Source organism: Drosophila busckii, chromosome X (assembly GCF_011750605.1).
Source record: "Drosophila busckii strain San Diego stock center, stock number 13000-0081.31 chromosome X, ASM1175060v1, whole genome shotgun sequence".
NCBI lineage: Eukaryota > Metazoa > Arthropoda > Insecta > Diptera > Drosophilidae > Drosophila > Drosophila busckii.
Genome location: NC_046608.1, coordinates 9718926 through 9956346, shown reverse-complemented (window position 1 = coordinate 9956346; position 237421 = coordinate 9718926). Strand labels below are relative to the sequence as shown.

At 41.2% G+C, this 237421-nt stretch overlaps 39 protein-coding genes across 57 annotated transcripts; 23 read left to right on the top strand and 16 right to left on the bottom strand.

The window, feature by feature from the left end:
* The first annotated feature begins 41664 nt into the window (after positions 1-41664).
* LOC108606562 (farnesol dehydrogenase) lies at positions 41665-42567 on the top strand. Its single transcript, XM_017996779.2, has 2 exons — positions 41665-42264; positions 42330-42567. The coding sequence occupies exons 1-2, from the start codon at positions 41689-41691 to the stop codon at positions 42504-42506; spliced, it is 753 nt and encodes a 250-aa protein (XP_017852268.1). The 5' UTR covers positions 41665-41688; the 3' UTR covers positions 42507-42567.
* Positions 42568-44125: 1558 nt separating this feature from the next.
* On the bottom strand, positions 44126-54574 carry LOC108606561 (cytoplasmic dynein 1 light intermediate chain 1). 5 transcript variants are annotated; one of them, XM_017996775.1, is made up of 9 exons: positions 54327-54410; positions 53576-53764; positions 47925-48115; positions 47435-47838; positions 47143-47372; positions 46965-47076; positions 46704-46895; positions 46370-46631; positions 44126-44355 (listed from the first exon to the last, which is right to left on the bottom strand). In XM_017996775.1, exons 2-9 carry the CDS (start codon positions 53677-53679, stop codon positions 44147-44149), a joined length of 1704 nt encoding a protein of 567 aa, XP_017852264.1. In that variant the 5' UTR covers positions 53680-53764; positions 54327-54410; the 3' UTR covers positions 44126-44146. The 5 variants fall into 5 exon arrangements, with proteins under 5 accessions (XP_017852264.1, XP_017852262.1, XP_017852263.1 ...); XM_017996773.1 differs by having other exon boundaries at positions 54315-54402; XM_017996774.1 differs by having other exon boundaries at positions 53576-53761; positions 54315-54402.
* Positions 49539-52610, top strand: LOC108606564 (armadillo repeat-containing protein 2). Its single transcript, XM_017996781.1, has 6 exons — positions 49539-50044; positions 50144-50335; positions 50396-50533; positions 50600-51201; positions 51263-51443; positions 51498-52610. The coding sequence occupies exons 1-6, from the start codon at positions 49628-49630 to the stop codon at positions 52590-52592; spliced, it is 2625 nt and encodes an 874-aa protein (XP_017852270.1). The 5' UTR covers positions 49539-49627; the 3' UTR covers positions 52593-52610.
* A 131-nt stretch (positions 54575-54705) lies between the features above and the next one.
* LOC108606563 lies at positions 54706-55661 on the top strand. Its single transcript, XM_017996780.2, has 3 exons — positions 54706-54796; positions 55143-55316; positions 55374-55661. The coding sequence occupies exons 1-3, from the start codon at positions 54727-54729 to the stop codon at positions 55577-55579; spliced, it is 450 nt and encodes a 149-aa protein (XP_017852269.1). The 5' UTR covers positions 54706-54726; the 3' UTR covers positions 55580-55661.
* Positions 55662-56425: 764 nt separating this feature from the next.
* LOC108605531 (sickle tail protein homolog) lies at positions 56426-59298 on the bottom strand. Of its 2 annotated transcripts, XM_017995283.2 has the most exons (5): positions 58753-59298; positions 58653-58688; positions 57823-58417; positions 56890-57741; positions 56426-56826 (listed from the first exon to the last, which is right to left on the bottom strand). In XM_017995283.2, exons 1-5 carry the CDS (start codon positions 58942-58944, stop codon positions 56666-56668), a joined length of 1836 nt encoding a protein of 611 aa, XP_017850772.1. In that variant the 5' UTR covers positions 58945-59298; the 3' UTR covers positions 56426-56665. The 2 variants fall into 2 exon arrangements, with proteins under 2 accessions (XP_017850772.1, XP_017850771.1); XM_017995282.2 differs by having other exon boundaries at positions 56427-56826; positions 56890-58417; positions 58753-59297.
* A 446-nt stretch (positions 59299-59744) lies between these two features.
* Positions 59745-63725, top strand: LOC108606695 (bleomycin hydrolase). Of its 3 annotated transcripts, none has more exons than XM_017997064.2 (5): positions 59745-59949; positions 61763-62409; positions 62487-62962; positions 63033-63153; positions 63214-63725. In XM_017997064.2, exons 1-5 carry the CDS (start codon positions 59946-59948, stop codon positions 63427-63429), a joined length of 1464 nt encoding a protein of 487 aa, XP_017852553.1. In that variant the 5' UTR covers positions 59745-59945; the 3' UTR covers positions 63430-63725. The 3 variants fall into 3 exon arrangements, with proteins under 3 accessions (XP_017852553.1, XP_017852552.1, XP_033150166.1); XM_017997063.1 differs by lacking the exon at positions 59745-59949 and adding an exon at positions 61381-61490 and having other exon boundaries at positions 61556-62409; XM_033294275.1 differs by lacking the exon at positions 59745-59949 and adding an exon at positions 61399-61486 and having other exon boundaries at positions 61556-62409.
* A 393-nt stretch (positions 63726-64118) lies between these two features.
* LOC108606696 (uncharacterized protein F58A4.6) lies at positions 64119-65503 on the bottom strand. Its single transcript, XM_017997065.1, has 3 exons — positions 65319-65503; positions 64811-65269; positions 64119-64740 (listed from the first exon to the last, which is right to left on the bottom strand). Exons 2-3 carry the CDS (start codon positions 65231-65233, stop codon positions 64471-64473), a joined length of 693 nt encoding a protein of 230 aa, XP_017852554.1. The 5' UTR covers positions 65234-65269; positions 65319-65503; the 3' UTR covers positions 64119-64470.
* A 294-nt stretch (positions 65504-65797) lies between these two features.
* Positions 65798-67508, top strand: LOC108606697. Its single transcript, XM_017997066.2, has 3 exons — positions 65798-66010; positions 66770-66892; positions 66949-67508. Exons 1-3 carry the CDS (start codon positions 65953-65955, stop codon positions 67416-67418), a joined length of 651 nt encoding a protein of 216 aa, XP_017852555.1. The 5' UTR covers positions 65798-65952; the 3' UTR covers positions 67419-67508.
* Positions 67509-68363: 855 nt separating this feature from the next.
* On the top strand, positions 68364-69457 carry LOC108605899 (CG12725). Its single transcript, XM_033294424.1, has one exon. The coding sequence runs from the start codon at positions 68501-68503 to the stop codon at positions 69365-69367; it is 867 nt and encodes a 288-aa protein (XP_033150315.1). The 5' UTR covers positions 68364-68500; the 3' UTR covers positions 69368-69457.
* A 2701-nt stretch (positions 69458-72158) lies between these two features.
* Positions 72159-77579, top strand: LOC108605829 (T-box transcription factor TBX15). The gene is made up of 7 exons (XM_017995635.1): positions 72159-72327; positions 73835-74217; positions 74278-74510; positions 74578-74734; positions 74888-75049; positions 75744-75811; positions 76582-77579. Exons 1-7 carry the CDS (start codon positions 72159-72161, stop codon positions 77483-77485), a joined length of 2076 nt encoding a protein of 691 aa, XP_017851124.1. The 3' UTR covers positions 77486-77579.
* Positions 77580-82854: 5275 nt separating this feature from the next.
* On the top strand, positions 82855-84525 carry LOC108605514 (splicing factor ESS-2 homolog). Its single transcript, XM_017995264.2, has 2 exons — positions 82855-83296; positions 83354-84525. The coding sequence occupies exons 1-2, from the start codon at positions 82942-82944 to the stop codon at positions 84466-84468; spliced, it is 1470 nt and encodes a 489-aa protein (XP_017850753.1). The 5' UTR covers positions 82855-82941; the 3' UTR covers positions 84469-84525.
* On the bottom strand, positions 84475-85461 carry LOC108605515 (sepiapterin reductase). Its single transcript, XM_017995265.2, has one exon. The coding sequence runs from the start codon at positions 85332-85334 to the stop codon at positions 84540-84542; it is 795 nt and encodes a 264-aa protein (XP_017850754.1). The 5' UTR covers positions 85335-85461; the 3' UTR covers positions 84475-84539.
* Positions 85462-86555: 1094 nt separating this feature from the next.
* On the bottom strand, positions 86556-87802 carry LOC108605816 (sepiapterin reductase). The gene has a single exon (XM_017995622.2). The coding sequence runs from the start codon at positions 87565-87567 to the stop codon at positions 86773-86775; it is 795 nt and encodes a 264-aa protein (XP_017851111.1). The 5' UTR covers positions 87568-87802; the 3' UTR covers positions 86556-86772.
* Positions 87803-89073: 1271 nt separating this feature from the next.
* Positions 89074-90762, top strand: LOC108606169. Its single transcript, XM_017996021.1, has 4 exons — positions 89074-89252; positions 89315-89503; positions 90057-90145; positions 90206-90762. Exons 1-4 carry the CDS (start codon positions 89190-89192, stop codon positions 90735-90737), a joined length of 873 nt encoding a protein of 290 aa, XP_017851510.1. The 5' UTR covers positions 89074-89189; the 3' UTR covers positions 90738-90762.
* Positions 90763-91401: 639 nt separating this feature from the next.
* On the top strand, positions 91402-93302 carry LOC108606179. The gene is made up of 2 exons (XM_017996029.1): positions 91402-91990; positions 92053-93302. The coding sequence occupies exons 1-2, from the start codon at positions 91648-91650 to the stop codon at positions 93300-93302; spliced, it is 1593 nt and encodes a 530-aa protein (XP_017851518.1). The 5' UTR covers positions 91402-91647.
* An 853-nt stretch (positions 93303-94155) lies between these two features.
* LOC108605844 (lateral signaling target protein 2 homolog) lies at positions 94156-96288 on the top strand. Of its 2 annotated transcripts, XM_017995652.1 has the most exons (3): positions 94156-94296; positions 94644-95196; positions 95253-96288. In XM_017995652.1, exons 2-3 carry the CDS (start codon positions 95113-95115, stop codon positions 96225-96227), a joined length of 1059 nt encoding a protein of 352 aa, XP_017851141.1. In that variant the 5' UTR covers positions 94156-94296; positions 94644-95112; the 3' UTR covers positions 96228-96288. The 2 variants fall into 2 exon arrangements, with proteins under 2 accessions (XP_017851141.1, XP_017851142.1); XM_017995653.1 differs by lacking the exon at positions 94156-94296 and having other exon boundaries at positions 95107-95196; positions 95258-96288.
* Positions 96289-97101: 813 nt separating this feature from the next.
* LOC108605121 (chorion protein S36) lies at positions 97102-98439 on the top strand. Its single transcript, XM_017994683.1, has 2 exons — positions 97102-97149; positions 97624-98439. The coding sequence occupies exons 1-2, from the start codon at positions 97102-97104 to the stop codon at positions 98437-98439; spliced, it is 864 nt and encodes a 287-aa protein (XP_017850172.1).
* Positions 98440-99514: 1075 nt separating this feature from the next.
* On the top strand, positions 99515-101334 carry LOC108605957 (chorion protein S38). The gene is made up of 2 exons (XM_017995777.1): positions 99515-100127; positions 100243-101334. Exons 1-2 carry the CDS (start codon positions 99945-99947, stop codon positions 101197-101199), a joined length of 1140 nt encoding a protein of 379 aa, XP_017851266.1. The 5' UTR covers positions 99515-99944; the 3' UTR covers positions 101200-101334.
* A 1681-nt stretch (positions 101335-103015) lies between these two features.
* On the bottom strand, positions 103016-106575 carry LOC108605122 (protein ovarian tumor locus). Its single transcript, XM_017994684.1, has 8 exons — positions 106497-106575; positions 105709-105969; positions 105546-105643; positions 105335-105486; positions 104890-105282; positions 104565-104833; positions 103250-104512; positions 103016-103189 (listed from the first exon to the last, which is right to left on the bottom strand). Exons 2-8 carry the CDS (start codon positions 105961-105963, stop codon positions 103016-103018), a joined length of 2604 nt encoding a protein of 867 aa, XP_017850173.1. The 5' UTR covers positions 105964-105969; positions 106497-106575.
* Positions 106576-108559: 1984 nt separating this feature from the next.
* Positions 108560-130352, top strand: LOC108606644 (solute carrier family 41 member 2). Of its 4 annotated transcripts, XM_017996945.2 has the most exons (9): positions 108560-108745; positions 108975-109100; positions 126599-126954; positions 128104-128428; positions 128487-128633; positions 128697-128844; positions 129110-129315; positions 129380-129528; positions 129585-130352. In XM_017996945.2, exons 2-9 carry the CDS (start codon positions 109028-109030, stop codon positions 129783-129785), a joined length of 1605 nt encoding a protein of 534 aa, XP_017852434.1. In that variant the 5' UTR covers positions 108560-108745; positions 108975-109027; the 3' UTR covers positions 129786-130352. The 4 variants fall into 4 exon arrangements, with proteins under 4 accessions (XP_017852434.1, XP_017852435.1, XP_017852433.1 ...); XM_017996946.1 differs by lacking the exon at positions 108560-108745 and having other exon boundaries at positions 126677-126954; XM_017996944.2 differs by lacking the exons at positions 108560-108745; positions 108975-109100 and adding an exon at positions 124253-125227 and having other exon boundaries at positions 126677-126954.
* An 857-nt stretch (positions 130353-131209) lies between these two features.
* On the top strand, positions 131210-134027 carry LOC108605787 (intracellular protein transport protein USO1-like). Its single transcript, XM_017995590.2, has 2 exons — positions 131210-131421; positions 131481-134027. The coding sequence occupies exons 1-2, from the start codon at positions 131342-131344 to the stop codon at positions 133441-133443; spliced, it is 2043 nt and encodes a 680-aa protein (XP_017851079.2). The 5' UTR covers positions 131210-131341; the 3' UTR covers positions 133444-134027.
* Positions 134028-140304: 6277 nt separating this feature from the next.
* On the top strand, positions 140305-142371 carry LOC108605123 (Werner syndrome ATP-dependent helicase-like). The gene has a single exon (XM_017994686.1). The coding sequence runs from the start codon at positions 140305-140307 to the stop codon at positions 142369-142371; it is 2067 nt and encodes a 688-aa protein (XP_017850175.1).
* A 225-nt stretch (positions 142372-142596) lies between these two features.
* On the bottom strand, positions 142597-144813 carry LOC108605985. The gene is made up of 7 exons (XM_017995807.2): positions 144624-144813; positions 144462-144565; positions 144330-144401; positions 143631-144270; positions 143155-143563; positions 142868-143075; positions 142597-142802 (listed from the first exon to the last, which is right to left on the bottom strand). The coding sequence occupies exons 1-7, from the start codon at positions 144712-144714 to the stop codon at positions 142605-142607; spliced, it is 1722 nt and encodes a 573-aa protein (XP_017851296.1). The 5' UTR covers positions 144715-144813; the 3' UTR covers positions 142597-142604.
* Positions 144814-145387: 574 nt separating this feature from the next.
* Positions 145388-147030, bottom strand: LOC108605697 (RING finger protein 121). Its single transcript, XM_017995488.2, has 5 exons — positions 146789-147030; positions 146685-146719; positions 146080-146605; positions 145775-146010; positions 145388-145712 (listed from the first exon to the last, which is right to left on the bottom strand). Exons 1-5 carry the CDS (start codon positions 146834-146836, stop codon positions 145592-145594), a joined length of 966 nt encoding a protein of 321 aa, XP_017850977.1. The 5' UTR covers positions 146837-147030; the 3' UTR covers positions 145388-145591.
* A 218-nt stretch (positions 147031-147248) lies between these two features.
* LOC108605849 lies at positions 147249-148931 on the top strand. 2 transcript variants are annotated; one of them, XM_017995659.2, is made up of 3 exons: positions 147249-147512; positions 147567-147669; positions 147745-148931. In XM_017995659.2, the coding sequence occupies exons 1-3, from the start codon at positions 147370-147372 to the stop codon at positions 148582-148584; spliced, it is 1086 nt and encodes a 361-aa protein (XP_017851148.1). In that variant the 5' UTR covers positions 147249-147369; the 3' UTR covers positions 148585-148931. The 2 variants fall into 2 exon arrangements, with proteins under 2 accessions (XP_017851148.1, XP_017851147.1); XM_017995658.2 differs by having other exon boundaries at positions 147567-147687.
* LOC108605124 lies at positions 148932-149652 on the bottom strand. The gene has a single exon (XM_017994687.1). It carries the CDS (start codon positions 149646-149648, stop codon positions 148932-148934), a length of 717 nt encoding a protein of 238 aa, XP_017850176.1. The 5' UTR covers positions 149649-149652.
* A 199-nt stretch (positions 149653-149851) lies between these two features.
* Positions 149852-152025, bottom strand: LOC108606324 (laccase-1). Of its 2 annotated transcripts, XM_017996343.1 has the most exons (4): positions 151944-152025; positions 151028-151885; positions 149961-150965; positions 149852-149884 (listed from the first exon to the last, which is right to left on the bottom strand). In XM_017996343.1, the coding sequence occupies exons 1-3, from the start codon at positions 152014-152016 to the stop codon at positions 149971-149973; spliced, it is 1926 nt and encodes a 641-aa protein (XP_017851832.1). In that variant the 5' UTR covers positions 152017-152025; the 3' UTR covers positions 149852-149884; positions 149961-149970. The 2 variants fall into 2 exon arrangements, with proteins under 2 accessions (XP_017851832.1, XP_017851831.1); XM_017996342.2 differs by having other exon boundaries at positions 149856-150965.
* A 1061-nt stretch (positions 152026-153086) lies between these two features.
* On the top strand, positions 153087-153834 carry LOC108606327 (putative sulfiredoxin). 2 transcript variants are annotated; one of them, XM_017996347.2, is made up of 2 exons: positions 153087-153432; positions 153510-153813. In XM_017996347.2, exons 1-2 carry the CDS (start codon positions 153145-153147, stop codon positions 153720-153722), a joined length of 501 nt encoding a protein of 166 aa, XP_017851836.1. In that variant the 5' UTR covers positions 153087-153144; the 3' UTR covers positions 153723-153813. The 2 variants fall into 2 exon arrangements, with proteins under 2 accessions (XP_017851836.1, XP_017851835.1); XM_017996346.2 differs by having other exon boundaries at positions 153144-153432; positions 153513-153834.
* Positions 153835-153982: 148 nt separating this feature from the next.
* Positions 153983-156060, bottom strand: LOC108606325 (actin-related protein 8). Its single transcript, XM_017996344.2, has 2 exons — positions 155989-156060; positions 153983-155932 (listed from the first exon to the last, which is right to left on the bottom strand). The coding sequence occupies exons 1-2, from the start codon at positions 155991-155993 to the stop codon at positions 154114-154116; spliced, it is 1824 nt and encodes a 607-aa protein (XP_017851833.1). The 5' UTR covers positions 155994-156060; the 3' UTR covers positions 153983-154113.
* Positions 156061-156293: 233 nt separating this feature from the next.
* Positions 156294-157692, top strand: LOC108606326 (zinc finger protein 622). The gene is made up of 3 exons (XM_017996345.1): positions 156294-156785; positions 156846-157208; positions 157287-157692. The coding sequence occupies exons 1-3, from the start codon at positions 156294-156296 to the stop codon at positions 157635-157637; spliced, it is 1206 nt and encodes a 401-aa protein (XP_017851834.1). The 3' UTR covers positions 157638-157692.
* A 660-nt stretch (positions 157693-158352) lies between these two features.
* Positions 158353-172707, bottom strand: LOC108606323 (serine/threonine-protein kinase minibrain). Of its 4 annotated transcripts, none has more exons than XM_017996338.2 (8): positions 172540-172707; positions 169029-169177; positions 168817-168951; positions 166253-166424; positions 166012-166179; positions 165656-165942; positions 164760-165585; positions 158353-159515 (listed from the first exon to the last, which is right to left on the bottom strand). In XM_017996338.2, the coding sequence occupies exons 1-8, from the start codon at positions 172598-172600 to the stop codon at positions 158662-158664; spliced, it is 2652 nt and encodes an 883-aa protein (XP_017851827.1). In that variant the 5' UTR covers positions 172601-172707; the 3' UTR covers positions 158353-158661. The 4 variants fall into 4 exon arrangements, with proteins under 4 accessions (XP_017851827.1, XP_017851826.1, XP_017851828.1 ...); XM_017996337.2 differs by lacking the exon at positions 172540-172707 and adding an exon at positions 169746-170518; XM_017996340.2 differs by lacking the exons at positions 158353-159515; positions 172540-172707 and adding exons at positions 163048-163754; positions 169746-170522.
* Positions 172708-183830: 11123 nt separating this feature from the next.
* On the top strand, positions 183831-185597 carry LOC108606255. The gene is made up of 4 exons (XM_017996204.1): positions 183831-184120; positions 184172-184386; positions 184442-185156; positions 185223-185597. The coding sequence occupies exons 1-4, from the start codon at positions 183945-183947 to the stop codon at positions 185482-185484; spliced, it is 1368 nt and encodes a 455-aa protein (XP_017851693.1). The 5' UTR covers positions 183831-183944; the 3' UTR covers positions 185485-185597.
* Positions 185598-185958: 361 nt separating this feature from the next.
* LOC108605126 lies at positions 185959-186428 on the top strand. The gene has a single exon (XM_017994689.1). It carries the CDS (start codon positions 185988-185990, stop codon positions 186426-186428), a length of 441 nt encoding a protein of 146 aa, XP_017850178.1. The 5' UTR covers positions 185959-185987.
* A 482-nt stretch (positions 186429-186910) lies between these two features.
* On the bottom strand, positions 186911-197090 carry LOC108605127 (CG14438). Its single transcript, XM_033294401.1, has 7 exons — positions 196885-197090; positions 196729-196822; positions 195843-196658; positions 190715-195584; positions 189147-190286; positions 187067-189086; positions 186911-186929 (listed from the first exon to the last, which is right to left on the bottom strand). Exons 1-7 carry the CDS (start codon positions 197088-197090, stop codon positions 186911-186913), a joined length of 9165 nt encoding a protein of 3054 aa, XP_033150292.1.
* Positions 197091-199578: 2488 nt separating this feature from the next.
* LOC108606256 (maker330) lies at positions 199579-200438 on the bottom strand. Its single transcript, XM_017996205.2, has 4 exons — positions 200418-200438; positions 200098-200330; positions 199942-200035; positions 199579-199871 (listed from the first exon to the last, which is right to left on the bottom strand). The coding sequence occupies exons 1-4, from the start codon at positions 200430-200432 to the stop codon at positions 199740-199742; spliced, it is 474 nt and encodes a 157-aa protein (XP_017851694.2). The 5' UTR covers positions 200433-200438; the 3' UTR covers positions 199579-199739.
* Positions 200439-202492: 2054 nt separating this feature from the next.
* LOC108606254 (breast carcinoma-amplified sequence 3 homolog) lies at positions 202493-216393 on the top strand. The gene is made up of 8 exons (XM_017996203.2): positions 202493-202643; positions 206006-207177; positions 207247-207553; positions 207620-208559; positions 208625-208931; positions 209006-209238; positions 209302-209451; positions 215359-216393. The coding sequence occupies exons 2-8, from the start codon at positions 206237-206239 to the stop codon at positions 215862-215864; spliced, it is 3384 nt and encodes a 1127-aa protein (XP_017851692.1). The 5' UTR covers positions 202493-202643; positions 206006-206236; the 3' UTR covers positions 215865-216393.
* Positions 216394-218569: 2176 nt separating this feature from the next.
* On the bottom strand, positions 218570-222824 carry LOC108606607 (probable ATP-dependent RNA helicase DHX34). 2 transcript variants are annotated; one of them, XM_017996874.2, is made up of 7 exons: positions 222033-222799; positions 221444-221974; positions 221011-221381; positions 220760-220957; positions 219730-220679; positions 219437-219669; positions 218570-219378 (listed from the first exon to the last, which is right to left on the bottom strand). In XM_017996874.2, the coding sequence occupies exons 1-7, from the start codon at positions 222658-222660 to the stop codon at positions 218786-218788; spliced, it is 3504 nt and encodes a 1167-aa protein (XP_017852363.1). In that variant the 5' UTR covers positions 222661-222799; the 3' UTR covers positions 218570-218785. The 2 variants fall into 2 exon arrangements, with proteins under 2 accessions (XP_017852363.1, XP_017852364.1); XM_017996875.2 differs by lacking the exons at positions 218570-219378; positions 219730-220679 and having other exon boundaries at positions 219491-219669; positions 222033-222824.
* Positions 222825-222837: 13 nt separating this feature from the next.
* LOC108606609 (28S ribosomal protein S14, mitochondrial) lies at positions 222838-223443 on the bottom strand. The gene is made up of 2 exons (XM_017996878.2): positions 223294-223443; positions 222838-223231 (listed from the first exon to the last, which is right to left on the bottom strand). Exons 1-2 carry the CDS (start codon positions 223354-223356, stop codon positions 222908-222910), a joined length of 387 nt encoding a protein of 128 aa, XP_017852367.1. The 5' UTR covers positions 223357-223443; the 3' UTR covers positions 222838-222907.
* A 147-nt stretch (positions 223444-223590) lies between these two features.
* LOC108606608 (N-alpha-acetyltransferase 16, NatA auxiliary subunit) lies at positions 223591-227828 on the top strand. The gene is made up of 7 exons (XM_017996876.2): positions 223591-223777; positions 224111-224259; positions 224706-225194; positions 225270-226057; positions 226120-226547; positions 226619-227274; positions 227470-227828. Exons 2-7 carry the CDS (start codon positions 224203-224205, stop codon positions 227716-227718), a joined length of 2667 nt encoding a protein of 888 aa, XP_017852365.1. The 5' UTR covers positions 223591-223777; positions 224111-224202; the 3' UTR covers positions 227719-227828.
* The last annotated feature ends 9593 nt before the right edge of the window (positions 227829-237421 follow it).

The following is a 237421-nucleotide window of genomic DNA, read 5'->3' as shown; positions in this document are numbered from 1 at the left end:
ATAATTATTTTATTTGTATTTAGGTATGAAAGTTAACACTTTGCAGTTGCTTTGGCTTAACTTTCTGCTAACTGTTATTTGTTGTCTACTATTTTGCTACTACTACTACTACTACTACTAATACTAACTAATCATAATGTTTGTTATGTACATTTTGTTGTTGTTCTCTTTTGCACATATACACACACACACACACACACACACAAAGAGACAGAGCGTATTAGAAAGAGAGAGAGAGTTAAGAAGAGCGCATGGAATTGAAATTCTTAAAATGACAATTGTACTAAATTTAATCTATTTTCTACTTTCTTATCTTTTTTCTCTTTCTCTTTCTGTAATCTTTCTCTTTCTATTTTCTTTATAAATTAACTGCCAATCGAACTGTGCGGATTGCTGGCTTCAACGCTTAATTGCTGCTACACACACACACACACAAACAAACAAACAGACAAACAAACGAAATTTGCATATTGAGCAAGTGAAATATGAACAAAAGCGAATGCAAATTGTCAAACTAGTAGCTGCAAATTGGCCCTGAATATTATATTATATTGAAGGTCAAAGTGCGCAAGTGTAATATCAACTCACACATGCAGACACACACACACACACACACGCACACATACGCATAAACTAACACACACAGCAATTACAAAGTGCCTGCTGCATAATTGAAATGAATTCACAGTGTGTTGTGCATTGAAAGCAGCTTGACGCACTTCTCTGTGTGTGTGTGCGTGTGTGTGTGAGTTTTGAAACAATGATTTTAGGCAAGCTCACACGAATGAAATGCAACAACATTCTGAACGTTGTTTGCATGCGGAAAGTAACAAAAGCTTTATGAACAAAAAACAAAATTTAAAAAAATGAACTACCGACTAAAAATGTTTGAATGAAATGCACTGGAAGCAGCAGCGAAGCAGGCAAGTCATGCAAGTAATTGTTAATAATTGTATTAATTAGATAAAAAAAAAAACCTATATTTATATACTATCGAATGTATGAATGATAATTGAGCAAAGACAAAAACTCTTTAAGCATTTAGAAACGAACTTCAAGTAGAGCGGCGGGCACAGCTGCAAAAAAAGAAAATACTGCAAACAATATTAAGCAAATTTTCAATATTGTTAACCACTGTGCCAAGTGCTGTTGCTCTTGAGGTTATAAAAATCAAATGAAAAGAACATAATATTAAATGTTGTTTCGCAACTAAACGAACTTTGAGCATGACAGCAGCTAAAATTTTGAAAATAAAAAAAAAAAAAAAACAATGTTATACTTGGTCTATACAAACCTTAATCAAATTGGGGTACAATGGATGAATATAGATTACATGCTGCCCTTAAACAAAAGATACTATAAACAAAATGATAATGATAATGAAAAAAAAGTATTAGAAATTGAAATTATAAATTAATGAAGAATTGTGTAAAAGCTTTTCTATTTTACTGTGGTTTTTACATTGTTACTATTTGAAATTTTACTTAGTGCATTCGAACTTCTTAAAATTAACGAATAGAGGAAAGAAAAAAAAGCGCGAAAAGCTTTTCTAGGCATCTTCTATATGCCAAACTATATACATACCTATATATATATATTTAAAAATCGAGAGCAGCATATGCATATGCAAATCAAATGAAATCAATGTTTTAATCAGAAATCGGACCAGCAAACAAAACGGCAAGCAAGCAAAAAAAAAACAAAAAAAAAATGAAAATCTTTCTGTCTATGCATTTTGGTGAACAGTTACGATATACATACGATATATATATATATATCGATATACTGTTGTATATGGTATTTTTATATATAGTTAGTGCATAAGCAAATACCAAACACACACTAAACTATTAGATATTAAACTCTTAGCAGCAGCAGTCAAAGCAGATGAACTACAATAGACAGAGAAGGGTAAAGAGAGTAAGATCAAAGTGTAAATAAAGATACACACACACACACACACACACACACGAACACCCTTTCGCTTTCTCTGCTTGCTCTCTCTCGCGCTCTCGCTCGCGATTCAAGCTCTCTACCTATGTAGCCTGTAGTCTTCCAGTAAACCAAATCGATACAGTTCTCCTCTCTGAGATAAACGGCAACTAAATCCACTTAGACAACCTCTAACTAGCAAATCGGTACCTTAGCTCAAGCACCCCATATACTATACTATATAGCTTTCAAACTTTACAACAATAACATAAACAACAGTATTTACAAACAAACCAAACAACAAAAACTTTAAGCGCAAGCACCAAGTGCAGCCAATTGTAATTGTAAACAAAATATATAGAAAATAAATGGTGTCCAAAATGAAAACCGCATAGTAAGTTTTCTCTTATTATCAGCATAAAATACAATTCAATGTATTATTTTTAGATAAATGTTGCAGCAGACGAATGCAGATGAATTTACAAGCAAACGAACGAAAACGAAAACAAAACCAAATCAATTAAATAATAATCCAACAACTACTAATCTAAATGGTTCAAATTAAAAAACAAATACACTTTTCGTCGAAACTGTTCCTTGTTCACACTTAACGAAAACGAATTCTTGAATAGTAAACACTTTATAAGGTTTAAGCATATGTATTTATTGCTAACTAGTTGGCTACTTTGCTATCTGTCTCTATCCCACACTCTCTTCAATCCAAAATTGGTTTCTCTCTAAATACTAAACTAGGCATTAAACATACACCCATACTTATACACCAATGTATACACCAATGCATACAACAATGCAAACACCAACACAAACATTAATGCGTACACCAATGCATACACAAATATATATATAAGTATATACACCAATGCATACACCAATACATATTCAAATGAATACAACAATGAATACAACAATGCATACACCAATACTTATACCAATGCGTACAGTAATGTATACACCAATGCATACACCAACACATACATTAATGCTTACACCAATGCATACACAAATATATATATAAATATATACATATTGATGTATGTATGTATGTGCATTACACCAATACATACACCAACACATACACCAACACATACACCAATGCATTCACCAATACATACAAAGCTACGTTTCTTAGCAGACACCCACGTTCAAGAACAGAACCCACCCTTTAAAAAGTCGAGTACGTGACTCATATCACAATATGTACTTGTTTACACTCACGACACACCCACCCACACACACACACACACACATTCAACTCCTCTCCACTCCACTCGTTTTTCTCTTGCTGATTTGTTGCATGCAACACCTACTACTAACCTCTCTAGTAAAGTTATAGAAACTGTTACAACTTTATGTATATATAGAGTCTATATGCATAACTCTACTCTTTGTATTTTTTGTTTTTGAAACTGTTGAAATTATAACAAAATGGCCAATGTTTAACTATAAATGTAGACAAAACAAAAATCTCGTTTTAGAGACCTTTTTATGTTGTTGCTGTTGGATAAACAAAAACAAAACCATGGTACCAAACAAAAACTTTAATGTGTATAAATCTAGAGAAATTAATATATATATAGTATATATGGAGATTGTATTGCTAGTAATACAAACTGTAACTTTTTTTTGTTATTTTTTGGGTTCTTTGTGTAAAACTATTAAAGAAATACATGTCATAGCATTATTTTGCATAAACAAATGAAACTTCAATTTAATGAATATATATATATATATATATATAACAAGTATATAAATGTCAAACAGCCCACACATTTATACATATAGTCTTTTATCAGCCGATGTGTCAGTCAGTGTTAGCAGCGACTCAAATTAAATGTCAACAACAATTGCAATTGATTAATTAAAACAAACATAAACATATATATGTATATATGCCTATATATATGTATACAAGAACTAAATACTAGATGTAATACATAGCTGATCTTTTTGGTGTATATTTTAAATGCATATAACGATAAAAGGAATAAAACCAAATAATTTTTAAACTATATAATAAATTGTTAAATGTGCAAAACGCAAAAGGCAGCAGCATAAAACAAAAATCATTTTTTTTTGTAAAATTAAATATGCATATAAAAACCAAAAACGAATATACGAACAATTGAAAGCGTAATAAAAACTACAAATTAAACGTGTGTTTAATTGAAATATAAACGCAACTCAACTCGCCTATTCATTTTTCATCAAAGGTGCGCACTTAAATTTTTATTATTGCTCCGCTCAGATTGTGCAGCACTTTTAATAGCCTAGAACTTTGTTTTTATTCTTTTCCATTCTCTCAGGTTTTCCGCTGCTGACTGCGAAACTTAATCAGACATGACAGGCAAACTTGGTTAATTGTTATGGCCACGTAGGCGAGACTAGGGCGCAACCCTTTGCCTTTGCCCCTAGTTGTGGCGCTCTGTTGTAATCGTTAATTAAATCACGTTATATTGGGAAATTAAGTTATTGACGGCATAAGTGCCATGCACGGTCTAAGGCACTTACAGCGAAATGAAAGCGTCAGCGAAACGTGGCTAATTAGCAATTGCCTAGGCCAATCATGTGTGTGTGTGTGTGTCACGCTTATGCGATAGCATCTGTCATTAAACTGTAACAAGCGTAAGCTGCGCATATTGCGCATACGTCTAGTTAGCTATACTTGCAGATTCAAATCAAACGTTGCTACATTTAAATTTTAATAGCTTGATTTCAACACTATTATTTTAATTATTATATTATTATAAAAGTTGAACAAGCTTACAAAACGTAGCTTAATTAATTTCCTTTAAAGTTTTACATATTACATTTTAACTTTTAGCGCTAACTTTGATTTATTTCATAATTAGTTTATACGAAATAACAAACACTTGCTATATATGTGCCTCTCTCTCCCTCTCTCTCTCTCTCTCTCGTTGTCTCAACTTTCAAATAGACGCAAATACATTTACAGCTACAATTTCATTGGCAGCAAAGTTGGCCAAAGTCAAGATCGTGACAATTGCCAAATGCGTGTGTGGCAGGCAAAGTGGGCAGACCAGTGCAGGACTGAGAGACATAAAATGTGGCATGTCTAGGCTTGAATTTCGGGTAGCAGCAGCAGCAGCACTTGAAGCTTTAATAAAAAGGTCGTTGAGCAAAGCTAAACGCTGTGGCAAAAAAGCTTTGTTTACATTGACGAGCTTGCCACATGAGTGTAAAGTGAAACGAATTTGCCGCAACACCTTTTGGGGCGCACGTGTAATCAAAGGCCAAGGCTACAATAAAGAGAGAGAGCGAGAGTGTGAGGGAGAAAGAGCATGAGAGTGTGTCAGATTGCGTATCTCGAATCTCGAGCTGTGCTCAGTGTCCACATAATTGCATTCACATGTGCCCAGCAACGTTAATGCCACAGCCTAGCCTAGCGCTATATATACACACACATGCGTATGTGTGTGTGTGTGTGTTGCGGTTAGTCGCGCGCTACGTGCCACGTTTTGTGGCAGCAAGAACAACAGCGTTCGATTACGAGCACGACCAAGAGTAGAATTCAATTTTTTTTGCGCGCTGGATTTTCGACAGCGACTTGACCTACAGCTGGAAGCTGCGCGCATATACACATGTGTGTGTGTGTGTGTAGCCAATTTCATGCAACAAATCAATAAGTGTTTGTGACATTTGTGTCACATTTGTGTCGAAATTTGTGGCGTTAATGTGCACGGCTTATGGCTTATAGCCATTGCTGCTTATCTTAGCGTTCGCTGCTGCTCTTCAGCTTATTGTTGCTGTGTTTATGCCTCAAAGGGCATTGCGTGTTAAATAGATACTGACATTGATGTCATTCAATTTGATTTCCCCACCCAGCCCCAACAGCTGAAATGAAGACATTAATGCTCAACGCTCAAATTCAATTACACACCGAGTTATGTGTCTGCCGCCTAAACCTAAACCACAAACCTCAGAGCAATCAAGCTGAGCACTCAGTTGACAAAAGCTAAGCTATTTCTATTTCTATTTCCAGCTCGAGTGCAGCTCAACCTCAAACTAAAATCAGTCTCGAGCTGATTTCCTCGCTTAGCAACAATAGTTGCAATTTAAGCCAACAATTGAATCAAGCTAAAATCTCTACTCATATCTGTGGCACTAATGACTCTAATCAAGTTTAATATCAATGTTAACTTTTCAGCTGCAACTCAGTCAAAAATCAAAGACAATTTTGTTTCTTAACCAAATCAAGCTGCAGCATTAATTTTATTGTATTAGAATCTAGAGCAGTTTGCTTTAATTGCTGCTCAATTTCAATTCTTCAATTGATATAATTATAAGCTAATGCATATTGCTTATAGTTGCTAATTATTTATTATATAACAAAAATTTGCTATACAATATCATTTTATTTTGATGTAGATAGCAGTACAGCTATTCTGTGTGTGTGTGTGTGTGTTAATCTATTATTGCAATCTATAGTTGGCCTGCTTAGCATTTCGCGCAATGAAACGCATAAAAATTTATAAGCTGGCATTGATTGTTGCCGCTGAACTAATTACCAAGCATTTAGCTTGAGCACACAGAGGCCATGCCCACCGCCCCTGGCCACGTCAGCGAGCCGGCACTTGCCACATTCATAAGCCAGACAGCTCATTGTCCTAATCGCCGCGGCGCAGGCTGCGTCTGGCTGTGGCATGATGATGGCCATAATGAAAGCACGCGTTGCATTTTCCAGCAGAGAGAGAGCGAGAGACTGCGGACTAAGCGCATTAAAGACAGCAAATAAGCCAAGTTGTGTTGCGTTGCAAATCTGCATAATGTGGCTGCAACCCTAACCCCACCCCACCCCGCCACACCCACTCGCCTGGTTGTTGTTCTTGCCTTGAGCTTTGCTGTGTGGCACAAGTTTTGCAATTCTTTTTAATCACTTAATAAAACGCGCGCCAACATCATCAACAGCAAATTCATTTGGGTTTTAGAGCTTGCCTCTGGCTTTTTGTTTATACGCTAGGCGACACAGTGGCAACAACAACAGCAGCCGCAGCAGCTGGAAGCTGCCACAACAACTTGCAACGCTGCTAAAGAGCGCACCAGGCAAAGAACGCGTAGTAACAATTAAGTCGCATTTGTGCTAAACTTTTGGATTACGAAAATATGTTAAGACTTTTGTACAACTTGTCCGGTTGGCAAAACTTTTGCTATACAAAAACCCCAACCCCTACCCACCCCACCCCCCAGCCTTTAACTATTTGTTAGAGAGCTGCATAGCTCGAGGATAATTTGCTGGCGTTGGTTGCATTTCCATGTGCCCTCAATAAAGTTGAACATATGAATTTTAGCACTGACTCAACAACAACAACAACAACAATAACCTCAACAATAGCATTTATGACATTTCTTGCGCTTGCTCTGCCATAAAATGTGAGCGGGGGTTTCGGGCTTGGGTTAGTCAAAACTTTTCAATTGCATTTCAACTTTCTCTAGTGCAATTTGTGTGGCGACCAAACACTTTATAGCATTATTTGAATTTGAATTTGGCTTTGGCCAACGCTAATGTTGTTTAAAACAACAAAGCCAATTAAGTTAAGCCGCTGGCTAATGCTAATTTAGCTATTAAATTCAAAAAACAATTCAATTACTTTTGCGCAGTTGAAATATTTTTAATTGCAATAGCAAATAATTGAAATAAGCGAATACTTTGAAATTATTTAAATAAGCCGCATAATTTTTCAATTAGTTGTTATTTAATTATTGAGCAAGTGCGAAAATTATTATTTACTAAGCCCTGGAGGCAGCGACGCTCACACAATACGAGGCTTCGGCCCTAGCTTAGTCCATGCGGTAAAATTAAATCACGCCACCTTTTGTTATTTTCGTTATCTCTTGGTACATATGAGAAGTACGCTGTGCATGCTGTCTCACTCTTTTTCCCACGCTCAACTGCGCTGCTTACGCGCTAAAGGCAGCGACGCGCTCTCCAAGCAAGAAGAACGGAACGCTCTCCAAGCAAATGCAGCGACGCGCTCTCGAAGCAAAGACAGCGACGCGCTCTCCAAGCAAGAAGTACGAAACGCTCTCCAAGCAAATGTAGCGACGCGCTCTCCAAGCAAAGGCACAGACGCGCTCTCCATCAAGAAGAACGTTACGCTCTCCAAGCAAATGCAGCGACGCGCTCTCCAAGCAACAAGAACGAAATGCTCTCCAAGCAAAGGCTACGCTTAATAGTTAAGTCGATCACGCCACCTTTGCTGTTTAGCCAGAGTGAGCTTCTCTCATCTGTTAGTACTTGCTTAAGAGAGAGCCTACATGCCTGAGCTGCGCTGCTCAAGCGCTAAGGCAGCGACGCCCCCGCTTCTGCCTTAGCTAGGCGACTGCGTAGCGCGGGTGAGTTCAGTTGACAACTGGAGTTGGAGCTGTGCGGTCGTTGCTGCTGATCGCTAACTGCTGATTTCTTTCATTGGCTCATCTGCGCTGCTTTATCACGTGATCACTTTTGCTTAGTTTACTGCTCTATTCTATTCTGGTAAGTGCTTAACTAAATTGAAATGCTTCTGTCCCTCTCACTTGCTGCGCTATTTATCATTAACAAGCTGTGAATTTAATTGCCAAAGCCCTTTCACTTGAGGCAATGTTTACTGTGCTTAGTGTTGCGCGCAAACATTTCTCGCGCTTGACAATTTTGTTTGCCTAGTTTTTGGGGCCAGCAACTATTATTTACCAAAAGGCGAAACGAACGAGCGAAAGGACGCGCAACAAAACAAATAAAAGGCCAACTAATTGCAGTGCGACCGACAAGAGAGAGGCCGGAGCGATGCCATTAACAGCTGCAATTGCAATTGCAGAAATTGAAATGGCAAATGGCAAAAAATTGGCCAAATTGCACACAAATTATTATGTTTAATAGCCAAGGCAGAAGGCACTTGAAAGGGGGGCACAAGTGTATTTATTGTTGCAGATAATGATAATGACATGGACGTGACCGTTTGCTGCAGCGCTGGACACAACAGCGAAAGTGAGAGAGAATGCAAGAGCGACAGCCTTGGAGGCATAAAAGAGGTGATGGCGTTGAATGGCACTGCCCACTTTATTGTCTGTCTCATCATTTTTTCTTCGTCTCTTTCTAGCAGTGTATACATGTGTCTGTCCAGAGCTTGAGATTTGAATTGTGATTGTGCCGATTGTGTCTGGGCCCAGCAGCTAACGAGCCCCAACAACAACAACAGAAGCAGCAGCAGCAGGAGCAACCGAGGCAGGAAACACACAGCGCCATAATAGTCGAGTCGAGTCCTGGCCGCTATACAATGCAGCGGATGTGAAGTGCGAATCCGTTGTCATAATCCGCGAGGCCACAGCAAGGACAGGGTAAGTTGCCAACACTCACACACACACGCAGAGATACTAACAATTGCTGTGGCCAAAAACCTGCCCAAGCTGATTGATGTCATTAGCAAACTAAGCGACAGCAACAAAAATTAAATAATATGAGCTGTAGCTCTCCAACTGCCTGACTGTGCATTTATCAATCGTCCTGGGGCGCCATTCAGTCAACAGACAGACAAATGTATAATTATGCGACATTAGCCAGCCCAACAGCGAGAGAGAGACCGAGAGCGAGAGCGAGACAGACAACTAACATATTTCTATGACAAAAGCACTTTGCCAGCTGTCGAGTTGAATCGCCAGTGCGTTCGAAATTTATGCACATATGTTGCTCATAATTTACAGAAAAATATGCAATCCAAATATATCATAAGCCTCAGACAGCTCAGCAGACTGAGTCCATATGGCCGACCAGTAGTAAAGTGATAGCATTAAAGTTGTTAACTGAGCAAGCTAATGGCCATTAAATAATTATTAGTGAATGTAACAAACTAAAAGCTGCTTTGATATTTGAAATTAATTTACATTAGCAAGTCTTTTAACAATTACACATTGAGCTCAATGTGCTACTCAATAGATTACTCAATGCTTATCAGATTAGAGTTGATTTAGCAAATGTTTCTTAAGCTAACGATGCTTATTAATTAATACAGTTTTATTCAATTTGAGTTCAGTTTTAGCTGCATTTTGATTTTTATTCTGTTTCATTAATAATTGAAAATAGTTCAACTGTGAATTATACAAAATTCATTTAATTGCTTTTGCATTCGCAGCTCTAATTTAATTTTTGCCTGAAATCTTTTAATAGCTGCAACTAAAGCTCCCTAAACTCATTGAGCTTTAGCTTAAGCCAACGCGCTTTTTATTGCTGCAGTGCAAATAAATGTTAGAAAATGAAAATAAACAAATGTTTATATGCTCTCAAAAATGGGCAAACTGAGGCATGCAACAAACGTGTGTGGCAGCAACATTAATAATATTATTAAAAGGCACGAACAGCAGCAAGAGCAACAACAATGAGCGGCGGCGCTCGGCTGAGGCTAATAAATGTCAATGATAATGTTGGACATTATGCTATATGCATAATATAAATAAAGCTGTCCATGTCTGTGTGTGTAAAATGCACTGAGTAAAAAGCAAAGGCAAAATTTATGAGCTATGGGCTGAGCCTATTTTGATAAATTGTCCAGGCAAAAAAGGGGCGCATACCCAAGTTGTTAACTAAAATAAATAAATATATGCAAATTTATAGCGCAAAAAATATTACTAAAATATTTAGTGCTATATTGACGTTTATTTTATGCTAAGCATTATTTAATTTCTATTATTTGCATTTCAGTTACAATTTCTGTAGTAAGCAGCATTTTTTGCAGTGCATTTTTGCTACTTCCTTGTTGTTGTTATTGTTTTATATTGTTGCTATAAAGCTTAGCAGATTTTTTGGCACTAGCGCTGTCTCGCGCTCGCTCTACCTGTGGCTTTTAATTAAATTAATTAGAGTTGTGGGCATGGCATAGATAAAGACTAGCGCGCAATAAACTGCTGTTGACATGTATGAACATGTTCAGACGCAGGACGCAGGACTCGAGACTGAGGCGCGTATTATAATCAGCAAGTGCAGCTGAAGCTTAAACACACACACACACACACACACACAAACTTAAGCCGGACGGTTGTTGCACGTGCCACGGGCTAAGTGTAACTAGTTTATGACATGACCAGACAACCGACAAGGACGACAAGGACGACGCTGCAAACGACTGTGTTTGAGTAGAGGTAAGTCGCTTGGCTTAGCGGCAAACTCATCAATCTTATCCTCGGCCATTTCCGTGAAGTTTTCTTTGTTAACTGTGCGTATGTGTGTGTGTGTGTGCGAACATTTAACTCTTACCAGCTTAGGAGCCAAGGCGCAACAATGAGACACATTGTAACAATTTCAGTTTCATTTACATTTCCAGTTTACGTCTGGCCAAAGCCAAAGCCGCAAACTCAAACGCAGCGGTTTCCGTTTTGGGTTTTTATGTTCCACCAGCTTCTCATCTCACCTCTCAACTCACCTCAACTTGCTAGTCATAAAAAAAATTCTATGTCCGCATTTCGGCTATGAAAATAGCCTTGGCCCAAGTCCGGCTGCAAGTTCAGCAAACTCGTCGCTCGTCCTGCGGCGCGGCGGCTGTCAACGCCCATCAAGGACCAAGCGCTGTTCGAGCTTATGGCATTGTTTTCTCTTTTTTTTTTTGCTTGTTTTTGGCATGCCACATTTACCCCGAAAAATCGTAAACGAAAATTGTCTAAACTGTTTTTGGCATTTCCAGTTGTTGGCGCTTCAAGTCTAATTAGTTGCAGGGGCTATAAAAACAAAGTTTGGTTATCTGCTCGAACTATTAACTGCTCACAACTGAAGCTCTTGGCTTTCAATTAGCATTAAAGCGCGCAATGTTTATTAATCATAACGTTGACTATATTGATAATTGTAAATAATTTGCAGCTAATTCAAATTATTTGTTACTTCCAATTAGTTTCATAACCAAAAGTTGTAACACAATTAATGCTAAGCTAAGAGTTTGAGCTAAAATATGAAGCAGGCGAAAAGAAACTTCAAAGCTTCGCTCGTTTGTCTCCTGTCAGAGGCAATCGCATTTAAGCCTGACAGTTTGTTAAGCATTTCATTAACAACAAGCGGATTGAACAGTTTAAGTGCCCAGCCCAGCGCAGCGCAGCTCAGTTTTGCCAGTGTGTGTGTCCCACGCTGCGTATGAGCAATGCATTAGTGACATGACCCAATGACCGAACGAGCGAGCGAGCGACCGCCGTTAAGAGCTAATGCTGGCTGTAACACATTTTTAACGCTTCAACGACTTTGCTGTCATGCTGTTTGTATTTATTTTCTCTCTTGATTTTTTTTGTTGTGCTTCTTTTCAAATTTTGCCATTTCTTTTGCCAGCTTCGCTTGCCTGGTGTTGGCTGCAAAACTCTGTTTGCGATTTTGTTTGGTTTCGTATGTGTGTGTGTGTGTGTGCGACTTAAAAGCAAAGTTATGTCAGGCTCAACTCGATTGCATTGCATCAATTAAGTGCGCTGCTCTCACATGAGTCCGGAGAGAGTGTGAGAGCGATAGAGAGAGAGAGAGAGAGCGGGCGAGCTTAAGCTGCAGAGGATTACAAACACAGACCGTTGGTCCACTCAAAGCAATTGAATTGAAATCTAAATCCTCTGGACTGAGAAACTCTAAGCTTGCGCCTGAGCCCACACACACACACACGCAAAGTTAAAAGCCCTCAACTATTAGGCCTGCCACACAGCTCCAACGAAATTTATATGCCACAAGCTCAAAGCTGGCAATCAGCAAATGGTCTAAGCGAGAGCAACCAATAACTGGCCCGAATGTCGTGGCCAGCCACGTTCGCCAAAACAAAGCACGTGCCAACAGCCCGTTGTGGCACACACACACTCACAGACAGACACACATGTGAGTCTCCTTTGTTTTGCGCTCATGCTAAGCCCTGCTGTTAGTAAAGTGTATGCATTGCTTACTCTCTAATGAACACGAGTCCTGATTTAAGCTCCATTTTTATTGAATAGTTTGTCTTACTGTCTTTGGCTAAAATTATGTCCATACACTGACCTTGACTTTGTGCGCAGTCTATATCTAATAGTTGTCTATTATATTGCCAACTGTCGAGCCATTTGTCTAGCTCTATGCCACAGCAATTCAACTGCAAGTTGCAGCAGCTCAAAGCCAAATCTGATTTGTCTTTGCTGAGTCTGAGCTACAGCTGCTCCCAAGTTGAATAAGTATTTCTTGTTTAATATATATAATATATTTGTTTACTCATTTTAATTGTCGTCACGTCAGCATAAAGAGCTATAACACATCAGAATCGTACTTATAGTTTTAGTTATAGTTTCAAACTCATAAGACGCCAACATTTTTATCAATGTAACTAACAATTTTTATTTTCTTGTTGCAGTTTGGCTACCGCTGGCGCACATCCTAATGCAGGACAACATCACGCACGATATCCTGCGGCGTCTTTGGAGTTGCTACAATTGGATTGTATTAGAACAAACTGCGGCGAATTCTGGAGAGCTGCATGATCTGTTAATAAGAAAAATCTAGCCAAAGTCACTCCTTTTGATCTGGACTACCCGAGTCATCTGGACTGAATTCTACAACATCTTGTTGCTTGTTCTGCTTGCAGGGATGTTGAAACAATTGCTGCTATTTAAACATTTGTATTTCTAGTATTAATAATGTTCATTTATTTATTTGTTTTAATTGTTCTTTGTTATTAGTACCAACAAAACTAATGTATATGTTTTTAACTTTAGTTTAAAAAATGAAGCAAGAATAAATCCAATTGACACTAAGCCGCAAGTTCGTTGCTTAAGTCTTTTTTGTTTACATTTTATAGGACCAAATTTAATCGTTTTTTAGTTCATAGTTCTGCGTTATCCTTTCGATCCAAAAAGGACATGCATTTTTGAGCTCCTGAGCATCGAATCTATCGAACTGCATACCAGGATATCCAGGATTGCACAAAATAAATTGTTAAAAAATTGCTTACCAAACAAAAAGTGGCCCAAAAACACAAAATGTCCTTTTACTCGAAAACTACAAGGACTACACGGATGTCCTTTGGTGTCCAAGTAGTGCTCATTGAGAACTTTTAGAATATACAACTCAAAGGACGAAAGTCCTTACAGGAGCGGAGAAAAACTGTATTTTTCGTATACAGAAAAATGGCTATATCTCCCGAGTCCTTGCCAGGATCAGGACGAAATTGATGCTAAACGATTCCTTTTTAAAAGGACTATCAGCTGGGTGAAGAACATCCGTTATCGTCCTTGTAGTTCCGGAGGAAACGCGGATTTTGTGTTCTTGGCCACTTTCTTCTCGCCCTGAAGCGAAAATTTACAGAGTTAATGGACAATATGATGACCCCATATTTTTTTGATGCAGATCAGTAGAAAATTGTGTCATAGCGCCCGCGGGCGTTGTGTCACATTGAAAAGTGTCATATCGCCCGCACCGAAAATGTCACAGCGCCCGTGGGCCTTATGACATTTTCGACCTGTGTCATAACGCCCTAAATTTCTTAAAACTTGCAAAGCTTATCAAGAATCAATGAAAGTACCGTTACTAAAAGTACCGTTTAATGTCTTATCTCGTTTACAATCGCGCTTTACATGTTTTTGGCACAATACTATTCTCTTTAGTTTGTGATTTATCTTGAAACTAAGTGCACGTGAAATGGAATGCGTTTATGAATATAAAATTGTACCTGGATTTAGAAAAAATTCTAAGTTGCTGCTTCTTACAAGCCAGCAACAATTGTTTAATGATTTTGAGTGCTACAAAAAGATGCAAGTTAAAGCGGCGAAGTCTTTATTGCTCTGCCCATATTGCAGGCAAATAGTAGACAGCCAAATCAAAGTGTTCCAATAAATGAATTGTTAACAAAATTTGGTATATAAATTTACTTTATTAAAAGCGCAGGCAAAAATTTTTTTACATAAAAATCGCGCGATTTTTTATGTAAAAAAATTTTGCCCTGCGGCGCGCTTCTTACGTTTCTCAGCAGTCTTTTCTCACAAAAAATTATGCTGGGCGGCTACTTATTCCAGGTATTTCATTATTATTAGGCTCGGGCGTTAATACACTTCTCATAGTGTCATAAGGCCCACTAAAAATTGTGTAGGCCCCACTAAAAAAATGACACAGACGCCCGCGGCGCTTATGACACTTTTCAATGTGATCATCAACGCCCGGGGCGATATTTTTGAACAATTTTTTTGTGTCATAGCGCCCGCGGGCGGCTATGACCTGGGGTATGCCTGCACCCTTAACTGACATATGATGAACGCCCATATTTTTTTATGCAGATCAGTAGAGTTTCTCCTTGACTGCGGGAACAGGATTTTGAAATGCGGCAGGAATAACGGCCGAGAATATGGCCACTTTTCACTAGAGGAATGCAAGTGTTGGCAACCCTTGGGTATGCACGGATCATTTGTCGTTGGATGCATGTTATTGTACAGTGTCTGGTGGTTGTCTCCGCTAATATTTCATCTTAAAAGTAAAGCAGCCTTTTTTTTGTATGCAAATATGTTTCCAAAAAGCTGTTGCAGTCTCCCAAAGGCTGCAAGCACAACTAATCCTAGAGAAAAGTGGGCATATTCGCCGTATCTCTGCGATTTTCAAAATTCCTTGTTCCTCGGGCAGTCCACGACGAAACTCCTACTGATCTGCATCAAAAAAATATGGGGTCATATAATTGTCCATTAACTTAGAAAATTTTCGCCTCAGGGCGCGAGGAAAGTGGCCAAGACACAAAATCGCGTTTCTCTCCGGAACTACAAGGAGATCCGGATGTCCTTCACCAGCTGATAGTCCTTTTAAAAAGGATCGTTTGGCATTCTAATTTCGTCCTGTCCTGGCAAGGACTCGGATATATAGCCATTTTTCTGTATTACGAAAATATCCGTTTTCTCGCGCTCCTGTAAGGCTTTCGTCGTTTGAGTTGTATCTTCTGTAAAGTTATATGAGCACTACTTGGACCCAAAGACATCCGTGTAGTCCTATGGTAGTTTCCGAGTAAAAGGACATTTTGTGTTCTGGGCCACTTTTTGCGACTAACCCCCTGCAAATTTTTTCAGAAAATTTTTTTCTTCAATCCTGGATATCCTGGTATGCAGTTCGATAGATTCGATGCTCAGGAACTCAAAAATGCATGTCCTTTTCGGATCGAAAGGATAACGCAGGAGTATGAACTAAAAAACGATTAAATTGGGTCCCATAAAATGTAAACAAAAAAGACTTAAGCAGCGAACTTGAATGAAAATTTTCTTGCGCGATCGTCGATATCCTGGTATGCAATTCGATAGATTCGATGTTCAGAATCTTAAAAAAGCATGTCCTTTTGAAATTGGAAGGACACCTGAGAACCTGGAGCCAAAAAAACACCCCCGCCCCCAAAATAATAAGTCATGTGTTTATTTTGGATATCAATATATATCTTTACTGTCTAACTATATTTTTAATGAGTGTACAAGGTTTTAAACTTAATCACAGAGTTTCAAGCATGCACATATTTGTTATAAACAATTATGATCAATACTTGAATGAATGAATACAAATTGTTGTTGATGTGTTAAGTGTAACTTAAGCCAATACAATTAAACAATTAACGAAATGAAAAATTGTGCTTAAATTAATTTAAAATACTGTTTATATTATAAGTAATAAATGGAAAAATATAAAATACAGAGCTCGTTGTAGTACTTCGCTCAGATGGCGCTGACATCTCTTCAGATCGTAGACCAGTTGGGGTTGAAGTCCAAGCATGCCAGAGTCGATACTCGGATGCAGTGCGCCCGCTGCTGTAAATTATAAAACAAAACAAAGTAAAATATTAGAAACTGTGGTATAAGTTAAGTGTTAACCTGAAGCATAATAATGAGTACTAATTATCAAAACTTTGAAATGTTTGACAAAACCGCAGCACAAGCCAAAAAAAATCCAAAATTTATCACTGCCTAATCAAGTGCAGTTTGCTAGTTGAAGCTTTATGCTTGTTGACAAACTTAATCTATATTAATTAATGGGTGGGTGCTGCGCAGTAAGCTGCAGCCATGATAGCGTATACGCCATGTTTAACATTTAAGGCATCATTATAAATGCCACTGAATTAACGGCAGCGGCAGCGGCAGCGGCAGCAGCAGCAGCAACAACAACAAAAGCCTGCCGCAGGCTTCACAGGCAACGCGCACCAGCTGCTGCAGTTTATGTGCCATCTATTTATGGAGTCATCAAACTAAAACGCACACACAGAGAGAAGAGCAAAAGAGCAGCGTGGCGGGTTTAACGTTCAAGCCTCCATGGCATGAGCGACAAGGCAGCTGGGATTGCTGACAGGTAGACAGCATGGCAGGCGGGCAGGCGGGCAGGCAGACCAAAAATCACAAAAACCGCAACCACAACATCAGCAGCAGCAGCAGCAGTAGCAGCGCAGCAGCAACAATAACAGTAACAGCAGCAATAACAACAACAAAGGCAGCGACTGAGGCAGCGGCAAATGATCTCCCTTGTGGCATTTGACTGAAGTGCTGCGTTTTGTGGCATTTGAGGGAGAATATAAACTGAAATTGTGTGTTGTGTTGTGCTGTGACTGGCGTGCAGTCAGACGAAAGCTGCGCGGCATAAATCCATATCAGCCAGACCCAAACCGAGTAACGACTAAATAGTCTATGAATAATGTATGCAAGCAATGCCGAATGCCGAATGCAAGCGATAAACTGCCACAGCATGAAATGAATACATTTATTTATGATTATTTTATAGTTTAATAAACAATGTTATAACCAAAGTGTGCGCCTGGCCTTAACTTGCGAGCCATTTACATTTCCTCAGCGTAATGGTTTTCTCCTTTTACCTTTTTGTTGTTGTTTGCTTTGCTATCTGCAGTTCCACATCTGTGTACAGATCTTGATGCATTTGCTGGGGCATTAAACTATTATTTATAGATTACCAACAAAACGAACGAACGAGCGAGAGCATGGGGCTAATGTTAGAATTTAACGAGTATTTGTATTTGCAGCAGGTTCAAGGCACGAACGTTTGACGCTATTACAAATGTCCCTGACCCTTTATGCAAATGCTAATGTGCGTATGTGTGTGTCTAACTTTTGGTCCTAATTGTTGTTGCGACTTTTCAAAAAAAAAAAGAACGTTTGGGTAGATTTCAGACCTTGGGCACACCTAAATTCCAAACTTTGTAGCTTCATTTAGGTTTGTTTAAAAAGTAAATATATAATAAATATAATACTATTAAGCAGTTGAAAACTGCATAAATTCAACATAAATAAATACAAAAATAAATAAATGAGCATGAAATAATTATGGATACGCACTATAATATGAAATTTGATATTAGTATTTTAATTTTAAGTCTATTTGAAGCCTTTTGATATATTTAATCAAATAAATGTATTAATATTATCAATTTTATATATTAATAATATTAATTTTGTTTTCATTCATCAATTTGCTACTTTACTTTGCTAACAAAGTGTATTTCATAGTCGGCTATGGCTACAACGAGCGCTTTGGGCTGTGGCCAAAGTTTTAATGATATAATTTGCCGTATACTACTCTAATGACCTCTGACCTCGCCAGCAACTTCCTTGTCTTTACACAGGAATTTACAAATATTTTTTGACCAACAGCAGCAGCAGCAGCAGCGGCGGCAACAACAAAAACCAATGGAGCGTATGCAAAGTTTATGAAAATAGCTGCAAGTGCTCTATGTACATTTGGGGCAGGGGGCTATTGGGGTGGGTGGGTGGTGGTGGTGGTTGTGGCAACTGTTAAGCGTTTAATGAATAGCGTTTGTCAAGCTTTGTTTTGCCCTTCAGCTGTATTTAACACAAGCAAATGCAATTGCTGTATTTGATTTCCTTAAAGTTTACAACAATGTCTCGTGTATTTGTTGTTGGCCATTTGTTTGGTCTGTGCTTTGTGCCTCACGCTTTTGGTAAATATGCCAATCAGTCCCAGTTCCAGCGCCAGTCCCATTCCCATTCCCATTCCCAGTCCCAGTCCCAGTCCGAGGCTGGGGCATATTTTCATTTATTCATTTATTCAATTCAGTCAGTCAGCCAGTCGTTCATTATTCAAATGCTCTGTTGTGTGTATTTTGTGCACAATTTTCTTGGCATTCCATTATAATTTAATTCCCATCGATTTGTTGTGCGCGTCGCCAACACCGAAAGTGTCTCCTAAGCTTGCCAGCTGCAACATGTTGCCCCAAGAGGCGCGTGTGTGGGGAGGGGGGCGTGGCAAGCTATAAGTAGTACACACAATGAACATAGCTCAGCTTCAAAAATAGAAAGAAAAAAAAATTGCTACAGCTTTAACTGAAATTTGAAAATTGCTGTAGTGCAAATAAATTTCGTTGCGCTTCCAGCTCTAATTACTGCTTATAAATACGTGTGTTTAACTAGGCATTAATTAACGCACACACACACACACACACACACATGTGTGTGCAACAGGTAAATAGACTTAACTATGGACTGTAGTCTGTTATCTATTCGAATTCGGTTGGTTTGGGGGGCAACTTTTGTTGATTTTATGCAATTTGCTTATGTAAATTTATTATTTGCGTAATTTCGCGTATTTTGCTAAAACTATTGCATGAATTTAACGCTAGTGTACATAAATGTGTGTGTGTGTGTGAGTTAAAATTATGCGACACGACGTGCATACAATTAAAATTGTGTGCTATTTATTCAGGCGTTTCCCATCTATGTGTGTGTGTGTGTGTGTGGCTGGCATAAAACATTGATAATTTATTAAGCAAGTCTTAAGCGCAGTGCAAACTGTAATATTAAATTTGTTTGAATTCGTTTGTTAGGCCACAAATTTGTGAAATTTGTTTAGCTGTTGAGCTTGAGTTTTAAATTTGAAGTGCAGCTGATAATTAAATATGCCAAATGTGTTGCCAAAATGCACTTTTGTGATTCATTGACAACCAGCCAGCCCCAATGCCACTCCCACTCCCACTCCCACTGCCACTCCCACTTCCATTTTCTATTTGCAGAGCAGCTGGGCATGGCCTGGAGCAGCAACTGGCGCAATGTCACGTATGGCATAATGTTGATATTTGTTCCAATGTGTGTGTGTGTGCATGTGTGTGTGTGTGTGTGTGTGTGTCTTGATGTTGGACACGTCGAGAGCAAAAGGCAAAAACATTTTCGTAGCACGAAATTAAAAACGACCAACAAGAGCAAAAAAAAAATAACAGCAAAAAAAATGGAAATAGTGAGGCAGAAGCAGAAGAAAATGGCAACAGAAAAGCTCTGCAGCTGCATTTTGACATTGAGTGCTGCTGCTGCTGCTGCTGCTGCTGCTGCTGTGGGGTTAAATGCAGCGGAGCGGGTTGGGGGGTCAAATACTAATGGAGCTGAGGCTGTGTATCCGGTACACCTAGCTCAAGGGGTCGGGAGCACTGGGGGGTGGGGGGTTAAAGGTGTTGCGTTTGGCCGGACACTGTCGACAGCTGAAGCATTTGTCAATGACAGTGTGCAGCTGCAAGACTCAGCGCGCACAGTGGCGCAAAAACAGCAAGAATAGCATTGAAAAAAAGCAAAGTATAAAATTGACAAACAAAATGACAGCTTGAGTTGAAATTTTATAACTGCATTTTGTAACGCTTTTGTACCACTGTGCTGCAGCAATTGCTCTGGCCTGTCGTTTGGCAGCAGCAGCAGCAGCTGCATGGCCAATAGCCTTAGGCCAAGTGCTGTTCTTCTTCTGTTGCACTATCATTTGCAACCACATCCGCATCCGCACTGCCACTTGCCACTTGCCACTTGCCAGTGCCGCAGCCCCACATCCGCACACACAGATGCACACACAAAATTGCCCTCAACTCAACTCAATGGGCCCCCAATGCTAGATTTATACATAGCTAGCCACTCTCCAAGCATTCATATGCTCGTTCGTTTGTTCCGTTCCGTTCGTTGTTAGCGCCTGCACCAGTTCTCTGCTGGTTTGTCATGCAATTTTTGGTCCTGCCCCCCAGCAGCTCACTCCGCCGCGCTGGCACTCGATTGTTCCAATTACGAGCTAATGTCAATTGATTGCCACTTATCACGCGCCTCCTCGCTCGCTCGTAACCCACAATCATTTAAGCTGCTGGCGCAAAGCAACAAACGGAGGCTGCAAAATGTGCATGAGCCACAAAGAAATGAGAATGGGAATGGCTATGACATTGTCAAGTTGTCGCTGGATGGGCTACTTGATTAAAAGTCAAAGCTGCCAAGTCAGACAACAATTGAAGGCGAGCACAGCTGAGCTGACCTAAGCGCCAATTCAGACGCAGACTGTCATACGCAAATTAATCGATTGTCAGCTGATTGCACAAATATTTATCTAAGTAAATATATTAAGGCTTGACATATTCACTTTAGTTTGCTTTAATTTATTGAATTTGAAACTCAAGCTCTGGCAATGGCTACTTAAAGTCAAGCAGTGCGAGCAGTTCACACTGCGAACCACTTGAATTTGCACGTTAAACGTTTCGACTGCTTAACGAAATCAGATCAGCAACCACTACTTCAGTCAAAGCAGTGCAAGTAGTTCACACTGCCAACCACTTGCAAATTAAACGCTTCGACTGCTTAACGAAATCAGATCAGCAACCATTACTTCAGTCAAAGCAGTGCAAGCAGCTCGCACAGACAACCACTTGCAAATTAAACGCTTCGACTGCTTAACTCAAGCTGATCCGCAACTAAATAAATGTTTATTAAATAAAGCCACATTAAAGCTGCAGCTGCTGTATTCACTTCTGCTCGCTTAATTTATTGCCTGATTGACTCGACTCAACTAGTATAAGCGCTTGTATATTCGCAGCTACAATTGATTTATAGTTGGCTGGCTTGTGCTTGTGGCTGGCTTAAATACAAGTACACATAAGGCTTGCACTTTGGCCCATTTGCTTCACCGGCCAGGCCAACTGTAATTGGTACAGGCTCAGCATTTCGCGAGAGGGTGGTGGGTGGTGCTGGGACTTAAGTTTGTTTCGCATGATTTGTAAGCGAAGCCATTTATTTGACTTCAATCAAACGTGAAATTGTTTGCTGCATTAACCGATGCCACACACACGCACACACACATACACACACACACATTCCAGGTGGTTGGGTGGTACTTGTATATCTAATAAGTCGAAATCAATGGCAGACGATTAGCTAAGCAGCGCGTATAATAACCGAGAATATAATGAAAGAGAATAACCGACATCATAATGATCGATTTGCCTGCGCTAATATGATTACTTGATATTTGCATTATTTGCGTAAATTAGCTAAATCGAATTCTGTGCTTAATCAAGCTAAGCACATGCGTTCATGTGTGTAATATTTCGAAATTCATTTGTTAAATTAGGAAATTGTGTAAAACAAGTGCTGCCCCAATAAGTAGGCAATCAATTTTAACAAGTCATAATAATTTAAGCATTAGTGCAGCTATTAATAAGCTAATTAAAATGGCTAAATCATTAGACTAAGTTATAGCAACTTAAACAATTGCACAACATCTGCAGCTACAATTACCTTTGAAATTATATCAACGTCTGTCTGTCTGTCTGTCTGTCTGAGTGGGCATTAAGTTTGAAACGGATTTGCCAAGTTATCATACTTTATGCTATGCGCCAGTGCGCCTAAGTCGGCGCTTTAATAAATCAGCATTTGCCACTTATACAGGATACGCAGCCACAGAGAATGTGGTTTATGTACTAAAAATGACACCCGAGCAACATCCTGACGCTGGCGTCGCTTAAATCTCCATTGGTTTGCAATTTATGCGCGCATCATTATGCGAAAGCCAGACGAACCAATGCCCTGTATCAAATAAATACAAGGCAAGGGGCCAAGAGCAATTCAAATTGTGTGTGGCATTTTTTAAATTGCAACCAACACATGTACAAATGATAAACTGAAAGCAAAGCAAAGCTAAACCCACAGCCACACTGAACCGAGCCGAGCCGAGCCGAGCTGAGCCGCCTGACCGACCAGCTGTATATATCAAGTCCAAGAGGCGTTAAATAATCACAGCCAACAACAGACAATTTATGCAGAGGCCATTACAATTATGTAGACGAGACAGAGAGAAGAGCAAGAGAGAGAGAGAGAGAGGCGAAAACGAAAACGACAACGCAAAAGCAAAAACTGGCTGCTGACTCGTTGAAAATTCGATGACAATTAATTACAGTTAGGCGCGAGGCGTGAAGCAACAGCAATAATAATAGCAACAACAACAACAACAAGGCAATAAAGAAGAAGCAGAAGAAGAAGAAGCAGATGTACATAAATATATAAGCGTCAGCAAATTATAAATTAATTCAAACGCATTTAATGAAGAAAAACGCCCAAGCCAACGGCCCAAAGTCAGCGTCAGGACGAGGCCGCGACCGAGACCGAAATGCAAATGCTAATTGAGGCTGAGCGAGATAGACGCTTGAATTAAATAAATGAAAATACATAAATAAAAACACAGATGAGCCGTCGACGAGTCGCCGCACAAAACAAAAACAAAAACAAAAACAAAAAAAGAAGAAAATTCGGAAACTGAAGCGAATGCCAAGCAACCGCAGCAGTCAAGCCAAAGCCAAAGCCAAAAGCTAACAACAAAAACCAAAACCGTAGCTGGAGCTGGAGCTGGAGCTGGAGCTTGAGCTCGAGCTAAAGCAGCGCAGCAAAAAACAAAAAAAGAAAAGCACAATAACATGCAAGGGGGGGTGGGGTGGGATGGTTAGGCCCGTGTATGAATAAACCTACCCCAGCAATTAATCAGCGAAATTGCAAAAAGAGCTAAATAAAAAAATCAAAAAAAGGAAGAGAGTAAGAGAGCGAGAGCCTGGACGCCATATATGCCTTTAAGCCATTAAAGCGAGCCTTAATGTGCGCGAAAAGCAATTTCATTTTATGTTTATTAATTACACACACACACAAGCAACGCAACCCATATATTTCATATAATCTGCACAAATCAAGAAACAAACGCATTTAATATAAATAATTGGCAACTTGAATTGGCAACATTTTTGCACTATTATTAAATTTTTGTGCAATTTGCGAAACCTAATTACGTCGCGCAATGTAATTAAATCCGTTTCATTTCATTGCAATACAAAATCGTAAAACGCAGAATTCAAAATTGAAAATGAAAAATTGACAATGCTGCCAAATTGTTGTGAAATTATAATCAGAACGCATTGAGGGGGAGTAAAAAGAGAGTGGGAGTGGCACTGGCAGTTGCAAGGCGTGGCAAAAGTTTAGTGTTAGCAACGGCTGTTGCTGGGGCGCGTTGCGAGTTACGAATTTATGATGCGAAAATCCCAACAGCCATGTTAGAAGAATATTGCCAGTTATTGTTTGGAGCTGGAACAACTGTCAGTTATCGTTTAGGCCAAACGTTTCGCTTTGCCGCTTTCAACACAAAAAGTCAACGAAATGAAAATCAAATGACGAGCGAGGTAGCAATGATGCCCCCAAGTGAGGACCAGTTACAATTTTCTGTTCTGTTCAACTCGAACGCCTTTAAACGCAAATCACACAAAACACTCAAACTCTCAACTCAACTGCAAGCTACAAACTGAAAAGTAAAGTTTGTGAATTGCTGAAATTTGTAAACAGCTTTAGCTTAAATATAAAGCTATGCAAAGAATATAATAAACTATATGCTATAGAGAGCTTTAGTTTGATTTGCTTGCGTTGCCATTGAATGGGAATAGAAAAAGCAATAGAAACGCACACAAGACGCAAATAATGTTAAAGTTTTAATATAAAAGGGAACTTTAGCTATAAATGTGCTAAAAATGTACTAAATTGTACTATTTGAATTATTCTTTATTCACTGCTTTAATTATTATGTGCTATGTGTGTTGCATGAATTGAAGAAATTTAAAGTTAAGGGTATCGAATTATCAACAAAATCACATCAACATAATCATTTTGAAGTGTAATACATGTACTAAAGTGTACTAAATCTCATTTCATTAACTAATATACAAAATTATATAATAATTAAAGCAAGGAAGTGCTAATTTGAATTTAAAGTTTATATAAGCAAAGCATATTGAATTTTCATTACAATTACATACACAAGCATTTTTAAGAGTAATAAATAAATGTGCTAAAACGTACTAAATTGTACTATTTGAATTATTATTTATTCACTTGTTTAATTATTATATAAAATGATGTAATAATTAAAGAAATTGTATTTCCTGAATTAATTGTAGAAATTTAAGGAAGCAAAGCGTATCGAATTCAAATGAACAACACATTCAATTTGATAAGTAATTAGCATTTAGTCATTGTATAAATAATTGTGATCTAACAGCTGCTTTTTAAAGATTTAACATCACTGCTCTTAGTGCTCTATTTGCACAGTTTGCTTTCCATTAATGAAGCTATAGCAATGCTGTTTGCAATTATTTTATGCATACTTGGAACTGCAAATTTGTCTTAAAAGCTGAGCCTTGTGTTGTGTGTTAAGAGGAATTGCTCAAAGCTTATTACAGGCGCGCTCATAACAATAGTAAACTGCATAAAATTATTCGCTTACGTATATAGGAGAAATTTCATTATTGTTCACAGAGCCGCCTTTGACTCTGGCGCTGGTTCTGGCCTTCAACAAAAGCGTTATTGGTCCGCTGCAAAGGACTTGTGTGCATTGTTTTTCATTTAACACAACTGCAAACAACAAATTGCAGTTGCGCGCTTTTTGCGCTTCTGCTTGCAATTTGCAATCTGTTTGTATGAATTGCATTATGCGTTGGCAATAAATGTCCTGCTGGACAGCAATAAGGAACGCCAAGGCAGCCAGGTGAAAAGCGAAAGCTGCTGAAAATAATTAATTTGAGCCCTCACCATGCATTGAACTGTGTGTGTGGGCATGGCCATGAATATTTACAAGCAAATTGAATTGTTTTCGCATTGAAAAAGCGTTTCGCGCATCTCAACAGTTTTTATTAGCCACACAACACGCACTTAATGCTAATATACTGCATTTATTTTGTTTTAGCAACAAGAAACAACAAAAAAACGTTGTACAATTTACAAAATTTATGCTGTTGGCAAAATTAATTAAAACTGAATTGCCCAGGGCTCATTAATAATAGCAACGAGCGAGCGAGCGAGCGAGAGAAGAAAGTAAAATAACATTTCGCTGCTGCTGCTGCTATCCGCACAGATAATTGTCCAAAGTTGCATAAATGCTTTTCACAAGAATTTTTGTGCGCGCTTGGCTCGTTTATAATTTATAGCCTCACTCACAACACCGATGGGCAATGGGCAATGGGCCTGGCCGTTCAAGTAATTCCACACAATATTTGCCCTTTGGACTAGTTGTGTGCCTGTGTGTGTGTGTGTGAATAAAGCACTGACATAGGTCATGAACTGGTCAAAACCTACACACAGCAGTGCCCACACACATGAGAGCGAGAGAGAGCGCGCTACACAAATACAAACAAATGCCTAATGAAGCGCACACTACGCTGTACACTGTGCACAGTGGTGCTGATCATTGAACATTGCATTAATATTTACGTAATGCGGCAGCATTGGTGGGCAAGATGACAGTTGACTGCGTGCGATCGATAACAAATGCTCGATAGTTAGCTTTGCTCTGTTGTGTGCTTGGGTGACAGTGTGTTGCTTACTCAACTATTGCGTGCTCTTTCGCACGCGAACTGTAACTGCTGTGGGCTACTAATTTATGCGCATGCAGTTTAAATTGCAAATTCGTGCGTTTCTTGGCTCACACACACACACACACAGACACAGGCGCACGCAATGCACTGACATTGAGCAAATTGAGCATTTTATGCAACGAGGCTTGGGCTTTTGGATTTGTGGTTTGGGGGGCTGCTCGCTTGTCGCACAAAACACTGGCAATTTGGCCAACTGTTGTCTGCAATCACACGAGACAGAGACAGGAGAAAGAGATAGCAATAGCGACGGCAGCGACTGCATTCTAACGAGCATAGCATTGCATGTCGAAATGCATTTCATGTTTACTGTATTGCATTTTGCGCTTGTATCGTTGCCGTTTTGGCCAACAGCTTTGTATTATATGGCGCATATAAGTATTGCTAGCTCGCTCTAAAATACAATGCATTTGTCTTGTCAGCGACAGAGAGAGAGAGAGAGAGTGAGCGAGAGGTCGCTCACATGTAAACACATGCATAAGTGCGTGCCTTGTTTTTATTCTGGCAGCAGCAGCAGCAGCGACGTTAAGGCCCACTCAACAGCCTGTAATTACATGGCCTAATTGTTGTTGCTGTCACTAGTCCCAGCACCAACACCAACACCAACACTAGCGTCGCCTGCTCTGCTGCTGCTGCTGTCAACATCTATATCCGCATCCGTTTGCTTGTGCTCGTGGTCGTGTTCTAAGTGCACACTCGAGAGTCTCCCACTTGAACTCCTCACTTGGCCACACAGCCAGTCCGTCTGTCCGTCTGTCTGCAGCAACATCTGTCACACGCTTGTGGCTGAGCAGCAGCTCAAAAGTCGTGCCGAGTCGACTACTTAAGCTGCTCGACTTTTATACTAAGCTCTGTCGCTCTCTCAGTTAATGTGCAAATCTCAAGTCAAACTAAATCCTGTGCAAACATTAAGTTCACTTCCTCGCAAATCAACAATTGCGTTTGCTATTGAGTCAATTGGCAAAGCAGTTTGTGTCCAGTAGCAAGCGGAAATGCAGTTCGCCAATTGTTGCATTTCCGGCGCGTGACACATGTCACCGCCATTGGAGTGAATTGGCCCAGGCCAAGTGATTGATGCGCTGCGTATCCTTGGACAGGCTTCGCCTTTTTTTGCTCTCTCGCTTGTTTGCTCTGCACTTGCCGCTTCACTTGATCAATCGCAAAGAATCGCCTGTCAGTGGCTGCAATGACATTGGCAAGCGCTAGACAAACAAGCTTGCCACACTTGCAACTGAAGCATGCCCCACTGCTGGTCGGCAATCAGGCTTAAGCTGCCAGTCTAACAAGCGTGTGCAGTGGAGCTTTGCAGCTGATTTGTTAGCTCAACTTGCAACATATGCAAATGTGTGTGTGTGTGTGTGTGTGTGTGTTTGCCTCCACAATTGCTGCGGAAAAAAGAAAAAACGTGAGAGCGAAAAATGCGTTGGCAGCTTATCGGGCTGACGTGGCTCGACAGGCGCCACCAAAAGTGGCAAATGCGGCGTTGATGAGCGCATTAGCCAAGGTAAGACACACAGACAGACACGACAGACACGGCGCCAAGTGTTTAGCTTGCCACATGCCACACAAGGACTCGACTCGACTCGACTCACTTGCAGTGCCGTCCACTTGAATTTGCGACTTACTTAAAGTTGCTGCAGCGTGTGGCAAGTGTGGCAAGACTTAAGCACAGCTCATTCGCATGCAATTTATCAATAACAAATTCAAGCCATGCCTAAGCTAAGCTTTGACTTATTCACAAATAAATGTAGCATACTTTTGTGTGCAAATTGAATTATTTGATCAAAGCAAGACTTGGCTATTGACTGATTCAGCTTCAGTTTCAAACGTCACATTTCATTTTTAATATCATTAAGCCCGCCAAGACGAGCGACTTTAGAAACTATAAAGACAAGCATTTGACCTCAAAGTTTACTTAACACATGGCTGCCTTTTGCTTTGGAGGCGGGGCACAAGCTCAAGCTCAAGCTCAAGCTCGAGCATTTTTGCCAGTTGTTGCCTGCTCGGCAGAAAGTTTAGCATTTTTTTTTCCTACTAGCGCAACTAATTTGCAATTCTTGCTTGGGAACTTTTTGCAGCAAAACAGGCAAAGTGCAGCTGCTGCTACAAAAGCGCGTGTAACTATTTTCCCTACGATAATTGCAATGAATTTCGCTAAACTGCGCCCAAGCAGTCAGTGCAGAGCCTTAGCCTGGCCATAATTATACACATTAGCCTCAATAGGAATTGCAAAAGGGCAGCCAGTGATAGCAAAGTGAGTGAGAGAGAATCAATAAGCTAAAGCATATTTCATTTCAAGCGCAAACAAAATCTCAAACTTTTTTGCACAAGTGATTTTCAAAGTTGAGAGCATCGAGACAGAGACACAGCCAAGTGGCAATCAAAGTTACCTGACCCGACCCATAACCTAGCTACGTGTGTGTGTGTGTGTGCCTGTATTTGATTAATAGCTGCACATAAATTTTATGCTAGCGCTGCGGACATAAGTGCGCGCAGCCAACTGGGCGGCTACTTGATATTGCGCGCCACAGCTAATTAGCCGACAATGTGGCAAGCTATGGAAGCTTGCAGCTTGCAGCATGCAACAAATGAGTCGTTCGACCAGCGAGCAGCAAAAAATATTTCCAATTAACGCCACTCGCTCGATAAAAGTCAATTAACTACGATACCTGACTAGCGTCCCATCATAAGTGGCTAACAAAGTAAACAAACATACAGACGCACACACACACACACGCATTATGGGTAGCATTAAATTTTAAATGCTTCAAGCAAGAACATTTTTTACGAGCTTTATTTTTAGGCCAGTTACCAACTTGAGCTGGGGCTTCGACTTCGGCCTCGGCTTGGACTCTCTCTCTCTCTCTCTCTCTGGCTAACAATTACGCACAGCTGTTGCAAGTCCATGGGATGTGTAATGTGACTTTTGTGCCATTAAAAAACTTTATAAATTTTCATGTTGCTTTTTATTTGCAATTTATTGCCAGACATTTCGAGTTTGTTATGACATGCGAGCCTTTTTTTTGTTCATATGTTTGCCATTTGCCAAGTCGCTTAAGCCTTTTACAAATTTATATATTAAATTGCAATTTATTTGTCAGTAGATCAGCTAACTGCTGCTTATCGCTAGCGCTAAAATTGAAGTTTCTGTTTGAAGCTCAACTGTCGCTTAAATTAATTTCATTTCACAGTTTACAATTTGCTGTTTGGCATTTGCGAGTGACTGATCATTTGCATAAATAAAAGCCGCAGCAGACCGTAATGCGAGTCTTTTGTTAAATGTTTGTTGGCGCTCGCTCTGGCTTTGTTGCTAAATTTTCATGGTATTTAAATAGCATTAAAATGCAATAAAATATTCATGCTGAATTTAACAGCAACACACAGACGGAGCAACAACAACAACAAAATAAACTGACGCATTGCTGTTAAATGACAAATAAAAAGTGACAGGCAAAAAAAAAAACAAACGAAATGGCGAGTGATGACGTAGGCTGAAACCCAAATGGCAATGCTGTGGGCGCGTAGTAGTGGGCGTGGTCGGAAAACTTGTGAAGCGTGCGCAGAGCGCAAATGATAAATAATCCAATTAAAAATTCAACTAAAGACGCCCAAGGCGCAGTTCACATTTGCATAATTAATTGACTGACTGACCGACTGACAGACTGACTAACTGACAGACTGTAGTTGTTGTTATTAAGATCAAATGCAGCGTTTCTAATAGGCCACGTTAATAGCTCTGTGTGCAAAAGCGTTGAAAATTATTGAATTGTATCAAATACGAAATGCGCGCCCCTCGCACTTTTAATTCGCTGGCTACGCTTTTGTTGTTCATATTACAAATTTGCTATTACGCCATGTAATCTGATTTTAATGCTCTCACCCTCACCCTCAGCCCCCCCGCCGCCACCGCTCAGTCGACAGTTTGGCTCCTAAAGTGCATAATAAAATTGTAGAAATTTAATTATGCGCAATTAATGCGCATTAAATGCAGCAACAGGATGTTTATCGAGTTAACTTCACTGGCCACACTGTGCGCACAGCGCTGGGCGTGTCCGTCCGTCCGCCCATTATTGCCTAGTCAACAGAGTTGAAAGCACATTAATGATAGATAATTAATGCAATTAACAGTCAACCACCCACTCTGCACTCTTCACTCACATGCACAAGCATAAAAAAACTAAAACAATTATTCACATAAAACAGACAGCGTTCAAAATAAGTAACGCGTAATTTAGCATAGTTAATTAAAACTACGTTAATTAAGACAAATGTGCTAATTTTTTCTAAATTCAAAACACAATAAGCAAAAAGCACAAAAGCTAATAAAACAAATTCAGCTTTTCCAGTAAAAAATTTAAATAAATCTTTTAAATATTTATATTATTGTAAACAAATATGAAAATACAAACGATCAGCAATTTGCATATCAGCTGCTTGCAAATGTAGCAGCAAGCAGTGTCAAGCAGTAAATTTATCGCATGCGATAAAAATTGTAGCTGTGAGGGAAATTTTTTCGTCTAAACGACACACGAAGCGGGGAAATTTTGTTGAGCAGCTTGTTGTCGCCTTAACGGCTGAACGGGTGAGAGTGAAAGTGAGTGTATGTGTGTGTGTGCGTGTGTGTGTGTGACTAGGCTAACTCAAAGCGTGTCCGTGTGCCCGGATTGCTGCAATGCTGGTGCTGTTGCTGTTGCTGTATTTTGTTGGCTTTTTATGAATTATTAAATGTTTATACACCCAAAAAAGAGAAAAAAAAAAGTAAAAAGTAAAAGCAAGCGAAAGTGCCAGCATGCGAGTTGACTTTGCAGCTAAAGTACTTGCCAGTCTCTTATGTGTGTGTGTGTGTGTGAATTACATGGCAATTAGACATTAGGCAATTATTAATACATTTGAAGTGAAACGCACAGAAACGAACTCAAGACTTGGCACAGATTGTTCTTCGCGCTGGCCCCTTAACTCGGTTGGTAGCCAAGCCAGCCAAGCCAAGTGGGCCAACACGCCTTCAAAGTGTTTACAGCTGCGTCATTAAAAGCGCCCATCGCCATTTATTTTCATATTTCATGTTGTTGTTGTTGTTGTTGTTGTTGTTGTTGCTGTTGCTGTTGCCAAAGCGTCAACTGGGACGCTGGGCCCCAATGCGTGAGTGAGTGTCAGCGTAATGGGCGTTAAGCTCACCACCCAACCACCCGGCCAGACAGACAGACAGACAGCCGAACATATTTCTTCAGCTGTAGCAATGCATAAAAAGTTTGATATTTATGCGTGAGCTGCTTTAAACAATTTGAAATCTACTTGTGTTTTACTTTCATTACAATTCGCATTTCAATCGTAATTCTCTCAGCTCAGTCTGTTGTTGTTGTTTATAACAAATTAAAGCGGACAAACAAATATTTCAACAGCTTGCCAAGCAATTTAAATTAGTACTGCACATTTTCAGGTCAACACGCAATTGCATGTGTATGTGTGTGTGTGTGTGTATGTGTGTGTTTGTGGCCTAATCAAGCCTAAGCACCTCAAGGGCGGCAACACAAGAGAGCGACAACAAAATTAAGCATAAGCGTCTAGCAGCTCATCAGAGCCTCTTAAGTTAGGCAGCAAGGACAACTAAAGCGGCGGCGGCGTCGGCGTCGGCGACTGACTGACAAAAATAAAAGTTTGTTGTTCCTCAGCTTTTTATATTTTTCAAAATCTGTGTCACGACCTTTGTGTGGGTGGCCAAGCGCCGGCTGCTGCTCCGGCTCCAGCTCCAATGACGCACTTAACTGGCCAGCAATGCGTTCGATTTCACATGTGTGTGTGTGTGTGTAATTGATATATTTATACTTGCATGCACTTGATTAGGCACACACTTTATTTTCACACAGCACAAATCCAAGTCAATATTTAATTCAACGCTCAGTTAGTTGAGCAACCCCCACCCGCTGTCGCTGCTGCCCACAAGCGCAATAAAAATAAAAGCTATTGTTACTTTTTATAGAGTGGCATTAAAGCGAAACTGCAACAAAAGAGTTTAATTTCATTAAATGTTATTTTTTGCAATTATTTTTGCATTTAAATTACATTTTATTGCATCTTAATTGTTGCTCAATTTTAAGTTGCGTAGCTCAAGAGCAAGTGAGACTGAGGGCAAGTTCAATTCAATTGTTGTTAGTTGCGCATTTTGTATGAATTAATTTTATTTGTTTTCCTTGCAAATGAAATAATCTGCGCTCAAATGTAGGCAACACATAATTGTTAAATTGATAAGTTAGCTCAACACTCAATAGACAAAAGTTTAACAATTGCAGCGAGAGCAATAAAGTTAAAGTTCAAGTTGATTATCACACACACACACACACACATGAGCAGGGGTTAGTAACAATCAAATATTCAAATTTGTTGTGTTGCTTGCCAATCATTCAGGCAAGTGTTCAACCGCAAAACCAAGACGCACTCAGCTCAATTCCCAGTCCCCTCAACCCCCAACATGCGTCTCTCTGTCTAAGTAACGCCTTAGCTTTAGCTTCAGCTTCAGCTTATGCTGTATGTTAATCCAATCGCATTGCGGTCCTTTTGTAGTTATTCGACGCTAGTTTTGAAAAGTCATGTGTTGATTTGCCAACGCAGAAGGGGCAAGGGGGGGCGTGAAGGGATTGTTAAAGCCAAAGCCACAAGCCAGTGCCTAGCCCCGCTCGGCTTGGCTGCAGCTGCTCTGCTCTGCTCTGCTTTGGTTGCTTTGCTAATGAAAAAGTCGACGTAAATTTTATGCGCATACGTTGCGTATACGCAATGTCTGCTTGTGTGTTTGTGTGTCAAATGACAAACAAAAAGCGAGCGAGAGAGAACAAGGCAAAGAATAAATAAAGAACATAGCAAAAGGGTTAACCACATTAAAATTCAAAATACGTTTGCCCTCCCCAAAAGGCAAAGCCATTCAACCTTCGCTGGCTGACAAAATTCATTTGGCAATCGATGCTGATGCTGATGATGCTCTAGCTGTAGCTCTTGTTGATGATGGGCGCATATATATGGGGGCGTGGCATGCTGCCATAAACTGCTGCCGCTGGATTTGTTGCTGGGAAGCTCTGGCAGCTCCAAAAGCTAAAAACTGGCGCTGGCCTCATGCATAGTGAAGCATTTTCGAGTGGCTCAGCACACACACACACACACACACACGCACGCACACACACACACTTAACGCCACACAAACGCTTTATGCCTTATGCTTTTGCAATGCTGCAGGCGCATGCAGTGGCTCGTTTGGTATTTTATTTTTGGTTCGTTTAGTTTGCTTTTTAGTTAGTCTGGCTAACAGCTGTAAGCTTACAACAGACAACAACAAATTGCACGCAACACAACAACAACAAAAGCAACAATAACAATAGTTTAAGCCCCCAACTCTTCGCTGTCTCTCTCGCACTCGCTCTTGCTCTTTTGTTTTGTCTGACATTTACGCATTGCAAAGCAACAACAACAACAAATACACAGCTATATATATATCGAAATATTTTCTTTGCTTCACATGAAGTTTATGTCATCAATAATGCCACTGTGCACTATGGGCGATTTTGATGTTTTTTGTGCCCAAGCTGTAAAAATTAAAACGTAAAATAAATTTTAGTTCTCTTGCTTTTAAAGCAAAACTAAAAATCTAAAAATATTCTCAATTATATTTGAAATCAAATTAGTGCAAAACTTATATTAATTAGACTTATTATTGTTATTAAATAGCAGCTGACAAAACTTTCAAGTGGCAAAAAAGTGGAAAATATTAAAAGTGACTAAAGAAAATTAATAATAGCTTTGAATTTGGAATCAGCAATTATATTATGAATGCATAAATTTGTTAACAGCTTAGCGCTTTATTAAAATTAATGGCATTAGCACTCAAGTTTGTATTCATAACTTAAAAAAAAAATAAACGAAACGTTCAATATTCCGTCTCGAATTGCCCATAGTACAGCTGCTGCTATGTGTGCGTGTGTGTGCGCTTTGAACACGCTGTGATAATAAATTCGTTTTTGGTTTTGTGCTTTTTTCGATTTTTTTATTATTTTTGTATTTTGTGCTGCAGCCTTGAAGCTTCGCTCAGCTGATAAATGTCAGTTAACTGAGCTAAGGTCAGTGCACAAGCATAAACTAAGGCTATAGGCTTTTTATAACTAAAACTCGATCGAGCAAAAAAGCAGCAAGCAAATGAAACAAGCGCCAGCTGAATTTGCAGCAAGTGGCGCTAAGCTGAGCGCTGGAGAGCTCGTTGGCTCATTAGAAATGCAGCCAAAAATTAGTTACAGTTAGAGCAGCAGCAGCAGCAGCCACTTCAGTTTGGACTAGCACTAGGCTAAGCTAGTTAGACGCAAAGCTCAGCGCAGTGCGCAGTACGACGCTGAAGCTATAAATATGAGAAACTCACTTTGGCTACAGTTAGATAGCGAGCTGGACGGACGGACGGACAGACAGACATATGTATGAATATGGAAAAATATGAAATCTGAGAGCTGCAGTTAAAAGAGAGACAGAGACAGGATTGTGACTTGTGCCAGCTGCAGCAGCAGCCAGCGAACGCCACTTGAATGCGCAAACACAAAGACTTGCATATGAATTGCAGTAGACAAGCGGGGGAGTGGAGCGGGGGCAGCCACCAGGGCCAAGCGACGCGCTAAGCGCCTAAGCGAGTGTGTGTAACAGACCCAGTTACACACATACACACACACACACACACAGTTAAACATAATTCGCCAGTGTGTTGTCCTTGGCGTTATCCTCTTTAACTCTAAGCTACTGGAGGCAGCAGCCGCAGCAGAGAGTTCAGTTCAGTTCAGTTCAGCTCTAGCTCGTCCAGCTGTTTACACACATGTGTATGTGTGTGTGTATGTGTGTGCGATTATTTAAAAAGGACAATACTTGCTGCTCTCTCTCTCTCTCTCTCTCTCTTTCCTACGCTACTTCGTTGTTTTCTGCTTGGCAAACTTTGAGCCTGGGTCAGCCGCCTCACATGTCAGCCGCTTGGCTTTGCCTTATTACAAATGGTTGGCAAAAAAGGAAAGTAACTACGAAAAAAAACGTAGCAAAGAACAAAACGAGCCAACAAATAAATAAAACAGAACGGAGCAGCAGCAAAAAAAAGAAAACCGCTCACCCATCGTCGTTAAAGAAGTTAAACCTGCTGCTAAAACGCACTCAAGTGAAAAATTTGAAAACGTCCAGTGAAATGAAACGAAATGCGGAAAAAGTGAAATGAATTTCAAATTGCAAAAGCAAATGGACAAATGGGCAATGAAGACTTCGAGCATACAGTACAGCAAAACTCAAAAGAATTGCAAATAACAATTAACAAAAATGCATAAATAAATGCAAAGCAGAGCATAAACTATAAAAAAAAAATAAGTTATATTAATGCAAATTAATATTCAATTAAAATATAATTTAAAGCTGCAAACAAATATTACATTTTAATAGAAATAAATAATAATAGAATAAATGCGTATATATTAGAAATATTAGTGAAAATAAATATTGCAATTAATATAAATTAAATCTAAAAACAAATATGACATTTTCATAAAATAATTAGAAATATTTTTAGTTTTGATTTTAACTGAACTGCCGCTTTTTAGTTTTATTATAGCTTGACTTAACTATTAAAATTATGATAAAAATAATATTAAACGAAAATATTAAAAATATTTTTAGTTTTGACCATATTCAACTGTTTTGTCAAACAATAAATTATATTAATATACTGACTCTACTATTTATTCATATTCTTTATTGCAATAATAAAACTTTGTTGCAACTTTAAAGTTTCAATTTGTTTATATATTAATTAACGCTTAATGCAAATTAATTTTGCTGCTGCTGTTTTTTTTTTTATATATTGGTTAATGCATGTTGAACTCTTGAGTAAACTCATAGCTCAGCTTATATTTGATATGTGTGTATACGTCAAATAGACTATAAAAATGTTAAGGACCTGCGCATGTGTGCGTAGAGAGCAAAAGGACGAGGCCTTGCGCCTCCGCTGGCAGCGAACAACGGGAATCTGAATCAGAAACAGTACCAAAGACGGAAGCTCACGTACGGCGTATTAAATAAATTGGCATTGCCATGAAATGCGGTAAGACAGCGACAAGAAGAAAAAAGCAGCAAGAAGAAAGCAGCAAAAAATAAAAGCAACGAAAAACATTCATAGGCCAAGTGATTATGTAGCCCTAGCCCAGCAGAGCGAGACAACAACAACACTATAATTAATTGCAGTGTATATATATATATATGATATATAATATGTTTAGTGGAAGTTGAAGTTTACTTTAGTTGCTGCAAATGCTAAACTGGAATTATGTGCAATATTTTTGCATAAAAGTTGAAAACTATAACTAACTGTAAATTTTATATTTACTTAAAGAGCAGCAGCAGTTCATTTATATATTGCTCTACATTTGTTATTAACATTAATCTCAATACATTTTTGTTTACACTTTCACTTGCTAATATTAAATTTATTTTTGCCTAATTTTTACTACTTCCCAACAGCCAAAAAACAATAACAATAACAACATTTATTGAGTTTGACAAAAACTTCGGGGGCACTGGCTTTACTTTTAGTCCCAAGCGTCTTTTTGGCCAAAGTGCTGTTGGCAATTGACACAAAGCGCCCAAAAGTCAATGCAATGAATGCAAAACTCACACACACACACACGCACACATTATTGTTGGCACTCAAATCGGTTTAACACACACACACACACACATACACACACAAAAGCAGAAAGCACACAATTCAATTTTCGTAGTTTGGTTCAAATAAAAATGCACAAATCTAATATTGAATGAACTACTTGGCAAATCCCTCGCAAAATCAAAAGTTTAGTTAAAATATAATAAATATAGCAATAAATTATAAATAATTGAGTGTGCTAAGTATAAATTTGATTACATTTTACTTGCAAACAGTTGCGAGTGGCTAAAAAGTGAAAAATATTAAAGAATTTTATTTTGGGCTTTGAATTTGGCATTAGCAGCAAAGTTGTAAATTTTTAAAGAAAAAACTGTAGTAAATGCATAAAATGCATAAATTTGTTTCATTTTTGTTACATACGCTCGCCAATTAGTTTAGTTTAAGCAATCAAACAGTTTTGTTAATCAAGAATAAAGCGCATAAAATCAAAATAAATAAAGTAAAATCGTTTTTATTGAGTGTGCAGATTTAATTATGCAGCACTGTATGTTAACTGCGCTTAATTGAAATGCGCTTTACATATAAATGCAAACGCTTTGAATTTCAATTACAAACTATCGAATCTATATCGACTACTGAGCAATAAAAAAAACTCTTCTCTATAAACTAAACAATATTGTTTACCAATGTGAAGAGCAAGCTCTTTGGCCAACACTCATTTATGGCTAAGCAGCCGCAATATGAACTCCCATGCCGAAGCGTAGTTAGCCCCAATGCCAATGCTAGGATAACGAGCCATGTACTGAGAAGCTGCAGCTTTGTGGCCGAGCAGCAGTAACTGGAATTCTAGGTAGCCATGCCCCCCTTTGAAAAGTTCGTAATTATTTTGCCACTTGTTCAAAGTGCTGGGCACTGTTGGCTTTTGGTTAGGGTCAAGATAACTCTGGTCCCGCTCAGTCCAGCAAACAAAGACAAAACTGCAGCCAGTTGGGGGCAGCATAATGCGATAACAACGGGCAGCAGCAGCAGCAGTTCGCTCTCGACCCTTTTGAAACAATTCCCAGCACTCCGACAACAGCAATAACCGAGCTGCCGGCTCATGCCATAAGCTGTGGCCCGCTCTCTTGGCCAGGCCATATGGCATGCGTTTGTTTGCCAACTTGATGAACTATGCGCTGAAGCTGGAGCTGGAGCTGTAGCTGATTTTGGCTGCTTTGGCTGCTTGACTTTCGCATAGTTGTCAAATACTTATAAACAAATTCAAAAACGTTAACAACTAACTTTCAATTTGCTTAAGTTATTGCCAGCAGCGCATTAGCTTTTGTTTATAAATTATATGCACACACATTTGTTGTTGTTTTTCTTCTTGTTGTTGCTGTTATTTTGCTTAAGCAACTGATTTACTAGCAAGGCCAGCGAGCAGGCACAGGCAATTTAACTAGAACAGCCGCAGTTAGTAGTGCAGCCTGTCAAGGACACCAAGGACTGCAAACAGACTGAGAGCGCTTGGCGACTGAGAGGGGGGAGGGAAAGCAGAGCACACAGAGCATTTGAATTTGTTTGGGCAGTTCTTTTGTCTTAGCCATCATTATCAACACCGAGGGACGGATGGACGTCAACAGCTTCGCTTCTTGCTGATTCTTTTTTATTCTTTATGCATTTTCGCGCTTAGCGTACAGTGAGTCAAAAAAGTAAACATGTCAGAATCAGTGCAAAGTTGTATTCAAAATAAGCACTAAATATTATTTAATATTAAAAAAGTAAACAAATTGTTTGCGCACTTAACATTTAGCAATACAAAAATAATAAAATAGAAATAAAAATAATATTAAAAAATAAATATAATAGCAACTATTTTTTGCTTTATTTAGTTTTGTGCGCTTTACTTTTAAATATTTAAAAATTCGAAACGTCTAAGCTGGTTACTTAGAAATTCATTTAAAGCTTAACTATGAAAAATATAAATTTAAAATTATTAACTAATGTTTAAGAAATTCTTTGCTGCATGCAACTGAAAAATTTGATACATTTTAATTTATGTTTTCATACCCCTATTACTAAAAGGGGTTAAAATGTAGTATAATTTGAATTTTGTCAGGCGTTAAATTGTTGGCATTTCAATACTTTTTGCACTCACTGTATGTGTGTTGCGTTGTTTTGTTGCGTATTTTGCTTGCCTGCCTACATTTTCACTCAGTTCAAGTGCTTTGCATATCACAAGACAAAAGACAATGTTGCCGCTTTATTTACACGCACACACACACAAACACACATACACATATGTTAGTTATGCTATTGTTGTTGTTGTTTGCATCTTTATCCATTATCAGTCAACGCCACATGCTGACAGCTCGGGCGAGCATTTTCTTTTTTTTTAACACACTGGCCAACAAACTAAACTAGCGTCAAGGCAAATATGACGTCAGAATTGTGCAGACTGTGCGTATGCGTAATATGTAACGCTTAGAGCTGCACTTCAAACTAATAGATATAAATATATACGCTTGGCTAGCGTATAGAAAATTAAAATGAATTGGAAATTAGAGCTGCTAAAGCTAAAGCTGTTTTGATATTTTATTACAGCGTCATGTTGCTGTCGTCTATGCCCGCCAGGCTCAATTGTTTGGCCATGCATTAGCTTATGCATTGGTATTGGTGTATTGGTGTCTGTGTTCAGCTCACTTTATCAAAATGCAACGTGCTGAGCGTCGAACGGACCATTGGCCATAGGTCAATATCAGTTTACATTTTAGCTCTCTGGCCTTTGCTTAACAAATATTTGAACGTATGCAGTAGCAACAACGATACACACACAGACGCACACACACACACACACACTTATAGAATAGACAATAGCAAACTGCAAGTGGCTTGTGGCTCTTTGTGCTATTTGGTATTAGGTCCTTAGTCCTGCTGCGTCAGCAATGTCCCAGTCACTAAGCAAAGCAGCCACTTGACAATGATAGCTCGGCCCGGATATGGCAAATATGCCAACGAGTTGTTGCTTTTGATATCCTTTGCCTTTGCCTCTGGCTCAAGCATCGTTCAGCTGCTGATGAGATGAGCGCAGCCCCCAGCACACAACGCACCTCATAAATACTCAAATGCAGCTAAAGGCATCAGCAGCTAAAGCCGCAAGCCTCATCCGAATTGCAAATATGCAAAAGCAAAATCAAAAAATGCAACACGGCAAAGCAAAAATGTTAAACTTCAATTGTGATTCTAACTCTGACTTTGACATAAATTGAGCTTTGGCTCAGACTTCAGCAGCAAATGCGTCATGCTGACATTCATTTCTATTTATTTAAATTCAGTTTGTTGCTGAGGAATCTAATTCTCAGCCAATATCTTTTTATTTAGCAACAAAAATATAAATCATAATTTGATTTATTGCAAAACAAAATAAGAAATAAATTTGATAAATTGCTGCAATTTTCGCTCATGCTTTGAACTCTTTAGACTTGAACTCGTGCTAAACTTAATCAATGAATTTATTCTATAACACTGACTGACACTTTAAGCTTCAAGCAATTCAATCGACTGCCGCCTTAGCAATAATAATAATAATAATAATAAATGCCAGTCACATAATTCTTATCTATAGATAATACATGACTTTCATATATTTCAAGTTATTTACAGCACGATATGGGCAATTGAACAGCGATTATGGTTAAGTATGTAAATAATAAATAACAAATGTCATGTCAAACTATTTATAGCACAAACTATGCTATAATGTTTAAGCATTTATTAATAAAATAATTTGTGACTATGCGTTCGAGCTATTAAAAACACATTCATCAAATTGGAAATCAATTTAAAAAGCGCTTAGAGCTGCAGCACTAAATTCAATTTGGCTATGAGACAAGCAGTTGCTCTGCAAAGAGCAAACAAGCAGTGCAAAATGTAAGGGTCGATAACAATAAGTTGCATGCACATGCTAGTGTATCGATAACAATAATTAGGCTGCTTTTTATTATTTGCTTACTATTATTAGCTAGCTAAAGATTATGGCATTAGCCTTAATTATATAATGCACGCCAACGTCATGAATTAAATGCCTATAATCTAATTTTATATATTTTTATCAATTGTTTGGCTAATGTTTATTATAGGGTACAGCTGCACTTACCTATGCCTATGGCTATGTCTGTTGTATGAATGTCAAGTGATTGATGCATGAATTGCTAGCGAAGCAGCTGCCTGAAGTGGAGTAGGGGGGAGGGGTGGAGTGGGTGGCATGAGTTCGCACAGTGCATAACAATTTGCTGAGAACTCTTACAAGTTTATATGTGTTTATATATATTTTCAATTAGTTGTTCAATTGCAGTGACAAGCACTCAATACGCCCAGTAGTCAAACGAGCGAGCGAGCAGAGAGTGGGACGCACGCATCGTTGGGGGCTTTATAAAGGCCCGGGCTGGGTACAGAGATCGAGCATACAGTATGGAACGTTGGCATAATCGCGTTGCTGTTGTCACTGGCGCCAGTTCGGGCATTGGCTCGGCCATTGTTGTTGATCTGGTGAATGCGGGTCTGGTCGTTGTGGGTCTGGCGCGTCGCTTGGAGCGCATCAAGGAGCTGCAAAAGTCATTGCCAGCGGAGCGGCAGCACAAGCTAATTCCGCTGCATTGCGATGTGGGCGACGAGAAGTCCGTGCAGCAGGCATTCGATACGATTGAGCAGCAATTGGGCGGCATCGATATATTGGTGAACAATGCGGGCACATTGCAAAAGGGACATCTGGTGGACATGTCGCTGGCGCAGCTGCAGCTGACGGTGCAAACGAACATTATGGGCGTCATCATGTGCACCCAGCGCGCCTTCCGCTCCATGCAGCAGCGCAAGTTCGATGGCCATGTGGTGCTCATCAACAGCATTCTGGGCCACAAGCTGTTCGCACCCAGCGCCGACGAGGCGCCCACCATGAATGTCTATCCGGCCAGCAAGCATGCGGTCACGGCTCTAACCGAAATGTATCGCCAGGAGTTTCTGGGCCTCAAGACACGCATCAAGGTCACCGTAAGTCAACCGCTCACTACTAATCTGCTTGCTTTACTATTTATATGATCTCATACATTCAATAGAGCATTAGTCCCGGCGTTGTCGATACGGAAATAGTGCCGGATAATTTCCGCGCAGCCTTTGCCAACACTATGCTCCGATCTGAGGATATATCGCAGGCGGTGCTCTTTGCCATTGCCACGCCCCCACATATGCAGATACATGAGATGATTATAAAGCCCGTGGGTGAGCTGCTCTAAGGCTAAGGCCACGCCTTTTTCCTTTTCCTTTTTTTTTTGTTTTTTTTTTTTGCATAAACTGTAAACTAAACTTTTAATGTCAACTTTGAGAATTTGTTCAATTTGCACATGGCTCAAATAAATGTGCATGCTTCAAACGATTTTAATTGACCTCTCAGTTTATTTTATTCTATGCATGTGTGTGTGTGTGTGTTATTTGCTGCTGCCAAATGCAGAGCACAGCAATAAAAGCCAGAAAAGAGTAGTAGAAAATCAAATTGTAGTTTGGTCGAAATGTGTCGGACACAATGGAGACATTAAAAGTGGTTAAGGAAAACTCTTTGGCAATTACTTTTTATATACGAGTCGAGCATATGCTCAAGCTGAAAATGCGCGTGTGTGTGTTCGTTCAAATATTTAAAGATTTTACTTAAAGCAGCTGAAAACTTCCAACAGCGTCGGGTCAGCGCGCTTATCAGCACAATTTACAGTTTGTTACTTCAATAACAAACGGTAAAAATAAAGAGAGCGCTGCGCTAAGCGGCAGTCTGAACTTAATTGGAAGCTTGTAAATTGTATTGCAATAAACGGTAAAAATGAGAGCGCGCAGCAGTTTGAACTTACTTGTTAGAGTAGCACAGCAACATATATAAGAGCGACAGCCAGACGAGAAATTATTAGCACGCACACAAAGTTAACGGATACTTGTTTACAATTTACACACAATTGATATTCTCGCGAGAGCGCGTCTACCGAAAGAGCGAGAGCAAGAGCGGGGGCGTACGTGACCTAAGACAACGGCGCAGCCGGCGCAATATGCATTGTTCATTCATAATTCATTAGTATGCATGCACATTATATTAACAATTGATCATATTAATACTTGCACTAATTATATTAGCACGGCGCATTGCAATTTTCACTATAAAAAGAGGAAAAACAAAAGTTCGCAGCACAAAAGCATAAAATTTGCATACGAACAAAATTAAAGAGCGCGATTAGCTAAACTATCGATATTAAATGATGCCTTAAGAAATGAGGCCGATAGTTTCCTAGTCTCCTTTGTTATTGTTATTTGCTTATGCTTCTATTGTATTGTATGCTATTTTAAATTGTAATGTAACACTTATACAAGTACTTAATGATTTATAATGCCAAAAATATATTGCTCATGTGCACTGTTAAAGTCAAAGTCAGTTTGCGCTGTTGTCTTAGGTCACGAACCAGGGGTGAATTGGTGTGTGTGCGCCTGATCTAACTTTTTGCCGGCGCGCTTTTTTCAAATAGTCATTTGAGCTCAGCAACTCCAAAGGAGCAGTGTATAAATCAAAGGCATGCCAAACCGCCTGTCAATAAATGCGAAATAAAACAATAATCATTAAATACAACATGCAAATAGTATTTTTGTTGCTATATTGCTTTGTACTTATTATATTTACATGCACAGCTGTGTGCGTGTGTGTTTTAATTAAATTTGAATGCTATATTTGTATTTGCTGTAGTTGTTGCAAATCAATGAAATTCAAATAAGTGTAATCAAACTGTCAGTTGTTTTTTGCCAAAACCTATGAAAGCAAATTAAAATTGAATAAATTATTGAAAACTGCGCTGCAGCATAATTAAATATATGCATAGCCACTTATTAAATTAAAGCTAGTTGCTTATTTGTCTCTAGCAGCTGTGCGGCAAAAATCTTTGTCAACAGTGTTAGCCGAATAGCGAAGCTGGCAGCTGGTTGGTAATAAGCGTGATGAGCACGTTCTCAGTTGACACCGCCTGTTACGCTGGCTGACTGGCTGGCTGGCATAGTGGATGAAATGATGAAATAAGTAGAGCCGCAAACTTGGCAACAGACGGATGCGCTCTGATTCTGTAGATGCGGGCTAAAACAATAAGTAACGGGCCAAGTAGCAAAGCAAAGGCAAAGGCAGCGCGCCCTGTGGCAAGCAGCAGCGTCATCATTTATCAAGCGCGCGCGCACACACACACAGGCACACACAAACAAAGGTCAAGTAAAGTGTTATCCTTGAAGCTATCAAGGCAAACAAGGCAGCTGGCAGCTGTTCCTTTGATGCCAGGCGCCTTCATTTCATATTTGCCAAGCATGAAACAAGCCTTGGGGCATAATTTCAATACAAGCACACGCACACACACAGACACATACACACACACACACACACACACATACAAGTTTAGATTGACGCTTTGTGAAAAATCATTATTGAAATGAAAATATCAATGATGTGAAAATGTATGTTGCCTTTGAAACCCGATAATCATCGCCAGCGACTGCAAACATCATTAATATAAGTCTGCATGCCATAGTAAATGTTTCACATATACACACACATACACACACACTTATACATATATATGCAATGTTTAGCCAAAGCTCTTACAGCTTTGCTTTGAACAATTCCGTTTATACATTTAAGTTTTAATAATTGTTGCTGCCTTTTTGTATAATTTGTTTTTTGTTTTTATTTTGGAAATTTGTATTTAAATGATTTTGTATGCATTGTGGTCACATTTGTTTTTTTTTTTTTTTCTTTTGTATTTAGAGTAAATTTGTTCTTTTCGTTTGTATATTCAACACTTTTTAATTTGTGTGCTGTGTATTCTTGATAAATTGTCTTTATATAAATTTTAGCATTAATTCTTGCAGCTAACCATCATTATATGTTTGCCTTTTAAATAATTTTGCACAGCAGATTTATTAATACATAATACAATATATTTTTCATTTATTCATATGCATATCGAATTTTGTTTATACATAAAAAATAGAATTTCTAGCACAAATTTATTACTTGTTGTTGTTGTTGCTTTCGACACACAGCATAGAGCGAGAGGCAAACAGTGCAAAAGTTGTTAAAGCGTATGGCAGAAACAAAAACGAAAATTAAAAAACCCAAAAATAGTATTTACTTGAATATACAAGCTGACTTGATAGTTTTTTTTAGTTTAAAAAAAAGTTGCAAATTGTTCTGTCTTAGATAAAAAATATTTGGAAATTATCTTGAGCTGGACTTTCAACCTTAGGTAGAGTTTTTGCTTGCATACAATTAAGTTCGTTTAGCTGTTAATATAATATACTATGTAATTAAAATTAATTCATTAAACTATATTCATATAATATAATTAGAGTGTGTGTGTGTGTGTCTGTGTGTGTGGCTTTGAGCGAGTGCAAAAAAAATATTTATCAGACTATATTAAAAGCAAAAGTTAAACTGTTTTTTTTTCACTTGTTGTTCTACAATAATTATAAACAAAAACAATATCAATTTGTTTTTAGCTTCATTTTTGCATAAATAGTAATGTTTAAAAGTTTTTGCATTGCGTGTAAGTTAGTTGTTGTTTTAGCTGTGCCTAACACTAGTGTGTGTGTGTGTGTAATTAAGATAATATAAAAATTACATGCAATCTAACAGCTGCAGTCAGTTTTAGTTGCGTATGTGTGTGTGTGTGTGTGTGTGTGTAGAATCTCTCTCACTTAAAGCGCAATTTCAATTGCATTAAGTTACATTTTAAAAATTACATAGTTTAAATAATTTATTATACACATTTGCGTGGCCTCAAACTAACAAAAAAAATATATACTCTTTTTTTTCTTCTTTTAAATATATAATAAAACAAACAAACAAACACGCACACACGCACGCAAGCAACTTAAAGTTTAAATTGTTGCAACTAATTGTTGTTTGCCTGCTCTGCATATAGTACATGAAATATAGTTCAGATCCGCTAATAAACTTCGATTAGCATTAAAGTACATTGTTTACAAGTTTTAAACTTTGTGTCTGTCTGTGTGTGTGTGTGTATGTGTGTGTTGCTGCTCTTGTTGTTGTTGCTGCCGTGTGTTGTTGTTGTTGTTCAACACTCACTTTGGGACATATCAATATCCTTTTTAACGCTGCGCGACAAGCGATCCAACTCAGCAGCCGCATCCGAGCGCACCAGCTTCTCGGCATTGATGAGGCCATCGGTGCCGTTGCTGGAACGCGGCGTGCCCATGCCGCCACCTGGACTGCTAGCGCCAGCCGGTCCGCCAGCAGGTCCGCCCGACTTTTTATGCAGCAGCGAGTTGAAGAAGTTCGCCAAGACGCCCTCGCCGCCAGGCGTAGCTGGCGTCAGCTTGGGATCGATCTAAACAAAGCAAAGTAAGTAGACTTTAGTCTCTATATAATAAACAACTAAGCTATTGGTTGATTAGGTAACCTTCTTGGGCGAACTCTGGCCAGTGGGTCCGGGTGTGCGTGGCGTGCTCTTGCTGGCGCTGGAGTTGGCGCTTTGCGAGCGCAGCGGCGACTCGCCGCGCACCTGGCCGCCCTGCTTGAGTATCTCCTGCTGGCGCGCTAGAAAGGCCTGCTCATCCTCGGTTTGCACTTCCGCCTCGCGATTGGACACCGCCTGCAATAGCAAAATGGCATAAAATTCAATTTGTAATTCATAATGGCCGAACGTGGGCGTGGCACGCACCTTGCGCGTTGGCGGCGCCTTTATAATGTCTGTGTAATGATTCTCAGCCTTGACCGCATGCATGTTCTCATACAGAATACTAATCTTCTTCAGGCTATCCCAACCAGCCGGACTGCAAGCAAGAAATGGAAATCGATAAATATTGAATATTTGAGAATTGATTTAGATTTTTGCTTACATGAGCACTGCATCTTTCTCAACGACTAGCGCTGGTGTACGGAATGGTAGGCCATAAATTCGATGCGTTAGGTATTTGTAAAGGAGATCACAGTTCTTGTCCTCTTTGACGCTCGTGTAGAACAACGATGTGCCATGCCGCAGACAAAAGTTTCGTATCCACTGTTGAATGAAATCAAAATGCTCATCTCGATACTCGTACTCCTTTTCCAGCGTGGTCATGTAGTCCGTCTGCAATAGCAAACACAATTTTATCAAAGACTGACCAAGCATTTGGTAGTTAGAGTGCTCACCTTGGTCACCACGACGACAATGTCGAGCCCGAGATTTGTTATAAGTGCGTCCTCTGTCAGCGGCAACAGATCGTCCTCATCGATTGAATTATTGTTGTGCATGGTGCGTTTGACGGGCGAGCCAGGATCGAGATCATCGCCCACCTCACAGTAGCTTTGCCACGTCGTCGTTAGGCGCTGGCGTGCCGCCTCCTTCTCTTTGGCATCCAGCTGCAGGCTCTCGATATGCTGGGCCAGCACCTTGATCCAATGATTCAGCTGCTCCATCCAGCCCCAGGGCTGTGTCATCGACACTGTTAATATGACGAGGGTGTGTGCATAGTTCGTTTCGTTCAGTGCATAATGCAGCAGATTTGTGTGTCCTGGATCACCGTCCAGCACCCAGACGCCCAGGCGCGTCATGTCTGGGGGAGCAAGCGAAACATATGGAAGATCAATTCAAATGTTCAGTTCAGTTCAGTTCAGTTTAGATCAAATCCGTTTCGCTTACCGTCTCTGTACTCGTCCTTGACATCAATGTAGGCATACTCCAGGCCCGAGCCCTTCTTCGGATCCTCCACGCCCTGCAGCTTGGCAATGAGCGTCGTCTTGCCGGTGGCATTATCGCCTAATACTAGTACAGATTTATTTGATGGTAACTTTGTGCTGCCCTGTGTTTGTACTTCATTCAATATCGCTGACCTGCAACAATAAAAAGAAAAAACGAAAATCAGTTAAATCATAAATCAAAACTATGTACATAACCTCAAATGGAATACAAACTAATATAGAAGTCAGACTTAAGTGGTTTGACCCAATTTCGATTGGTCGCTCGCTCGCTCTCAGGCACGCCACATCAGGCTAATTGCAAAAACGAAAGCATTTTGGCCAAGTTTACAAGCCCATGCACACTCTTTATTTATTAATGTCCATTACTCTCTCTTTCGACTCCATTGACATGCAATTTATTTCTAACTGTTGTGCTTAGGCCACTGCACAAATCAATTACAGTCAATTAAAGTGAATTGAAGATTGACCAACTGACCAACTGACCAGACAGTCCCACACACACACACACGCACACTAACACACAGGCTGACTAACTGGACTTGAATGACATGCAAATCGTTTGATGCTCTGGGAGGCGCCGCCTTCGTGCCAAATAAAAATACAAAAGAAAAATAATGGAAAACTCTGCGAACGAGCAGAGAAAATCGATCGACTCCACTCTATGCGCTATTCCATCCATTTAACTGTTTTTAACTGTTAGTCATTTCTATGGAGTGCGAGTGGCCATGTGTGAGTGAGAGCTCCAAAGGTGTCGCCGCCGCACACTGCCACACACAGTGGCACCAAAAGCAAACAAAACTTTATGCAAATTTTTAAATAATATTAAAAGCAATTAAATTACAAATAAGCTAGAGCATACATTTTGAATATTTTAAGTAATGCAATATAAAATTTTAAACTGTTTTGTATGCAAATTTTATATTAAATGCCAGTAATTGAATTCAGTTCAGTCTGAATTAACATTTTAAATGTCTGGTTTGTAAATTTTAGTATTGGAATACTTAACTGAAAACTGAATTTATTAAAAATAAGCTGCAAATTGTTTTTAGTAAAAAGGTAAGTGAATTAAGCATTGAAAAATGAAATTTATATATTGAGAATGTAAATATAATTGCCAAATAAAAAAAAATGCATTTAATAAAATATTTGAAGTAGCAATAAGTGAACTTAGCTCAGCGCTCATTTCAAATTTTAAGCAAACATTTTTGTGTTGACTTTGAACCACTGTGCATGACGGTTGGTGCTCTGTTGATGTTGGTGGTTCACACCAGCACCAACGACTGCGCATGCAAATCAACTGAGGCAACCCTCCACTTCCACTGCAGGCAGCTCCGCCTCCGCCTCCGCCTGCGCGCAGCGGATAGAACCGCCCCTGCCTTGTGGACTGAGGACTGAGGAGTGGACTGAGCCTGGTTGGCATGGTGCACGAATGGCCCAAACGAAAAAACTCTATAGGTTTTTCTTGTTGCCGCACTAACCGTTGTATGTTTTTCTTCCTTTTCCTTTATTTTTGTTGTGTTTTCCCTTTTTTTTTTATTTTGGCAGCAAGCGCCAACGCAACGCGAACGCAACTGAAATTGGCAAAAGCCTTAGGCCGAGTTGGCATTAAGAGTGCGTCAGGCAGTTGGAACGGTTGAGAAAAATATGAGTTTGCTGCTCAAGCGTCGCTCGCGCAGCGAAACGCGCGCCGAGACGCCACCAAACGCTGCCAAGCAGGAGCAGCAGCAGCAGCAGTCGCCAGCAGCAGCAAAGCCCAAGGAGTCAGCAGCGCTGCTCAATGGCAGCGAGCAGCATTTGCAGCGCCTAGGCTTGGGCATGAGCAACGGACTGGGCATGGGCAGGCGCAAGACCTCAGCGGAGCTCATAAGCGAGGCCAAATTGTTTCTTGGAGATTTGAGCAGCAATGCGGCGGCGGCAACGGCAAGCACAACAAGTGGCGCACGCTTGGTCAGCACCAGACGCCCCATAACGCCGCGTGAGCCGGGACGCGTGCTCTACGGCAAGGTAGCGCTGGCTGGTCGTCCGCCCAGCGCTTTCTCCATGCGCTATCTGCAAAGCGAGGCGCACAAGCTGCCCCAGACGCCGGCAAGCAAAACGGAGCAGCTGCTGCGCTCACGTCGCCCCCAGCAGCAGCAGCAGCAGCAGCAGCAGCAGCAGCAGCAGCAGCCGCCTCCACGCCAGCTGCCTGCGCTGCCGCATGCCACAAGCCAAGCAGCGTCAGCGGCTGCAGCTCCAGCTACACGCAGCGGCGCTTTGCTGAGCCAGTGCACCACGGAAACGCTCATCGAGCTGCTGAAGCAGCACTCGGGGCTAAAGGATTGCAACGAGGAGACAGTGCAGCACATCCAGGCAGTAAGTACAACAAAGTGTATGTTAAAGTCAGTCTAAGTCTAAGCTCTGCTGCCGCTACAGATTCTGCAGGAGCTGTACACGCGTGTGCGCAGGCCGGAGCGCAGTTTCAAGCGCGCCTTCATCCTGGGTGGACTCTATGGTCTGGTGGAGTGCACTGCGCCACGCATTCTGCTGGCCTTGGCACGTGTCGTGCTGGCGGTGAGTTCTATCAATCAAAGTCTTGTATTCCCCATTAATCCAACGCTTCTCTTCTCTCTTGCTCAGCTGCGTGTGACGGGCAGCAATTTGACCGGCGCCTGCAAGCTAATCTTCAAGGTGGCGCGCCATGAGCAGCACGACGCTTTGTTCCATGAGCACGATGTGCTGGAGCTGCTCGTCGATGGCCTGGGCAGCGCCTCGCCGCTGGATGAGCCTGAGGCGTGCATTTATGCCTATGGCTGCATTCGATTCCTCACCGCCAGCAATGCGCAGGAGCGCGACGATGCACTGAATCGCAATTGGAGTGCCGAGAGTGTGCCGGATGTGCTGCCAGCAGCCAGCAAAGTGTTGAGCAGCAGTGCGCCCGATCCGCGCAAGCTGAATGGCCAGCAGACGCTTGTGGCGCGTCTAGCGCGTCATGGCACAGTGGAGCTAATGATTCTGCATCTGCAGCTGCTCAACGAGGCGGGCGCCGAGCGTCGCCTAAGCGGTCCACCACTTCATACGCTCTATCAGCTGTCGGCGGCGATGCGCGCTCTGGCGGATGTGGCGCAGCATTTGGAGCGTTTGCAGCTGCAGCTGCAATTGGCTTGTCCGCATTTAATTCGCGCCGCCGAGGTCTCCATGGGTGAGCTGGAGGTGCAGGCGAATGTGGTGCGCACACTGAGGTGAGTCCAGCCAATCTCTCTCTCTCTGGCCATGCAATTCCAATGCTCTTCTGCTCCACAGCGTGCTCTCCGAGGATGTCGCCTGCTGCGAAACGTTGCTCAACTATGCCGCGCGTCTGGGACTGCTGCTGGGTCCCTGCTCCCAGCTGGAGCCGAGCAGCGAGCGGCTGCTGGCCGTGCTCAGTCGTCTGGGCTATATGCTGGGCAACATTCTGGCCAAGCACGAGTCGGCGCGTGTGCAGGTAAGTCCGTTGTCCTCTTCTAGAGCCATCCATTCCACTCTTTTCACTTGGCAGTACTATCACAACGATGTGGCCATGGAGTATCTGCTGGATGTGCTGCAGCAGCTCAGCGCACGCTCCTCCGCCAATCAAAGCGAAGCTCTGCTGGATGCCCAAATCAAACTCATTCGCGTTGTGGCCAACATGAGCGTCAATGCGGAAGTGGGCGCCGGCTTGTGTCATCTGCATGGCTTGGGCCAGGTGCTGCTCCAGCTGCTGCAGACTGCGTCGCTGGCACTGGACGTCGGCAATGCGGCGCCCGCTGAGCTGCTCGAGCTGCTGCATGCCACGCTGGGCGCCTTGCACAATCTCTGCTTCTATCAGGATAAACAGGCAACGTCTGCAGCCGCATCCTCAGCCGAGTTAGCCACTCCCACAGCTGCAGGTTCGCTGCAGAGTCTCATTGCCGAGCTGGCCACGGAGCTGGCCAAGGCGCTGGGACGCTGCCAGGCGCAGGCTTTGTGCACCAAAGTGGAGCTGGCGCGCGTCTTGGGCAATCTGACGCGCAATGAGCTGGCGCGTCGCTGCTTCTGCGCTGCCGGCGGTCTGCCCCTGATGGTGCAGCAGCTGACGCGTCAGTGCGGCGGCCAGGACTATGAGCTGCGCACTTGTGCCATTGGCGTGCTGGTGAATCTGCTGGGCGATGGCGAGCAGCGTGCTCCGTTTTTGCAGCTGCGCGGGGCGGAGTTGCTGGCGTTGCTGCTGCGCGGCGCTTTGGAGCAGGAGGATTGGTTCTTGGCCAACATTGTGTGCCAGGCGCTGTGGAATCTGCTGATTGATGCGCAGTGTGCGCGCAGCTTGTGCCAGGAGGGCGGCATTTTGGATGAGGTAAGCGATTTGCTGGCGGATTACTTGGATGAGGAGCGTCTGGCGGCAAGCGAGGAGCACAACGAGGAGGAGCAGCCAGAGCCAGAGGCGGAGCCAGATGCAGATGCGGATACGGAGCTGGCACATGATGTGCTATGGGAGGATTTTGCGCTGGTGGCCACCGATTTGTTGGAGCGCATACAAAGCAATTTCGATAGACAGCGCCACGCAATGGCTCAGCCGGATAATGAGGATAACGATAACGACAACGACAACGATGTGGTGTTTATCGATAAAATGTAGAACATTTAAATATTATATACTAAACTTTATATACGCCTAATAATTATTAAACTAGCGCAAGCCAATAATTAAATTGTTTTTGTATTAGATCAAATTCATAATAATCGAAATCATTAAGCGTATTTCATTTCAATTTCTACCTAAGCCGTCGCACATGCGCGCTCAGCCCAACAACAAACACACACACATACTCGAGTGATGACAACATCGCACACACACACACACACACACACGCTCAAACCCAAACACAGCTTAGCGCAAAGTCTGATTGGACAGCTGTGATGCCAATTGGAGAATATCAATAGGTTCAGCTTTCGTTTAAGCAAGCTTAACTTATAGCTGTGTGTGTGTGTGTGTTTGTTTGTTTGTGTGTGTGCGTAGACAAATTCGTAACTGATAAAGCACCAAAGGTGCGCTAGCAGCGCTGTCAGCGTCGCTGCCCTCAATATTTTTGCTCATGATTCATACGCAGCTAAGTTAGCTCAATGGACGCTTGCTATCTCGCTCACACACACTATGACATTTTAGCAAATGTTTTCGCTTGCCACAAATTCATTAAAATTAAACGCAAAAGAAATTTGACAAAACTATATATATTAATGCGCTGGCGCATGCTAAAGACTCTTCCAACTGTACGTCGTATGTGTGCATTTGTATGTGTGAGCCAAACGTGGTTTGAGGTTAAGGTAAACGCAGTCGAAAAATGACAACATGCATTTAAAATGAGCAGCACTCATGCCAATCAGCTGCTGCTGTTGTTGCCAAAAATAGAGCAGGGGGCGTGGCAGCTGCTACACTTGCTTTGCCGGCAACAACAACAAGAGCGAGAGAAAACAAATTGGCAATAGCCGAAAATTATTGCAAACGTCAGCTAAAGAAAGTGAAGTAAATTAGATGAGTATACAACTCAAAGCAGCTGTTTACACACACACGCACTCACACACACACACACACACACACACACTAATGCACTTAAAACTCACCAGAGATTTTCCTTATCGGCAGCGGCATCCTTCTTCTTCGTGGTAAAGGATGATGTCAGCGCATTGCTGCCCGTCATCGTTTGCGTGCCGCTATCCAATGCCATTTTGCAGCTGTCCTCCAGGCGAATGTTGCGCCGCTGTCTCTCGTCGTGTTTACCACTTCCTGGTCAGTGGAACAGTTGCAGGCTGCTGCGAAACAAAAAACAATTATACACAATCAGCAAATGTATTTTAGCAACAGCAACACCAACACAAACACACGAACGCACACACACAGACAGCACAAGTATCAACACAATCCAAGTTGCATTGAACTTGAAGTCCAGTGGAGCAGACAGCAGCGGTGGCGGCAGTTGTTGTTTTTGTTGTTGTTGCAAGGTGTCTGTCTGCTTGCAACACACAAAAAAAAAATAATTAAAAAATTATATAGTCAACGCCAGCAGCGACGCATCCGTTACTTGATGTTTATGGTTACGTTGCAGGGCGGGCAGCGACGTTAGCGTTAGCGTTGACGTCTCTGTCGCCGTCTTAGTTCAATGGAATGTCAATTTGGTTTGTTTCAATCATTTATTATTGCATTTTGCTATTTGTGACATGCATGCGTGTTTGTATGTGGGTGTTACGCAGCTGCTTCTGTTGCTGCCGCTGCTGCTGTCTTAAGCAAATATGCAAAAATCACTTGACGTTTGCTTTTGTTGTTTTTTTTTTCTTTCTCTCTATCTCTCTCGCTTTTACGTACTGCAGCTTTTACTTGTGTTATTTGTGAGCACTCCGCTTGTTAATTTGTTACTTGACACTAAATTTGTTATTTAGTGTGTAAATTGCTGCATTTGCGTTGATTTTATTTGTTTTGAGTTATCGTTCAATATAAATAACAAAAATAAATAATACGCCCGACACTGAGATGATGAATTTTCGCTAAAACAGTGAGGCACAGTGTGTACACACCGTGTTGCAGATAAAAAAAAAAACTACATTACTCGATTAACCGATACGATAATACGCTCGATAGGCACCCACTGTGATTAGCTGCTCGATTGGAGATCGAAATTTATGACTGCACTGCTTCCTAAACTCTTATCGATGATATGTGCTTATTATTGATCAACAACAACAAAAGGAAAAGTATAAATATATAGACATTTAGCAATATGCAAGCAACTGTGTTCATTTTAACTGTGATAATTGTTATTTTCGCCAGCCAGACAGTTGAAATAACTGGTAAGTTCTGCACAAGTTTGTGACTTATTTAAGTCTTTCGTACACTAATACATCTGCACATGCGCGCACACATAAACAGTCGGGCTTGAATTCGAGCTTCAAGGAAGAGCATTGACATTAGGTGGGGGCCAAAATACAGTCTCGAAATTTAAAAAAAATAATCCTGGAAAGATGACAGAAAAAAAAAACAAATCTTTTTTTAAATGAAGAGAAAACTTTTCTTCGCAACCCCCCATGCGTACGCCCTTGGATTCGAATGCGCATGTGTACGTGTACAAGTATGCGTAATGCAGTTTTCGAGCTTCAGACAAGTTTCACTTTAACGTATTTCTTTTGTTTACAACAGCGCTGCTGCGCCGCTGCTATCAATGCCGTTCACGCGGCGAACTAGGGAGCTGCAAGGATCCGTTCATCTTTAACTCCTCCGACGTAGACAGAGAACCAGGACTCACAGCTGTGCCCTGTGCCAGCGGCTGGTGTGGTAAAGTGATAGAAGGCGGCGGCACCTATGCGCTGGATGGTAAGCTAACAAATTAAATTTTTTTGCAATTCAATTCGAATAACTTTTCATATCCAGACTATGATCTGGCCGTGCAGCGCATGTGCGTACAACGTGGACCTGATGACAATATGGATCGCTGCGCCGACACCATGTACAACTACAAAAAGGTCTACATGTGCTTCTGCCAGGGTGATTTGTGCAATAGCGCCATGACCTCGAGTTGGACATGGCCAGTTTATCTACTGCCTCTTGTTCTCTTGCTTAACAAACTATATTTGTAACTGAAACTCAAATACTCAAATTTATAAACATGTTATTACAAGTACCTTGTATAAAGCTCCATTGTTCCAAGACTATGGCTATCTCGCTTGCACGCATGACAAAACATTGCTTTGAACTCCTGGCGCTCCTTGCAGCGCAGATTTTATGGCGAAACTGTGGCAAGCAGAAGATCCACAAATCAAATCATCCTTTGTTATTCGTTTATCAGCCCTGCTCTACTTGCATTACGTGCTGCTTAGAAAAATTAATTTTTTTAAACATGCCTTACCAATTTGTGTCGAAACTAAGCTTTGAAACAAACCGTAGGGCATGTCGCATGTTGTATGTGTTGTCTAAGGCGGTTTGATGGAACCGGGACTACTGAAGCAACAGTTACCATAGTAGGTCATTTAGTTAGTAACTGTAACTTAATCATATACATTAAACTTATACGAAGTGAAATTATTGCGCTTAAGTTACCAGAGTTGCCATTCAGCGTTAGTTACTAGACCAGGGCAGCATAAAACAGGTGACCGTTACTAAACAAATAAACATTAAATATCTTAATAATAAGATGGTTACATGCATAGTTTGCCAATACAATACTTACAACTTTCTATGATTTTTAAAAACTTGAACAATTTTTTTTACAAACTGAGCGCATATTGATTTATTTATAAGCACATGGAAAGTTATCGATGGCACGAGATTCTATACTGCAATGGAATGCAGCTTGAACAAATATATGTAGATGTATGAGTTTATCGATAAAAAGACAGTTCAAAAATTCATGTTATTTAAAAATTCAATTAATTTATTGAAACAGCGTGCATATTAATATGACACATTTAAATGTTGTTTTATACATGTTATTATATATTATAGATATATAATTTTTGAACCAATCTTATCAGGTTTTAGCACACTTCTTGTATGTTTATGATTCACGCCCCAAGCTGAGCGTATATGCACACATACAATACATAAATTGCATGTACATTTGTAAAGCATTATATAAACAATAATCAAATATGCAATCAACAACTCTTGGGTTAGGAAAAAAAATATTTGTAAATAATAAACAATGTGTTAACTAGTACTATGTATTAAGAAACAGACTTGGATAGCTTGCTCGGCGTTGACCAATCGTAAACACACTGTGGACAGCGATTGGTTAACTGCGACTGCTGGTACTGATATTGAGCTTTCGTACCATGGCACTCCAAATGATACACTCCCTGACATCTTTGACAGCTCAATAAATTATCTAGAAAAATACATTTTGTAAATAAATTCGCAAATAATGTAAATAATTAGATAAGTTATGTACCTGCAAACTTTTTGCACTCTTTGCAGCGCTGCTTGCCCGAGTCGAGCTGTATATTGCTTAGTGCCTCCTCGAGCTTCTCCGGAGTATTACTCTTGCTCTTACGACTCGAAGCGGCCGCAGCTGCAGCAACTGCCGCTGCATTAGCCTTGTGGGCCTTCTTTGCCTGCAGACGTTTCTCCTTGGGCGACAGCAGAAACTCCGGCTTATCCTTGAGTCTCTTCTGTCGCACTGCATCAATGGCAGCCAGCTGCTGGCCATAATGAAAGTCCGTGCCGTTGGCATTTTGTACGGGGCGTCGCTTGCGCTTAGAATGACGTTGGCAAAGTTTTTTCACCACTTCATGTGTATAGAGTCCAAATAGACCGAGAAAATGCTCGCGGCCGTATTCTGCGGGTAGAACACGTGTCTCGCGTGGCTCATCGCGCCACTGTGCGGCTGAGGCGCTCAAACGCTGATGCTCCAGCTCTAGCTCTTTTTCCATTTCCAACTCCTGGTGCAAATCATCCGAGGAGCCCGACGAACCCAATGAGATGCGAGCCGGTTCTGACACTACCAGTGGTGTCGCCGGCGCTGGCGGTGGCGGCGGCGGCGGCGGTGTTGTTGTGGTCTTGCGGGCAGCGCCTTGCGTATTACGAGTCTTGTACTGCTTGTTGGATGCTGATTTCTTAGGCAGAACTGGCGCATCCATCGGTTTCATGGGTTTGTTTTTGATGCTTGGCGGCAGCTCGATTTGCTTCTCGGTGGGCAGCTCTAGAACATCCTCATCATCGAACTGACGTGGCTGCTGTTTTGTTTTACGCGCGCGTCGGAGCGCCTGACGCAGATTCATGCGGCTCTGAGTAACCTCAAAGTCTGAGGTAGGCGTGCTGTTAGTTATGGGCGCCAATGGCGGCGGTGATCTGCCGCTGCGGTTTGGCAAGGCATGTGGCTTACCTGAGGGTTTGAGTTCTAGGCAATTAGCACGCTTCTTAACAGCAACTAATGGTGGCAGTGGCTCACGTGGTATGAGCAAAGAGCGTTGTGGCTCCATGGACAGCAGCGATGGTCTCAGCAGACTTTCTGGCTGCTCGCTGAGCTGCTGCAGCAGTTTGACTTCGTTAAGTTCAAGGGCAGGAGCAGCTGTAGCTGCAGCAGCGGCGAGAACAGCAGCTGCTGCAGCCGCGGCAGCAGGATTGACCAGCATTAATGGCATATTATCATCCAGCTCGCTAAGCTTGAGCGGCTCGACGCCCGCCTCCTCATCCTGTGAGATAAGAAAGTGCTTGCGTATAAGCATCTCCTCATTGTCGCGCGTCAGTACGGACTGCGGAGTAATCTTGTAGCTAGGATCACCAATGAAAGGCACTATCTGGCTTGAAATGTACTCGTTGCCCTGCTCAGGTACGATAAGAACGTTATTCGCCTCCAGCTTTTTGTAAAACGTATCCAGATCATCGTTAAGGCGCATCATGAGAAATTGTTGCTCTGCATTGATTTCATAGACCTCCGTCTCTAGTTCATCCAAAATGCGTTGCATCTGTACAGGGTCCTGTAGAAATGAAACATACGCACACAAATTGATTAGTTTTTTAAATGAAATGAAAGTTCGTTGGAATTACGAAACCAAGATTGCGTCTCAATGGAGTTGGCAACCCTACAGACCCATAGCTCCAAACAAAGAGAGTTCATGTGCATGTATGTAAAAAAATACATAATAGAAGAATATGTAGCAGCAAAAGCAGGTAAATGCGATGAAGGGGAGGGGTGGGAGTGAGTATACTTACCGCATCTGCCTGTTCCTTGAACACGTCGGACACCAGCTGCAAACATAGTTGAACATAATTTATTTAAAGCTTTAGCCTTTGCTTTTTCTCTCTTACTCACCCCGTGTACTTTGAGAAAGTCGCGCATTGCACGCTGGCAATAAATAATATCATTCTTTAGTTCCACTGGCAGCACATAGCACTTTTCCATATAATACTTGAACGAGTTGGTGCCCTCGCCGTTGTTGTTATTATTGGTGTTGGTGTTGGCAATGTTAGCAATGTTGCTACTACTACTAGCACGAGCACTCATCTTTGTAACGAACTTGATCAAGAGATTCGTGCAGGTTGACTAAAGGCAACAACAATTTGTTGCAACCGTTGTTGTGTAGTGTTTTTTATTTTCTGTATTTTCTTCTTCTTCTTGTGTAGCTTCCGTTTTTGAACAACGTTGGATTGGACTGGTGATTTCAAAATTCGCGACCTGTTCGCAGTCCAGTCGGCAGGCAGCACGGAGGCAGCAGCAGCAGCAGCAACAACAACGCGACAAAGCAACAGCGCCAGGGCAGCGAAGAGCTGACCGATAGCTACTCAACTGTGACTGTCACAAGTCGTGAAAACAATCGCAAAGTATCAATCATCGGCAATTTTAAGCCAACAGCGATAGCAAATGCTACGTGATGACACAAGTTGCAATCGGTTTGGGAGCTCTTTGCTCTGCAGTTTGAAAGTGTTGCCGGCTTAGCAATTTTATAGCTAGATATGGCTATATTTAAATTCCCAAAACTAAAACTATTTCTGAATTGCTACTAGCGAGATATCTAGCTAGGCCATGAATTCATCAAATTATTGAATAAATATGATAACTAATTCGCTGATAACATATCAAACCGTATCATTAAATTAATCAGACAACTCAATGCACGGTATTAAAATTGTTTAAAATTACTACCAATTTTAGTTAGCATTTTATTTTTGCTTTTGGCTATTTCTAGCAATTTTTATGCGGTTTAGCTATTTTAGACTATGCTATTCTGGCAACACTGGTGCTGCGGGCAGAAAGCCAAGCGTTTTCGTTTTAGTTTTTTCACGTTAATAAATAAAATAGGCGACTAAATAGTGCATAATAAACAGTCGCCAAGAGTTGCTTGCAGTGGACAGTGCATACACTAAGGAAGCAAGATAAAAACAGACAATAACAAACCGAAACCTTTGTTATAATAGACTGTGTGTGCACGCGTGTGTGTGAGTGTGTGCGTGTGTGTGAAATAGTTGCAAGTATCTGCAAGTAGCAGCAGCGTTCCAAATTTCAAAATGTGTAAGTGTTGCTAGTACAAAGAAAGAAAGTACCAGCCATTGAGCATAATTATGGGAAATTTATGATCTCTCTATATATGATATATATTGTCAGCAACAGCAATGTCAGAAAAGCATAGACGTTGGCGTAATTTTAGCTGCTTCTGGTTCTGGTGCATGACGCCCCATAATGGCAATAACAACAGCAACAATAACGGCAGTAACGACAACGAAAGTAAAATTTCACCCAAATTTTTTGTTGTTTGTTTTTGCTGACTTTGCGCTTTAGCAGAGAGGCGCCATAAAAAAAGCTGGACAAACGGGTTTTTGTTTTTGTTATTGTTGCTGCTGCCTGCCTGCTGGTTGTTGCCTCTCTCTCTCTCTTTCTCTTTCACTTCCTTTCTTTTGGCTGCTGTTAACCCTTTTTGTGTATTGGTTTGTTTAGATTTGTGCCAAGCCAGCCCGGCTCGGCTCTTACGCGAAAGTTTCAAACGGCATATTGCTACCCCTCCTCCCCCACTGTCTATGTGTGTATGTCTCTGTGTATGCATGTGCCGTTAAACTGGTTTAATTGCACTCTCTGCATCTTCGTTTCATTCGTTGTTGCTGCGGTTGACTTTTGTTTCCCAACAATTATTATTATTGTCTAGATTAAACAATCTAGCAAACTTAATACTTGCAAATTTTAAACTGTTTGCATTTTTAAATCGCATACAAAATAAACTTCGTCCGCAGTCCTCACACTTTGTATGTGCGTGCGTGAGCAAATTCTTATCAATAAGCTTAGAGTATATTGTGTTACACTTAGCATACGCATACACACATACAATACTCTCATACATATGCATGTTTGTTTGTAACGGTACTCGAAAAGATAGCATACAAATGCCAAGGCACACAGCGACAGCAGCGGGTGTCAGCTTTTATTGTTATGTCTCCTCTTATTAACAAAGCAGAATAGCAAACAAATTCTATACTCAACTCATTGGGCTCCAAAGTGCAGCATGCACACCCATGCAGTCATATATATATATATATATGTATGTATGTGTGTGAACGCAAAGTTAATGCGCAGCGCGCAACTTTTATTTTGAGCGAGGGAGCTACAAATACACGCCCACCAGTTGTCAAACGCCTTTCATGCAAAAGAAAGCAAGCAAGTGAGGAAAGCATGCGCAATTGGCAATTTTCTTCCTCATCCAACACACATGTAATACGACTATGCGTGTACGTATGTGTGAGCGAGTGTGGGGGGAATGATTTTTAATAATTTAGCGTTAGTGATGTGAGAAAAATCTTTATGATTCATCGATTAAAGACTTTGAATTTGTGTACTTATACAAAATAAAGAGCAAGCAAGCTATGCATAACAACTTTTGTCAATATTGTTTTTTAGAAAGTCATGTATAAAATGTAGAAAATTGTATAAGTTTATATCAGAAAATCCCAACAGACTTTCAGACAACACTTTCAAGCAACACACAAGCAACCCCAATTGGATTCAAGTTGTGCCGATCCCATCCCCCACCTCATTCATTAATCAAGAATTATGTACATAAGTATGTATGTATGTTTAAGCGCTGCTTGCGTCGCATTTTGATCTTGAGTTTGAAATAAGTTGCGTTTAGTTTCTAACAAATTTAAGGTGTGTCGCATTTTACGCCCAATGATGCAGCAGCTGGGGGCAAGTGCAAGTGCGCATGCGAATGCAACAGATGCTGCCAAGACGACGCTGGCATTGGCTGCCAATGCAAGTCAAGCCAATGCACGCAACAGTGGCTCCTCCCAAACGAAATGCAATAGAAATACCATTATCAATACCGATGTACTTCCAGCTGGCAACAATATCAACCTCAACGAAGAGGATAACGGCGGCAGTAGCAATAACAACACCACCTGCAACATTAGCACCAACACCATGAGGAAATGCCTAAAGAGCAGCGCCATAACAACCGAATTGCTTGGCAAATGGCGTGAGAATTTCTACAGCCAGCCGAAGAATTTGCTGGCGCAAAATGTCTGCTCCCGCGTCGATCCGTTCGATGTGTGCCTGTCGCGCAAGGCTCTTGAGACGACCAATCATGTGTTCAATTACAAGGTGGAGACGGAGGGCAAACCGGTGACCAATCAGCGCAGCTCCGGCCGTTGCTGGCTGTTTGCAGCGCTCAATTGCATACGCCTGCCCTTCATGAAGAACTACAATCTGGATGAGTTTGAGTTCTCGCAGGCGTTCCTCTTCTATTGGGACAAAATCGAACGCTGCAATTACTTCCTTAATAATATTGTTAAGACGGCGCAGCGTGGCGAGAAGGTCGATGGAAGATTGGTGTCGTTCCTGCTGCTGGATCCCACATCGGATGGCGGGCAATGGGACATGCTGGTCAATCTGATAACCAAACATGGTTTGATGCCAAAGAAGTGCTTCCCAGAGAGCTTCAGCTGCGAGTCCAGTCTGCGCATGAATGCTATTCTCAAGAGCAAGGTGAGTGCCAAGCACTTGTCTCACATTCTCCTAGAAGAGTATTAATTTTCATTTCCATTTCCATTTCCATTTTGCAGCTGCGTGAATATGCGCGCCACTTGCGCGTGCTGCTCGATAGCCAGCCCAGCGAGGAGGCGATCAATGCAAAGATACAGGAACAAATGGCCGAAATATACAAGGTGGTGGGCATTTGCCTTGGCATACCAGCGGAGACTTTCACCTGGGAGTACTATGACAAATCGAAGAACTACCAATCGATTGGTCCCATCAGCTCGTTGGAGTTCTACGAACGCTATGTGAAGCCTCATTTCAATGTGGAGGACAAGGTGTGCCTGGTCACAGATCCGCGTCCCACCAGCAGCTACGATCAGGCCTACACGGTTGACTGTCTGGGCAATGTTGTGGGCGGTCGTCCTGTGCTTTACAATAATCAACCTGTTGAGCTGCTGCTAACCATGGTCACAAAGTCTCTGAAGGCCGGCGAGGCCGTCTGGTTTGGCTGCGAGGTTAGCAAGCGTTTCGCCTCCAAGCAGGGCATCGAGGATATGGATGTGTATGTACACTCTTCGATTACTCACCAATATTTAGCGCTCTCTTTTACACATTTGTCGTCTCTTTCGCAGTCATGATTTCAAGCTGGTCTTTGACATCGACATTCAAACAACATTCTCTAAAGCGGATCGCCTCATCTATGGAGAATCAGCCATGACACATGCCATGGTCTTCACTGCCGTCTCTGTGGATGTAAGATTCTTAAATTTTAATCTTGTTAACATTTATACTCAATCATACTTTGAATTGCAGCAAAAGGGCGCTGCGCACAAGCTGCGCGTTGAGAACTCCTGGGGCGAGGATCGCGGCGAGAAGGGTTATCTGGTGATGTGCGCCGACTGGTTTAGGGAGTTTGGCTTTGAGGTTGTTGTTGACAAGCGATTTGTGCCAGAGAATGTGCTGCGTGTTTTCGATATGGATCCCATTGTATTGCCCGCCTGGGATCCCATGGGCACGCTGGCGCAGTAGACAGCATGTCCAGCTAATTGGAAAAGCTTTACAATAATAAAAAAGAGAAAAAGAAACAAGAAAAGAACATAAAAAAAACCAGGCAACCCAGCAACAATAAGTAACAGTTAGAAATGCAAGCAATAATCCTTATTGAAATGATCAAATTCAGAGTTATTTACATAAATTACTGCGCAAATATTTTGGCCATAACGAGTAACGTTTTTTTTTAAATGCATGCATAAACGTGTAGACAATTTGCTCTGACTCCACTATTTTGTTGAATTTTTTTCTATATATACATACATGCCTATATACATACACACACATCTTATACACGTAAACATTTATACAATTATTATAAATATTATTATACTTTTTTTTTTGTCGTCTTGCTTTTATCGTATAAATAACAAGATATTGTTTAGTCTGCATTGTAATGGCTCGCATTAGAACAAATAAACACACGGATAAACACATACAACTATATTTACATGCATATGCACTTTTATATTCACACTTAACACACACACACACAGAGATAAAACAGCTGTAAAGAACAAAAAATGCTCTCGAGAAAGTTCAAGCAGAGAGGTCGAACTTTTGCTTACAGTTGTTTACTCCCACACAAACACACACACACATCGACATGTGCACATATACTTACATACATACTAATACTACTACTACTACAACTAAAACTATAACAACAACTGCATAGCTTAAGTAAAAAATTGAAATTGTTTGATAAATTGGCAATTGAAAAGAAAAGTTTTGCGTTCATTGGTGCCGGCCAAGCGCAGTTGAAGTTGAAAGGGTGTTAAATACGCATTTGATACGTAAATATACATACATAAATATATTATTATATAAATAAATCTATTGAATCTATTCAAGTGTGTACATTTATTATAAAGCTTACAAGCTAACAGCACAAAGCGCAAAACAATGAATTTTATGCTTAAACCTAAACAGAAGCAAACTATCAAATCAACACGCCGCACTTAATCCCAATCACATATATATGTTGTTTTCTTTTGTACGTATGTGTGTGTGTGTGTACTATCCTCCTCGGCGCTCATTTCGCATTTGATACTCAAAGCGTAGACGGAGCCAGATGCCTAGGCACATGCGGATTAGTCGTTGATCATGCTCCTTGTGCTCACGAGCAAATTTGTACTGAGCACGTATCATATTCTTGGCCTGACGCAGTTGACCACGCTGTATCAGAGATATGCTATAGTAGAGCTTGCAGCGGGCTTGCAGGAACGGATCACCAAGCCGCAAGCCAATCTTCAGCTGCTGTAGTGAGATTTTCCCAGCCGTATCAGCCTGTGCATAATAAGTTGTGGTTAGTTGTGGTTTCTTTGTTGTTTATCAGCTGTTTGTGTTACGAACTTACGCAGCGCTCGAACTGTTCACCTAGGGCAGAGAAGCCTCCACCCAATGTGGACAGCCAGGACATTAGATTCTCCACCTCAATGTGCTCCCAGATCGTATGCGCCAGCATATCTGCAAATTTGTAGTCTATGGTATCCTGCGCCGGCGGCTGCAGTGTCAGCCACACAAGCTCCACGCCATGCTCATGTTGCAGGTGATCCCTGAGCACCTGCTGCTGCAGTAGCTCTTGCAGCAAATAGTTGCCTGTAATGGCATCCAAATGCACTTGTAGACGTCGTAGTACAAGGGGTTGTTCCTTGCACGCCTGATTGTTGTTGTTGTTGCAAGTGTCGGTGTCATCCACCGGTGGCAGTTTTGGTTGGACCGGTTGGTAGTAGTAGTGACGTCGTTGCCAATAGTCGCAGACGCACACACTTAAAGTCATGATATGGCAGATGCTCGATGTTTAAGTAACTATTATCTATAAATTGGTTACAATCTTCACATAATTGTGTTAAGCCTTAACATACAGTGCTGTTAAATTCGCAATTAAATTCCGGCAGACTTGGCTACTTTAAAAAGCTCTATCGAGTTGGTAACACTGATAAGCAGCTGATTTGTAAATAATCGTTTTCTGGCAACGCTGGCACACAATGCGATGAATCGATAATATTAAGCAGAGCCGCAAAAAAAGTGAAAATTTAAATTTAGCCTGCGCAAGCAAAATGTTATTCAAATGATTATTCACTTGAAATTTAATACTTTGCACATATGACTGTGTAAACGTGTAAAACTGAAAGGGTGTGCGGGAGTGTATTTGCAAATGTGACTAATGCTTGCAGTAACACTAATACTAAGTACGGCTTTGGCTTCCGACTAATTTGGGTGAGTAAAAAACTGAAGATAACGCCAGCTCGGTGTTTTACAGCCAGTATTGACGATATCAGGTGAGTTGGCTGATAACGTCGTTCCGCTGATAACTGTTATAATAGCCGTTGACTAAGGGCTGCAAGCAGTTTCCAATCGAACTTCAGCGAATGCGGTAACGTTGCACTGCAAGAATCAAATTATATAGCCCATATACTTGATAACAAGTACATAAGTGCCGGTCGGACATTGCCCATATTGTCATTATACAGTGCATTACATCTTAAATACTCAAATATGAAGCAAATTTTATTGTTGGTTGCTGCCTTCACCTTTGTGGCATACGTCAGTTGCGGTAAAGAATTTCTTCCTTTTTTTTTGAAGTTTGCAATTGAAGTTCAATTGTGTGTGTGTGTGTCCAGTGTTATGTCAAATAATAATTAATAAATTATTAAAAGCTGCGCTTGAAGTCTAAATGCGATTTGAAACGGCGCAAAGCGAGGCTGTTGAAATTTTTTCCTTTGGTCATGCTACAATTTTTATGTATTTCTAATCGCAGTGCTATGCGTGCTTAAGTTACTCAATGCTATTTTATATGCTATGTACATATGGCTGTAGCTATCTATAAGTTACCATATTAGCCAATTTCTAAAAACCTTATCGCTATGTTTACTGTTAAAGTGAATCATCTACTCAAACAGTTTCATACTAAAAGTGTGAAATAAATTTTGGGTTGGCAGATAAGCAGGACTACATTTTTTTTGGTACAATAATTGACAAAGAGATAGAATATAACGCATAGATATGTGATATAGATACATGTGAAATAAGAAAGAGCAAGGTCGGTTATTAAATCTATAACTAGAGTACAATTAATCAATTCATCATTCAGCTATATGTATATAGCATATACTTGTACGCTACTAAATTTGGCATATTAATTAAATTTTAATCTAATCTAAAATATTAAGTATACGTATGCTACTACACTGCTGCACAAAATACAATTTTAAACTGAGTTGAAACACATTGCGGAAATATTTTTAAGTTGGCGCAACAATTGCATTTAAATTAACAGCTGTGACTTTTGCTGATTACGAATTTTACTTTACAGATAGCTGCGTGCAATGCGACTCCGGCTCGGATGTGAAATGCGCCACGGATCCGATCAATCTGCCGCAGTTGGCGTGCGCCAACAATAGCAACACCGATCGAAGATGCTACTCCCGCGTCGTCAGTAAGTTCAGCCTCTAGATCTGTTGAAGTTGTCGCTATAGCCTTTGCCTTTTGCAGATGGATTCACCTTGCGCGGCTGCGTCGGCGAGCTGAACAACAAGACACTGGCCAGTTGCAACAACGAGATGGAGTGCGATACTTGCGGCTTTGATGGCTGCAATCGTCAGATCTTTCCCATGCATCGCGCTCAGTGCCTGCAGTGCTCGGGCAACTCGAGCAACTCCAGCTGCGCCATTGAAGTCTATGCCATGAGCAAGGCCTGCCCCATCTACAAGCTCGGCGAGAAGTGCTACATTCGCAACAGTCGCCGTGTGGCGAACGGCTCCTTCCAGCGCGGCTGCCTGAGCAGCGCTCATGCCAACAAGCAGTGCGTCAAGGATGGCAACTGCTACACCTGCGAGGGACGCGGCTGCAATTTCCTGCAGGCCAACGATACGCTCATTCCGCAGGCACGTGACTCCGCTGTGTCCGTTATGCTATCCGCCGGACTGCTGCTCAGCACTTTGCTGGCCAACTCGCTGCTCTAAGCGCGCGCGCACATTCGAGTTTGATTATTAACTTAAATTTGCCAATGCAATTAACTTTTTGTGCATGGCTTGCTTCCTTTTTTTTTTTTAAATAAATAAATAAAAACTTAACTATGTAGCGTAAACTGTCGCCTTTGATCTGCCACAACAAAGATTTCCTTTGCAGTTGCCCACATTTAGTTCTTGCGTTTATGAGGTGCCAATGAGTTTGCCGCTCGCTCGCTCACTCGCTCGACTGACTGTCAGTCTGTCTAGCTGTCTATGTGTTTGTCGAGTAGTTGACATTTGTTGCACACACACACACTCATGCCCCGTTCTGTTGCAGTCAAAATGGAACCGGAAGCACAGCCAATGGGGTGCATAAATTTATCAACGCCTTTGGAAACGAAACTGCCAATTGAGTTTTGGAACGAGTCAAAATGCGGAAACACATATAGAACATAGCATTGGATACTATATACAAACTAATATAGCTGCAAAGCAAAGCAATTTATTATATAGAAAGTTATTGCCTGATCAAAGCAACATTTTTAATCAAAACTTGAGCAGTTACGAGTAAATACTCTAATATGAGTATTGAGTGCCATTGAATAAAAAAGCGCATTTTTGCATTTTAATTAATTATATTCAATGGCCTACTTAGCTGTTAAGATGCCTCCATTTAAATGGGTTTACTTTTGAGCAAACAATCAATTGATTAAAACTTGAAAAGCGCAGCGAGGCGCAGACGACAGTACAAGACTCTGTACTGCAACTAAATGGCTTTTTAAATAAGAAACAAAGCAGCTTGATTTATGAATTTGTTTTGCTTATAGTTATTCTATAATGTTCAATTATACTTTGCATTTGGAATTTGTAATTTTTGAAAACATAGTAAGCTGGATTTGGATGATATTTGAAATTTGTTGTCATTGCTTGGAAGGCATTGAAAGCATTCGTTGTATTTCGTTCACACAGTTGACAGTTTGCCCAAGCAAAATCACAAAACATTATTTAAAAGACAAAAATATATATTAAGTAAGTAAGGAGAAATTTAGTTCCTTTCCTCTTTGAGCGTCTATTTGTTGTCTGGAGCTGGAAACATGCGCAAACTACAGATCCAAGTGCTGACACGCGATGGGCGCAAGACCATCTATGAGACGGATCGCTCCCGCAATGTGGGCGATCTGAAGAAGTACATTGGACGCTGCCTGAACGTGCCGATGTCCTTTAGCCGCTTGGTCTACAAGGGGCGACTGCTGTCCAACAATTGCATACTGGAGGATGAGGGCGTGAAGCGCATGTCGACGCTGGATTTGTTCTGGCAGCCGCTGGTGCTGACGCCCAAGAAGTATCGCGAGAAGGAGCTGGAGCTGGACAAGCTGGAGCAGAAGCAGCGCCATCTCTCGCGCATGGAGCACTTCGAGCAGCTGCAGCTGAATGCCGCCAAGAAGGCTGCGGCCATACACGAGCGCTCCATTAGCAGCGCCCGATCCATCAAGGAGCAGGTGTCAGTGGGCGTGGGCCCAGACGTGAGCGTGGAGATGAAGCGTTCGCTGAGCGTGGACAACTTGCAGGTGGCCGCAAGCAGCAGCGTCGTCGTCCCGAAGCTGCCACCGTGTCCAGAGCCTACTAAGGAGGAGAAATCTTCGGAGGATGATGTGGACTTTATGAGTAACTACTGGTGTTGCCCACAGAACATACAATTGATAGGCCCCAAGTCGGAGAGCTTGACGCCCGCCGTGGCCTTTAAGTTCAACTTTATGAGCAGCGTCAACGAATGCCGCAAAGACAAGATTCCCATTGATAAGGACTTCGATGAGTTGCTTCTGCTGCAGCGACAACAACATGGACATGGACATGGACATGGAGGCAGCAAGCAGCGCACGAGCTTGCGCCTAACGGCCGGACAAATGTGCCGCAGCGTTGTGCCCAATCTGAAGAAATATCGCAAGTCTCCCAAGAAGTAACACTGGCCTTAATACAAATGTGATTGATTTAAATTTAATTAACAATATATGCTATAAATCGAAACGGGCAATAAAACTAAACTAATATATGCCAAAGATTATAGAGAGATCATATTAGGCTGGAGTTGGCCACAATTAAATTTTGATTAAGTTTTTAGCAATGCTGAATAACTTAATATTATAATTAATCAGAATTAAAGTGTTCTTGTGCGTTCTGTGTATTCTGTATAATCGCACTAACTATATTTTCTATGAACTGTTGCGCACATTAACAATAACATTGCTAAAAATATGTTTATATTAATGTTAATCAAAGTGAATTTAATGGCGCATGCCAGAGAAATGATAAACGCGCATAAACTTTAGAGGCATAACTACAGATATAACTATAGTTAAGACTAGGGGGTGGGTAAACAGCTTGTGGAGACTACACAGAGCAGCAAGTGTAACTGGATGTTAAGATTTATAATGCAATTGCCATATAAAATATCTGAAGCAGCAGCAGCAGCAGCAGCACACGCTGTGTGTGCTTAGGATAAACAAATGAAAACAAGGTAAAAATTCAGGTGTACGACTAGCGGCGGCCATTGCAGCATTTGCGGTTAATTGAATGCGTGTGGGTGATGAAAAGCAGACACCAGCAACAAGCAAACAACAAAATGCCCTTTAACCAAACACAACAACCCCCCACCAACCCGCAACCCACAAGCCGCACTACAACAATAATTAAACAACAAACAGCAACAAAGGCTGAAAAGCATATTAACAATTGCAGACACTTTGCCGCAGTTGCTTTTGATTAGGCGATACGCTGGGACTCGCTTTGATCGCTGCCAAGCGAGCGCTCGCTCAGCTAATGGCCGCCATTTTTGTTGTGTTTTGTTTTTTTCTTCTTGTGTGCTGTTAATATTGCTTTCCATTTGGTTATGCCAATGCCCCTAGAGCCAAACGCAGTTTGCTTTTTACGGTTTATTTAGTGCCGCGGTTATGGCGCAATTTGTATTTATGAACGCAGCTTATGGAGCAGCAGCACCACCAGCACCACCATGTGGTAGCAGTCCAATTAAAAGCACTTTCCAAATGAGGGGCCATGTGAATTGCAGACGCAGCAGCAGCAGCAGCAGCCGATAAAAAAATGACTCAGCACGCCCACAACAAACTTAAATTTGCTACGTAACAAACTGAGAGCGCGAGAGCGAGAGAGCGCGCGCATAACTGTAAAAGAACGAATGAAGCATTAGCAGAGGCGTGGTCTGCGGTTTCCGTGATCTGCTAATCAAAGTGATGTGCACACATGGCCCAGAGTGCAAGCCAAGTACAGTAAACACTGACAGGCATGCAACGTTGTCAGGCAAATGTATTTGGATCTCCCATTTTTAGCAGTGACAGCTGCAGCTTGAGCCAGCTAGCAGTAAAAGTTGCAAGCTATACGCTTTTAGTTGAGTATTTACTGTAGTTGCGCATACCCTACATTTTGTTTGTGTGCTCCATACATAGATCAATGCATGTTAAAGTTGGGCATTACTTTAATTAAGAAATATGAATATGAGCAGCTCCCTAGAAGTCTTCGATGACATATTAGCAGCTGTAAGTTTGCAGCTATTTTAAATAGTTATATATATATTCCATATATTGTAATAGATTTGTGCAACTCAACTGTTGCAGGCTTAAATAAATATGTAGGTAAATAAGCAGCAAATTTTTCCATTCATTAAATGTTTCAATTGTCAATAGATTCCCTAATTTTCCTTAATTCGCTATATGCGTATCCATTTTATCTTGCGATCCGTAGCAGCTCGCCAAGTCTTGCTGGCGGATACCAAATGATCTTGCTCTCTAGCCCGCCTGCCATTGGTTCTTCCACTTCTTCCACACACACACACACACACACAGATACATGGCAAGTGATGCTAAATTTGGATACAGCGACCGCCTGCTGTTGTTGAAGTGGTGCAGCGATTGGTGCGTTGGCTGCTGCCTCGAGAGATTCATCCTACGCTTGTGGCGGGCATCCATTGATTGCGATCGCTGCTTACTCATTACGCAGTCAAACGCTTGACGTGACGGATGCGAGCGCGCAGCAGAGACAAAACGGATAACATATAGAGTCGTATCAATATAGCAATACTATATAACGGGAATCAAGTGGCAAGCAATTTGGCGGCGGATTACGGTTAACACAGACGGTTCACACGCCAATCAGTTCGCACTTGCTGCCAAAAGGTGGCAATTGAGACAACTCAACGCGTTTTAATTCGCAATTCAGCCTCAGTCAATCAATCAATCAATCTATCAAACGCACAAACGCATTTATTGGCTCTGCGCGCAACTTTCGATGTGAAGTCAACCCAAAAATTAGCGTACAATGTGAAAAATCAGCGCAAAACTGTAGCAAACGTTTTCAATTATTTGAAAATTGCCCCGAGGTGTTGAAGCAATTGCCATTTTATTCTCTTGCCATTGGCCATTGTGTTGTTCTTGTTTGTGTTCGTTTCTTTTCTTTTTTTCAAGTGCGTGATTGACATACTGACAACTTGGGAATTCTTTAACACATTTGCTTAATTATAGCTTGCAATTGTTAATTGTACGCGGGTGTAGCTACCAATAATCAAATTTGACAACTGCGCGAAAAACTTTTGCCATCAAAACAAACGCGAGTGAAAACCTCCAATAAATGTTTCCGCAACTTTGCTAACAAACAAAAAATTATTTGCGATTGTGCGTAAACTTTACTTTTTGTTTTTTTGATTGTGTGTGCGTGTGTGTGTAACTTTTTTATTTGGTCTTACCAATGACGCACCTGATGGGACCCACAGAGTGCGCCAGCGCCATGGTGGGCACAATGCCATTCCTGGACAATGGTCTCAATGCCAATATAACGGATTATGGCTGCTATGCTAATGATTATTGGACCAATACCTATACAAATGGCGCGCTAAGTCCCATGAAACAAATCGAGGGTGAGATTATAAATCCTAATATAAGAGCTTGACTTAAAATTAGCTATTGTAATAGACGCGCTCTTCAGCGAAACGCCGGCGCCATTTTTACACAATTGCAATTGCGCAAGCGACTTGCAACAAGTATAAAATTGAAATTTCTAGCAAACAAAGTTATTGTTTTTATTGTACTTACGGCTATAATAATTTAACTGGCACATACACATTAAAAAAAAGAGAACACTTTAATGTTTGCACGAGGATCACAGTTTGAGCTTAACCTAAATTTTGTTTGTAAAGGATGATACCCTGCAATTAATTTAAGAGTCACTGCTACCTTAACGGTTAACCGATTTGCCAGCGTTGATCATCAAGCTGTGGCCCCTGTGACTTTCAAATTAATTACAGGCTGTCATCCTTTACAAAAAGTACCAAGGCTCAAGCTCCTTTATCCAACACTGTTTAAGGAATATATGTACATAATTTTAAGCAAATGACAAATTAAATTTTTCGTACGTCTACACTAGACTAATGTATTTCCTTTAATTGTTTTATTGCTTGGACACTGTTCGGATATCTAAACGCCAGAGGCATAAGCCTTGAATTCTTTATAAATCTTAAGCATCGGCACTATCAAAGCAATCAAGCATTGCTGGAATTCCAACAAAGAGTGCGCAATTCAAACTTCAAAAGCGTCTTTGAAATTCCTCAAGTATACCCTAACGGCAATACTCAAACTCAAACTTAAACTCAATCTTATAGTATTTATAGCAATGTAAGTTTATTAATTAAGCTTGTTTGCGTTAAGCCCAATTTATAGTTATACTAACTTAATGCATTTAGATCTTGTTTGCTTGTTAGTGTAGCCAAACTTCGACTTTGAGTTGCTCGTTTTCGAATTTGGTTGGTGTTGTGTGTTTTGTTGCTTGGTTTACTTTTGGCGTGACAGAAAAACGATTATTTGTGCCAAACGCTAATTGATTTTAGAATTCATTCGTGAAGAAAGCAAAAAAATTGTCTCATTAAGCGACAATTGATGGGGAAGCGTGCAGCAAAGAATCGGGTTGACCTGTCATGGGTCATTGCAACAGCAACAGCAACAGCAGCAAGTGTGGCATGCTACATGGCAGCAATTAATTGCAAAATTGTTTGCTCAGTGGCACAAGCTGTTGCTGTGTTGCATGTTGCAGCGGCGCCTGTTGCTGTCGTCGCTACGCTCCTGTGCAGGGACGCCCAGCTGCCACTAAATTTAGCCAAGCAACTCAATCAGCGCCCGTCGCTTTTTATAATTGGATATAGTAATGTTGCTGTTGGTGTTGCTGTTGTCGCACACCACGATTTTATACGCATATAGCACTCATTATGCGTTTGCCAATTTGTCGCAAGCTGCAACTCGCTCTGATGTGTCTACTCAGCAGCTTTAACTCGTATAAATCAAAATAATTGTGCGGCATGCACTTTGTGATTTATGCGGCAACTATTTGCTGCAACATTTGTTAATTTGAATTCTTTTGCTTTATGTTTGCAGCTTGCATACAAACCGCTGGCAAGGATCGCACCTCATACAAGCCACTAGAGCAGATCGATGCCAAGCTGGCGGACATTGATGCGCAGAGCAACAGCAGCCGCAGCAACAGCAGCAGCAACAGCCACAGCAGCAACAGCTCACCGTCGTGCAGCAGCAACAACAACAACAACAACAGCAGAAACTGTCAGGAGCAAACAGTAGCAACTGTTGTTGCTGATTACGCGGGCAGCAGCAGCAGCAATCTTGATGCAACAGTAGCAGCAGCAACAACAGCCAAGAAATATAAAAGCAATCAGAAGCAAAAAGACAACAACAATACACATCAAGCCAGCAGCAGCAGCAACAGCAATAACAACAACAGCAAAAGCAACAACAATAAAAGCGTAAGTTTTGCTTTTATATTTGTTTGTTGTTTTTAAGTATTTAAGTTTAATTGTTAATAGGAGCCAGAGCCTGTGCATCCGTCACTGGCACAGGCAATGGTTGTGCTGGAAACTAAAGCACTGTGGGATCAGTTTCATGCCCAGGGCACGGAGATGATCATAACCAAGACGGGACGTCGCATGTTTCCAACGTTTCAGGTGCGCATAGGTGGACTCGATCCGCATGCCACATACATCTGCATGATGGACTTTGTGCCCATGGATGACAAGCGTTATCGCTATGCGTTTCATAAGTAAGTGATGCAGCCCCAGTGCAACTTGAACTTCAACTTCAACGCATTTTTCTATTATTTGTGGCAGCTCCTGTTGGGTGGTGGCAGGCAAGGCGGATGCAATCTCACCGCCTCGCATACACGTGCATCCCGATTCGCCGGCGGCGGGCGCCAATTGGATGAAGCAGATTGTGTCCTTTGACAAGCTCAAGCTGACCAACAATCAGCTGGACGAGAATGGACACGTGAGTGTTTATAAATATATTCAAGTTGTTTTTTTTTGTTTTTCTATTTGTTTATGCAGCGCTTAAAAACACATTTGGCTGCCAGCCGCCGTCAGCCAAATAGAAATAAAAACTTAAAGTTTATTTGTTTTGCTTTTATTGTTTGGCACACAGATTATATTGAACTCCATGCATCGCTACCAGCCGCGCTTCCATTTGGTCTATTTGCCCTCCAAGAATGCCTCACTGGATGAGAACGAGCACGCCAGTCACTTTCGCACATTCATATTCCCGGAGACCAGCTTTACGGCCGTAACTGCATATCAGAATCAGCGCGTAAGTTCTCTCGCCCAACACACCCCACACCCCACTTGACCCAGTTTCTGGTCAGCAAGCAACACTTGTAGCTGACAAGTTGTTCCATGTGTTCTAGTCTCTGCCCTCTCACTTTCCAAATGCCTAACATAGCTATTGAGCCTATTAAATGCCAATTTGTTTATGCTGCTGCTTATTTATTCAATTTTGTTCGACTAGCAAATACACTTTTGTGTAAATATTTAAAATCCATAGCTTATACTTAAAAATATTTGAAAAGCAACTTAGAAATGTTTGGACTAGCATATACACTTGACTGAATTGAATTGACTGATAACCCGCTTAGCAATATGCATATACCCCACACAGTTGCAAGTGTATACAAATGTTTTATTTTTAGCGGCATATTCGTTTTTGAAAAGTATTTAAATTATTTATGCGCTTAACGTGGGTGTTAAAAAATTTTCATGCCACAATTTATTGCAAATAATTTTCCCAGCTCGAGTGTGTGTAGCCCCACTTTGTAAACATTTTACAAAAAGTAAAATAAAAAGAGGCAAGAAGAAGCAGCCGAAATATTATTTATTATTTATGCGCGCATTTCTTATTATTTCTATTTGGGTTAAATAGTTTCGTGTGTGTGTTTTCCCAAAAACTTGTGTGTTTGCTTTTATTAATTGTTGTTTTTATATATTTGTTGTTATTTATTTTGCAGGTGACACAGCTAAAAATTTCAAGCAATCCATTTGCTAAAGGATTTCGAGATGATGGCACTAATGATGTGTGAGTATAATTATTTATTTAATTACTTCAAGTAATGCAAAATATTTAGATTAAGTACAAAGTAAATGAAATGCTGTGAGCCATTTAACATTAGTGATGCCCCAAAGAGTTGCAAAATGAATTGTAGCAATCATATAGAAATTAAATCAAATATTATTTACAATTACAAGCTCCTACTTCTCCCCCCTTCCACTCAAGTACTAGTTGACAAGCCATCATAGCCATCAAATTGAAATGCTATAATTTGTTATAAGTCTGACCCACTTGCAGACCAACCCAACCCAACCCCAACCCCACCCACACTAATTACAAATCACAAATCATTTCAAATACCAAAGCCAAGTGGCTCACTAGACACTGCGTCGAGAGCTGCTGTTAAAAGGGATTCCGGGAATTGCCGACGCGTCGCGTTTGGAAAAATATCAAAACTCAAAAACTCAAAATCAAATTGAAAATGGGAATGAAAAATAAAACACAAGCAGCAATAACTCAAATATGAGCGAGCTAAAAGTGGGCCTCAGGCAGAGCCAGCAGCCGTGCCCGATGGTTGGTTGGTGATGGTGCCAGCTGACAGATGTGGCGGGTTGCATGTGGCATAAACAAGAATTTCTGTTCATTTCGGCGCTTTTCATAATTTTTGTTCAAGGGTCGCGCGCTTGTAAACAAAAAAGCTGACTGCCAATTGTTTATCAAATTTGTTAAACAATTTCAAATTCATTTGTGTGTTTGATATACGAAAATTGAAACTTTTGAATTATTTGTAATTGCAGCAACAGCAGCAGCTTGGGCATGTCCAGCATGAGCCATGAGAGTCAAGCGCGCATGAAGCAGCAACAGCAGCAGCAACAGCAACAGCAACAACAACAGCAGCAGCAGCAGCAGCAATTGCAGCAGCAACATATGAAAGCCAAGGAGAGAACCCTAAGCAATAGTTATAGTTTGTCCTGTGGCGAGCTGCTAGAGCAGCAGACAACAACAATAACAGCAGCAGCAACAGCAACTGTAGCACCTGCAGCAAGCACATTGGCAATGCAGCTGCCAGCCACGCCCTCTAGCAGTTCCGCCTCGGGCAACTCACCAGATTTGCTGGGCTTTCAATTGGATGTGCCTCAGCTGCAGCAGCAGCAGCAGCAGCAACAATTGCAGCCACAGCAGCAGCAGTTGCAACAGCAGCAGCAACAAATATCGCAAGCTTATAGCAACAGCTATCATCATCATCATCACTATCAGCAAACATTGCATCAGCAGCAGCAGCAGCAACAACAACAACAACAGCAGCAGCAACTACACACAGCAACACCACTGACGCCGCTCTCCGCCAGCTCTGCGTCGCCGCCAGCGCCTGCTGCACCCAACATTGCTGCTCCTGTGCCGGCCAATGCGGCGGCTGCTGCTGCTGCTGCCACGCAGGTGATGGCCGCCGCCAACATCTACTCGAGCATTGGCCAGCCCTACAACGCGGAGCAGAGCAACTTTGGGGCCATCTATCATCATCACAATGCGTATCACAATCATGGCTATGCCAGTCCCTACGACAAGCTCAAGGTCAGCTCGGGTCACATGCGTCAGGCGGCCGCCGCCGCTGCCTACAGCTATCAGAGTTTCTATGGCAGCGCCGCCGCCGCACATCAAATGATGCGTCCCAATAGTTACATTGACTTGGGGCCGCGCTAGAGCGCCCACTCACCCCGCTCAATCCCCTAACCCCCCGTTTAAGCGCATAGTATTATCTACAATTTAGTCAGGGGCGTGGCTGCTTTACAAGTATTATATATAACATTTTTTTTATGTAACTTAATATAATTTTAAAGCACTTTTTTTTTTGCTAGTTGTAAGCAACAGTTGCCAAAAACAAAAACAATTATAATATAAAATAACATATGTTTAATATAAAACTCTTTTTTTTGCGTAAACTAAAATTTACTATTTGTATTCAATTTGTTATTAAGTGTTCACTCACACACACACACACACACATTTTGTATATACACACACGACAGTTTTAAACAATAATAAATATTAAAATATAAATTAACCAAATGCACAAAATCTTTAAATTCCAGAAACTTAAACACAAAACAAAATGGCTGCCAGTCAGGCAAGTTGCAATTGGATGTTGCTCGCAGTTGTTTATGTTGCGCCTAATCTAAACAACAAATGCCATTTCATTGAGTTAAACCAACGAAAGCAGCAGATACATATACAGATACAGATACAAAAACACTTAAGCGCACCTCAAATTTAATGTTTGTGTATCTGTCTAGTGTTTATAGCATTTTGAACTTAAAAGAAAAACACACAGACTTTGTTGCTTATCAGCTGAACTACATGGGCGTAGCCGGGGGCAGTTAGGGCGTGCACTAAAACACTATAAAGTATTTAAATTTATATATTATTTATTTTCTATAAAAGTGCACAAACTACAACTGAGAGTACTGCCTTGGCGCAAGTGTGTGCACATCTTTTATTTAGCTTAATAATTTGCTATTGCATTCTCATCTCTAATCTAAAGCTAAATTTTCAAATTTTAAATATGCTGCATGTCTGCATCAATCATAATGTTCTCAACAATTAAATAACAGGTCTAAAGCAGTACTGACCACACCTAGTTATGTAGTATAAATGATAGCTCATGGACAATATATGCGTATCTAATCTAATCGTTGTGCATTAGACATTTATCAAACTAAAGATATTTATAAAATCGTTAAATGCATGTACATATTTATTTATAAAACCTATTACACTGAGCAATCAAATTGCCTATCAGCCTTATCTGCAATATACTTAAGTAAATACTTTGTTGTTGAAATGCAATTAATTCAACAACACTTTTTATAGTAGAATTACAGCTTAAGTAATGCAGCAGCATTTTGCTTAAATATTTGAATTGCAGTTTATTGTTTTAGTATAAGAAACAAAGTAGTTGCATGCCCATGGCAATCACATGAAAACTTCAACAATCTTTCCCCAATGCATTGCTGGTGACTGGTAACTAGTGCAGTTACTAGTTGAGCCTTACTTTTTTTTTATTTTTTTAAGTATCTTATGTGCAGTTCGTTCTCTAGTAGCGAAGCGTTAAGCCATGCGACATGTGCTTGGGGTGCTATCATTAGTAACGGCACGTTTATGACGTGTTTCATGCATGTACACATACTTACACACACATACTGTATGTGTACCTGCACATGAGTGTGTGTTATATATACTATGAAATCTAGGCGATTTCACACGTTGTCAAAGGCGGAAAAAAATGAAAATTAAATAAACTAAAGAACTGACAGGCCGTCAAAATCTGACATTCATTAGTCACAATAAGCGCACAGCCAAAATTTAAAAAACAAAAAAATGTCAACCTGGGTTTTAGAGATTGATTATAACGCTATTGAACTTTAACCGTGCCAGCCAAAAATAGTATATAGTCTATGATCTATGATCTATAGCTATTTGCATACAAACATCAAAGCAACTGTCAGGGCAGGGGTAGGAGGGTAATGTTTTTTAAGGGCAGCGTCTAAAATTTAATTGTTAGTTTGCTTTGCTTTTTTCGCTTGCCATTTATTGTTGTTGTTGTTGGCTTCATAAATAAAGGCAAATTGGCTTTTGCATTTTGGGGGTCTCCAGTTTGGGACACGGCTCGTCAGCACATAAATTTCTCAACACTTGCATAAAATTCATAAAAACAATAACAGCAACAACAACAACATCAATAACAGATGTGTCGTCGTTCAACGGTAGCTGCAAGCCAGTGAAAGTGCGAGAGAGAGCGAGCCAGAGAGAGAGAGAAAGTGAGCAAGGGGGCTTAAGGCTATGAAAATAAAAGGGAGCAAAGCAAGAGCACATGGCATTATATTTAAACACACACATGTATAAATTATTTTTCATTACATATATATATGTGTGTGTGTGTGTGTGTAAACTGTAATATTTTGGAAATAGTTTTTCTATAAAACTAATTGCGTATTTTTGTTGTAAATATAACAGTTAGTCAACTACAGTAGTTGAGTCTCGGTTTTTATACACTTTGACATTTTTTTTATTTACAAAAACTTAAATTAACTTCTAGTTAATACAACTTTAAAATAAATTTAATCATAATTTCAATAGTAAATTGCAGCTGCAGTGTTAGAGGCTTCCACTAATATTATTGCCTATGCTAATGAAACATTTGAAAAGCCTTGTATTAAGCTAATACCATAATCAAAGCAAAGATAATAAACTGCTATGCGATATACAGCAAAAGTTGCTCGTAGTTTATTTTTCAACGCCTTTTTATTCTTATCAGCTTGAATTGCTTTGCTTAGGCTTATTGAATTCTTCAAAGACACCTGTCTGTCTTGGGTGTGTCTGATTCACGTACAAAATTTGACGAATTGACGCAACCGGATATAGATTAGTTGGTATGATTAATTTGTAAATATTTCGCATATGAGCAATGGACTAAGGTTTATGCTACAAACAGAGCCAAAAGTTTATTAAATATGTTTTCTTTTTTATTATTTTTTGGCTAATCAGCACACGCAACTTGAGTCGCTTTTTGTTATCGCTTTTTGTTCCCAGTTCTAGTTCCAATGCGTTCCAACGATAAGATAACCGTAGTATGTGTAAAGTGACGTAGCCTGGTCAACGACTAAACTCAAATGGTTCCAAGTTATACACAGCAGCATGGAAATAAAATAAGAAAATATAAAAACTATATTGATAGGATAATGATAATGGGTACTTCACTTTGAAAGATGATTTTTGTTTGCCACTGTAAAATGCATCATGTAAAAATATTTCAAGTTTTATTTATTGCAGTTGCGCTGTGGTAGGTCTGACTTACTATATGCACATATATATGTGTGTGTAGGTGTGCTATATGTCGCCTGTGTGTGTGTGTGTGTGTGTGTGTCTAATGGTGTCAAATGACTGACTGCAAGGTTTTCAAGTGGCCCTAGCAACAACAACTACAACTGTAACAACTGGCGACTGTTATTCTTATCAGCATGTTGCTGTTGTTGTTGTTGTTGCTATTGTTGCTGTTGCCGCTAGTCAATTGTTTTTCCGCACAAGTTCAAGGCGCATCCCATAGCTAATCGCTTTGAAAGTGAAACCGTGTTTATATATTTGCCTACAATTTTCCGCTTTTCCATTGACACTTGAACCTTTTGTTTATGTGAGCATCGTGTGTTTGGTTTTTTTTTTCCTAACAATAAGAAAACAGTTTTCGCTTTTTTCTAAAATACTCTACAACAAGCTTGTGGACAATGCCGTTACGTTTAACTTTAGCTCAGATACTTTAATTTAATGCTTATTAGCTAAAAGCCTGAAATCTCTTAGCGCAAATCGTAGAAGGAACAAAGCTTAGGCAAATTAAATTATGGCAACTAATTAAATTGATGCTCATTATAAAGAATGTGTTGTCTCAGAGCTGATTTTGGTTTGGTTTGAAATTGAACTGCAATTGAGACTCTTATTTCTTTTGCCTGCAGGGTATTCATACGTTGAGCACTTGACTCTGTGTTGCACCTAAATCATGTTTTGTATTTCAACTAGGCTTGCTACAGTTCTGGTTGCTGGTTGCCGTTGTATACAGGACTCAAGTGGCTTGTGGCCCACACCCCTTTTTGTTGTGGCAATGCGCATGACGCGCGGTTTACCTATTGGATTGGCTCGGGAGTTAGGGGGGCAGCACGCATGCGTGACGTCTTGAGTGGATATTGACATATTGCTGACACGCCCACAAACAAATCTGTGCAACATGCCGCAGGACGTGCCACAGCATGCTCCACAAGCCACACAAGTTTTCGTTCCCCCCTCATATGCCAGACGCACGTGCCCCGACGATGACGACTGGCGACGCTTGACTGTAAAAAAAAGAGTTGCAAGCAGCGTTGCCAGCAGCAGGCTGCAGCGGCTGACAGGCAACAAAGTAGCAGCGTTTATGAGCCGTGAGAATCACCAAATAACAACTTGACAAAATCAAGCAGTTAATACATATGTTGAAAGTTTGCGCTTTTACTTTACTTTAGGCATTCATACATAGTTACAAATTATATTTTGATGGCATTGTCGCCGCCAGCTAATTAATATTACAGCATATTGCTGCCAGGCCATCAATTAATGTGGCAGGTCCAGTGCGCCTGCTCGTTAGTTGCCATACTCTCGCATTGATTCAACGGAAATTGAGCGAGTAATTCAGGAAAATGTTGCTCGGATATGTCGTGTCATAAAAATGCGTTTTGCCAGTGCGTGTTGAAAAGCGTCTCCTCGATTTGTGCTGCTCCCTTTACCCCAACACACGCACACACACACACACACACACACACACTCGCATACAGTTAGACACTTACCAAAATTAATGCCATCGATGACAACAGTGCCAGCAACAATAAAAGGCACAGGGCCCCCAAAAATAGCAAGCGCAATCACATTATGCTGCCACAGACTGTAGCAGCAGCAGCAGCAATCCCAAAAAGGGACAAAGCAGCCACTGAAATTATGATGACGATGATATTATTGTTGCTGCTGCTGCTGCTGCAGCACAATTATTGCCAACTGTTAACAGATTTGTTGGCACTGTCGAGCAACTGCATCTGCATTTGCAACTGCAACATCGTCAAGGGAGCCACTGCATTCTGTATGATAATGATAATGGCATGTTGATGTCAATGTTTGCCTCATGTTTAACAAAATTGAGTCATTTTCATTGGAAATATTTGAATTAAAAAAAAAACAACTACTCAAGTTAATTGCACAAGTCAACAACTACAAATTGCTCAGCTGTTAGCTACATTTAATCAAAGTTATTTATATAAAAATATATAGAGAAAGCAGCCAATGATGTATCATAAAAAGATTTTAAAAGTCTTTGCGTTAGCAATTTTGTTTTACACTTTGCTGCATATATGTATTGAAATGATATGTAATAGATTTTCCAATTTGAATTCCTGCGCCCCACTTAAAAAAAATAACCATCGATAATATAGCTTGTATATATCGATAGCTCAGCTCTTAATCTCAACAATCGATAGTATATCTGGGAGTTTGTACGACCTTTGCCCAGTCTGGCAGCACTACAGCTGATAGCAAACGTTTTGTTTATTTATTTGCTTTTGCGATTCACTGCTGCCGAAAAAACAAGGACTATGGCGGATACTCCATTCACGCCGGGAACGCCTAACACTCCTGGCAGTCGAGCTGTGGCCATAGCCAAGGCCCAAAACACTGCGTTGGAAGAATTCAAGCGTCCACTGCCATCGGGCAGCGAGCGACGCAAAGTGAAACCAAAGATTTTGACAGAGGAGCGCTACATAGAGGAAATGTCCAAAATCATACAGCGCGACTTCTTTCCCGACCTGGAGCGTTTACAGGCCCAAAACGATTACCTGGATGCTGAGTCACGGCGCGACTTTCAGCAAATGGCAGAGATACGCGCTCGCTATAGCCTAGGCCGCGATAGCGTTGGCGGCAGCCAGCGCCGAAGCAACAGTCGCAACAATGGTAAGTGGGTGAAGTATATATATTGGAACTATGAATGTCATCCTCTGTCACTTGCAGCCATGTCACCTGCCACATTTGAAACACCTTTAAGCAACGTTAATGGCAGTGCAACACCTAGACTGGATACTCCCATGTCCACTACCAGCAGCAGCAAAGCCAGCGCTGCCGAGGGCGGCAATCGAGACAATGAAGCACGTAATATGTCGCTGGATGCGTATCTGCAGCACTATACCAGCGAGGATAATCAGAGCTTCCAGGAGATTATTGAGACGGCGGAGGAAAAGTTGCGCGAGAAGTACGCAGTGCTTTACGGCCACGAGCAGTGCTCCATGGAGCAATTGCGACGTGCGCTCACGCTGCCCAGCATAGAGAAACAGTTTGAGGAGCCCGATCCGATGCGCAAGATTCAAACCTGGAACTACACCAACAGAAACTCCATAATGTATATACCGGATGGCGTTGACATGACCGAACAGGAACGCGTGCAGATGGCCGAGCGCAGGCAAAGCATACAGCATCATGCCACACGACTGCCACCTGGCTCTCAGTACAGCACAGAGACAGCACCCAGCACTAACTCTGAAGCAGAAACTCCAGCGGGCACGACGACTACGCCACGCATACGTGGCTTTGAGCTGCTGCGCTCGCCCTCGCCACATCCTGGCGAAGCGTTCTCACCTATTATGACCTGGGGTGAAATTGATGGTACACCCTTTCGCCTGGACGGCGGTGATACGCCGCGCCACAACACAACCGGACCCTCGTTCCACATTAACGAAAACTCGCGACGTGAGAACATTGCCATTGCACTGGCCGAAAAGGTCAGCGAGAAGATGCGCAACCAGAAGCAGCAAGCGCTGAGCACAGCACGCCGCAACATTAACTCGCCATTTGTGCGCTCCAACATGGACCGCTTGGCCAGCATGTCACCCGCAGCTCGCCGCCTGGCCACTGGCAAGCTGGGACTGCGCCAACATACGCCGCTGTCGACACCATCGCCATCGCTGCAACGCAAGCGGCGCAGCGCACCGAGCGCGAAGCTAACACCCACACCTTTGCGCAGTAGTCAAAGCAGCGCCACGCCCACGCCCATAGACACAGGCTCCACGCTTACCGACGATCTACTTAAAATACCAACCAAACGGCGCAGTGCCGCTGCAGACTTCTTTTAATTATTTTTTTTTTAATGCCAACTTTATTAGTAATAAAAAACACATATAAAAGAAGAGTACACGCTTTAAAACTAATCCTTGTAATCCACATGATCGCCAGACTTGAATTTCTGTGCCCGCAGCACTTGCAGTAACTTCTCTACCGTCTGAGCCGGCTTCAGCATGGTGTTGGACTCGCGCTGCTCACGAAATGCCGCCGCCAAGCCCGTGTCATGTGACTCGCTCTGCACCTGCAGCGTCATCTGTGTGTCCACCACGCCGGGGGCATAGTTGAGCACCAGTGTTTGTGACGCGCTGCCCTCCTCTAGCGCCAGCACTCGGAAATACATTTCACGTGCCGCCTTCACAGTGCAGTAGTGCGTCATAGAAGGAAACGGCTCCAACGCCGCCAAGGTGCTGATGTTGACCAACAGCTTGGGCTGCTTGGCAAACACGCGCATGAACTCCGCATTCAGCGCCAGCGCCGAAAACAAATTGATGTGATAATACTGCTCCAGCGCCTCCGTATCGCCAATCTCACGCGCATGCTTTGAAGTATCACCCAAGCTGCCTGCATTGTGTACCACAATGGCCCGCTCAAACTGCTGCCCACCACCTGAGGGCAGCGTCTCATTCAGTATGCGCGCAAAGTCCGCTGCCTTGGCTGTGGCCAGCTCCAGCGAGTAGCTGTGCACCGACAGCGCTGCCTGCGCCGGCTGCGACAAAATGGCCGCCTTAGTCTGTGCCAAGCACTGCTCACTACGTCCCAGTAGCACCACCACTGAGCCCTCGGGCTTAACGCAACGCGACAGCTGCAGCGCCAGCTCGCTGCCAATGCCGCGCGAGGCGCCTGTTACCAGCAGATAGCTGCGCTGCTCCAGATTCATGTTGGGATTCGGTAAGTGGATTCTGGATTTGTGTCCAACAGTTGGTTGTTTGCTTATTGATTTGTGACTGTTTCAGCTTTTAAGCTTTCTTGCTCAAGCAAGTTTGGGAAAAAGCTTCACACAAAAACTCGTTGTGTGTGTGTTTCATTCACCTCTCACTCTCTCACACACACACACACACACTCTAATTACGCCTGTGTGCTGCCTACTTGTTTCTGTATTCTGCTTGGCGCCTTTCATTTGTAAGCTGTGCTTTCATTGTAACCACATTGTATGCGAGCTTAATTTTTAATTGCAGCATTTAGTTAGTTAGACTGCGCTGCGTCTGACATTTGAAAAGGAAAAGGTTATCGCTGCCTACATGTTTTTTCGCAATTTTAATGATAATTGTTTATTAATTGTCGCACTTAAATCGCATAATTAAGATTCCGTCGCAAACAGTGGCTTATCAATTGGGTCGTGGACCAAAGCTCTGGCATGTACTTGCAACAGACAAGGTCAGCTTGTCTAGCATGCATTCATTAAATCTGTATTACAAGACATTTAGCACTGTTTTACATTACAATTCAATATTAAATCTATTTACGCATTGATTAAAATAGAATTTAATATTGCTCTGAGGCACCCTACGCTCTCCGTAGCAAGTAGCTGTAGGCAGCGTGCAATAATGATCAAGCAGTCATAAACTGTGAACGAGGATAGCAGCGTTTCAAAAGCTAAGTGCTAGCAGTGCAATTTACCCGCCTAATAGCTACAATTTCAAATTGATTTTTAAAATTGACGATAGTCCACAAACGAACTGCTTTATCAATAAGGCATTCGATAGGTTTGTAAATCGTCAACATGTGTATACACTAGCAGCACTAAGTAGGCTTTGGGTAGATTTGCGAGGAGCAGGAAGTGACGTCACGAAACCAGGGACTTGCAAAACTATTGCCGATCAGCTGTGGTCTGTTTACGTTTAGTTCTGTGTCCAATAGGTGTTGTGTTGCTATTATGCTTTGCACATAAATAAACCAGTCATGGACGTTAACATTACGTAAAAGATGCAGCATGGCAACAGATCGACGTGAGGCATCGTTATCAGTTTCAACGAACCTAAGCTATTGATGAGCGTGTTATCTGTTGACAGATTCAACCAACACGTTGTATAAGCCACACAGATACAGGTATGACACAATCGACCCCCCTAACCCAGCAGAAAATGAAAAGATTTCAATATTTTGTTTGTTTTGTTGTTGTCGCTTTCGTTGGTAACGTTTGCCGTGAGTAGAGCGCAAAGGATCAGCAGCCAGGTTTTATTCAAGTCCATAAATATCGTAATCAAATCAAAAGAGTCAACCAATTGGAGTTCAGTGTCTGCAGCAGTGCGTGCTAGTGCCAACCACATGAGTAGTTTGTCGAATGTGTTTGGCACAAACCACGACTGCGTTGCTACTCATAAAACAAAAGTGTCGTAGTAGTCCACATCGTGACCGGAGACAAAGGATTTCTCCTCCAGTATGCTGATAAGCTTCAGAATCGTTTGCAGCGGCTGCACACGTGGCAGCGCCTGCTGCTCTGGCGACAGTGACAGCAGCTCAAAGGGATCTACAGTGTTCCCGTTGAGATCGCAGAGCGCCTGATGGGTCTTCAGCAAGCCCGGAGCATAGCTCAGCACGTGGACATTGTGGCGCAGCTCCTCCGCTGCCATGGCACGGAAGTACATATCCCTGGCGCGCTTGCACGAGCACAGCAGCGTGTTGAAGATGAGAGGACGCACCTGCAGCGATGACGTCACATTGATGACAAGCTTCTCCACACCCTGGAGCGCCTTGGCCTGCAGCCAGCATTGATTGAGCGCCACAGGCGCATACAACTGCTGCTGCACATAGTTGGTCCATTCCGCCGGCGTCTGCGGCTCCATGAGCAGCTGCGTAGCTGCCTCGCCCTCGTTGTGCACCAGTATGGCGCGTTGGAACTCGCGTCCTGCACACTGCTGCAGGCAATTGTCCAGCAGCTGCACACCATTGCTATGCTGAGCATCCAACAGACCCGTCAACACCTGCAACCCGTTGCCCAGCAGCTGCGCCAATGCCTTCAGCTGCGTCTCCTGCTCATCGAGCAGCAACACCACCGAGCCCGTGGCCAGGCGACTGCTTAGCTGCTGAGCCAGCGCCTGTCCTAGCAGATTGGAGCTGCCGCTTAACACAAGTAAAGTGCGCTTATTCAAATCCATTCTTTTTGCTGCCATTTTTTTTTTTTTGTTTTTGAACTAGGTGTTGGAATCCTCAGGGATGTTGCTGTTGCCGCCGCTGCTGCTGCTGCTGCTGTTGCTGCTGCTATTGCTGAACCGTTTGCTTGCGTTTGTTAAACTGTACTGAATCCACAAATCCAAGTGAGGCTGCCTGCTAGACTTGCGGACACGTGTTGTGTGTTGTTAGAAATCGAAATTGATGATGTTATAGCTGCCGCTATCTGGCTGAATCTCAATACTCTGAGCTTGTTACGTTCTGTACTTTGCGCTTTTATACAACACAGCTCAATCGCCGCTGATAAGCCGCATCATCTCTTTCTCCCACAGAGAGTGGGACTCTCTCCCGCTCTCGCCCTCTCTCTCTCTTTCTCTGTTGCCGTGCGTTCTGGCCTTGGCTGCTTGTAATTACCCCATCCTAACGGCAACTTTGCCCTCTGGCGCTCGTCGCCTGATCGATCAACCCCCAGACAGAGAAAAACATCTTCTTGATCTTCTTCGCTTATGCCCATCGACCAGTGACAGCTGCTGCTTTCCGGTCTACACACAGATTGTGGACATACAAAATGAACGGTAACATTTCCGTATAAACTGCTATCAGCTTTCATATTTGTTAAAGTTCAAAAGATCAGCAAAAAGAAAAGTTCAATCAACTTGGTAAGTCAAATACGTAAGTTTTCTAAATATTGTGGCCAATGATATAATATTTAATTATAAAAAAATTAATGAAGACTAAGTGATATAAAAAAATGTTTCTATACAAAATTATACAAAACACAGAACAGACATTTATTCCAAGATTTGGGAAAATCACATAAATCCAATCAGATCTGAGTTAGTTCTAGCTAATAAAATATAATTAATAGACGTTAAAAGTTTCTGAAATAGGAATTTAAGAAAACTGTACTAATCTATAATTATTTTTACATATACCATATTAACAAAAATTGTTTTTTAACTTTAAGTGACACAAATCGAAGACGCTGACGTTGACCCAAATAGTCTATAAAATTAGGAACGCAATTAATCGCATTATATATGTATACATACAGACTTATATATATGTGTATAGTATTTGCAAAATACACAAAATTTTGCACTTTCATTGTGAAATTTGTGACAGTGACGCGAACTGCGGCAGCAGCAGCGACGTCAACGGCAGCGATATGAAATTTCATGGAATTTACCACCGCTTTCGGGTGTTGTTGTTGTTTATCAACATCAAAACAGAAGATCAAGCATATGTAGCTGGTCCATTGGGTCATTGGTCACGTGCAATTGGAGACTGAGCGAAAGCGACCTTGAGCATAGAGGGAGAGAGAGAGAGAGAGTGACAGCCAGGTGAGAAGTGAAAGTGTCCTTGCACTCTGCACAGAAATTAGCATTAACTGGAGATAAACAAGAGTGAGAATAATCTCAATTGCATTGAGAACGAGACGAAGACGAAGAAGAAGACGCAGCAGCAGCAGCAACAGCAGTGAGAAGAAGATACCCGAGACTCGAGCGTGTTTTCTCACCTTTGGAGGTGGTATATAAAAACGTGTGGGTCGCTATGCCGTCAGTTCAAACGTTTAAGAGCGAGCACGCGACCAACTACCCAGTAACAAATAATAACAATAACAATGAAGATGCGCAGCTGTCAATTATTGTTAACATTGCTAGTGACGCTGCTCTGCATTGAAGGCGTAAGTGACACGCCCACACGCCTGAGTTTTAGCAAGTGTAACTAAATGTTTGCTATTTACAGCTGCTGGCCGCTTGCGTCTGCTCGGAGAAGGGCACGGATTACTGCCAGAGCTGCCAGGGCTCGACCATAGTGCGTCCCAAGCCGCGCTACTATGAGACCAGCGAGGTGAACCTAGCGCCCATTGGCGACAATTGCTGGTGCAGCAAGCAGTTGATTGAACCCGCTCAACTGCCCAAGACCTGCGGCAAAGTACGTGAACTCTTTCAATATATACACGCGTTTAACAATCTCTTGAGTCGACGCATGCTTGAGGGCGCCATTGAGGCCAAGACGGCGGCGGCACAGCGTCTGGCCGAGCGCTTGCAGCGCTTGGAGCACATTGAGTGCCACAAACGACGCCCGCTCGTACACATGCCACACCCATACGCGGGTTACGGCACTCGACGCTAGCCACAGCAAATCCTTAACAACAACAACAACAACAGTATTCAGTCTAACCCAGCACCTTAGTTCGTAGTCCATACATACATACATGCATCCTCGCCAGCTTCAAAACATTTCCGCATGCACATGCTATCAGCTGCCCAGTCAGTGTGCCACATGCAGCTTGCGTCATCATCATCAGCAGTAGCAGCAGCAGCAGTAAAAATAACAACATTAAACATCATCATCATCAAGAGCATTTTATGGGAACTTATCAATTTAGAAGTACGTGCCTACGCGCTCATAACAATCTAGCTAACAATGATAGAGAGCAACCAAAAAATAACGATACCCTAAACCTCACTCTCGTATTCAACAGAAGCCGCCATGCAAGCCCAGCTGTAGCTGCAGCAAGTGCAGCGGAGATAACAGCTACGACAGCTCCATCATCAGTTCCAGCTACAACAAGTAGGTGGAATGCCCTTCGCCCTCCGCAACTAACTAAATTTATGAAAACTTTCCTTGCAGAATCGGTTATGCTGCCGAGAAGCAACAGGATGAGAGCCCTGCTGCTGACCCGATCAGCGTCAGCTTGGCTGCACAAGCTGGCAAGGCCATCAATGTGCCTGAGGCCAAGCTGGCTTATGGCTTTGCCCAAAAACCCGTTGATGGACAGCAAAAGGTCTTCTTCTCCAATGTGCCCGAAGAGAACTTGTTCAAGCTCAAGAGTGAGGTGATTACACTCAAGAAGCGCAACTATGCCAAGCCACAGGAAGAGGAGGAGGACTACGTTGAAGAGGAGGAGGAGCAAGCAAGCGATGATGATGATGCGCCACCGCAGTTGACATACAAGCAACTGGGCTACGCTACCGAACAGTTCAAGAACCCCAAATTCAAAAAAGTCAGCGCCAAAAAGTCAAGCTACAGCACCTGCAGCACAGAAAGTGATGGCTACGGCAAGGTGGCTGGCAAAGTGTCTGTCGATTGTGGCTTCAAGCCTGGACGCATAACATCCTATCGCAATGCGCGTCGTCAGGAGCTGGACGAGGGCAGCTACTAAAGTATCGCAAGCTACTTTGTATATAGGTTGCAATGTTTGCATGTATATTTATTTATAGTTTTAATGTACACAACGAAATAATAATTTTAATTAAAGCAAAAACTAACTGTTAACAATCTGTCACAATATGTTGAAATTTTTTGGAATTTTTTGTGTGGCGGAGCATTGAAAACCGTTAATAAGCACGCTTGAACAGTGTGTGCATAGCTAGTGTTGAAAATAATTGCATAGCGATAAGCCACCGCAGGTTAGCGATAAACTTATCCGGAATTTTCTACATTTTTTATGCCCCAAAAGTATACCATTTAAATGAAGCAAAAATATGCTATACAGCTTAGACTAATGAAAAAACTGCTTGCAATACTTAAATTTTTAATAAATGTGTGTAGCCCTCAATTGTAACATCGATTTATCGAAGAGCGTTGCTCACTTATCGAACGCACTGAAAAGCAAGCAGTTCAAACAATAAGACGATGCTGCACAAATGTAACTGTAAAAGGCAAATGCACAAATTTAAGCGTCTATATTTTCGAAGCTGCCACTTAATTATGCTGCAAGCGCGCAAGTGCGGCACTGAGAAAACAACGAACGCTGTAAACATGACTTTTGACTGAAATCAAGCCAAGTGCAAGTTATTTGAAAAGGTCAGCAGCAGCAGCAAGTGAAAAATACACATAACGGTATGGGTATGTATGCATCTGTGTGTGTTATGTTCATATGAAAAAAGCTTTGTTCAAGTTCAAGTTCAGAGCACAAGCACTGCAGACTATACAGACTGCACTCCCAGACGTGGTCATGGGAGCTGCGTGAGAGTCATTGACAATATAAAGAATGCGGCAAACCAAGCTGCGGCTAGTAGCCAATACAACAGACAACAAAGCAGACGCAATCCAGTCCGTATCCAGATAATATGCTAATGCTGCAGCCAATAACAATGGCCCTAATCTTGGGCTTGGGCCTGGTGGCGTCAGCGCCAGCGCCAGTGCCCGGCGTACAAGTGGTGTATACGGGTGAGGAAGGCTGTGCCTGTCCCAAACAGCTGGGCTATCAGCTTAATGTGCCCAATCCGAGCAAACCCAAGAAATATGTGGGCGGCGATTACGGCTATCGCGTGGAGAAACCCGTGGCGACTAAGGCCAAAATAACCTACAGCTTTGACCTGACCGTAGAGCAACCACGCACACCAGCACCTCCCAAATATAATCCCGCCAAGCTGTACGCCAAGGTGGATCGTATCACCGCTAACAAAGGAGGTGCGTTAAGCTATATAATTTAATAATTGCAGCCATTGAACGTCTCTGGTTTCATTTTGCAGATTGTGTGGCCAAGCAAACTGGAAGCTGCAGTTGCAGCAGCTGCGCCGCTGGCAAAGAAAGGTATGTACCAAGTTCCGAGAGCAGTCCCAATGCCATTAGGCGTCGTCGCGATCTAAGCGATGCCTCGCCGGGCGCTCTCATACGCAAACGCATAATGCGTCAGCAACAGATGCAAGAACGTCCGCCGCGTTTCATTAAGCAATACCACAAAGATCTGGAGGCACAGCAACAGCAAAAGCTGCGTATGTTTGGTCTGCTGCCAGCACAACAGTCGCCGCAGCCAAAAGCCAAGCGTAAGACAAAGAAGGCAACAAGTGCACGCTGGCTGGGTGGTCATCGTCTAGCCAAGCGTGACATTAAGGGTGAGTACGATTTGCTGGAGCGTGAACGCGCTAAGACGGATCTTACAGCGCCGGAGATAATTCAATACATGCCGGAGACGCTGAATCCCAACTTTAAGCCTGGACAGTGTCACATGGGTTGTGGCGCCATCACAGCCAGTGAGCCACCTGCTGAGACAGAGCGGCCGCAGCATCAAGAGGAACAACAGCAGGAGCAGCAGCATCAGCAGCAAGAGGAACAGCAGCAGGAGCAACCAGCGCAGTCCGATCATACTGAAGCAGGACAAGCGGAGCTATTGCCGCCTCCATCGCTGGTCAACTCAATACCCAACAAACGCTCTGCCTTAAATTTCTATCCAGCACAGATTCCCGCACCGTTCATGAGCCCCTACAACGAATACAAGTTTGTAGATGATATGCAGCTGCGTCGTTTGCTGTCCACCACCTCAGTTCCGGATCCACTGGAGCAAAGCTCAACGCCGCTGCAATTTGCTGGCGACTTGGAGGCAGGCAACAAGCGCAGCTATGCGCAGACACCGGTACTTGGCATGGCCTCCGGCTATCCCGTGGAGCATGTGGCCGACACACAGCTGGACAGCATTATCTCGGGCATAGTCTACCAGCATCCGGACTATATAGACGACAATGCGCATTATAGTGCCGGCAGTCTGGTTGATCCGGAGCCACAGCAAAAAAAACAAACAACAGACTTTCTGAAGAAGCTCATCGATGGCCGACTAGGCGGCTGGGGCTTTGACACCTCCACGGAGCCAGAGTCAGCGTTGCGTGCCGACTATCTAACAGCGCCGGCAAAGACCTATGGCTACAATAGCCAGAACCAAAATGGCTACAGCGTTGATACCTACAACATGCCACCCATTACGGACTTTTTGCGCGCCTGGTTCTAAGACCTCTAGGCACTGCCTGCTCCTCCAGCAGCTTTGTAATATATTTACATAAATTATATATATAGGGAAACACTAAGCTTAAGAACCCTCAAATAATATAGAAAAACGAAAAACAAACCAAAAATAAATATCAAACCTTTGTTGGCTTTCTTTTCTGATTCGCTTCTACGCTTCTTCATTGCAGCGCTGACGGCAGCTACAGCTACGGCTACTAAAGATGTTGATGATGAAGAAGAAGCAGCGCAATAATACCCACGGTGCCCAAAAATTTCTGCTGAGTCCGGCGTATTTGCAAATGCGCGTGAATTTAGGCCAGTGGCGCACTGCCCGCTCCACTTATAATTATTATTCACGTGTACCTATGTATGCACATTTGTATATGTATATGTATGTACATACTGTATATATTCATGTGAGTTTTTTTCGCTTTTATTTTGTCCATACGTCTTTATGTTTACGTTTACTATCCACGTTTTCATATACATACATATGTTTGGCAAAAAACAAAAACTCCAAAACAAAAGTTTAATAAAATGTTTGCTTTATATTTTATATGCTGATTCTTTTTATTTTGAAACATAAATATAATATTAAATAAATATACATATGTATATATAAATAAGAAATAAATATACAGAAGATTCTATCATTATAGTTATAAATAACAACTAATTATTTATTTATATATAGTCAATAATATGTATTGTTAATTTATTTTACATATGTATATGATTATCAAATACTAATGCACTTGACATTTCCAGGCAATATTCCAGCCGAACATATGTAAGTCAGACACAGGGAGCTGCAAAAAAGAACTCGAAGACCGCGCTCTGAGAGAATTTCCCAAAATGGTCCCGCCACAAGAATCGAAGTGCTGAGAGAGCGTCGACAGATGTACACAGCTTTCCGTTTAAAGCATTAGAAAGTCAGTAGAGGACGAGCGCTCAAGCTGGACGGTCGATCGTTGCTGCTGATCCGCTTACTTGCCAATGTATGTGTTGGGCTTATAATTTTATTCAATTGCAATTGAACTCTGTGCATTTGAATTTGTTGAATTAATTGTTGTATGCCATATGTAAGTTATTTTAAGTAAAGTTTAGTTTAAATATTGTACGTGCTTAAATAACTAGCAATGGAATTTTTGTGCGCATAAACTCTTTGAAACTAAAGTTGATTTAATCAATCTTATCACACTATAAACTTTAAAGTTCAACAAATGATTAACTACATTAATCATTTGTTTAATATATAAGGTATGTCAATTAAAGTTTACAAAGCTGTTATCGCTTTTTTATGCTAAAAGAAACTTTGCATTAATCTTGAACATCTTTTTTGCAGCAAGTACAGTTGCCGCCGGAAGTGATCAACAACATGCAACATGTAGTCGCCAAAGAAGAAGAAGAAGCGGCAGCAGCAGTCGCTACAACAGCAGAAACATCTACCTATGGTCAGTGATCATTGAGACCGTGTTCAGATCATGCCGAATGTACGCACTTCATTAAGAGCTGAGCTTAAAAACTATTTAACCCTGGGACTGACTGGCTGGCTGGCTGGCTGACGCATCGAGAGAGTGAGAGCGCTGGCTGGCCGCAAGGTTGAATCAAGTAGCATGATGCATGCATCTGAGATATGTGAGGCATGGAGCATAGATCACGTTCGATGCGGCGTCTTATAAGCCAAACGCACGCAGCAAATGCAGCGTAGATTTTGCATGTATTTAAGTCCCCTTAAACGGGGGCGCTGGCTTCAGTTGGATCACGCCGCAGCGCATTGCAGCAGCGATAGTTTATAGCAAACAAAAAAAGCAATGGGCATGCCAACGAAATGCGTTGGAGTAAAGCTCTTGATGATGATGATAATGCTGCTGCTGGCGGTGACAACAGCACAACAGGTGAGTGTCTGCCACTCAAGCTTAAACTCTTTGACTAAATAGCAAATTGCACACAGCACAGCAATAAGACCACCAACTTCAATGAGCCATACACCAGCAGCACTATGCCTAGCAGCAGCAGCAGCAGTAGCAGCAGCGATGCGGATTTGTTGGTCTCCGGTGATCTGAACAAAGCAGCGCGTGTTGAGGAAATGCGCGGCAGCTTAGCTGCTCGCTTTGAGACGGATACGGAAAGAGAGCCATCAACGGTAGCCATGACTACACCGACTACGCCGCCTGCTGGCAACTACGATGTTATTGATGTGCTGGCTGCCAGCAGCGCAGGCGTAGGCAGCTCGAAAAGCGGCCAGACTACGCGCATTTATACCACAGGCGAAGTGAATGATGACTTTTGGCTAAAGCATCTGGGTGATGACTTCAAGCATGCCATACACCTGCAAGTGGGCGGCACCAATGAAGACTACAATCGCATCGTCAATCAGACCAGCAATGGTGTAGCCGAGGAAGTGCATCATGAGTACTTGCCGGGTGCAGAGCGTCCGTCAGGTGTAGACCAGCAACAGCAGCAGCAGCAGTACCAACACCACCAGTCTGCCTTCGAGCAACCCAATATGGTCAATCAGGCTAGCCTCGATGGCGAGGCTATGGCGCTCAAGCAAAACTATTTGCGCCAACAGCAACGCTACAGCAACAACTATGCGCCACGCTACAATCCACACAACAGCTACACACACACACACTCACACACACACCATACACATACCACACACACACATCCACGCGGATCCAAATCGCGACAAGGGCTGCCCAAACGCTACAAGCAGCAGTCCAGTCCAATCAATATCAACTCCAGCGAGGATACGCTGCACACCGCTCAATCACAGGCCACACCCACAGCTGCCAAGCTGCCCAGCATGAGCCTGCCTGAGCACAATAGTGATAGTCAGCTGCCCTTTAAGTCGGCTTTCAATGACTATGGCAGCCGGCCAACGCGCGATCTTACCTATCTGCTCTACAAGCGTGGACTCTAACTTACACATACACCAAAACACACACACACACAGACACTCACACAGTTACACACACACAACACTTACAATACTTATATTTTAATACAATTTTAGACTTTAAGTTTACCAAGTTTATTGTGTTTCAATAAATTAAGAAATTATAAACAGAAAACAAAACGAACATATATTTAAAAGCCACTAGATTTCAGCATACATCTGAGTAAAATAATTAGCTAATAAGTTTTTAAGGATTTGGGCTGAATTATTAACTTATCAATAATTTCTTTTATGTCACTGGATTGTCTGTACATTGCTCAAGCTAACTCTAAGCTTAACAAAGCTCAATACTTGTAATGAAATTATAATTTTCATGCCACTATATACAAAACTCTTGAACTTGAGCACTGTGCAGTTCTTATTGTCAAATTAAATTTATAGTGACAAGACAAATTTTAAACTACATATCGCTTTTGTAGATTATAACATGCCAACTTAAGATACAAATAATCAATTTTTCAATGTACCTATGAATATTACTTCTGCGAACTATATACGTATTCATTTTGGGTCCTGTATATACATAAATTGAACTTCTGTTTCACTCGCATTGTCATTGATTTCTTTTTATGACTAGTAACTTAAACAAAGCTGTATTTATCAATAAGATTTTGATATCAATATGCTAATACGCTGATAAGATTAACTTTTTAATTTAACTTTTGTCACTTGATCAAGAGTCGATGGCATTCCAGAAGCCACTGAGTCCCAGAAGCTCCATTGAGTCGAACGAGCGAGCGCTAATGCTGTTGATAATTCAACTTGACAGACTTGAGACAGCTTTGCGTAAATCTCTGAGCCAAGCACTGCGACGTACAATAAGAATCTGCAATGCAAGATGAAGATGATGATGAAGAAGAAGCAGCGAACGTCGGTAGCAGCAGCGGTGGGCAGAGCTTTTCGAACGCGTTGCTAGAAGACAAACAAAAGTGCATTAAGAGACGAAAAATTTGAAATCGGAAATACAAAAGACGAAATCGGCTGGGCAATGACATCGCAAAGATCACGTAGTTGGGGCCGTGGCTGGTAACGTGAGCGCGATATAGATGCGTCTCGCCCGGACCGCACATCGAGCTATAAAGAGCTAGCGGCGTGCCCATTTAACGAGCAGTAGAGCATCAACTGGTAGCTGGCACACACACCACAAATACACCACCCCAACAACAACAACAAAATGCATATTGGTCTTTGGTTTGGGCTTTTCGCCGTCGCTGCCGCACCGGTACGTTAACTTAAGCAAAATGCACCTGCGCATGCGCGTTACTCAACACTGGTCCAGCCACCAGGCGTTCGATGATGCCGATAACAAAAACGATAACATTATCTGACTTTTCTCTGTTTTCTCTCTTTCGATTTATAGCTGGTGAGCGCTAATTACGGTTCATCAGGTGGTAATCACCACGGTCATGGTAATAACCAGTACGGAGGTTCATCCGCTGGACTGGACGAGTATGTGAACGCTGCCACTGGTGGCTCGCACGGCGCTGCCAACCAGCTGACCGCTCAGGCTGAGGCCTCTCCCTCGGCTGAGGACTCCCGTCGCTTGGGACGCGTGCAGGCGCAAATCCATGCCCTGAACTCCAACCCCACCTACCAGAAGCTGAAGAACTCCGAGGATATTGCCGAGTCTCTGGCTGAGACCAATCTGGCCAGCAACATCCGTCAGGGCAAGATCAATGTGGTCTCTCCCCAGTTTGTTGATCAGCATCTGTTCCGTTCCCTGTTGGTGCCCTCAGGCCACAACAACCACCAGGTGATCGCTACACAGCCCCTGCCCCCAATCATTGTCCACCAGCCCGGTGCACCCCCAGCTCATGTGAACAGCGGCCCACCAACTGTTGTGCGCGGCAACCCCGTCATCTACAAGATCAAGCCTTCCGTCATCTACCAACAGGAGGTGATCAACAAGGTGCCAACTCCTCTGAGTCTCAACCCCGTCTACGTCAAGGTTTACAAGCCAGGCAAGAAGATCGAGGCTCCTTTGGCCCCAGTCGTCGCTCCAGTCTACCAGCAGCAGGGCTATGGTCAGCAGCAGGGTTATGGACAGCAACAGGGTTATGGCAACTCTGCTGGTCACTCTGCCGGCAGCGGCTCATCCAACACCGACAGCTACTCCGCCGGTGCTGACTCCCCACTGTACGCCAGCCCCGCTCCTTATGGTGCTCCTAGCTACTAAGCCGTGTCTGGCCTGGTCAGCTTGCTGGCCTGCTTGTAATGCAAGCAGACGCAGCTATCCTGCCAATCATGGCGGATATTAATTTAAAAATTTGTTTTTTTTAATGCAAATAAAAAAGCCCAAAATCGAAATTATATCTCTTTGTACTTAAAGTTAAAGCTATATTTAAGCATTAATGAGATTCCACATACACATCACATATCCATACACACACACACATGTATGGGCAACATACATATAATGTGAGTGTGTGTGTGTAATTCGATACTTTGACAGTCATTGGAGAGTGTAAACTTGCGCATTGTATTTGCATTTAATGTTAATCACCTATGATAATAATAAATATAAATTATAATATAATAAAGTTGACATAAAATAATGTATAGTATATTGAACAACAAGTGGGCCAAGTGCAAATGCGGTTTAAACACTTTAATTTATTTCGACATTTCAGCATTTTACGCTTGATCAGTAACTGTGACTGTGACAATTTTTAGAAATTCTGCTGTCGCTGCTCCAAGTAATGCTTGCATGCATTTATATGCTTTGCTATACGAAATATATATTTTGTAATATGAAATATGGCAAGTTCTTATTGCTGACTAGGTCAAGCATCAAATGTAAGCAAACTGGGACTTATGTACATACATATATAGAATTAATTTGTCAATAAGGTTTTTTTATAAGCAGTTACCTGTAGCGATAAGCTACTTACTAGGTCACGGGTTAAGAGCAAGGAGCGCTTTCGATAACATTGCAACAATAACAAGTAAATTGCAAATCAGTCTTAAAATGCCAGAGCGCACATAAAGTTTAATACCTTTATTTATCTGACTAGACATAATGATGTATAAAATATATTTGAAGATATATGAGCAGACTAATGTAAAGTATATGAGATTATTTTCGAATATGATTTAGTGTTAGTTAAAAGCATTTTATGATTTTCGCATCATAATCGTAATGTAAGTTTTTACTGCTGATGAATTCTGATTTCTATATTTTCTATCGTTCTTAAAATGAAAAGAATTCCTAACACTGAAGTTACTCTAAGGAGCTTCTATGTGACGTCATACGTCAGCAGCTGTGACTGCTCTCAATCTCTTTCTTAGTTTTAGCGCTCCAATGCGGAACTGTTGACGGCCCATTTGGCAATCGCAATCAACGAGCTGTTGTGGTGCTAAAAAGCTCGATATGGCGGATTATGTGTCAGGGCACGATGCACGAGATGCAAGATGATGAGCACCAGACTTGGGGCAGCATCAACGGGCAGCGGTGGTGCAATGGGTACTCATTGTTATTGCTTTCTACGTAACACGCTGAGATATGCGCGAATGGAGATGCGTGCGAGCAATCTGCAATCAGCGTTTGGCCATGTTCGCTAACTGGGCGTGGGCCACAACAACAAGAACAAAATCAGAAACAACAACAATGTTGTTGCACTGAGAGCGGAACAGAGTAAACCGGCAGCGACTGCTGCAGCAGCGGCTTCGAGCCCGGGCCAAATGTCACGTAGCATGGGGCGAGCGGTCGGTGGCAGCTATTTAAAGAAATCTTGGAACAAGCCAGGGCATCAGACGACAACAGCAGTTCGCCTTGAGAGCACAAGCAGCCACTCGAGACGTCAACTGGGACTGGACACGATGAATAGACACAACTTCATATGGGCGTTAGCCGCCTGCTTAATTGTACGTAGCTAAATCCCATGATTCGAAAGCTTTAGCAAAGCCATTGCCATTGCTTACGGCTGCTGCTCTTCTATTCTGTTCGGTTGTATTCTTACGCTCTTCTTTCTTTGTTTAGGCGTGCGCCTGCGCAAACAGCTACGGCGGACAGCAGAGCTACAGCTCCGGCGGACAGCAGAGCTACAGCTCGAGCGGACAGGGCTACGGCTCTGAGGGTAGCGATGGTGCTGCTGCTGCTGCCAGCTCCGGTGGTGCTGGCGAGTACGGCAGTGCTAACGGTCTGGGAGATGGTGCCAACGCTGGCGCCATTGCTGGCGATGCTGCTGGTGTAGCTCAGGCCAACCAGGGCAGCTACGGTTCCGACCAGAACATTCCCTACAAACCAGTCAACACCAAGGGCAACACCCTGACCTCCTCCATCACCTACCCCCAGAACAAGGGCGAGATTCTGATCCATCGCCCCGCACCCATCATTGTGCGTCGCCCACCCACCAAGGTGCTGGTGAACCATCCTCCACTAGTGGTCAAGCCTGCGCCAGTTGTGCTCCACAAGCCTCCAGCAATCGTTCTCCGCAAGGTCTACGTTAAGCACCACCCACGCCGCGTTAAGGTTGAGCCCGTCTTCGTCAACGTGGTCAAGCCCCCAGCAGAGAAATACTTTGTCAACGAGAACAAGCAGGGTTACGGCCAGGGCTCTCATGGTGCCTCTTCCGGTAGCGGTCTGTCCAGCGGACCCGGCCCCATTGTTTCCGGTCCCCGCTCTCACGGCTCCCACTCCCACGGTGGCCAAGCCATTCCCGCCTATGCATCCGGTGCCGACAGCGCTGCTGTCAGCGCTGGCTACCAGCTGCTCCAGGGTGGCAACCATGGTCTCTCCGCTCTGGCCAACATTGCCGGTGAGCGCGATGGCCAATATGGCGGTCACAGCCAGCAGTACGGTGGTCAGAGCCAGCAATATGGTGGCTCCAGCCAGCAGTATGGCGGCTCCAGCCAGCAGTATGGCGGCTCCAGCCAGCAGTATGGTGGCTCCAGCCAACAATACGGTCCCAGCCAGTCTGGATCCGGTGCCTACTAAGTGCATCGCTTACGGCAGCGGCCAACGACAGCAGCCACTCTGTTGTCGCTGATGACTGCTGCCACAGCTGACAGCCGCACTCCGGCTGGCCTTAGTTGCTATGTTTTTAACTTGGCTTGGACGCCCGCAAGGTGAAGGGGCGCGCAAGTGTTTTGCAAACAAATAAAAAATTTTAGAAAAAATTGAAACTGTTTAATCGAATAACAATAACATATCATAGATGTGTAAAATGTAAATAATTTAAATTACTTACAAATTACCAAAGATAAGCTAAGCGATTATATAGTCTACATTATAATCTAAATATTATTATAGAAACTTTGTTAACTGTCATGATGATGATAAAATTTATAACTTTATCATGATATCATGCTGGAGTCTTAGCACTTGATTGATAATCCATCCGTTTATCAAGCACTTCAGCTGTATCGCATATTTGTTGTATAATGCAGAAACAGTGACAACTTGGAGTGGAGTACTTGGTATAGCATATCAAAGTCAAAGCAAATTATGGGTATTCAAGCATTAAATTAATGTGTTGGTTAATGTTGGTTTATTAAATAAGCAGTTGGCTAACCTGTACTTAGTATTTAGAACTTAGTGTTAAGTTAGCTATAATCAATTTAGTATGGAGCTGTAGCCTTTCTCGCTCTTTAAATATGCGTGTGCCTAACATTCTATTGTTTTTTGTTTGATTAACTATAGTTTGCAGCTATAGCTACTAATTATAGTGGCAGGCATCTAATTAAATGTCCTTCGCATAAGCAATAAATATCAATTGCTTAACATAGTAATCAAATCGAGTCGCATTTCAACTAAAAGTGCGAAAATGTAGGTCGCAGCCACATGCAATTCACATTTGCCAGATTTGAGAAATCAGCATAAAAATGCGACACATTTGCGAAGCGTTTTCAGTTTTGTAAGCAAAATTAAATCGAGCACAAAAAGCACTGCGCGAAAATAACAAAAAAATAAACTACGTACTATACAATAAATAAAAAAAAATAGTAAACGTTTACAAAGATGCAGTTTATAATGATCTACTTGTGGTTGTTGCTGCTGATGCTGCTGGACTTTGTCAACGCTGTGGTAAGCATTAGCAGCTAAATTTAAATTAATTAACAATTAATTTGACCGTTTTTCATAGCCAGTTCAACGCGTACCTCATCCAAATGAGAATCAGCGTCTGGCATTGATTTTGAATATGCTATTGAATATCTTAAGTAATCTGAGGTAGCGTTCCAAGAGAAGTACAAGCTTTGCTCATATTAGCCAGTAGTGGCTCAAGAACGGCGGCAAGGTTATATGTATAATCATGGGTCTAACACTTAGTTTGAGTAGTTTATCAACTGAAAGACCACGTACGTACAAGCATATGGCTAAAAATTGCTCTAAATTAAAACTGGCATTTCCGTTGTCTTGGCTTTTAGTTTATTGAATTTGGTTTTTTTTTTTTTGATTAGTTAGTAATGTGCTTTGTTATTTTATATAGTTAAATATGTTTTACATTTTGATTTGTACATTTTTGAACGGTTTGTAAAATATTTTTGTTGTTTAATATTTTTTTGTTTTGAATAAAAGCGCTAGCTAATAGCATAATTTTTAAATATTTAAAATGTAATGCTGGCATAATATTTTGCGTTGTTTTTTTTTTTTAAATAAAGCAGTCGTTAAAAAATGTAATCGTTGTTGTACAAATTTAAAAATGTTGGAATAATTAATGTTGCAAAATAGTTTCTAAAAATGTACGCAATGCAAGCACAATCTGTGCTAAGTTAGTTAATTTAAATTTTAAGAAGCAATCGCAATGGTTAAGTTAATGGCGTGGCACTGCATAAGCGGGAGTTGCAGCTGTAGCAGTTGCTGGCGCTGGCGGGGGCTGGTTAGTTCCTAGTCCATCCAAGCTGTGATTATGTGGCATCTCATAGGGCATGCCATGTGGCATGTTGGCGGCGCCTGCTGGCGGTGGTAAGTTCCAAGCATATGGGTTCTGTAATTGAAATAAATGTATTTACAAATAATTTTTATATTTTTTTTTTTTGCTTTTTACCGCTGCGCCTTTGGACGACGCATAGTATACGGCCGGTGGCAGCGGCTGAGCTACTCCAGGCGCATAAAAGTTGAAATGATTTCCATTCGTATTCGGCGACGGAGTGGGTGTGGGAGTGGGCAATATCATGGCATAGGGCAGCTGCTGATTATCCTTTCCTACATCTAATAGCTGTTCCGGACGCTTGCCGCGCGTTTTGTTGTAGCCAGCGCGTTTGCCACGTCCACGCGTCTTATCGACGGCTGCGTCGCCAGCTGGAGTAACAGCAGCAGTTGCGGCGACAGCGGCTGGCGTGGATGCAACGCCTGTAGCATCTGGCGAGGGCGGCGGCGTGCCGTTAAAAGCAGCGACCTCTTCGTTGCGCAGCTTTTGTTGGTCCGTGTTCATATTTTGCTGCTTGTTGTTATTATTGTTATTGTTAAACTGTTGCATCTGATCGTAGGACATGCGCATGTGCATATCGACGCCCATGTTGTAGAAATAGCGCAACGTACCCAGATCGCCGGGCAAATCTTCACCGTTGGCATGCAGCGAGCGACGCGGTTCAGCTTGCTCATGATCGCTGCCGGTCTTCGGATTGCTGGAGCTGCTGGTGCAGCTCTTGCTGCTGCCAGTGCGCATGCTCATTGGTGGAAGCAACAATCCTGCTGGTTGCGGCTGCACTGCTGGTGGCCCGAACATAAATGGTGGTGGAGCAAAGTTTGGCGTTGGCCCTGGTAGTGGCATGGGTGAGTGCTGTGACGGCGGTAGAGGTTGCGGATAGCCGCCATAATGCATGCACATATAGCCATCGCTTCCCATCGGCATCGGCCCTGGGAACATGCCACCTGGAAAGTCTTCAGGCCAAGCTGGCAGCGCCTGACCAGCAGGTGCAGGACGTCCAGGCATTGGCATATAATTAACGAAAGGCGCCACAACTGGTCCTGTTCCTGCAGGTATAGCCAGCTTGGGCTGCTTGCGTTGCTCACGCGCAGCTGGCGCAATAGTCTCGCTAACTTCCTCCAGAGGCTGATATTCGAGTGCGCGTTCGTTGTAGCCATAGCCTGAGTTGATCTGGACATACTGCAACATTTCGGTTTTGCTGCTTTCAAAATAGTTGGTAATGTCAAAGATTTTGCTCTTTTTCCACTTGTGCAGCTTGGGACGGGGCGGCAATTTGGGCAAACAGAATTGACGCTGATTCAGCTGACGCTGGAAGCGAATGGGCACAGCCCAGGGACGGAACTCATCCGGCGGCAATGGATGCAGTGTATCATAAGGCACCTATCAACGCAGTTAAAGTTAAGTATAACAAGCATAAGAATTGGATTCTTACCAGAAACTTCTTGCCGAAATCTTCAACAAACACCAGGCAAAAGGACTTGCCAGTACAAATTTTTTGTATGTGGCAAGTGTACAGCTGACGATGGTTGTCATAAAGCAACTCGACGCGACACTTGGCGCCGACTTTGAAGTTATAATCATTGGCATAGCTATTGTAGCGTTTTGCCTCCTTGCGCACATCGTTCCAGCTATCAAACTCTATGTTGCGATACATATAGGGATCCAAGGACTTGGCCACCTTGTAGGGAAAAGGCGTAACAGCTGCAAGTAATGAAAATTATAAGCTTTTGCTTATGAAGAGTTAAACCTACGATTACCATCATTCAGCAGCTGGCGCACGCAAGAGATCATTGGATTTGCACACATGTAGGGCAGTTCGCAAGCCTCACGTGGCATAAACAGATTGTTGTTATTGTTGCTGCTGCTGTTGTTGTTGCTGTTATCTTCACGCTTTATCTTCTGTTGCTGCCTGGCTATGCTATGAAAGTGACACATCTGATAGCTCTCTAAAATGCACTTGGTATGCTCCGGCAAATCCAGCTGAAAGCTGCGCCCATCGCTGCAATTGATGCGTATAACGTGACCGCGTGCGTCCACTTCTTCCTCATAGCTGCCCCAGTCAAAGGTCTGCGGATGAAGCATTCTCTCCACAGCATAGTTGACGTCGGGTAGATTAAACAACATCTTGTAAAGCAGATTAAAGCTAATGGCTACAAAGACAATTAATCCTGGCTGCTAATACTAAGTGAGCAAATTACTTACACTGACACACAGCGGCCGTCTCTATGTAATGCAAAGTATAAACCGAGTCAAAGTGATATTCATTGGTAAAAACGCGAAAGTTGTCCAAAAAGCGCTCGTTATAGGTGATCACAGTGCCCAGATTCAAAGGCTCAAACAATACGACATTGCGTCTGGAAGAGAAAAGTTAGAAGCTTTCCATACTGCTTGCAGTCAACGTTGCTCCTCTTACCGATACATGAAGCAGAGAGCGCGCAGCTCCACCATAGTGCCATAAGTCTTGGGCTTGGACATTTCCGTCATATAGTTGTCAAAGTCACCACGCACATACTGCATGCAAACCAGGTTAGTAAACTAAATATTGTCAATTTGTGTGTCCTCTTTACGTTACGCACCTTTTCAAAGATGCGTCGCTTGCGTGTCATAAAGCGGACGCACTCCAAGCGCACCTCATAGTGCAGCATCTGAGTGTCATACATTTGTTCGGCAATGACACGGAATAGACATGAGGCGTCTCTTGCTGTGTGCTTGCGGTACATGCCGTGGCTTTCCAGATATGTGTCATTAGGATCCGGCGAGTGTTGACTGCCTGATGTAATGGGTCGGCTCTGCATTACTATCGTCATATTGTCTCGATCAGCAAAACCCATTATGCGCTGTAGTATATACACACCATATAAATAATTGCAAAACAATTGTTTATTTAAAAATACATGCATACACAATTGCAAATAAATCAAATAATAAGTAGTTCAAGGCTTTTAATTGTACAATTAGATCAGTTAATACAAAACGCAGTTCTTCTTTTTATATTTTGCTTACAACGCTTCTAACTTGCTTTAATAGCTTTCTTATTGTTTTCGCATAAATTTTTCTATTGATCTCCTTTTAAACTGAACGCGACGCCATTTTTAATTTTTTGGTCATTCACTTGTTAATTATAGTATTGCCTTTTCATTCGCACATTAACTGTGCGGCTGGTGCAACGAACGCTCAGAATCACCAAAACGCCGTTACTTGTGTTTCTAAGCAACCCTTCCCTTTTAGTGAGTATACACTTAATGCATACATACATACATATGTATGTATATATGTAATGATCTTTTATGTACTTGCTAAATGGCATGCATATGTAGATACATACATAAAAGTACAATATATTTATTTAATTAAAAGAACTTACCCAAGTATTAAATAAAGCAAATTCACAAATCACTCGAAATATTGCAAAATTAACAAAAATACAAGTATAGAAAAGAAACTGATCGCGACCCAATGTACGTATATTTAAAAAGAGACGCGAAAATAATTATAATTATAATAAAACAAAACGAACGAGCGAGCGTCTTTCTGCTATTATCCCGTATGACCTTAATGTCCGTCAAATCTGCGAATTTTCAAATCTTTCCACAGTCATTGCCAGATGTAAAAAAAATCATAGCGTAATGACACAGCTGATCCTATCAGATTCTACAGTCCACAGCCCAACAAACTTTTGAATTAAAAAAATATAAATATATATAATATAACTTTAAACATTTTACGTTTATTTATAGAATTGCAGAATATATAGAGAGTATGCGTTTCGTATTGCATAAATTAATTGTAAGATACTCCACTGTCAGTGTTGTCCTATTAGAAAAGCTGTGTCCTCTCGCGTGAGTAAGCACGATATCGCATATCGTAGGCCATCGATAGTGTAGTATCGATATGTTCGCTGACCGTCGGGCTGTCATCGCTAATGAAAGCGCGGTTTATTGTTTGCACGTAGTTTTTGTTGTTGCTCCTTAACTAAGAATGGGGTGGAAAGTGTCGTCTATGTCTGTCTGACAATTTCTTCGTTGTTGCTGTTTTTGCCTCATTTTGAAATTGTAAGTCAATGAAGCGAGTAAACTTCAAGTTCGCGCTGTTACCGCGACTAAAGTTGTCTGGAAGAGATGTGAGTGTTATTTTTAAAAATTGTTACTTAAATGTTGTTATTTTTGTTGAGTTCATTATCTTGTAAGTGTGCAGTTATTTTTGTTTGGTGTTTTTCAAGTGTTTCGTTATGTTCTCGCTGTTGGCATTTCTTCATGCATACATGTTCAGCGGCAACACAATCTTCATAATTTCTATTGTTTTTTTTTTGTGTCTCAAATTATAGTTTTTTTCCGCAAAGGTATGACAACATAACCAAAAAACTAAATGAAACAACAGTCAATCAAACTCAGAGATGACTATAATCCGAATCAATTTACACGTGCTACAATTAACAACAAAAACAACACACACATCCATGTGCACCTTTCATGGACGGTTCTTTTTTATCTGAATTTCATTTGATTATGAAATACACATAATATGTAATGAAGACTGACTCCGTCAGCTGCAACGTGCAGTTCTCCTACTTGGTCCTTTTCGCTCTGCATACGCCTCGTATTGCCCACTGTTGGTAAAAATCAATATGAATACAAAAAAAAAACAATGGCAAATAGTAAAGCTTTCTTTACCAATTGCACGTGTTACGTGCATATGCACATATATAATTTGCAACTGACTGTATGTATGTATGTGTGTGTATCAATGTCTGCTTAACCAAATCAATAACAAATTGATAATGTCTTTATAAATAAGTTTGAAGGGCGGAGACATTCCTTATCCTACTTCTTAACTTTGCATTGTTTACATTTTGTCTGCGGTAGGCGGCGACAAAACTACACGTGTATGTATGCGTGTATGTACCTACATGCACGTGTATGTGTGCGTGCAATGTGCTCATGCACACACTCACACACATGCATTAAATGAGCGGCATTCGAATTGTATTGTTATTGCAAAGTGCAATGAATGAAATTGAAATTTGTTTTTGCTCTCGCCTGTTTATTTTCTGGGTCAAGTTAAAGTATTCACATAATATGTATCTAAATACGTATGTAATGTTACAATGTATAACTGTCAATGTCAAGAGCCTGTTGAGGTCAGTATTTTCGCCAACTTGTGAAATGCCATTCTCTTAAGCCGACTCTCTGTAAGCTTTGTGTGTTTGCGTAAACAATTGATTTAACAAAAGTTGTATTTTTGTGGTTATCAATAGTCGTTGCGGCTGTTACTGACATTGTGCAATCCGCGCTTGTCCTGAACTTTGTATATTTATCTTATCTTTTGCAAGAATGGGAATGAAAAGTTAATGTTATGTTTGACATGTGTCATTCAGGCGCGACTTGGTCTGTGGGGGCGGTCGTCGCTTAGTTTCTGTTACTGTATAATTGTGTGGTTTTATTCTCTTTTTGCACAACATATTTATCTGTCTTTCTTTTGCTGTTTGCTGTCTTTTGCTCGCGTTTGTATTTGTCCTATCAGCGCGTCAGATTTTGCATTTGCTCTTCAGTTGCCTTCGAACATTGAAGCTTCAAGCTTGTCGCGTCTGCAACAGCAGCAGCAACAGAGAAAAAGGTAAATAAACGTGAGTGAATATTGTGCTTGGCGCAAGTTCTGCTGGCTGCGCAGTCGCAACGCTGCCAGTTGAACCGGTTTAAGTGTTTGCTGTTATACAGTGCGTGTCCAAAATAAAAGGCCTGCTTGCTGTTATTGTTATTGTTTTTGATTTGTTTGATTTTTACACAAAATACGTATTTTTGGTTTCTTTTTCTTTTTGCAAATTTTACGCCCACTTGTTGTTCAGTCCGTGTCCGTGTATATCAACTTGGTGGTCACCACGCCGATCCCGAGGGCAACATGAAGCCGATTAAAAGCAGCATGAACAGTGGCGGCGAGAATAGTTCGTCCACCATGCGTCGCAGGCCCATACGTAAGCTATTTTTATACATAATACACTAAAGTACATAATGTACAAATTGTATATCACAAAGATACACACACACACATCATGACACTATATACTTAACTTATTTTTAGATACATATGTACATTTTTTGTAGTTTTTGTTTTATCTTTGGTTGCCTTAACACATCCGCATATAATTTAATTAAATGCTTTAATTACATTTGCTCTACATTTGCTGCTGCCTTTGCAACGCTATGCAAACTTTTATAAAATTTTATTTTTGTGCTGCCTTTGGCACTTGCACATTTTTTTTCTATGTATGTATGTACATGCGTTCATAGATAATTAATTAATTTAATTACAATCAATAACGCGTAATCATATGTTATTATTGCTTTTATGTTATGATTATTTGCACAATCGCATTGACAAACAAATGTTTACAAACACATTTGTACACGCTACAACTTGAAGCGGGGCCACTGTTGACCCTCCAAATCAATGCCATTGTCGGCTGTTGGCATCGCAGTCGGCGCACTGGCGCATAACGGTGCCTCAAAAAAAGCTGCGCTGCCACGCCACAGCTGTTCAAGTAGTCAGCGCATGCGTCTCTGTGTGTGTGTGCGCGCGTGAGAGCGTAAATAAGTTTGCATGTGTGTGTGTGTTTTTCAAGTGCTTGTCACCTGTGCTGTCTTTATTAAATTTACTCTCACACGCTCTCTCAAGGGCTTTACACGTGCGTGTCCCAGTCGCATGCTCTTTTTCTCTCACTCACGCGAACACACACACACACATACGTACATAAGCATGCATGTATGTAGGTGAGCTGCAAATCATTTAATACTTACGTCATGACGTCAATGGCATGTCGCGCGCTTATCATTATTTATTTTAACTACTTGAAATTTTATCAAATCGCAGTGACAACATTAATTTGACAACTCTTCAGCAAATATGCTGCCAATTAATTGTTGATATATAAATATAAAAAAAAAAAATGATTAGTTTTTATACTCAATGTGATAGCAACAACTTTAAAGGGAATACTTAGTCTATTTGCGGCTAATTAAGATTGCTGATTGGCCCAACTATCTACTGCTATTATAAAATGCTGAGGTACATATATGTATATTTTTATATAATAAGCAAATTGAGCTATCAATCAATTGCTGTGCTGTTATTATTATTATGCCGTTATGTGGACCCACAACTTTCTGAATCATTTGATCGTTATGGGGATTGTCTCATTTGCTCTCGCGCGCTCTCTCTAATGTTTAACTGTTGTTTTTGTTATCAACGTGGATGCTGAAACTGAAACTGAGACACGTCTGTCCGACTGTCTGTCTGTCTGTGCGAAAGGTAAAATGAGCAAGCAGAGCTGTTGACATTTTGAATGGAGCAGCTTTGGCTTTTGGCTCGCTCAGCTGTTAGCCAGTTTGCTCGCCAGTTGACATACATATGCTCAGCACATATAAATATGTGTATATAGATAGTACATATACATGATAATGAGTGAGAAATACGCACACATTTGCATAAGAGACGATAAGAGTTTGAGGAAGAGTGTAAGAGAGCGTCGAGCTCTCATATGTGTGTGTGTGTGTGTGCGTGTGTGTCGTTGGCAACAAAAAATGAAAAACAAGACATTAAATAAAAAACAAATTTATATAAAATAATAGGCTGTTAGCAGCAGTAAACATCAACAACGGGGGCAGGCAGACAGATCAGCCAGCAGCTGCAGTCCAACTCCAAGTCCAGTCCACATATAAAACTCAAGACGCAGACACTGGGCAAGATTAGCGGATGAAGCAACATTTGCTTGGGCTGCCAGTGCCGCGTTGCCATTGTCTCGAATAAGTTGGTTGCTTTTTTTTTTGGCCAACATGTTGCAATAGTGACAACAGTGCAACTATATATATATATACACTACATATACAAGAGCTGATTGCCATGATGGAGAGGCTGCGGCTGCTCTTGGGCGGTCGTGAGCGCGATCGTGGGCGTGGCAATTGCGACTATGAGCCGCTGCTAAATAGCGACAATGACGAAGCGGCAACAGGTATGTGCTATTTATCCAGCTGTCGTTAAGCGTATCCGCAAGATATATAATTGCGCACATCTGTTTATACAAGCGTCAAACTGTTCTGCTTGCCACAAATTTGTGGAGCACAAAGCATGTTAACTGAGTTCCGAACACAGAGCCAACTAAACTAAGTTTTGACAATATCAATGGCAAGGGTTTGCCTTAGCGTAGTCTCACTGTACGAAGCTTGTTGTTGTCGCTTTGATGATATCACAATAGATAAGAGCTGCAGATTATGTCGACAGAATCTTACGCTTGACATGTAGACATAGCTTACATATTTTTAAAGATTTATATAGCGCATAATATGCATATAGCGATATGTTTTATGTTCGATCTAAAAATACGTTTCAAGACAGTGCAATTTATTGCATTGCTTTGTTCTTGGGCTTATCAATTTCTAAGCTAAAGTCGCTGAACTGCAAGCAAGTTAGACATACACTTTATTATATGTTTTGTTATTGTTGTTGCTATTAAATATACACATTTTTTAATTGCAGAAAATATTTTCATATATTTTCTTACGTTTGCTCATCCCCAAAAATAGGCACCGCTTTGCTAATTCTACAAAGTGTAGCACAAAAGTTCAGCGTACTTTGCTCATTGCATAATTCATGGCGATTGCGATGGCAATGTTTTGATTAATTGGGGTTGGGTGGTGGTTTGGAAAATCCCTGTAGAAATAGCACGACAAAAAGTTAAGATTATGCCATCTCTTATTGTTGTTATTCTTATAGGCAAAAGATAATCTTATTTATGTTTAAACTGCCATTGTTTGTTGTTAACATTGCCCCGTCTAAATTACGAGCAGCAGATATGAGCAATTCTGGGTATACTTGGAGTCTAGACCCACTGCCTAGAGGTTCTCTGCCGCCGCACACCCCTTTTCATATATCCTCATAAATATTGCGACGAATTCGTAATCAGTTGTTGACAAGTCATCGACAGCAGCTTGTTCTATGTGGGAGATTGTAAAGTAATTCACTTTGTGGTTTGTTTTTTATAGCATGCTATAATTTTATCAGCGATTCGTTTGAATTGCCTTTCATTGGCAACACCAGCGCACACACCCCACCCACAGCCGCCCCCACAGCCGCCCCCACACACACACACACACACACTCAAGAATTTTTAGGCTTTGCTGCAGCTCAGCTCAGATTGTAAACAATTTTCGTCATGTTTCGGTTTCGGCAGAAGCGCACAATTAACAATATAATGCAATAATAATGCCGGAGTCAACATATTGACAAAGATGCAAGAGCCCTATGACTGTACTGGAGCTCTATTTATATCTCTGACATGCATACTATAGATTAACCCGATTATCTTTCGCAATCAATGTAGTAAAGCAATTATAGTGCCCACTCGGACTTTTAGTGCAGTTGTCCTAGGTCCGTTTGTTGTCAGCTGAGAAAAACCACTTGGAATTCAATTAGCTCACTCTGGGCAGCAAGCGCGCGAATTATTAATATGCAAAATTGAAATAAAATTGCTTGGTAAACAATTAGCTCTTTCATATAGAGATGATCACTGCCAGTTCGAACTGCCAATGTGCTTTAGCTAAAGCGTTAAATTGGTCTAGACAATTTACTTGATAAAAAGAAATACATTCATTAATATAATCAAATGGAAATTTTGAACTTTCAGTTGCGTGCAGCGTTTAGAAAGCAAATCGATTCGGCAAATATGTTTGCTAAATTGCATGTAGATCGATCCCTACGGAGCTGACCGCTAAAATATTGGCTAAAAGCTTTAGAGGCTAAACTGAACTTTTTTCAATTGATATGTTTATTGGCTGGGCAACAACAATTATGGTAATTGTTATTACTAATGCTATGACAGTCAGGGTCAAGTCTTTAAAGCTGTTGTTGTTATAAGGCCTGAGGCGCATTAACTGTAGGCCCAAAATATAAAAAATAAACAGTTTACAAATATACACACACAGCTGTGCATGTGCATGTGTATGTGTGTGTAATTGAGCTGTGTTGCTTTACATACTAATTAAGCCAAATGACGCGTGTCAATTGCCTTTAGTGGGCCCCACTTCATTTAGTATATATGCGCGTATAAAATATTATTAACTGCTTTAATGACGAAGCAGTGCAAGGCATACAAATACACACACACACGCACACATAAGCAGTGCTGATTGCAGCTAAAATGCTATCGATATGATACGCAATAGCGCAGAACATTCGATTTACGCGCGCGCGCCTCTCTCTCTCTCTCTCTCGCTCTTGCTCTCGCTCTTTCTGGTGAATCTTGTGATGTGATTAGATTGCAGCTTGACCATGTCAACTAAATAATAACAATTTCTAATGTAATAATATACAAAACTGAACCTTAAGCTTAAGCTGACAAGCCTATCGATCGATACACAACTGTCGTGTGCGCGTTTGCGACACTTCAGAGTTCTTAAGAGCCTTCAATTCAACGTTGACTTTACGCACGTATAAATCGTTCTTTAATCTCTTAAATGCTGCCATATATATATACATTTTTATAGTTTATCTCTGGACTATCTTGAGTGTCTTGCGCGATTTGATTTAATAGAAAAGGCAAGTGGTATTAAACTCTGTCCATGGGCAGCGACTTACGACGATTTCTTTTTGCGTCAGCATCAGCGTCAGCTACTAAGCATCATATAATCAATGATAAGCATTATCATACACTTTGGTTAATAATACATTTGTGATTTTGTATATTATATAAAATTTGATAGCTAGCGAACTTTAAGCTCTTTTATTTTTTGTTAATTTAGTAATTAGTAAACGTTAGCAATGGCATATAATATATTTTAATATGAGCTTCTTATCACAGTCAGCGAGAGATAATTATTGCTAATAATGATATAGCATTAGCTTACAGACAGGCAATTGAAGAAACGTAAACGAGTGAATTGCAAATTAGCAGCAAACTTATCGATAACATTGATGTTTGGGCATAGCCCGTTAAAAAGTACCAAATTACAAATGTTGTTAACTTAAAACTGATTAATCAGAGAGATATATATAGAAGATGTGTGATTTCCCAGTCTATTCAAGTGTTTACCTTACAACGTGTGCGTCATTGTTAGCGCGCTCTCTTTCGCTCTCTCGATTAGATTAAACTATTGAAAGTGACAGGCGTAGCTCACTGATTGGTACTTGAAGCTCCTTTTTAAAGCTAATACTATCTGGAAGGTTATTTCTGCCGAAAAGCAACAACAACAACAATTAAATAATATAACATGTGTCTAATTGCCCCTTGCCAAAGGGACGTAATAATTCATGTCGCAATTGCAGCTGCTAATTTTCTATAGCGTGCATCCAACCCACCCACCCACCACCACCAACCCCCTTGTGTATATATGCGCATATAGGAACTATTTGATTGATCATTTAAGTCGCGGCAAGTTCAAGTTTAAGGTCTCTGTTTAGCCGCTATGCATATGCAACTGCACTTAAGCCACCCCCCTCAACCCATCCGCTCTCTCATTGCTTAAACAATTGCAATTGATCGCTGATAGTTTGAATGGCAGCAGCAGCAGCAGCAGTCGCAAGTTGATTGACCATTATCCAACAATTTGATTGAACGGCGATTCAAAAGAGTTCCCACCCCCCCCACTGAGTGCTCTGCAGCTGTTGCCGTCAATTTTGTCAATTGTCTATCGATAAACAAATGCCAAATGCAATGCAATTCGTTCAGCAAAGCCAACCGCCCACTCAAACACGTACCGTAAAAATCAAATTACATATAGCGTATATATACTAAGCGTATGTTTCTCTGTCTGTCTGTCTGTCTGGTAAGTCCCCGCATACCTTGAGCTGCATTGTGTGTTTTGATAAGCGTGGAGCAGTCAATCTTAAAGTACACGCAAGTTTTTAACGTCTCCAGCTCCGCATGCCCCCCCCTGCATGTTTCTCCAGCTGTTGATGCCTTTTGTTTAGCTGTCTATAAAGATATATCTGTCATAAAAAAAAACCCATTCCCATTGTCTGTAGGGGGAGTTTCAAGTGCCGTGCCGCGATGCGTATACTTAATATTTGCACATGCTACACTATTTTCTGTCTAAAAACTGCTTGAACTTTATAATTATGTCGTCGATTAGATTAACAATCAATTAGAGCGCGCTTTAATTTTTAATAATCGTAGTAATAATCAAACATATATTTATATATTTGATTGCTTGGCTTTGCTGATTTTCTGTTTGCTTGTTGATCTTATTGATTAATGAATTGATTGATAAACATTTATTTATAAATATTTATTTATGACTATGTCTCTCTATACACTTCATCGCTGAGAGTCTCTCCAACAGCCACATCCTGCATATATATATATATATATATATATGTATATATAGTATTCTATTCAATCAAATCGACTATATATTTACACACTTCTTAATTAAAGCCGCCGGGGGCTAACGCGCTGTGCAAGCGAGATGGCAACTGAAATGTTTAAAATTTGTACGTTGGCGAATTTTCGTAGCTATAGCCCATGTATATATCAATTATCCGGATGCGAGAGACAACAAACCAGTTTTTGTTTATTTTTTATTTGATTTTGATTTTGATTTTTTGGCAACGTTATTTTGTTGTTGTCGTTTGTTGTGCATGTTTCGTTTTCGTTTTTCGTTTTTGGCTTTTTTTTAACTACTTTTATTGTTTATAACAATATGCTTAATCCAATTGTCGAACGCATAGAGTGTGTCGCGTCATGACGCTGGGGGGCGTGGCTGTTATACCCACCTGACCCAAAAGCTAAAATCTTTTCCGTGTTTTTGCGAATTTAACAAATGGGGTCACATCATTTGCTATTACTGTTTGATACTTTTATTAGTTATTTATTTTTTTTGTGATTTATGCGCACTAAGCTTTAGTTATAGACATTTTCCCAAGTTGAGCTTATAAATCATTTGGGCTAAATGTTTAAGACGTGACTAGCTGGAAGCTGCAGCTCACGTAAGCTACGAATATTTATATTCATATTTATAAATAAATAAGCTCTGTTATTATTAGACACTAAAAATTGAATGCGAAACAATGCGGCACCAAAGTCGAAATACCCTTTAATATATATTTCTTGGAATCTTCCATTGCATAATCGAAATTGAAATAATATAAATGCTTATTTATTTTAATGACAAAAATATGCATATATACATATATATTTAGTTCAGTTCCAACAGGTTTTTGACGCCAGTATAAATTAAATTCCCATGCCTAAATGTTCAACATTCAACAGCTAAAAATAGCTGCCAAAAGTTTTGTTTTATTCTCAGAGCAGCGGCACAACTTCTATCGAAAATCAGAAATGAATAAACTAAATTTGCATGCCAATTAAATGCTAGGGTATATATCTAGTCGTTGTTAGTTTCTGCCGCTGACGCCCACGCCAAGCTCGACTCGACTCTTTCTATAGTTGCTTTGTGGCTTGCAAATTGAAATTAAGCTAGTTGAGTTGTAACTAATTTTTGGCATCACACATACGCCCCGTGCAATGCGCCATATATAATCGCATATGTGCGCTCGTTCATTCAGAGCCGACAATTAATAATGAGTAATGAGGCAAGTAACTGTCAAAAAATTGTTGACCAGTGGCTAGAGCATCACACGAAGCGAAGCGAAGCAAAGCAGCAGCAGTAGCATCAGCCGATTGTTGCGTTCTAACGGTGCACACGAAGTGCTCTCTCTCTCTCTCTCTCTCGACTCTACTCGACGCTGTTTAAAAACGAACCTACACATAAACGCTGCTGTCAACGGCAGCGTCAACGTCAGCGCACTGCTGCGCTTCCAAGTGGACGACAGTGTGCCTTTTGTTATTGTTTTTCATTCATTAATCTTTGGGCTAGCTGGATTCGATTTGATATATATCACAGGCATATAGAGCAGCGCTGCGACTTTGACTGCGGCTCGAACTTGATTTCAATTGATAAGCGCGCGGCAGTCGCATTGACGGCATTATCACTGGGCCAAGTCGCGGCTTGGGCTTATCAACTGCCAATGTCTGATTACAACTCAAGTGGCCAAGTGGCCAAGTGGCGAAGTGGCGAAGCGAAGTGCTATCGAAGGCTTCGCCGTTTAGCCAGCTACACTTGCCAGTTGGCATTCGTGCGCTACACTGCACGAAATGCAATGCAAAAAAAAAAAAAGGTGTGCAATTAATTTCCAAATATTTTCAAAGCCATTAGCTCAATACTTTGTTAGTTGCATAGCGATTTAAGCTGCAGCTTTGCTTACATTTTAATTGAATTGTATTGCAATTATTGAATTTTTTAAATTTGCATTAAAAAAATGCATTTGTTGCTGTCTCTGAATTTATTTTTCAAAGTGTGCCTTGGTACTCTTGGTATTGATTCGGGCCAGATCGACTAAGCGCTGCGCTCAATGCTTTGCTGTTGCTGCTGACGTCGCTCGCCGTCGCGCAGTCGTTGACTGCGCCGCTGGCTGCGCTGTCGGCGACGCTAAATAAAACGCTTTGACGCGTTATAATAACAAGTGTTTGCCGTCTTTGGATATTCAGTGTGCGATATCCCGGCGCACGGTGCAGACGTCGAGGCCCCAACTAAATAAAATATAAAATATATGAAAACTCAAAAACACAAATATTCGAGCGAAAATAACGAGAACAATATTATTATATTTAGTTGACGCTCACGTCGAACCCTTTTGTCACGCATTTTATTTTTTTTATTGTTGTTAACGCTTTTGTGTGTGAAAATAAGTCGAAAACAAAATTTAAAAAAAATTTACTAAACACAAGTATTAACTAAAATTAAGTGACGAGTTTTTGTGTGACGAAAATTACAACAAATTGAATTTTTTTTATCGCGAAAGAATCTTCGTGCAGTGAGCTAAGCACAAAAGTTACAAATGTAAGCGTTTTTAAATCAAAAAAAAAAAATGAAATTAAATAATAATAATATCTATTGTTATAAATGTTTGTATAGCCATATATTAACTATATGGCTGTTCTTTTTGTGATTGTTATTATAACTGGCTGTGTTAGAGAAAGGCAGGCGGAAATCAATGGAAAATATGCACACATAATTGGCAAACTAACATATTCTTATAGCTGTAATTAGCTCATTAACTTTAGCAACAGATGTATTGCTAAACTTATTAATAATAATAATATATATAGCACCTCTGCCACTTCGTATGAACATATTGCAGCAGCATTGATTAAACAACTTTTTATATACAAAAGCCTTGACTGAGTCAAGAAATTCTTTATAGCGCTTATACTGAATATAAGCATGAGAGAGGATCGCATCGAATCGGATCGGATCGGATCGGATCGGATCATTGATCACTTGCCAAAAAAACACAACTGAGCGCGCTTTGCATACGCTTAAGTTTTAAACTAAAAGGTTTTTGTTTCAAACGTAGCAGCAGCAGCTTTGCTTTGATTAATTAATCGCTTAAGAACGGCCTTCGGCTTTTTGCTCAAAAATAAATTGCAATTAAAGTATAAGTTGTATACTTGCGCAATTCGCAGTCAATTAAAATTGTTTAAGCATAAACAATAAATAATAATTTTGTAGCTTAGGCGCGCGCTGCCCTTTAGCATAATTAATTACAAAAGCAAAACCAAACTCAAGAAACCAAAAGCAAACAAAACAAAAGCTTTGCCTAATGAATGCGCGCACAGTTCATTTTAACAATAAATAAGTTTAATAACAATCATAATAATTAATTTATGTTTGCTGGCATTTCGTCTTCAAGGCCGTCGCATTGCATTCGAATTCGAATTCGAATTCAAAGCGTATGCAATCGAAACAACAAAACTAAATATAAAAAAAAATACGCTTTGGCTTTAACAATTTACATTTGGTCTTTGCTATTGGCCATTGCCAGTGTCGCGGGCTAATTGCTCAAGTTCTATGTGGCCAATTTCAATTTCAATTTCAATTTCAATGGACTTGTTGAGCCTTGACAATGCGGCCTACGTGTGTGCGTGTGTGTGTGTGTGTATTGTTTATGTTTTTTTTGTGCAATTCGTTACTGTTTTATGCAGTTGTGTTTTATTGAATTTAATGTAGCTGCAAAAATGTAATTTATTTAAGCAAATTTTATATGGAGCCTGAAGCCATTAATCGCTGCTAATTCTACAAAATGCTCAGTTTCAGTTTCAGCTCATTTACAATTAGCTTTCAGCTATAACTACAACTATAGCTTTATATAGTATATACAGTTAGCTAGGCATGCAGCTGCCGCTTGAACTTAGCCAAGTTAACTTGTAAAACCAAAAACGAAGCCCTCGCTATTTGCTTTGTGCGCAATTTCTCATTATTAGAAGTTTCTTTTGTCAAATGCGCGGACCGCGGGCTGCGTGCTGCTAATGAGTTGTGAGTTGGCTCTCCAGATTATACTATATACTATATAAGCATTATATATATTTATATAGCTAGCTGGAGTCCACATGAGCATGTTTAGCCAACAATTTGTTGTTACCAAGAAGTTTTTTGAACAATTGTTGACAAAAGTCAAAACACTTAGCGTCTTGTTATGATATCAGCAAAATAAATTATTATATATTAATATGAATCAACGAAAAAGTAAAAGCGATAAAATCTGCTGCGACCCGCTCATATATTAATATAGATTATATCATATGCTGATTTGATTTGATTAGATTCGATTTCATACTTAAGCTAATTTATTGATCACACTCACACACACACAGCTGCAAGCTATAAACAACAGCTACTTATATATATATATTTATATATATAACATTTCGGCTGTTTATACAAATTTTGTTTTGTGTTGTGCGTTTCAACTGTTTTGTATTTTCTTTTTTTGGAGTTTAGCCCGCCCAAGTTGAATGACATTTGATACAGTTCCAGTTGGAGTATCATCAAATTGCCTTTTACATATAAATATGTATATATATATATTTAAGTTGAGCTTTTGGCCGACTTATTGCATTGATGACGTAGCCACTTGTTAATTATACATAAATATTGTTTAATAATTTGGCATTCAAACAATTGTTGATCTTCGGAATTTAAAGCCAAAGCGCTTGCGCCGCTGGCTGCGCTTCATTCATTAAAAAATTGTCTAGTGTAGAGCCATAAAAAAAAAGAGAAACAACTTGAATAAATAAATAAATAACAAAGTAAAGTTGAGAATTTTACGTGCGAGCTCAACTGCGTCACTCAGCAACAAAGAAAAACCCCGAAAAGAAATATATATTTTATGTATTGTATTTATTTATATTTTCGCTGGCAATAAAGCTTAAGCTTAAGTGAAGTAAAATGAAAAGAATCAACAAATCAGCACGGGCGTCAAGAATAATTAATATAAACATAAATCCGAAGCTAATATTTGCTTGAGCAATTAGCATGTTATATATATTTTGTTACTACAGCTAACAAAAATTTCAATACAAATTGTTTGGCTAAACACAAATAAAAATGTGTGTGTGTGGCGCCTTTGCATATGCAACAGCTAGCTGCCACATATGTGCGGCATGCGTTGCAAGCAATTATGTTATACAAATATCGCTCATTGTCAGCCTGAGTGCCTCGAATGAAATTCACGTGTGTGTGTTGCACACTCAACAACGTAACTGTAAGTGTGTTGCATATGTTGCAAACACGTTTTCAGTCTGTCACTCTCTCTGTCTCTTTTTTGACCAAAAAGTGCAAATTAATTAACAATTGTTGAGCTCAACGCATTCTCTAGCATTTAAAACACGCTAACTAATTAGACGCGCACTTGATTTATGTCTGTGTGTGTGTGTGTGTGTGTGTGTCTGCTTGGGCTTAAGGCGTTTAGACAACACTTAATTGTCGCTTAATGCAATCTATTCCAAATTATTAAAACAAAACATACAGACAGCGTCGCACTGCACGTGACACAGCAAATACCCTGCAATTGTTTTTGTTTTTAAGCGAGTCATAGGCTTAATTCAGTTGCATTAGCAGCACTAAGTGCTAATTTAGTATGCTATAACGAATTTAATTTAATACAAGAATTTAAGAAAACAATTCAATTCCTATTAAGCATAAAACAAAATTAACGTTTGACTGTTTTAGTGAATTTATGTAGCAGCAATACAGCTTCGATTGATGTTTATATTGATATAATCGATAAAAGCCTAAATACTGCCTTAAAAACTAATTACATACCATTTGTGAAAAATGCAAATAGAGCAACATTGTTCAATTCGCACTGCTTGCAAATAGTAAACTGCTTGAACTTGAACTTCAGCTCTTGCCATGCTGCCTGCAAATATATTTTATTTTTATTTATTGCATTTCAAAAAAGGTTTCATATTTACATTTAACTATATGCAGTTAATTTGCAGTCCTTTCTGCCTTTTAGCCATTCACACGTCAACGTTACAGTAGCTCGCTAGTCGTCGCTGCTGCGCTGCTCTCATATCCACTTGCTTTTCAGTTTATTGTAATTGACGCAATTTAAACTTTTGTGCAAAAAGAAAGAGCAACAAACCCACTGAAAGCTGAGCGAGCAAAATTAGTGCAGCGTAGCAAACAAACAAACAGAGACTAGAGCTCTTTAGTTAGTTTTAGTTAGAAACAAAAGAACGACGAGTCCGAATGCAAAGCATTTAATACAAAAGCCTGGGAAACAGGCATACATTTCGTCTGAGCATATATTTAATGCATATATAGCATATATACATAGAGACGACCGAGTGAGTGCGACTTAATCACAATAAATACAAATTAGCGCACGCTTTGCAAATTAACAGCACAGCAAATAAAAGTAACGAAAGATTCAAATCTCTGTGCTGCGCTATGCTGTGGCGTTTAAAAGGCAAAGTGTATGGCCAAGTTGGTTACGCACAACGCGTGGCTGCCAATGCATGTTTTGTTTATATATGCGCTAGTTATTTATAAATGCGTTAATCAAATCGCACAGCACATTTATGGCCCAAAGGCAGACGAAACGTGCAAATGACAAACTTGAGGCATCATTTTGGGTTTTTTACAATGTAGAGAATACAAATCGAATTGGCATAAAAATATGCACATTAAAAATACAATTCGCTTAGTTGGGCGTACTTAAATTTATATAAGTCTGATTCAATATATTTTTATGGCTGCGGGAAAAACACACACACACACACACACACACACACACACACAGTTCACAGTTTATGTTCGTAATTAGTTGTTATTAGTTATAAGCAACATTTGGCAATTGGCGTTTGGCATTTGCTGCAATTTTGTATGCTCACAAAAACAATAACAACAATACAAAAAAGAAAAGTTTAGAAAAATCGTAAATCAGCTAAATAGGCAGACAATTTGTTTAGTCATCGCACACATCGTAAGTTCCGCATTTAAAATCGAAACGAATTAGCTAAAAGCGACAGAGTTATAGTTGTGTGTGTGTGTGTGTGTGTGTGTGTGTGTGTGTAGAAGAAGCAGCTGAAACAACTAATAGTTTCAGACTTGTCAATTTGCATGACGCATTGGCATTTTGTTATTTACTTAAAACTTAAAAACGAAAAAAACACGTCGTATACGTAATGCACAAGTCAATTAACTCAAGTTGCAGCGCACTACTTAAAAGTTAAGCATTATCATATGCTTATCATACATCAAACTAGCGGCCTTAATGATTATAGCTAACACACACACACACACACATAGACACACACATAGATACAGCATTGATCACAATGCGCTTTGCAGTCAATTTCAATGGTACAACACGCAAGCACTTGAAAGATAAGCTCTCAATGCCCGAACGATTTCGATTTCAAGTGTAAATCAGACAATAAAAGTTGCCACTTCAACAAAGTCACAATACTATATTTAAACTTTCGTTCGTACTCCCATTTTGTGAGGCTTAAGAACTTGTGATTTATAATTTTAATCTCTAACACGCTTTGGCAGTTGTTTGTTGCAAATTTCATTCAACAAATTCCATTCAGCGTTGAGCTGCTGCAACTTAATTGTAAACTATTTCAATTGAAGTTAACACCTGCGCGTGTCTTCCGATTCCAGCACATAGTTTACAATCGGTCTTAGGCTTATATATATATTAGATTAGATTGAATAGCAATTGATACTTGCTTAGTCGTCACGTGTGTGTGGTGCCCAAAAGTGTTTGCTGTTTGTTGTTTTGGCTAAAAACGAAATGCAAAATGTTTTAATTATTTTGCTTGAAATATTAGTATAAGTAAAAGCTGTTTTTTATTATTGCTTACCGATTGTTATTGTTGTGGCTCGCTGGTGGTGTTGTCAAGCGCTTATCACATAAACCAGTCGAAAGGCTCATAAACTTGCAACTTGTCTTGCCTGCTGGCACACTTAATTGTTGTGCTCTGAGGCTGAAGCTGAAGCTGAACCTGAGCTGAGCTGAGCTGAAAAGATTGAAGATTGTGTTTTTTTTTTTTTTTAGATATTTCTGTTCGAGGTGGTGATGGCTTTTCGCTTGCGTGATGTGAAAACAGGTTGCTTTTCAATATTTTTCAGCTGAAATGCGTGGGTTGGCACACAAACTTGATTAAGTGCAAACAGGTCCACTTTCAAGTGAGTGGACGGACAATCAAAAAATATAAATAAAAACTAAGTCTACTATACACATGCGGCTGCTTCTTCATGTTGTTGTCGCTTGTGTGCGGAAGTCTTTAACTTTCAATTGAAATTATTATTTCATTTTTTTTATGGTGTGTTTAATTTTTTAGTCTCATTTATTTATGATTTTCCATTGATTTAGTAGCCAACCAGCCTTTTGTTATTTAAGTTTATGTTATAAAATGTTATATATATATATATATATATATATATGTTTTTGTTTCTCGTGTATAAAGAACAACAATATGAACGTTGTTATATTGTTGCTTGCAGCCATATCAACGGTCCGGTGACTAAAGCTCTAAACTCCAAACTGACCCTCATAGCAACAACAACAACAATAAACTCCTCACATACATTGACGTAAACATACACACAGACACACACACACACACACACACACACAACTACGTCAACACAATGTAAATCAAACGCGCCTTGCACCAAAAACTCAAAAACAAAAAAAAAAAAAATACAAAAATAAACAAAAACCATTAGCAGAACATTAAGATTTTAAAAATTTTGTTTTGCTTTGTCCATTCCTTACGTTCACATTCCTTTATTTTGTGTTATTTATATATTAATTAATAATTTATTGCTATTTAATTCAAACGAATTGTTGTGATATTACAAACTCTAAGGCAAAAGTGGCGACAACTTTTTTGCCACAGCAGCAAATATGCCAAAACGTTAAATATTATTAAATTACACATAAAAAAAAAAACAACAACAAACATAGGCTAACTAATAATTGTGCACAGTGCAAATTTGCTTCTTCTTGCTTACATTTCTTTTAATTTTTGCAATTAAAAAAAAAATACATTCTGTTTGTTGCTCTTAGTTGCAATTTCACATAGTTAATTTACATGAATTTCCGACCTGCAACTGACCGCCACTCAATACTCAACACACAGACACAGCTACAGACACACGCATACACACACACAGACAAAAACAGATACATATACAGACTGACGCAGTCACGCACGCCCACGCAGGAGAGAGACGACGAAGGCCAAGGCCTATGCTAAAATGTCGCTACCGAGTGACCTTGTGACTGCCCAACACAATCAAAACTCAACCCCTTCACACACACACACAGACACAGGCACAAACACAAACACAAACACACAGATACCGTCGGCACCTACGTCAGCATACTCCACCCCCACCACGACCGCCACGCCCGCCAATGAGCTGAAGCAGCGACAAAAGAAACAAAATCTGTCACCGCTTAATGTCCGACGATTGTCCTCCCCCTATGCTGCCCACAATGAAGCCGCAGACATTGGCCCAGACGATGGCGTTGCGCCAACTGCCACCACCATTAATATTAACACGCTCAACAACAACAACAATTATAACACCAACAACAACAACAACAACAACACATCATCTACGAACTCCTCATATGCCACGCCACCAATATACCAACAACAGTTATCAACAATGACCACAACGACACCGTTAGATGCAGCCATAGATGATAAATACAAACTGTTTACCATCTACAACGGAAACGGTGAGTGAGACGACACTTGTTGCAACAACAGCGTCAAGAGCAGCAGCAGCCAAAGCGTGGCTGACCAATTGGCAGCTTCGATAACCGATTGACAATGGCACTGGGCACTGACGTACTCAGTTTACGTTAAAGGGCGCTGCAGTTGCGCGCGCGCTCCCTCTCTCTTTCTCTACTATTAACCCTTAACTTCTTTGCCAAACATAAGTAACACAGCAAAAAGCTCAAACAGTTTGCTTACGCTTTTTAACTTACTCAGCTTTTGGCCATTGCATATTTATTAGACGTGCAAAACGCATAATTTAAACGCTGCGCTATGTGTGCGTTGCAGCTATCGATAGATCTGTCGTTCAAGGTAACGGTAAGGTAAGGTAGGTGCATGTATCCCCCAATCTATTTTTAGCTCGAGCCCGAGCAGGCAACGTAAGAAGGCCGGCATTAGCTTAGCTACAAATTGACTAGTAAACATCAAATTATTTTATGAAAATATTTAAATCAGTGCTGTTTAGCAAATAATTCTAGTGCTGATCACGCTAAGTTTATGTATTAAAATCAAATCATATATTTGTGCGCCAAAATGTAGACTATAAAAAAGAAAACAAACAAAATGCAAACTGCGACTTTGGCTGCAGCCAGCGCAGCACCAATACCAATACACATGCATATGAACAAACATTTGATTTGACGTCAAGCGTCAAATGCGCTCGCTTATCAAATTTTCTCACATTGAGTTTGAGATTGTGGAAAATTAAGCAATTTCGCGTTCGTTTGAGTGTTATAAACAAAACAAAGCAACAAAATCAATTAAATAAATAAATAACCGCTTGACGATTTTTTAATTATCTCTAATATTTGTGCAAACAACAAAGCTTCTTTATTTTGTTGCTGTTTTTGTAAATAATTAATTGCATGGCAGTTTTTCGTTTGTTTTTATTTTAATGTTATGACTATTGCCGCTTTTATAGCTTTATTTCTGGACGAGCGATTTGCAATTTATTAGCTTGGCGCATTAAAATATAAATAATACAAGCACAGCAAGATAAAACACGTTTAAAACAATAATAAAGCAACAGCAGTTGCTTTTTGCTCGCTGGTCACAGGGGGGTGGGGGGAGAACGAACATTCAGTCAGGCAGTGGTTGGCTGTGCTTATAAATAATTCTATTAAACTTTTATAGAGTTGTGCTAATTGAGAATGTCTTGCTAATTGTTTAGCGCTCTTGAACTTACTTTGTTGCATGCCACACACACACACACACACACACAGATTGACACGCAATGTACAAAAATTGTTACTAACTGCATATTTTGCTCTTTTATCTTTTTCCTTCCCCTCTCTTTTCCCACCTGCTTGCTTGCTCTTGCTTTTGCACAGATCCCGACAATGAAAAATTGTCCGGACTTCCACATTCAACAACTGGTTCACTAAGCTCAATCATCACGACGTCCATAGCATCCTCAGATCCGGATCCTGGAGCGGTGGGCAGTGCAGCCGGTGGCGGTGGCCTCGGCGGAGGTGGAGGTGGTCCAGGTGGAGGTCCAGGCGGAGCTCCGAATGCAGATGCAGCTAGTGTCGCTGGGATCAATGGCAGTGCTGAAGAGAAGTTGGCGCTCAATCGTCCGGGGATCAAGCAGGAGAAATGGACAACAATATTGCTTCAAGTATCGATACCGTTCTTTCTGGCCGGCATCGGTACCATCGGTGCGGGCATTGTGCTGGGACGTGTCCAGGTAATCAATTCGTTCTAATGACTAAAACGTGTTGCCATTTTAGTTTTACACTGGAAATAGTTTGAAATTTAAAATTTCATTTGATTTGGGCCGCCTTCCGCGCTCGCTCTCTGCCCCCTCTGGTCCCTCTATTCAATTGCAAGTGCTTCATTGGTTTGGTTACGAGACACCAAACAATAGACGAAACTAAGTTGATAAATCTCGTAAATTGTTTCATTGACATTGCGCAAATGCGACAAGATATTAGATAAAAGCTTGCTGACAATTAATATGACACGCAAATTAAATTGTAAATCTTTTTATAATGTCTATCTGTGCTGTATTCTCGTAGTCATTAAAAATTACGCATACTTAAGCGCATATGTACACACACATTAATGTACGATATAAATCCGCTTACACGGTCTGCTCCCCCTTTAAGGAACACAAAAAAAAAAAAGCAAGCAAATAATAGAAACAACACCAGCCCGCCATCTGTTGTTGAAATGAAACGGGCAAACAGCTGTCCCAATACAATATATTAATAGTATATCATGATTATTCATGTTACTTAATACGTTACAATTGTCAATTAGCTTACATATATGTATTACATATATGTATAATAAAATTAACGTAATAAGAGTTGTATTTGCCGTAAAAGATGTTCTAGTTCTAGTTTGGCAATTACAAATTATGTGTAGATATTATTTTAATTTTTATTCAAGGCTCGCTGAGCAGATCTTGCCAAATGAGTTAATTAAATTTATTCTATACTAGCTGACAGTGTCTAGCTCTAAGCTGATATCGATTACTGATAACTTCACACATAATTAGCTGTTAGGACATAAATTTCCCAAGACTAAAGCTAAAATGCCAAAGCAATGGGAAATGCAAAGTACAAAAACTTCAGTCGCTTCTGCGCTATAAAACTTGAGACTTATTAAAAGGTTTAAGTATTTTCAACAGTGTAGTAGAACTAAAATCTGTATGTTATTTATGCGACTGTTAATTGATCATAAACCCTGGAGTAATGCGCATGTCGGACCAGTTAATAGCAGTGCATGCCTGACACAACCAAATCGCAAGCAGAGAACTCAAACCAGTGACCAAACAAGTGGAACTTGAATGATGGAATACTAATCACGACTCTCGTCTATCTTTCCACAGAAATGGTATGTCTTCAAGAATGTGAGCGAGTTGTTTATCCTGGTGCCGGCGCTGCTTGGATTGAAGGGTAATCTTGACATGTGTCTGGCCTCACGTCTATCCACGCAAGTCAATCTGGGCAATATGGCATCTCGCTCGAATGTGATTCGTATGATTGTGGGCAATATTGCTTTGGTGCAGGTTCAGGCCACCGTAGCTTCTTTTCTGGTGGCCATGTTTGCAATGAGCGTTGGCGCAGCCATGACAGGCAGTTTCTATTTTGAAAATTGTATGTTATTAACAGCATCGGCTATGTTTACCGCCACCTCGTCGTGCTTTGTGCTGGGTAAGCGCCTGCTAAACTCTTTTTTGCTTTAATATTAACTATTGTGTACTCTTTGCAGACTTTGTGCTTGTGGCTGTCATCTTATTTTCGCAAAAGTATAATCTGAATCCGGATAACTTGGCTACCCCATTGGCTGCTTCGATTGGTGATGTCGTCTCGATTAGCTTGTTGTCGTTTATTGCCTCGCTGCTCTATGAGAATATAAGTGCGTATATCAGCGCCAAAGCGCACAGAAAATAACTTTACTTACTTTCGCTGCTCTTTACAGAGACGCATCTGTGGATTACATTCATTGTGGTCAGCTGCTACTTGATCTTGCTGCCGCTGTGGGTAGTGATTGTGCTGAAGAACGAGTACACGCGTCCCGTATTAAAGAGTGGCTGGGTGCCAGTGCTGTCGGCACTTTGCATTAGCGGGTAAGCTGGGCTGCTGATTGAAGTCATGATAAGCACATTTTCAAGCACTTCAGCTTTAGCTTTAGCTGATGCTAAATTTGGCAAACACTTTGGCTGGCCCACATCAAGTGTGTTAGCAAACAACTTCTAAGTTCGTTAGTGCTGCCAAAATGCTCTTGTCCTTGACTCTTTCACACAGCTCTGTGAACTGTGAACTGAGCTTGCATTTAATTTTAGATATCTATTTATGAAACATTATTAATTTCTTGATTGCTTGATTATGCAGGCTTGGTGGTCTGGTGCTGGACGCTGCTGTCGAGGTATTCAATGGGTTTGTCGTCTTTCAGCCGATCATCAATGGTATTGGCGGAAACTTGGTTTCGGTGCAGGCGAGCAAGATATCAACAATGCTGCATCAGAGCTCAATTATAGGCATTATACCACCGCACACTAAGATCGTAGAGTGGCCATGGCGTGCGCTCTTCAGAGGCGGTAAATGCAAACGCACATTAAACATACTTGTTTCATATTTATTAATTTATATTTTATTTTGCAGTACCCTATGCCAAAACAGCACGCATCTTGATTGCCATGTCTATTCCAGGCAATATACTGTTTATATTTGTAGCCGACTACATAAACATGAACCAAACAACCGTAACTTGGGTGTTTATGCTATCCTATCTAACCGCAAGTTTAATACAGGTAAACTCCAACCGCTTTGTTGTTTAATAATTTATACTAATGTTAATCTTTCGTAGGTCATGCTGCTGTTGTATATTGCGCATATTATAGTGCATGCCATGTGGAAGTGGAAGATCGATCCGGATAACTCGGCCATACCATATTTGACAGCGTTGGGTGATTTGTTGGGTAGTAGCCTGCTGGCAGTCGCTTGGCTCTTTACCATGTCAGTTAATAAGCAGTATGGCTCCAATATGGATACGTTGAATGCGAATTAGCCTGACCTTTACTCACACGATAGGCTATATGCATAGAGTAATATATACTATATATACATACATACAATTAGCCTGGTCGGTGTGCATCGTTTTCGATAACGCCGGTCCGTTTCTTAGTTAAGATGCAACACACACCACAGCAGTAATAACAATAACAACAGGGTCAATAAAACCCAAAACAGAAATGTACCTAAATTCTAACATAGAAATTGAACTAACGTATGTATGTATGTATGTAGTATGTGCAAAGAAAATACACCAAAATAACATATACACACACACACATTCACAAACTATAAAAAGTATAAAACTAATTTACAAAAATCCTATGCAAATATTTTAAAAATATTTCGAATGTTTAGATTGAGAATGAACTATTCTAATGTGACTTTCACATTGCTTTTGCTTGTGTTCCTTTGCTCTTTAACCAGTTATTTATGTACAGAGTATGTTGAAATTTTGTTTGTGGGGCTCGGCCGACTGGTCTTGCAATTGGAAAGGCGTTGCCTAAGAATTTTAAAGGCTTCTAGGACAATATTATACACTTGCATACAAATAAGCAGCAAATAGTGCATACAAATAATAGTAAAACTAAAACGAAAAAGAAATCCATTGATACCGCAAGGTTTGTGTTTTGTTGCCTGTTTGTTTTAATTCAGCGCCGTTTAATTTAAGATGCTAATAATTTATCTAAACTAAGTCTTAAAAATTGCCTACTTAATTTTCATATTGTAAAATTTATAGTATTAGCGTTGATTTGATTTTTGCAGGTCTCGCTTCTTTGTTAATAATAATTATTTCATTTTTTTTTTTTGCAACGCGCACCTCCCAAATAAGAACCTGAAATCCTATTTATTATAGCCTCTGTTAAAAATTAAAACTGTATGTTTTAATATGTAAAAACTATTTTAAGTTGAGGATATACACCTAATTATTTTTGTATATTTGTATGTGTATTGAACTATTGTATTGTTTTTGCGTTATGTGAAGCGAACAGGGAAGGATGAGACGTTCTAAAAGGAAATGTGATCGATATTTAATTATAATATTATGTACCAATAATTCTAAAATAAAGTAATTCCTAAATATAGCATGCATATTGTGAAACACAAACAAAATGAAATAATAAAAATTCAATAATACGTTGGAATAAGATAAGACGATGGATAAAAATTTGCTTTAATTTAAAAAAAAAAGATCGAAACCGATAATGCGCGCGCATATTAGAATCAAATATATCGATTTAAATGACAGCCCTGGTGATCTTCGCGATTGCTTTCTGCTCGATAGTATAAAGGGGAAAGAAGCTGCGAACATAATTTTGCAAAACTCATTTGTCAACAGAAGCTTGAACCAATTTCAACAAACAAAGTTTAAGTCAAAATAAATAAATAAATTACAACTACATCAATGTGAATAATACGAAGTTCCTTTTCGTTCAAATGAACTCCATGTGAGCAAAACGGCAACTCGGCAGCAATTTTCAAATTGAAATTAACGCGTCTCTCTGGATTACGGTTATTCTCAAAGCCCTGTTATTTAATCAATATAAAGCAATGTATAAACCACGTAGAACTTCGGAGTTTCATGATGAGATTCGCGAGGATGGCGGTTTTGCAAAAACACGACAGACAAGGTAAATATGAACGCTGTGTGCGGTGAGTGCAATGTAAAATTTTGTTTAATGTTATTTAGATCGACGTTGCGCACTTCTTCGACGCCCATGAATAAAGCGGGAATGCTCAGCCAGTGGCAGCTGCAGACAAACAGTCGAGCCACTTATGGGCAGGAACGCGGCACACCAATGCGCACGGGTCCGCCAATTACTACAGCCAAGCGCAGTGCGCTTAGTTTAAGTGTGACGCCATTACGCGCGCACCAGGCCTCATCTGTTGAACGAGCGGGACCGCTGCATTCTGACAAGAAATGGGTGCAGGAGCAAACACAGATAATAAGCGAGCAACTGAACGAGATGATGCATATAAAGCCAATCGCAGGATTCTCTACAGACTTTTTCAGTCGAGGAGCCGCTTCGCTGCGCCAAATGACCAAGAAACAGTTTGTGGGAATTGTGAATTACTTTTTGCAATTCATATGGCCCAATCGCAAGATTGTGGATGACACCAAGCATGTAGAGGACATAACTAGCGCACTGGCCAAGCTTAATTATCCATATCAAGTGAATAAATCCTGGCTAATTACTCCAACCACTCAATCCTCATTTGGGCATGTGATTGTGTTGTTCGACTTCCTCAAGGATTTTGTGCCAGAGCTCACAACTGAACACGAAGCAGAGTTCCCATTTATGGAGACTAACGAGCATCCCAGCTACTTGCAGAACACGCAAGACTCTGTGATGCTATCCACTACCGCAGGCTCCACCGTGCAGCTGGACGAGGAAATTAACTCTTTGCTGTTCTCCAAATCCGCGGAATGCTTTGCTTTGTGGGATGACAACAAAAGCGATGAGTATGCGTTGCTAAAGCGCAAAATTAGCGATCAGATAGTACAACGAATTTGCGGTCTACCTGACACTGATACGCTGGACGCAGATTGTGCCAAGCTAATCGAGCAGCTGCAAGTGTTAGACAAGCAGCTGCAGGTGCCCAATAATCTGCAGGCAGAGCTACACTCGGCTCGCACTCGGGAGCAGCAATTGCAACATGAGCTGCAGACGCTGCATGGTAAAATTAAGAGCTATAAGGCACAAATAAAGGAGCTAAATGCACGCGCAGCACAGAATGCTAACAACATTAAGACGTTGCACCAGAATCTAAAGCAAGTGAAGCGGCATATAGAGACGCAGAAGTATACAGTAGAGCAGGTGGAACAGTTGCAAGTGCAGTTGGTGGACTTGAAGAACAAGACGCAATTCCATGTGCGTCAACTTAACGATTTGGGCAAGCACAGTGACAAGCAGCAAGTGCGACTCTCACGCGTTAAAAAGGAACTGCTGGACCATGTGGAAAAGTACAACAAGCAAGCACAGAACATAGCGCTGGACTCGGACATTGACAAAACCATAGAGCTCAAGCAGCTGGTGTTGATGTTATCGTTCCCGCCGCAGCTGGAGAGCATACAGGACTGTCGCCAGCGTCTGACCAAACTGTCGGCTCTGCTAAAGCAGCACAATCTGCAATTGAAGGAGCGACTGCGCCAACTGGAGCTCTACTATAACGAAAGAATGTCTAATAATGAACAACTTGAAGCACGTTTGACCAGCAGCAAGGCGCTACTAAAGACTCAAGAGCAGCAGCTGGCCGAATTGCAGCAAATGCGCAAGGCGAAGGCGAGCAAATGGCAACAGTATCTGCAGCAGCTAAACGACCGCAAAGCGCAGCAGGCTACGTCCATTATAAAGCTGCAACAGCAGAATGATGAGTTGACACGCCAGCTGGAGTCCTTGAAAAAAAATAATTTAGGTATTGTCAGTGCTGGTGAGCTGCGGCAGCAGGAACAGTTGAAGGCCAAGGACAAGTACATCAAGGAGCAGACAGCGCTGCTGTCGGAAATCGAGGATAAGGCACAGCAGCTGAGGATGGCCATGGAGCAGAACGAAAAGCTGCTGAACAAGGCTGAAGAGCTCTTGGACAGCATTCAGCTGACTCCATACAAAGATCAGCTAGCTGACATGTTCAATAAGAAGAAAGAATCCTAATTGCATATACAAGCAGCTGACCAGGGGTAAAGAGCTCTTGGGCAGCATTTCGCTATCTTCATGCCAAGATTAGTATACAGATACAATTACAGTTTGAGCTGCAAACACTGCATGCTACGATTAAGAGCCATAAGTATCGGATAAAGGAGCCAAATACATGCTGAATTCATCACAATATGAAGAAACAAGGCTAATTGCATTTACATACATATTATCAACTTTTAATTTTCGTATAAGGAAACTTTGCAGATAAGCTAATTACATTTGTTTTTTTTTTTATATCAATAGTATTTATGATTATGCTGAATATATACATGAATTTGTTAATAAGTTTTATGTTAAATTCTTGTCTTGTGCTTATCAGCTTTGGGCTATCGGCAAATATCATTAGGTGTGAGAGAGATAGGTTCCGAGAGAGCGAGAGTATGGCAAGCTTAAGAGCAACCTCGGCGCGTGCTTCTCTTCTCTTAAGTGTGCTAACTGCATATTGTACATATTGGCGTCTCGCTCACACTTGTGTTAGTTACAAATTGCACATGGATTGATATAACTTCATACTGTGTTGGTTTCTTCTTATTGTAGTCGCGTCCTCGAATATGCACTGTCTATAATAAATACAAACAAATATACAACATACGTATAATAATAGTAAACATAATTTTTAGCAAATTTGAGTAACGCAATTAAGTAAACACAGTGAGAAATGGATGCGTATTGAATTAAATTAAAGTGAGCTAATTTAGAGTTGAATGTTTCTGCTGTTTTTTTACAGTGTTAAAGACATCGCCGCTGCTGCGGTCGACAGAGAGCGCTACATTGCCGCCACAGCCGGCGCGCAGTGACTGAGATTGTGTGGTTGCTGCAGTTGCCTGTTCCACCTTGTTCAGCAGCTCAGCCTCACGGCCAATCTCTATGATACCTTGCGGTTGCTGCGTTGCCAGTTGCTTTGGCATTATCCTCGCAGATGGGTCTGGCCATGTGTATGCTATATCCAGTTCGGCTTCGTCTTTATGATTCTTCAATGTAACTGAGATCTCTTGGGTGGCCTGGCTATCAACAGCCTCGTCAATGTGGCCAAGTCCATTGCTGTCGTCAGCGCCACTCCTTTCGCTTGCGCCAGCAGCGCTGTTGGCAGGCGCTGTGGTTATTGATGACCACAAGCTGGAGAAGGCCCCCTGGGCCTGAGAAATGGTACCGCCTACGGCACGGCTTGTGGTGTTTACGGCTTGATTGATTTTGCGTCCGCTTTCGCTGTTCTGCATGGTGCTGTCAGTCAGAGAGAGAAAGCTTGTTGCAATCACTAGCACGATATTCAGCTTCAGCTTCATGTCCGCCACGGAGAGCGTGGCGGCGAAGGGATGTCCGGCGGGCAGCGCGTCAAACATTTTTATTGTTGTTAATTGTTAATGCCACGCCCACATAAAATGGTATAAAACATCCCAATCGGATGTGCTATAACTTCGCAAAGCTTGAAATTAAACAAAAAGTAGCTCTTCAGCATTGGTTTTATTGCCATAACTTTGTCAAAAGAATTTGTTGAATGATCAAACACAAAAGCATATGTTTATTTACAATCTTATGAGTGAATTAAGCCAAAAAACTCTACAGTCCGATCATTTTTGGCTGAGAAATAGCTTCTCAAAGTTTGAAACTGATATGAAATGAAAACGGCATCATTTTTGGCAAAAATTTACAGGGGTTACATCACGTTTTTTGCCAAAAAACCGAAAATCTTACAATTTTCAAATTTGAATGCAGTTTAATTGAGATGCATCTCACGAGTCTAACGAGGCATAAAACTCTGAAATCGGACGCCATTTCGCTGAATTACGGCTTATCAAAGTGCGATATTTCACAAAAAATTCTCTTGTTTGTTAACTATTTTGTTCATAACTTCGACAAATAATTTTTAAACCATACATGCATATACACATTTGAATTGTATTTGCAACGCCAACATAAAATGGTACAACACAGTTCAATGGGATTTTTCTTCGCTGAGCTACAACCTCTCAAAGCTTGAACATCGCAACCGCTTGAAATTGATGTAACAACTTTTAGTTATTGATGTAGCACTATTTGTTCCTCCAATTAAGATCGTCGCTCGCTGCTGTCTGCCAATGAGAAAACACTTACCTTACTTACCTTGTCTGTCCACCATACTTACCTACGCCTATTATCCAGCTTTCAGTTATACCCAATTCAAATTGAACTGTTACATTCAACTTGAACTTAGTTCTTTTATTAATTCGGTCAACACAACCATTGGTTGTTGATGTAAAAACGTTAGCAACAAACGTTAATTTGTACATCAGCAAAAATTGGTTGTTTGTTTGTACATCAACAACCATTAGTTGCTTGTTTTGTACATCAACAAACCATTGGAGTTTAATTGTAATCAACAAACCCAAATGTTGTTTCTTTGTACATCAGTTGTTGTCATTAGTTGTTTGTTTGTACATCAACAACCAAAGGTTGTTAGTTTGTATCATCAACAACCATTGATTGTTTCTTTGTACATCAACAACCATTGGTTGTTTGTTTGTACATCAACATTTCAAGATTGTGATGTACGTTAACAAAACGTTGCTTTGATTGTTGATGAACAATACAATCTATCTTTGTTTTATGTGCAATTCATAAATAATAAGATCAAAAAAAGAAAAGAAAAAAAAACACAAATACAAAAAAAATGTTTTACAGCAAAATTTATAACAAACATAAGCGTTTTTAACAACTAAAAAATTAATTCTCAATACAACTTCGCTGCAATGCAAACACAAAAACAACAGCAACAACTGAAACAACAACAACAACAAGCGCAACAGCAACAACAACAACAGTCACAACCAGAACAACAACAACAACAACAACAGCAACAACAACATTGTAGTCGTAGTTGTCATTGCTGCGGTTCTTGTTGTTGTAGTCGTAGTTGTTATTGTTGCTGCTGTTGCTTTATTATTTTATTGTAATTTAAAAGCGGATAACAGATAAGTAAGAGATCTAAGAAAATGTCGCCCTCTAGTACATGTCTACATATATTATTTATTGTCAATTAGTTTTATGTATAATTAATTATATTTAATATGCAATATTTATACAAATTTATGTAATTATTTTTATAACAAATGTTGGTCTTAATAATAATAATGAACAATAAACAGAAATGAATACAAATAAAGAGACAAATTGTTGTTTATTATAACTTAAAAGGTAAGCATAAAGTGATGCGATCCTGTTAACAGCTGACGCTGCTTTCCGGACACAGTTGCTTGAGGTAAAGACAGCGTTAGGAGCTACGCTTGGGCAGGCTCCGGATGATGACGTGTCCGATGCTTAATGTAATCAATGAAGACGAATTTTTCAAAGCATCTAGCTTTTAAAGCCTGTAACGCAGCCTTTTTACACCATTTTATGTTTGGGTCAATTAAATTGAGTGTAATAATGTATGATTAAGCAATTATTTGGCGCAGTTATGAAGAAAAGAGTTAACAAGACAAATTTGTGTGCAATTTCAAGCTTTGATAAGCGAAATTGCGTCTGATTTCAGTTTCATGCCTTGTTGGAATTGTGAGATGCATCTAAACAACAAACTGCATTCAAATTTGGAAGTTTTAAAATTTTCTAAATTTTGTCAAAAAAACGTGATGTTACCCCTTTGAATTTTTTGCCAAAAATGATGGCCGTCCTTCATTTCATTGAGTCAGCTATTCTAACTTTGAGTAAGCTATATCTCAGCCAAAAATGATCGGACTGCAAGAGTTATATTAGCCTTCATTTACTCATGAGCTTCTTAATAAACATATTCTGTTGTGTTTGATTGATAGAAAAATTGTTTTGACTAAGTTATGGTAATAAAACTAATGCTGCAGTCTGACTTTTTGTTTATTTTCGAACTTTGAGAAGCTATAACTCAGCCAAAAATGATCGGACTGAAGAGCTGAGATTGTAAATAAATGCTGTTTAGTGTGATTGATAAAAAAATTCTTTACACCATGTTATTCCAAGAAAATTAATGCTGTAGAGCTACTTTTTATATAATTTCAAGCTTTGCGAAGCCATAACTCAGCCAAAAAAAATCCAATCCAAATCTATTTGTTGGCGTGGAAAGCACAATAAAAATGAGCATAGAAATGTATGATATAAAAATTATTTGGCGAAGTTGTGCACAGAATAGTAAACAAGCAAGACAATTTTCTGTAAAATATCGCACTTTTATATTCCGTAATTCAGCAAAACGGAGTCCGATTTAAGAGTTTAATGCTTTTTTGGACTCGTGAGATGCATCTCAATTAAACTGCTTTAAAATTTGTTAGTGTTATTACCCCTTGCTTAAACTTCAAAAATGCGAAAATTTTCAACGTTGAAAAAATCCCAAATGTAATGATGAAACTTTGTTTTTAACATTAATACGCGTATGACACAACAAACATTAAATAATGGGATGATATTTAAAAAAGGTATGGCTAAAAAACCAATTCAGCCAACTTGCTTACATCAGTAACAAAAGGTTGTTACATCAATAACAAAAGATTCGTGTTGTTCAAACTTTGAAAGGCTGCAACCCAGTGACAAAGGAAAGGACCTGGCAAACATAAAAGCAAAGGAAGCTGCTCGAAAAACAAAACCTAAACATAATTGTCAGCGAGTTAAATAAAACAATTGTTTTTTTTATGTATATGCATATACCTAAAGGCTTTATTTTAGAAATTCTCTTATGGTAACAATAAATGATAGATCGAAGCTAAATCGGATCTTTTATTCAGTTTAAATAATTTAAAGTATTACTCTCTCACACACTAACGCACACACAAACAGATCACATACGTACAAAAACCAAGTTCTTGAAGGCTAATAATGATTCTCAATCGTTTCGAATCGCAGATTCTACGATCAATAATGCAATGACAATTTAAGAGAAAATAAAAATATACAATGTATTTGTTGTATAAGTGTATGTGGTATATGTAAATATTCTCAACATTCATAATTCGATATTTGTTTTCTTATGCTTATAAATATATTTTCAATGTTTAACAGCAACAATTGAATTTCTCTTTATGTGTAAATATATCTCTGTGCTTAACGAGCTAATTCACAATTATATATCCGTTGATTTAAAAAAGACTCGTAACAATGTTGTTAACTTTAAAGGCTTACTTGGATTAGAAAGCGTTTCATTGCTTGCACACAATGTTTAGCTTTGTCTTTGTCTTTTTATATTCATTTACTCTTCAACATTTGTGTTTGCTTTTGTTTCTGTTTGCTTTAATCTACCCTTGAATCTGTTTGTATAGTTTTCAACTCTAGCTGTATATATATATATATATTTTATATACTCTATGCTTAACTAAAACTTAACTCGTATACATATATGTAACTACTATATGTATACTTTTTTTGTTGTTGTTGTTGTTTATTCTTTTACTTTTTGTTGCTTTCTCGCAGCTTTCTTCGCGACACTACGAAGTGTTTGGGGACTTTATCTGTTTATAATTAATATGTGAAATATCTTAAGCCGTTAGTCGGCTATGATATTTAATGGAATATGCATTGTGTCATCATTTTTGGGATTATCGTAACCAAAGCTGTTCCCTCTTTAATCTGACTCTGATCTCGTGTATTCTTGAAATGCGTTTGTTACTCTTGCTCACTGGCAGGATCTTTCAAGTTGAGTTGTAGTTTCAGTCATCACTCCTTGCCTGACCGCTACCACCTGCTCCTGCTCCGCCTCCACCTCCACCCATCTGTGAAATCGATGCGACTCAAAAGATCCAGCAATACGCCACAGCGATCGGCGATTGGGCTAAGCGCTGGAACATCGGCATTAACAGCAACAGCAATAAGAAAAACACCGCCACGCATAACGATTGATGGGAGTCCTGTGCTGCAGACCAACTTGGCGAAGTACCTCGGCGTAACACTGGACCGGAGGCTTAACTTCTCAAAGCATGTGACAGCTTTGAGAATTCGTTTACGAGCTGCAGTAGCCAAACATTTTTGCCTACTCAAACTCAAAAAGTAAACTGACACTCGGCAACAAGATAACGATATCTGCCAAATCTGTGGCATCACATGTGATAGCCAGATTAAGAGAGTTCAGGCGGCTCAAAATCGAACTCTAAGGCTGATCACTGGATGCGAGTGGTACATCCGCAACAATATGCTGCACAATGATCTAAACCTATCAACCGTGTTCGAGGAGATCAACAAGCACTCCAGCCGATATAACGACAGGCTCACCCGTCATCGGAACAGACTGGCGAAGGTCTTGTGGCCAGTGAGTCCCCGGCGTGGAGGCTGAAAAGACGCCAGCCAAGAGACATGATGACTCGCTCCCCTAGATGTCGGATTTAAATTGAATACAAATTGTGATTGTTAATTGTGATATATAGTCTATTGTTAATTGTTTAACATTTGCACAGTGATAAAGCTAGACTTAGGACTAGCCGGCGCGCCCACATGGGTTGAATTAAAAGCCAAAAAGGCTATAAAGGGGCATTTGGTATACCCCGTATGCCTTAATAAAGTATTTATAAAAAAAAAAATTCAAAACCGATAAATTAGTGATTAAAATACTGTGGTCTTCAGCTGGTGCCATTCTGTCGTTATGCAGCACTCTTTGTTTTATTTTCTGTAGAAATATTTGAAAGTGAGCAAGTGTAAGAACATACATATGTATGTATTTAAATTCACCTGCAGTTGTAGCTGACTGGTTAATTAAACACATGTCTACAAACAAATAAATACAAAGCTTTACATGTGAGTAGCATAAAACACTGTTTGATTGCTGTTAGAAGTATTGTTATCACACGTGCGTTTTACAGATTGTTCAACGGGTTAAATATTTCTAGTCGCATGTTTATGCTGCCCAAGTCTAAGAAGTACATTAGCTGCCTGAATCGGCACTTTGGTCTGTCCAGCTTTAAGCCACTGCAATGGCAAATCATAAACGCCTTGATAGAGCAACGCGACAGAGATCTGTGCGCTGTGATAGCCACTGGTTATGGCAAGTCGTTAACCTATCAATATCCCGCGTTTTATTTAAACAAAGTGGTCTTTGTCGTATCGCCACTGATTGCTTTAATGGAGGATCAAGTAGCTGCATTAAATCGCAGCTCGGAGTGTGCTTGCTTGCTGGGCACAGCGCAGGAGGATCGCGCAATCAAGCAGCGCATACTTGCCTTGCAGTTCAAAGTAGTGTACGCAACGCCGGAGTACATAACACGTGGAAATGGACTGAAGCTGTTGCGCGACTTAGGCCGCAAGCTGGCATTGATTGCTGTTGACGAGGCGCACTGCATCTCCAAGTGGGGCCACGAGTTCCGACCGGCCTATCGCCAGCTGAGCCAGCTTAGAGTCACGCTGCCCCAAGTGCCGTTGTTGGCATTGACCGGTACAGCCACTAAGCGTGTGCGCGTGGACATATGCGAGCAGCTGGGCATGCGTAAGCCACTAATACTCAGCAGCTGTCTGGATCGTCCCAATCTGGAGTTGACAGTGCGCGCCAAGGGTGCACAGATTGGCAGCGACTTGCAGCCTTATCTTAGCTGGGCCCAGGAGGCCGCTGGTTCGGTTATCATCTACAACAATACCATACGCGAAACGGAGCACATGGCGAAGCAGTTAAGCAAGCTTGGCTGGACCTGCCACAGCTACCATAGCAAGCTGCCGCTTGAGCAGAAGCGACGCCATCAGCAGGACTTTAGCTCTGATCGCGTGCGTCTTATTGCAGCCACAACAGCATTTGGTCTGGGCATTGACAAGCCCAATGTCCGTCTTGTGCTGCACTACGGTGCACCCAGCGACATGGAACGCTACTATCAAGAAATCGGACGTGCCGGTCGCGATGGTCTGCCCGCCAAATGTGTCCTCTTCTATGGCGACTCAGATGCTGCCACGCATCAGCGTCTGCAGCAAAGTCAGCCGCTATCAGCGCAGCGTAGCGAGGAACTGCAGACTCTGGCCAAAGCTATGCAGACATACATCCAGAGCAACGATTGTCGACGTCGCTTTATACTCAACTACTTTGATGATCAAGCAACGTTGGCAGTTCTGCCCGCATTGAGGTCCAAGTGCTGCGACAATTGCCGCAAGGCACGACAACTGAAAAAGAGCTCACAGACGTTGCCTCCGGCTAAGCAGATGGATGTGAGTACTGAAGCGCGTCTGCTGCTGTGTATGTTGCGTGAGCTGGGCGGGCGTCTGGGCCTGGGTAAGCTTATACTAGCACTGCGTGGCTCTCGCAGCAAAAAGATCAGCAACCAGGGTCGAGTGCACGAGCATTTTGGAGCTGGCGCACACAGATCAGTTGCCTGGTATAAGCTCTTGGCTGAGCATCTAAAAACCGAAGGTTACATTAAAGATGAATATCAAAAGAGCGCCAAGTGTGCCTTTGGCTTTATTATGCCACAGGTGACACTCAAGGGCTGCTGCTGGCTGGATGAGCAGAAGCCTGAAGCTATTATAATCGAACCAACTGCACGACTGGCAAAGCTGCCGCCAAAACATTTAAATAAACGCAGGTGCCAAACTCAGACACAGTCAGAGACGCTTGACTGGGGCTCTGATCTGGAGTTAGATCTAACTGAGCTGGATGCCATTGAAAAGGGTGAGCGACAGCAGGCAGAGCAGCAAACAAATGCCTGTTTCTGGGGACCCGACCTTGATGACATTGACTTTAAGCAAATCGATGAGGCTGTGGCCAAGCAGGCCAACCAAACTAAAACCGTTACGTCTTCAACACATGATCTCGAGTTGCTGCTGGCGGATTGCCAACAGATTTTGCACGAAGAACAGGAGGAGACGGCTCGTACTTTAAAAGCGCGCAAACGCATCTGGCAATTCCTAGAAGCAAGCTATGAGAAACGTCCTTTGATACCAAAGTACAAATACAAAAAGTTATCTAAGACAGCAGTCAGATAATCTGCAACCATGTTACTTACTGTATATAATGTATATATAGAGCAAATTATGTTAAATCTTTAGGAAAATGCCTTTCATATTGAATATGATAATTGTTAAATTTGTTTATTAGTCTGAATTATATTTTTATACTTGAACAGACTTGATTTAAGTTCAAAATTAAAATGAATGCAATGTTTATTTCAAAATATTCATATGATAAATATAATATTTTTTACCTCTGTATATTCTGTCTATGGCTGTGCTCCATCATTTGGCAGATTATTGCCATCGGCTGTGGGCGGACGACTCTCGCAGCTATCCTCACCACTGCTGGTGGTTGAAGCACCTTCTTCTGGTGACGTTTTAGCCGCCTCGTCTGCCTCCTGCAGATTATCCTGTGCACTTGCGTTCGCCTGTCCGCTGTCTTCGGCGTCAGCTCCCTTCTTATTCTATATAAATACAAATTGTTTATTGATTTACAATTTAAACGGTAATTTGTTTGTGCAAGGCAAACCTTTTTGCGTTTCTTGGGCTTTTCGGCCTTAACCGCGTGTAGTTCTGCTTCTTCTTGCAACGCCGACTTATAATTGGGTGGGAAAAACTTGCCGGCTTCCTTGTGACCTTCAACAGAGTTTGGACTTACATAATTGGGACCATATTCCATCAGCAATTGTATCGTCTGACTCTGACTTTTATTGACTTTGAGCACTATTTTATCGGTGCTTGGTTGGAAATAGAAGAAAAGTGCAACTTTATTGCAACAAATTAACAGGTCAAGTAATTTTGATCGTCCCTACTTACGGCACATAGGTCTTGGCATTGTATTTGTCCACAGAATTAGCAATGAAAGCAGCTGTCTCAGTGTCATCGCTGGTAAAGAATCCATATAGCGGTATATCATCGCGGCAACTGTCCACAAGATTCATTAGATCCTTTTTCTTATAGGCGTCAAATGTCATTATAATATGGGGTGGCTCCGGCGAAGGGTCTGGTGGCAGAAATCCCGTAGTTTGTCCACGAAAATACGTATAAATGAGCGCCGCATGTGTGCGCTGATCTGTGGGCACCCATATGGGTGGAACTTTTATAAGCTTGAATTGCTGTGCATCCTCCTTGTCAGGCGAATCCTTTGATGCTGTACGCTGCTCCTCACTGCTTCCTCCAGCTGCAGTTTCTGTTGCTTCAGAGTGTTCCTCGCTTGCTGATTTTTCTACATAAATAGAAACATACACATTTTAAACATAACAAATAAATCGTAAAATTTTGAATATGCTTACCCTTCACTTTAACTACCACACTGACCTCCAAGGGTATTATTAGCGGGGGTAAAATCGTTTCCTCCTCATTGAACTCATCGGGTGGCTTGATATTCTCCTTGGTCAACTCAATTTCATACTGCTTTAATACACTAGTCGGTGTGCCCAGAGACTCCTCTACCTTCCAGAAACACATGAGCAGCTCCTTATCATATAGATACTCTATTACTTCGCTGGGCAAAGGATTTTCCGCCGCAAAATTAACGGTATTGAAATCACTTTGAGTAATTGCAAATACTTTGCGATCTTTACATTGAATTTTCAATGGATCCGCTGGTTCAGAAAGCTTTTTGAACATATCACGATTCACCTGCGGGCCAAATACGGTTATGCCAATATCTGGCAAGTTCTCTATTATGGTATCTGTGACAAATCTCAAATACTCGATGCGCTTCTTTTTCGAATCCTCCAATTCAATACGTTCCGCCAGCGCAAGAGCTTCATTCTTAATACGCAACTGTTCCAGCTCTATGGGCTGCAGCTCTGTTATTTCGTAGCTAATATGGGGCTCCTTGGCAATAGTCAGCTCGAGCTCTTTGGTTATCAAGGCAACCAGCTTGGGCACATCCGTGCCAAACATTATATTTATGGCTTTGCCATTCTAAAAACAGTTATCATTCAAAACGATTGTTTACAAATAAAAATTTAAAATTAACGTACTGCAACAAACATCCAAGTGGGCTCACTTTTTTTATTGAAACGCTGCAGATGGGATATGGAGCCAGCTTTGCACTGGAATCCAATATAAATAAATATATTTGAGTATATATAATTTTAAAGAAGGGTACTTACAATAGCCAATTGCAAGTTGTCGCCACCAAGCTCGAGCTTGATCTTACGCAGGCTACCCACCATGCCCAAGCATGGTCCACACCACTCGGAGTATATATCCAGGACTGCATGAATCTAGGCTTTAAGAATCATACTTTTCAATTAACTATGCTATGGACATACCGAGCAAACCAGGTCGCTGCAGAAACTTTTCAAACTCCTCGTCGCTGCTGATGTCCGCTTGAAGCTGCTGCACTCCTCCTTTCTTTGCCATTTCTTGCCAAAATGATACACATTAGTCATTGTGCGAGTCAACAGTCAAAGGTCAATCCAAGTGACATTGTATTAATTATTGATTAAACTTTTGGCAAGAGGCGCCAGGTCAGGTTGTCAGGTTAAACAAGAAATCCAGAAATTCGTAACAGGTTCCATATAGCCAGGGCTAACAGGTTCCTATAGTCCAGGGCTCGGCCAAGCTACAACCGACAATAAACTCGCCACAAGTTCCCCCCCCCCCCCCTATTGCTCGCAAACACAGATAGAAAAAATAAAAAAAATCAATATATATATGGTTTGCATGTTGTTGGCGGCACTTGTATGGTGGCAAAGACCCATTCCATTAATTGTTAGTGTACATAATACATAAGTTTTGTAATTTGATAGCATACCATTACTTAGATCAAAAAGTAGTTGGTTGTTTTTTGGTTTTTAAAGATCTTTAAATTTAGTATCCAGTGCAAAAACGCATAACATGGTAAACGTAATAAATACAAACATACACATCGCACAATATGTACATATGTATATATATATACACACTGACATATAAATAGTATATGTATATCTAAAATACCATCTCTACGGTTTACATATTAAAATGAATAATGCAATTAGAAATGTACTGCAAAGGCGCCTCGTTTTGGAAATTTCTTTCAAATTGAATAAAATAGTAGTGTTCTATGGAGAACCAAGCGATTCCGGTTATCCGGGGAATGATGCTGCTCTGATATATATGTATATTGAAATTAGTCCGTTTTGATTTTAGATATCTGTTTTTGTTTTTTTTTTTGGTTTCTCTCTAATTGATTGGTCTCAGTTGCGTTTTTTCGTTGACGTGCTTTGACTAGATATCCATGAGTCTATTGCAGTATCTATTCCAGTCCCAACATCCAGTTAATTCCTTGTACTATGAAAAATATTAAAGGCTGCCATGCGACCAGCCAACGAATCCAGTCCAGCAGTCGACCATACAACACATGTGGCTTCTCCCACCTGAATGCAAATTAAATAACAATTTAACAACAATTTAATTGACAAGCGTAGGAGCAACGTACGGATTACGAAACATTTTCTGCAAATCAACTTTTTCCTTGCAGTAAGGACACGTCTGTTTCTTGCCCACTATACACCAGCCTCGTATGCAGAACTCGTGGAACACGTGATTACAGGACAGCTTATAAGTATTCTCAATGACACCCTCCTCGGACTCAGACACGAGCAACTGATTGCCACACACCGCACAAACATTGTTGTCCAAATGCCGCGTTGGCATGCCCTGCGGAGTGTAGTACTAAAAGCAGAGAAAGTTAATAACACTACCTTGTGGTTTTGTTAATTGAAATTCATTGTAACTACTCACACCAATGGCTGCGGCCATTTTATCTGAGCAAATCTCGGAAATGTCGCGTCCCAGCACACCTATGTAGAGACCGTAGAAACAAAACATTAGGCCCACATCCATCCAGGTGTTGGGTGGCTGGGAGAATATATAGTTCATGCCCAGGAAGGCAGCCATTATGACCAAATAGCCAACAATGCCTAGGCCATAGCTTAGCTTATAGATAAAATAGAACCATTTGTAGACAAGTCGAGGAGTTGTGCCCTGTATGGGCTTGCTGGTGGCACGACGCATAACGAGCGCTGTTATTGTGGTGAATATCAGCCAGATGATTATAAAACGTAACCAGAGAAAGGTGCAGGAAATAATTAGCGGTATGAGCCACATGGCCAGCAATGTGACAAATGAATAGGATCTGTAATGGCGCTTCTTCCATTCTACCAATATAATCTGGGCGATGACTAATGTCACAATCAGTATGATAACCATTTCCGAGTGCATTGCATCATGTCCCTTGTGTTTCTCCACCATCAGCTGATGTTCGGCCCTGTCCAATTGTTGGCGTTAAGCAAAACGAAAACATAAGTCTTTATATTCAGCTAACAGGACTTCTAGTATCTGCTTACCGCATGCGCTCCTCCGGCGTCATATCGTCCAGTGACTGTGAATAATCAAAATCCAATTATTATTATTGGATATGTCAGCACAGTGCTTATGCTTAGCTGCTTACCTTATTCATGTCCACTGGGACGTGCAGGTCCATGTGCTGTTTATGCATTTTTTCGCTATGTGCCGGAGCGTACGAGCCGTACTGTCGTCTGCGTCTGTGCCCAATTTTGCCAACACACACACACGTATACTTTTAACTAACAATTTGTCTAAACCATATACACAGGCTGTACATATGTATATGTATTCTAAAAAGAAAACAAATAATAATGGTCTATATTACATACTGTCCCTGTTTGCTAGGGCGAAAAGAAAAAACAATGTAATTATTAACAGAAAATCGTCCAATTTGGCGCTGTTAGCTCGCTGTTTCTGCAACGTTGGCTCGCTGTTACTGCAATGTCGGCTCGCTGTTAATGCAATGTTAGCTCGCACTTACTGTCATGTTGGCTCGCTGTAACTATTAAATATCTGTTTAATAACAGTGTTGAAAACTGACTGAAAATGCAAAAAACAAGTAATCCAACAAATCAAATACAGATCAATCCTAAAAAGACACAATGCCCGTATTTTAATACGTGCATATGTATGTGTATGATCGCACCTTGACCACAACCGCAGATTGTTGCCCGCTGTGATAAGATGCCGACCGAACATTGGGGCGCGTTATCCGATGATGAGGACAGCAATCCATGGATGCCGGAGAGGTGTGTGCCAACGTCCTCCAAGAAACCAAAGCTGGACGAGTTAGACCAGCTCGACCAGCTATTGCCCATGGATGAAAAGTAAGTACATGATTAATACAATTAAACAAATATTACACATTGCTCTTCATTTAGTGTCATAATTGAGTTGAATTGTTCTCTGATTACCCAGACCATTGAGGTGATGAAGCAAACGGAAATGTTGCAGTCTCTCATCGATACATACTCGAACAAAAATGCAAGTCCATATACATATGTACATATTTATGCTTTAATTGTTAATAGTTAATAACTAATTTGTCATAACTTTTAGGGTAATTCAAATTATCTGCTAAATCCCTGCCAAATGATACCTGAAGTGGACTTTCCGCCAGAGAATGTTGCCGATTTGGTAAATGAGTCAAAGTTTCAGAAACCAATCTGGTTTATACGCACTGAGGACACGTCATACTCCCGTGGTGAACCGGAGGAAGTCCCAGAGATCTCCAGCAACTGTGCCCGGCATATTTTGCGTAAGGTTATGTGCGGCCTACTACGCTTGGCAGGCTTTACGGATTGCTCCGAGACGGCTGTTTTACTACTCACAGATGCAACCGAAGAATTTCTACGCGGTTTTATTTCGGAATATCGACGACGTTGCGACAACAATGCCAAGCTGAAGAAATCAACAAAAATGCAGTTACTCCCACTCGAGCAGGCCTCCTTTGCACTGACAGGCACGTCCGTGACTCAGGTACATAACTACTACAAGCACAAGGTGATCACACGCAATCGAGCCGAAATTGCAGAGTTCAATGGCGTGCTGCAAGAATACTATAAGCTTATGAAGGAAAGCCAGAACAGCATGATAAAGCATCAGCAACACAACGATTTTAATGGTGGCGACTATCTGACTTTCGAGTTGCAGCCAGGAGATGATGGCGGCAACAGCACTACCGGCAGTAATAGCATGGGCATTGTAGGCGAGATGACCATGCAAGAGCTGGGTGGGGGCAGTACCAGCTCAAGTATATCGCTAAGCACCATGAGCAACGGCCAATCACAGATCATTAGCGCAAATGGAAATGCCGTGTCATACAGCCTGCAAGATGGTCAAAGCAGTACTCCCAATGCCACTTTGACCAGCTCAAGCAGCTATCAGTCTTACGAGTAGAAAATACTTACTTATACTTATTTACAGACCAGAATCCCATCAGGGTCTATAGAAATACTAAGCTGAGTAACGCTCATACAAACGAGTGTAGAAGGAAACCTCGTGCAATAGAATTTCGCTAAAAACATTACCGCGGTGGCACAGAAGTCCGAGCATAAAATCAAACTGAAGCGATTTCTGCTATACTACATTGCCTAAGTGCTTTAAATCGTTACTCATCTTAGTGTTTTTATAATCCTTGATGACATTGTCTATCCCCTTAGATTATAAGAAAAAAGTGTATTTTATGTAACCACTCTGGGACAAATTGAAAATCAGTAACAATAAAAAAAATCTATAAATTTAAACTAGCATTTCTTTTTCTTTTGACTAATCTTGCTTTCATTCCATTTGTTTTTGTGTCGCTGAGCCGTAAATTCGTTCGTTGGATCTATTGCTTGGAGCTTGCAGTCTTGTGCATTGCAGGTTTTATACTCAAATAGCTTATCCTTGCGGGGTTTTCGTTGCGCCCAGTGCTGCATATCTTGGCCTTTGAGAATGGTTTCTCCACACACAACGATAGAGGCCAAACTTTCAGCTTTTGAAGTTGGCTCATCCTCGACTTGACGTCGCTTTATCTTGGGCCTTTTCTGCTGTATTACTTCCGGCACAATGTCATCTTGTATATAACAATTGGCATTAGCTACCAGTTGCACTTGGTTTATGTTTGGCGTCTCTTCTTGGTGGGGATCCCTAATATTTGTTTCATAAAATTCTATTTGATTTTCAATAATTGCGCTCAATTTGCGCCAAATATGTTTTTGCATTTGCTCGCTTATTTGCATATTGCTGGAGAAGCCAGCGTTTTGATCTTCCTCATCCAAATATCGTTCGCTTTTCGGCTGCTCCTCAACTGCAGCATTAGTTAAGGCTGGAACCGGCAGAGTTGATGTATCCGAAATTGGTTTTTGGTTTTGGAACATGGCATTAGTAAGAAGTGTATGATCAGCAGCCTCCATGAACTGGCGCATCTGTGAGTCATCATCACCGTCGGAATCAGTATCACTATTTTGATGTCCGGGCATATTTATAAATATTTGGTCAAAATAACAACAAATGCCGCTTGTTTACTTTTATTTTTTGGTACAGCGATGACAGCGCGATGTGTACGAGCCCATGTGCTTCTCGATAACGATTAATCAAGTATTTAGCAGTTGTTCATTACTAACTTAGCTTAGGCACGAAGTTTAAATTTAAAAAAAAAAACCAACTTTGCATAAAACGAATTCTGGTACATATGTATCTAAATTATTAACATCGGCTACAAGCAATTGTCATTTAAAAACAAAAATACATGCATTTATTTAATTTGTAGCGGGAAGCCAAATAGTACTTACGCATAGAAGCTTAGGCCACGGAACTACAGAGTCCACAGTTGCTAACAGGACACATTTTCATTTCGACATCCTCGCCAACGCGCACAACAGCTGCCATGCCATTCTCAGAGTGCGGCGATATGTGACAATGGAACATCCAATAACCAGGACTATCAGAGTTGAACCGAATAATGGTGTAACCAAATGCCGGAACCTGCACGGAGTCCTTCAAAGGCGCACCACGATTACGACGGGGTAAAGGTGTACGCTTGTCAATTGTTTCAATCTGGCCAATGCGCTGCTCCCCCAGCACACCCATGCCCACAACACGGAACGTGTAGCCATGCAGATGAATGGGATGCGGCGTAATCGACTTGCTGGAGATGACAAATTCGACATTTTTCTTTGCCGGCACATGTATCACATTGGAGCACTTGCAGTGGCGACTCTTGCAGTTGAATCCCAACGCCGCCTGCTGTGAGCTATTGCAGAAGAACTGTCCAATGCCCAGATTTCGTGTCTGTAGTAGCGACATCTTTGGCATGCTGAACGTAATGTCATCCATTTGGAAGCGAAAACCTTCGCCGCGCATCTCCACAGCATTCATGCTGGTATAAAAGGTAACCGAGGGGTTTAGGGCCGGCTCCACAAGCTTGGAGTTTAAGCTGATCAAAGAAATGCTCTGCTCGCTGCTGCCACCAGCATCATCGCCCAGCTCATTGAGCATAACACCTGGGGCATCATAGGCATAGCTTAAGGTGTGTGTGCTCAAGGCGCGTGGATCTGCATCCTGATAGTGCAGCACTGCCTCTTGATGTAGCTCGTTCTTGGCACAGAAACTGTAGCCCTTGATGCGTAACCAATAGTTAGCTACATCCTGATTTGCGTGCAGGACAAAATCGTAGCGTTCAGCGCCATGGAACATGATCTTTTGCACCTCCACAGGCTCAATGTCATTGCCATCACTGGATATGACCACCAAGTCGTGATTGTCAATGCTCAGGCTAATAGGACAGTTGGAGACGCCTGTGGGGAGCGAGCAAAAACTTAAGTAAATGCGACAGGCAAGATGAAAACACAGGACTTACCATTAAATATGACACGAAAGCGATAACGACCACCACGGATGACGTTAAATGCGGCATAGAGTGTGGGTCTTGTCTTCGAGTTCTTTTTCATATTACGCCCACGTCCATTGATTAGAATATTCTCAGCAATACTCTCATCAAAGTTGTGGACCCAGTCCTGTATCATAATCACATGCGCCGAGCTATCAAAGTCATACAGATGCGCATGAGGATTAAGCTTTAGGGACTGGCGTACAATCAACGCACCCGCCAGACCAAAGGCGCGCTGATGCTCGGTATGACTGTGCCACCAATTGGTGCCGCCATGATCCACCTCAAAGCGATAGCGAAATGCCTGACCAGCCTCAATGGGATACTGGGTAACATGTGGTACTCCATCCATATGCGGCGTCTTGCGTTGGTGTATACCATGCCAGTGTATAGTGGTTGTCTCGTGCATGGCATTGATTATATCTGCCACAATGGTGTCGCCATAGCAGACCTCTATGGCTTGCCCTGGCAGCTTGCCATTAACCACCATAACTTGCGTCTCCAGACCATCCGCATACTTGCAGTCATCGTTGAGCGGCTCCTGCTCCGCCACTTTAAAGTTGTCTACGTACTCCTTACCATTTAGCTTAAAACGATACTTGGCCTGTAAGTAACGCTTGCATGTTGCGGACATTGTTTCATCATAGTGCACCACCATATAGTAGTAGCATGTCATGGGCTGCTGCTCCTGGCATTCACGCTTGCAGGGATGCGTCTGGTCCTTATCCGCAAAGCGCCAATCCGCGGCCTCGCTAGACTGCGCAGTAACCTGTGGATATAGCTGGCTAACACGCTCAAACTTGCTCTCTATGCGCTTGCCGTCGGCATCTGTAACGACCATAATCGATTATCGATAGCTAACGACAAGTTTTTGCTGCCAATTCACCTTGTATGCCATTGATTCGCACTATAATCAAGCTGCTCAGCAAAGCTAAAGCTTTCAACAGTTTCCACTGCATATTTATTTTAGGAAGGTTGCAACAAAAAAAAAATTGTGCTAGCACAGCGTGCTAAACATAACTGTTGTCGAATTTCCGCTCCCATTGCCTTTTGTTTAAGGTGAAGTCAACAGAATTTTTGCGATTGTGATACGAGTATTCCAGAAACTGCTTAGAATTTGCTTGTCGACCTTGTTGTACAGTTGGTAATTGTTAATTAAAGATTCCTAATAGTCATGCCGCTTCCAAACAGAAGGCCAAGATATGGATATCTTTTGTATAGACAGAACTCCAATTTTCCAAACGTAATAATTGTTGATTCAGCTCTAACTGTGTCTGCCGCAGTGCATTCATGAATGGAACAAGAACCACTTACGAATATTTGTACATTACTTATTAAAAGCTATATACTTTTAAGCATAAGCAACCATTTTTCCAATTATAATCTTTGATACTGCCAAGTTGCCTGGGGAACTCCAAAGATACCAATCTATTGACATGGTCTGTCATTTCAAATTTAAATGAGCGCTCTTGTGCGGTGTTGCAAAACGCAAACATGCAGATCACTTACAGTGCTGGACAAGTTTGTACATTTTGCTAAAAAAAAAAAAAAAAAAAAACAACAGCAACGTATAAGATTTAAATAAATTTGCACACTTTGCGAGCGCCTTGATTATTGTTTTTATGAATATTTATCTACTGATAAACAGCGTTGAATGTACTTTAGTACAAACAGAGATACATATGTATGTACACAGATTACACAGCGCTAATCAAAAATGCTTCTCGCGCTCTCGCACTAATGTACGTTACAAACACATGTATACTATGTATGTATGTGTAACAATCAAACCTAAGAACATGGTATGGAATTTGAATTTGATTTTAATTTAGCTTTTATCACTTCGCATTCGCAGTGAAGTGCATAGGCCCGGGGGCCAAGCCAAGTTTCTTGATTATGCACAACGAAAACAAACAAAATCAATTGCAACAATATGTTGTTGTATACATGTACACACATACATATGCATGTTTGAATATATGTGCATACACATGTATACATGTGTGTGCTAGTGGCAAACCACACATTAAAACAAGTTTGAATGCGGCGCTAGCACAACGAGTCCAATTTCTAATTGTAGGCGCGTCATGAACTTCATTAAGCATTTCATACTGCCACCGAGCAGACGCTGCCTCTACCGCTGCAGAGCAACGCCAACTCCAACGCCGCAGAGAGCGCTTGCAACAGAGAGCAACAATCACTTGATTTCACAACAAAGCAATAACTTACATCAAAAGAACATGGCCTGCCTGGATACCACCGTGCACTCCGCTGGCATTGCCGAAGTCCATGATGTACCTATGGAAGTTATCAAACGACCAATACCGTCCGTTTTGGATGAGCTAAAAGTGCAATCACTTATGACCACCATCAACGTGCGTATTTTTCCACATCAATTACATTTGTTGCTAATCTGGTTTTCACCACTAACTTTCCATATGCCAAATTGCAGCAGGAGAGCAGCGAGGCTGAGGTGCCACCAGTGGATATCTTGTGGATTGTCGGCAGTGAAGGTGGCAATTACTATTTTAGTTTTGGCGGCTGTCATCGCTTTGAGGCCTATAAACGTCTAAATCGGCCCACAATCAAGGCAAAATTAGTGCGCTCTACTTTGGGTGATCTTTATCATTATATGGGCTCCAGTGCGCCCAAGTATTTGGCGTAAAATTGTTAACACTTTCTCGAATACTTTTGTTGTTGAAACTGTAATGCAAATGAAAATGTTATAAATTTATTATGATTGTTGCGCTCTATGAATATAAATCGAGCATAGCTTAAAAAAATGCTAAATAGCTAATCTACAAGCTATAATTAATATTTTTATATATCAACCTGAGCTGTAAGTAAATATTTCGTTTAAATGCATCATGTCTAAGCAAACTTGTGCGTCTTATACAAAATTCTATATCAAACTACGACCTGATTGAAATTGGTTCATAGACAACTCTAGTGAATATATAAAACCTATAACAATGTCCATACATAAGTATGTACTTAAAATACATTATTAATAAATATTTTATATACAACTGACGATTGCACTTTTTAATGCGCTTTCACCAGAGAAATGGTGAACGTTCGCGTAAGATGCGCAGTCCGTATCGTTGCCATTCGGTACGCGTGATCCACAGCTCGCGCGCACTTTCAAGCACAGACATAATAGCGGCACCCTTCCAGGCCACCATGCCCACGTCCATGCCTTTGGTGAAGACATTCACCTCAAGGCCAGTAGGTACTTGCGCCATTATGCGTTGCTCCAGCCAGGCGGTCAGACCTTTTGTCTTTGCACTGCTGCCCACAAGTAGAATGGCGCCAAACATTTTGCGACGTGTCTCGTAGTTGTTGCAACGTCCAATTGCCCGTATAATAGCCTGATCCAGTGGCACCACCTGACCGCCAGAATTATAGTACCAAGAATTGCTTGCCTTGGACTGCAGCTTTTGTTGCTGCTGATGGCCGTTTTGGTTGCTGTTGCTGCTCGCTGTGTTTTCATCCTGATCAACCACATTTAGCTCCTCATCCTCGCCATTTATGGTCTGTTGTGTGGGCTTTGCGGTTGTGCTCGGGGCCATCGGCGTGGTCATCACTACGGAATCGCCTAGGCGCACGCCATTGCGTCTGGCTGTCTCGCGCAGATATTCAGCATCGAAGCAATCCTCGCAATCATACTGCTCCTGCGCCGATTGCTGTGTAAGCACCTCACGCTTTTTACCGGTCACATTGAGCAGCTCGGTGTGAAAGATGGCTAGCGGCGCCATAATAGACTCATCACCCACTTGCAGCGTATACCGAAGCCAGGTGTTCAATCCTCGACGCAGCGTGAAGTGCTTCTCCTGTGCGCCGCATACCGTTGGAGTCAAATGACAGATACGCTCCTTGAGTTCGTCCACCAACTGCGCATCCACATAGCTGTGCTGCACATTGCACTCGCGATAGGGAAAACCGCATTTGCGCAACAGCATAAGCAGCACTTGAGCAATATCGCCTCCGCCATAGTTGAGTCGTACGCGTGCATCCAACTGGGATATGCCATCCTCAATGCAGGCAATGGAAGTCTTCTGAGCGCCTATGTCCACCACACAACCGTAGCCAATGCCAGCGCCAAATGTGGCTGCGACGCTGTCCTGAACCAGAAAGCAACGCTGGAAGCCTAAACGCAACAGCAAAAGCGTCATGGCTTCGCGTAGATGCCGCCGCACATAGACATCATTCACTACAAGTACGGCGCTATGCGTTGCCAGCTCACGCAGCGGTATGCCAATACGCCGCTCCAGCGCATATGACCAGATTCGCTCCATATGTGAAAGTGTCGCCTGCAGCGATCCTCCCCTACCGTTGTGCACATTAAGCTCGCCACGTCGCATTGGGAAGTGTACATCATAGTAGGACGCCGCGGAGGCATTTAATCGCAGTATTTGCTCATCGTAGAGCAATTCAGCGTCGCTGACCCACTGTTTATCCTCCACCGCTGAAATAGATGGCTGTACATGCTCCGCTACGCTGCGGCGATTGAAATGTGCCAATTGCTGTGGCGGCGTTGCTACGCGTAGTCTGTTCTGCTCGTCCACTATGCAGTGCTGCAGTGTGCGCGATGCTGCCAGCCGCTGCTCCTCAAACTCCGCCTGCATGCGTGTGAGATTCTCAGTGTTTAGCGCTGGTAGCAGCGGATCATGATGGGCCGCCCCCACAGCATCTTCGCTGCGCCTATATGCCACTGCATGCAGCAGTGTAATGGGATTCAAGTCGGCGGCGCGGCCAATGCGCAGTTGTTGCGACCCCGGATGAAAAACAATTATTTTAGGGGCCTCCAAAGGCTGCACCGGCGACTGTGTCTGCGGTATAAGGCCGCTGCTGGTGCTGCTCGCACGCGATCGTCTATAGAAACAACATTGTTATGCGTAAATAATAATAACTGAACGTTTAACACTTACTGCATTCTCGAAAAAAAAATAACGTATGCGGCGTTTTGCCGGTCTAAAAAAATTCCCTACACTAGACCTGCATTTTATTAGAGATGCATCGATGGTGATTTCGATATTATCGATAACCAATAAATTATGCTTGCTACTCGTTACTTGCTCGATAAGCTACTCGATTCTATAAAAGTTTCTGTCTTTCTCTCGATAAGCGATAACATCTCCATCAACGTGCTTTCTGCCTTTGTTGTCAATTTATTAATCATAAACACGTTGTGAAATTCTAAATTTTATTCGCACACTAGTATATCAAACCAAAAATGTCCCAATTTACGTGCATCAATTGCGATGCTCGTTTTGTCAACGCCGATGTGCAGCGGGAGCATTATAAGACCGACTGGCATCGTTATAATCTAAAGAGACGTGTGGCGCAGTTGCCGCCCGTAACAGCCGAGGAGTTCCAACAGCGCGTGCTGAGCGCGCGAAGCGCCACAGAATCTGCCATCGAGGAGCAACAGATGAGTATATACTGCACAGCTTGCCGCAAACAGTTTGGCACACAGAAAGCCCATGACAATCATCTAAATAGCAAAAAACACAAGGATTGCGTTGCACGATTGGAGCAGGAGAATAAGGAAGCAGCACAATCCGATTTGTGCGTCAAGAGCAAAGTGGAACAGCGTCCGCATCCAGCTTTGGCAGCTGCTGCCGCTGGCAAGGGACGTCTGGCATTTGCCGAGCGTGCAATGCAAATGGACGATGATGAGGCTGATGATGATGATGAAGACTTTGAAGATATTGAAGAGGAGGTGGTAAGTAGCTAGACTGCTTGCTGGCATATTCTTATTTGATAACATTGTTTGCTGTTTTAGGTGGATTCGGATGAATGGGAGAAGATTGCCGAGAACCCATTGACAGAGCGTGATTGTCTATTCTGCACAGAGCAAAGCGAAGATCTGGTGGCGAATCTTAAGCACATGTCTGTAGCACATTCCTTCTTCGTACCCGATACCGAGTATTGCACAGATATTGAAGGCTTGATCTACTATCTGGGCGAAAAGGTGGCCAATTTTTTTATTTGCTTGTGGTGCAATGATCGCGGCAAGACCTTTTACTCCCTGGATGCGGTGCGCAAGCATATGGTAGACAAGGGCCATTGCCAGATGCTGCACGAAGGCGTAGCGTTGGCTGAGTATGCCGAGTACTACGATTACAGTGCCAGTTATCCTGATAATGTAAGTACTTTTTAAATATTGACTCTGGATTATCGTATAACACACTCTCTCGCTCCTCTCTCTCTCTCTATTTTATAGCAAGAAGGCATGGACATCGACGAGGAGGTTGTGCCCGATCTACTGGATGGTGATGAGTACCAGCTTGTGCTGCCTTCGGGCGCCGTCATTGGTCATCGCTCACTATTGCGCTACTACAAGCAACGTTTGCGTCCCGAGCGCGCTGTTGTCCTAAAGAAATCTGACCGCAAGCTGCATCATGTACTGAGCGAGTACCGTTCACTCGGCTGGACCCAGACACAGCAGCAGGCAGCGGCGCGCAAGGCACGCGACATTCATCTAATGAAGCGCGTGCAATCAAAGTGGATGATGAAGCTGGGCACCAAGGCTAATAAGCTGCAGAAGCACTATCGTGCTCAAGTGCTCATATAAATGAATTGAATAAAAGTCGCAGCGGGGCGAGTGTTTTACCGCTTAAATCAAGAAAGTTGTTTTCATTTTTTGCTTTTAAATAAAAATACATAAATTAAATTAAACATTAAATAAAGTTTACTTTTGATTCTGTATAAGTAAAACTATATCTCGTTATCGTTACACTTACGACATACATACACTTAATCGTAAAACTAAGTAAAAAAAAAAAAAACACTCCATATAGTAGTAAGAACAGCTAACTTAATGAGCGATGTGTGGGTGAATGAACGAGACGGATATACTGCGAGACTTAAATAAACCGATGCTTATGTGTTTTGTGTGTGTGTGTGTGTGTAAATTTCAGCTAGCTACAGTTGTATATGCATAAAATATATGGAGGTGCAATAAATAGCAATATCTGCTGGCGAGCTTACAGATTACAGAAGGAAAAAAGGCTTACCACTACGACAGAGAGCGGGAGATTTCTCTTCCAAGTCGAGTGTGCGGCAATCAGAGAACGGCATGAGTGTACCCACCCCTAAAATCACCATTTACTTACATGGTAACTACCCACACAAGCAGCCGAATTTGCGGCTCTTGTTGCCCGAAAATTTTATAAGCCTTTACAAGCCTTTTGCGTGGGTAAACCAAAAAGGCTCGAAAATGAATGTGAGGAAGCACAAAAAAAGGTCATGCAATTTTTTACTCGTGCGCGTCTCTTTCGCTACCTGCTGCGCGGCTGCCAGTGCAGACAGAGCGAGACAGCAAGCGAGATTTTTCTCGCTTATGCTTATATGCCTGCCGATCGCATTTACCCACACCCATGATTTGTTAATGCCACCATGGTGTCATAAAAAGTGCCACCTCCTGCCGTTCTCTGCCGGCAATGCGCTTGGCTATGTGTATGTGTGTGTGAGAGTGTGAGTGTATGTGTGTGGTGCCAGAGGCAATCGACGGTATAACAGCATTAATGAAAATAATAAAATTAAATTTATATTAGTATGCATACATAAAAATTAGGTAAATTTTCTTTTAAAAGGCGCTAATGTATAACTACAGGATTCTGTTGAACACATACACCCACCATGGGCGATGACGAGGAGGCATCACTGCTGGCGCCCGCTGTTGAACTGCCGCCACCAGCACCGCTGCTGGTGCTGCTGCCTGGCGTTGCTGCGGGTGCGGGCAGTGAGGCCGATGCCGACGCTGATGCTGGCAGTGGCAAAGGCGGCAGTGGTGGCATTGGCTGTGGATGATACAGCAGCGCCGAATATGAGGTTGGCCCAGAGCCAGCCGGTCCGCCGGCTGCTGAGGCGCTAATAACACTCGAGTCTGTCATCATTAGATGCGATGCTGCCGCCGACATGTTGCCATAGTGATGCATCAGGTCTAGTGGCAGCGAGGCCGGTGCATAGCTGTGATGTGGCTGCGGTTGTGGTTGCAGCTGCAGCTGGTGCTGTTGATGAGCGGCGGGTGGTGGCGGTGGCAGTAGAGTCGTTCTACCATTATGCTTGATGCCCTGATGCATTCGCATGCGTTCGAACGGCGGCTGATTGAGCCGCACTGGCGGCAGCAGCGGCATCTGCAGTCCGTGCAACAGCGGTGGCGGATCACAATCCATAGCATGCATGGCCAAGTACATGCTACGACTATTACGATTGCCTCCGCCGCTGCTGTGGCTTAAGCTATTCAGACTGTTGTTGATGTTGTTGTTATTGTTGATGATGTTGTTGCTGTGGCTGCCGCTGTTGCTATTGCTGCTATTGGCGGCTGTCGTTGTCATTGCCGTTGGCTGCAGCGCTGGCTGCAGGCTCAGGGCCGAGAAGTTCATCGCATTGGCCGTTGTCGTTGTGTTGTTGAGATGCAGGGATGCGGGCATGGGATTCAGCAGCAGACCTGTAACGGCAAAACAGTAAATATTAACATTTTAATAACATAGCTCTGTTAAGAGGCCAGCAGCAGTCGAGTCGCTCTCTCAGTTGGTTCTCTCGCTGCTGTACAGAAATAATCGCATAGCTTGTTAGGTATTTTTTGTTGATTATATCATAAATTTTTATTGAAGGGTTTTTCGTTTTTTTTTGCTTGTGATTTTTAATTCTTTTTTCTTTTATTTTTGCTTCAATTTTCTTTTTTTTTTTTTAATCATTTATTTTGGTTTTTTAACTTATTAGTAATAATTATTTATAAATTATCTCGTAATCATTAAACTTAAACCATCGGATTTATGTAATATTTATATGTATAAATGCCACATATGTATGCATGTATGTATGTATGTGTCTGTATGAATGTATAAGTGTGTGTCTGTGTGTGTTTGTGTTTGTTCTAGCATTTGTATTTGTTTTGTTTTCATTCTTTTACATTGCTAAACAACTAAATGCATTTAATTTTAAACCAGTTTGCTTGTTAGGTATGTAATTTTCATAGGCCTGCATTTTTTGGTTTTTTCCATTTAAATTTATTTTTGCAATACTGTTTCGTTTAACGCCCATAGCTAAGTGGCTATGTAAGTTGTAAGTATGTGTGTAACATTTCGTTTCGTTTGTTTTCTTTTATATTTTTCATTGTATAGTATTCTTTGCCTTACTACTTTCATGCTGAAAAATAAAGGAAATACTTTTGCTTTACATATGTATGTACGTATTTGAATGTATGTATGTAATTATCTCGAGAAAAAGAAGATCTTTTTGTTTTGTTTCGGAATTGGCAACTTTTGTTTACATTTTTATTTGTGTTTGTGTGCGCTGCCATTACTTTGCTCTTGTTCCTGCTACTCTCTCGCTGTTAATTAGCAGAGCTTTAACATGAAATCTTGCTGCATACCTTGAGGCGTTTATTCTGATTCGCGTCTTATTACTGATTTGTTTTCTTTTTCCTTTCTTTCCATTTTTGTGTTTTGTCGTTTTATGAGACCTTTTTTTTTTGTAATTCCTAAATATGAAATTTTGTGTTTTGTTTTGCTTTTTGCCTAAATCTAAATGCTTGGAATTCTCATATTTGCTTGCATTAGCTCACTTTGCTTTAGTTTTTGCCAACTTAATTTTTATGTATGTGTAAGTGTATGTGTATGTATATGTCGTGTGTGTCTGTGTGTGTGTGTGTGTGTGTATTAGTGTGAGTTATGCATGTAAATTTAACTCAAGCTTTAAACACTGCTTTCGTTTTGAATTATTTTACACATCTTTACTATCAAAGTTTTTTAATTGTTAGTTGTAAATTCATGAATTGTTTACTTCGGAGCTACCGCTAAATTGTTCAATTATACATATACATACATACATGTATGTATGTACATTTGTTTGCATACATGTACACACAACTGTTGGTATTTTCGCTTTTTAATTCTATTTGCTTTGCTTTGCGCTTACGTGTGTATGTGATTGTGTATAATAAAATGTAATGCATTTATTTATAATTCGTTTTCAATTTCACATATCAATTCTATACATCATCATCATCTCATACGGTGTATATATGCATAGCATGTATGTATGTATGTATGTATGTATGTATAATATGTAAGTATGTATGGGTATTCGTTTAATGCTTAGGTTTCTCTTTGAAGTACTGATTTGAAGTTGTTTTGTCTCGCATGCTATATGTATATTTATACACTGGATTCGATTCGATTTTTTTTCTTTTCTTTTTTTTATGAAATACATATATGCATTAAATTTACGTTTCCTAAACGCTAAACTCGTAACGGTAATTGGATCGTTTGGTTTTGTTTTGTTTACTTTAAATTTTAATTAAATTACTTCGGCTTTAAATTTATTTATTCTATTTTTACATACCTAAGACTATGATTTGTGTTTGGGTTTGGTATCTCGCATACATTTTATTGTATAATTATATTATTAATCGCATCATATTCAAAAAAATATATGTATTGTATATAATTTAATGGATTTAAATTTTAAGATTTACGTTTGGAATGCTGATTAACGCATGTTACAGCAGCTTACTGTTAAAAGTTTTACATTTATATAACATTGCTTTTACACAGCGCACTTGCAATTTTCCCTATTGCTGTGGAAGCTAGTGTGGCTATTTCTGTGTATATATATGTGTGTGTGTGTGTGTGTGTGTGTGTGTGTGTCCTGTGTATGGGATTGCTTTAAATCTTTACTGTAAATGTGTGCGTAAATAGCGAACGGGCGACAGTTGAAAGCGAAGTGAAATATAGATGTTAGTGCAAAAGGTAAGATTATATCACAAAAGCGGCATTAAGACATCTACATACAAACACACACGCACACACACACACATAGTTTCCTCAAGCAAATCAAACACTATGCTTAACTAGTGGCAGCCCAAAATGATGATGAGGATGACTTATGATGGCATTTAGTGCCTATGGAAGTAACATTGTCAAAAGTCTTGCCACTACATCCACATCTGTACACACATACATATGTATGCATGTATTGAATCAGTCTCAGCCTTTAAATGAAAACTATTGCTTTTTACACGCACACATGAGTTAAAGAGAGTGGAAGCAATGAGAGAGAGAGAGAGAGAGAGAGAGCATACAAAATGTTCGAATGCGCTCAGGCCAGTTGGGGGGGATCACGTTAAGCAGCTTGTGGAACGCATTCTACATTATGTGCTGCTCAGTTGCTGTGAGAGTGGAGAGTTGTGGAGTTGCAATCCACAAGCAATAGCAGACCAAATATGTCCATGTTAGGTAACTCGCTCAATTTGAAAAGAGTGGGTTAGACAACCAAAGAGTAAGCAGTGTATGAGTGTGTATTTATGTATGTGTGAGTGACTGTGTGTGGTGAATTACATTTCATTGTGGATATTCAATTCATGCTCTTTTTTCTAAATACATTTTGTTATGCATAAGTATTTATAATGTGTAATGCGTAAATTGCGATTAATTGCTTTTACTAGCATAATTTTTACTCGATACGCGCTTTCAATTGCAAATGCATGTGTCTGGTAACAACAAACCTAGAGGTTTGCCTCGTATGCATATTAAGTAATTTAATTTAAATACTATTGCAAATATTGCCGTTATCCCTTAGTATATACAAATGCATATATGTATGTATGTATGTATGTGTTTGTTTGTTTGTTTCGTTCGTTCGTGTATGTATGTGCTTAATTCCATTCTTTTCTTTTTCGTTTTACTTATTTCTCTTACTCTTGGCTTACAGATATTCAATATTAATTATTGTGAAGTATATTGATTATAAATAAACGTATGCATTTACACATGTACATAGATATACTACATACACATTTATATATGTAGATGTAGATGTAATGTTTGGTTTTTATGTAAACTAAGTATGGCAGTCATTAAGAAAGTCGTTAAGGATTCCTTGTTTTATGTTATGCTTACAACAGTTGTTTATTTATTTTTTTGGTTTTTTTTTTGTATTTTCTTTTTTGTCACTAAATTTAATATTTACTTGACGTACGTTTATTACGGTAATAATATATATTTAGATGTACTTTAAGAATTTTTATTTGCCTTAACATACAATACTATGACCCTAATTTAATTGCTTATGATTAAATGCGAATTGTGGTTGCTTACAAAAACAAAATGGGACAAACTAAGAGCAAAACAAGAGAAACGAAAAATTAACACAATAGATGATTTCAACACTCGTTTTGCTTTCACTGAGCATTATGATCGTACGTACATATTAGTATATGTACTAAGTGGAGCGAAAAAAAAAGACAATTAGTTTAGAGTATCTTGTATACATAAGCGCATGTATGTATGTATATACACACACAGAGACAAATGACTTAAACAATAAACTTCGTGACATCGTTATTTACATTGAACGCTGAATTATAGTACATGATGTGATTAATTGCGCCTCTTTGACAGTTACATGAATATATGTCTATGCTGATAGTGCTAACGGTAAATGTTAATGTTACTCTCTTTGTCTCTGTTGCTGCTACTGCTGTTGTTGCTATTGCTGTTGTTGTAGCTTGTGTTGTCGTCACTGTAATCCTGAGTACTTATATATGTATTTATGTCTAATTAGTCGTTGACTTTGCTGATGTTGTTTATTGGTGTGTTGTAGGTGTTTATTGGTGTTGCACATAATGATTCAGATGATGTTGGTGATGTTATTGCAGGCACCGCGACTGGTCATCGACGCTCATCTACATAGCAGCAGCATTTGTTGTTGTGTGTGTGTATTTTATATTCGTTGTTGGTGTGTTTTTTTTTTTTTTTTGCATATGCACATTTGTGTTTTATGTATATTGGATTTATTTCACATTTCGTGAGAGTAAAAAGAGAAAGCATATATTTTAAGCATATATTAGTTGGTACTTTTGCTTGGCTTCTTTCTTTAATTTGCCTTTCATATAAAATGAGAAAATAAAAAAACATGTAATTTATAAAAAAAAAATATATACAATGCGAAAAAGTGTTCAGCAAGACTAATAATGTAGATTATAGAAAAAAACATTAATATTAACACAGCAGCAAGTGGCAAGTCTAAGAAACAGAAAACAGTTATAATTCATATATAGGCTTAATAATAATAATAATACAACGCATAATAGCCGAGAATACAGGAATTCATCATATGTACTAAGTATATATATATATATAATAGGTAAACTACAAACAAATTTAACAATTTTCATTCAATTCTTTTAGTTTTTCTTTTGCTCAGCTCCTTAATCAAGATTAAAATTATACATAATTGAAGTTCCAATATTATTCAACACACATACATACATACACGCTAAAACACAAAAGGAAACATGCTAATTTACATATGTATGTACATATGCCGCAAGAAATAATAATTCTAGTTTCATTTTTTAGTTTTAAGTTCACGCTCACTAAATTCAGCTCTTATTGAAATGCGTTGCAGCCCTGGCAGAGGCTCTGATTGCAACTCAAATAATATTTGTAGCAGTGAATAAAAAAAGCTCACAGCGCACAGAACAAAAGTATAAATGATTAAACAACAATGAAGCAAAAACGTAAAAGTAAAAATGTTTACTACAAAACCAAAAAGGAAGAATGAGAGAGAGTATGAAGGAGAGAGATAGCTACAGAGCTACAGCAAATAGACAGCAAGAGAAATAATAATAATAAAAAAACATAACAAAGAGAGAGCGAGAGAGAGAGAGAGAGAGAGCGCTACTCACCCAGACATTGGGCATCCATGATGTTGTTGGCGCCACTGCTGCCGCCGCCGCTGCTACTGGACACCAACGTTTGCTGTGTCGCCTGCTGCTGCTGCTGTTGTTGCGTCGCTGAGGCAACCATGCCCGCCACACTGCTGCCACCACCCGCCGATGAGGCGTTTGCTGCCGCTGCGACAGCCGCACCGCTGGCAGAGACAAGACTGTTGCTATTGCTGTTGATGGCGCCGGGTCCACTGGGTCCGTTGCCGTTACCATTACCACTGCCATTGTTGCCACCAGCACCGGCATTCGCCAGGGCGCCCGCGCCGCTCGTATTGGTCGACTCGTCCGAGGTGCGCTTGAAGAAGTTATGCTGCAAGGCATAGTACGGTGTGACGCGAGTCTTGGGATCAAAGTCCAGCATGCGCAATATAAGATCCTTGAACTTCAGATAATCGGACACCGAATGGCCGGGCTCATCCAGACGCCGTCCGGCTGGACCGCCGGTCTCAACGCCGAGAATATCGTGCAGCTTGCGCGAACCGGGCGGCTTGTATTTGCGACCGTTTTGTGTCTTCTTCAGCACATAGGAGCCATCGGTGACAATCTTATCGAAGAACTTGCGCGTCTTGTGCGCATTATCGAGCAAATATTTGGGCGGCATGCCCAGCACCTCAACAATCTTGTTCATCTGATCGATCTCATTGCAGCCGGAGAACAGCGGCTCGCCCGTATGCATTTCCACCAATATGCAGCCCAACGACCACATATCTATAGCCAGATCATATTGTATGCCCAGCAGCACCTCAGGCGATCGATAGAAACGGGACTGTATGTACTGATAGATCTGAAAAATGCAAAATTTTCAATTAGCAGCTGCTACTCCCCTGGGGGCTCGGAATTCGATTATAACTTACGCGCTGACCCAGCTGACATGAGCTGCCAAAGTCAACAATTTTAATGGCCGATCGCTTTGGATTGCAGAGCAATATGTTCTCGGGCTTCAGATCACAGTGTATTATGTTCAGTTCGGGTGTGCTTAGGAACAGCAGCGCCGTGCAAAGTTGCTGCGCGAATTTGCGCGTGAGGTTTAGCGAGACGCCGCGAAAGTTGGTGTTCCTCAGCAGATCGTACAGATTATACGAGAGCAGCTCAAATACGAGGCACAAATGATTGCGCCACATAAAATGACGCTTGAGCTTGACTGCAAATACAAATAGACGAAAATTAGCATACAACTAACTATATATATAGTCGTATTGATATTGATTACCGATATAATATTTATTATCAGCATCCGCTCGATTCATCATCTCAAGCAGCTTGACTTCGATTTGTGCCTGATTTAGGAACGGTTTCTTATTCTTAATTATTTTGATCGCCACATGGCATTGCTCCTCATGGTCGTAGGCCTTGACCACCTGACCAAAGCTACCCTTGCCTGCAAAATAAAAACAATCAAGTATTAAATATTGGTACACTTCAATAATATGTATGTATATGTGCGTACGAACCAATTAACGAATCAATCTCATAGCGATCCAAAAACTTTTCGCCATTCTTGATTATATAATCGTGATTATCATCATCAAAGCCATCGTTGTATAATTTGCGCTCCTTTTTATTCGACGAATCATCATCACCTTGTGTCTGCTGTGCACGTCGCTTCTTTTTCGCATAATAAACCTGCAAAGACAAACATGGACACATTAGCATAATTTAAATTCAAATTCGGCGCCTAACAGCGTCTATCGATAAGCTGCATTGGAAGCTATGTTAACTAACATCATCTACTGCTGTTGTTGCAGTTGCGCTCTTAACAGCTGCTGGGCTGCTAGCTTTACAGCTGTTTCCATTAATATTTAGATTGGCGTTCATTTTATCTTTTTTTGTTTTTAATATTTCCAACACAAAAAATATATATAGTTTAATAAAGCAAACTAGACACTCAAATATGTATATTTAGCTTAGGCTACTTTGTTTTACATGTTTGTATTGGCAATCCCTTGACGCTTCGCCCTCCCCACTACCCTAGAGCCCAACCGCAGCACAGCAGTTGTAGTCATCCGCTTATTGGCTTGGCGAAAAGAATTTCATATGCAGCTGCTTGGCGTGGCTTGGCAAAAAGGTTGTTGCTAACGCGGCATGCAAACAGCAGTGCGAACGAGAGCGGTGCCTTGTGCAAGCGAAAAAGAGAGAAGGCAGCTGAAAAGGAAAGAGCGCAACCGAAAAACTCTCTTTGCAGCTTTGCGCTTTGCAGCCTGCTCCTGCCGCTGCCCCTGCCCCACACACCGAGCAGCATAAACACACATTGGACACATTTGATGTTTTTGCGCCAAAAACTAAGTACAACATTTCTGTTTTATTTCTTTTTTTATATCTATATTTACTTTGTTTTTCGTTAAGTGGATTTGCATCAGGGCCTAAAGTTTTTGCTACATTTAATATAAAACAAGACTGCTTTTGCCTATTCCCAAAAACAGAACAGCAAATAAATTACTACGAGAGCACAGGCATATTTTGTAGCTCCAGGAATTATGCAATACAAAATTTCGCTTGAAGCTGTTTGCTGCAATTAAATTATACAATGCCGATTTTTGGGCAGACAGAGCTTTAAAAAATATACTTTTCCAAAAAATTGAATTAGAAACAGCCACAGCCCAGCAACGAATTTCAGAGCACACGCTGCGGTTTATTTTTAGTTGCACCTTTTCAAACAAATTAATTAGCAAAACGCTTGAAACTCTCTCTCTCTCTCTCTCTCTCTCTTGCCCATTTTCGGAAATTCTAATTGTTAACAAATTGAAGCATTTGTTTGTTAAAAAAGCAGCATCGCACCGGGTTTGCAGAAACGTTGGTGAAAAGAGAGCGCTGCACAGCGAAATGAGAGCGCGCGCTTATTCTAAAGAGAGAAGTTTTAACAATAAGTCGAGTCGGGTCCGTTTTCACTTTATACACGTGTGTGTGTGTGTGTGTATGTGTATTTGTTATTTTGTTGTTGTTGCTACTTTTGATTAGGAGCCGTTTTATTGTAGAAATAAGCGTGGGGAGCGCCAAAGCTAAAAAAGAAATGCTCAAAAATGGGTGTATGCCGGTGACGACAAAGCGTCGACGTCGACGGCAACGTCGCTGTTGCTTGCTCTGGTTGTTGTTGTTGTTGTTGTTGCTGTTATTGTTGCCTGGCAATGACGTTTTCTGTTGTCAGCGATAAAACCAGGCAACGTCACAGTTAATCGGCAAGCGCTTTTGTATGCGTGGGTGTATTAAAGTGCGTGTCTGTATGCGTGTGTGTGTGTGTGTGTGTGTGTGTGAAGCTTTGTAGCATACAAAAGAGCAGACAGTCGCTGCTGCAGCTGCGTTGATAAGGCAGTGAAAAGGCACGCGCACACACACTAATGCATGCACACACACACACACACACACACAGTTGCAAAGTCACAAGCAACAAAGCATACATTGCGGCAATTAATGGAGCTTAGCAGCAAACCATAAAGCGTGCCAGAGCTAGAGCCAGAGCCAGAGCCAGAACCAGAGCTGTGGATAACTGACTGACAGGCGTTTGTCTGTGGCAGTTGGCAAGTGGCAAGTGACACCACTGTCACTGCCACTGAATTCTAATCACGTTGCACAAAGTCAGTGCAACAATTTGCCAGGCATTCAATTGAGACGTCTGCAGTGCTCTGACAACAACAACAATAACCATAACAATAAGTAAGCTAAACACAGTTTTGGCTTAACTTTCACTCAAGTTTCAATCGGTTTGTCAACAAGCAAGCATGAATCATAAAAAGCGAATTGAAAGTTAAAGAGAACACGCAATCCCAATGTCAGTTATTAAGTTTGCTCGCTCTAATAATGAAATTATATTGAAAAGCTTAAGCTTGGCAAAAGTTGAATTAGCATTGGGATTTAAACAGCAACTTTTAGTTGAATACAAATTAAAGTAAATAGGGCACATTAACTAGAACTAAGTGAACATATCTTGAATATTTGAAGTCTAAGAAATTCGCAATTCAAATGGCAAGCCGAGGATCTGCTCTTATAGGGGGGCTGTTGGCTATTGACTGGACTGACTTACCTCATTGATGTGCTTGTAGGTCTTTATCAGATCGACGCTCAGTTTGCGCAGCGGTGCAGTAGACGAATCCCGAAAGTGTGTGGGTATGCGTGCCTGCATAGCTCGCACCTCCGACGAAGACGACGGACTAGAGTGCTGCATACAAGAAAGAGAAAGACAGAAAGAGATCGGTTAGCTCGGAGACTCCATATGGCACTATATTTTGTACTTACATGATGCATGACATCACGATGCGTGGCAGGCAGTTCCTCTTCACCAACAAAGCAGCCGTAGAGCGGCGCATGTCGTTGCCGGCCGCCGCCGCTACCGCTGCCCTGGGATGTCTCGACAGCGCCCGCCGTGGACGCATATCCAGCGGTTACTGCAAACACAACAAATTACAAATTAGTCAGTTGCTTAGTCATTACAGAGAGAGAGAGAGAGAGAGAGAGAGAGAGAACAGCGATTGGGCTCTTGAGTTTGGGTTCATTGACCGACATCCTGTTTTCATTATAAGCAAATTGTTGCACCTGTCGCACACCTGAGGCTGCCAAATTAAAAAACACACACACACACACACACAAGCGTCTATGTCTATGCTTTCTTTATTTTTGAATATACGTAGTCGCCCCGCTTTAAATTTAGCACTAGACCATAGAATTATTACACAATATGCGACGACGACGACGACGACGACGACAAGAGTCAAGAGTCTCTGCCCTGGCCCTTTGCCTTGGCTTTTGATTTGTTCTTTGTTTTCTTAGACACAAAAATAGCAACAGGCTAAAATTGTTGTAGATCAATTATAACAAGTTGCAAATATTAATGAACTCGCAAGTCAAATCAAAAGCAAACAAGCTGCTCTACACACAGACAAAAGCTGCATGCTACGAAGCAGTAGAAAACGCTAAATCTAAAATCTTAATTTTAATAGTTGTTTAAATGCTTACAGCAATAATACGCTGCTGCTGCTGCTTCTTCTTCTTCTTCTTCCTGTTGTTGAATACTGTTGCAGGTTTGCTTATTGTTGTTGTTGTTGTTGTGTATTGTTGCTAACTTAAATTTGGAATTGGCATTGCCAACAAAATTGTTTATCGTATGTTGACAGCCGATCTGTGCCAAATAATTGACATAATGATGCGTTGGCTGCTGCTGCTGCTGCTGCTGCTGCTGCGCGGAAGAAGATTGCCAAGTTGACCAGCTGTTGGGCTTGCTGCTGCTACTCATGGTGGGTGGCTGGTGGGTGGTGGAGCCATTGCCATTCATTGTGATCGAAGCTGAGACTGGCTCATGGCTCTTCTTCATGTCGCAGCCGTTCATTGACTGCCAATAGACCACGGCTGTTGACATTTTGTAAGCAAAAGTTGGAATTGAAGGCAACCCAACAACAACAACAACAACAACCACAACAACTGTGGGCGGCGCGGCAACGTAAGGGGCGGGGAATGTGCGTTGACGACTTTCGGTGTTGATATTAATCGCTATATAAATATTTCCTTCCTTATTTGCGCGTTCGCTTTGCTCTTTGTTGTTTTCTTTTTCGTTTTTTTTTTGTTCAGCCACCAACAACAGCTCACATTATTATACATCAACAAAAAAAATTGTTTATATGCACTCCTAGGCTATTATTACTATTATTATGTCTCTGCATAAACATATATTATACTATATAGCTTGTGATCAGACTACTCGCGCGATCTGCGTCGCGTGAAATTTCAACACAAACTGTGGCAATTTTTTAGTAGCAGCCAACACAGTCCAACTCGTCAGCCCATCCACCCCCCCAGCACCTTTCCCCTCTCACTCGTCTCACACTCTCATGCTGAGCAATAGCCCAGACCACAGCACAGTGCGCTGCCTCTGTCTATGTTTTATTTATACAGTTAGCAGCTCTGACAACGTCAACGTGCGTTCATTCGTTCGTCCGTCCGTCTGTCTGTCTGTCTGTCCGTCGCTGCATTTTGGCTGCCAATTCGAAAATTGTCGAAAATCAAAATGTTGATCACAACAAGCGACAAAGACGGCGGCATGTGCTTAAACTCACTCTTTAATAAAAAAATAAAATCTACTACTAGCTGTGCCCAGTTGCTTTTATGCTGCCAGCGTTGCCACCTCGTGCAACAAATTTAAAGCTGCTCTGCTCAACTCTTTACTTGAGTTTAAAAAACTAATAAATCTTTGCAGCTGTAGCCTTTTTTCAAATATTCTCAATAGCTGTAACAACTGTTTAAAAATTAAATATTATTTAACTGTTTTCATTATTTGCACATTTGCCACCAACACTCCCCCCCGCTATGCAAAAATTTGTTTCATAAATTTGTTTTCTGTTGTTTTGGCCAACAAGGAAGTGGCAGCAGCAGCAATAAAATAAAATAAAAGCCAAATGAAATGTATAATTAAATTTCGAAATTTTAATTGCAGTCGCGAAAGCGAATGTTATTTTTGCATTTTTGGAGCCACCTGGGCACTGCACTTATTATGAACTGTAATGTATATATATAGTATATACAGTATATACTATATGTATGTGCATACAAACGCACATTAAATGTTTATAAATAAAGCACATGCAAAGAAATATTTGAGCGTTTGCCAATTTTTTCCCATCCCATCCCAACCGATGCTTATGGAGCATTAATGGTAACCAAGTATACATAAGTACTTGGCATACTATATACTATATATACATATATATATATATATATATGTATATAAAGTACGATATGTAGGATGGCCTGCATTTTGATAAGCTGCACATTAGGCTCTATTTATAGCAAAAGTATTCGGTAATGTGGTCGGGACGTACCAAAAATAGTTGCGACGACATTTTCAACAACAAATTAAATAAAATTGCACTGGGCTTGGGCTTGGGGTTGGGGTTGACAAATGTTAATACTACTATTATTATCATTGCAATATAAACGTTATCAGCTAGAGAGCTCTGGCAGTGCATCCGGGTAACGGATGTGGGGCCGACAAGTGAAACGTGACTCATTGGACTTGATCCCCATCATCAACATGAAATGAATGATTGCAATTGTTTAACTGTTAACTTGTAGTATATTGTTTATATATATATATATGCAATTGACAAATTGTTTAACTGGCGCCGCTTCGTTCGTGAGACAATCATATATCACATTCTCGCATTCGCGGAAAGCAAGCCATAAACAAAAGAAAAAACCAAAAGGGGGAAAGACAAATTGGCCCAGCTGACGAGCGACTGATAAGACCAACAATAGAGCAGAGCAGAGCAGCGCTGCGCAGCGCAGCGCCTGCTGGCTGTTTGCTATGAAACACAATGCGTGCGCAGACAGACAGACAAAAGCTGATTAGCACAGCACACATCACACAGTGCAATGTGTTGGCTTTAAGCGTCATAAGGAGCAAGCAGATTGTTTACAATTTGCAACTATTCAGTGTCTATATATATAAGTACATACTGCCACCCATGATGCAATTGAATAGGGACAAAAGCATGATGAAACTTTTAATTGACTTTTGCAATCGAATTTCAGCCAATAAAATTTGATTTTTTATTCAGCATTGATTGCTTAGCTTAGAAGTGCACACCAACTGAAATGTGTAAAAAGGAATTCAATCAAAAGGCTTTTGTTTACATTTTTCATTCAAACAGCAGCACCTTAAATTTTACGTTAACAAATTTGTTCTAAAGCACAAACTCTCTCTCTCTCTCTCTCTCTCTATAATAACTTATTTACAATTTATTAATCTTATACTCACATTTCTGTTTGTTTTTGTCCATAACGTTGCCGCTATTATTGGTATCCTCCAATCTATACATGTGGGCTGCCTTTTTTGTTGGTTTAATGCTGATTCCAATAAATTAATTCGATTTTTAGTGCTATATACCCTTTACTATATAACGGGTATATGCTTATGTGTATATGTGTGTGTGTTAACTAATATAAATATTGCAGTTGCTTTATTATTTATATACTTGTAACTTGTATGTGTAAGTTTAGATTGGTAAATGTTTTGCAATGCGTTTAAATGTGGTTTTGGTAGAGAAATTATATAATATATATTTATATATATATATATATAATGATCGTTGTTGTTGAAGTTGTTTTTGTTGTTGGTATATTTTAATGTTAGATTAGTTACTGATTTTGGTTTGTTGTTCGTTTAACACACATACACGCACGTCTATGTATGTGTGTTCAATTTATAATTTATATATATATAATGTTGTATGTATATATTTAATATATTTGCTTTTCGTATATGGTGTATATTATTGTTTTTATATATAGTTTACTGATTTATTTATTTTTGTATTTAAAGTAATGAACACACTTTTCAAGTCTTTTGTTGGATTTTGCTTTCGAAAGTTAATGCTTGTTATAAATATTGATTATATTATGTTTTGTTTTGTTTTGTTTTGTTTTGTTTTTGTTTTTGTCGGTTGCAAATTCACAGGCTGAGACTTGCTTTCGTTTATATTAATTGGTGTTTAGTTCATGTTTTAGCTGCTGCACATGTACTAGTTCCACTTCCATCATTTCGCACCCAATGCAAATCCATTGTACACACACACACACGTGCGCGATGCAACGGTGTGCGTGTGTCTGTGAGCGCGTGGGTGCTCAAAATGAAAACAATAACAACACGCTCTCTCTCTCTCTCGCGCGCGCTCTCGCTCACGCTCTCTCTCTGACACTTGCTCACAACGCACTCACACACACACACATACACACACAATCAATCACAAACGTGTGGGCAATAAAGCGAAGAGAGCAGCACTCACTTGGGAAGAGATTCGCAATAGTTTTGCACAAGCTTTGCTTTTTACTTTTAAGTTATTGTTATTGTTGTTAAGCTATTATTCTTATTGTTGCTGTTGTTTTGCTTGATCTTTCTCTTAGCGCGTCGACCGTTGTTCTTATTGTTATTATTGTTTTTGTTGTTGTTATTACATTTATATTTATTGCTGTTGTGTTTATTACAAAGTATTGTTGTGCACATTTTGCATAGAAACAAACATTTCACGTTTCACTTTGGCGGCGTCGGCAGCACCAAAAAAAAAAATTTCCAAATCGAAGAAATACACACACGTAAATTATTAATTGCATATAAATAAGTTATATTGATTGTTATTGTTGCTGCTGCTTTTGCTGTTGCTGTCGTCGTTGGGAGCTGCAAAGAAGAACAGAATAAAGTAAAGCTTAGTTGGGCGCATTTTATAAACAAACAACAACAACAAATACACAAATGTATGTATAAAAAAAAAAAAAAAAAGAAATAAAGACAAAGTGCAAATATTCCAATAACATTTTGCGCAGCGCAAAAGAAACTAAATAAAGGAAAAAAATAAAGCACGCGCTGCTGCTGCGGCTGGACTTGAAAGAACTTACACGCGTTTGCTCTCTGCCTGCCTGCCTCGCTCTCTCTCGCTCGCTCACTCTGTTAGTCGTGCTCGCGCAGTCATTGACAGGTGAACGAACGAAAAAATTGTTAACTGCGCGGGGTCTGCGCTTAATAAAAAATAAATCAAATACATGTTTCCAATTTTTGGCTTTTTATTTAAGACAAACATTAGTTCCATGTACAATTGTATAGGCAATAGTTTGAAATCAGTTTTAATCAGAGAGAGAGAGAGAGAGAGAGCATACACACATACAGTTACAGTTGCGTGAGCGGCGCTTAGAAAGCGCAGCTTGACTTGCTAAATGACTGAAAGCTGTTTGCTATAGCATACACAGCTGTTTAGCGCCCCTGCTGTTGCCAAGGCTAAACATATTTGCGCTTTTTAATTACACACAGACACACACACACACACACACACAGAGGCAAACATGTGCGTGAGCGCAAATGTTTTTTAATGAATTTAACAGACGAGGTTATTTAGCAAACAAACATGTATGTATGTATATAAGAAGCACAACACTAGCAAATACACACACACACACACACACACACACACGCGCACACACAGAGAGACATTTGTACGTACGTGTGTACTTAACGATTGCGGTGAAAGTGGGCAACAATTTATTGTTAACTTTACCGATGCTGTTGTTGTTATTGCTTTTGCTCTTGCTGTTGTTTTTGTTATTCTGGCATATTTTTGTATCTTTGTTTTCGTTGTTACCATGCGAAGACAACAGCAAACAGCGTTGCCACATTGTTGCAAATTATTGCCGGCACAAGTTCAGTGCAACAGAAGAAAGAAAGACACACAAATGAAATTATAAAACCAGTTCGACAAAAGTCTCGGACCCGGGAACCGGGACCCGCGGCCGGCCGGGCGGCGCATGTACACCACATGCATACATCATCGGCATGGGAATGGGAATGGGATTCTGTCTAATTGCCTCTGATTCATTTACCATTGTGGATTGTGGGGGGATGCGTCACAACAACCGCCGGACGTACATATTTAAATGGCAACTGGCAGCAACTGGGACTGGGCACTGGGAACTGACAACTGACAACAATGACAATTACAGTAAACATTGTTTATATATGGAAAGCTCTCGTCTGTTTGTCTGTCTATCTGTCTGCCTGTGTGCATAGATGGAGCGGATTCATCAATGGGAAACAAGAGGTGCAATCAGTGCAGCGGCGACAACTAAAAATAATAACCTGTGCTTTATCAATTGGGGACACGATTTGTACTTGTGATCGATCACACACAATGACGTCACAAATGTTTCAATCAGCGACTCAACTCAACTAATACATGTATGCATATGTATGTATGTATGTATGTGTGTGTCAGTGTATTTTTAGCTAGGCAGCAACAAAACTTTTTGTTTTGCATGCATCATAATTTATTTTTGGTGCGGCAACTATAATCAAAGATCCCCCACACACACACACACACACTCTCTCTCTCTTTAACTCTCCTATGGACGCCCACGCAGGCGGCAACAATTTGCCAGCTGGCAACTCATATTGTGGGTGGTCGCTCGCTCTCGCTCGCTCCTTCAAATAGCATTGCAATCACTTTTCAAACTAACAGAAATTTTTAACCAGCAGCATCAGCAACAACAAAACGTTGACGTCAAAGCAAAGTTTGCGAGCGTGCTTTCGCTTTGCTAACGATTCCAAATCACCAACCTGTCTATTATTCTCACTCTCTTTCCTATCAGTATCTCTATCGTTCAGTTCATTTACAGAGCCACACACGCACACGCACACGCACACGCTTGATCTAGTCTAAAGCAAGAGCGCGCGACATGCGTGACCCAAATTTAGTGGGCGCTGCTGCGATTTCTTCTCTCATTTTTACACTCGTGTGCGTTTATGTGTGTAAATCTATGTATATGTGTTCAGCATTAGCAGGGGGTAGTATGTGATTTTGATCTTAGCAACTAAATTAACTTTTTGCTTTCCAATTGAGAGCAATTCTTATAGCAGTCCAGAGCTTTAGTTAAGTTAAGTTGTATATATTTGGAATTTATATGGGGGCAACAAAACTCGACTACGATCAGCACAAGTTAGCTTTAAAATTATGAGAGAATACTTTGTATAAACTTAGCATGCATACATGCTAATGTGTGTGTGTGTGTGTGTGTGTGTGTGTGTGCACACTACTAAAAATACATTGTAGGCGTTTTCGGTGCGCGCTGCTTGCTGATTAGCCACAAAATAAAACGACAACAGCGAAATTCAGTAAATAACAAAAAACAAAAATAAGTACTTTGCGCTTTTGAAAGCAACTTTTCTTTATAAATACATACTATAATATATTGTTTTTCTTTATTGTAATTTTCTGCGCTAAATGCCAAAAAGCGTAGCCGCCGCAAAAATAAAAAACTAGTACAAATCATGAGAGATGCTTTCTTTCTTTACAATGTGTTTTTTTTTTTGCTTATTTATATATATTTAACATTTTATTTTGACTAAACGAACGTACTCACACATACATACAAACGCGCGCTTTGCGTTTCACACACAAATTTTGTTTGGTTCAAAGTTCAATGACCGATTTCGCAGCAAGAAATTCAGCGGCGCAGTCGCTGTTTGCGCTCAACACAAAATATGTAAAAAAAAAAAAAAACAAAATAAAACAAAAAAAAAGCTCTCAGCTGCTACGGCACAGGTTCAGCTAATCCCCCACCTACCCTCCCTCGCTCTTTCTCAACGCTGCGCACAGTGCGCAAAAGCTTTGCGACTTGCGAAGACGACTACGCTACTGCGTCGCTTCCTCTATAGCTTCTTGCTAAAACGCACAAGGTCAATGCTATAATAAAGTTTGCTGTTTTTTTTTTGTACACAAAACTCAAATAATAAGCATTAATAAAATAGCTACAGTTGCACACTCACACACATAGAGAGAGAGAGAGAGAGAGAGTTTTGTTCTTGGTACTAATCGTTAATCGATGACAATTGCTATTTGCATTAGAAAGTGTGGCAACACCCACGCATATACACACACACATACACACGCACATTGCTTGAAGATGTCAATAATAACAAAGTCAACGAACGAGAGCTTAAATTCTTTTTCTCGCTCACTCACTTGCGCGACTGCTGAAGACGCGACGCCAAAGCGAGCGTCGAACTTAAATTGCTGTGTGTGTGAAAATTATATGCAAAACAAAAATACACTGCACCTGCGTGCGTGCGTATGCGTATAGGTGTGTGTGTGTGTGTGCAACAGCTCATCAATGACAACGAGGCGAAGGCGAAGCTTTGACAATGGCATTGGAAATTGCGCCAGCAGCAAACAACGTCAGCGCCGACGTCGGCAGCACGCGTAAACATTAAATGATCTTGCAAGCGCCAACATGAAAAATATTCAATTAGATATTTCCGATTCTTGACTTTCTATATGCACTGCGCACTCAAATTGCGACTTTTCAAGAAATGCTTTTGTATTGTATTATTATTGCGGTTTATTTTGCACACACACTTGCAATTGACTCACGACAGCTCTACGCTCTCACTTGCGCGCTCTCTCTCCGCTCTTCCGCTCTTTGCGTGCGCCCATTAGAATAACAGCAGGCACAACAAAAGAAATGACGTTTTAGAAATGAAAATTTAAGCGTCTTTTTTTTTGAGGCTTGTTTATTTATAAATGCACAGTGTGTGTGTGTGTGTGTGTGTGTAAATGCTGAAGCGCAGTTCCAATCAGTGCCACCCACTTAAATTGGCGTCTCAGGCGCCACATATGACAAAGCCGATGATAACACGCGCTTCACTTCTTAACGACCACCCCCTCTCCCTACCCCAACCACATCACTTGTTCGCACGCTCTCTCTCTCTCTCTCTCTGTCATTAAGAGTGACTTGAAGCTCTCACGTGTTTTTGTTGTGTTTTGTCTATTGTTTGATTTGGCCCGCGTCGTCATTTACATTCCACTGCGCAATAAAAAGAAGCAAAAAGGCAAAAGCGCAACTAGAAACTGAAACCAAATCAACACATCAACGGCTAATGAAAAGTTGTTGTTGTTTTTTTAAACGCATTACCAACTAAATCTAACATAAACAAACACACAGCGAACGGGTATAGTTTTAACTCTAAACAAATGTTTTCATATCGAGTCCACAACAACAACAACAACATAGAGTTGCACAAATGCCAAAACAATAATAAGAAACAAAAGCTGGTCTGTGATAAGCTAATCAAAGTTGAACAAAAAGGAATGTGCATATCGGTATTTGATGTATTTAATCTCTATATATATGTACATACTATAGTATTTTTATTGAATTTTTAGCTATTCAAACATGTGTGCAACACAATATTCGCATTAGCTGATAATTAAATTAGACTTTAGCTTGCATATAATATCAGGTTTCAATTCAGCCATGGATAATGCTCTCTAATTTGGATTCGAATTCGAAAGGTGAAAGAATTAATCAAATTAAGCACAGCACAGTTATCTATTTATTTAATGGCAAGTATTTTGAGAGCAGCTCTAAAGGTTCTATTATCAGAGACTATCATATATATTTCATCATATAATCTCAGAGCTAACCGACGCAACTCCAATCTCAAACCGTTTGAATTTGAGAACTTGGCGTCAGTTTTCTGTCAGCTTATTATTTAAATGAAATGAAATATACAAATCAACGCAGAGCACAAACAAAATGTATTTGAAATTACTGCAATTGTTGTTGCTGCTTTGGTTAAGTGTTGCCGGCGGCGGCGGATTCGCCACTAAGCGGGTGTGGAACGTCAACGATATGGATCTGGGCTCTGCGCACGGCGGCGACAATTGGCCGTCATTTCTTGATCTCAATACGAATGGCAGTGGCGATGATGACAACGAGGGCGATGAGTTTACGGATGCGCCAGAGCAGCAGCAAATGCGACTGCAGCAACAGCCACAGGATGCCAAGGAGTGCTGCGAGCCAAGCAAACCAGGCATAGCCAATAAGGCGGCACAAGTGGCAACGGCTGCGAATGATGCACAAACGGATGCAGCGTCCGTGGCGGCCAAGGAGGTAAAGCTACAGCTGGCGGACAAGGCGATGGCGGCCTCCAAGTCCGTGCAGGCGGTGCTCGAGAGCAAGCGTCAGGTAGTGGATATTATCGAAAAGGATATGCGTGGCCTGGACGAACTGGCGGGGAAGATCAGCGCTTCGCTGCAGGCCAGTGAGTCGCACATTCAAACCACTTTGACGGCCTTCAGCGAGGCCGAGTGTCAATATGATAAAATTTGCGAGCTGATCAAGCTGATGCCCGCCATGCCCCTGACCTGCCGACTCGAGGCGCTCAGCGTGCTCAAATGGGCGTTTATTATTTAATAATACGGAGGGAGTCATTGCCGAGCGAATACCTAGGTGCGAGAGAACTAAATTGCACGGAGATGCTCTCTCGGTGGTGCTGGCACAAGGCGCGAGCGCTAAGCGAGACATCGAGCGATCATCATGGATCTTCAAGACAAAGTTGTGCGTGCACTCGTAGAGTCTTGCCGGCAAAAGACTGACTATTCTGAGCCAGGAAAGATGCGCAACCTGCAACGAGAACCGTGCTCTCAACAAAAATGTTAAGTCGCAAATTAAGGTGAGATAAACGAGGCACTCGCGCTGTCCGTTCCAAAGTGCGCGCGCGATCAGAGCCGATGCGCCGTACCTCTCCTACGAAGGTGAGAGAACACTGACCAAAGTGCGAGCGAGGGAAGGCGATTTACAATGTGTGGCAATGGGCGGTGGATTTTTTCCACCTAACTATATGCAGTGCACGGGCGTCACACAGCTATTTTTTATTCTACTTGGCAGCGGCAGCGAAGAGCTGTTCTTCACATCAAAAGACTCTCATCGTATGGCTGCCCGGAGGCAGAGATTTGAGTGCAATCACCATCATCGCTTGCATTAGACACTCTCGACATTCGTATAGGACTCTGGAGTGACAATTTTATATTTCATACGTAGTTCACTATGTCTATTCGTCTTATGTATACTAAATTACCTCATTTATAATAATAGAGACGTAAACATTTTGTTTTGTGTATAATCTTAATCCCCAGTGAAAATGCGCGAATCAATACTAACAATAGTGGCACACGAAAACACCTAAACGCAAAACTAATTTTGCACACAAATCTAATTGGAGCAATATACAATTGAGCACAAAATTGGGATATGATACCCGTTAGTACTTAATTTTACAATAAATTTTTGCCTATCAGAAATATTTTTGTTTTTAGTGGATTTTTGGAGTATGTATTTTTCCCAATGGAAAGATATACTACCTTATATAAAGATTATTAAATCACGCTGCTTTATATACGAATTCCGCATCTTTCTCCTTTTTCTTCATAATTCTACTATTATGTGCCTTATGTAGATTTGTTTATATTACCCAGCGCCGTCGTGCGTCAGACCATGCCAACGATGCGTTCGTAGTCGAGAGAAAAGCTTTGTAACGAGTTAAACAGTTTTTGAGACGCGAACGAGAGTGTGAGAGGTCAAGCGAGATTACAATACGAGCATGATAAACAGTCGAGTGAAGCACACACAACGAGCTGTGGTGTAAGACGTGAGAGGTAATTAAAGTATGTAGCGCACCAGAGCATCAAAATTCACAGGCACACCAGCACAACACACTAGCAACTAGACCTATAATATCAAAACTCCAACCAAAAGCCCACACTTACTGTACTGAACGTCGTTTGGTTATGTGTGCGTGTGTGTTAGCAACAATTACAATTTGGGCAAGAGCGAGGCGTTTACACAAGGCAAAGGCATTGACCCAAAATTCATCGTTAATCGTTATCGCCTGTGCACTTAGAACAGCTGCTGGGCGCCCCCAAACAGGACAAACTGTAACAGAGTGGAAGAAAGAAAAGAGAGAGAGTTTTTACAGCAACCTTCTTTTTGCTGTTTGGCTTGAACGCGCGCGCTCTTTTCATATTGTTGAAAATGAGCAGTCGTCGCAGCGCCGACGGAGCGAAAGACAGAGCAAGCACAAAAGAGAGCGTGCGCGCGCGTGTGTGTGTGTGTGTGTACGCCAGAACGAGAGCTCGTTGCTGTTGCTAAACTAGCTCTCTCTTGCTCTCAATGCCCAGATGCCGTTGTCTTGTTGTTGGTGAATTTCGCTTAACAACAAATTGTAATTAAAATGCAGCCTGCAAAGCACTGCGAGCTCTGCTCACAAAAAGCTAGCGCGGAAGAGAGAGATAGCACGACAAGAGCATTGCAGACAGGCAAACATTCAAGTATTTGTCCAGAGTCATGTTATTAATTTAGCAATATGTTCAATTATCATTTCAAATGCACGATTTATAATGAAAATATATTAAAATATTCATAAATAGATATTACGAAAATAATAATAAATAAAGAATGCTGCCGCCCGGCATGGCATGGCTGTATATGTTTATTTTACTCTTTGTGCAGAAGAAGAGAGCACAAGAGCAAATGTGAGAGAGCGCCAGTCAGCCTGGCTGTAGCTGTACATTCAATGCGTGTGCATGTGTGTGTGCGTGTGTTGCTATTTCAACTTCAATGACGCGTTGTCCCCGTTGCTGCTGCAGCGCAGCTGTGACTCTGACGGCGTCAATGTCTGTTTTTTTTATTTTTTTATAATGCTTATTTGTCTTTTGCCAGTAGCATGTACACACACACACACATGTATGTATGGTATACATATGTATGTATGCTTATGGTATGATTGATGCTGGCTGCTACCTGGCGAGCAAAACACACACATACACACACTCACAAGCTCTGAGAGAGAATAACCACATGCCTTTCCAATCAGAAGCAAAAGTGCATGGCAAGAACAAAAATGCCGGCAAATCCATGTTTTGGCTCTGGCCCTGACGGCGCTGCCACTGCATGTGCGTGTATATGTATGTGTGTATTACAATACTGGCAACGCCAGCAGCCGCAATACTTTCAACATAACCAAACAATTTAATACTGATGAGCGATGACAGAGACTGCTGTGTGTGTGTGTGTGTAGAAACGTATGTATGTATGCGTATACATTATGAATGTACATACATACATAAACAAAATGCATTACTTACTGATGAGTGATGATATTTATTGCTGTTGTTATTATTATTAGTTGCTTTTGTTACAAGTCGTTGTTGTTGTTGCTGCTGCTGTTGTTTTTACAGTTGATTAACAGTAGTAGTTGCTGTTGTCGTTTTGATTGTTGTTGTTGTTGCCACTGTTGGTAGCGCAATACGAAAAACATGTTTCACATGAAGCAAATGATGGGCACGACGCTGCGGCTACGGCGGCTGCTACTGCTTATCCACAAACACTTAAACACCAAAGATATATGTATGTATGCATATGTTTGTATGCAAATACATTCGTATAGGTACATATGTATGTATGTCTACATTGGCTGACAAACAATTTTGCTTTTTAGCTACTCTTTCTTTTTATATTGTTGCCGAGTGTATTTTTCTTTTATTTCATTTTACTCTAAAAATATTTTTTGTTGATTTATGTTTGGTCGGAACGGGAATAAGAGAGAAAAATATATTAAAACATATTCAACAGTAAACTTTGGCACACACAATAAAAAAAATATGTAAAACGCTGTCACACGCATACACAGGCAACAAAATGCGACGGTGACGACGCTGCGGCTAACAAAAGAGCGCGTCGCAACAGCAGAGGCGGAGCAGTAGTGTACAAAAAAAAAATGAAAAAAGAAGAGCACAAAGCTGACAACGACGCAACGTTTGGCGACAATTGCGATTTTTTAAAGACTTTATTACAATGCACTTTTTAGATTAAGCTTTCTATTTAACAAAAAAAAAAGACACCAAAACACAATAACAAAAAATAATGCACACACACATGCAGCACACAGTTCGTGTAACGGGGAAACGGGAACGGCGCAACGACCAGCCGATAACGAAAACGGGCCGACGATGTCTTTTTTTTCACCAATTCTTTTTGCTATGCAGCGCTGAAGCCAAGCACAGAAAAATTGTAAATTATTAGTGGAGCGTGTTCAAATAGGTGTGTAGTTATATTTGACTGTGTTTGTTGTTGTGTTTTGCTTCAATTTATTTACTTTTTTGTTATATTATTAACGCGACGACACGACGAAGACAGACACAACGTTGAAAACAGCCCGCTTGCGCCTGTACGTACCAAAGAGCAAAACGAAAATGAAGAGAAAGAGAATACAAAAAACGATAACTGACTTTCGCCCCTGGTTTTAAATAATTCTGTTATGCCTAACAGATTATTGACTCCCTGTTACTGTAATGTTGGGTTGGTGTTACTATTGCTGCCGCACTGCTTGCACAATATTATTTTGGATGATACTATAATATTCGGGTGATATTGCATAGTGCTCACACTTAGTACTACATTGGATGGATGATACACGTTAATTTTTGTTTTGTGGGAACAGAACTTCAAAGAAGTGTCAATTTATCGATAGCGAAGAAATATTTGTAATTATCAAAATTTAAATTTGAAATACGTTGGCTCTTTTGAAATTCCCAGTATAAATATGTAATTTTATTCCAGCGCAAAAATAGAATTCTTACTGCACTGTCAAATCAAGCTTTGATTAATCTGTAATTTTACATAATACAGAAATCAAAAATGTTTAATTTAACCCATTATAGCCTTAAACTTGATGTAAAATACCATGAGCGATAGTATCCCAGTAGTCTAAAAAGTAACCATCGGTATAACTATCGATGTTTGGAGAGCTCTAGAGTCTACAAAGAACTACAAAGCAAAGCAATGTCGTCGCAGCAGAATCAATTGGATTATATTAGCCGTTATTTAATTTATAAGCTACTCAAATATTTTGGACCCGATGCAGCGTTAATTTCACAACGCATTGAGTCCTCCAATGGCCTGGACGGCTTCATGTCCGCTCTGTATACCGTGCAGTTGGATATGAAAGTCAACGGCAAGTAAGTTTTTGCTGAGAATACGCGACCAATGGCAATTAAAGCCCTTATCAGTGATAAGCAGGAAACAATGCTGGTGAAGTTTATGAAGGGTAGCCCAGAGTTCCGTAAAGATAGCAAATCATATATACAATTTGCAAACGAAGTTCTTGTCTATGCGGAACTACTGCCGGCCTATGAGCATCTGTTGCGCAGCAGCAATCTCAATACGGATCTTGTTGAGGGCTTTGTGCCGCGATGTTACTTTGCGCAGTTTGGCCAAATTGAGGGTGTGTAGAAGTTTTGTTTTGATTAAATTTACATTAATCCGTGTGCTTTCGACAGGCATGGGTGAAGCCAACGAGTCCGTGCTGGCGCTGCAGCACTTAAAGCCCGCTGGCTATGAGCTGGGACCGCGCTTGACGCTGCGTCGCGATCAACTGGAGGCCATGTGCAATGTGCTGGGTCCATATCATGCGCTAGGCTATGCGACGCGCATATTGCAGCCGCAGGTGCATGAACGTCTGAAGAATAGCATCAAGGAGCTGCCATTTGTTTATCCAAGCGGCACCACCAATCTATATGAAGCGCTTTATCGTGTGGCCTTTGATCGCTTCTATGAGTACTATGATCGTCAGCGTGCGCAATTGCAGCCAGAGGAGGACTTTGCTGCAGCTGTGGAGCGCCTGCGCGCCAAATACTTTGCGCAGCCGGAACATATATTGGAGGGAGTTAGAATCAATGCCAGCGGGGACAAGTTTAGCACCTTTCTGCACGGCGACTTCAATCGGAACAATGTCCTGTTCCATGAGGACGCCGCTGGCCGAGTCGACAACATTAAGATGATTGATTTCCAGGAGCTGCGCTATGGCACCACTGCCATTGATATTAGCTTCTTTCTCTATATAAACACGGCGGCCGCAGAGCGTGAGCAGCTATTTCCCCGATTGCTGCAACTTTACTACAAGCGCATGTACGAGCAGCTTGAGCTGCTGCTGCAGCGCAACACTCCAAAGCTGCTAGACGAGGAGCAGCTACAAGTAGAGCTAGAGCATTATAGGTAAGTGGAGTGTCTCGTCCAACTTGTAGTTCGTTCACTGTTGCAAATGACATCTCTGGCTTGCAGCTTTCAGCGATTCGAGGAGCATTTCAAGAAGTATGCATTCTATGGCGTCATGATTTGTATGCATTTCCTGCCCTGGCTGCTGGGCACTGAGGAGGACTGTGAACGACTCTCCAAGCTATTCGAGCAGGATATGTACGGCGCAGAGTTTCATCAACTCTCTATGCAGATTGCTGGTGACGAGGCCAATGTGCAAATATATAATATAATGCATCATGCCTTTAAGCAGGGCTACATGGACGCTGTCTTTGGATTCCAAGTGTAGTAGTATTAAATATTAAGTGCACTTCAATTGCATTTCCATTTTCTTTTTTAGACTGTAAGCAAAGTTTACACATATATTACAAATTTACAAAAATAAATGTTCTATCGCTCAAAGATTTTAAATTCTTATAATTGGGCCTGTCTTTGAAAATAAATGCACTTGCGCTTTCAGTGGATAAACTTACCAAGCTGAGCGCAAACAGAACGTGGATGGTTATACAGCTGGAATTGATTCCTCTATTACGGAACAGTTTTTTGGTTGCAGCCAAGTCAATTTATATGCCACTACACTGCTGTCTTTGTGTGAGCGGCCTTGATTTACATTTGAATATTTATCTGGTGCAAACAAGCAGAACAAGCAGTAGATACATATGCATGTAACTAACTCTCCATGACTGATCCCACTATTTAAACAACTGTCGAATGTTTTTGGGGTTGGAGTAGTGGCTATAAAATATTCGGCAGCAACGCAGCAGGAGCTTAGTTGTGGCAACAGACGTCGACATGCGTCAGTTGCTGTTGTTGGTGTTGGCCTTATTGGGTGTAGTCAGCCTGGGTGCAGCGCAGGAATTACAGTCCGACTATGCCACAGCGGGCAGCGAGGATATTTATTTGTCTACCAATGACGAGGAGCTGCCAGAGCAGTCGCAATATGAGAATAATTATGAGGAGGAGCAGGAGTTTGAGGAGGACGAATTCGTTGAACTGCAGCCACAGGGCATTAACATAGACGGCATTGGTGAAACCGATGTTAGCTGCGAGTACAGCTGTCCGCGTTATTATCGTCCTATTTGCGTGCAGCGCAACGATCAGCAGATCACATATGCCACGCCCTGCGAGTATCACAACGAGCTGCGTTGCGCCCATGTGCTCAATCGCCTGCAGGACAGTCCAATGCCAAACTTTCAGTTTCTTTACCATAGTGTCTGCGAAAAGAATATTTAGAATTCAATATGCTGCATATCACAATTTATTTTTCTGCTTCATCTTTTCTTTTTTAGCTTTATTATTATTTTTTGTTGATAATGTTTTTTCATAATGCTTCGTAAGCTGTTTTTTTTTTATAGATTACAAATATATTAAAAACTAATTAAAAAAAAATGAATCTGCAATTGAGCAGCATAAGCACGGTACGTTTTAGGGCTATGGCTTAATAAATACTGTAAGAACTTACGAAATACACGTACAATAGGTGTATAAAATATGTCTAAATTTATGTGTGTACATATATATATATGGATTTTTTTTTTTTCGATTTTTGGCTAATAGTTGTGTCTGTCTGCGAATTGATCAATATCGCGAATGGTAAAACGACGATTTAGAATGCGCCTGGTTGTACCCACTGAATAAACAGCATCTGTTGCGTTAGCAGATTCGCTGTATGGGAAACTGGTACAGTTCTTACAGTTGTGCTTACGTTGTGCTCGTTACAGCATTAGCTGTGACCTACAGTGGGTACCGCATTTAAAGCTGACATTGTTCTGACAGTGCATACAGGTGCTACATTAACAGCAGCTGTTGAGTTAACTGCTTTTGTCTGTATGTGAAATTGGATACAGCTGTTGTGGCTTAACAGTGGGTACCGGTGGAGCTGTTGCATTAACAGGCTTTGTATGTATGTTGAACTGGGTACACTTAGTGGGCTGGACACAGGTATTAATAATACTTTGGTGGGCGCAGTTGAAGTTGCTGCCACGGTTGCATTGTTGGTAAACGAAGTCTCTCTATAAAATGGCACGCGTTCGACAATTCGCGTATTGGGCACAATTACTGCTGAACTGCTTGCTGCGCTGCTTGCAACACGGCTTGGTGTATTGCTTACGACACTGCTTGCATGAACTGGAGTTATTGAAGCTGCTTGCGTTTGCGTTTGTTGTGTGCCGCTTGCCTCGCTTTCTCTGATTCTATTCAAATCGTTGGGATTCAAAGTCTTGCGGCGCTTTGTTATCTTAATAGCGGTTTCTTTGCGCTTCATCAATGCCGCAATGTTAATCCTCGGTATTGGCGGCTGCACTGCATCGCGCAGAAGCCCACGGTATACTTCTTGGATGACGCTCACATCATGATAGCGCGTGTAGCGCAAGCTCTTCTTGCTTGCGATGAAGCCGTTGGGGAATTGCATAAACGTATGCATCAGATACATGCTGATCTGCCTAAACGGATGCACTGCCTCAAAGGTCGTCCGCACCAGCTCCTTGTGCGCCGTATAGCAGTGCTGAATGTATTCATCGAAGTCATCGCTTTGGTGCGCGTTGCAGTAGCTGCATTGGCGGAAGCCCTTGAAGTGATTGAGCATATGACGCATTACAAGCATCTCCGTGGTGGACGCAAAACGACAAAAGGCGCAATAGTATATAATATCCTTCTTAATCTGCAGAAAGCAGAAGCCTCCTTGTATTGTCTTGTGCTTCTCGCTGCCATGTTGTGCCATTGCCTCCTTCGTGGGCAGCACCTGGCGACACGTGTTGCAGATAAAGTAGCTGGTGCGCAAACCCAAGGCGCTGGGCTCCAGCAGTGTCTTCAACGTGCCGTTCGATAATTCCTTGATCTCGTGGGCAAAATGCCTTTCGGTTCGACAGTGATTGACGAGCTTGGACGTGTCGGTGCCGAAGTTAAAGCTGCAGAAGGCGCACTCGGTCTTGCGGCGCACATCGCAGCCGATGAGGTTGTGTATTGAATGCTTCTCCTGCAAATGCGCAGCCAATACTTTGGCGCCGCCCACAAATTCCAGACAGTAGGGACAACATAGCAGTGGCTTGACAGTAAAGTAGAATGGCTTATGCGAATGCCGGCTCATCCAATGCTGACGAAGCTTATCCACATCATTGGCTGTCGCTTCACACATCATGCAAGTGAGCTCAAAGCACAGCGAGATTAGTGTCTCTGCTTGCTTATCCTGCTCCTGCTGCAGCTGCAACTGCTCTTCGGCCTCCTCATCTGAGGATAATACCTCAATTAATTCCAATTCTTTCTCGCTGTTGTTTGGTTTTGACTTCCGTGGCTGCTGCTGCTCGTCCTGCTGCTGCGGCTGCTCGTCCTGCTGCTGCGGCTGCTCGTCCTGCTGCTGCGGCTGCTTGTCTCGCATAGGCTGAGCCAATTGCCAGCAATCGCTGTCCAGCAGCTCATTGAACACACGCTCAAACTGATGCAGTGCCAGGCCCAAAAGCGTGCTCTTGTGCTTGCCACGTCGCTCCAAATGGTTCGCAACGTTGCGCTCGACCGAGGCGCTGTACTCACAGTGCGGACACTGGTACTGATGATGAGTCAATTGCTTCTCCACACAGTGGCCCAGCATACGCTGATACGTTGTTGCCGCACGCTGACAATTGTTGCAGTAGAAGCCGAGCGTATTCTTGAATACGTTACGCAGGCGCTGGAAGCTCTGCACCGGCTGCACGCGCTTGCCCGGATGCTGGCGCAGTATGTGGATAATGGTGCCGACGACATCCAGCGAGAAGCCCTCCTTGCAGTACGGACAGTTGTACTGATCGCGCTGGTCGTGCATATTCTGTGAATGCCGCAAGATCTGAATGTAGTTGGGCGATTGCCAGCGGCAAATGTTGCAGACAAAGTCGTTGGGGGCGCCGAAGTTGACGCGTGCCGCTGAAAGCGAAAGAGCGAGAATTCAGATGATGACAATCGATCGTTGTGGGATTAACTTACCCGACTTGAGCCAGCGCGTCTCGTCGAGCTGCATGTTGTAGGCGCTATCGTTGCGTTTATGGATGATAATATCCACCGAGGCATCGGGGTGCTTATCGTTAATATGACTATCGATGGCAATTTTCTTGGCATGGAACACCGGACAGGCGCCGCACTGATACAGATGACGCTTGTGCATCGACAGATGCAGCAGCACATTGGTCACCAGCAGGCGAGTCTGCGACTCCCCGCAATGTGGGCACGTGTAGGTATCCGCATATCTATGGCTCTGGATCAGATGGCAACGTAGGTTAAACTCGCTATCTCGACGCTCGTTGCACTGCGGCACGCCGCAGACGAAGCGCACCTCCTTGGGCACATAGCCATATCGCGGCCTTTGCACATTGCACTGCCCGCCTGTCTCCGTCTCCACCAGTGGTGATGCTACTACCATGCTGCCACATGTTGCCGTTCCCGATTGGCTGGCAGCAGCAGGCTCAGCTCCTGACACTGCCACTGCCACTGGCGCCTTTGCTGGCTGTTCATTCCGCTGCTTGTAGGTCTGATGCACCGCCTCGATGCGATGTAGCATGAGGTGAGACAACATCTGTTTGCTCTCATTGGTGCCAAAGCGACACTCGGTGCATTGCACCTTGTGTGGCAGCAACTGACCCCCAGTGGGCAGCACATGCAGCTCCGATGGATGAAATCGTGTCTTGGCACTTGGCTGCCGACGACGCAGTTGCCACTCAACGCACAGCCCCTCAATCAGTCTGCCCAGCTGCAGCTTGCCAAACGTGTCCTCTTTTCCCATCACGGCCACCCAATAGCTTTGCTTCAGTTGCAGCTGCGACTGCGGTAGCTCCACGAACTTGGAAGCGCCGCCCCCAAGTGCGTGCACCTGTCGCACATGATGCTGCATCAGAGCCGCATCGACGGTTGTCGCCAGGCACAGCTGGCAAATGTATTGATGCCGCGCATGAAGCCGCTTCAAGTGCAGACGCATCTCAGCTGGACGCTCGAAGGACTGTGTACAGTGCTTGCATTTCAGTGGCTGGATGCTTGGATTGCTCGAGACGTGGTAGAGCACATGGTTGGTGAACTCCTCCTCTTTCAAGGTGACGTGGCAGCCCCGTTGCGGGCATGCAAATAGTTTGCTCACTAAAACGATAGAGACAGAGAATGCATGAGCAAGAGCAAGAGAGAGAGAGATCAATAGTGCCATCTCGCTTTGTTAATAGTGTTGGTAGCAGTGACATTTGAGTGAGTGAGCGAAACATACAGATAAAAAATTTACAGTTATTTTTTCGAATTTGACAGCTTTGCAATTTGTTGGTAGTTTAATTTGAGATTTTGATTTCGTTTTTTTTTATTGTTTTTATTGCCAGATATAAAAAGCAAAAAACAATAGAAAATATTAAATGTTTTAAACATTCAACACTTGCGAATCGACACTATTTTTGTTATTTGAAAATTTAAACTTTGAAAATGTTTGGGAATGTTGAATAAATGATTACATATAGAAAAATGAATGATTATAGTTTAGTGGTCTCCGGGGTATGTGAACGGCTTCTCCTCGTTCGACTTACATTCAAGTCCAGTGGGATTAAGCAGCTGCTCCAGCATTACGTTAAAGGCCGGACAGGGCTCCGTCTTCTCCTGAGTAGCTGCTGTTGTTGCACTTGTTGTCGCTGTTGCTGTCACTGTCGCTGCAGCTGGAGGACGCGGCGGATTGCGTCGCTGCTCCAGTAGTGTGCGTATGAGTTCGGTAGATGAAGTTGGCTGAGCTGGCAGCAGCAGCTCCGCAGGTGAGCCCAGCCCATGCACAGAGACGCCATGTCGCACAAAATTATCCACATCGATGGCCACAAGGCCACAGTAGATGCACTTTAAGTAATCTTTGTTGCCAAAGCTTACCAAGCTATGGAAATTCAAATGACTCCTTATATCCACGACCGTGTATGTAAAGAATTTACAATTGGCCGCCATGCAGCGAAAGCGATCAACGGCAGCTGAAGGAGCGGAGGCGCCAGCTGTTGCCTCGCCATGCGCCTCGATGGAAATGTTAACTTGCGGTGGAGCTTCTCCATTATAGCTGGGCGTCACACTTTGCGTGACTACAAAGTCAGCGTTGCTGGCCGCAGCAGGCATCTGTGTCTGATCGGCAGACATAACCGTCTCCTCTGCAGCGACATCAGGGACTCCAGACACCACCTCAGCCAGACTAAACACCGAGTTGATGGCTAGACCCAGTTCCAAGCTGCTGGCGGCGGCGCAGAAAGTTTTGCGACGTCGAGCGATGGGCGGAGGCGCCGCTTTACGCTCTTGGGTGTAGTTCTCGTATGTATCATAGAATGTCTGAATACGTTGGCTGTTCGATTCCAACTCGAAGGAGCTCTCCTCAACGGACTCTGCGATAAAACGATCGCCGCTAAAGCGACGCACGCGCAGTCTGGGCACCGCAGGAGGCGCCACCGGCTCGGGCACCGGCGACGGCGGCGGCGACACCACCACCTCATCCACAAGTTGTGGCTTTTCATCAACTGATTCTGCTATTGCTTCTTCTTCAGACGCTGTTTCGGTTGGTGCTGGCGGCTTATGCACCTCCATCATATGTCGCAGCTCTTCGGCTATGGTGAGCTGCGGACGACTCGATGGGATCACGCAGCTAAAACAGCCGCCACTCCAACGCACCGACGGATGCTTTAGCTCAAAATGAGTCTCCAGTGCCTTCGGCTCGTTGGTCTCGAATTCGCATCCCGTATATTGGCAATAGTAGTTTTGATTGTTAAAGGACACATTCTCCACGATTGTAGCCAAAGAGTCCTCAGCTCTCGGCTTCGAAATCACTGATGAACTGTTTTCAACTGACTCCATAGCTTCAACTGTTGTCTCACTGCAGTTGCTGCCAACGCTGCCTGGAGATTTGTTGCGTTTACTTCCAACGTTACCACTGCCAGCGCTTGGACTGGGAACGGCGGGGTTAGGTGAATTGTTTTGCAATCTGTTGTAGAACTTGTTGTAGTGGTGGAAAAGGTTCGGCTTGACTTTAGCGGCTTGTTCCGCTTGCGGATCTGCTGCTGCTGCTTCTTCTTCTACTTCTTCATTTGGCTGCAGTGTTTCCTCTTCCTCCTCCTGCATTGGTGGGTTGCTCACTGGAGTGGCTGGTGCCACCAGCGGTGGCATAATTTCGTCTTCCTCATCGTACTTGCAGCCATTCACCACCAGCACTTGGTCCTCCTCGGGCAATGGTGGAGGCATTCCTATGATGCCAGGTATGAGCAGCTGCACTTGCTCTACGTTATCTTCGTCGTCCACCTGCTCTTCCTGCTCTATGGTATCTTCTTCATCCACCTGCTCTTCTTGCTCACTCTGCTCGTCCTCCTCCTGCTGCTTCAATACCAATTCCTGCGCTGCTGTCTCTCTGGCACGATTATTCTGCTTGATCAGTGCCATAGCTTCCGAACGCTTCTTCACCAGCGGCACACCATCCACACGGAACAATATCAGCTCCTCTCCCAAGCCCTTCACGGACTTGGCCCGCATGCCATGCTGAAGTTTCCAATGATTCTCCATGTTCGCTCGATTCGTCTGCACAAATTCGCACAAATGGCAAACGATAATGGGCAAAGGGATTTTAGTTCTAAATCTATTGCTGGTAAGGATGTGAGCGCCTGCACCACACCGGGCCACATGCTCGGCCAGCGGAGTCGATTTCTCGGACATCTTGCGGCACAACGAGCAGTAGTAGCCGCCCTCGCCGGTGTGCGTGGCGAAATGATCCAACCAACGCGTCTTCGAGAGCTCCAGATCCGTGCAGCAGAAGGGACACTTGTGTCGATATTGCGGCCAAAAGCAATCGGCGGTCGAGCCGTAAATCGGACGATTCCCAAGGCCGATGCGCAGGTCCGCCAACGCTCCGGGAGACAGGCGCGCGAAAAAGTACTCCCCATGGTGTTGATTGTAATGCTTGTAGTCCCGCTGCACCGGCAGCTTGCAGACCAAACATTCCGATTGGTTTGACGATAGTGCATGCCAAGCGGGATTTATGTTCTTCACTGTTGCCTGGTTTTGCTCCCTAAGCCGACGCTCCAGCTGCTCGCAGTACTTGATGCGCACGCGCAGACGTCGTAGTTGGAATTGCGCCAGTTGCTGCTGCTGCTGCGTCTCTTTGGCTTTCAATCCCATGCGTGTTACGCCCGCCGAACCACAGGAACGTCCACGGCGTGCTACGTTACGTATGTAGGGCGTTAGCTCTACACTACTTAGAGTAGAGATGTTGTTATTGTTGCGATTGCCGTACGTTATGCCCTTATTGCAATTTCGTCGTCCTGTGGCGCGCAGCACATCATCCGCATAGTACATTTCGGATATGTCCTTGTTTAATTTTTCCAGCTCATTCAGACGCTGTTGGGCGCGCTTGCGCTTGATCACGGGCTTGGGCGTACCCTCAGTTGCGCTTGTGCTTGGCGCATTCGACTGCTTTACCGACTCGCTCAGCGCTGTGATGTTTGCTATCATGAGGGGTTCGGGCTCGTTTGGCTTTGGCGTGCCCTCAGTTGTGCTGGGCGCATTCAACTCATTTTGCAATTCGTTGAACTTGCTTTCAGTTGCGCCTGGCGTCTTCAACTCGTTCGGCTTCGGCTTGTTCTCAGTTGCGCTTGAGCTTGACGCTGACTCTTTCGGGAATGTGTGTTTTTCTGTCGTCGGCTTGGGCTCGGCGCTTGTACTTGGGGCTGTTATCAACTCGTTTATGGATGGTTGCTTTGCTGACGGCATGGGCTTGAACCTGGGCTCCGCTGCCTTCGCTCCGCTTCCCGACTTTGACTGATTTGCCGACTCGTTCAAGCGCTGGCGTTTTGCTGACGGCAGATCTGCTTTGCCGCTGCTAGAGCGAGCGTGTTTATTAGCTTTTTTGGTGGTAGCCGTTGCCACCGCCTGCGGTGCTGGCCCTCCTGCTTGAAAGGCGGCCAACATGACCGCATTGCGTCCCATTTGGGTCTCATTGAAGGTCAGTGAATTGAGGCGCGTACGTCGCTTGCCCTCCAGTATGTTTTGCGTCGAGATTTTGGAATTGTCCGTGGATTTCTCAAATATTGTTGCCAGTTTGCGGTTGATCCGTTCTTGCTGCTGCGATGGCTCTGCTCCCGCTCCAGCTCCTGCAGCTTTTACTGCCTTATTTCGTACTTCTTGCTCGCGCTGATGATCGACGACGTCTTCGTAGACCAGACTGTGACTACTGAAGAGCTCTTCGCGGTCCACTAACGATTCGCTGCTAATGGGCATCATTGACTTGCGTCGCTGCATTTTGCTTTTGAACTCTGAAATTGGCTCAGCCGCTCGTTTGATTGTTTGCTTATTCTTATCCTTATCTATATCGGCTGTGCCCTCAGTCTGTTGCTGCTCATCAAGATTTGATGCACAATTGCTCATGGGTATGACCACCATAGTTCCAGTAGGAACTACCGCCGTTTTAGGTACTGGCTGCGGTTTATCAGTAATCTTTTCCTGCTTGAGCGCTGCGTTTTCTATAATCACTTGCTGTTCCCTTGTCTCACTCTGCTTATCCGCTGGTTTCTCCTCAGGCTGTTTTGTTGTATCCTTGTCACTAGTCGTTTTATCCAGCGCTGCCTGTTGCTCCAAGGATGGCAACGCAGGCTCCATCACTGGCTCATCGTTTGCCACTGAGTTATTATCCACTCGCTTTTCGTCAATAGCGACTGGAAGTGTTGATTTATCCTTTGTTTTCCCTTCACTACTTCCCGAGGATTTGGGCTTATGCGATTTTTGTTCGTCATTTTTGGATTGGTCATGTTTGCTACGCTTGGACTTGTGGGACTTGTGCTTCTTTGCTTTATTTTTATCCGACTTCTGCTTTTCGGCGTCGGTTTTTTTCCCTTTGTCTGTGACGGCGTTACTCGTAGTTGGATTAGTAGCTGCTTCGCTTTTATTTGACTTGTCCGCAGCCTTCGCTTGTTGATTTTTCCCTTTATCCGTAGCTGTGCTAGTAGATGCTTCGCTTTTATTTGACTTATCCGCTGCCTTCGCTTGTCGATTCATCTTTGCCTTTTCATTCTTCTCGATCTTTTTGTTGGTAGCCTTGGCTGGATTTAACTTTGGAATTTTGAAATTAATTTTTGCCCTTGGAGCCGCTTCGCCCAGATTTCGATACGATGTGTCCAGCTTCTTTACTTGATTATCAAGTGGAGTGACCACCGTCTGCTCATCAGTCTCAATTTCACGTGGTTTCTCAGCGGCTTCCAGCAGTCGCTGCTTTTTCGCTGCATCAGCCTCACGCGCCTTGGCTTGGCGATGCTCGAAATAGGAACGAGCTGGAGGAGGAGTTGCCGATGCGACTCGCTCCTGCGCTGACGACGAACGGCGTGTACGTCTGGAGTTAAATATACCGAAAAATTTGTTGTTATTTGTTTGATTTCCAAGATTGTTGTTGGCCCAGCTCTGTTGGTTGTTATTATTGTTATTATTATTATTATTATTATTATTATTATTATTATTGTTGTTGTTATTGTTGTTGTTGTTGTTGTTGTTCTCCTGCCAATTTTGAACATTATTTTCATTATTTGGCACTGACGGACGCCGTGACGGACGATGCGAATAAGAAAGGTCAGGCATTTGGGTCTGATGTTGAGATACAGACGCAGACGCGTTCCAATGTTCAGCTGGCAGCGTCGGATTTGGCACAATCGGAAGCGCTACAGGCGAAGGAACTTGAGAAAGGTCGTTGTTGCAGTTAATGTTAATAAGATTAGGACGGTTGGACAGCAACGGAATGTTGTAAGTTGTTGGCACCGGTTGCCCTTTGCGCCAGCTGGGCGGCGATGGTGGCATCTCATCCGCCATAGTAAGCTTACTTGTAGAAGCCTTTCGTCCTCGCGGATCCTTGCTATTGGACGCCATGGGTGCCATGGTGCAATCTGCGGAACTAGGCATACGCGGTGTGCAATCTGGGGCGCCACGCAGCCTGGCTAGCTTCTTGCGAGCTTCCTCCAGCGAGGCCCCGGGAGCGGGGGCAATCGACGACAACGCTACTTTGGCGCGCTTCTTTGCATATTCCTCTGCCAGAGATTTGGTAAGCGGCGGCGTTGGATTTGGGCGCCTTTCAATTCCCAATTTGCTCGTTGCCGAATAGTCTCGACGCTCAAAGGCTGTCCATGGCAGATGTGATTTGCTCGCATTATCTCTGCGCGTAAAATCAGCCCCATTGGCGTCTTCGGGAGAGTTCATGTCAATGGTTGTTGGAGATGGATTGGCGTTCTGCTCAAATTGGTCCAGTATGACAGCCGGCATAGATATAGTTTCCACAGTTAAAGGTATTATGTCCTCATGTACGGTTGTAATTGATTTGGCAGCTTCGCCATTCGACTGCTGCGGCTCCGGTTGCTGAGCGGAGCCGGTCTTATCAGATGGCTCGGATGTTGTTGACTGTTGCCCGTTGCTGCTGGTAGGCTCTGCATTTGTATCATCCTCGTCGTCATCCAAGACGATGACAGTCCCGTCAGGCGTTTTATTTTGCTTAAAATGTGCAGTGTTTTGATTTTATGAAAACATGTAGAATAATAAAATTACTGTTCGCAGTACTTACCGCATTATAGCTTTTCTTCAATTTAATAATAATACTCTCAATTTTGGCTAACAAGTCCACAGAGTATCGACGAAAAAAATCTTCAGGTGTTGAACTAGATTTTGAAAATTAAACTTTAATATACTGATTTGTTTTCGTCTTTCTATTGCTACTTACTGATTCTCCAATAGGTGCTGTAAGGTTAAAAGCTTTGAATATTTTTCGGCAGTCAGAAAGCGTCCAGAATTGTGGGCCACCTCTTTGATAAATGGTATGCATCTGCGCAGTTCCATCAACTTGTCTGCAGGTTGCACCGAGGTTGACTGCGCAGCACCATCAGCTGTATAGGTTTTGTTTTTTCCTCCATTCTCCTTGTCACTCATTGCAGTCGCTGTCTGTCACTTTGCGGTCTTGCTGCAAGAGTGAAACGAGATTGAAAACTGATTATGTATGTTTTGCAAACAAATCCACAAAATTTTTAATTTTTATGCCGTATTTTTTAGCAATTACGTTTTTTTCTTATTCTAATTTGTTACCTCTTGTGTCCTTTTAGTCTACACTGCCCAGGGGACTGGATGCAGTAAAGACTGAAGCAAGAAAGAGACAGAGAGAGACGCAGCGCCAGACATGGCACACGTTTTTTTTTCTCCTTTTATGTATATTTTTATTCCAACCGCTTTTGCAGTTCTTGTCTTTTACTATATTTCGCACAGGCACAAACTATATTAATAAAATTGTGCAATTGTGCATAATAAAAAGCTCGAATAAAAACACAAAAAAAAAACAAAAATATATGTGCAGCACTTTTTGCGTCGTTTCTTCGCGCACACACAGTTGACAAATGAACGACAAACCAAATGTGGAGGCCAACAGGGTTGCCACCTAGTTGCAAAGCAGCAATTTCTTGTTAAATTTGTTTTGTCTGCTTATTTTATCGGCACACATTTCATTCTACGTCTAGAACTATTTTTGTGTGTGAGTTTAAGCATGTATGTGTGATGCGTTTTCTGGGCGGCGACACAAACATTCAAACATTCAACTATTGAATGTGTTGGTTGTATATTTGAAAAATGTTATGAAGATTTTGATGAAATTAATTAAACCTATCGCAGTTTGTTTACTGTAGGCACAACAAATTGGGACTCCTTTTTACAGAATTATAGGGTCATGAGTCTTTAGCAATCTTTTTAGTTGAACTTAAAAAAAACAGTGAAATTTGCGAAAATTAGTACAAATTACTTATTCTTAGAATTATAACGGCTTATACTATATTAGTTGTTTTTTTTTTAATCTTATTTTTACATATATTTTGATTTCGACCGCTTTTGCATTTGTTGTCTTTGACTATCTTTTGCACAGGCGTAAACTACGTATTCCCTGCTTATCATGGTTTTGGAATTCGGAATAGCACAGGTTAAAACGGATACTGTGATATACTTTCGAATATTGCCGAAATTAAATATGCTTGAAAGACGTATAATCTGTTCATTGTGTATATTTTATGGTATAATTTATAATTTGTACTAAATAATACAATAAATGACGGGAAAGATCCATCCAAAGTTTGAAAATCTGATAACTTAAAGCATCCACTCTGGTATGAATATTGGAGATGAACTCGGAATTTCAACATTGGGATCCACGACTGGTCAATACCTGCCTTGGATCGTTCTACTAGTAAATAGGAAATTGGTTCTTACATCTTTAACTATATTAGTTTAGTTAGATATCTTTATTTGTATAGCTATTCCAATAAACTGTAAAAGTAGTTCTATGAGCTATTATTTTTCTATGGTGTAGTTGCTTAGAGGAGTTACGTATATTATGAATTTCAATTACCAGCTCTTACACTTATCCAATAAATGTAAAATTCCCTAATGCGTAATAAGAAGAGTTTACCTAATTTTATTAAATGCACATGAGCGCATTTATTATTAACATTCATTTCAAAGCGACACAGAAAATGTTTTGAATTATCACTTACTGTAAACATATGTACATAAGTTTGTAGGAAGAATCACAGAGTAAAGAATACGAAAATAAAGCACACACACAAACATGAACCAATCCGCGTGTAAAAACTCATCGAACAAACATTAATACATGTTGCTTGGGTAATACATATATTTCCCAAGCATTAATTCAATTTAACTTAATTAACTATATAATGTAAATAAAAAGTGTTGTATAGACTTACTACAAATAATTCGATTTCAATTTCCCATTGAAATAGTATTTATTCACTTTCGACTTAACAGTTTGGCTTGTGCTGCGTATTTTCGCCGCTACGCACATGTCAGAAGTCAGCACTGAAATGAGGATGGTACTTCAAGCATTGGCATGCGGGTACCTTCAATTCGCAAAATTTTGTGACGTCACAAAATGAACACGTATACATACGTTGCATTTGTAAAAGCAAACGCAAACGCATTTCGATTGAATTAAAACAAACCTTTTAAGTCCATTTACTTTCAGAGAGTTGTGTATTTGCAAATGACATAATGTATAAATGTACAGCAGTGTCATAATTTGTGTTATCTTCACACAAGTGTCAAGCAAATGAAATCAATGAAATAAGACAAGCCCTGCACAAATACTAATATCGCGAGCTATTTACTGTCATCCACCATCCACTCTATGAAAGACAATAGCAAAAGGGAAATAATAAAATATTTGTTTTCCATATGTACCATACATGTGTATGTATGTATGTGCATACATAAATAAATAACTGGAAACCCAACTGTTTATAGCAGGGCGTCCAAACGCTTGCATAGGGAAGAGCAAATCACCAATTCACTAATACGAAAACACTAACACAAGTAAAGATGCGTTAATTCAATTTTATTTCATACATACAAAAGAAAATTAGGCAATTCACTTACTTGTCCAAAGTTTGCGCAGGCAATGATAATTTCGTATGTCCAGTGTAAGCTGTTTTCATTTTTTTCTATAGTTAAAGGTATTATGGCTTCATGTCTGGTTGTTATTGATTCAGGAGCTTCGCCATTCGACTGCTGCGGCTCCGGTTGCTAAGCGGAGCTGGTCTTATCAGATGGCTCGGATGTTGTTGACTGTTGCCCGTTGCTGCTGGTAGGCTCTGCATTTGTATCATCCTCGTCGTCATCCAAGACGATGACAGTCCCGTCAGGCGTTTTATTTTGCTTAAAATGTGCAGTGTTTTGATTTTATGAAAACATGTAGAATAATAAAATTACTGTTCGCAGTACTTACCGCATTATAGCTTTTCTTCAATTTAATAATAATACTCTCAATTTTGGCTAACAAGTCCACAGGGTATCGACGAAAAAAATCTTCAGGTGTTGAACTAGATTTTGAAAATTAAACTTTAATATACTGATTTGTTTTCGTCTTTCTATTGCTACTTACTGATTCTCCAATAGATGCTGTAAGGTTAAAAGCTTTGAATATTTTTCGGCAGTCAGATAGCGTCCAGAATTGTTGGCCACCTCTTTGATAAATGGTATGCATCTGCGCAGTTCCATGAACTTGGCTGCAGGTTGCAGCGAGGGTGACTGCTCAGCACCATCATCTGTACAGGTTTTATTTTTTCCTCCATTCTCCTTGTCACTCATTGCAGTCGCTGTCTGTGACTTTGCGGTCTGTTTTGCTCCAAGAGTGAAACGAGATTGAAAACTGATTAAAATTTTTATTTGAAATTGCGAATCCAAAGCTAAATACATACATACTTTCATAATAATCATAGCATTTACTTATTATCCTAAATAGATCGTAAATAAATACATATATAAAAAAATAAATAAATAAAAATATACATTCACAATCAGGATTTGATGTTTCGAACTTGATTCTTTTCAAGTTCTATTTAATATTTTATGTTAAGCTTGGCGTCTAATTGCTATGTCAGATGCCAAGCTTAAATGGTTAATATCGATAAGTCGCCAGTGTCGTGATCGTGGCTATCGGCATGCGGCTGTAGGACAAAAATTAATATTAACAAATAGAACATAAAACATATATATTTTAAGCTCTTTTGGTAAAAAAAATTTTCATACTAAATATAGTTTTGTTTTTGTTGCCTGCACTAATACGCTGATACGCACATGCCAAACACAGCTATGACAGCCCTGGATGCAACATCGTCGCAACATCAGCTGTGCTTTGTTTACGTATGTACGTGGGGAAAAATAAGTCATTTCGTGGTACATAACTGCTGAGAAGCAACATAAACAAAGCAAAAAATGAACGAAAAGAACGATGAAGGGTGAACGATTCAGTTCTTTTACGTTGGTGAATAGGATTCCTGCCAGTAACTTTCCCCTCCGCCCTTTTAAGACGAAAATATAAGTTGCGTTATTTGCATCTCACTTGCACCTTCGCATGTCTGTTGCTGCACCAAAGCTCAAACTGGCACACAAATGCAGTGTTGCTATTTTAGCAATTTTATAGCTAGACTTTTTATTTTTGAATTCAAAAACAAGAACAAATAACTATTCACCATTGGCAAAAACACAGCTTTTGCCATTTAGTTAATTACACAATTCAATGAAGTTCATTGGATGAGCTATGACAGTATGCGCTACTTGTGTCGAAAATAAATAATGATTCTGTTTAGAACCTTATCGATATTGACGAAATATAGTGGTTGAAATAATAGAAAAGTTTTGGAAAGCTTTGGATATTTTATTTCCTTATATATATATTCTGTATTTGTGCATTGTATTCTATCTTTAAAATTGTAAATAAATAAACTTGTAATAGTTAGCTTTTTCGTTTGGCTATTTCTAGCAATTTTTTCATCGATTTAGCTATTTTAGCCCATGATATTCTGGCAACTCTGGTGAATACATTTTCTAAAGTTTCTGACAACGACGGACGTGTTTTATAAGGTTTTGTGTAAAAGTGCAAAAATAATTAAAAAGAAAAAACAAGCAAGAAGAAGCGAAAAGCTAAGAAAAACAACAGATATGCAAAACGAATAAATTTCAGTTAAATATTTTATTATTGTCTGTGCGCAATTATTTTTATTTTTTTACGTTGTTTTGTGTTGTGAGAAAAGTGAAATCGATAAATAAACGCAATAGGCAGCAGCAGCAACAGCAATAACAATAACAAGAGCAGTTGCTGGAAAAACTTAAACGAAAACAATTTCAAGTTAGCCAAAAACAACGCAGAGGCATAAATTAAAATTAATTTCGCAGTTAATTTGTGTGCTAGCAAAAGGCAACAACAGCAGAAACAACAACACCAGCTGCAGCAGCTGAGAAGCAGAAGCTAAGCACAAAACAGAAAACGGAAAACAAAAAATAAAGCGCAAAGCAAAAGAACATACGACGTCGTCTCTCTCACTCTATCCGTGTCTTACACACAAGTACACTCTTCCTCTCCCAGTCTCTGCATGTGTGCGTGCGACTGAGCGAGGCAGCAGCAACAAAAACATAGCAGCGACTACAACAACAACATCAGCAGCAGTAGCAGCTATTATTTTGGGTTTTCTATGTTGTTTTTGACACAATTCAAACAAGAGCTTTGCACTTGAAAGTTTGTTTCTAAGCTCGACTTGGCCGTGTGTGCGTGTGGGCGTCATCAAAGTCGCTTCACAGTAAACGATTTTTTTGGGCGGTGGGCGTGTCGTCATTTGCGCCACTGGCAGCGCAGCCCTAACAGAAAAGAAGCGAAGCAAACGCAAGACGCAATTTGTTTGTTGCCAGCCAAAAATTTCAAAGGCGATAAATATAAAATTAATTTGAATACATTTACTGTTGCTGCTGCTGCCGCCTTGCAACAACAACAACATCAATAATTATAATAACGAAGAGAACACAAAAAAGCACAACAACAACCAGCAACTGCAAAACATATGATTTTTGTTTGTGTTCTTCGATTTCTACTTGTCCTCCACACCAATTCTCTCAATCGTTGCTTTTAACGTCGTAATAACAAAAAGCCAACTGGTAAGTTTTTTTTATCATGCATACATACATATTTATGTATGTATATGTATGTTCAAAATTGTTCTAATTGATATGTAGAATTAATACATTTTTGCACTATTTTTGGACATATTTAAGCTGTTTATGCAATTTGTTTTCACAATATTGTTGCAATCGCACAGGCAAGTTTATATGCACAAACGTTTGTTGTAAAGTATTAATTTTGGAATTTATTATTATAGAAAAATTTGAAACGTATATTATCACACGTACTTACATATATATATATGTGTGTATGTAAATATTTTTCATTTAATTTTGCTTTCAAAATAATTCATATATGTACATGCATACATACATATGTATGTATACAGGCACAACCACACGCACAAAGAAAACATACACACATATATGCAAGAGCAGCGTAAATTCATACATACATACATATGTGTGTGCATTAGGCAAACGTAAAACAACAACAAAATGGAATCGAAACGAACTGATAATGAAACACTTTAGCACAGTGGCGCACAATCAATTAGAATTTGTACTTGTACTGTTAAAAGAATATCACACTAGCGATTAAAAAATCATAAAATAAGAATTGTGAATAAATTTTAAAACAATTTAGCTGCAGACTAAATATTTAAAAACATTGCGTCATTTGGCCATACAATTTGTGGATACCACAGTGCGTTGTCGTGAAAGAGACACAGGAAGAGAGCAGAGAGTAATGCGCTGCTGTTTTGAAAATGTATTTGTGTGTGGGTGTCTTTTTGTATTTATTATTGCTTTGCTTCGTTTTTATTTTGCTTTTAGATAATTGCCTTAATTTCGGTTGAGGTCTTTGTTTCTAAAAAGAAAACAAAATTATTAACCAAAAATAAAACAAGCAAGGCAAGACAAAAAATACAAAAACAAAAACAACTCAATAATGCATATAGATAAGTGTAAGAGCGTTGCATTGATATGATAGCAATTTATTTTTATATTTTATACGATTGCTTTATACATTTATGTACATATGTAATTTCTATACTTATTTTGTTTGCTGCGAGGTGAATGCTTGCCAAAATTTTTTCAATATGAATTAGGTGGTTTTTTTTTATTTTAATACACTTTGTTGTTACAGTCGAAAACAAAACAAAAAATAAAAACAAGAATCGTGTGAAAGAAAAGTAACGGTAGAGGCAAGTTCTGCTTTGATGTTGTCAAAATATAAAAACTGGTTCAAAATGTAATTAAAAGTTAATGCATTTCATGACATTTGTTTTTTTTTTTTTTAAATCTAAGATTTATTGCTTATTATAATATAATATAAAGTTTTTCTGTGTATTGTTTCCACTGTGCAAAGTGTAAAAAAGAGGGCTTGTAAAGTTTGTTTACTCTCCCTCTCTCTGTTAGTCGCTCGCTCTCTCTCGCTCAGTATGATAACACCTGTTTACAAAAATTAATGAAATGTACTAAAAGTAAGCAGTTTTTTTTTTGTTATGGTTCTTTGTTTGTGCCCTGCGTAATAAGCTTGCTCTAATTTTGTCAAGTGGCTTTGGCAATGAACATACCTAGAGGCGAATAAAACAATAATACGCACACCCACACAAACATATGTATGTACGTGGACACATACATATGCACGTCTGTACGTGTACGTGAGATTGCTTTTACTTTAGGCTTTGACTGCACAAAGAAATCGAACGAACGAACGAACGAATGAACAAACGAAACGCAACGCCAACTTTGCCTTTGACTATCTGGCTTATTACAAACACACATACCCATGCAGAACTATACTCACTAATACTAAAACACACACACACACACAGCAATTACTTTTGTTTTTGTTGTTGTGTTGATGCAGCCAGCGCTTTGCCTATTGCAAAACAAAGACACAACTGCAATGCAATGCAAAGCTCCCCACCCCGTTCGTTAGCCCAAAAAGCAGACAAGAAGGGGATGGCAGGCTTCGAAACTTGTAGCTGTAGTAATGTACATATGTACATACATTTGTGTCACATTGTGTCTGCTTTACTGATTGTTGTTGTTGTTGGTTTTGCTGCTGCGCGTGTGCGCAAGTCAATTGGGGAATGCAAATGCTTATGCACCCTATCCTGCTACAAAAACAATACAATGGGGCACACACACACACATACAGACAGGCGCAAAATGACTTTGTATGTTATGTACATGCGTCATGCGCTTTGTAAAATAGTTTCTGGCTTAACCTTAACCCCCATGTAATTGACTGTAAGTGCATTAAATTGAATTGAAAGAAATATAAAAAACCATGATAAATAAAGATGTGCATGTGTATTTTTAGTTCTTATGCGTAGAAATAAAAAAATAAATTTCACTGAGAACTATGAATACTTCTAGGCTTGTGTTTCAGAAACAAAAACAAGTAACAAAATATTATTTTTTTTTATCTGATTTGATAAGCTATCAGTATTCATAATACGCATATAATAAAATCAGAGCAATAACAACACAAAAACAAATCTACTAAACACATACACACGTACTGTACTGAATATAATTATGAATTGTTATTGTTATTTTGCAAATGAACAGTAAATACGTAAACAACACAAAAAACAAAAACGTCAAGCTCAGCTGAAAACTTGAAAAGTAAATCAGCACGCGTGTCACACATGGGTTAAGCATTTGTTGCCCACTGTCTGTTGTAGCTGCTGCTTCTGCTTTGCTCTTCTCGTTTGCTGTTGTTGTTGCTGTTGCTGTTGTGCATTTGTTACGGGCACAGCTGTTGCTTGCGTTCTCGTTCTCTCTCGCTCGCTCTCGCTTGCTTGTGAACAGCTTTGCTGCCTTGCCTTGGCTTTTGTTTGTAGTTTTTTCGTATTGTTGCTAACGTTGCTTTTGTTTTGTGCATTTGTTGTTGCCTGTGGCCTGATGTTATATGCATGCATACAAATGTCTACGCTTATTTAGTTTTTGTTATGCAGATTAATTTCATAATAAATAAAAAACGTCGAGCAATGAGTGGATTGTACGTATGTTAACAGCGTAGAGAGTAAGTTATTTGTAGAAACGTTTTTAAATTGTTTTAATAAAACACAAAAGCAAGCGATATTGTGTAAAAACGTACGTAATGCTGTAGCTAATAAAATTTATAAAGGGGTGCGCGCTCTAGGGTTATGGGGGCTGACAGTGAGGCAAAGGGCTCGGGCCATTAGGCAAGAGTCTGTACAAAGATTAAACGCTATTTGGTTGAGACAAAGCAAAAGCGAGAGAGAGAGAGAGGGAGAGAGAGAGGGAGAGAGAGAGCGAGAGTGCGAACGCGCGAGAGAGAGAGACTAAAGCGCAAGAGCGTGTGTGCAAATATGATTTGTTTATTTATTTTTGCTTTCTTTCATTCCATTTATTTGCAGTTGACAACAGCTGGAGCACAAATACAGACGCAACGCACACACACACAGGCAAACACGCATACAAAGACAGACAGGCTGTCTGCATTGTTTAGTGAGCGAACGAGCGATAGCGATAACGATAACGATAACAATATCTGGTCGTCGGTTTGTGTGTGTGTCTTGAACAAAATTAAAACGACGGAGCGAGTTGCGCTGCGTTGTTGAGTTGTTGAGGGCAAGGCGCTCCACAGTATGTCCGCAGACTCGCCGCGACGCCATCAGCATCAGCAGCAACACTATACGCACTCGCATTCCCACTCCCACCACCATCATCACCATACAGATAGTCACAGTGGAGGAGGAGGCGGCGGCGGCAGCGGCAGTGGCGGAGGAGGAGCTGGCGGCGGTGGCGGCAGCAGCAATATAAACTTCAGAGGAGGCGTGGGCATAGCCATGCCAGCCATAGTGCCGCCACAAACAGTTAGCGATCGCTCCATTTTGGATTCGGCTATTGGTTTCATTAATGATGTCACGTTGGTGCATCAGCCGCTGCAGGATCCGAAAGATACCATCACCTGGGCACGCTTCGAGACCAGCGCCGATGTAAGTGATCCACGCTTTGGCGACGACTGGGAGCTGGAGGGCAATGCGGCACCTCCATTGCTGCTCATACTTGGCTATGGTCTGGGCGTACAGGTCTGGGCCATACCCGCCAATGGTGAGGCCGTCGAGGTGCTCTCCTGGCGTCATGGCGTTGTCACAGCGCTGCGCGTGCTGCCGACGCCGGCCGCTGGTAGCGGAGGACTCGCGGACAATGGACGCGCCGATGTGCCAATGGATGCGTTTGCCGAGAAGCGTCCGCTGGTCGCGCTCGTCGATGGCGGCAGCGCTGCTGCGAGTAATCTACTCAGCGGCGGCCACACAGCTGGACACAGCTCACACAGCGGCGGCTCTGGCGGCTCCAGCGGCGGCGGCATGGGCTCCCATGGCAGTGGTTCACACTTCAGCGCTGTCAATTTCGTCTCACTGAAGACGGGCGCTCAGGTGAAGACCATTAAGTTTAAGAACGCCGTGCTGGATATACAAGCGAATCGCTCCGCTGTGGTCATTAGCTTCCACGAGCGTCTGGCGGTGTTTGATGCACGCACGCTCGAGGATCGCATGACCATAACCACCTGCTTCCCCAGTCCAGGGTGAGTTGTCCGTCGACTCCGACACCTTGCTGACTTGCGCTTAACTTTGTGCACTTTGTTCCATTGCAGCATTAATCCCAATCCCATTGCGCTGGGTCCACGCTGGCTGGCCTATGCGGAGCACAAGCTGCTGCCCTCGAAGCGCAGCGGCGGCGGCTGCGATGGCGAGGGTGTGCCCAGCTATACGGCCACAGTTCTTAATGCAGCCAAATCCTTTGGCAAGGGCTTGCGCGAATTGGGCGAATCGGTGGCCGCCGGTTTGACTGGCGCCACCACCGCCGGCAGTGGCAACAGCTCTAAAAGCAGCAGCTTTGATTCCGCCTGCGGCGGCCCCGATGCCAAGCAGTCGGGTGTCGTTACCATCATAGATGTCAAGGTAAGCAAGGAGCAGGCGCCAGCCAACAATTTAGCAAAAGCAATTCCAACTATTTTGACTTTGCAGCATCCCATTAAGGACTACAGTCCGACGACAGGCACACCGCTGTGTGCTATGAGCGCACAATCCTCAGCCGCAGCGTCGTCCTCTGGGGCGGGCGGTGGCGATCCCATTATAGCGCATTTTGTGGCGCACAGCGAGGCTCTGGTGGCCATGGAGTTCGATGCGTCGGGCATGCTGCTGTTAACGGCAGATCGACGTGGCCATGACTTTCATGTGTTTCGCATACAGCCGCATCCGGTGGGCTCGAGCCTGGCTGCAGTGCATCATCTGTATGTGCTGCATCGCGGCGATACGAGCGCCAAAGTGCAGCACATTGCATTCTCGCTGGACTCGCGCTGGGCGGCGGTCTCCACACTGCGCGGCACCACCCACGTCTTCCCCATTACGCCCTACGGCGGCGCCATGGGCGTGCGGACGCACACCTCGCTGCATGTGGTCAACAAGCTGTCGCGCTTTCATCGCAGCGCCGGCCTAGGCGCCGACGGGCGCTCCAGCTCGCCCATTTCACACTCGGAGAGCACCACGTTTGTGCAGTCGCTGCAGCCGTATCATAATCCCACATTGCCGCCGTTTCCACGGCCGACGGTGGTGCAGCCGCTGGCCCAGCTGCGTCAGCCCTTTGTGCTGGGCTCGCCACCTGGCGGCGTGGGCTTGGGCCATGTGGGCGGCTCTGCCGGCTCGGGCGGCGGCCACGCTGCTGGCCACAGTGGTCACGGCGTGAGCTCGCATCAGCGTCAACGCCTTTCATCGCTGTCGGACGACAGCGGCAAGCCCTTGAGCGTTTGCGCCACCTTTGCCAAGTCGCGTGCTTGGCTGCTGGAGCCGCCGACAGCGACGCGCGAGGCGCCGCATCGACAGCAGCGCAAGGCCGTCGACTCGCTCTTTGTTATGGCCGGGCATGGCGCGCTCATCCAGTACGATCTGGACACGAAATTAGCCTCACGTGAGTCTTTTCTCATGCACATTTCGTTTGGTCTCTTAAGTTTAATTTGCACAATTTGCTTGCAGATGTTGCCAAAGAGAAGATTTGTGATGATACGCCCATTGAGCTGGAGGTGGAGGCCAAGGCGCAGTGGAATTTGGGGCGACGCAAGGATGGATCTCAAGAAATCATACCACCGCTAGCGCTGGACAATTGGCTAATTAAGGATCGGCATGCCAGTCTGCTGATGGATAGTGCTAATCACTTTGACGATAACGATGAGCGTGCGGAAAGCTGGCTCTCCCAGGTCGAGATAATCACGCATGCCGGACCACATCGTCGCCTCTGGATGGGGCCACAGTTTGTTTTCAAAAACTATAATACGCCCAGCGGGTAAACACAAGCGAATCTCAAACGAAATCCAACGTGTTCTTGATATTAATTTGAAACCTTTGTGCACATTGCAGCTCCAATTTGAATCATGTGGATGCGGAGGCGGTGGAAATTGGTGTTACCAAAAGCTCAACCACAACGTTGCCCTCAACTGCCGCTGGCATCGCTCATGCTGCGCCCAGCGGCGCACATGTTGCCCACACGGAGCACTCAAGTCCACTGACTATGCCGCACCGCGAACCTGTGGCGCCTCTACTGCCCGCCGGTCGCAGTGGCGTGCCCGTGCTCATTGAATCCGGCTCATATAGTAAGTGGCTGCTGTTTGTTTATAAACTATTCTTATTGTTGCTAATCTAATGATTGATTGCAGGCAGCATTGAGCAGAGTCCCAAGCTAATGGATCGCTTTCGTCACGGACACTTGGACTCGGACTATGGCCATGGGGATATGCGTCTAAAGGAGGATCTAGCCGATGCCATGCGTGAATCACCATCAACAGCAGCAGCTCGTCGCGAAACTGGTGAGTTGACCTTGATTTATGTTCGGTCTCATGTTTTTAGTAAAAGTTTAAACAAAACAAACAATTCTCAAAGGGGTACCAAAGCTTATTTTGATATAAACAATACAAATATATGTAAACTAATGATTATACAGTTAAATGTTAAGCTGTTTATACAATACAATAAATGTTTATATTCAATTATCGCATGTTTTGGCCCCATCCATTTACAATTGTTTATGCATTTTCAATAAAAATAAAATTGTTGTCTGTTTTTTTGTTTTATTGTAATGATTATTTGCTTTCACTAAATTTATTTATAGTCTTATGTTTGTTTTGTTTAATTTTACCAATACTATTATTCTAAATTAAAAAAAAAAGAAACTATCACGAAATTGGCCTTGGTTATTTAGTTTTGCGTCCGTCTGTTTTTACGTCGTTCTACTTTCATACTCCTAAATCATAAACTATATTTAGTCGTATGTGTGTGTGTGTGTGTGCGTATGTCGCTTGGTTGTGTGTGTTTGTTTATCACGTTTGCTTTAAATTCTCATAGATAACTAAGCACCAAACATTTCTTAACTCACCTTTTTTTAATCGCTTTTCCTTTATCATCCATAATATTATATACTATGAGCTTAGCCTTAAATATATAAACTATAAACAACATAAAGTAAACAAGATATTTAAATATATATTCAATAAATATATATAAGCTAACAACATTTTTATCACAGCAAGCAATAATCAACAACAAAATTTATTTTAACCCAATGCAATTGTATTACAAATATTCACAACAATATATATATATAGACACATACATACATATACATATATAAGCAAAATTGGTAGCATCTATCTAGCACTGCTGTTATCCTAAGGTGTCCTTTATTCTGCTCTTCCTACCGAGACTTTCTTTCGATACTTTAACACACACACACACACACCTGAATTTTTTTTTCTAATTGTGCCACCCCTGGGGGATCGACAATTGAGCTTCTCTTTCAGCATTGCCACACACACACACACACAGCTTTACACACACATACACATATATGAAAATCGAATTTCGATTAATTTCGAATTTCGATTTAAGCTTTTTCTTCTGCTGCTTCCCTCTGTGTGTTTTCCATCGCTTCCTCATCTTGTTCTATCTTTTGTTACTAATTGGGCCATACTCTTCTCCTTTTTTTTGAAAACTTTCGTTGGGTTAAGCTAAATTCAAATTGCAAACCAGTTGCATGTGAGTGAGTGTGAGAGTGAAAGAGAGCGTGAGAGTGAGAGAGAGAGAGAGAGAGCTAGAGACAGAGAACAGTTGAGAAGAAAGAGCACATATAATGTACTTGAATCCTTTTTTAAATATAAAAAGCCAAAGCCAATACATTTCGTTGAAAACGTTTTGAAAACAAATGCTTTTCTTTATTTTGTTTGTTTTTAATTTTAACAACATTTCCGTTACCCAAAACATAATAATTACATCAAGTTATAAGCAATCAACTTGCAATTGTGTTTTCAATTTTTCAAAGCGCTTTTCTTGCTGCGCTTGTTAAACTTGCCTAAAAAAAATAAAAACAATTACAAAATAAAAAAATACAACACTTCACTTAGTAAACTAAAAAAAAAATAATAGTTAATATTTTATAAAGAAAACATCACTTGTTTAATTGTTATTTAATTTTTCTGCTTACGTTTTGCCTTTCAACAAAAAATATGTTTCATGATTCCTTTTTAATCATATGCATAATCTATATATATATAGTCAGTTATGTTTAATTTTTTGCTGCTTATTTTAAACACAAAGAGGTGAAAAATTAAAAGTAAATAAAGTTTAAAACTAATGCGCCTTTGGCTTAAAAACAAAACAAAAACAAAATATGCGCTTTTCTCATAATTTGTGTTTTCTTCTCTTCTCTTCTCTGTGCTTGAACAAAACAAAATGTACGAACGAACGAACGCCCCCAACGCTGCAATTTGCAACTAAAAATACAACAACAACAACAACGATTTCACCAACGATTACAACAACAACATAATGCTAATGCAGGCTTTATAGATGCTGCCTATGATGCTGATGCAGCAGCAATAGCCACAGCAACTACTTGTGATAACGCTTGCTACTACGATGCCCTGGCCGAGCACGTGGTCGATGATGAGGATCAGCTGAGCAGCAATGCCGCAATGGCAGCCCTGGCCTCCGTGCTGCCCAACATATGCAGCTATGAGGCAAGTCCCGGGCAAGTGCCAGTGCCAACGTCGCGAGAGAGAATCGTGAATCCGCTGGGCACGGTGACGGATGTGCATGCCGGGATTAGCGGGGAGCTGCAAACGGATATGCTGGACGAGGTGGTGGGCCAGCTGGCGGCGGAGGATTGTGTGATACACGAGAATTGTGATGAGGCGCTCTTTCGACCCGTTGTGGCCATCTTCTGCGATGAGCTCGCCGAGCAGCGCAAGCATGAGCAGCAACTGCTGCTGGAGAAGCAGCAAAAGCAGCTGCAGAAGCAAACGCAACCGCAGGAGCCGCAGCCGCCTGCAATGCTGGCCAACAAACTGATTGTGCCCGTCATAGCCAAGGAGGTGGATGAGGTCATAACACAAAAGCAGAAGCAACAAAAGTCGCTCAAGCAGCAGAATCAAGCAGCGCTTGAGGATGCAGCGCAGGCGAAACGCTTTGCCGAGCTCTCGCATCTGAACAAACCCAGCAGCACCAGCAACAAGCAGCAGCAGCAGCAGCCGCAGCAGCAACCGCTTGAGTTGCAGCCAGCAAAGACTGCCAAAGCAACAACTGCCAGCGAGGAGGAGGAGCAGGCGCCTAAGGAAGACGAGCTGCAAACGTCCATGAACGCCAAAAGCAATAAGAAAGCTGCTAAAGCCAAGCAAAAGGCCAACAACAAGGCAGCAGCAGCAGCAGCAGCAGCCGCAGCAGCAACTGTTGCTAATCAAGTGCACAAGAGCAACAAGAAAGACAAAAAGTTGCAGCAACAGCAGCAAAAGTTGGAGCAGTCAGCTGAAGCTGAAGCGGAAGCGGAAACAGATCATGCAGATAGTTTGCTGGCTCAGCAGACAAGTCTGGCGGCGCTTATGGTAAGCAGCGCCAGTGCCAAAGGCTTGAATTTGCATATAGAAATTGCAAGCAAAGAGTCAGAGCCAGAGCCAGAGCTAGAGGCTGAGCCGGAGCCGGAGCCAGAGCCAGCAGCGCCTGCGCCTGCGCCTGTTGTCAAGTTGGCGGAGCTGCCAGTTGGCGGCGCTTGGCGCAAGCAGGAGAAACAGCAAAGCAGCAGCAACGAATTTCCACAGCTAAGCAAGGGCAATAAACTTGGCAAAGCTGAAGCAGAGAAGGAGAAGGAGAAGCAGAAGAAGGAGCTGGAATGCAAGCAAAGCAACTTTGAGGATTTTCTAAGCGATCTGGAACCATTGGAAACGTTGCCGCCATTGCCCGCAGAGCTAGAGCCGCTGCCAGTGCTGGAAGATGTGGAGGAAGTTGTTGCAGCAGCCACAGCCACAGCCACCAAAACCACTGACAGTCTTATCAATTTCGAAAGTCCTGTGCAGGAGCAGGCGTGCAGCAGCCTAATGCGTAAGATAACGCCACCGCCACGCGGTTTTACCGAACAGAATCTAATCCTGGCCCTCTGCGGCTCATTGCACTACGAGAGCGAATACGCGCAGCTGCAATTGAAGCAGCAACAACAGCAGCAGCAGCAGCTGATGCAGAAATCTACATCCACTTCAAATAATTCATCAGGCTCGGAGGAAATTCTTGTCATGGAGGAGCCCAAGAAATTGAGTAAAAAGCATAAGCGCGCGAAGCAGCAACAGCAGCAGCAGCAGCAGCAATTGTTGCAGCAACAACAACAGCAGCAGCAGCAGGAAGATGAAGAGCTGCGTCCTTTGATAAGCATTAGCATGTGTGATTCACAGCTGGAGCTGGAGAAAACAGTTGCTGCTGAAGCAGATGAAGCAATTGCTGCTGTAGTTGCAGCTGCTGCTGCTGCTGATGGCGATGCCGATGCCGATGCAGATGTTGATGATGATGATGAGGATGAGTACGACTTTAAGTTCAAGCATGAGGTGGAGACGGAACAGCAGCCTGATGACAACAGCATTCATCCATTGTCACTGCCCGAAGATTTGTTGCATTTTGGCAGCAGCAGCAGCAGCGTTGCCGCCGCAGCGCCATATTCCGGCGGCAACACCACAGACAGCGAGGGTGCCATACCAGTCACCACCACCACCACATCGGATGATAATGTCAACAGCAGCAACAACAACACCAACAGCAACAACAATAATAACAACAACAACAGCAGGGGCAGGAAATTGATAACAATAGAGATAAAATTATTTGTGCTGCCATAGAGGCGGCCACTTCATCGTCCACCAGCTCAGCGGAGGAGAGCAGCGTTGAGACGACAACAACAGCAACAACTGCGGCCGCAACAGCAACCACTGAGCTGTTGTCTGCAACGACAACAGCAACAACTCCAACGGCAGCAGCAGCAACAGCAGCAGCAGCAGCAGCAATGCCTGCCACAAGTGTTGCTGCCACAACAGCTGCGCTCAGTGTGGGCTTGGGATTGGGTGGGGGCGTTATGGGTCCGCCGAGTGCGACAAAGAAGAAGACCAAGCGCCGCAAGAGATAAGAATTAGCAATTTGTTTGTTGTGCGTTTTTAGTCTCGTGGTGCTTTGGCATCTCTATGCGAATCCCATCCCATCCTCACAGCAGCAACCAGAACAGCAAAAAGAACAGCAACAACAACAGCAGCAGCAACAACAAGAACAGCAGCAGCGCCAAATAGGCAACAAACAGAACATTGCAACATTTTAAGAAGTCACAACAACAACAACGTTTTTCTAGCTTTTTAGCAACAACTCAACAACACACATAAATTTAAAAAACAGCGAACATCATATGTTCATTATCTAAGCTAAAGTTTAACAAAATTATTCGTGTTTTAAATAATGATCTACACCAATGCACTAACCACATAAACAAAAAAAAAAACAACATTAACGCGTGCATAGAATTTGCTAAACAGAAAAAAACACATATATTATATATAAATAATTGATAAATGCAAAGTTATATTATTAGAAATTTAAAAACAAAAAACCAACTCATATAAATTTGTAAGCTATGCAAAAAAAATATACAAAATTGTCTAATTTTTAAAATGTACATACGAAAAAAATGAAAGAGCTATTTGGCTATTTATATAAATAATATAAATCTGCATAGCGAATGAATATAATCGCAACACCAACTACAAAAACAACAACAACAACAACAACAACAACAACGTTTTCAACACTGTCCAATGCCACAATCTTTTGTTCTTAGGGCCTGCGCTTTCGTTAAGTTTCCAACAGTTTCGTTAAGTTTGCCTACCAACCAACGGATTCAATGCAAAAAATATATAAGAAAACAATTTATATATAAATTACTCACTTACTTGTTACAAATTTACAAAACGCTTTGTTTCTAATGCTTGACTTTAATTTTTTATTATTGTGTGTCTTAATTTATTCAAATGGAAAACAATAGTGAAATTTTATATTTTATTTAGAGAGCTTATATTTATGCTTATGTTTTATTCGATAAACAGACAAAAAACCTTTTTGGCGCGACATGAAAAATTATAAATCATAAGTTTAGCTTACTGTATATATAGCTTGCAGTATTTATAATTTTCAACTGAAATTATGAAAAAAAAAAAAAGAAAAAAAATTTCAAAAATCATTTAAGTTTAATATGTATATTTAAATAAATGCAATTTTAGTTAAAACTATCAAAAAACGAATGTGGTGTTATCTCTCTTTTATACGTAATGCTCAAAATTCTAAACAATTTATGTGAAAAACTCTTTGGCTAAAGTTTGTTTTGATATGCTGCAACAATTGCTTTTTACTTTATTTAATTGCAGGCAATTTCTTTGGCAACGATCAGCTGGATGGCCTGGCCTACATTATCAACAACAACAGCAGCAACAATAAAAACAACAACAACAACAATCACTTAATAAACAAAACTGGCAGCAAACAAATTAAAAACAGCATTGCTAACAATATTTTAGCACAACAGAAGCAACAGCAACCGAAAGCAGCAACTGTTGCCAACAGCAGCAGCAGCAGCAGCAGCAGCAACTTGTTGGCCAAGCCGCAAAGCAACACAGCAGCCGTTGGAATAGACGGCGAACTGGCCACAGTGGTGAACATCGATGTCTTTGATGATCAGCTGAGCTTGAGCAGCATCAGCACCAACAGCCGCTTGTCGCTCGAGGGGCCGCCGTCGCAGTCGTCGCCACCATTAAGTCTGACCAACGGAGGACTCATCGATACGAATCTGATGTACTTCAGCGAGAGTGCCGCCGTTGTTGCTGTCGCCGAGGATAACAGCGAGGATGCTGGCGCTGCCACGCCCAATTTGTGAGAGTTGCTACGGAGCTTGCATGCTGAGAACATCAAATTGCGTCGACTCTTGTTGCATGCAACAGCGTTTCAGAAATAGTAAACAGCAAACTGTTGCTTAAATCCTTAAATTGCAAACACAGATCCCCCCCTTTCCATAATGCAAATCAGCTTAATTTTAATACGGTGCTTGTTTTTATAAATTTTATGTATTTAAGTGCCAAAATGGCAACAGCTGCTGCCAGAGAGCGAGAGAGAACGAAAGAGAGAAAGACCGAGCGAGAGCGCGCGAGGGAGAGGGAAAAGGTTGTGAGTGTCTCAGCTGCTGTCATTGAGCCATTTAGCTATAACTTCTATTTCATGCTCCTGTTTATTATATTAATTAATTAGTTAACTACAATTTGGCAACTGTTTTATATACTTTGTTGTTAAGAGAAAAGTGTTTTGCATACAATATACATATTAAATGAATATAGATCAGATCAGACCTCAGCTGAATGCCGTGATATTTAAAATAAAATTTAAACAAACAAAATAATAATACTATATATACAATATATACACATTAAATGCATTAAATCGTGCAGGAGACACGCATAAACTAAAACAACAACAACAACAACATCAAATAATAGTTGTAAAAGATTAAAGATATCTGCAATACAGACACATACTTATAGTATATATATACACACACACATACACATACACACACATTGTGTTGCATGAACTCTTCCCAGTTTATATATTTTCTATACTTTGTCGCAAAAAAGAAAACAAACAAAAAATGAAAGAACGAAATTTTATACACGCCTACATCAATTTAACTGCAACTTGTCTTGCAACAACTTTGTTTAGTTCCGTATAAGCTAAATAACTCTATATTTTATAACTATTTTTGTATACAAACTAACTGAACCCCCAAAAGTGTTTCTATTGAAATCATTTTGGTTGCTGTTGTATTTTTTTCTATTGAAACAATTCTTTGTAACGCAAAATTTCATTCCAAACAACACTGCAAAAATAATTTTAAAACAAGAACCATCTACAGTTATTGCAAACATATCCATATACAACACTTGTAAGTGTATACTTAATTTTTTAAACAAAAAAAAAACGACAAATTCGAATCCAAATTGGTAAAACAATAATGTTGCTACGGTTGCAAACAAAAACAAAAATAGTGGCAAAAGAATAACATAAAGTAAGCTAAAAATATATATATATTTTTTTTATATATGTATAATCAGAGAATACATATATGTATGTATATATATTTAGATATGAGCATACAGCAATGAAAATCTAAGACAAAAATTCAAACTTCTAAACTTCCTCATAATAATCAAACTGTGTGCAATTTGTCTTTGCAAAAATTATAAAAAATTACTTTGTACTTTGCACTTTCATTTCGAATTCAATCAAATTAACCTACGATTAGGTTTTTATTTTATAAGTACTAAATTTGTGCTAAATACATACATACATGCATACATATATAGTATATATACATATTTGTCAGGGCAGGAACTCTAAAACAAACTATACTTAAACTATATTTTCTATACCTTATACTATATGTGTTATTATACAAGGAAAAAACAGCCTATTATTTTTATATGGAAAATTATCGTCTTCTACTATGTGCGCAAGTAAATTTCATGTGAAATGATTTATATAGCAACATACTATATACAAATACATTTACAACACAAACTAGTTTAGTCTAAGCGTCTATATACATACTACATATATATATATATCTATGTACAACAATTGGCATTACGTTTCTAAATAGCTTAATTGCGTAGTTTACTTAATAATTGGATATATGTTTCAGCATAAACAACAACCAATACTATATATAACGCTCGTACTGTAATTAAAAAAAAAAAAAACAAAAGCAAAAAAAAGCGAAGCAGAAATTTTACAGTTACATAAGTATCAAAACAAATTTGTTTTTGAATTAAACCCATTTTTTTGTGAAGTGCATTAAATTGTCTAATTTCAAGTGTCATAAATTCATAAATGAAAGAATTTTATTAAATAAATACATGCATTACTTAAACTACAAACAAATGTCAAAATGCCGTATAGTGTAATATTACTTTTTACTATGTAAGTAAGTATATATAGAAAGTAATAATTTTACATGTACAGAAAAGAAAATGAATCTGCTAGCCATGTTCAGTGGCTGCGTTGCTTAAGCAAGATAACAAGCGAACATAAAACCACAGAAGGCTATTTAAAGTGAGCGCCCAACTGCACTACAGCTGATTCAGTGAGAAATTCGATTGCGAAATTCGATGAGATCTGGCATTCACACCCACAAGTTTAAAATTCGCATAGAGCTGCATTCTGATTGGTCCGCTCGCGAAAGCTCGCTCTCTTATGCTTTGACATTCTCGCGATCCGAGCTCAGTGTGCTTTTTACTTTTGTGCGGTTAACAAATAAACGGATAAGCCAAACTCTGATACATGTAAGGGATATTCCTTTATTTAATTCAACTTCAATGAACTGCTACAATATGTGAAACATGTAAGTACATGTAATTGATATTCAAATATTCAATTGAACAGCTACAATATGCATATGCTTAAGTGAACTGCATAATATGTCATATATATTTATGATATTCATATATTTTATATATTCAAGTGAATAGCATAATATGTCATAGATATATGTAAGTGATATTCAAATATTTAATTGAAACGCTACAATGTTAAATTCAAATACATGTAAGTTATCCACATACATATATTTGAATAAACAGCTACAGTATATTGATTGATTATTTGAATAAGCAGCTACAATATGTTTGAGATAAATTCCAATACAATATATGCGCAAACGTGCGTAAATGTTCGAGTTGAGTATAAATATTTGAATAAACAGCTACAATGTGTTTAAGATAAATCCAATACTATATATATCAATGCTCAATCCCTTGTTAAGATCGAGCACTGTTTGCGATGACGCAGTATGTCAATCTGTGACAAGTGGAGATCAAGTCCACACATTAGACAATGATAGAGCGTAGGGGCGTGCTTGCTGCACGTTGGGCCATCATCCGGCTTTGGCTTTGGTGGGCTAGGTGATCGTTTGCGCTTGGTGACGACGCGTCGCTTGCACTTTAAGCGATGCTGCAGCTGCTCTGTTACCACGTATTGCTCCAGCTCAAGGTCACAGTCAGCACATTTCCAGGGCTGTGCCTGCAGCGCTGCATCCATGGCCAAGCACCAAGGCTGTTCTGCTAGGCAGGCATAGACCACGTTCTCGCTGACATTGAAGCCGCCCTTGTCCGCGTTCACCTTCAGCTCAAAGTTGTCTGCAAACGGATTTTCCTTCAGCGCCAGGTTGGGCGCGCAGCGTGTGTATAATACTTTCAAATCGGCGGGCAGCAGACGCTTGATGCTATAGACTACATTGAGATTCATAAAGTCCACCAAATCATACCAAAGTATATCCTCCTTATCCTCCTTTGGAGATTTGTTGTGATGTGATGGATGTACGCATTTCGGACGATTAAGCTCTAAGATATACGCGTATTTAATTAAATACAATTCTACGTTTAAAATTCAGGTACCAACCATTGAGCTTGGCGAACAGGCGACTGTTCCAGTGCCGTCGCAACTGAATGGCACGACTGAGCAGCTTCAAGCCGCTGCCTGGAGTCGGAAAGTCCAAGCTCAGCCAGCCATCAAAGACAATGCGTGTTACGCTGGCATTGGTATCGATGCTATAGGCAAACAGCAGCAATGTCTGCGCTGCAGGCAAGCGAATGCAGTTCATCAAGTATGGCTTGGCTGTCTCTAGCAAGGATCTGCAAGCGTAAGAAATATATTAAATATAATTTGAATGCAACTAGCAAGTTTTATTTTACTGATAGCAGAGCAACTGATGGCGGTCACTGAGCGGCTGCTTGGGCGTATAGTAATCTGGCTTCGTTTGTATATCACTCTCTGTAAGCTTGAGGAGTTCATAGTTTTTGGCAAAGTAGGAATTGGGATGCAGTGACAGAAACGGCTTGAGTTGTGCGTGAAAGAATTGCTGGGTACCACCCTTGCAGTAGTTGAACTCATCGGCAATGGCCAGCTGTGGATAGAAGCCGCTGACAATCAATATCTTCATTAGCATAACATCACGATCTCGCTCCATGCGAGCTGAGCGCTCCAGCAGCGCCAGCTGGCGTCCATCATGACGCAGGCGAAAGTCCACATCACGCATATCCTTTTGCGACTCATCGTCATCATCGAAATCATCATCATCATCGTCATCATAATCATCGGGCAGCTGATGTGGCTGATGCTTAAGAAGCTTGCGCTGACGTTGTGGCCCGAAGCGTTGGCGACGTTTCAACTCCCTCAACATACGCAGCTCACCAGCGCGGCGCGAACGCTCGGATTTGCTCAGCGAGGTGCTGGAGCTGCTGGCTGGCGCCATGCTGCAGCCTTCGAGAATGTGTTGGAACTGCTGACGCAGCTTGCTGACTTCATACAAACGCTGTTCCTCGAGGCCCAAACGCTGGCACCACTTGCGCGAGCTCTCATACTTGCGCTTGAGCTGCACCCAATCGCAGTAGGCACGCATCAGCGTAAAGAGATCGCCCTGCTCGGACTCCAGAGGCTCTCGCTCGCGTTCGCAACGCTGATCCGAATGCGCACGTGTGGTGAATGGATTCTGTACGGACATCATGGATGCCAGTGTAAGCAGCTGCTCCACATCCGGAAACACACAGCCCATGAGCAGCATTTTGCCAATGGGCAAATCAACGGGTAGCTTGGCCAAAGAGCTTCCAAGTGGTGTTAGTTTTTCCTCCGCGGTCATTGCACACTTCAAGACCAAGACCAAGACAAGCGAGTAAGCGATAGAGAGAGAGAGAGATTTGAAATGGAATCGCTGCTGCTACTTACATGATGCTTGAGATCCAATATTGTTTGCTCTAAACGCTCAGAATCGGGCGGCTCTACAAAGGGAAATACGCGCACATCGGGCAAGCCCATGGCTACCATGGCTAGCAGCATAGCGTCCAGCGGCACGCGAAAGATTTCCGGTATAGGGAATGCCTCGAAAGCATCAAATTGTTGTTGTCCGTAGAGACGGAAGCAAACCTGCAGTAATTCTATCAACACACCAGTTTCAGTTAGGTAAGTGTAACTTTTACCCCTGGTCCTGTGCGTCCAGCACGACCTTTGCGCTGCTCTGCTGATGACTTGGATACCCAGAACTCTTTCAAGCGCTGACCCTTGCAGACGGCATCGAAGCTCATTTGCTTTACCTTGCCAGAGTCGATGACGAAGCGCACACCGTCCACAGTAAGCGAAGTCTCTGCTATGTTTGTGGACACAATGCACTTGCGCATGCCCTCTCGTGCGTAATCAAAGACTCTATCCTGATCGGACAAGCCTAGACCGCTGTGCAGTGGCAGCACTATCCAATGGCGCTGCCTTTTGGCGTATTGTATGACGGCTTCGCAGACGGTCTCAATCTCAGCGACGCCGCTGACAAAGATCAACACATCGCCGCGTTCGGTGACTGCAGTTGAAAAATCAATAGTCAATACAAGTTTCTTTTTAAGATAAATTCAAACTACATACGGGGATATTGCTGGTCAATGAGACTTAGCACTTGTATATACGGTGCAGGATCGAGGCGTGCGTTTTGTTTGCGCTTGGCGCTCGCTTGACCAGCATTTAGCTCCAGCGCTGGTGGTGGCATATAGCGCAGCCTAATGGGAAACAAGCGACCAGGTACTTGCACCAGCCTGGCCCCCTCATCTCTAAAGAAGTTATGGAACAGCTCAACATTGATGGTAGCTGACATGAGTATTAGCTTTATCTGTGGCCTGGCACGTAGCAGACATTTGGTTACGCCAAGCAAAAAGTCGCCAAACAAATTGCGCTCGTGAATTTCATCGAGTATAATTACATCGTACTGCTCCAAATTTTCAGCCAGAGCTAACTGGCGCAGCAGCAAACCCTCCGTTATGAATAGTATATTGGTGTTTTGCGTTCTATTGCGCTCAAAGCGTATTTGAAAGCCCACTTTAGTGCCATAGTCATCCAGCATTTCTTGCGCCACACGCTTGGCCAAGGCAACGCAGGCGAGACGACGTGGTTGTGTGCAAGCTGCATGAGAGTGTACCTTCGTTAATACATATTTGATACGAGTTTTTTGTCCACTTACCTATTCCGCGATAGCCAAACTCATAAAGATACTGTGGCACCTGTGTCGATTTGCCGCAGCCTGTGTCGCCTGCCACAATGATCACTCGCGTTGCATCCAAGGCTTCACGAAAGTCTTGCTTGAACGCAGTTATGGGCAATTCCTTTTGTCCTTTTCGCAATTTTCGGAGGCGCGCAAATTTCTCTTTTTGCTTAAAGTCCAAATAAATGAGTACTAGCTGTTTGAACTGTTTCTCTAGTTCATCCTTGTCCTGCATGCGCAGCACCGACCCGTCCATCTCAATGGATAAGTACTTGTACTTGTGAAATGGGTCTATCTCATTTAGCTCATCCCCTTTAAGACACGCTGGGAGCATTGGGTGGCCCATGCTGCGCAGCATGCATTCATATTTGTTCACAAATTTCCAAAAATCATCTTCATTCTCCACCAGACGCACTGGATGGCGATTGTTTGTCGACAATAGCGGGCTAAGCTCAGCTCTGTGGTTTAGAAAACTAAATTCAATTAAGTTTATTGATCTCTGATTGAGATCCTGTTGACTGCCACCTGATGTGCTTGCCATCTTAAAACACAAATGTTTAAGCAAAAAGCCAGACCAAAAAGTAAACAGGCAGCTTATCGATGACATATGTATCGACAAGCATAGCAAAGCAATCTTAACGATAACGGAAAGTATCGGGACATTTCAAATGTATGTGTATGTCCTAGTTCCAATTCCATTTGAGTGTAAATTAATAAATCTTGGTGGTTAGCTGATAAATAATGTATTCTAAATCTAAACGACCCAGGCTCAATTCAAAGCCGCTTCTTGATGCAATTACAGCTATTTATTGTACAAATGTTTTCAACATCGCTAAATTAACAATCTTAAAAGTCTACCACATGGCTCTCTGGACTCCAGACAGCTTGTTATAGTCAGCCAAGTGGCGCCAAACAATACGGCTCAGCCTGTATTTGTGCACAACACCGCGGGGTCGTGACGTAAGAGCACAGCGTTCTCTCACACGCACCAGTGATGAGTCCCTGGGAAATGCTGCAATCTGGGCATCCGCCACTTCACGCAGCTCCACGGGCAGTATGTCATTCTTTCGTAGCGAATTTACTCGCAACCGGTCCTTGGCGTGCTCCGAGACACACTTGCGTCGCTTAACATCTCGTATCATTTTCCAGTCGGCATATTTGGTTCGCACTTGCTGCAGCTGTTAATACAATTTAAAGAGTTTGCTCAATGAAACAAACAGTAGATTTCAGTTGCACTTACGCCACAGCCTGCAATTTGCACAGATTGACAAACAAATCCACCAAGACGTGCCAATGAATTCATGTTTTACAATTTATTTTGTTTTCAATCTTTGAGTTGTGTGATGACAGTGTGCTGTTAAGTGTGGCGGCCAGCAGATTTACGTTTCCAATTGGCTATTTATGGAGTTTATCGACATGTTTTCACAGCTGATCTGTGAGTTTTCATGTGTGAATGTCAGTTCTCACGTATTTCTACAAATTTGTTAATTGTCCAATTGCCAGAATTATATGTGAGAACCGGCTTGTGTGACAGCGTCGCGGCACTATATATTTGTTACTGTTGTAGTATATAAGTAGATTGCACACATTTTAAGTAATAATTTCTACGATTTATATAACAAGTGATTTCCCGCTGATACAATTGCTGCTTCTTGCTGTTTAATCAGTGGCTACAGCTGTGATACAACGAACAAAATAATAATCTAAATAATACAAGCGCCTCGGTAAGCATTTGAATAACATAAATGAGCTTTCGTTATTGTTGTGATTAAAATTGTACCAATCTAGAATAGTTGTGTGTTACCTTGCAAAAACTTATTTTTTGCCATTCACAATAGCACGTGAGCACATGCTACATGTGTATATTGCATTGATGTTGCTGTCTCACTGTCAAGACGAAATTTTTGCTCGTGCTCGCGCTATATTTTAAGCATTAAAAAATATATATAGGTTTATATATATTTTTAAAGTCGTATGGCCAGGGCTAGAAAATTTCGTTGACACGTTTTATAATATTAAATTGAAATAATAACAGTACCTACACCCCACACATATAGTGAGCGGAACGCGTTTTCTAATTCCCGGTGCAAAAGTGTAGCAGCTGAAAAGAAAAAGAAGAGCAGTAAAGCGGCAGCCAAACGGTCGAAAGATGCCTTCCAGCGATCCACTGCCACCCAAGGAGGGTGCACTTTTTCGTAAATTATTGGTAAGCTCAGAAATGTTTAAATTTATGTTTATGTCAAATGATCAATTGCCGGCAACTTTGCCAAATGCTGCTTGTTTCATATGCACGCACAACACACATGCATACATACCTTTATATGTGTGTGTGCGCGCACACAAACACACACACACATTATCATGTGCTTTTTTCTTTGGTTGTGCCTATTTTTGGCAGTACAACAACTATGCCAACAGCTACAAATTGTAATTTGTTAATATTAACAAAGGAATCAAATACTACTAGCCAGCAAAGGTATTTGCATTAAGAAAAAAGAGAATATGTGTTTTTTTTGTTGTTGTGCATAACCTCAAAAATGTTGTGTGCTGGGTGCGGGCACCAAAACAATTCCAGTAACTCACTCATTGCCTCAATGTACTTGTATATGTTTTATTTATTTCTAAATTATTTTGACTTGTCTTTGCCTGCAGAAATGCTACGAAATGAAGCAGTACAAAAACGGCCTGAAGCTGGCCAAGCAGATACTCTCAAATCCCAAGTACACTGAACATGGCGAAACATTGGCCATGAAGGGTCTAACGCTAAATGGTCTGGGACGTCGTGAGGAGGCCTACAAGTACGTGCGTCTGGGTCTGCGCAACGATTTGCGTTCCCATGTGTGCTGGCATGTGTACGGACTGCTGCAGCGCAGCGATAAGAAATATGATGAGGCCATTAAATGCTATCGCAATGCCCTTAAATGGGAAAAGGATAACTTGCAAATATTGAAGGACTTGTCGCTGCTGCAAATACAAATGCGTGATCTTGAGGGTTACAAGGAGACGCGTCATCATTTGTTTACACTGCGTCCCTCGCAGCACGCTTCCTGGATTGGTTTCGCCATGAGCTATCATCTGCTGGGCGATCACGTTATGGCCAACAATATACTGGAGACTTTCAGTCAGTCCCAGACGTCCATTGTAAATACAAATACACACACACACACTCAATTGATATAGAACTTTTCATTAAACTTTGCTTTGCTTTTTTTTTAGGAGGCCCATGATTATCGCCATTCGGAGTTGCTGCTTTACCAGAATCAGATACTCATTGAATCTGCGTATTTGCAGCAAGCTCTCGATCATCTGCTCAAGTATGAAACGCAAATTGTGGACAAGCTGGCAGTGCGCGAAACTATGGGAGATTTGTACATAAAGCTGCAGCAGCATGATAAGGCCGTTGCCATTTACGAAGCGCTCATACGTCGCAATCCTGAGAATGTGCTCTACTATGAGCAGTATATGCTTGCGCGCCAGGTCAGTGCGCCTAGCGATATTGTGGCCGTATATCGCGAGTTCCAAGCCCAATATCCACGCGCTCTTTGCCCACGTCGCCTGCCATTAAACATTGCACAGGGCGCCGAGTTCACTACGGTGGCCGATGAGTATCTGCGTCGTGGCTTACGCAAAGGCATACCACCTTTGTTTGTCAATGTGCGCACGTTGCATCAGGATTCGCAAAAGGCGGCCACCATTGAGTCGCTGACGCTGCAGTACTTTGAGAATTTAACACGTTCGGGACACTTTTCGCGCGAAGACGCGGATGCGGGCTTGCCCGTGGAGCCAGCATCGGCACTGGTATGGACAGCATTGTTTCTGGCCCAGCACTATGATTATATGCGTGACACAAATCGTGCGCTGGAGTACATTAATGTGGCCATTGATCACACACCTACGCTCATCGAGCTGCTTATTACGAAGGGGCGAATCTTCAAACATGCCGGCGATCCGGTGGAGGCCTATGTGTGGCTGGACGAGGCACAAAGCATGGACACAGCTGATCGGTATTTAAACCAAGCTTCAATTTATACAAAGCGTTTATTTAATTTCACTATTTACTTTGCAGTTATATAAACTCCAAGTGCGCCAAGTATATGCTGCGCGCCAATATGGTCACGGAGGCTGAAGAGATTTGCGCGAAATTTACACGCGAAGGCGTCTCGGCCATGGACAATCTTAACGAGATGCAGTGCATGTGGTTCCAAACGGAGTGCGCTATCGCCTTCCAGCGCATGGAACGCTGGGGTGAATCGTTAAAAAAATGCCATGAAGTTGATAGGCATTTCTCGGAAATTATCGAAGATCAATTCGATTTTCATACCTACTGCATGCGCAAGATGACGCTGCGTGCGTACGTCGGTCTGTTGCGTCTGGAGGATGTGCTGAGAAAACATCCATTTTACTTTAAGGCCGCCAGGTGCGCCATTGAGGTCTACATACACCTCTATGACAAGCCGCTGAAATCGGAGGCCACCATTGAAGAGATTGACATTGGTTAGTATATGCGAGTAGTATGCAAATGGGAGTGAATGAGAGTGGTATTAATGCATTGCATTGCATTACAGAGAACCTGCCGCCATCGGAGCTGAAGAAGCTGCGCAGCAAACAGCGCAAGGCCAAGAAGAAAGCAGAGCTGGAGAGCGCACAGGCGCAGCAGGCTCAAGTGAAACGTGAACAACATCAAAAGTCTAAGCAGACAGCGAATCAGGAGACGGATCCGGATGCACCGCAATTGGATGAGCTGATACCGGAGAAGCTAGAACGCACCGATGAGCCGCTGGAGAAGGCAATTGATTTCTTGAAGCCACTGCAGCAATTAGCCAAAGAGCGCATCGAAACGCATTTACTGGCCTTTGAGGTGTACTATCGCAAGAACAAGCTGCTGTTAATGCTGCAATCGATACAGCGTGCACGTGCTTTAGATGCCACACATCCTGTGGTGCACAGCAGTATCATACGCTTCATGAAGGCATTGAGTATTGCTCGCAAGCAGCAAGCATTCAATGAGCATGTGCAGCAGGTACTCGACAAGGCCACCAAAGAACTGATAGGCAGCAAAACGCCCCAACAGCTAAACGATGAATTCATTGCCAAGCACCATGCCACTTCCATACTGCATTTATACGAGGGCGCTCGCGGCATGTATGAGCTGGACCCAAGCAAAAAGCAGGCGGCCATTAAGTTCATCACCGGCTTTAAGCTGGACAAGCTGCGACTAGAGGTGCGTGCAAATGCAGTGGAACATTTCTATACACTTTGATGGCAAACTAAGTTGGATTTGGATCGAGTCCACTAAGATCTCTGCTATATTCATTTATTTAGAGAGTCTTGCATCAAAGTGTATATCAATGTCGGCGTTGATTGCTTTTCTTTTATACATTTAATTGAACATGTAATTTTGTTTTTGCCCAAACAGGATGCCATTAAGATCTACACGGCGTTGCGGGACGGCGATGTGTTTGGCGAGTGTGAACAGGAGGCGGAGAACTATAAGCTGGCGTGTCAGGAGCGCTTCCAGTATGCGCGCATCTTTCGCAATGTCGAGGAGCTAGAGGCGCAACTGCTGGCTAAGGAGGCAGCCAAGCTGCGTGCCGAGCAGGAGCAGCAGATGAATCATTTGGACACCAATGAGATAACGTCAACTGGCACTGCAGCAGCGTCTTAGAAGCAAGCTGGCACATCTACAGATTGCTGCGCGATTAATAACAACAACAACAAACACAACAACAACAACAGCAGCAGCAGCGGTAGCAGCAGCAGCATACCTTACTACAAAAACTACAATAATAACAACAACAACAGCAATAAGCTTAGCTCTAATATAAACAACAACATCAACTACAACAACAACAAAACAAACAACAACTGCAACAATAAAAAATTCACTATTAACAAGCATTTTAGTGCTTTACCAGCGGCGTTTCGATGCGTGCGTGGGAGGGATTTTACACACACACACACACACACACACACAGTCACCCACCCACTCACACACATTCATACACACTCATCAAATAATAAACCCGCACACATTTAACGCTTTAAATGCTTTAGAGTACCTTTATCATAAATACATTACTGGCTGTTTGCCTGGTCTGAGAGCGAGACAGAGCTATCGCTGTTCGATACAGAGAGAGATGGATGCAAATGCCCATTGTTGTTTTAAAATTGAAATCATTTAAAAGCTACCAGGGCTTTTCAAACATTGTTACTATACAAAAATAATTAATATAATTTTTTTTTATATTTCTTACAATTATTTTGTACTCTGTATATAAATAAGATGCGTAACAATATTTATGTAAAATGAACATACTTTTTGAAAGCCGAAAACAAATTTATTGAAATACTTTTCTAATTCACAAGCTCTTAAACATTTTCAAGCATCTTTTGCAGTTAAGCTTGGCATATTTAAAACTGTTATAGAATGTAAAATTAAAGTTATGCCAAAAAGTAATTCGAATGGTAAATGTTTATATACGAGTAACTATATACTATATTATGATTAATCTGTCAATTCTTTGACAGATTTAACACAAGCAACAATGTAGGCGTTAAACTCAATTGGATTAACTGCTGAAATTATATATCAAATCGTATGGTGATCAAACTGCTGGAGAATTGCACTGCAGTTGCAAAATTGGATTTTGGTGAGCCATACGCTGTTGGGTTTCTTCAGCTTGATGTCTTTGTTGTTGATGCTGCGGGAGGGTGAGTTATAAATAAATTGTTGCGAATGGTGAATGGTATAGTTAAATACATATATGAGTAAATTGTTGCCAAATTATTTTTAATGGCAATTAGCTTGGCGGCAAAGCAAACTCTATGTTGCATGCCACATCACTTAAGATTGTGCATGCTGTAAATGCCACTTAACGCGTTGCATAAAAGCTTTTGGGAACCTATGCAACCCTAAATGATTTGCACACGTGCCAAAAGGGAAGAGAGAGAAAGAGAGAGGGAGACAAAAACAATAATAACTAAGGGGAAATGTGTGAAGATAGCAAGCACAGTGGGCACAAAGTGACTCTTTTTAAATAAAATGTACTGCATATTTATATATACATGCATATAAAATTAAAAACGTATACCTTACAACAAATTCAATAAGTAAGCTTAGCTTAGCACAAACTTGCAATTAAATGACAATAATTTTCAGCAAGAAAATATATATTTTGCACCACTGTGTCAGCCAACTTGGCAGCGCTACATGCGGCAAGTGCCACTCATTTAGCTTCACTGCCTCAAGAGCTTGGCAGTAACGGTATGAGTGCGACTAAGCGACGAGCCTAAGCTTCATCTAATTTAAGCGCAAAGGTATAATTAGTGGTAGGGTACAGCTGGTGCTGTTCGACTATCAATTAATTTTAACATTGCAATTTACATAAGCAAAAGCTGTTGGTTTTTAATTAATCTCGATGACTTCAATGTATGCAGATACAATTGTATCTTTTCTTTTGGGTAGAGCATTGCAAGCGTCATTTACTTTTATGCATTTTTAATTTGCGTTGAGGTTTTTTTCTTTTTAAAGTGCATGTTTTATATTTTTTTTTGTGCTTTTAATCATTTTGAAACAACAGCTGAAGTGGCGCGTCTGCACTCACACACGTAAATGGGCGTGTGTGTGTGTGTGTGTCAAAAGCCAAGAGTTGCATATGCAAGTACCATTCAACAAAGCACACACACACACATACGCACGCACACAGACACACTCAAATTTGCACTCAGCCACAAAGAGTGAAGAGTGAAGAATAAAATATAAAATACATGCACACACGTATTTAAAAATACAAAAAAATTGCATATCCAAAAGAGGCTGCCGCCACAAAAGCACTCAAGCAATTTTATAAACATATTTTTTTTTTAAGCATAAAGTGCGCCGAGTGGCAGAACTTTTTGGGCTGGGCAGCATGAGAGCGTCTGATTGACCACGGCAGAGTGCTTCTCGGCTCTGCCCCTCTGCCGAGCTGGCACTTGACCTGGCACACCTGACGTCTCTGTCTGGTTAGTAGTAGTCGTAGCAATTTTCATAATTTTCTTTAATTGCCGCCACACGCTGCAAAGTAAAGCGCAACAACAAAGCTCAAAAGAGCTCAAAGCAACTTGGCAACTTAAAGTCTAATTGGCATTTCTTGCCACTTTTACTATATACAATTGCTTCCACCCAAAAAAATATATATTTTATATATATATAAAATAAAAATGCAGTGAAATTCCGTCTTTGCGTAAGCAACCCGAAGTTCAAATGCCCTGATATCGATAAATGAGCAGCTGTTGTTGTTTTCACAATAAACTTTCAAAATATCGAAATTTAAGCAGTAGCTGAGCATGCGCAGCTGTTTGCCACACTTTAAATTGCTGCAACAAATGCTTTCAATGTTGTTGCTTGCTATAAACTTTTGTAAATCTATGCACATAAAAAAAAAAAGCAAACCCACTCGCGTTGCTGAAACTAAAACTGCTGCAACATCAGTAGTTGCAACACGAAGCGCAGCTACTGTGGCATGGCACTCAAGCTGTGTGGCAGTGGCAACTATTGTAATTGTTGTTGTTGCTGCCGTGCTCTTTCATATTTCGGGGGCGCAACACAAAAAGTTGCGCTAGTTTATGAAAAACTCTTGAAGCTGTCAAACTGTCCAATTTGTAGATAAAGTTGCGATGACTCAACTCAACTCAACCCCACACCACACCACCCTATTTTCTCGTTAGCAACATTCAACCACTCAACCTTGCTGCCATTGCCGCTACCACTGTTGCTGCTGCTGTTGCTGCTCCACACGCTTCTCCTCTGCGTCTTTGTTAATTGATATTTATAATACCCTTGCTTTTGTTCCTAGCTCAAGCTGCAAGCAATTTTCTCTTTGCTTCTTAAAATAAATGTAAATTGTCACGGGTACATAAGAGATTTCTCAATTTGACAAGTGTATTTAATATTCGTTGTATGCTAATGCAAAGTTTGTTGTTGTTAAATTTATTTTCGCTTCAAGTGCGCAGCTTTAAAGACACAAAAATAAAAAAAGTTTTCACTTTTGAGGCAACATGCTGCCGAAACGAAGGCGCAGCATGCTTTTAAAAACTGTATGCTGCACACACACACACACACATACACAACAACAAAGCTTGTTGATAAAAAAGTTGATTTCAATATATGTAAGTTTCACATTGTGTCCTTAAAGGTTTCATGTAATGAGCCATATCGAGCGCAGGCATAGTCAGGGTATATATTTTTATTTATATTTGTGTGTGTCCGTGTGCATCTGTATTGTGTGTGTGTGATGGCTTAATGGCAGTTGGCCATTAAACTTTTAAGCTTGATTAAATTTAAGCATGGCAGCTGCGGAAAATTCTCATAAGTTTTCTTTTAACAATAGTTTTTATAAGAGTTTCCAATTTGATATGCGCTGCAAACTTTGCGAAACAAATATATATACATATATACTTAGTTCGTTAAAGTTGAAAATTTAACTATTTTTGCATTGAAGCCTTTAAAGATGTTAAAGAGTGCACTTTTGTTTTGTTACTGTTGTCGTAGCTTTGTAGCTTAAGCTCCAACTTGATGATGCAAACAACTAAACTGCATCCTTTGACTTAGTATCATTAAATGCAATGGACTTAAGCTTTGTTTTTGGAAGTTCTGTTGCCAATAGATGAACTTTAAAGAATGTTGTTGCACACTTACTTAAGCTATATTCAAAGCGCAAAATTCATCTTAAATATGGAATTATTAATATTATTTTATATTAAATATATTATTTTATAATAAAAACTATAAAACAGTTAAATCGGATTTTTTGTCGTTGCAGCTACAAGATTAAAATTAAAACAATCAAATATGTTAAATGAATATGTATCTATTTGGTTAACAATAACGGCAAGAGCAAATAAAACGCAATAGTATTTAATTTTAATAATAACTAAATTAATTTTGAATGTAAACATTCAATTTAAATGGCATAAAACAAAACGCTGTCTGATCTAGCAAAGGTAAGTATGAGGTAAGTATTTTTTTTAAAGAAAGACGGCAGTCCTTGTTTTAGTCGATTTACCAGCTCGATTAGTTTTTGTTAATTTGTGTTATAACCAAATGTTATTGATGTAGAGTCCTTTTTTAGCTCCTGCTCCTAAGATATCCATCCAATTTAAAAAGGATATGCATTTTTGAAATCCTGGGCATCGATTCTATCCGAACTGCATACCAGGATATCCAGGATTGCAGAAGAACTTTTTCGATCAAGTTCGCTGCTTAAGTCTTTTTTGTAAACATATTGTATGGCCAAATTTAATCGATTTTTCGCTCCTTCTCCTTCGTTATCCTTCCGATCCAAAAAGGACGTGTAATTTCGAACTCCTGGGCATCGAATCTATCGAACTGCATACCAGGATTGCCAGAATTGCACAAAAAAATTTCTTGAAAAAATTGGCCAGTTAGTCGGAAAAAGTGGCCCAAAAACACAAAATGTCCTTTTTCTCGGAAGAAACTGTAAGGACTACAAGGATATCCTTTGGTGTCCAGGTAGGGCTCATGGAGAGCTTTCAGAATATACAGGAGCCGAGTAAAACAGTTTTTTTCGTATACAGAAAATCCGCTATATCTCCTGAATCCTTGCCAGGACTATCATCTGGGTGAAGGACATCCGGATCGTCCTTGTAGTTCCGGAGGAAACGCGGATTTTATGTTCTTGGCCACTTTCCTCGCGCCCGAGGCGAAAATTTTCTAAGTTGATGGACAATAAGATGACCCCATATTTTTTTGATGCAGATCGAGAGTCTCTCCTTGAGCTGACCGCGGAAACCAAAATTTTGGAAATGCGGCCTAATCCTGCCGCAAGATATGCCACTTTCCTTTTGCGATTGCCAGCGCTGCAGAGCAGCTCCGTAAAAGTATGCAGAGGATTTCCGCTGGGTGCAATGCTTAGACAGGTTTTGGTTTGTTGTCTCCCCTAATGTTTCATCGGAAAGAGCCAACCAGCTTTTTGCCAGTGCAAAGAGATAAGCAGAAAAGTACTGCATACCACCAAGGGCTGCCAAGCACTGGCAATCATACTAGAGAAAAGTAGCCATATCTCGGCAGGATCAGGTCGCATTTCCAAAATTTTTGTTCCGCGGCAACTCATAGACGAGACTCTTTCACATCTGCCATCAAAAAATAGGGGTCAATCTACTTGTCCCATCAACTTAGAAAAAATTTTCGCCCAGGGCGCCGAGAAAATGGCCAAAGAAACATAAAATCCCGCGTTTCCTCACGGAACTACAAGAAATCCCATCCGGATTTCCTTCCCCAATTGATAGTCCTTTAAAGGATCGGTGACACTAATTTTCGTCCTGATCCTGCAATGATTTCAGAGAATAACGATTTATCTGTACGAAAAAAAACTGATTTACTCGTCTCCTTAACCATGTAGAGGACTTTCGCCTTTGAGGAATATTCTGAAAAGCTCTCCACTGAGCCTACCTGGACACCAAAGAGGACCATCCTTTAGTCCTCTACAGTTTCCGAGAAAAAAGACAGTTGCTGTTTTTGGGCCACTTTTTTCCACTAACCCTTCAAATTTTTTCAAGAAATGTTTTGTATGCGTTTTGGGATATCCTGATATGCAGTTCGATAGATTCGATGCCCAGGAGTTCGAAATTACACGTCCTTTTTGGGAAGGATAACGAAGGAGAAGGAGCGAAAAATCGATTAAATTTGGCCATACAATATGTTTACAAAAAAGACTTAAGCAGCGAACTTGATCGAAAAAGTTCTTCTGCAATCCTGGATATCCTGGTATGCAGTTCGATAAAATAGATGCCCAGTATTTAAAAAATGCATATCCTTTTTTAATTGGATGGATATCTCAGGAGTAGGAGCTAAAAAATGACTATATTTCAATAACATTTGGCCATAATAAATGTAAACAAAAATGAGTCAAGCAACAAACTTTCCATAACTTTAGTTTGTGCGATCCTGGATATCCTAGTATGACAATCGATGCCCAGGAAGACTATGCATGGTATTTTGGGATTGGAAGGATAGCTCGTTAGCTACTCTTTTGCTAAAAAATGTTGTCATAATAATTGTATGTACTTACCATACTTACGGTCGCCATAGCTTCGTTGTTTTTTTTAATTATATTGTTTTACAATTTTATTGACGCTACATGAAGTCTGAGCTTAAATTTGACTTCAGTTCGCCGAGTAGAGCCTTGCAAAGTTAAAAATGAGCAAAAGTTATTGTCTACAATAACTCTAGGACTTTGTTGAGTATTTTTAATAAGTTGACAGTTAGCAAGCACATTTTTGGTTGCTCTTAGAAACTTTTGCAACAGCTTCCACATGCCTGCCGTAGTCCGAGCAATCCAGCCAGCCACCCATCCAGCCAGCATCTTACGTTTGCAGTAATTTTGTTTGCGTAGTACCCGCAAAAGTAGGCCCAATACTAAGTTTGCACATTGAAAGTGTGGGGACGGCAAGAAGGAAGGAGGCAAGGGTAGGGCAGGCAGGACTTTGAGCTTGGCATACATATTTTGTTGGTCGAAAGTTCTGTGGAAAATACTTGACTGAACTAATAATTACCATTTTGTATGTGGACCGTTGCCATAGCCTTTTCCTTTGTCTATCTAACGTCTCTATATATGGTATGCGCAGTTTCGCTTCGCTATCTCTTTTAATCTCTCTATGACTGCCAGCTGCTATGCATAAAATGTTGGCAAGCTTGCGGCACTTTTGTGTTGCTGTTGGTGCATCACCACATTATAAGTAGTAAAGTTTGATTATCACACACACAGGCACAAGCACACGCACATAGCTGGGCGTGGCAGTCATAAAATTTTGTGTTATGTAAAATATGGATTTTGAAATGAATTTATTGCGAATTTGTATCGCTGCGGCTACGCCTGCGGCTCTAGTTGCGCGTATCCATGTGTATTTATAGCTGAAAAACAAGCCAGCACCACCCACCAACCACCTACCCACCACGAACCACTCATGCCCAACCGCTTTGGCTTTACAGCAATTGCCAGCACGAGCTGTCCGCAGTTTTTGATAAATATTTCGCTGTTGTGGCAACAGCTACAAATTTGCTCATACTTTAAAGCTGTTTGCAAATTTATTAAAATTATTATCGCGCACACACAAACAGACACACACACAGAGAGAGAGAGAGAGAGAGAGAGATATAACTGTGTGTGTGTGTGTATGCAAAGCGCCATTTAATGTTGGATACGGCTCACTGGCTAACGAGGTAAACCGAATTTGAAATCCTTGTCTGTAAATCAGTCGCAAATACAAATAGCAAGCAAAATATTGCTAACAAATAAGCAGGCGTCACACATTGGAAAGCGTTTTGTTGAATTCGTCGTTTTATTTATAGTTAATTTTTAATATATTTTAGGTGTTAGGAAAACAATGCAAAATTATATATGAAACTTATGCATAAGAACCCTTTTGTATTATATTATTATTATAATTAATTTCTCTTTATCAATTACATTTAGTTTAAAATTGTTAAAATTAATTTCCTTTTTTGCCGTTTGCTTTCTGGATTGTTTAATTTTAATATATTTTTGTTTTATTTTTATGCAAACTTTTTATTTTGTTGTTCAAAGTAATGTTTTTTTTTTTTATTTTTCTTTTTTTTAGCATTTTCGAGATCTTTCTATCGTTATGTGTGGCGCTTGTACAAAAAAAAATTAATTAATTTTATAATTAAGTTGTAAGAACTAGTATACATAAAAAAAATCTAAAAGTTTGTATAAAAATATTTAATACTTTTTATGTTTTGCTTAACTGAATCAAACAATTTTGGGCTTGTTTTAAATAATTGTTTTTTTTTTGTATTTTTTTTTTTTGGCGTTTGACTCTACTAACCAGGGCAAGTACGAGGGGCGCAATAAAAGTTTAATGCACTACACAAAAATAAATGTTTTAACAATAGGAAAAGAAAACTGATTTGCTGAGCTGTAAAACATTTGCTACTAATCTTTACATTTAAACATTGAGTATGATGTGGGGATGTGGGGATTGAATTGTGGGTTAAGCTCATTGTTGTGCATGTATGTGCATAACATACGCTGTTAACATGTTAACATAACAATGTAACTCAACTAAGGGTATAACTCTTTGCAGACAATCTGTATCTGTAACTACTTTAGCTATGCATATATATTTATTAATTAGGAGTCTGCTGCTTTCTGCTTTCCTCTGCTTTCATTTACTTATTGCTGTGGTGTTTTTTTTTTTTTTTGTTTTTTTAATTGTTCTATATGCCTTTATATGGTTTGCATTATTTAGCTGGTATGTAGGATGTGTGTTGTGGTTTTGTTTTGTATTTTGTTTTTTTCTTTGTAAATTGTAAGTCTAGACGTACACTTAAGGATGCATAAACTTGTATACACGCAAATACATTCATATGTAATAGTATACATCATACATCAATACAATTCGCAATTGCGTAAGTTATTTATGTTATTTTTACTCTTCGTGTTTAGTTTAACATTTAAATGATGTAATTAGTGTTGTAACTGTAATTGTATTTCTTTTCTCGTATATGTATATGTAATTGTAATTGCTAATTAGTAATCAATATGCATTCGCTCTGCTTCTTCTTCTTCTTCAGCCATACATACATAACATATATGTATGTATTTCAATTTCTATATTATTAGCTTTCCTTTGTTTCCTTTTCTTGTTTTGTTGCGAATGCAAAATAGTACACACATTTATTTTAAATTAATACATATGCTTACTTAACTATGTTTATACTTTTACTTTTAGCTATAGCTATATTTCGATTTAATTCCATTAAATAAAAAAAAAATTTCAAACAAACAAAAAAAAATCTGTTTTATATAGTAATATGCAATTACTTAACTAATTTTTGTTTTTTTTTTCTGCTTCTTTTTTGTTTGTGGTATTTGCTCTTACATATAAGTATTTACTTGCCATTTGTTTAAACAATGTGTATATAAGTAAGCATTTTTTTATATGTATATGCATATATAATAATTTACAATTTTATAAAATTTCTAATATTAGATAGAGTGGGATTTTTTTGTTTGTTTGCTATTTTATGTTCAATTTACTTAAATTGTTTGTGTTGCGTCTTTTTGCATAAACTCGTTTTTGAATTTAAAAGTTTTCCTTTCTTTTTGCTTTACATACACATATATCTCTTGTATATATACGAATATATAGAGTTTTTCTGGGGGGTACATATACATATATGTAGGTGTAATTTATAATTTTTGTACCGAACTAACTAGCCTACGAAAAAAAATTCCATTTATATATATATACGCTATATATGGATAATTAGATGCTAGAATAATTAAAATGGGATTTTTTTTACATACTGCTGTGCTAATATGTATTTTGGGATTTTGGATTTA

What these genes read in the sequence shown, in the direction of transcription:
- LOC108606562 (XM_017996779.2), top strand. Translation starts at nt 41,689, where the DNA reads ATGGAACGTTGGCATAATCGCGTTGCTGTTGTCACTGGCGCCAGTTCG. An exon ending in AGACACGCATCAAGGTCACC is followed by an intron (nt 42,265 to 42,329) that starts GTAAGTCAACCG and finishes TACATTCAATAG; the next exon opens with AGCATTAGTCCCGGCGTTGT.
- LOC108606564 (XM_017996781.1), top strand. Translation starts at nt 49,628, where the DNA reads ATGAGTTTGCTGCTCAAGCGTCGCTCGCGCAGCGAAACGCGCGCCGAG. An exon ending in CAGTGCAGCACATCCAGGCA is followed by an intron (nt 50,336 to 50,395) that starts GTAAGTACAACA and finishes CTGCCGCTACAG; the next exon opens with ATTCTGCAGGAGCTGTACAC. An exon ending in TGGCACGTGTCGTGCTGGCG is followed by an intron (nt 50,534 to 50,599) that starts GTGAGTTCTATC and finishes TCTCTTGCTCAG; the next exon opens with CTGCGTGTGACGGGCAGCAA.
- LOC108606561 (XM_017996775.1), bottom strand. Translation starts at nt 53,679, where the DNA reads ATGGCATTGGATAGCGGCACGCAAACGATGACGGGCAGCAATGCGCTG. An exon ending in GAGAAAGATGCAGTGCTCAT is followed by an intron (nt 47,077 to 47,142) that starts GTAAGCAAAAAT and finishes TCTTGCTTGCAG; the next exon opens with TCCGGCTGGTTGGGATAGCC. An exon ending in GGATATTGATATGTCCCAAA is followed by an intron (nt 44,356 to 46,369) that starts GTGAGTGTTGAA and finishes CCGCATCTACAG; the next exon opens with AATCAGAGCGCATCCGTCTG.
- LOC108606563 (XM_017996780.2), top strand. Translation starts at nt 54,727, where the DNA reads ATGCAAGCAACTGTGTTCATTTTAACTGTGATAATTGTTATTTTCGCC. An exon ending in CCAGACAGTTGAAATAACTG is followed by an intron (nt 54,797 to 55,142) that starts GTAAGTTCTGCA and finishes TGTTTACAACAG; the next exon opens with CGCTGCTGCGCCGCTGCTAT. An exon ending in CGGCACCTATGCGCTGGATG is followed by an intron (nt 55,317 to 55,373) that starts GTAAGCTAACAA and finishes TTTCATATCCAG; the next exon opens with ACTATGATCTGGCCGTGCAG.
- LOC108605531 (XM_017995282.2), bottom strand. Translation starts at nt 58,944, where the DNA reads ATGAGTGCTCGTGCTAGTAGTAGTAGCAACATTGCTAACATTGCCAAC. An exon ending in TCAAGGAACAGGCAGATGCG is followed by an intron (nt 58,418 to 58,652) that starts GTAAGTATACTC and finishes TCATTTCTACAG; the next exon opens with GACCCTGTACAGATGCAACG. An exon ending in AGAGTGCAAAAAGTTTGCAG is followed by an intron (nt 56,827 to 56,889) that starts GTACATAACTTA and finishes GTATTTTTCTAG; the next exon opens with ATAATTTATTGAGCTGTCAA.
- LOC108606695 (XM_033294275.1), top strand. An exon ending in ATGCTATTCTCAAGAGCAAG is followed by an intron (nt 62,410 to 62,486) that starts GTGAGTGCCAAG and finishes TCCATTTTGCAG; the next exon opens with CTGCGTGAATATGCGCGCCA. An exon ending in TCACTGCCGTCTCTGTGGAT is followed by an intron (nt 63,154 to 63,213) that starts GTAAGATTCTTA and finishes TTTGAATTGCAG; the next exon opens with CAAAAGGGCGCTGCGCACAA.
- LOC108606696 (XM_017997065.1), bottom strand. Translation starts at nt 65,233, where the DNA reads ATGACTTTAAGTGTGTGCGTCTGCGACTATTGGCAACGACGTCACTAC. An exon ending in GTGAACAGTTCGAGCGCTGC is followed by an intron (nt 64,741 to 64,810) that starts GTAAGTTCGTAA and finishes TATTATGCACAG; the next exon opens with GCTGATACGGCTGGGAAAAT.
- LOC108606697 (XM_017997066.2), top strand. Translation starts at nt 65,953, where the DNA reads ATGAAGCAAATTTTATTGTTGGTTGCTGCCTTCACCTTTGTGGCATAC. An exon ending in TGTGGCATACGTCAGTTGCG is followed by an intron (nt 66,011 to 66,769) that starts GTAAAGAATTTC and finishes TTTACTTTACAG; the next exon opens with ATAGCTGCGTGCAATGCGAC. An exon ending in ATGCTACTCCCGCGTCGTCA is followed by an intron (nt 66,893 to 66,948) that starts GTAAGTTCAGCC and finishes TGCCTTTTGCAG; the next exon opens with ATGGATTCACCTTGCGCGGC.
- LOC108605899 (XM_033294424.1), top strand. Translation starts at nt 68,501, where the DNA reads ATGCGCAAACTACAGATCCAAGTGCTGACACGCGATGGGCGCAAGACC.
- LOC108605829 (XM_017995635.1), top strand. Translation starts at nt 72,159, where the DNA reads ATGACGCACCTGATGGGACCCACAGAGTGCGCCAGCGCCATGGTGGGC. An exon ending in TCCCATGAAACAAATCGAGG is followed by an intron (nt 72,328 to 73,834) that starts GTGAGATTATAA and finishes TTATGTTTGCAG; the next exon opens with CTTGCATACAAACCGCTGGC. An exon ending in AAAGCAACAACAATAAAAGC is followed by an intron (nt 74,218 to 74,277) that starts GTAAGTTTTGCT and finishes AATTGTTAATAG; the next exon opens with GAGCCAGAGCCTGTGCATCC.
- LOC108605514 (XM_017995264.2), top strand. Translation starts at nt 82,942, where the DNA reads ATGGCGGATACTCCATTCACGCCGGGAACGCCTAACACTCCTGGCAGT. An exon ending in AAGCAACAGTCGCAACAATG is followed by an intron (nt 83,297 to 83,353) that starts GTAAGTGGGTGA and finishes TGTCACTTGCAG; the next exon opens with CCATGTCACCTGCCACATTT.
- LOC108605515 (XM_017995265.2), bottom strand. Translation starts at nt 85,334, where the DNA reads ATGAATCTGGAGCAGCGCAGCTATCTGCTGGTAACAGGCGCCTCGCGC.
- LOC108605816 (XM_017995622.2), bottom strand. Translation starts at nt 87,567, where the DNA reads ATGGCAGCAAAAAGAATGGATTTGAATAAGCGCACTTTACTTGTGTTA.
- LOC108606169 (XM_017996021.1), top strand. Translation starts at nt 89,190, where the DNA reads ATGAAGATGCGCAGCTGTCAATTATTGTTAACATTGCTAGTGACGCTG. An exon ending in CGCTGCTCTGCATTGAAGGC is followed by an intron (nt 89,253 to 89,314) that starts GTAAGTGACACG and finishes TGCTATTTACAG; the next exon opens with CTGCTGGCCGCTTGCGTCTG. An exon ending in ATCAGTTCCAGCTACAACAA is followed by an intron (nt 90,146 to 90,205) that starts GTAGGTGGAATG and finishes CTTTCCTTGCAG; the next exon opens with AATCGGTTATGCTGCCGAGA.
- LOC108606179 (XM_017996029.1), top strand. Translation starts at nt 91,648, where the DNA reads ATGCTAATGCTGCAGCCAATAACAATGGCCCTAATCTTGGGCTTGGGC. An exon ending in TATCACCGCTAACAAAGGAG is followed by an intron (nt 91,991 to 92,052) that starts GTGCGTTAAGCT and finishes TTCATTTTGCAG; the next exon opens with ATTGTGTGGCCAAGCAAACT.
- LOC108605844 (XM_017995652.1), top strand. Translation starts at nt 95,113, where the DNA reads ATGGGCATGCCAACGAAATGCGTTGGAGTAAAGCTCTTGATGATGATG. An exon ending in CGGTGACAACAGCACAACAG is followed by an intron (nt 95,197 to 95,252) that starts GTGAGTGTCTGC and finishes AATTGCACACAG; the next exon opens with CACAGCAATAAGACCACCAA.
- LOC108605121 (XM_017994683.1), top strand. Translation starts at nt 97,102, where the DNA reads ATGAAGATGATGATGAAGAAGAAGCAGCGAACGTCGGTAGCAGCAGCG. An exon ending in GAACGTCGGTAGCAGCAGCG is followed by an intron (nt 97,150 to 97,623) that starts GTGGGCAGAGCT and finishes TTCGATTTATAG; the next exon opens with CTGGTGAGCGCTAATTACGG.
- LOC108605957 (XM_017995777.1), top strand. Translation starts at nt 99,945, where the DNA reads ATGTCACGTAGCATGGGGCGAGCGGTCGGTGGCAGCTATTTAAAGAAA. An exon ending in CGTTAGCCGCCTGCTTAATT is followed by an intron (nt 100,128 to 100,242) that starts GTACGTAGCTAA and finishes TTCTTTGTTTAG; the next exon opens with GCGTGCGCCTGCGCAAACAG.
- LOC108605122 (XM_017994684.1), bottom strand. Translation starts at nt 105,963, where the DNA reads ATGGGTTTTGCTGATCGAGACAATATGACGATAGTAATGCAGAGCCGA. An exon ending in GCTCTCTGCTTCATGTATCG is followed by an intron (nt 105,487 to 105,545) that starts GTAAGAGGAGCA and finishes TTTCTCTTCCAG; the next exon opens with ACGCAATGTCGTATTGTTTG. An exon ending in GCGCCAGCTGCTGAATGATG is followed by an intron (nt 104,834 to 104,889) that starts GTAATCGTAGGT and finishes CATTACTTGCAG; the next exon opens with CTGTTACGCCTTTTCCCTAC.
- LOC108606644 (XM_017996943.2), top strand. Translation starts at nt 124,738, where the DNA reads ATGTCGCTACCGAGTGACCTTGTGACTGCCCAACACAATCAAAACTCA. An exon ending in GCTGCTCTATGAGAATATAA is followed by an intron (nt 128,634 to 128,696) that starts GTGCGTATATCA and finishes TGCTCTTTACAG; the next exon opens with AGACGCATCTGTGGATTACA. An exon ending in GCGTGCGCTCTTCAGAGGCG is followed by an intron (nt 129,316 to 129,379) that starts GTAAATGCAAAC and finishes TTTATTTTGCAG; the next exon opens with TACCCTATGCCAAAACAGCA.
- LOC108605787 (XM_017995590.2), top strand. Translation starts at nt 131,342, where the DNA reads ATGTATAAACCACGTAGAACTTCGGAGTTTCATGATGAGATTCGCGAG. An exon ending in GCAAAAACACGACAGACAAG is followed by an intron (nt 131,422 to 131,480) that starts GTAAATATGAAC and finishes AATGTTATTTAG; the next exon opens with ATCGACGTTGCGCACTTCTT.
- LOC108605123 (XM_017994686.1), top strand. Translation starts at nt 140,305, where the DNA reads ATGTTTATGCTGCCCAAGTCTAAGAAGTACATTAGCTGCCTGAATCGG.
- LOC108605985 (XM_017995807.2), bottom strand. Translation starts at nt 144,714, where the DNA reads ATGGCAAAGAAAGGAGGAGTGCAGCAGCTTCAAGCGGACATCAGCAGC. An exon ending in AATGCCAAGACCTATGTGCC is followed by an intron (nt 143,076 to 143,154) that starts GTAAGTAGGGAC and finishes TTTCCAACCAAG; the next exon opens with CACCGATAAAATAGTGCTCA. An exon ending in AGCCCAAGAAACGCAAAAAG is followed by an intron (nt 142,803 to 142,867) that starts GTTTGCCTTGCA and finishes GTATTTATATAG; the next exon opens with AATAAGAAGGGAGCTGACGC.
- LOC108605697 (XM_017995488.2), bottom strand. Translation starts at nt 146,836, where the DNA reads ATGCATAAACAGCACATGGACCTGCACGTCCCAGTGGACATGAATAAG. An exon ending in TCCCAGTGGACATGAATAAG is followed by an intron (nt 146,720 to 146,788) that starts GTAAGCAGCTAA and finishes GATTATTCACAG; the next exon opens with TCACTGGACGATATGACGCC. An exon ending in CAGAAAATGTTTCGTAATCC is followed by an intron (nt 145,713 to 145,774) that starts GTACGTTGCTCC and finishes ATTTGCATTCAG; the next exon opens with GTGGGAGAAGCCACATGTGT.
- LOC108605849 (XM_017995658.2), top strand. Translation starts at nt 147,370, where the DNA reads ATGCCGACCGAACATTGGGGCGCGTTATCCGATGATGAGGACAGCAAT. An exon ending in CTATTGCCCATGGATGAAAA is followed by an intron (nt 147,513 to 147,566) that starts GTAAGTACATGA and finishes CTCTTCATTTAG; the next exon opens with TGTCATAATTGAGTTGAATT. An exon ending in ATGCAAGTCCATATACATAT is followed by an intron (nt 147,688 to 147,744) that starts GTACATATTTAT and finishes CATAACTTTTAG; the next exon opens with GGTAATTCAAATTATCTGCT.
- LOC108605124 (XM_017994687.1), bottom strand. Translation starts at nt 149,648, where the DNA reads ATGCCCGGACATCAAAATAGTGATACTGATTCCGACGGTGATGATGAC.
- LOC108606324 (XM_017996343.1), bottom strand. Translation starts at nt 152,016, where the DNA reads ATGCAGTGGAAACTGTTGAAAGCTTTAGCTTTGCTGAGCAGCTTGATT. An exon ending in GCGAATCAATGGCATACAAG is followed by an intron (nt 151,886 to 151,943) that starts GTGAATTGGCAG and finishes TGGTCGTTACAG; the next exon opens with ATGCCGACGGCAAGCGCATA. An exon ending in CTTTCGTGTCATATTTAATG is followed by an intron (nt 150,966 to 151,027) that starts GTAAGTCCTGTG and finishes CGCTCCCCACAG; the next exon opens with GCGTCTCCAACTGTCCTATT.
- LOC108606327 (XM_017996347.2), top strand. Translation starts at nt 153,145, where the DNA reads ATGAACTTCATTAAGCATTTCATACTGCCACCGAGCAGACGCTGCCTC. An exon ending in CACTTATGACCACCATCAAC is followed by an intron (nt 153,433 to 153,509) that starts GTGCGTATTTTT and finishes GCCAAATTGCAG; the next exon opens with CAGGAGAGCAGCGAGGCTGA.
- LOC108606326 (XM_017996345.1), top strand. Translation starts at nt 156,294, where the DNA reads ATGTCCCAATTTACGTGCATCAATTGCGATGCTCGTTTTGTCAACGCC. An exon ending in AAGATATTGAAGAGGAGGTG is followed by an intron (nt 156,786 to 156,845) that starts GTAAGTAGCTAG and finishes TTGCTGTTTTAG; the next exon opens with GTGGATTCGGATGAATGGGA. An exon ending in GTGCCAGTTATCCTGATAAT is followed by an intron (nt 157,209 to 157,286) that starts GTAAGTACTTTT and finishes TCTATTTTATAG; the next exon opens with CAAGAAGGCATGGACATCGA.
- LOC108606323 (XM_017996337.2), bottom strand. Translation starts at nt 170,145, where the DNA reads ATGTCAACAGCCGTGGTCTATTGGCAGTCAATGAACGGCTGCGACATG. An exon ending in AGCAGCAGCGTATTATTGCT is followed by an intron (nt 169,178 to 169,745) that starts GTAAGCATTTAA and finishes TTGTGTTTGCAG; the next exon opens with TAACCGCTGGATATGCGTCC. An exon ending in TGATAATAAATATTATATCG is followed by an intron (nt 165,943 to 166,011) that starts GTAATCAATATC and finishes TTGTATTTGCAG; the next exon opens with TCAAGCTCAAGCGTCATTTT.
- LOC108606255 (XM_017996204.1), top strand. Translation starts at nt 183,945, where the DNA reads ATGTCGTCGCAGCAGAATCAATTGGATTATATTAGCCGTTATTTAATT. An exon ending in GATATGAAAGTCAACGGCAA is followed by an intron (nt 184,121 to 184,171) that starts GTAAGTTTTTGC and finishes AGCCCTTATCAG; the next exon opens with TGATAAGCAGGAAACAATGC. An exon ending in GCAGTTTGGCCAAATTGAGG is followed by an intron (nt 184,387 to 184,441) that starts GTGTGTAGAAGT and finishes TGCTTTCGACAG; the next exon opens with GCATGGGTGAAGCCAACGAG.
- LOC108605126 (XM_017994689.1), top strand. Translation starts at nt 185,988, where the DNA reads ATGCGTCAGTTGCTGTTGTTGGTGTTGGCCTTATTGGGTGTAGTCAGC.
- LOC108605127 (XM_033294401.1), bottom strand. Translation starts at nt 197,090, where the DNA reads ATGAGTGACAAGGAGAATGGAGGAAAAAACAAAACCTATACAGCTGAT. An exon ending in TTTCTCAAGTTCCTTCGCCT is followed by an intron (nt 195,585 to 195,842) that starts GTAGCGCTTCCG and finishes AACAACCAACAG; the next exon opens with AGCTGGGCCAACAACAATCT. An exon ending in TAATCCCACTGGACTTGAAT is followed by an intron (nt 190,287 to 190,714) that starts GTAAGTCGAACG and finishes CTATCGTTTTAG; the next exon opens with TGAGCAAACTATTTGCATGC.
- LOC108606256 (XM_017996205.2), bottom strand. An exon ending in CAGCATCTATTGGAGAATCA is followed by an intron (nt 200,036 to 200,097) that starts GTAAGTAGCAAT and finishes TTCAAAATCTAG; the next exon opens with TTCAACACCTGAAGATTTTT. An exon ending in TGAAGAAAAGCTATAATGCG is followed by an intron (nt 199,872 to 199,941) that starts GTAAGTACTGCG and finishes GCACATTTTAAG; the next exon opens with CAAAATAAAACGCCTGACGG.
- LOC108606254 (XM_017996203.2), top strand. Translation starts at nt 206,237, where the DNA reads ATGTCCGCAGACTCGCCGCGACGCCATCAGCATCAGCAGCAACACTAT. An exon ending in TTACCATCATAGATGTCAAG is followed by an intron (nt 207,554 to 207,619) that starts GTAAGCAAGGAG and finishes TTGACTTTGCAG; the next exon opens with CATCCCATTAAGGACTACAG. An exon ending in AACTATAATACGCCCAGCGG is followed by an intron (nt 208,932 to 209,005) that starts GTAAACACAAGC and finishes TGCACATTGCAG; the next exon opens with CTCCAATTTGAATCATGTGG.
- LOC108606607 (XM_017996874.2), bottom strand. Translation starts at nt 222,660, where the DNA reads ATGTCATCGATAAGCTGCCTGTTTACTTTTTGGTCTGGCTTTTTGCTT. An exon ending in TATTGGATCTCAAGCATCAT is followed by an intron (nt 220,680 to 220,759) that starts GTAAGTAGCAGC and finishes TTGGTCTTGAAG; the next exon opens with TGTGCAATGACCGCGGAGGA. An exon ending in CATCAGTTGCTCTGCTATCA is followed by an intron (nt 219,670 to 219,729) that starts GTAAAATAAAAC and finishes TTACGCTTGCAG; the next exon opens with ATCCTTGCTAGAGACAGCCA.
- LOC108606609 (XM_017996878.2), bottom strand. Translation starts at nt 223,356, where the DNA reads ATGAATTCATTGGCACGTCTTGGTGGATTTGTTTGTCAATCTGTGCAA. An exon ending in TGCAAATTGCAGGCTGTGGC is followed by an intron (nt 223,232 to 223,293) that starts GTAAGTGCAACT and finishes TTGTATTAACAG; the next exon opens with CTGCAGCAAGTGCGAACCAA.
- LOC108606608 (XM_017996876.2), top strand. Translation starts at nt 224,203, where the DNA reads ATGCCTTCCAGCGATCCACTGCCACCCAAGGAGGGTGCACTTTTTCGT. An exon ending in GTCAGTCCCAGACGTCCATT is followed by an intron (nt 225,195 to 225,269) that starts GTAAATACAAAT and finishes CTTTTTTTTTAG; the next exon opens with GAGGCCCATGATTATCGCCA. An exon ending in TGGACAAGCTGCGACTAGAG is followed by an intron (nt 227,275 to 227,469) that starts GTGCGTGCAAAT and finishes TTGCCCAAACAG; the next exon opens with GATGCCATTAAGATCTACAC.